Here is a 288,358-nt window from a genome sequence, read left to right as displayed (position 1 = left end):
GATTGTGCCTTTCACGTAGATATCAATGGTGCCGCAGTGTTTGAATGTAAGTGTATCTTCGACATCATAACAACTGTTGTTATTTGTTAAGCTGCGGTACTTAGAGTACAGTCGCCAGATGTTTTTGGGGATTCAGTTCTATTGTAATTATGGAATATGACATCTGGTTTTGCAGGCGTAATGCAAAAAAATCTGATAATAACACTATGTAATACGTGATATCACGCACGTAAGTAGAATTATTGCACTGTTATGTTTTTGTGATTTATACATACAGAAGTATGCAGACAATCCGAGGCTCTTCTTCGCTGGTTTATTTCAGGCGCTTGAAAATGACAAATTGTATGGTTTAAATTAAGAACACTTACCTTACAGCCTACGACGGACCGTATTTTCTTTTATAATCCATTTAGACACAGTGGATCATCACAGAAACAAAATTTAATGACTTTGCCTGGTACAGCATGGGATAATTTAATTAGATGCCAATGTATTTGGATGAAGATGCTGAAGTTGAATGAATCCACACGGCTCAGCACGAAATGTCTGCTAAAGAAGCTTACACCGAGGCACGTAAATGTAAAAATAAAGTGCAAATCAAAGCCAGCTTTGCTCATGAATACCTTTACTGAAAAACATTAGATCAAATACGGACTACAGGATAAATATGAACAGAAAGCCAAGGTAAATCGTAATCTATACTCGGCACATATGAAAGTGAATAGGATTTTGTCATCCTTACACTTCGACGAGATTTATGATGCATTTCAGAATTACACACATTCTGCGTGTGACATAACTAGACGGAGGCAAAAGTAGAACGGCCCATGTTGTAAGAGGTCCGAGCAGATGTAATTTCGATGTATTGCTCACGCGCTGCCTGCGATATGTAAGGCATAAGAGAATCTCAGACCAGAGAGCAGTGTTGACTGCAGTAGGAACTGTGTAGCTGTAGCAGTAAGTTGTTGCTAGCGAGCAGTCTAGTCTGGTGTATCGTGTTGGCTGGGCCGGTCGTGGTGCAGCGATGCCGGAGCCTGAGCATTGTTGTATAAGGTAAAAAAGCAGCCTCGCGCATAAGTAGTATTGTTATCTCAAGTCCCATGTAAATGTTTTAAAAATGTCCTAATAATCTTTCTCATAAAAAAAATAACTTTTAACAACCATTCATTTCAATTTAAAGAATTTACTAATTTCTCCAATCCATGATCATCCCGATTATTGCAAAAGAAAAAACAGTTGTTTCCTTTCATAAATGACAAATCTATCGGCCAGCATTGCACAGGGCTGTGCCAGAAAAATTTATTATAAGAGCAGATATATATGCGTTATCCGGCGACTTCATTGAGGTAAGAATTTTTCTTTTTTTATTCAGAATGATCTTTCAGGGCCATGACGCAGCACTGCTGACGTCCAAAACTTACCAAATTAAATTCACAGTCAATTATTGAAAAATTATAAGTGAGCGACAATTTAATTGAGAGGTTAGTTACATTGTATTATTACCAGGTTACTGAATTTATTTTTTGTTGGGACGTTACAATGAATGTGAACGACATAATTATATTTTTACTGTTGAGAGGTTTAGCAATTTTTCTGTTTTGAGGTTACACTAAATGAGAATATTATTTATTTTATTTTGCAGGGAGGTTACACTTGTCGACAACCGGCCAGGATCGTATTTTCTTTGTGAATTTCTGAGAAGTAGTCATATATCTGCTCTTATTTACTTAAATGTAGTTTGCATCTGGCGCAACGCATTTACTAATTTGTCCCTCTTTCTTTCACAGATCATCGGCAATTTATTGCTCTTTGTTGTAATTGTGTTTGTTCCATTTTTGCTTCGTCTTTGTTTCATTTTGTGCTTAATTTTGATTTGTGAATAATGCCGCGAAAAACTGTTAACAGTACATAGCGATGTGCAATGAGTGAAATAGCCGACTCGAATAATTTGACCGATAATACTTGCAACACTCAGTGTAATAGCGATAATCCTCTAATTACTCATAATCAGTGCGTACCGACCACTAGTAATGATTTTAATTCTAATGATGAGCAAACAAATTCAATTATGTCCTCAGTAAATGTAACAATTGATGACGCGGCACGTTCTGATACAATGAACGCTGCCCAGTTTGACACAGCCGGTTTGCAAAATTTGCCTTGTGAACAGATCAATTTTTCCCACGAAGATGAACAATGTAGTCAGAATACGTCAGATTTATTTGATTCCGATGTAGTGCCCAACAGTGCACATCCGATTGGCAAACCTTTTTAAGAATCACAGAATGACCAAATGGTTATACAAAACGTGACACATACGGATACATCATCACACAGCACAGAGAATACAGTAGCTAATTTTGGCATGGATCGAGCTATAGCATTAATGCTACAACTTAATGAGAATCTCAAACAACAAATTAATGAAAATAATGAAAATCTCAAACAACAACTTAATGAAAAACTAGACAACAATTCCAAACAGTTGAATCAAAAATACGACAACCTTAATGAATCGGACAAACAACTTAATGAAAAACTGGACAGCAATTCCAAACAGTCGAATGATAAACAAGACAACAATGTCATGATACTAAAGAACAATTACATGAGGAAATTAAGGCTTGTGCTAGGAACAGTAGTGAAGAAATTAGATCTGTGGCACAAGAATTAAGTAATACACATGTAGCCACAACTAAATTACTTAGAGATGAAATTAGTGCAGTCGCTAAACAATGTTCTGAAAACGCAACAGAGTTACGCGACGAGTTTAAATTAATGTCAGCAGAACTTTCAGGCACACTGGATGCGAAAGTAGACGCGAAATTTGACCAACAGAACAACCAAATTGACGAACGTTTTAATCACCGCCTACAAAACAGTGAAACGCATTACAGTAAATTTATACAGGAACAGAATAAAGTAAAGCAACAAGTCATGGAAACAATTACTGCACAGAGACAGGAAGATAAGCGTAAATTGTTTACAAAAGCTAAAAGACACGTAGACAACAATATTGCTACAGTATCAGACGAAATCAAACAGTTGAACACCGAATTGCATGATGAAATCTCCGATCTTAAAACAAAAACAGACACACACACATTAGACTTTCAGACAATGACCAACAGACTTGAAAAGTTGGAACTAATACAGGATCCCGATGCCATCAAAGCAGACGTTAAGAAATTGAACAAAACGACACGTAAAATACAAAAACAAATTAATGCTTGTGATACTAAAAACGATGATCAGGTGAAAGTACTGACTGAAAAATATGATGAATTGGCCAGTCGTATTGATGTTATCGGAATTAATAATGACACCAAATCAGACGATACTTCACCAGTTTCGTTTAATCAAACACCCGAATTCCAAAATTTACAGCAGACGATCAGTGAGATAGGTTCATCCAGTAATACATTACGTAGAAAATTGTCATCTTTACAGCAAGAAGTGACGGAGATGAAAAATAGTTCAGCCTTTAACACATCACAGCATACGCCACTCTCCGAACATTTGTCAGACTCACACAGCCAGTATAATTTAGGTAATTTACAGAGAGTACGTGAGTTAGATTCCGAACAGTCACAGACAAACAGATTATCATACAATCCTGAACCTGTTCAGACATACAGAGACGATAATTTTGATTACAAGCACTTTCTATCCGTGAGAAAATTTAAGGTATTTAAAAATGACAGAACACAGATTCACCCCTTGGATTGGATACAACAATTTAGCGTTGTTTTTCCACCAACTTGGCCCATAACACACAAACTTGAATTTATTTGCAGTTTTTTGGAAGGCGAACCGGCAACTCATATGAGACCGATCGCGAGACAATGCTATTCGGTAGAAGAATTTCAGAATGCTTTTCTGTCAGTGGAATCAAGGATCAATTAATTAGTTTACCAAATTATGAGAACTCAAATTTTCCCACTGTCACGCAATTTTTTGAACACATGGTCCAACAAAACCAGTACTTAAGTGAACCATACAGCAAATCTGCACTTATTCAATTATGTACTTCTAAATTACCACGATCGTTAATAGTATCACTTTTAACAGGACAGCAGAAGGAAAATATTTCGGCATTCAGAGATCTGTTACAGCTTTTGGAAGTTCAGCAATCAGATTATTCGTTCATAAACAAAAATTTTTCACATCATAACCAAGGCCAACCAACATACAGTAATTACGATCAGCCACGCTATTTCAATAGCAAAGGTAATAGACGCTCCAGGAACGACAACCACCAGAACTTCAATAACAGACAAAATTTTAATTATCAGTATCGTCAAAATAATCAGCAACAGGAACCACATTTTGGTAACAATAGATGAAGACCACAACAACAACAACAACAGAGTTTTTTCCCAACAACAGCAACAAAACCAGCCGGTTAGCATACCTAACCAACAATGTAATGTGCAAGGTCAACCAAGCTTTAATGTTTCGCCGCCTACACGTATAACGTCGGCTCCGCCAAATAGTAACACACAGCAACAAGGAAATAACTACGTACAGAAAACACATCATTTTAACTCCTATCGCAACGTGCTGTATAGCAATCAATGATTATTATGACAGACGTAAATGTAATGAGCATAGTTTTCAGCGTAACAGTCGGTCTTACCAGCAGCAGAATCATCCACAACAACAGATTATCATGAACCAGACAGTAGATATCATCCCGAACGTAATACGTCAGGACGAAATAACAGAACAGTACAAATAGTCGAGATGCCACAGCATTCTCCCGCAAATAACAGCACGTCAGAAAAAATTTGACTAGATACAGTACAGGTTGCAACCTCTGGCGACGTAAGCAATACAGGGTTATTACAAATGATTGAAGCGATTTCACAGCTCTACAATAACTTTATTATTTGAGATATTTTCACAATGCTTTGCACACACATACAAAAACTCAAAAAGTTTTTTTAGGGATTCACAAATGTTCGATATGTGCCCCTTTAGTGATTCGGCAGACATCAAGCCGATAATCAAGTTCCTCCCACACTCGGCGCAGCATGTCCCCATCAATGAGTTCGAAAGCATCGTTGATGCGAGCTCGCAGTTCTGGCACGTTTCTGGGTAGAGGAGGTTTAAACACTGAATCTTTCACATAACCCCACAGAAAGAAATCGCATGGGGTTAAGTCGGGAGAGCGTGGAGGCCATGACATGAATTGCTGATCATGATCTCCACCATGACCGATCCATCGGTTTTCCAATCTCCTGTTTAAGAAATGCCAAACATCATGATGGAAGTGCGGTGGAGCACCATCCTGTTGAAAGATGAAGTCGGCGCTGTCGGTCTCCAGTTGTGGCATGAGCCAATTTTCCAGCATGTCCAGATACACGTGTCCTGTAACGTTTTTTTCGCAGAAGAAAAAGGGGCTGAAAACTTTAAACCGTGAGATTGCACAAAACACGTAAACTTTTGATGAATTGCGAATTTGCTGCACGAATGCATGAGGATTCTCTACCGCCCAGATTCGCACATTGTGTCTGTTCACTTCACCATTAAGAAAAAATGTTGCTTCATCACTGAAAACAAGTTTCGCACTGAACGCATCCTCTTCCATGAGCTGTTGCAATCGCGCCGAAAATTCAAATCGTTTGACTTTGTCATCGGGTGTCAGGGCTTGTAGCAATTGTAAACGTTAAGGCTTCTGCTTTAGCCTTTTCCGTAACATTTTCCAAGCCGTCGGCTGTGGTACGTTTAGCTCCCTGCTTGCTTTATTCGTCGACTTCTGCGCGCTACGCGTGAAACTTGCCCGCACGCGTTCAACCGTTTCTTCGCTCACTGCAGGCCGACCCGTTGATTTCCCCTTACAGAGGCATCCAGAAGCTTTAAACTGCGCATACCATCGCCGAATGGAGTTAGCAGTTGGTGGATATTTGTTGAACTTGGTCCTGAAGTGTCGTTACACTGTTATGACTGACTGATGTAAATGCATTTCAAGCACGACATACGCTTTCTCGGCTCCTGTCGCCATTTTGTCTCACTGCGCTCTCGAGCGCTCTGGCGGCGGAAACCTGAAGTGCGGCATCAGCTGAACAAAACTTTATGAGTTTTTCTACGTATCTGTAGTATGTCGTGACCATATGTCAATGAATGGAGCTACAGTGAATTTATGAAATCGCTTCAATCATTTGTAATAGCCCTGTACTTTTAATACACAGAATCTTGTTCACGAAAATGTTATTTGAAACAAGCTTTGTTGAATGCACCACTTTTATCACACCCAGATCTTGCTAGAAATTTTTCCATTGCCACCGACAGTTCTAACACCGCTTTAGGCGTACACATTTTTCAGGAAATTGAAGAAGACAGTACTGCAGTAATTAGAAACATCACCTTTGCGAGTCGTATTCTGTCACCTGCTGAACGCAATTATTCTGTTACAGAACTTGAAACATTATGCGTTGTATGGGCATTTACGAGATTTAGGCATTTTCTTTATGGAAGACATACTACCGTTTACACAGATCATAGAGCTATACAGTTTTTACTTTCCGCTAAATTTACACATGACGGTTTAAGCAGATGGAAACTTCATTCACAAGAATTTCATTTTACAATTGTTCACATTCCCGGTACACAAAATATTGTAGCAGACGCACTATCCCGTTCTCTCAGCAACAATCAGCAAGACATCGCAAGCAACTTCTGCCAAGCAAATTCTAGCGTCATGTATATTCAACAAGTCGCATTTGAAAATTTCATTTCGTCGTCATTACGAGGCATAGCACAAGAGCAGAGCAAAGACAACGTGTGGAATGAAATTAAACACCTGTGGCAAGATAGGAATAATGTTACCATCAGAAACCATTACACTGGACGCAATAACATTCTGTTTCGCCGCTCTCACCCTGACAGCAACAATTGGTTACTATGCATTCCTGATGAGCTTGTTAACAAATTAATTTGGTATACTCATTTAAGTTACGCACGTTACGGAACCAGAAAATGTTTTCTTATACTGAGACTGAACTGTTATTTTGCGAATATGGAGAAACGTATTCGACGAGTTTTAACGTCATGTAAAATCTGCCAGAAAGCTAAATCAGACACGACTTCACATATTCCTCCGTTACATCCCATTATACCTGTTAAATTGAGACACATGGCCGCTGTAGACATTTTTGGTCCGATTCCCAGAACTAATAGAATCTTTTGCTACATCTTTGTCGCTGTTGAACTCAATTCGAAATTTGTTACCTTCACTCCGTTACGCAAAGCTACTGCTAAATCAATTTCGAATGCATTTGTAAAACATTTTTTATTTCATGTAGGGCATGTATTGAAAGTAATTTCCGACAATGGACCACAATTTCGATCTGCTATATGGACACATATGTTCGAACAAGAAACATTTCTCCAATCTATATATTCAAGTATCACGCTTCTTCGAACCCTTGTGAACGACTAATGAAATAAATTGGCAAACCATGTAGAATATACTGCCATAAAAAACGTATTGATTGGGATACACACATACTGTCATTCCAGGATGTAATTAACTCCATACCAAATGAATCTACTATGCTATCTCCGACTGTTATACTGAAAAATGTTGAACCACCCAACAAAATTAAAGAACTAGTATCTTTTCCTACATCTCGTCGACTACGCCACCATGAAGTAATTGAAATTGCACTCAACAACATCAAACGTGCCGCAAAGCGCCGGAGACGACAGCAAAAACAGGTTTGTACCCGCCGTGACTTTCACGTTGGACAGAAGATATTAGTACGCACACACTATTTATCCAACAGAGGAAAGAGTAGATGCAGTAAATTTGAGCTTCTATACGCAGGTCCATATCGAATTCGCAGCATTCCTCACCCCAATGTAGTACGCGTCGAAACTTTGAGAACCAGAAAAAGCAGGGGCAATTGCCATGTCTCCAACATTAAACCCTATATTGAACGAATATACTTTATGATTTATCACACTGTAATGGCATTTGCAGATATTTATATGAACACTTACTGAGGATTATCATATTTTTTCTTGGCAAGTGCCCAGCAAGGTAAGGTTAGCAGGTCGCTTTTCTTGTCGTTACACATCAGACCATACACATTTTTCCGGATAAACTTACATATTTTATGACCACTTATGCAGTTCTATCTATGTGACTACTTACTGATGATTATCATATTTTTTCTTGGCCAGTGCCCGGCAAGGTAAGGTTAGCCGGTTGCTTTTCTTGTCGTTATATCAGACCGTGCACATTTCCATTTTTTGTGTGTGTATGATTGTTTTCCTATCGAAAGTAGAATTTTTGTCTGTATGCACTGTGTAATCTTTAGGATATAAACAAACACCAGTTGACTTTGACATTTTTTTCTTTTGATATCTCAATATCTTGATCATTCTACACTTTTGCCACTACATTATGATACTGTGTGTACATTTTTTGCACTTGAAAACTGTCTATGTTTTTGACCTAATACGTTTGCTGTCATGCTATGCTGTATGCTTAATTATACCACTATAAACAAGTTTTTTCTAATGGGTATATGATTTAAATGCAAGATATTAATCCTTATTCATCATTTTCAGAAAGCAATAACGTGTACAAGAAATAAATTAAACAAACCACAGTGGTTTACTGTGAAATGGAAATTTTACCATCGGAATGAACGAAATAAAATGCAATATCTTGTCATGAAGAGTAAATGGATTAGAATTAACAAGCATTAACCAGAATATACTATACTTATCGTATGATAGCAGTCTTGACTAATTATTTTTCTTTCAGAATACGAGGTGATTGAACAAGCTGTCAGACAGAACTACACATCTTAGTTTTAGTGATGAAATGTGCTAGAAATAAGAAACTCTATAGTATGAATAGTTGTATGAAGTAAATGGTAATATGAATAATGAATAACAAAGTGTCCTTTTTTGCAGATGATAAGAAATGATGATGAATAATTATATCAAGAATATGGCAATATGAATAATGAAGTTTTTTTTGCAGGTGATGATAGTGATGAAGTTATGGTAATATGAATAATGAAGTTTTTCCTTACAGATGAGAATAATGATGAAGGTTATATATTTACTATTAGTTAAGAGATGCTATGTAGTTATTTAAGTATTTGTTGCAGTTCGTTTTGACAGTATATCTTATGTCGCATGGTATAATAACTGAATGTTTTGGAAAGGATAGCTAGAGTACATACATATTGAGTACACGTTTCATTACCTGTTAATTCGAAGTTCACTACTTTTCAGCATAATATGCATTTCTTCTTTCAGCTCAATAATCCATTTTGTATTTTTTCCAGGAGAAGCTATTCATGAAATTAATGTGTTATAAGCAGTTATTCATTAAACCTGTTCTAGTACTTGCATTTTTTTTTACCCATTTGTGTGTATCATTCATGAATGTGATCACATATACTCTACTTGTTTCATAACCTTGCTACAGCTGACTCATGATGAATGACGTTATTAATCCTTATTTCCAGCAATAAGTCAAAAGGAAATATTTTCATGCCCCAGCAATTAATTATCGATCCCAACGCAATGCATTGCTAGCAAAAAAAAAAAAAAAAAAAAAAAATGTATATTACGAATCCCAACAATGACCAGTAGACAACCAAATAATGCTACCAGTTTAAGATATATTTCTAGTCCTAAATATAATACAAATTTTTCTGATGTATTGATTCCATTGTGTCTATGAATTAGTCAACCACAGACCTTGAGTAATAGTTACAGTGTGTTACATTTTAAATATGTGCTATGTCACTTGAATGATGAGTTCTGAGTAAAACTGAATGACGTTTTGTAATAATGCATAAATGCTATGCTAATAATTTCTATAAATAATATTTTTGTTATACTCTATAAATGCTATGCCAATAATTAACTCATTTTGAATGATGACTTCTAAATAATGCTTTGTAACCGGCCAATGAGTGCCAATAATTACTATATTGAGATGACTTGTGAATAATGTTCTGTAATATTCCATACATACTACTTAAATGCTGTGTAAATAGCTAATGAATGCCAATGATTAGTCAAATCGGTTGATAGACTAGTGTAATTCTCAATGATGACTAGCATAAGACGTAATGTCCTCCACCTTCTGACCTAATTACCAGAAGTTACTGCAATATCCGTTTGTCCTGTCCATCCTCATGATCATGGAGCAGTATATTTGGTTTTTGCACTAATTATACGTTGATGTGAGAGTATGGATTCTACAAGAATGTGGTGTTGACACATCATGCTGTCCACCACCTTGAACGATGGAGATGTTATTATGGTCCTACTGTTTCGTGTACCTAATGTACTACCAAAATGATAACATTGAATATTAATACAACATTTCAGTGTCTTGGCTACACTGATAAATACTTCAGGGAAGAGAACTTCAGATTGTCTCACTTGGTGTTGTGCTTCTGTAGAAGGATATGGACTTTCAGTGCAGCTACGTGCAACCTACTGTGCTACAACCATGATGCAATCCTTCCCATTCCTTTCCTAGTTCTTGAAATATGCTAAAGACTTCTACAGTGCGTGTGCACTTTATTTCACTCCATGATATGTTATGTAAAAATGCTAAAGACTTCTACAGTGCGTGTGCACTTTATTTCACTCCATGATATGTTATGTAAAAATGCTAAAGACTTCTACAGTGCTTGTACACTTTATTTCACTCCATGATATGTTATGCAAATATGCTAAAGACTTTTACAGTGCGTGTGCACTTCATTTCGTTTGTTAATATGATCAGTCGTCCTAAATACGCTAAAGACTTCTACAGTGTGTGTGCACTTTATTTCACTCCATGATATTTTGTAAATATGCTAAAGACTTCTAGAGTGCGTGTGCACTTTACTTCATTTTTAGAGTAATCAGTTCTTGTAAAATGCTAAAGACTTTTACAGTGCGTGTGCATTTTTTTTATTTGTTAATAAGATCAGTTGTCCTAAAAATACTAAAGACTTATACAGTGCATGTGCACTTTATGTCATTTGTTAATACATTTTGTATTCAGTGCGTGTGCACTTTATTCCACTTCATGATATTTTATGTAAAAATGCTAAAGACTTCTACAGTACGTGTGCACTTTGTTATTTGTTAATATCTTTTGTACTCATTGTGTATACTTTTTGTCATTTCTTGATATATTCGGTACTCAGTGCATGTGCACTCTATTTCATTACTTAATATGTTTTGCACATATCAATAATGTATACACTCTGTGACTGTAGACTTAGTAACTAAATAGATTTTAGAAAAATTTGTTGCTCATGGCAAGTCCAATTGACTCACCATTGCTGCCAAATTTTTGCCCCCCCAGTGGAAGGTTATGTAAGAGGTCCGAGCAGATGTAATTTCGATGTACTGCTCACGCGCTGCCTGCGATATGTAAGGTATAAGAGAATCTCAGACCAGAGAGCAGTGTTGACTGCAGTAGGAACTGTGTAGCTGTAGTAGTAAGTTGTTGCTAGCAAGCAGTCTAGTCTGGTGTATCGTGATGGCTGGGCCGGTCGTGGTGCAGCGATGCCGGAGCCTGAGCATTATTGTATAAGGTAAAAAAGCAGTCTCGCGCATAAGTAGTATTGTTATCTCAAGTCCCATGTAAATGTTTTAAAAATGTCCTAATAATCTTTCTCATAAAAAAAATAACTTTTAACAACCATTCATTTCAATTTAAAGAATTTACTAATTTCTCCAATCCATGATCATCCCGATTATTGCAAAAGAAAAAACAGTTGTTTCCTTTCATAAATGACAAATCTATCGGCCAGCATTGCACAGGGCTGTGCCAGAAAAATTTATTGTAAGAGCAGATATATATGCGTTATCCGGCGACTTCATTGAGGTAAGAATTTTTCTTTTTTTATTCAGAATGGTCTTTCAGGGCCATGACGCAGCACTGCTGACGTCCAAAATTTAGCAGATTAAATTCACAGTCAATTATTGAAAAATTATAAGTGAGCGACAATTTAATTGAGAGGTTAGTTACATTGTATTATTACCAGGTTACTAAATTTATTGCTTGTTGGGACGTTACACTGAATGTGAACGACATAGTTTTATTTTTACTGTTGAGAGGTTTAGCAATTTTTCTGTTTTGAGGTTACAGTAAATGAGGATATTATGTATTTTATTTTGTGGGGAGGTTACAATGTTTTCTTTTATAAAATAATCTGTGCGTACTGCTTCGATCTACCATGAGAGGCACCCACATGCCTTGCTCATACTGTGGCATCAAGCAGTCAGGCCTGCAAGATGAGTGGTCTGCCAAGTGAGTGGATTCATTCTTATTTATCGAGTAACATGAACTCTAGTACTCACAATTAAGTTACAAATTATTCTTCTGTATGAATATTTCGCAACAGAAACGCACATCTGACTATTAGTAATTTACACAACTCTGACTGTTCACTACGCACTGGCAATACCACATTTTCTTTTTTATTTAACGGCTTTGATCAACACGTGGCCATCGCACTGAATACGAACTGCGCACACATTATAAATTCTGGATATCATGGCAACATACAATTCGAAGGAAAAGGCCACCAATCTTTTTCTTTTCACTATCTTCTTTATTCCGATAGATTCTATAACCTAAACAAACAAATTCTATAACCTACAACAATAACACATGAGAAATTCCGCCCAGAGGGCATGGCTTTACACTGGTGATTCTCTATCTTATGGTCTCGTAATTCTTTAACGCTACAGTGCACTTTCTGGATAGGATGGTGGATCTTTTGCTATATCTCACACTTCGACTCTCACAACCATCATCACGAAACTTTCCTCCAGACCGAGTGGTACAAAAGGAACATGCATAACTCACTACCTCTGAAGCTACCTTGCTACTCTCCCATGCAAACCACACATACTTAAATTACATGACATACACCACACTGCAACATGGAATACAACATAAGGAATAGTCACAACATTATAATCTCATCACTTTCAGCTTTCCCACTTCAATTAGTATTCATCCCAGTTCCACACGACACTGCCCCACTTTGTAACTTTTCTTTCCTACTACGAACTCTGGACGTTATATGCACGTCTTCCTGTGCAATGCAATCCAAGTGGCGTTGCTGGATAGATGGCTGACTGACCGTGCTACTCTCTCAGAGTATTATAATTTGAATCAAGCGTCACACGGAAACATAACACGCAAAGTAATATTAAGGACATATTCATCACACATGCGAGTCCTCAACTGATACCATTGACGAGTACTTCTCTTTATCCTTTGTCTCATACACAGATTGAGACTCACACAGTATTCACCACGTGGAAGTACTCGTCTCTAATTTCAAGTCCTGCACACACCATTTCTTAAATATTTCCAACTTATAGTACACACGCTAGTAATTCAGCTTAACGTAAGCACTCAGAAGTATTTCAACTTATAGCTACACGTGGTTTCATTGTGACCGTTGGTCACTTCCGAAGATTACTACGACCCCATTAATATTACCTGCCTGACATTTAATTCTCCCCACAAAAGTTCCTGAAATAGAGAAATTATTATTCTAAACTACTCTTAAGTATTTCACATGCATCCCGTGTCTCCACTCTTTTGTCCTTATGGAGCACGCCTAAGACAGGTCTTACCAACACTGGATCCAGTGGCAGAGTGCTGAAACATAGCCGTTCTTCAGGTCCTCCCGCACCTCTGCCGAAGTGGGGGAGCACCTTGCTACCGTATTGGTCAGCCACATTTCAGGCGCTCATAGCTCTGGTAAATTTTATCTCTTTGGTTCTACCAGAGGTGACCCAAGTACCGTCTCTAAGATGATCATATATTCACATTCACTATCTGCGGTTAGCAGACGACCATACATTCATTCATTTCACAGATCTCACCAAACTGGATGTGGGGATTTATTTTGTGGGAGTGCACATGTGATCAATTAAATAAATAAATTGTCATTCTTTCCCACACTGGTATCTGGCTTCGCTGTATTAATTGAAATTGAGTTATTTTTTACAAAAAATATGTTGTTCTGACAAGAATAATGAAGTATGTTGTACCTATTTTCAATGTCGGGCGGTACTGTACCCTTTCACCACCGGCTACCCATGCAGAAAAAAATGGCACGGTACTATCCTTGCAATGCGACGGTAGTTCCGAACATTTTTTAGGAAAGCTGTATTGGAACAAACGTAGCAAGTCATCACAATAACCAGGAGGAGACCTTAGCCCCTGGTGACCTCAAATAGACGACCAAATGCTGTTACTTTACAAAATTATTGACACAGTTGTTGCATTATTGTACTGTCCACAATCCAGAGTAACGTACACATACAAATTTACAACAATCCACATGACAAATAAAACATAACCTCATACAAATAAAAAATAATGTTAAGATAAAAACTTGCTTAGTTACTGGGATCTTCGTTATTTTTATGAGTAATCCAAACTTTACTAATTCTATAACAAATAAAAAAAATCTTAATTGTACTCATGAAATTTTGAATAGCTCACTGTCCAAACACAGAGCAAGTAATCTGACAGTCATAAATTGCAGGATAAAAACCTTTACACAGCAAAGCCTAAATAAAAAACAAAATTAACAAAAGAAAAACATTGCATACACTAGTTACATGTAGAATGTCAGGCACCATACCATTACTCTAAAATATACATCAAACCTACAGAGAAATAAAACTGAGAAGAAAAACAATGAAATATACCTTATACCGCAAGTTACATACTGGTTACGTAATATAGTTCATCTAAGACATCATATCATACCTCATTAACTATCATCACTTAAGCAATTGCCACAACTACTCGACTGTGAGTTTATCCTTGTCCACTAGTACAAATACCTGCTGCTGGGCTGGTCAGTCCATCAACTTTGATCAATACACGCAGTAAATAGTTAGCAATAAGTGCTTCAATCCACCAGTGGCTGTCGTATCTCACTCTACTGCTCATTTCTCTGTTGTTACACATTTTAGACGACAAGAACTTGCATTTCGACTAGCCTTCGTTACACTTTAATGTGAAATATCACCACTGTGATAATGCAAATAAGTGGCTTCAGTCAACACACCAACAAGATCATTACTGTCCATGACATCAAAATGCATCAGTTAATTCCGATATCTGTTGTGCAATGCAAACTCTTGTCCCCTGTGACAACCCTACTGACTAATGCAACAAGAGCCGCTACGTTAGTATTACGACACTGGCTAATAATTAAAGCATCCTTGTACCAAATATTCTAATAAACATGCTACGTGAACTTGATAACCCAGAACAAACAAAAAAAACCTAACTATTCTAAACACAAATGTTAATGAAATACAATTACACTTGCTGTCCCTTCATGAATGAAACATAAAAAAATTACACAATTACAAGCACAAATACATTATTCCCTATCTTGCGAGTCACACGAAATCATTTCATTCTGTGATTTTCTTGGGGTTAAAAAGTTGCTGATAGTTTTCCTAGAAGCACTGTCTCGGTGTCAAAGCTCTCCCATGGTTACCTGGACGAAAGTCTTTAAGTCCCTCAAACCAGCATTTTGAACACGCGCTGAACAGTAAAGTGTATCTCACATTAAACACAAATGTCATAGTCAATCTCAGAGTACCATCCACACGAATCTGGTCGTCCAGAAATGGCCCTGTAACTATTATTATCCACGGTCCTGCCCTTTCAGTTCATGGTGTAATTAAAAGTCTTAAGTTCCAACAAACAGCTCTTATTCCTGCACCAATTTAAGAAATGTCTCCTACTACAAATGCAAATGTCAATGTACCACTTTAGTTTCTTGCGTTCAGACAGTAATTAGTCACCATACAACAACTGTCCTCTTTAAGTATAACAAGCATCCCACATGCAATTTACAAAGCACACTTCACAAGTCACTGCCAAAAGTTTATGGATCCCACCGTTCAGTGGTCAAGACAAAACAAACAATCGTCCTGTCTGCTAAAGACAAAATCTTTTCCACCACTCACAATGTGGAAACACCAGTCCTTCACTTTCAATCCTTATGGAGACATAACGAGCAGTCATCTTGTTTCACGGCTCCACAGTCCAGTACTAGTTAATGGCTGCTGGTAAAAAATGCCTGCCGGACTCTGCCGCGTGTCGTTCATTCTGCCATCGCTCCGTCGCCGTGCGAGCCGTTGAGCCGAAGAAACCACCCGCTGTTGCGTACATGGGATACTGTCTCCAGTCGTAAGGGTGGCGGAACTTATGAATGGCAGCCAGTGGTAGGTGCGTGTCGCCCCAGGCCGTTGACCTGTTGTAGCGGACTCGTGGAGTGTACCCCAACCGACAGTGAAGTGGGGAGCTCAGCAGCTTTGTCACCTCTCCCATGGCGACGTCAGCTTGCCCTCCCGCTAGCTTAATGGGCGCGTTCTGCGTAGCACCTCAGTGCTACGACAGCCAATCAGTCAGACCCTTCTGTGCATCTCGCAACATTACAGACAAAAGGATATTCTTACAGTATTTAAATACTCATTGATTACATGTATGATCTATTAGATACATTGGTAATAAAAGAATCTTTGTTCTAAGAAACATAAAATCATACATCCTAGTTTTCTGCAGATACAACATAAACATTTATCTCTTTTCTATATACAGCCCACACTTGTCATATTGATTGTACCTGTCGTCCCTCATACAAAACATGAAAGTGTCAAAAAAAAAAAAAAAAAAAAAAAAGGAATAAGAAACAATCTACACAGCTCATTATTACAATATCAAATAGTAGACTACTCTAACATCCTATCACAGTGAAAAATATTAGAAACTGTTCATTCTAAAACTACAATATACAATGAACCTTTGTGCTTGTGACAGACTGAAATTAATACCCCTTGAAAGTGATCTAACAAAAAAATAAGAAATAATCTACACAGCTCACAATTACCTACCACATGTTGTTAAATAATAAACTACTTTAACATCCTAACACAATAAATATTTTAGAAACTGATGAATCTAAATCTACAACATACAATGCACCTTTGTGCTTGTGACAGACTGAAATTAGTATCTCTTTATATATTTTACCTTTTTATTATATATAACAACATTTCTAGGATATGTATGTACCATCCACATGATGTCAGATCCTGACCTGCCATCGAGGTCCATCCAAATCAAACAATAAACCACAATAATGTTTTAGTTATGGATCGGTAGCATCCCCTTTACCGGAGTGTGCGCATTCATCACACTACTCTATGACTCTCACACACCAGACATCACATTTTCCTTCTCATTCAATCCACTAATACACTAACAGAATAGGTCTAGAAGTCAGCTAACCTTAACACCACCACACCCACGACAACATACCATACCTTTTCTCCCTTATACTCAACCACAAAACACATGAAGTTGTTTCGGAGATAGCATTCCAGTCTCCGAATTCGTCCTTTCACTCTGGCACCTCTCTCCATCGGCTTACCTATGCATTCACTTTACCGATTAATCATCCTGCTAAATATCAACTTATAATTGCGACATTTCATCTAAGAACAAAAAATACGCAAATTATTCATCCTGCAAAATAACTGTACACGTTCTTGGTACCGTTTTGATTAGTTATACTGGTGCCAGGCTTCAACAACAACAACAAAAATTATTTTTGCCATATTGCAAATGTTATGGTAAGAACTATATTTACACTTATATTACATCAGTATCCCACAACGTTCACCATCTGGATCTCATACTCCCTTTATGTCCTTTCACGTTGTGCAGTTGTCCTCATCCCTTCATTCGTATTTCGGCTCTCCGTCCGTCCATTACTCCATCATTTCCTGGTCTTCCTTCGCCATTCGCATCACTCGATTGCAGCATACACAGGCCTCTCTGTAACATACATCTAAGACATCTCCACATTATTCAATTCTACTCACCTTTATTTACCACTGTTTCGTCACGTCGAATCTCTCTTTATTAATCACACTGCTTCACGTCGCTTCTCTCCTTAAATATCACCTTTATCAACTACTATTTATCACGTCGCTTCTCTCACTATCTACCATCTTTATCCCCTCATTACCCATCACGTCGTTTCTGCTTGATCCTTATTCATATGACAAAAAATACGTACATAAACCACTCTGTCGACTCCTGTTCATGACTCATTCGGCCAGTCTATTCCGTCATACTTCCTGACATCCCGCCTGAAAATTCTTATGTTCGATTTGACCCTGCACAACGTTACACACCACAAATAAATACGCTGACTGTCTACCATAACTTGCCTACTTTCGATCTATCCTTAACTTTTCCATAATTTGATGTTAGAAATGTGATGAAGCCCACGCAATTGTTTTCCCTTGATCGCCTCAATCAGTACAGCATTTTCATGGACAATACGCCTCACTCTAAATGGTTCACTGTATACAGTAAATAATTTGCTAGTTAGGAATCTGTGCTTACATGAAAATTAAATGTGTGCGGAAAATATACAAGCTGGGAAAAAGGTACAGCACAAGTGTTAGAAACTTTGGTGCTAGTGGCCTCTTTCTCTAACACCAGATTCCGAACAACCATACACAGCACTTCATTATAACTGTCACCACGACAGTGACATATTCTAGATCAGATGGCATCTAATTTAAAAACTTCGATCACAATGTTGACTTTTTACATTACGTGTTAAGTACCTGCAATAGTCAAATTGCACCAATTAAACTGGACTCATTGGCATTATTACATAACATTTTTTTTAGCAACTGGTTTGTTTTGAGGAAACAGTCCTTTTACTTTAGTCTTCGAAATAAAAATTTGCAAATTTTGCTCTGAGAGACCAGACTAAGAGATGCCATTATTGGGGTTTTATTCTCTGATCAGAAGTATGGTATTTGCATTCCTACATATCAGTAGAGTATGTCTGCTACATAGACAATTTTCAGTGCCAGCGGCAAGTGTTTTAAGACAACATGCTAAGGGCTGATATGTTGTATTAGTTTCTCCTATCCATCAATCTATTACGACAAGAAAGAAATGCTAGGATTCCATGCTCTCCTGCCATTCTGATAGTTTCTGCCGTTCCTATCCTCGACTGTCTGACCTATGAGTCGTGTCTCCATTCACGATGTTGCTCTCATTACCCAGTTCCTGTAAGAAGTGCTGAAATGACGCGGAATCGTCTAAGCCTCTGTCTGCTATCACTATATCTCTGCGCAATCTCACTGGCAACTTCCTTACACAAATCCTAATGAGCTCCTCAGTTTCGTATGGCACATCCAAATACCTATTTCGTCTCAGCATTTCCTGATAGCACGCCACTGGATCTCTTATACCACCTTCGTTACAATTTGGCATCATAAATATGCTTTGCTTAACCTGGTCTTGCCTACTTTTCTACCAGAATTCATTTAAAAACTTGTCACAAAATATCTTGTAGCTACTACAGTCTTTAATAACTTCCTGCATTTTTGCTCTAGCCTCGTCCCTCAAATGGCTACACACATACTTCATTTTGAGGAGCGGTCCCCACGATGAAGGTAATGAATCTTAAAATTGAGACAGCCACAGGCATGGATGTTGGTAGTTATCTGGATCCGGAAAATAAGTGTACGTTTGTACCGACACGAAGTGCCTCCTACATTCTTCTTCCGCATTTATGTTTTCCGACCTTGGACTATACACAGTTGGGTTTGCCACCTGTTTTATCCGACACAACCGTTCTTCTAACTCTCTGCGTTCGTCTTCCTCTTTCTGCCTATTTTCTTTTTTTGAATTTATCTCACTCTCCCTCTGCAATCTACCTGGTGGTGTTTCACCTTCGATACTGCACGCTAATTGCAACTGTGCTAGTTCTTCCCTATGTTTCCTATTTATTTCTAATTGTGCCTCTTTAAACCGTAATAGTGATTGTTTCTCCTCCTGGTCGGCATAAACCTCTCGCTACATACTGTCTGAGCCCGTTTCACCTCTTATACTGATCTTTTCTACGTCTGCGCTAATCGTATTCATTCTGACCACTACCTCCGCAACTTCATCCCTGTGTTTATTTAGCGCCACTTCCTGCCGGGTGACTTGAGCTTCCACGCCTTCTAATGCCCCTTATTTACCCGCAAGTAAGTCCTCCACTATCTCTTTGATTCTCTCATCCGGCAACATGTCCCTACGTTCTGTAATATCACTCTCTATTGCACTTATTCGTACCTCCAAATTATTGGCTTTTTCTTTCACGTCATCACATACTTGCTTCAACGCATCCAGATTTTTTTTCCCTCATCTAACCGATTATTAACTGTGGACAGACGCTCATCGATAACTGTGTGTAGCTTCCTCATTGCCTCTTTATTTCCCTTATCCATTGCCTCCAATCTTTCCTTACTATCTTTATCCATCGCTTCCAATCTTTCCGTACTATCTTTATCCATCGCTTCCAATCTTTCCTTAGTCTCCCTATCTCTTTCCTTATTATCTTTATCCATTGCTTCCAATCTTTCCTTATTATCTCTAACCAAGGCTTCCAATCTTTCCTTATTATCTCTATCGATCCTCTGTAAAAACTGCAGTAGCACATTCTCATTTGCTACTTTCGATGCGCCCACCTCGTTCGCCTGAGAAGCAGTAGTTTCGCTTAGGGTAGCTACACTTTCACTGCATACCTGACCTAGTCCTGGCTTGTCTGCGTCGTCGGGAAAAGCCCCCGTTTGTGGACAAAGCCCGCCGCGTAAAGGATCACCTAGCCGCGATCCGCTGACCAATTTAGCCCCTTCCGAGTGTTTACCGTTCTCGCTCATTAACCCAAAGTGGACACCTGCTTCCTGTTCCACTGCTGCGTTTACCCCAGAATCACTCTCCTCCATGGTGACTACACTTTTCGACTGCAACCTAGTTACTACGGACATTACGCAAAAAAAATTACACAACGATCTTCCAGCCTTAGACGATATAGCAATTACTTACATAAAAAAAATAAAAGATCCTCACCAACCCAGAAAGAAATTGCAAACAAAAAAATTTACTTCTTAGCGCTATCACAATATATTCTATCAAAAAAAAAAAAACCTTAACAGCAAACCCTAACAGCAAAATCCTGGCAGGGTGGCATCAAGCAGTCAGGCCTGCAAGATGAGTGGTCTGCCAAGTGAGTGGATTCATTCTTATTTATAGAGTAACATGAACTCTAGTACTCACAAGTAAGTTACAAATTATTCTTCTGTATGAATATTACGCAACAGAAACGCACATCTGACTATTAGTAATTTACACAACTCTGACTGTTCACTATGCACTGGCAATACCACATTTTCTTTTTTATTTAACGGCTTTGATCAACACGTGGCCATCGCACTGAATATGAACGGCGCACATACTATAAATTCTGGATATCATGGCAACATATAATTCGAAGGAAAAGGCCACCAATCTTATCTTTCCGATAAATTCTATAACCTAAACACACAAATTCTATAACCTACAACAATAACACATGAGAAATTCCGCCCAGAGGGCATGGCTTTACATTGGTGATTCTCTATCTTATGGTCTCGTAATTATTTAACGCTACAGTGCACTTTCTGGATAGGATGGTGGATCTTTTGCTATATCTCACACGTCGACTCTCACAACCATCATCACGAAACTTTCCTCCAGTCCGAGTGGTACAAAAGGAACATGCATAACCCACTACCTCTGAAGCTACCTTGCTACTCTCCCGTGCAAACCACACATACTTAAATTACATGACATACACCACACTGCAACATGGAATACAACATAAGGAATAGTCACAACATTATAATCACATCACTTTCAGCTTTCCCACTTCAATTAGTATTCATCCCAGTTCGACACGACACTGCCCCACTTCGTAACTTTTCTTTCCTACTACGAACTCTGGACGTTATATGCACGTCTTCCTGTGCATTGCAATCCAAGTGGCGTTGCTGGATAGACGGCTGACTCACCGTGGTACTCTCTCAGAGTATTATAATTTGAATCAAGCGTCACACGGAAACATAACACGCAAAGTAATATTAAGGACATATTCATCACACATTTGAGTCCTCAACTGATACCATGGACGAGTACTTCTCTTTATCCTTTGTCTCATACACAGATTGAGACTCACACAGTATTCACCACGTGGAAGTACTCGTCTCTAATTTCAAGTCCTGCACACGCCATTTCTTAAATATTTCCAACTTATAGTACACACGCTAGTAATTCAGCTTAACTTAAGCACTCAGAAATATTTCAACTTATAGCTACACGTGGTTTCATTGTGACCGTTGGTCACTTCCGAAGATTACTACGATCCCATTAATATTACCTGCCTGACATTTAATTCTCCCCACAAAAGTTCCTGCAATAGAGAAATTATTATTCTAAACTACTCTTAAGTATTTCACATGCATACCATGTCTCCACTCTTTTGTCCTTATGGAGCACGCCTAAGACAGGTCTTACCAAAACTTGATCCAACGGCTGAGTGCTGAAACATGGCCGTTCTTCAGGTCCTCCCGCACCTCTGCCGAAGTGGGGGAGCACCTTGCTACCGTATTGGTCAGCCACATTTCAGGCGCTCAAAGCTCTGGTAAATTTTATCACTTTGGTTCTACCAAAGGTGACCCAAGTACCATCTCAAAGATGATCATATATTCACATTCACTATCTGCAGTTAGCAGACGACCATACATTCATTCATTTCACAGATCTCACCAAACTGGATGTGGGGATTTATTTTGTGGGAGTGCACGTGTGCCCTTGGCCAATAGAAAGTACGTAACCCCTTGCTCTATTCCGAACTTTTCCTCTCTTGATGTAATCGAATGAACAGCAGCCTTGATGTAAATATTCTTCAACGTACTGATGAGTGTAGATTCTGTCCCTTGGTGTTCACGGATTTTATTGTGGCAGATTCAAATGTGGTATCTGATATTCATTGCTTCTTTCTGTAGCTTTGTTCACGATCTGTAGGTCGAACATGGTGCTGAACCCACTAGCTATGGCCAGCTTGTTCCTTTCCCCTGGTTAGGTAATAAATAAGGATTCTTATACAAAGGTCAGTACTATTGACAACTAATGAACCCTGAAGTTCTTCATATCTCCTGTTCTCCCTTTCTTGCGGATAATAATTACAATATAATTCTCACTATATGGTACCATCTTTTCAAGTGAACTTTGTGTGAACAGCCGTGGAAGTTTTACTTTTCACCACTTCTCCCCTTCCTTCCATTGTTTCTAGTGTCATCACGTCACTCCCAGTGGTTTCCATTCTTCCGCATCCTGAAATGATGACGCTGTTTCCTGTAGTAGAGCTTGCCAAATGTATTCATCTCACAATATGTTATCTAACTGTAAATTAGGCACCCTGAACAGGTTTTTGAAGAAACCTTGCAAACACTTTTGGTATGTTCCTCTTTAAGTATTTCTTGCGGATAGAATTTCCGATAGTTTTCCAGAAATGCATCCGGGATATCATTAACGCTATTACCAATATTTCGGCTGACAACCTTTCAGTTATTTTTAAGGTAAGTCGCTTGCGAGATTTTTCAAGCACTTAAAGAGTTAATCGTATCCCAGTTGTACTACCGAAAATTGATAGAACATTTGCTACTATCTTTTGGTTCATGGTAACCATCACACCTGACATCCTGACTGAAGTGATATCCAGCACAAGTGTCGATTCACATTGTTCATACATCAGTTTTCGATTGTCTCCCTTAAGGGCTTATTATACTTTCTTGTACATGTTTCTTAAGAAATTTCCTCAGTTGAGCTAATTCTGTCTGACTTCTATTGTCATTTTCTTTTTTCTCTGCATCAGGTGTCTTATGTCCTTTGAATTTCACTTGTTCTCTTCGCTCTTGCAATATCTGTATCTGTTTCCAGAGTATTTGTTACCTCTCATTTCTGATATTATTTAAGTCTACAGTGTCTTCATCCCCTGGAGGGGTAAACTTTTTGTTACTTTTAATTGACATTCTTCATCTTTTATTTTTTTGTATCAATGAACTATATTTACCCTTAATGAGTCTCATTATTTCTGGGCTAGTGTCCAGATTTATTATGGATCTTATTAGCATATGGTCATTAGAGACCCGCAACTGCCTTTGGACCAATACATAAGCTCAGTTTCTTCGTTGTTTGACACCATGTATTCAATAACATTCCTAATTAAATTTTTTCAGCATTATTTTCATTTTATGCCTCAGATTTTGTTGGAAAGAGTGTTCAGGGTGTGTGTTCCATTCTTATTACTTAATTCTACTAGCACGTTTCGTGTGTCATTCCTGATATCGAATACGAAGTACTGTGGCGTTCACTGTGCTATTCAGTGGTTTGGTATTCAACTAATTTGTAAATGAAAATAATAATCTTATTTTATTACATTGAGTAATTTCTAAATAATTTTTCTGCCAGCTAAAGATTTGGTCAAGTTGTTAAAGAACTCCAAGTTAACGTCGTGTTAAAGTGTTGTCTGTAAGTTGCGTAAGTGCCACTAAATCACAGTTCATACAACAGATTCTATACAGCTATTGATTATGATTGAAGCAGTTATCTTCAGCAAAATGATCATTAAAACCACCGAATATAAGCAGCGCACAACACTGACATATGTTACCTGAAACAATACTCCACGCAACTCGTGCGTAATTGATTTCGGTTCCATACATCAGCTGGAAAAGTTTGTTATAACGATCGTGCTATGAGCACTGTTTTTAAAGAACCAATCTGATTCGAATCATTTTCATTAAAATGAGTTCGGAACCACCGGTGCACATTTATTTTTATACATTTGTATTACCTTCGCCATTTATGTCTGCAGAGTTTCGTAATTTGAATTTGCCAGTGAGATCATTGTTAAGATGGCGGCAGACAATTGATAGAGACTTTCTACTGTTAGACCAAATAAGTAAGTATTTGAAATGCTTATTAAACTCTATAAACTCTACTTTCGTATTGTGCACTATTTAGACTTCATCAAGCAAACATTTGATTTGTTTCTAAGGAAAACACAGACAAAAACGAGATACAAATCGCTATCATCAATGGCTGCGCTCGTTGCAGCGGAAAGAAATAATTAACACAGATAATGCTTACTGAGAGAGGAATTAAAGTTACAAATAATTATTCACTCATATTTATAATAATAATTAACTCCATTCTTCTCAAGTAATAATTAACAAATAATTACAATAACTTAACAGACCTCAATTTGATATGCGTCCACAACCTACAAAAGCCAACCAACGAAAGGTAAAAACAAAGGAAGACAAACGCAGATCATAAAAGGAATTTACAATTATCATTGTCTTAGTAAGATACACATCGATATGTCCAATTACATCATAGAATATTATATAAATAATTAATATTTATCATAGTTTTCACTATTTTTTCATATTTCGAATAGATAATGTTTATAACTGTTACAGGCATAATTTCCTGTCGTCGCACTGTAGCTAAAATTTATCTCGTGCATGTTACAGTACCACACAGAAGTCATTTAGTAACTTTCGCATTACCGCCGCTGATAATTACGCAATGATATGAATAACTTTTCTCGGACAGCTTTTGTAGCTGCTTAGAATGATTTTAAACTTTCTCACTAGAGTGTGAGATCGTTCTAGCGAAAATTTGTTTTACTTCCATTGAATATTTAATTTTGATGTTACACCTAATGTTGTTGTTGAGGTGCCTTGAATATCAAGAATGCAATCTGTATCTTTTTGTTAACGATAAACTCTACTCCAATGTAGCCACATTGGTATTTGCCTCTACAGTTAAGACATTTTCTGTCAGTGTCTATATCTGATCCATTTCCTTGTTTCGTACCTTTGATATTCCAATGAAATCCAATCGATGTTATTTACTTTCGCTTTCTGTCCCAGTAGCCTACCTTCAATTGTAAGCATCCATGGCGTGTCTTTGTGAATCATGATACTTTGTTTCTACAAATCTTCCTGCAGTAAGACGTGAAAGTAGCTGGCTGCGCCTTGAGTTATGGATATATTAAAACCTCTCAGTCCACTACTTCCAACTGGTTTTAACGGCGGGGTGCAACTCCTCCATCCCACGGCTGAGAGTAGCAACGGAAGAGCGTCAGCTACAAGCAGGTGACTGCTCCGAGGCAGTGGAAACGACAACAGTTCCGAAGAAATGGTTCATCCTGAAAGTGTTCAGTTAGTAGTACCAAACAACACCCAGATTTCACGGACAAGAGTTAAGAAAAACAGGAATAAATTGTAAGCAGATGGATTCATCTGCTACTGACTGACAAAGGACTTTTGATTACGCAGCACACCATTCGGTCCAAGATATGGTGGTGAATGGAGAGCTGCACTAGAGATCATGATTCTCCGCCGCAGCTGTTGAGATTACGAGTGTAGAGGGCACGTTTTGGCTTTAGTTACTTCACCATTATGGCCCCATAGAGAGGCGGATTCTGTGTGGCGCGAGTGTGGGGCTTACACCACTAAGCCATTAGGCGGCTCCCACCCCACCGCCCTTCCATCACGGCGATAAACATAATGGTGTCGTAAATCGGCGGCCGCCATAGCTCTTAACAAGTGGGGGCTGGGCTGACCACCGTCGTCCCTGCGACTTTTTCACTTTCCGCGACGCAATTACGGCGCCGACAGCGCACCTAGCGGCCGCGTCGCAATCTGCGCCGTTATAAGCTGTATGGCCCCTGACCCCGGCAGCGCCTCTAAGTGGGCAATAAAGCGCCCAGGCCACGGGTAGAGGAACTGCGCGTGCGTCGCGGCCAGTCTAACGGCCAGGAGCGGCTCCACCCGATCGCAGTTGGCTCCGTTTCGTGAACTTTTCAGCAAGGTACGTCCTGCGTGACATACAGCAGCGATGTACAGTCTGTGACCACCTCGACTTTACGGCTGTAAGTAGCAGCGTCGAACTCCGCACTTCTTTGTCCTGCGTACTGTCGACATGATGCTGACTTAAATGTCGACGTCAGCAGCATAGTAGGGACTATTTACAGTTTGGTATACCGGTACGGTATCGCGCCTCAAGCCCATCATAAGAGTCACAGCTTTTTGAAGTGTTGTTTTAATGATATGAGACACATACCACCGAATAGAAAAAAAAAAACAACTTGATAATAAGGTTAGAGGACGTTGAATCTAGACAAATTTTACAGATACTACACTTCCGAAATGACTGTTCCGGAACTACTTCCATAAGACCAGAACGAATTAATGACGAGCAACCCGAAATTTGTCTGGTAAGAGCACGTATTTTTTGGTGCTATGACAATCGTTCGCAACACGCCAGGAATTTTCTACAGGGAGCGCCAAACATTTTTCCCGCGATATCAACTTTTGTAGCCATGCTGGAGGCAGGAATATCGAGCATTTGTCGTAAAATATTTGATTTAAGAAAAAAGTGGTGCCTACAGTTTAATTTTGTTTTCTTTTTCAGCACTGACTAATTTCACGCTTACTGATCTACCATATTTGTTTAAAATACTAGTCCATTAATGCTTTCTGTATATTAGCAAAAATTAAAATGAACTTTGTGGCCTTTATATTGCATTATTAGAAAAATTGCTCCTTACAGTGCCACATGTCTACAGTCTCACCTCCGTGCTGCTTCTGCAATACCGTTTATTATCTTATCAAATTAGCTGCATTACGGCATTTTTAAAGTAGCTGACTTAATGGTCAAGCTTTGCTTCTTAAATACGGAAAATTCAAGTCTAACGTAACCGGCTATAGATAGGTATTTAATGTTTGCCTAGATTTCACTGTTGCTTACTTACGTACTAGGTTGTCCACAGAATCCGCAGTCGGTCTTTGGTCTGGCCAGGAGGCCTCCTCCATCTTCTTCAGTCCATGTATTTTTCTCCACCTGTTCCCTTGGTACTCATGTCCTCTCTGATCCCGTCAGTCCAACTCAGCCGTGGTCTTCCTCTTGGCCCGTTATTTGTGATGTCCTCCACCACCGGCATGGTGATCGAACCTTCTTGACGCATTACATGCCAGTACCACTTCAGTGTCCTCTCTCTAGTCATCTACATCCACAGCTGTATGGCTACTGTCCAGATCACAACCTCGCAGAGTTTTCAATGAACCACCTTCAAGCTGTCTCTCTACTCTGGAAAGACGTGCTGGAAATACGAGCTCTTAAATCTTTCTGTGCGATCTCTAATTTCTCTTATTTTATCATGATGATTATTTTTTCCTATCTGGGTGGGTGCCAACAAAGTATTTTCGCAATCGAAGGAGAAAGTTGGTGATTGAAATTTCACGAGAAAATCCTGCTGTAAGGTAAAACGCATTTGTTTTAGTGATTGCCGCCCCAGTTCATGTAACGTGTCCGTGGCACTTACTCCCCTATTTCACGATAATACAAAACGATCTGCCCCTCTTTGAACTTTTTCGATGTCCTCCGTCAATCCTACCTGATACGGATCCCAAATCGCACAGCAGTGGTCCAGATGAGCGCGGACATGCGTAGTGTAAGTAGTTTCTTTAGTAGATCTGAGTGTTTCGCAAATAAATCATCACGGACTTTGTTTAAGTATGTAGTTAAGTTTACAGGCTTTAGATTTGTGTGATTTATCGTGTAACCGAAATTTAGCGGATTTCTTTTAGTACTCATGTGGATTACTTCACACTTTTCATGATTCAGAGTGAATCGCCACTCTTAGCACTATACAAATATCTTGTCTAAATCATGTCGCAGTTGGTTTTGTTCATCTGGTGGCTTTACATACTGTAAATTACTGCATTATCTGCAAACAGTGTTCAGATTTTCTGCTGTGTCGTTCATGTAAATCTGAAACAGTAGGGGACCTATAATACTTCCTTGGAGAACGCCAGATATTACTTCTGTTTTACTCAATGACTTTCCGTCATTTGCTACTAGCTGTAACCTTTCTTACAAGAAATCACGAATCCAGTCATACAACTGAGACGGTAATCCATAGGGACGCAATTACATTGGAAGACGCCACTAGCCCAGCGATGTGTACAACTTCTGCAGTTAGCGATTATTCCCGTTCCTGTATGTCCAGACGCCTCCATCCTTCACGGGCCCCAAAATCTGCCTAATAACAGAATTCTTTAATCTCAGGAGTTTTCAACCTGTCTTTTGGGTGAGAGCTCAGGTCTCTGATCGGTATAGGACCACAGGTCGTATTACAGACCTGTAGATCTTAATTTTTCTGGATCTCGACAAAAGGCGGGACCTGGACAGCTTAGAGAGTGCAATTCTTGACCTTTTTCCAGCTTTTCTTGATCTACTTAATTCGTTTCACTTGCTGCTGCTCCAAGATTTTTGAACTCTTTTATCTTTGAAAAGATTTTACCATCCACACCTCAAGCCTGTCATCGTTCTCTCTGCTGACTGCGAGATATCTGGTCTTATCCATTAAGCCTGCTCTCATTCTCTCTTAATCTGAACCAGATCTTGGTCACTCTGTGCTGCTAAAACTGCATCATCCGAATAGGTCAGGTTGTTGATCCTTCTACCCAGCTAATTCATGTCTAGGATAGTTACTTTTCTGTGTGCTCTTTCTAGTGTGAGACTAAATAGGAGGAGAGAGAGGCAGATTCCTATCCACACTCTAGTCCTCACCTCGAACTTCTCCGACGTCTTCATTTAATTTACTTAGCATCTGCGCTCTTCAGCATAACAGATATTAGCTGGAGCAAATTTAAAGGCACATTCTTGGGCGCGCTCGTCGCTGACTGGCTGTCGTTTTATGCTCCAAGAAGGTGCATTTCCAACACGTGGTTAGGTGGAAAGTATTGCCTGATTCGACGCCCCATACCCTTTTGTGACAGTATAAACAAGTATTTTTTCTCCACACTGTATACGTGCATGAGACTGACTGTAGTTAATACATTCGTAATTGCTTGTGTGTATAAACGATAAAGGTAGGAGACCTTAAGCATGATGTCTATGAAACCAAAAAATGTTCCATTGTACGCTGTGTAAGGTGTCATGCAAATCCAACACCTTCCATGAAAACCCTGACATGATAAGCAAATCCAGTAGTATGTCACATAGCTCCGAATAAATCGTGACATTAAATTAACCAAAGTAATACGAGTAACGAGTGAGCAAATGGAATACCACAGACTGATATAAGAATGCCTAAATGCATGTCATACCTTCCCACCATGAGACAGACACAGTTCCGATGGGAGAAATGAGAACAGAAGCCGACAGCAGAATCGTGTTAAGCTAGAAGGCCCTACGATAAGGGACGGACACCCACGTCGGCAGCTAACCACCAAGACCACCCCCCCCCCCCACACCCCCCCCCAGCCATGTTAAAAGCTAGAGCCCTCCAGAAGAACAGTATAGATCTTACGATAACACTAAAAGGGCCACACCAGCCGCAAGTTTTAGCGTGAGACTTTTTCTCGTCTCTGTTACGTTTCAAACGTTAAAAACATTGCCCCACCACGAAAAGTAACCGCCGAGACAACCCCCCAGCCAATGTTAAAGGATAGAGCCCTCCATAAGAACAGTATAGATCTTACGATAATACTAAAAGGGCCACACCTGCTGCAAGTTTTAGCGTGAGACTTTTTCGCGTCTCTGTTACGCTGCAAACTTTAAAAACATTGCCCCACCACGAAAAGTATAACGTTTCTCATTGGATAGACAGAATTTTTGTAGGCGGAGTATAACGTTAACATTGAGACCCTGATTGGTCAGATGAAAACACAGCCAGATAGTTTTTTTCTAAACCAACTTCGGTAAATGGTAGTAAGGAGAAGTTAGAAAGGAGTTGCTTCCATGACAGCGAGCTGGATGGAGCTGCGCCAGCCGCCGCCCCCTGACGAACACTGACAAGGTAATGAACGCACACGATGCCGCATTTTTGAGCGCATAAGGCTTCACTCAGAACTGCACAAGTCTGATCTGTTACATCCCCTTTTTACGTAATACTAGTGTTGATCGTCAATTGAAGCTCATGGTATTCACATTTGCTACGTAAGTTAAAATCTGAAACGTGATGATTTTTCTGTTATATCATTATTGAGAAGCCACATCAGCCACTGTAATTTACGACAAATTAGATAAGTAATTAAAGATAATTGAGGGTCACTGTAGACCATTTTGATAGTTTTCTCTTTTGTGAAACTTAATTTAAACCTAGATTATAGATGTGATATGGCATAGGTCATCCTTCGAGAGAGCAGTGAGACAAAATGGCGACAGGAGCCGAGAAAGCGTATGTCGTGCTTGAAATGCACTCACATCAGTCAGTCATAACAGTGCAACGACACTTCAGGACGAAGTTCAGCAAAGATCCACCAACTGCTAAATCCATTCGGCGATGGTATGCGCAGTTTAAAGCTTCTGGATGCCTCTGTAAGGGGAAATCAACGGGTCGGCCTGCAGTGAGCGAAGAAACGGTTGAACATGTGCGGGCAAGTTTCACGCGTAGCGCGCGGAAGTCGACGAATAAAGCAAGCAGGGAGCTAAACGTACCACAGCCGACGGTTTGGAAAATCTTACGGAAAAGGCTAAAGCAGAAGCCTTACCGTTCACAATTGCTGCAAGCCCTGACACCCGATGACAAAGTCAAACGCTTTGAATTTTCGGCGCGATTGCAACAGCTCATGGAAGAGGATGCGTTCAGTGCGAAACTTGTTTTCAGTGATGAAGCAACATTTTTTCTTAATGGTGAACAGACACAATGTGCGAATCTGGGCGGTAGAGAATCCTCACGCATTCGTGCAGCAAATTCGCAATTCACCAAAAGTTAACGTGTTTTGTGCAATCTCACGGTTTAAAGTTTACGGCTCCTTTTTCTTCTGCGAAAAAAACGTTACAGGACAGGTGTATCTGGACATGCTGGAAAACTGGCTCATGCCACAACTGGAGACCGACAGCGCCGACTTCATCTTTCAACAGGATGGTGCTCCACCGCACTTCCATCATGATGTTCGGCATTTCTTAAACAGGAGATTGGAAAAAGCGATGGATCGGTCGTGGTGGAGATCATGATCAGCAATTCATGTCATGGCCTCCACGCTCTCCCGGCTTAACCCCATGCGATTTCTTTCTGTGGGGTTATGTGAAAGATTCAGTGTTTAAACCTCCTCTACCAAGAAACGTGCCAGAACTGCGAGCTCGCATCAACGATGCTTTCGAACTCATTGATGGGGACATGCTGCGCCGAGTGTGGGAGGAACTTGATTATCGGCTTGATGTCTGCCGAATCACTAAATGGGGCACATATCGAACATTTGTGAATGCCTAAAAAAACTTTTTGAGTTTTTGTATGTGTGTGCAAAGCATTGTGAAAATATCTCAAATAATAAAGTTATTGTAGAGCTGTGAAATCGCTTCAATCATTTGTAATAACCCTGTACAAGTAATCAGAGCTCCCTCACCATAGAGTACAAGGAATTCGAGCAGAAATGTGTCACCGCACAGTTCAATGCAATCGTTTGCAAACCAACACTTGGGTGAAAACACAGAGCGTAGGACGTCGGAAGAAAACGCAATAGGACCCACCAATCTGGCGGAATTATTACAAATAATGACGGAAACCATGACAAGACAAAATAAAGAAATTGCGAACCAAATTAAAATTCAGAATGCAGAAACGACGGATCAAATTGCGGAAACCACGAGACAAATGCGTGCGATTAAAGAACAAAACAAAAAAATTCAGCTACACCTAAGTCATATTGAAGACGAGGCAAAAGAATCTCGAGAAGTGATAGGAAATTTAGTAACAGGTCACAATCAATTGAGAACAGACATTGACAAGGTACAAGCGGACGTACAAACATTGCGTAATGACACTCAGGACGAGATCAAAACATTACGTAACAACACCCGGGGAGAAATCAAGAAACTAGAGAAACAGATAAACGTAACTACTAGACAAGCAGCAGGTACAGAGCGTGAAATTGTCGAAAACAGTGTGTTACGCAAACGTTTCACAAAAGCAGCGCTGAAAAGATATGATAACCGCATAGTCAAAATGGAAGCGCAAACGAAGCAACAATTTCAGAAATTGCGAACAGAGTTGTTGCAAACCATTGAAGACCGTAGTGAACAGGATCGAACAAGCACCGAGTCTGAAACCACATCCGTATCTGTAACAGCACCGGAAAAACAAGCAATTAACGAAGATATCATGCATTTGCGATTCCAATCACAGGCGGAAAATAACACGTGAAATCAGACAGCCTGCACCGCAACAAGCACGTTTCGAAATTCTTGATGAACAAACGGCACCACAAACACATGCGGAACCACAAATGTATGTGTCAAGACAGTTTGGATCGTGCAATTTTCGAGAAGGAAACTCATTACATCTACGAACTTCTATTGATCACTTCCGAGTAGGATTACCAGAACACTGGATGCTAGCACACAAATTAGACTTTATATGTGCACACATGTCAGGAACAGTCGCAGGAGCCATGCAAAATGTTGCAGCGACATGCTGATTGTACGAAGATTTCAGAGAGAAGTTTCTCTCACGATATTGGTCCAGTGAAGCACAGAACAGAGTGAAGTACGAATTATTACAGAACCCATATTTTGAAAATTCAGGAGAGAAGAGTCCCGTGAAATTTTTCGAATTAATGGCATAGAAAAATCAATGCTTAGATGTACCATACAGTGACGGAGAGTTGATTAAATTATGCGCAATGAAGTTACCATTGAAATAACAGCAATCATTAGTAGGTCGCGGAGACAATGACGTCGAAGCATTTCAAGGTATTCTAAGGGAACTAGAGTTCATATTTTCGGAAGATGATGCAAGAAAAAGACGAAGCGCACGTGAGAACGAAAGCAAAAAGCAGTGGAATCCACAAGACACAGTACGATGAAACAATAATTACGAACCACGTGATAACTTCGCACCAAGAAACGACAATAGATTTCAACAAAGAACGGGTTATGGATTTAGAAGAGAATATGGCAATAACTATAATTCACCCAGGAACGGCAACAACTATTACAGAGGGAATAACGACAACTGGAACGGGTACTGGAGAACCAATAGACCGACAAATTATCAACAAAGAAACCACTATCAACAAGCTGAACAAGAAAAGAGAATACAGATAGAAGAGGTGGAGGTAAGACCACCAAACCCCGATAAACGTTCGAATTGACAGCTAAGCGCCCATGACAAAGAGTATGACGCACCGAGCCAGGACAATTGCAGCACCCTGAACAGAGAAGTAAATACCCTATCACGAGAAGAGAAGAAGGAAGAAACAAATCCGCAGGGACCAGATGAAAACGAAGACAGGAAAATAACAATATCGTGTTGGGACGAAATTAATTGGGAGAATACTGATGAGGAAGATGAATTACCAGAGGCATGCACAACGAATGTAGGAGGAAAGGACGAAGTAATGAGTATTGCAGAGCTATTTGAGATGGAAACCAGGGAAAGCGAATTCAATGAGAATAATGCGCAGCCGACAGAAGTTGAAAATAAGTTACTAGTGGGCACACAACCCAATGTATATAATGAAGGAAGTTATGAAGCGATAATTAGAGCATTTAGATGCGATTATGTGGAAGTAGCGACGAAGAAGGAGAAGATAGACGAGGATGAGGAAAAAGTAGAGGATGTTGAAGAAAGCATAAATGAAAGAAGAAATAGAGAAGAGGAAATAAAAGAGAGAGAAGTAGCAGTCGAAGCTTATCCTACAGAAAGTTCAAATTCACAAGGGAAATTCCTGAAAAGACTCATGTATGCTTCAGTGGAGGATTCGTTGATGCAAGAAGAAGAAGAAGAACAGAACCAACCCTTTCAAATTCAACCAATTGTGAAGGCCATGGTAAAGCATATCCCAGTCAATATTGTAATTGATAGCGGAAGTGAACTGACTGCGATCTCAGAAAATTTATTCATGCAGTGTAATGCCAATGAGGAATTGCCAGTTCTGAAAACATGTAAGATTAAAGTAAGAGGTCCTATTAGAAACAATGCTGCGGAAGTTATGAGACAAACAAGGTTAACTCTTTCGTGTCAAGGTCAAAAGATCGAAGCCAACTTCATGATTATACCTAAGCTAACTGCAGATTTGATTATAGGTGCAGATTTTTTAAATGAGAGACAAGCGATAATAGATATGGGGAAAGGAAGCGTAACATTCGGGAATGTCACACTTTTCTTTGAGCAAAAGTTAAAATTAGAAGAAATACCAGTTATAAACAAACAGTTAAGAATGATGCGAGATAGAGAGGATGAAGAATTAGAATGGTATGCACAAAAGGGGAATCGCCTCAACTCATGTTAGAAGTCCATAAAGAAATCGACGAAAAATTGCAAGAAGTTCAAGGTATTTCGGAACACAGTAAAAGAGAATTAGAGGGTATTTTACGAGATAAAGCAGAGGTATTTTTACCTAAGACTGGCAGTATTAAACACTTTCAGTACAAGTTTGAAGTAAAACAGGCAAAATCTTAGGACTTCACCATGTGAGCCATATCAAAAAGTTTGAGGATTAATTTTATTACTGGTAAATAATCAGCACAACATTTCAAGATTATGTTGCAGATAAGATCGTCAGGAGAAGGAAGAATGAAGAGAGAGGAAGGTGGGAAAAAGAAAGTAGTTTCAATAAAAACAAAAACAAAAATAACACCAATAGTACCATAGATTAAGGTGAAGGAATAAAGCATAGATAGTCTAACAGCATGAAATACTAAAATGTTATACACCACAACACTACACAAAAAATAAAAAACGAATTTGAGGATTTTTGTAGAAATTAAGACTCAAAATATCTTAGAATTGCAACATGGGAAGGGCGCCGAAATTCGTAAAGCTTTTTAAGAAGGCGTAAAACAATGTAGGTACTAGACATATGTTAGATGATTACAAGTAAAACTTTTTGTAAGAACCATTGTAAAAACTCCAGCGAAGACCAGATGCAACGACCCACAAGTTGCAATGCGAGAAGTATCAAGAAAGAAAAGGACGTAATTAGTAAGACACAATTCCTACAAGGCAGAAGCATCGAGAGAAGGGAAAGGACAGCGAGACCAACAGATGGCTCTTGTAGCGGAAGTGGGCAGTAAATCTGCCCGCTAAGCGAAACCCTGCTGTAACAGAACACGGAAAGCCAAGAGGGTCTTGGGACGCCCTGACTCAGCGGAGCGAGCAAAAAAACGGCCTGACCAGAAGACGGCTTGGGCAAGCCACCACTGGCAAAAAATACGTATAAATGTCACACTACCGCTATTAAACGGCACGCTGATGCACGAAACTGAAGAAAACGTCCACAAAGTAGAAATGACATATCCAAACAATTTATCAAACTGTTACTAAGAGGAGAACTTCAAAGCGACTAGTTACCAATAAATATTCCCATATCCTGCCCAGAGAAGAACCAAGAAGCAAGTAAGAAGCAGAGAAAAAGCAGGAAGAACAGAAGATTCGCAAGATTGAGACCAAGAAAGAAGATGGGTGAAGAATAGACGACATACCTTCCCAAATCCCTATCCTATTGTAAACTAGTCGTCTGTGAAGTATTACAACGAAAAACCATCGGTTTCAGCGACACATAACGATGACTTTCACGCATACAAAGCCAGTAAACCACGAGATTCTGCACTCACAGCTCCATTCCATTATGGGACCTCCACAACAGCAACACACATTTGCAAAGCCAACAAGGAATGACGAACGAAGCTGTACATCAAATACTTGCCCACATCCATCTCGCTCAAGTCCATCACCTTCATGCAAAAACATTCGCCAACCTCATGCTTAAACATTCATAGGATTGTGTGAATGTGTGAAATCAAATTATGTGATGTAGGAATTGTGCAAAAGAAACATGTGAAAAACTAAAGAAGTTAAGCACACCAGACAGCTAATAAACTAGAAAATAACAGTCATTGACAATAGACTTAAGTAAAAAATAGACTATCGATAAAAATAAGTCATTAGTTCTAAAATGGACAGTATATAAAGAACAAAAGTAAGGCATAATAAACACTAAAACTATATGCCACTTATTTTCTCCTCATAAAAATAAAAGAATAACTATATTTTACTTATTTTCTCCTTATAAAAAGAAAGAATAAAAAATTATCTTGTTGAATATTTTCCCTTTTTTTAACATTTGTACCATTTGTTAGGATAATATCTCAATACTTGTGTATGTATATTTCTTTGTCAAAGCAATTCTTGGAAATAATTCTTATTTGTTAGTGTAACAATGTTGAAATGAGTGTCTAGAAACAAAAACATTTTACTTGTACATGATATTTAGAAAATGTCTTAGGAATAGATTTTACTTAATTACACATTTATAAAAAAATATTACTAAGAAAATCGATGTGAAAGACTCCTCACTTTCGATAACAAACTTCTTAAAAAACAAACTTCACGCTTAAATAAAGAAAGAAAATAATTAAAAATAAATAACAATAATAATAATAGCATAAAAATATTCTTCTCTTGTCAATATGAACATATTTTTGAGAATAATGTGGAAGAATATAAAAATATAAATTAGAAATACAAACTAGCATAGAACCAGAATAATGTGGCTGAACAGTAGGCAACAAAATTTAGATAAAGGAATAATATTTGACTGACTTAGACAACGATTCAATCATTGCCTAACTTCAGTGCAAAAATTAAGCTCGAAGGGTGGTGATATGTAAGGTGTCAGGCAAATCCAACACCTTCCATGAAAACCCTGACATGATAAGCAAATCCAGTAGTATGTCATATAGCTCTGAATAAATCGTGACTTTAAATTAACCAAAGTAATACGAGTAACGAGTGAGCAAATGGAATACCACAGACTGACACAAGAATGCCTAAATGCATGTCATACCTTCCCACCATGAGACAGACGCAGTTCCGACCGGAGAAATGAGAACAGAAGCCGAGAGCAGTACCGTGTTAAGCTAGAAGGCCCTACGATAAGGGACGGACACCCACGTCGCCAGCTAATCACCAAGACCCCCCCCCCCCCCCCCCGCCCATGTTAAAAGCTAGAGCCCTCCAGAAGAACAGTATAGATCTTACGATAACACAAAAAGGGCCACACCAGCTGTAAGTTTTAGCGTGAGACTTTTTCGCATCTCTGTTACGTTGCAAACTTTAAAAACATTGCCCCACCACGAAAAGTATAACGTTTCTCATTGGATAGACAGAATTTTGTAGGCGGAGCTTAACATTAACATTGAGACCCTGATTGGTCAGATGAAAACACAGCCAGATAGTTTTTTTCTAAACCAACTTTGGTAAATGGTAGTAAGGAGAAGTTAGAAAGGAGTTGCTTCCGAGACGGCTAGCTGGATGGAGCTGCGCTGGCCGCCGCCCCCTGACGAACACCGACAAGGTAATGAACCCACGCGATGCCGCATTTTTGAGCACATAAGGCGTCACTCAGAACTACAGAAGTCTCATCTGTTACATCCCCTTTTTACGTAATACTAGTGTTGATCGTCAATTGAAGCTCATGGTATTCACATTTGCTACGTAAGTTAAAATCTGAAATGCGATGATTTTTCTGTTATATCATTACTGAGAAGCCACATCAGCCACTGTAATTTACGACAAGTTAGATGAGTAATTAAAGATAATTGAGGGTCACTGTAGACCATTTTGATAGTTTTCTCTTTTGTGAAACTTTATTTAAACCTAGATTATAGATGTGATATGGCATAGGTCATCCTTCGATCCATTGTAGAACTTGGAAACCCACTCAGGGAATATTCGTTCATATTTTTGTTGAACGCAGTTGGTTTTTATCATCCTGTATTAAAATATTTCCTTTTATCAATAGTGCAATTTATAAATAATGTTTTGTGAGTAGAATAAAATTTCCAATGGTAAACTTAACTGCTTTTTCGACGTTATTTTACCATCTAACTAAAAATAGGAAAGCCTTGAACCCCTTCCACTAAATTTAGTTAGTATTAAGATTCTTTTACAGGGAGTGCAGTGGAGCTGACGCTGAAATCATTAAGTATTTGGTTATATCATCGCTAGTCTCACTGAACTCTTCTGAACTCTACATGTCATGTGTGGTCTGGCGTCTCCTTACCAGCAACAGGTCCCAGGTTCAAACTAGTCAATTCCCTAAAAAACACGCTCAGAGCGTCGTTGCGCGAAAGTGGTAGGGAGACACGACTTAGAACAAACAGACACCACGCAGAATGTTAGAACTGTATCCACTGTAACGTCACATTAAGCCACTAAGCCGCTGAAAATGAGTATGAAGCGCCATTTCCTGAACAGTACATTTCAAATAAACCTGTTATCCAGCCGATGTCAACATTTTAGTCGAGCTCAACTTCCATAAATTTCCTGCTACGACTTGAGCCAGTAGCTGACAGTTAATGACACCGAGAAACCGACAAATGTTTCTCCTGGAGAATAGAACGACGAGATTAGTCTTAGTTAGGAAAATCGCAGGGAAGAGGAGCGCTATACACGAAATATACTAAGAAAGGCACCTTCACTATGAAACACCACTGTTTAAATTCTTCCAGTACGTAACGATAGCTACAGATGCACTCTACACTCTGATAAACTGTTTACAGAGCCTTGTTTCTTTAAGACCACAAACTTTCAATAGGAAACAAACACAGACGGAAGCTGAACGTTGCTGCAAGCTAATTCTACTCATTTCATGGCATTAGTTTCATAAATGGTACATCCAATTCCATAACAAGTGTTTACCTCGACGAGTGAAGTTATTCGTCACACTTGTTGCGGATAACAACTGAGCATTTGATATTGGCTTAGTAGCCGAAACCAGTCGTGGAATGAAAAATACATTTTGTGCAACTGGAGCTGCCAGCTAATCACATTCGTATACACCTTTTATTAATCTATAAACAAATGTTGTACCGCATATGTAAAAATCCAGTTTGCTAGTAACCTAATTAGCATCGCACTTTTGCCCGCATCTCGCGGTCGTGCGGTAGAGTTCTCGCTTACCACGCCCGGGTTCCCGGGTTCGATTCCCGGCGGGGTCGGGGATTTTCTCTGCCTCGTGATGGCTGGGTGTCGTGTGATGTACTTAGGTTAGTTATGTTTAAGTACTTCTAAGTTCTAGGGGACTGATGACCATAGACGTTAAGTCCCATAGTGCTCAGAGCCATTTGAACCATCGCACTTTTCTCTGGGTTCCGTAATAACTGGTTGATTTTAATCATAGTTGGCGTAGTTTGCATTGGGTACATTTATAGGCATATCCGCGTAGGACTTTCCACGATTAATCTTACTAAGTAGGTCTATCGCACAAAAATTTCAGTACTGCACAAGCTGAAAGCTTTCTTCGCAATGACCGTTGAACGTGTTAGAGAGACAAGACTGAATCAATTCTGATTTCCAACGTTTCTCATTGTAACATAGAGCAGCAGCTTCACGGAAGTCGATCATGTAGGGCGCTACCTCAACTGTAGTACCTGTGGTTGTGTTTGGCCGCGGGGCTGTGGTGTGCCCAGTCGGTCGCTTCTGCAGCTCACGTGGAACGAGGCCTGAAACCATAGTTACATGGCGGTCAGGCGCGCTGGGTGCTCTATGACGAAGTTAAGCGAATAGTAATTAACCTGCACCACAAAAAATTATCAAGCACAGCTGATTTAATCCTGAGCTGTGTCAAAAATGAGACCCACTCTCAAATATACCAAATATTACCAGTTGGTTCACATACATATGCGATTAAGAATTTGAATTTAAGAGTATATACAGACTCCACAGGACACAGTACAGGGCGTGGTGGAATCTGAATAAATTCGCAAAAAGAAGAAACATCCTAATAGCTCCAGAATGAGATTTTCGCTCTGCAGCGGAGTGTGCGCTGATATAAAACTTCCTGGCAGATTAAAACTGTGTGCCCGACCGAGACTCGAGCTCGGGACCATTGCCTTTCGCGAGCAAGTGCTCTACCAACTGAGCTACCGAAGCACGACTCACGCGCGGTACTCACAGCTTTACTTCTGCCAGTATCTCGTCTCCCACCATCCAAACTTTACAGAAGCTCTCCTGCGAACCTTGCAGAACTAGCGCTCCCGAAAGAAAGGATATTGCGGAGACATGGCTTAGCTACAGCCTGGGGGATGTTTCCAGAATGAGATTTTCACTCTGCAGTGGAGTGTGCGCTGATATGAAACTTCCTGGCAGATTAAAGCTGTGTGCCCGACCGAGACTCGAACTCGGGACCTTTGCCTTTCGCGGGCAAGTGCTCTACCAACTGAGCTACCGAAGCAAGACTCACGCCCGGTACTCACAGCTTTACTTCTGCCAGTATCTCGTCTCCCACCTTCCAAACTTTACAGAAGCTCTCCTGCGAACCTTGCAGAACTAGCACTCCTGAAAGAAAGGATACTGCGGAGACATGGCTTAGCCACAGCCTGCGGGATGTTTCCAGAATGAGATTTTCACTCTGCCCGCGAAAGGCAAAGGTCCCGAGTTCGAGTCTCGGTCGGGCACACAGTTTTAATCTGCCAGGAAGTTTCATCCTTATAGCTGACTGAACACAGCACACTTGCGTTCAAAGTGCGTACCGGTGACTGTAAGCCAAACTGCACTCTACAACTTACATCATGAAACGGCCCCGAGCCCTGAGCGCCTGTGTGTGGTTCTAGCAGAAAGGTCAAAGGCAAACTTGTCACAGGGGCTGCTGGCTGGTCAGAGATTTTCCACGACCATCACAGGTAGCTATGTAACTCAGAGAGATGAAGAGTACAAGTGCACAACATTAATGCTGATGGTGAAAGGAATGAATTGGACGGATTTCAAGTCACTTTGTCACGATATCAAGGTAGCATGTAACTCCCATTTTCAGAGCCTCTAAACTGCAACTGTGTATTTAATGTAAATAATGGCAGTGCATTGTTACTATGCATATCTAAATTAGACTGTTAGATCGCTTTCGTTCAGAAACTGTAGCTGGATGGCAACATTATTTCTAGGCTTCCATCTAATAGAGAGAATTACCATATTTTAAAAAATCCTGACACTTATTTCACGAAGGAATTCACTGTCAGTTACAAATGGCGTTTCTTTCAGTCAGAGTTCTACGTTTATACTCTCCCAATTACTTTGAAGTGTATGATAGAGTGTATTTTGCATAGTACCTTTTAACTTCACAGGTGGAGCTTCCCAATAGTGAGTTCTCGTACATTTTTGTGTGATCTGAAATTTGAATAATTTTTACTGCACAGTCACTACAGAACCAGTTGGCGGGGAGGTTAAAAGTATTCTCAGTTTATATCCTGTACGACAGTTGTTGACATTACTAAGAAGTTCCTTGCGAGCTATAAGGCGTCATTGTTCAGTGTTTGCAGGTTAGGATTTTTCAATATTTATCTGTCAACAGTCAGACCAGTCTGTGACCATTCACCCCACCAGTTTATGCATGTGCTAGACTTTTCTTGCTAGTTCATCCCACACACTCAAGCAATATTTACATATTGACCTTATAAATGTTCAAAATGCAATCTCTTTTCTGGAGAAAATTTTCTTTCACAATATCTCTGCGAGTTACTTGTCATTTTGTAAATGTCTTAACACAAATTCTTCAAAGAGCAGTTTTTTAATCTATTCTGTTGTAATGAACAGATAACTAAAGTTGGAGAAAAAAAAACAAATAAATTCATCTCGTGTTCTGATGCCAACTAGAAACGCGATTGCAAAGACATGACACAAATATGATCGATCTATTTTTCATCAGTCTCCGTTTCTTAGAAATTTTGACAGTAACAAACGTATTCTTACTGCTAGTACATAGTAATTGTAAACTTTGTAACAGAACATGGGTTCTTCGTTATGTGTATCTCCTAATATTTACAAAATAATGAATGTGTGCAAGTATATCAGTCGGTGATCAGTTACGGAAGTAAAAGCTACGGAAGTGGTAATATTATGAGGCATATGAAACGAATAGAAGGACGACTTTCCAGTCCTCTGTCCACTAATAAATGAAAGAGAGTTTAATCTCAGGCCAAAATAGGCAGCTCCATATTTCTGTCTAGAAGGTGCTAAGATCAAACCCGTGTCCGTTGATTATTCCTTCGAGTTGGTCAGATACAGTTGTCGAACACAATAGTGGTATCAAATTCGTATGCCGATTCAACCATATAACTATTTCTTTCTAAAAAGCTGCGATTAGTACAGTGCAACTGTTTAACAATAAACAGCGTTTCGACTACTTTTATGCATTAGCCAAACTATTTATGTCTCCACCAGTCTCTCTTCCTTACATCTGTTGCGTCCTCTTCTTTTGCGCTATACAGGTTGTTCGAGGGTATAAGCGCAGATACTTTTATTGATGACTGTGGACAGTGTACTGGACAGCATTACATCAATACTTACTTCATTTGCAGATAAATTACTATAGCTCTTGGTAGTAGTATATTTTAGATTGGTTAGTACCTCCAAGTACAAGTGGCAAGAGCAAGCCGTTAATGCTTATTTTCCCCTGAGCAACAGGCCTGTTATTCAAGCGTGGACGCATAGACATAAAACGGTACGTCTATACTGAAATTGTGTAGTCCACTTAGTGGTGCAGTTACGACTGTGCAGAAAACATCAGGTATTAAATTATGTGACGTGTTTACGGGAAGATAGATGCAGAGGGGAAAAAAAAAAACTAACACTTTGAAGTGACTACGCATTAAAGTACCAACGGTCATAATATCTGCACTTATACTCATAACACACTGCATATTCCAGTCTTTCTCTTCGCTTACGACATTTTCAGTCGACTGTCCCTGCTACTGCTTATGAATTCCAGAACTCCTGTGGTGCTAATTTATTCGTTTCTTCTGGTAGGGGATTTCGGTAACACATTTTCTCGCCTGCCCGTTTAAAACCTCTTCAGTCCGCACTTTACCGAAAGAGGTGGCCCAGTGAGTCGCACATTGGATCCAGTTTTTGAGGAACGGAGTTAAAGTCCACGTCTGAGCGCCCTGGTTTACGTTACCACCGTTTCCCTGAATCGTTTCAGACTGTCCCTACTGACTTTCTGCTCCATCCACAGTCAGTCGAAGCTCCTATTCCGTCGCTAATGGCCTCGTCGTCCTCGAGACCTTAAAATCGTAACCTTCCGTGTTTTTCGTTCATTACACATTTTACTGCACTTAGCACTACCATTTCTACAAGTCTTGATCATAATCCTGTTTCTCTCTATAACTAGTACTTTAAGTCTGTAACCTGGTTTCTTTAGCATTTCACTGCAGAGGCTTTTTGATTCTCCTCTGGATTTTCCATAGTTCTAGTTAAATGTGCTCTAAAGTACGGAACTGAACCTTTTTCTGAAATACATATCACACGAGAGACAGGGTTGCAACTTATCCCCGATGCTGTTTGGTCTGTACACTGCGCAAGCAGTAAAGAAAATCAAAGAGAGATTTGAAATTGAATTAAAATTCAGGGAGAGGAAATGAAAGCTTTCGAGGTTTGCCAGTGGCATTGTACTTCTATCATAACCGGCTAAGGACTTCGAAGAGTAGTTGAACGAAAATGATAGTGTGATGAAAAGAAGTTGTAAGTTGAACATCAACAAAAGTAAAACAAGGGTAGTGAATTTTAGTCGAATTAGATCAGATGATGATGAGGCAATCAGTTTAGGAAATGAGACACTAAAAGCACATGTAATAGAAGAGTTGTGATGTTTGGGTAGCTAAATAACTAAAGATGGCATAAGTAGAGATGAAAAATGCAGGCTGCCAGGAGCAAGAAATGAATTTCTGAAAAGGAAATATATTAAAGATTTGATGTAAGTTGAAGTATTAGGTAGTTTTTCTTCAATTTTTGTCTTCAGTGCAGTCTTGGACGGGAGCGAAATGTAAACGATAAGCAGTTCAGACACGTGCAGAATGAAAGCTTTTGGAATGTGGTGCGACAGAAGGATGCTGAAGTTTAGATGGGTAGTTCGGTTAACTAACGAGGTGATTCTGAGTCAACTCGGGATTTAAAAAAATTACGGCAAAATTTGCGTGAGGAAAAATATCGGTTGATTAGTAATTTCTTAACAGATGAAAGGTGATTAATTTTGTAACGGACAGAAATGCACTGGGTAAAAAATTTGTAAAGGGATGTGACGTTACAAGCAGCATGTCTTCTAAGAATTGTACGTAGGAGTAAAAGCTGCGTGGTTTCTGGCTGAGCCAAGTAAATCAGACCTGCGTTGCGCAGAACGGATGGGCTATTGCACTGAGCTCCGAGAGAACGTGGGGATCGGTCGGCTGGTCACAGCGGCTCAGTGACTTGGAAACCCCAATGTGGTAGAGGGAGAGAGTGCCACCGCGTGCTTTAGGAAGCGAGGCAGCGTGACCACGCACTAACTGGGCTACTACTGGAATCTAATATATTCACTGATAACAACAAAACTCGTTCCAGATTTAACTACGAAAAATTTAAAGACAGTGTCGAATTTGGAATAGTGAGATGAGTTCACTATAATTATTACCGTGTTTATAAAATTATTATTGACAAGGTTATTAACATTTACACTAAAATTATTTATGAAGTCAGTAACAAGTGATACATATATACAATATGTATGTGTGAGACACTGTTACGTATGTCTTGATATCAGCTAGGAAATATCCCCGTTTATATCATTGTTAAACAGATACACAGATATAAATTGTTTATTGATGAATATGCATAAGGATGCCAAAACTAAGATTTCTCCACATGTACACAAACGATTATCGTCAGCATGAGAGTTATTCTACTATCCTATCAGTCCTTATGTTTATTTAACAAGATTTTGGTAACTTAATGTATGTATGATTGTCACTCGACTAACGTAGAAGTTCCGTTTGTGGCTTATAAAATTGAATAACTGTAGTGATTTTGCTATGTTTAAAACTTAATAATGTGGTATGAAGTTGGTACATCAACCACGGGTGTTTTCTATATATATTTAAAATGTGTAAATGTGATAATATGTCTTAACCTTATAGTGGTGGTCAAATTGTAAGTTGCTGTACTGAATAAGGTAGTGGGTCATATGACCTAGTTTCTAAACAGGCACGCAGAGCAGAGTTGAGGGTCTTTTCGTCTTCACCTTGTGGTCGTTAAGGTTAGTTTCCGTAAGCTTTTGTGCAGCCAGAGAACCTCTTAGGTTTAAGAGTTATTCGGGCTTAGAACCGTTTCGATTATCACCAGACCCGGACTTGCAAATGTTGTGGAACTCTGAGTGCTAGTCCTGCTAACGGTTATTGAATGTTTCAGCCATGGCGAATTTGTTACTATATAGGGACTTGTATACAGCTGTTCGAGATTTCGCTGCAGTTTTAGTAATTTTTCTTGGTTTCTTCTAGATAATTACAATCCATATGCTGATTTCTTTAATTATATCTGTTCTGATAGTGATTTCAAGGTGCTTCATGAATGATCCGTGCTTGAATCCCTTTTGATCACATGATCCATGTTCAGATCTAAGGCCGAGTAGTCCCTCTCTGATCGTTAGGTAGCACGTAATTGATGCTGAATTGCCAAATAATTTTTCGATATTGTTGCCGAGTCCCAGTGAAGCTGCTGTTGATTTGGTCTCGTCCAGGATGTAGCTAGTGAAGTTGCAGGGAGACCAAAGTTTGGCTACGGTAAGCAGGTTCAAATGGTTGTAGGTTGCAGTATAACACGCAGAGATGAAAAGGTTTGCATAGAACTTACTGTTGTGGAGAGTAGCATCATACTAGTCTTAGAGCTGAAGACCATGACAACCTCAGTTCATTCCTGAAAAGACATTCTTCCGTTGTCCATCTTGCTTCTAGGCTACTGAATTTTTCTGCCATTTTCGTATGTTTTTGTATCCTTAAGGCGAATTTTCCTTTTAATACCCGATATAACAGTTATGCCAGTTCCTTCTTACCCCACCTGCGCGACGTACGAACCCTTACGCTAGTATGTTTTCCTCCACATCAACTCTTCTGGCTCATTTGCAACAAAACCTTTGCAGACGACAACCAGTTCTCTAGAAGTTTGATTTCATTACTGATAGCACCGTCTTTATTCATAGCTCAACAATAAGCAGTTTCCTAGCAACAGAAAATCTATAGAAGTTGCTATGTAAGTTCGCTGCTCTAATTTCCCCGATTTATTCTGATTAACACGACAAATGTTCAAGTGTGCATCGTTCACGGCCAGGTTCCGTTAGCCGGCACATTTCGAGACTCAGGAGGTGTGTGGTCGGCACTCAATAAGCAGGATTGGGTTCCTAAAAATGGTTCAAATGGCTCTGAGCACTATGGGACTTAACTGCTGTGGTCATCAGTCCCCTAGAACTTAGAACTACTTAAACCTAACTAACCTGAGGACATCACACACATCAATGCCCGAGGCAGGATTCGAACCTGCGACCGCAGCGGTCACGCGGTTCCAGGCTGAAGCGCCTTTAACCGCACGGCCACACCGGCCGGCTAATTGTGTTCCTAATCAGCTGTGCTTGGCGGGATCTGTGAGAGAGGTAAGAACTTGAGCCGGAGTTGCAAACCTCAGCTAAAAAGCCCACAGCACCGCAACAGGAGTCGGCATCACGTCCTGAATGCCAAATCACTGCCACGCCTTGGGATATCATAGATGTCGCGAAGACCGACAGGATCCACAATATCAGCTTCGAAAACGACAAAACGATAACTGTTGGCGAACAACGCAGCGTGAAATCAAAGAACTAAGGGGAAGGAAGGAACCACGAATTATTTGCAGCAATACCTTACGAAAAAACCAGGACGCTTGGTAGCTAGTGAACCTTGACCCAAAGCAGTTGATAATAATGTCAAAGGGTTGCAGAAGCGCATGTGCAGAGTCACTGACAGAAATCCATTTAAGCTTTCCATAGAAGACGGGACAGAGAACGTTGGCAAACTTCATCATGTAATTATCGAGAGATTACTTTGAGTTGAAAGTCGCTGTTTACGGACAATATTATTAACAAATGAATGAAATGTCATCGGGATATTATACACTTGGAAGGACAGTATTTAAACAAAAAGTGAAATTAGGTGTAATGGCCATGTTAACGAACACGAGTGTTCGGTAGCAAAAGCATCCACTGACTACTACACGAGCTATGGCACACGCAGTCCGATGTAGTGGTTTGTGTCACTATCTGTAATGACAAGGGTCACCGGATCAGACCTGAGCACCACCAATTACTTGTTATTTGGGATTTATCGTTTCTCCCACATTAACGAAATATCTTATGTTTGTCATGTTTGTACACTGCTGGCCATTAAAATTGCTACACCGAGAAGAAATGCAGATGATAAACGGGTATTCATTGGACAAATATATTATACTAGAACTGACATGTGATTACATTTTCACGCAATTTGGGTGCATAGATCCTGAGAAATCAGTACCCAGAACAACCACCTCTGGCCGTAATAACGGCCTTGATACGCATGGGCATTGAGTCATACAGAGCTTGGATGGCGTGTATAGGTGCAGATGCCCATGCAGCTTCAACACGATACCACAGTTCATCAAGAGTAGTGACTGGCGTATTGTGACGAGCCAGTTGCTCTCCCACCATTGACCAGACGTTTTCATTTGGTGAGAGATCTGGAGAATGTGCTGGTCGGGGCAGCAGTCGAACATTTTCTGTATCCAGAAAGGTCCGTACAGGACTTGCAACATGCGGTTGTGCTTTATCCCGCTGAAATGTAGGGTTTCGCAAGGATCGAATCAAGAGTAGAGCCACGGGTCGTAGCACATCTGAAATGTGACGTCCACTGTTCAAAGTGCCGGCAATGCGAACAAGAGGTGACCAAGACGTGTAACCAATGGCACCCCATACCATCACATTAGGTGATACGCCAGTATGGCAATGATGAATACACGTTTCCAATGTGCGTTCACCGCGAAGTCGCCAAACACGGGTGCGACCATCATGATGCTGTAAACAGAACCTAGATTCATCCGAAAAATTACGTTTTGCCATTCGTGCTCCCAGGTTCTTCGTTGAGTACATCATCGCAGGCACTCCCGTCTGTGAAGCAGCTTGAAGGGTAATAACCTCAGCCACGGTCTCCGAGGTGATAGTCCATGCAGCTGCAAACGTCGTCGAACTGTTCGTGCAGATTGTTGTTGTCTTGCAAACGTCCACATCTGTTGACTCAGGGATCGAGACGTGGCTGCACGATCCGTTACAGCCACGCGGATAAGATGGCTGTCACCTCGACTGCTAGTGAAACGAGGCCGTTGGGAACTAGCACGGCGTTCCGTATTACCCTCCTGAACCCACCGATTCCATATTCTGCTAACAGTCATTGGATCTCGAGCAACGCGAGCAGCAATGTCGCGATACGATAAACCGCAATCGCGATAGGCTACAATCCGACTTTTGTCCAAGTCGGAAACGTGATGGTACGCATTTCTCCTCCTTACACGAGACATTATAACAACGTTTCACCGGGCAACGCCGGTCAACTGCTGTTGGTTTATGAGAAATCGGTTGGAAACTTTCCTCATGTCCGCACGTTGTAGGTGTCGCCGGCGGCGCCAACCTTGTGTGAATGCTCTGAAAAGCTAGTCATTTGCATATCACAGCATCTTCTTCCTGTCGGTTAAATTTCGCGTCTGTAGCACGTCATCTTCGAGTTGTAGCAATTTCAATGGCCAATAGCGTATATTCTGGAATATTCTGTGTTTGTACAAATACCAGCATTCTAGAATCTTCGATATTTGTATAAACAGCTGTTCTCTCCGTCCAGGAGTTCAATTCTTTTCTGGCTGTACTTTGGTGCCAGTGCTAAATATGCTTTCAGTTCAAAGTGTTGTTCTTCATTGACGACGCTGTTCGGATTTGGACTTCATCGTGGTTTCAAAGTGACAGTATTTCTCTACATCTGGTTTACAAGCAGCGAGCGATGAGGAATATCGACAAAAAGTGTAACTGCTTTATGAAATCTATTGTGCATTTGCGTGCACTTGCTGTCAGAATCAAAATATTTACCAGGTAAGTGATGCTAGATAACTCTGTGGCTTGGTTCTAAAAGGACCAATGTCACGAATCTTAGTTTAAAGTTATAAGCTTCTGAATATTTTCTATCATTTTCTGACAACTATGAGCAATATATATTTGGGGCTATTTGTTACTATCATTACAATAAATCAACTTAACTAAAGCTTATTTTTAAATAATAAATTTCTAGAATTTTCAACTTCAAAAGTAAAGAACTTAAGAGGACATTAGCCCTTTTTAACATCATGAACTCTTAATTTATTTGACATTGGCCCTTTGGACATCAGGGTCAGGTACCCTGAATAACCGGAAATAGGTAATTTTAAGATAAATATTTCCTTGTACTCATTAATTAAATCACTTTATTCATTCCTCAAGAATTTAAGTAACGATAGCAACTGTTACATGTTCCAAAAATCACGTTTTATCACTGTCAATCATGAAAACATTGTTTAGTCACATAATCAGAGGGGAAGCTATTTATTCACATTTCTTAATATCAGACAAATAATTTGCATACACTATGGTTGATGCTGATGGACAGTGTCTTGAAATGAGGATATAAGATGAACATCAAGAAAATCAAAACGAGGATAATGGAATGTAGTCGAATTAAGTCGGGTGATGCTGAGGGAATTAGATTAGGAAATGAGACACTTAAAGTAGTAAAGCAGTTTTACTATTTGGGGAGCACAATAACTAATGATGGTCGAAGTAGAGAGGATTTAAAATATAGACTGGCAATGGCAAGGAAAGCGTTTCTGAAGAAGAGAAATTTGTTAACATCGAGTATAGATTTAAGTGTCAGGAAATCGTTTCTGAAAGTATTTGTATAGAGTGTAGCCATATATGGAAGTGAAACGTGGACGATAAATAGTTTAGAAAAGAAGAGAATAGAAGCTTTCGAAATGTGGTGCTACAGAAGAATGGTGAAGATTAGATGGGTATATCACAAACTAATGAGGAGGTATTGAACAGAATTGGGGAGAAGAGAAGTTTGTGGCACAACTTGACAAGAAGAAGGGACCGGTTGGTAGGACATGTTCTGAGGCATCAAGGGATCACAAATTTAGCATTGGAGGGCAGCGTGGAGGGTAAAAATCGTAGAGGGAGATCACGAGATGAAGACACTAAGCAGATTCAGAAGGATGTCGGTTGCAGTAAGTACCGGGAGATGAAGAAGCTTGCACAGGATAGAGTAGCATGGAGAGCTGCATCAAACCAGTCCCAGGACTGAAGACCACAACAACAACAACATGGTTGATGCTGTGAATGGGGAGAGAAAAAAATGTATCACTTGTTTCCGTCATCATCGCCATCCTTATCCTCCCCTTCGTAAGATATCTGTTTATCTCTTTCACCTGACTGTGTATTGGCTCTAAGATTATTGATGAACTGCATGTAGAATGGACAACACCTTACACTGACGTATGGAAGCAGATCTCTTAAGCCCTTTAATTTCCTTTCTGAAATGGATATGATGGCATCAGAAATAGGTGCAAGTTTTGGCATAGACAAGCGTCGAGTTTTCTTTCTGTTCAGATCTATTATCTTGAATGGTTCTTCTGAGGGGTAACTGTGTTTGTAGGAGACAGTTCCTGGCATACCTGTGTGATACTTCATTCATTTTATCTTGTTCCGAACAATAGGATTCCCTTCTGCGTTAATTTTCTTGTGCAGGTAAGGACTTCTCATCAAGTCTTTAAAGTTGTAGGAGTCCTTTTGTTTCAGCTCTATTGCAGTTATGGGTGGCTTTCGGGGAACCATGCGTATTAATTTGGCCCAGTCTCTTGGCAGTTCTACTTCAAAAGTTGTTATTTTCTTTGTCTTTTCAATGGCTGCGTGAACTGAGTCAGCTTCCAAGTAAGTATGTCCAACTTCAAGAAACCTGTGGTTGATTTCCAAGCGTCTTCCCTGAGTCATGAATTCTTCCACTACTCTCAGAAACATGATGGCAATAAAAAAAATTCTATTTTTTCCGGTACACGAAGTACTGTACAGGTGTAGCTCAACAATTTTGTCGGCCAGTTTCATCAAATAATCATATAGACAAGAAGTTTCTTCCTGCCACTGTTTCATTCCAAATGTAACATAATGGAGAACATTCCTTATGTCTCTTTACATAGATGGTCAAGCGAAGGTCCGAAGTTGTCTTTTGCAAAATGCCACACCACAGCGTAGAAAAGGAGTGGGTACACATTTCTGCAAATCAAAGGTCAGGGTTACTACATGGAATTCTGCTCAGCTTTCTTTTTATCACTGTCTGTCTGATCGTAAGCAGCCTGGGCTAAATCCAAATGTTGCTGTCGGTTCACTTCAACCTTACACCGTTCAGCATCATCAGTACAATTCTTGAGTAACATATTTGTCACATTTTGCACAAGTGTCAATCTTCGGTTTTTGGAAGCTAAGATTGAAACAGGTCACAGAAACTCTTCGATAACATGTTTCACTTCTTGGTTTCATATAAAATTTGGAAAAATTCTTCATAGAGCCAGTACATTGCTGAAATACTTAAGTTGGGTGATAAATATTTTTTTGAAGAATGAGATCGAGAATAATGGCTTTCGTTGGAAGGAAACATGTTAATGTGTACCTTTATTAAATCAATGTCGTCAGATGGAACTTTCGGATGATTAGAATGTTTACCACGTACATCTTCAGAACACACTCCTCCTTCAGAGCCCCGTCTTTTCTCCGCAATTATTCTTATCCTTCTTTTGTGTTAAAGAAAATGTGCTAAGGGACATATTCTGACATACTTCTATCTTAGTCTGCAAGTAAGGGCTGCAAAGAAAGTACTTCCTGGAATATTTTCGCCAGCTTGCAGTTCCTTCAGGTTTGTTCCTTAAACGCTCCGCATGTTTCTTTTCCTCAGACACATGGTTAGCTGTGAACTGATTTTGAACTTCTGGGAACAATTTGTAATATTCTATGAATATTTTCTCTCACTCATCGTCATTTACTTTTCTTCCGCAATTTTTGCTGCACTTGCACGATGATATCAGAACTGTAGCAGGTATAACTTTTTCTTTCGACGTCACATATTCCTTTCCTGCAGTTTTCAGTTCTTGCCTCCGATCTTTCTCCCATAATTTTTCGTTTCACTTTCTTTTTCTGGATCCTGTGGATCACATTTCTTTCTCCATCTTCCACTGAACTTCGTCGTTTCATTGCCAGGCTACTGTTGAATTAGATCGATTTCTTCAATCCTTGAAGATCTTTTAACTGTCTTTCGTACAGCTGTATTCCCTCTGTCATTGCTTTCATCACTACTTTCGCCACCACTTGGAACATATTCATCAGAATCTTCAAATACACCTTCATCAGAACTTGAAATCACGACTGCCAATGAAGACGAACTTGCATTTCCTTCTGTACTGATACTGGGATGACCTTAAAGAAAATAAAAATGAAATAAATTTAATAGGCGGTTGATAATATTTTAGATTGGCATTAAGTAGAGATACCAGTCAATTTATGGTCTTGTGTTGGAAAAATTAGGGAAAAATGCTTCTGATACCAGTTTATTTTAGTAAACGTAGCTTCAAGGCAAAGTGACGACTTCAGCCGTGATATTTCAGGCTCAGCTTGTTCCGCAGGCTCTTCCTTATCGCCTCTGTGAAACATGATGTTTGGCCGGCCGAAGTGGCCGTGCGGTTAAAGGCGCTGCCGTCTGGAACCGCAAGACCGCTACGGTCGCAGGTTCGAATCCTGCCTCGGGCATGGATGTTTGTGATGTCCTTAGGTTAGTTAGGTTTAACTAGTTCTAAGTTCTCGGGGACTAATGACCTCAGCAGTTGAGTCCCATAGTGCTCAGAGCCATTTGAACCAAACATGATGTTTCCGCCCACCAAGACTGTCTAGACTCCTCACCATCAATACGCCGAATGGTTAGGGGAATTGTTAAAGGAACAACACTTATTATTGTGCATTCCCGCCAGATTTAAGTCCAACGTCACTGCACTGTTTCAATCGTTGAAACCATCTGTCAGCAAAAAAGGCCAATGTCGACATTGGCCCTTCTTACAACAAATGTAAAATAAGAGGGAGGGCCAATTTCAAGATTGGCCCTTTTATGCTGATTGGAAACTTGATAAAACACTTTGGGGCTTACATCTTAAAACCCTAGTACCTCTCATCCTATGTAGCTTAGACATTGCCCGTTTTTACATTATGAGGAGCACGTGAAACTATCTGGAGTACACTAATAAAAACAGTTTTGACAAATACTGAGGTTGGCCCTTTTAGAACCAATTGTGTATCACTGAACTTCAGACATCCGTGCTGATACTCTGTTCTGAAGGTTTACTACCGGACCGCGATATTATTGCACTTGGTGTCCTATGACCATTACGGGAAATATGGGGTGGCGTTGCAGTAAAAAAAGTACTGTGGAGAAAATGCATCAGGATAGTTCTGCGTCTATCAAGTGGTTCACCGTGTCCTCGTGAAATATCACGATAAAAACTCATGATAAGCCGACAGAAGCTCCATCACCCTCAGTTGCAATCATATTGTGGTCGACTACTACCAACTCGAGTTGTTATTCACTGGTACGATGCCACGTAATAACACATTTCTACGATGCAGACACAGTGCTTCCATTGCCTCCGCTTCGGATACACCAGCAAACAATGCGAGAACCGATCCATTTGTTCTAAACATTCGGTCTTGCAATACCCATTCCGTTAAATGTGCCAAGTGCAGCGGCGATGAAGTCATTCTGGATGGAAGATGCACTTTAATTTTGTATTTTTCAGTCTGAAGACTGGTTTGATGCAGCTCACCACGCTAGTCAAACCTCTGCAACACTTTTCATCTCTGTGTGACTACTGCAACCTGCAACCTTTTGAAGCTGATTACTGAAGTGAAGGCTACGTCTTTTACCAATTTTCACCATCCACTCTTCCCATCCACTCTTTTTTTTTGTTGAGTCATCAGTCTTCTGACTGTTTTGATGCGGCCCGCCACGAATTCCTCTCCTGTGCTCTCCTCTTCATCCGAGAGTAGCACTTGAAAACTACGCCTTCAGTTATTTGCTGTATGTGTTCCAATCTCTGTCTTTCTCTACAGTTTTTTCCCTCTACAGATCCCTATAGTACCACGGAAGTCATTCCCTGAAGCCTTAACAGGCGTTCTATAATCCTGTTCCTTCTCCTTGTCAGTGTTTTCCACATATTACATTGCTCTCCTACTCTGCGCAGAACCTACTCAATCGTTATCTTATCAGTTCACCTAATTTTCAAAATTAGTCTGTTGTACCGTATCTCAAATGCTTCGATTCTCTTCTGTTGCTGTTTTCTCTCAGTCCATGTCTTACGGCCATACAGTTCTACGCTCCAAACGTACATTCTCGGAAATTTCTTCCTCGTAAGTCCTATATTTGATACTAATAGACTTCTCTAGGCCAGGAATGCCTTTTTACCAGTGCTAGTCTGCTTCCATGTCCTCCTTGCTCCGTCCGTCATTAGTCATTTTGTAGCATAGGTATTACAATTCCTTAACTTCATCAATCCTCATGTTAAGTTTCCTGCTATTCTCATTTCTGCTACTTCTCATTACTTTAGTCTTTCTTCGATTTTCTCTCGATCCGTATTCTGTACTCATTAGACTGTTCAATTCATTCAGAAGATCATGTAATTCAGCTTCACTTTCACTGCGGATAGCAATGTCATCAGTTAAAAAAAAAAAATGTTCAAATGGCTCCGAGCACTATGGGACCTAACATCTGTGGTCATTAGTCCCCTAGAACTTAGAACTACTTAAACCTAACTAACCTAAGGACATCACACACATCCATGCCCGAGGCAGGATTCGAACCTGCGACCGTAGTGGTCACGCGGTTCCAGACTGAACCGCCTAGAACCGCACGGCCACAACGACCAGCTATGTCATCAGTAAATCGTATCATTGATACCCTTTCACCTTGAATTTTAATCCCACTTTCGAACCATTCTTTAATTTCCATCATTGCATCTTCCATGTACTGATTGAATAGTAGGGGCGAAAGACTACATCCTCGTCTTACACCTTTTTCAATACGAGTACTTCTCTCTTGGACGTCCACTCTTTTTGTTGCCTCTTGGCTCTTGTACATATTGTATATTACCCGGTTCTCCCTATAGCCTACGCTTACATTTCTCAGAATTTCGGACATCTTGCACCATTTTATACTGTCGAACGCTTTTTCCATGCCAACAAATCCTATGAACGTGTCTTAATTTTTCTATCGTCTTGCTCCCATTATCAACTGCAACGTGATAATTGCCTCTCTGGAGTCTTTAACATTCCTAAAGCCAAACTGATCGTTACCTCACAAATCCTAAATTGACTTTTCCATTCTTCTGTATATAACTCTTTTCAGCAACGTGGATGCATGAGCTGTTAAGCTAATCGTGCGATAATTCTCGCACTTGTCAGCTCATCCAGTCTTCGGAACTGTGTAGATGATATTTTTCCGAAAGTCGGACGGTATGTCGCCAGACTCATACATTGTACACACAAACGTGAACAGTCGTTTTGTTGCCACTTCCAGCAATGAGTTCAGAAATTTTGGTGGAATGTTATCTACTCCCTCCAACTTTGATCTTAAGTCCTCCAAAGCTCTCTTAAATTATGATTCTAATACTGGATCCCCTATCTCTTCTAAATCGACTCCTGTTTCTTCTTCTATCACATCAGGCAAATCTTCCCCCCTCATAGAGATCTTCTATGTCCACTTTCCACCTATCCGCTCTCTCCTCTGCATTTAATAGTGGAATTACGGTTGCACTCTTAATGTTACCACCCTTACTTTTAATTTCACCGTAGGGTATTCTCACTTTCCTATACAATGAGTCAGTCCTTCCGACAATCATTTCCTTTTCTATTTATGCACATTTTTCATGCAGCGATTTCGTCTAAGCTTCACTTCACTTCCTATTCTTTCCTCAGCGATTTGTATTGCTGTATTCCTGAATTTCCCTGAACATTTTTGTACTTCCTTTTTTCATCGATCAACTGAAGTATTTCTTCCGTTAACCTTGTCTTCTTTGCAGCTACCTTCTTTGTACCTATGTTTTTCTTTTCAACTTCCGTGATTGCCCTTTCTAGAGATACCCATTCCTCGTCAACTGTACTGCGTACTGAGCTATCCCTGATTGCTGTATCTATAGCGTTAGAGAACTTCAAGCGTATCTCGACATTACTTAGTACTTGCGTATCCCACTTCTTTGTGTATTGATTCTTCTTGACTAATCTCTTAACTTCAGCCTACTCTTCATCACCACTGCATTTTGATCAGAGGCTATATCTGCTCCTAGGTACGCCTCACAATTCAGTATCTGATTTCGAAATCTCTGCATGATCATGATGTATTGTTACTGAAATCATCCTGGATCAGCCGGCGTCTTCTTAATATACTTGGTCTACTTGGGATTCTTTAACAGATTATTCACTATTATTAGATGAAATTTATTACAGAACTCAGTCTTTCTCCTCTCTCATTCTCTGTCCCAAACCCATCTTCTCCTGTAACCTTTTCTTCTACTGCTGCCCCTACAACTGCATTCCAGTCCCCCTCGACCATTAGATTTTCATCTCCCTTTACATACCGTATTACCCTTTCAATATCCTCATATACTTTCTCTATCTCTTCATCTTCAGCTTGCGATGTCGGCATGTATACCTGGACTATCGTTGTCTATGTAGGTTTGCTGTCAGTTCTGATACGTACTGTTCGCCTAACACACACTCTGCCCTACCTTCCTATTCATAACGAATCCTACTCCCATTATAACATTTTCTGCTGCTGTTGGTATTACCTTATACTCATCTGACCAGAAATCTTTGTCCTCTTCCTATTTCATTTCACTGACACCTACCATATCTAGATTGAGCTTTTGCATTTCCCTTTTCAGATTTTCTACCTTATCTACCACGTTCACGCTTCTGACATTCCACCCCCCGACTCGTAGAACGTCATCAATTCAGTGGTTATTCTCATGGTCACCTCCTCTTTGGCAGTCCCCTCCCAGAGATCCGAATGTTGCACTGTTCCGGAATCTTTTGCCAATGGAGAGATCACCATGAAACTTTTTGAGATATAGGCCACATGTCCTTTGGATAAATATTGTGTGTTTTCCATTGCCTTCTGCATCCTCATGCCATTGATCATTGCTGATGCTTTCGCGTTTAGAGGCAGTTTCCCATCCCCAGGACAAGAGAGTGCCCTGAACCTTTGTCCGCTCCTCCGCCCTCTTTGACAAGGCTGTTGGCAGAATAAGGGTGACTTCTTATGCTGGGAGCCTTCGACCAACAGTGCTGGTAATTAATCAAAATTAAGCAATCGCGGGTTTTGAACTCGGGACTGAGAACGTTTGATTACTGATCAAATGGTCTACCCCTTTTTTTCGCCCCTGGGGAGTAGAAAGTGAATCAAAAATAAGGAAGGAAACATGCCACCGCCGCTTATGCCCGAAATAAAAAAACAAACCACAACTACAGGCTTTGGCCCCTATCTAAGCCTGCTTCCAGTACGACTAATCTAGAGCTATGAGGGGGCAAAAAGAATTATAGAAAGGAAACCACAGGAGAGTCATGAAAAATAAACATAATTCGTTTTTGGCTTTTTATATTATTTTTATTTATTTAGTTATTTATTTTTTATTAACTTATTTTTATTTATTTTTTGTTTTTATGTTTTGTATATAAGTGCCTTGAGCAGCGGGTGCTGCACCGACCAGCACGTCCAAGCGCGTCTACTCGTCAAATGGGCGTAGAATCCGTCATCGGTTCTGTTCGATCCGGGTAGGTTCCGATCAGTTTTCAGCTTCTAAAGGCTTGGACGTTCCAGGTGCAAGGCAGATCATTAAAGGTGCTCCCTAAGATATTGGAGGAGTATTACTGATAGCGTGGCTTGCGTGTTAGGATGCAGTGTCGTTCGTTGAGATAATTCCAATACAATATCTCTGACTTACGGCCAGAATTAAAAAGATGACGGATCGCGTGGCAAGTCACAAAGTAAATTTTGGTGGTGGGGTAAAAAAACCCTCCGGGAATAAAAGTGTGTGGATGCCTATCTGAGCGGGGGTTTGGCATGTAGGAAACGCCAAAATACGCCGCGCAAGTGTCCAGACATCGGATGCTGGACCACAGTGGAACCGGTGGTCGTCTTGCCCTAGACAAATTAATGAGGAACGTAGTACTGTGCACCAACCACACTAAAGCGCCTTCACCTGCGCGCCTGCCATCCTACACTACTGGCCATTAAAATTGCTACACTGGAACCTCAAGACCGCTACGGTCGCAGGTTCGAATCCTGCCTCGGGCATGGATATTTGTGATGTCCTTAGGTTAGTTAGGTTTAACTAGTTCTAAGTTCTAGGGGACTAATGACCTCAGCAGTTGAGTCCCATAGTGCTCAGAGCCATTTGAACCATTTTGAAAATTGCTACACCAAGAAGAAATTCAGATGATAAACGAGTATTCATTGGACAAATATATAATACTAGAACTGACATGTGATTACATTTTCACGCAATTTGGGTGCATAGATCCTGAGACATCAGAACCCAGAACAACCACCTCTGGTCGTAATAACGGCCTTGATACACCTGGGCATTGAGTCAAACAGAGCTTGGATGGCGTGTATAGGTGCAGATGCCCATGCAGCTTCAACACGATACCACAGTTCGTCAAGAGTAGTGACTGGCGTATTGTGACGAGCCAGTTGCTCGGCCAACATTGACCAGAAGTTTTCATTTGGTGAGAGATCTGGAGAATGTGCTGGCCAGGGCAGCAGTCGAACATTTTCTGTATCCAGAAAGGCCCGTACAGGCCCTGCAACATGCGGTCGTGCATTATCCTGCTGAAATGTAGGGTTTCGTAGGGATCGAATGAAGGGTAGAGCCATGGGTCGTAACACATCTGAAATGTAACGTCCACTGTTCAAAGTGCCGTCAATGCGAACAGGAGGTGACCGAGTCGTGTAACCAATGGCACCACATACCATCACGTTAGGTGATACGCCAGTATGGCGATGACGAATACACGCTTCCAATGTGCGTTCACCGCGATGTCGCCAAACACGGATGTGACCATCATGAGGCTGTAAACAGAACCTGGATTCATCCGAAAAAATGACGTTTAGCCAATCGTGCACCCAGGTTCGACGTTGAGTACACCATTGCAGCCGCTCCGTCTGTGATGCAGCGTCAAGGGTAACCGCAGCCATGGTCTCCGAGCTGATAGTCCATGCTGCTGCAAACATCGTCGAACTGTTCGTGCAGATGGTTGTTGTCTGGCAAACGTCCCCATCTGTTGACTCAGGGATCGAGACGTGACTGCAAGATCCGTTAAAGCCATGCGGATAAGATGCCTGTCATCTCGACTGCTAGTGATACGAGGCCATTGGGGTCCAGCAAGGCGTTCCTTATTACCCTCCTGAACCCACCGCTTCCATATTCTGCTAACAGTCATTGGATCTCGACCAACGCGAGCAGCCATGTCGCGATACGATAAACCGCAATCGCGATAGGCTACAATTCGACCTTTATCAAAGACGGAAACGTGATGGTACGCATTTTTCCTCCTTACACGAAGCATCACAACAACGTTTCTCCAGGTAACGCCGGTCAACTGCTGTTTGTGTAGGAGAAATCGGTTGGAACTTTCCTCATGTCAGTACGTTGTAGGTGTCGCCACCGGCGCCAACCTTGTGTGAATTCTCTGAAAAGCTAATCATTTGCGTGTCACAGCATCTTCTTCCTGTCGGTTAAATTTCGCGTCTGTTGCACGTCATCTTCGTGGTGTAGCAATTTTAATGGCCAGTAGTGTAGAACAGCTAATCGATTCCCTGCCATATTCAGTGTCTTCTTGCACCACTCGCAGCAGCCGCACTGGGGGGAATTTCCCTCTTGTGTATAGGCTGACGTTAACTCCACAACACAAACGGTTACGTTTAAAGAGCTGCCGTTACTGAGTAGCCTGAACTACTGATGAAAGGCGATGCATTTTGTTCAGTGATGAATCACAGTTCTGCACTGCCAGCTATGGCCACCATCGGTGAGTATGACTTACTATTCTTTCCATGTTTTGGAGAGGCACAGCGGTGTCGCCCCTGGGGTCACGGTGTCGAACTCAAAATTCTCCAATGGATCGCATCGGCAGTAGCACCTAACAAAGAAAGCTCGCTATATACGATATGTATCATTAATCCATCGATTCAGGCGACTGCAGGGACGTGATTGAAGCCCATCTCTCAGACAAGATGTAAATTTATGTTGCGAAGCATCCAATACATCCTGGCCCATGGCACAAAAACTGGCTAAGGTACAGTAGTTTCTTGGTGCCAAATATTAATTGTCTCATATATCTAAAAGCTTGCTAGTGAATAGTAACTATTAAAAGGGAAACCTGCGTACCGTCCAACTCATCTGTCTAATCATCTTTACGAAATAGGATTTTCTCGTCACCTCAGTTCGTGTAACGTCTATCTGCTCTCCTAAAATGAAACATCTCACTTTGACATTATATTCAACACAACTGTGAACTGCAGTGACCAGGTGTGATTAATTTATTCCCTTGCGGGATGAGAATAACTGGTGGTGGTGGTTAGCGTTTAACGTCCCCTCGACAACGAAGTCATTAGAGACGGAGCGCAAGCTCGGGTTAGGGAAGGATTGGGAAGGAAATCGGCCGTGCCCTTTCAAAGGAACCATCCCGGCATTTGCCTGAAACGATTTAGGGAAATCATGGAAAACCTAAATCAGGATGGCTGGAGACGGGATTGAACCGTCGTCCTCCCGAATGCGAGTCCAGTGTGCTAACCACTGCGCCACCTCGCTCGGTTGAGAATAACTGATCACCTATATACGGGAAGTGCCTTTTTTTTCTAGACTATCTAGGTGAAATGGCATACTGCCTAATTCAGAAAACATCAGCGTTTACTGAAGAGGAAGTGGATATCATGCAAACATTTGTGTTCGTAAGACCATTTAATATGGACAAGATCTTGATAATAGCAGACTGACGCCGCGCGGGATTAGCAGAGCGGTCTAGGGCGCTGCAGTCATGGACTGTGCGGCTGGTCTCGGCGAAGATTCGAGTCCTCCCTCGGGCATCGGTGTGTGTGTGTGTGTTTGTCCTTAGGATAATTTAGGTTAAGTAGTGTGTAAGCTTAGGGACTGATGACCTTAGCAGTTAAGTCCCATAAGATTTCACACACATTAGACATTAGAGCAGACTCACTGCTCCCAGATGATTATGCTGTACAGATTGAACAGGTGTCCGATGATGTCTTAAGTAAATTATAAATGTGTATCTCCGTCATGGAAACTATAGTGTTCCTTTCGTCCGTTCCCGAAGCTTCCGTGGCGTCATGCGAGGCCCCATTCGGGGTCAGGGCTGAAATCCACGCTCACTTAGCGTTGTGCAGCCTGGGAGACTAATAACGCGGGATATTGCTCAAAAAAATGTTCAAATGTGTGTGAAATCTTATGGGACTTAACTGCCAGTCCCTAAGCTTACACACTACTTAACCTAAATTATCCTAAGGACAAACACACACACACCCATGCCCGAGGGAGGACTCGATCCTCGGCCGGGACCAGCCGCACAGTCCATGACTGCAGCGCCTAAGACCGCTCGGCTAATCCCACGCGGCGGATATTGCTCTGTAGATTTACTCGGAAACGGTTGTTGGCAGACCCTATTAATTCTCTACAGTGCTACTGTATTAAATCAATCTAAACTACGATACTCAGCTTCGCTTTGATCTGCGAGAAAAGGATAAAATTGTCGCTATTCCAAAGTAAATAATTAAGGTCCTGTAGCTACCCATTTACTTTGAGCAAGGTTCCGAGACTTCACCACGGTACTAGAAAATGTATACCGGCAACACTCCATACATTACCTCCAGCTGGTTTTTAGCAACTTCCGCCAGTAACCTCCAAAACAAAAAAGGAGGATAAAGGTTCATCATCAATTGGTCAAAAAACGCACAAAAGCACCACACTTCAGATTAACACAGAAATATATATATATTATTGGTTTTAATTGGATCTCGCTAAGACAGTGTTATTAAACACCTCCGTCCAGCTAGCCAGTCTGTACCCGAGCAACTAGCGAAGTCAACCGGAAACTTATACATGATCCCAAACCAGCGCACGAGAAAACCTTGCAAACTCTTTGGATACTGCTGCAAAGGCACAACAAGTTTACTGTTCACAGAGGATCACTCACTTAAGACTTCATACACGACGTCATGTATGAAGTCGTAAAACAGTTGCTCCGCCCCACAGTTCCCAGCAGCTCCACAGAATTAACATTTAGCCCTTTCAGCCGACCAACCTCAGGAACAGGTTTCAGGAATTTCCATTGCCAGTTCTGATGCACTCTTCAGCAAAGAGCTGCTTCCTGCCAGAGTTTTCATAGTTTACTCCCAGCAGGTGTTGGAAATCACCGGCCGTTGTGGTAAAATCACTTGCACTTAAGCTAGCATAGAAATGACTGCAACCGGTTTAGAAGAATGAAGGGAAGAACAGCCCTTCGCCTCTAGGCTGGACAAAACGCCACGTCTCTTGGATGCCGGAGACCGGCTCTACTTTTTACAACAGCGACCAGGATGAGCGCAGAAACGTAGCCCGAAAATGATGTATTATAACTTAACCATCAGAGACTCCTCAACTTTACGTGTGATTTAACACCAGACAGTGATTTAAATCACACATTTGTGAAATAATTTTTACTGCTTCAGAGACGTTTTACTAACATTTGAATCCACAGCGCATTTCGGCTGCATCTTGCGATCATCAGGCGCATTAGTTACATGTACGTTAATCTGAAATGCGCCGTACGAGTAACTGTAATCCACATAATTAGGGCACCATGCTACCGAAAACGCATTTCGCTAATAAATATTAGTAAAAAGTATCTGAAACAGTTACAAAATTACATATTGTGTTCGTCCGAGTGGTATCGGGATCAGTACCTAACTTTTTGCAGGAGACAAAACAAATTGAAATAGCAACTTCCTGCTAAAATCACCACTGCCTTAACATCAGAAAATGTGGAAAGTTACAGAATTACAGAGAACTTTTAGGAGAGTCTAATAAGATACAGGGTGTTCATAAATTATCTTTACAACTTGATACTTTAGTAACTTTAAAGCTATGCTAGGCATTAACAAATGGCTTTACATGTGATACCTCAAAGTCTTTTTACCTTCCAGGTGAGACGATTTTTACGTTAATTTAACTCGGAAGCCTGATAAAATGCGGATGCCGCAGGAGAAAGCACAGTGTGTGGCCCGGTTTGTACAGACGACGTCTGTGCAGCGAAACTTTCAAACACAGTGTTGAAGGCAACCACTCTCCCGACCAACTATTCGGACTTGGTGTACGTCATTTATGGCAACAGGAAGTGTTCTCCATGGGCAGTGAGGGAGTCGCCCTTCTGTTCAGGCACCAACGTGGGCAAGGTATGGGCAGGCGTTTGCAAGGAGTACGACAAAAACGGTGCGTACGGCGGCTAGAGAGCTGGAAATGAGACGATCAACAGTGCACAATGTATTGCGTAAAAAGTTAGTGCTATATGCCTACGAGGTACAGCTCTTAAGGCATTAAAGCGTACGAACAAACCTCAACACTGACAGTCTGCATTGGATTTTCACTGGATAGGCAACATTGACGCAAACAATGACTTTTTGGAGAAGATTTGTTTCTCTGAAGATGCAACGTTTTAAGTGCCCGGCAAACTGAATCGTCATAACGCTCGTATACGGGGTTCGCAGCATCTTCATCTTAAACGTGAAATATAGAGAGACAGCCCCAAGGTCAATGTCTGGTGTGGCGTGATGTACACTTGCATCATTGGTCCACTGTTTTTCATTGATTCTGGCTTCAATTGCGTTGTTTACCTGGACATGTTACAAGAGTTTCTGTGCCACAGTTGGAACACTTGCAACCTGATGTCATATTCCATCAGGATGAGGCACCACCCCACTGGTCCCTAAATGTTCAAGTGGTTCAAATGGCTCAGAGCGCTATGGGACTTAACTTCTAAGGTAATCAGTCCCCTGGAACTTAGAACTACTTAAACCTAACTAACATAAGGACATCACACACATCCATGCCCAAGGCACGATTCGAACCTGCTACCGTAGCGGTAGCGCAGTTCCAGACTGTAGCGCCTAGAACCGCTCGACCACTCCGGCCGGCCCAAAAATGTTCTTCAGTTTCTAGATGAAAAGTTTCCGGATAACTAGATTGGACGAGATGGTCCACTTTCATGGGTGACGCGATCCCCTGACCTCACACCACAAGGCTTCTTCCTGTGATGTAGCGAACCAGTGCTCGAAGGAACGCATTCGCAATGCATTTGAACATGTCTGCTTGGCGATCTTCAGTCGTACGAGGAGAAGAAAGGAATTTCGACTAGCTGTAATCCGTGCCACGAACGGTGCACACACTTTATGACTTATTATATCACACGTTGAACTCCAGTTGTCAATGTCTAGTATAGAGGGTGGTCCATTGATAGTGACCGGGCAAAATATCTCACGAAATAAGCATGAAACGAAAAAATTACAAACAACGAAACTCGTCTAGCTTGAAGGGGGAAACCAGATGGCTCTATGGTTGGCCCGCTAGAGGGCGCTTCCATAAGTCGAACGGATATCAACTGCATTTTTTAAAATAGGAACCTCCACTAACGCTGTAACAGCATGCGTTCTCAGAAATGATAAGTTCACAAAGGTACATGTATCACATTGGAACAACCGAAATAAAATGTTCGAACGTACCTACGTTCTGTGTTTTAATTTAAAAAACCTACCTGTTACCAACTGTTCGTCTAAAATTGTGGGCCATATGTTTGTGACTATTACAGCGCCATCTATCACAAAGCGAAAAAAGTGGTCCAACTAAAACTTTCATATTTCTTTACATAGTACACGAATATGTAATAAAAATGGGGGTTACTATTTAAAAAACGCAGTTGATATCCGTTTGACCTATGGCAGCGCCATCTAGCTGGCCAAACATAGCGCCATCTGGTTTCCCCCTTGAAGCTAGACAAGTTTCGTTCTTTGTAGTTTTTTCGTTTGACGTTTATTTCGTGAGATATTTGGCCCAGTCACGATCAATGGACCATCCTGTAGATTCAAGGGTATTGAAGTCTTAAGTTGTAAAGATAATTTATGGACACCCTGTACGTTGTTGCAGTTGTCAAATGCCTTAGTAATTTGATATAATGCTGACCACATGGCGTGAAATAACAAAAATGAATTAAATAAAAAATTCAAATAATGACGGCGACGAAGCTACAAATATATGAGTACGTCAAAAGTGGTATTTCTGCTCGTACTCTTTGAAACGTCCCCTTAGAAAAATTAATGAATTACTGTGCTGATAAACCTCTTACATTATTTGATTTTCAAACAGCTGAGCAGAACTGAACGTACTCAGACATTTCGCTCTTTACCTATTCTGATCAACACTAAATTGACACACAATATTTTTAGCGTAACGCAATCTGACTTTCAATAATCCGTACAAAACAATGGCCCTGACTTACATTAACCTATACCTTTCACAAATCACTTACCTCACAAAAATCTTCGTTACTCGAACTACTGCAATACAGCGAGCGCCACTACTGCCAGCTAAATAAAAGATTCGAATTACTGAAGGCACTAACTACTGATAGGCATACTTAGCAAATGAAAGATTTTGTTAGGGAACAAACAATGTAATTACCTTAATAGCGTTCAAAAGTCATAATATATATAGCAGTTTATGACATCCAGTCTTACAAATTTACTGTCTCTGATGGACACACATCCAGATCATCCGCTCTCAAAACTCCGCCATTTCTCTCCCCACATCCACCACTGCTGGCGGCTCACCTCCAACTGCGCAGCGCTACGTGCTCTTAACAGCCAACTGCCCAACACTACAATAGCAAAATCCAACAATGCAAACCAGCCACAGACTGCACACAGCACAGTCAGTGATTTTCATACAGAACGCTACATGGCGTTACCAACATAAAAAGCTAAACAGCCTACTTACATCTTTCAAGCAAAACGCTTCAGAGACTGACATTGATGTTACTGCATCAGAATCTATATGACCCAAAACGGATGGACGTGCAGTAAGTGCCCAGGATATATACGGCGGTGAGACAAGTATTACGACCACTGTCCACCGCAAGATATTGAATACCATCTGGTGGGGAAGGAGGCACATATTGTGGTAAGAAAAGAACATAAGCGGAGCAGAGACGAATGGTGTACCATTCTAGCAACGATACTGACAGAGAATGGGCATAATCTACTAAAAAAAAGAACGACTTTTACAATAGGGCAGATAGTGTTGTCACTGGTCCTCGAACGAGCATCGCGGGAACTGGTCAGCTGGTCGCTATGTGCTAAGTTTGGAGGTCGGAGCCTTATTCGCTCTACAAAGGAGCATAGGCTGCGATCTGCGGCAGATCTGACGACAGAACACAATGCAGGCGCAGTCACAAGGATTACGAAGCACACAGTTCAGTGAACATTGTTAAAGCGGGGCTTCGCAGCAAAGCCGGCCGGTGCGGCCGAGCTGTTCTAGGCGCTACAGTCTGGAACCGCGCTACCGCTACGTCGCAGATTCGGATCCTGCCTCGGGCATGGATGTGTTTGATGTCCTTAGTTTTGTTAGGTTTAAGTAGTTCTAAGTTCTAGGGGACTGATAACCTCAAAAGTTAAGTCCCATAGCGCTCAGAGCTATTTGAGCTTCGCAGTAGACGACTCCTGCGTGTTGCCGTACAGACGCACGGCGTCGTCAATTACGACTGAAATGAGCATTGGATCATCGAGATTTGTCCGTGGACGAGTGGAAACATGGCACGTGGTCGGATGAATCAGGCTTCTTGTTACACCAGGCCGATGGTCGTGTCCGGATACTCCGTCATCCAGAAGATCTGCTGCTCAATACATACACTGGGCCACGGACGCAAGCCAGTGGGGGCAGTATAATGCGGTGGGGAACATTCACCTGGGCTCCCATGGAACCTGTGGTAGTAATGGGAGCACCACAAGAGCTTTGGACTACGAGAAGATTGTTACGGACCACCTGACGACGACTGCATCTTCCAGCTAGATATCGGTACCACAAAGAGAAGTGTGAACTCCCGTGTTGTTGAACATAAGAGGAATTGCCGCCTGTGTTACACGGATAAATCGGCTATAGCGGAACATGTTTACCAGGAAGGTGATCATGAAATAAAATTCAGTGAGACGAGCGTCATATCAAAAACCTCGCATTATTATGCACGCATGTACAGAGAGGCTATCGAGATTCATAAACCCCGTAATAATTTTAATAGGAAAGACGAAGGTGTTAAACTGGATAAAATTTGGATGTCAGCGTTGCACCGCCAGCGTGACGATCGATTACTTTCAATCGAGAATGTTGGCATTACCAGAGACAATCTCATAGCCGACGCCACGTGATCGACAGTGGCGCCCTCTGTACTGCCTGTATAATCAGCTCTTCCTCGAGTTCTCTTCGCAGTTCGCCGCTGTACCTCCGAGGATGTCTCCCGCAGTCGGAGACGAAACGTCAGGGGTGAGTTTTATACTTCGACCACGGCCTATCAGCCCAGAAGTTTTAAGTGAAGACAATACCGGCCGTGAAAGCTTACGTTGTATGATCAAACGCCTTCATGGGGAGGATATGTCAGCATCGGTTCGATGATTTGAAGGAATGCGCAAGAAGAAAGCACTACAACTGTGTACCCTCACCTTCCTGTTACGCTGCAGGGACACTTCGACGGTTCCGAAATTTCTGAAGGTGAATAGGATGTTTCGCTCGGTACAGGCTCATAGATAACTGTGCGTATCAGAAGGCCAGAAACCTGGAACAGTTGATTGAAGAGCGTGCTAGTGAACTTACGTTTATATCGACATAAAAGTTTTCTGGGTATGGAACAGCGTCGTATTGTGTAAAACTATTGCCATGGTTGCAGTGGCTTTGTTCTGGGTCTAGACAATATGACGCGGTACCATACCTAGAAAACTTTTATGTCGACTGACTCTGACCGCGGAAGCCTACACAAATATATTACGTTTATACAGGGTGATTCAAAAAGAATACCACAACTTTAGGAATTTAAAACTCTGCAACGACAAAAGGCAGAGCTAAGCACTATCTGTCGGCGAATTAAGGGAGCTATAAAGTTTCATTTAGTTGTACATTTGTTCGCTTGAGGCGCTATTGACTAGGCGTCAGCGTCAGTTGATGCTAAGATGGCGACCGCTCAACAGAAAGCTTTTTGTGTTATTGAGTACGGCAGAAGTGAATCGACGACAGTTGTTCAGCGTGCATTTCGAACGAAGTATGGTGTTAAACCTCCTGATAGGTGGTGTATTAAACGTTGGTATAAACAGTTTACAGAGAATGGGTGTTTGTGCAAAGCCCGTGACAGAGCAATTCATCACTGGCCTCCAAGAAGCCCTGATCTTACCCCCTGCGATTTTTTCTTATGGGGGTATGTTAAGGATATGGTGTTTCGCCCACCTCTTCCAGCCACCATTGATGATTTGAAACGAGAAATAACAGCAGATATCCTAACTGTTACGCCTGATATGCTACAGAGAGTGTGGAACGAGTTGGAGTATCGGGTTGATATTGCTCGAGTGTCTGGAGGGGGCCATATTGAACATCTCTGAACTTGTTTTTGAGTGAAAAAAAAACCTTTTTAAATACTCTTTGTAATGATGTATAACAGAAGGTTATATTATGTTTCTTTCATTAAATACACATTTTTAAAGTTGTGGTATTCTTTTTGAATCACCCTGTATTTTGGCCACCAAATTCGCTTGATCTCGACGATATGGAACGCATTTGGGAAGCTACCTGTTGCCAGCTCGGCACCCACAAAACACCAGCCGGTAATTTACCGGAATTACGTGATCTGTGCCTTCACATCTTGTGCCATGTACTTCTGGAAAACTGCAGCGGGCTTATCAAAATCATGTCAAGAAGTATCGCTGCTGTACTGCGTTGTAAAGATGGACCAACTCGCCATCAGGAGTGTGTCAGAACTCTCCATTACATTGGAAACAATAGCCAACTTAACGTTATTCTCTGCATTGTGTAACCACTCAGATATCGATGGTAAAAATCTGAGGGCGAAACATGGGAGCGCGATTCTAAGCGTTATTGCGAGAAGAGATCTGTCAGCGAGAGTGGAAGTAGTAGGGTCGCTCAAGAGCTTGGACACGGAAGACGTGTCACGCTGCCCTCACGTCGGCGATGGCAGAGCTTACCAAACTCAAGGCCCGATTCCATTTATATAGCCACGTGACATTTAGTTGGATTAACTACGCCTGAAGATGGAATTCAAGGTAAAATTGGCAACCATAGTGCAAAACCAAGCCGGCCGCGGTGGTCGTGCGGTTCTAGGCGCTCCAGTTCGGAGCCGCGCTGCTGCTACGGTCGCAGGTTCGAATAGTGCCTCGGGGATGGATGTGTGTGATGTCTTTAGGTTAGTTAGGTTTAATTAGTTCTAAGTTCTAGGGGACTGATGACCACAGCAGTTGAGTCCCATAGTGCTCAGAGCCATTTGAACCATTTTTTGCAAAACCAATTGCAGGGTTAGGCTCGTGATTGTTAGTTCGAGTTTGCAATAATCCCATGTTTTTCTTGTCAGTTAAAGAAGCCTCCTTGTGCTCCAAATAATACTAATTATTCTCCATATCTAATTAATATATTTATGCTGTGGTTATTAAATGTTAACATAACTCTGAAATTGAAAAAATTTGTTAATCTGTCACTTAGACATTATTGATACTTATACGGTCATAGTGAGGCATTTCGCCATTATTTATTGTCAGATCCCTTAATCGGGCAGGCAGGTTAGAAAATTTAAAAGGGAGTTTTGCTATTTGGGGAGCAAAATAACTGATGATGGTCGAAGTAGAGAGGATATAAAATGTAGACTGGCAATGGCAAGGAAAGCGTTACTGAAGAAGAGAAATTTGTTTACATCGAGTACAGATTTAAGTGTCAGGAAGTCGTTTCTGAAAGTATTTGTATGGAGTGTAGCCATGTATGGAAGTGAAACATGGACGATAAATAGTTTGGACAAGAAGAGAATAGAAGCTTCCGAAATGTGGTGCTACAGAAGATTAGATCGGTAGATCACATAACTAATGAGGAGGTACTGAATAGAATTGGGGAGAAGAGGAGTTTGTGGAACAACTTGACTAGAAGAAGGGACCGGTTGGTAGGACGTGTTCTGAAGCATCAAGGGATCACCAATTTAGTATTGGAGGGCAGCGTGGAGGGTAAAAATCGTAGAGGAAGATCAAGAGAGTAACACACTAAGCAGATTCAGAAGGATGTAGGTTGCAGTAGATACTGGGAGATGAAGAAGCTTGCACAGGATAGAGTAACATGGAGAGCTGCATCAAACCAGTCTCAGGACTGAAGACTACAACAACAACAATACTTGGTCATGATGATTTCTGAAGTATTTAATAGACTTAATTAAGGAATCCCTTCTCATAAGTTATTTAGTCATTAACAGGACCAAAACAAACTCATTTTTATTAAATTCATTCTTAGTAACAGTAAGCTTTAGCAACTGCTGCTGCATGCTGCTGCGAATAGCTGTAAAACGCGTGGGAAAAGGCAGTCATCTAAAGACATGAGTGCAAAACTTAGGGCCAAAACAGAGACGCTGAGACACCACAGCATGTCATGTACTCTAATCCAGTAAATCTCGTTGCAAAAGTTAGATTCTGTATTACTTGTAAATTCTTATTCAAAAACGCAGGCAGATAGCTTAGGCATTCATTGTTCCTGTAGTTTTCACATTCAAATATGCAGTCAGATAGCTTATCCAAATGTTAGTATTAAGTTTTTCATGTAACGGTCTGTTGAAACTGACACTCATACAACACGCACACGGTGTTATCCAGGTTAGATTCCGCTTACTGATACCTCAGCTTGCTTATCGAGTCCATTTTCACTGACAAACAGAGGCATATTTGTTGTAGCTACACACATGTTAGTTGCATATACGTTGTAATTAACCTGTTACTACGGTTTATTACGTTATTATTGGGAATGTAAATACTTATTGCTTGTGAAGTTAACTTGAGAATATTAGGGTCGCCACCGACTCTAACCATACAAGTAATCAAAGGTTTGGTGGAGTCGGAAAATAAATTAATTTGATCACAGACCAAAAACTCACAAAAATGCATACGTTGTGAGGTCGCTCATAGCGGACACGATGTAATTAATAGTACTGCCCGTGCACTGTTCACGTCAATCAAACATTTAAAATAAAATAGAAAATGCATGAACACTGCATAAGATCAGCTCCCAGCAACACACCTGAAAATAAGACTTAATCTAAAGAATTTGTTATGAAATACAAGGGGAGACTAATCACTGGACCTGTGCATAAGGAAACGCGTTGGATGTGCTAACGGGAAAGCTACGAGGTGAATGGCTTAGGTGCAAAAACGTAATCTCGGAACACAAGAGAAAATTGTAGATAAAATCATTTATTCTTAAGATAAGGGTGTGAGGCATGTACACGATTCCTGATAACACCTGATTTGTGGAGACACAATTTCTAGGTATAGTGCCAAATTCCAACAATATCACATCACACAATCATGTTAACATTATCTAAAACAAACATGCGATCGGACAGTTAGTGATGCCGGTAGCCCAACAACTATAATGGTCTACCACGTGGTTGGCTCCCCACGGACGAAAGACACATAAAGCAAGGAAAATTTACGAGAAAGCAAGGTTCTAAATATTTAGAAAGGTGAAAGCTTATGCAGGCAAACAGACAGCCATACAGAAGCGAGTGCTCACTTCTTATCGACACCTTTGTGTAGCGCTCTTCCGGTGGATCCAAGTCTGCTACAGAAATTTGCTAAAAGAAAAATCTGCCAAAGTTTTGCATTCCTTGCTGGACAAGGCAAAGCAATCTTCCAGATTTGAAAAGCGAGACCAAAAGCTAACAGCTCTCCCCTCGCCAAGTAACAACGCGCCACGCGGTCAGTCTAACTCACCCTTCTTCGACTGGAGCACAGCTGTGGACGCTTCTCGTACCGGCGGCAGACTGCCCCCTTTTTCCTCTCCAGCCTCCTCCACGCTCCGCGTGGACCGGAAAGCCCAAAGATGCCATTTCCGCCACCAACCTAACGCAGGTGGATTTCTCACAAGTAGCGCAAACCTCTTTGCCTACTTGACCACTACGAGAGTTGGCTATTCTGTACCAGTGCTGCTGAATCTGTACGACTATCACAGACTTTCTGCAGCAGACTACGCCACCGTCTAGCAACGTGACACACAACCACATTCATTCAATCACACCACTATGAGAGTAAAGAGAAAAGAGAAACAAGGAAAAGAAAGAGAAATACTTGTGAAATTGGGCTACCGGACTAATGAAAGGGGGCTACAGGTCCCTTTCAACGTTACAGCAGGTGATGATAATCTTTTGCCTTATCCCTGTTTCAAGATACAGAGGAATTGAAGACAGTGGCTGTAAGTGGGCATGGATTTATATAAATGGAGCAATCTGAGAATCTGACGAGATTCGAACCCAGGTCTTCTGCTTACTAAGTAGTTGCGCTAACGACTACGCCATCCAGGCTCAGCTGTCACCTCAACACCACAGACTACCCAAGCGCACTTCCCGCCAGATAGAAATTCTCAACTTACACAACACACTACTAGTGTTGTGCCCCTGCTCATTTAGCCTTATTAGTCCAGCGTCATCCCGATTCCGATAACAGTTCGAGCGTGGTGTGTATTTGCACTGAAAGGATCATTGTCCATTATCACCTAAATTACATACACTACTGGCCATTAAAATTACTACACCAAGAAGAAATGCAGATGATAAATGGGTATTCATTGGACAAATATATTATACTAGAACTGACATGTGATTACATTTACACGCAATTTCGGTGCGTAGATCCTGAGAAATCAGTACCCAGAACAACCACCTCTGGCCATAATAACGGCCTTGATACGCCTGGGCAATGAGTCAAACAGAGCTTGGATGGCGTATACAGGTACAGCTGCCCATGCAGCTTCAACACGATACCACTGTTCATCAAGAGCAGTGACTGGCGTATTTGTGACGAGCCAGTTGCTCGGCCACCATTGACCAGACGTTTTCAATTGGTGAGAGATCTGGAGAACGTGCTGGCCAGAGCAGCAGTCGACCATTTTCTTTATCCAAAAGGCCTGTACAGGACCTGCAACATGCGGTCGCGCATTGTCCTGCTGAAACGTAGGGTTTCGCTGGGATCGAATGTAGGGAAGAGCCACGGGTCGTAACACATCTGAAATGTAACGTCCACTGTTCAAAGTGCCGTCAATCCGAACAAGAGGTGACCGAGACTTGTAACCAATGGCTCTGAGCACTATGGAACTTAACTTCTGAGGTCATCAGTCCCCTAGAACTTAGAACTACTTAAACCTAAATAACCTAAGGACAGCAGACACATCCAAGCCCGAGGCAGGATTCGTAGCGATGACGCGGTTCCAGTCTGTAGCGCCTAGAACCACTCGGCCACATTGGCCGGCTAACCAATGGCACCTCATACGCCAGTATGGCGATGACGAATACACGCTTCCAATGTGCGTTCATCGCAATGTCGCCGAACACGGATGCGACCATCATGGTGCTGTAAACAGAACCTGGATTCATCCGAAAAAATTACGTTTGCCATTCGTGCACCCAGGTTCGTTGTTGAGTACACCATGGCAGCCGCTCCTGTCTGTGATGCAGCGTCAAGGGTAACAGTAGCCATGGTCTCCGAGCTGATAGTCCATGCTGCTGCAAACGTCGTCGAACTGTTCGTGCAGATGGTTGTTTTCTTGCAAACTTGTCCATCCGTTGACTCAGGGATCGAGACGTGGCCGCACGATCCGTTACAGCCATGCGGATAAGATGCCTGTCGTCTCGACTGCTAGTGATACGAGGCCGTTGGGATCCAGCACGGCGTTCCGTATTACCCTCCTGAACCCACCGATTCCATATTCTGCTAACAGTCACTGGATCTCGACCAACGCGAGCAGCAACGTCGCGATATGATAAACTGCAATCGCGATAGGCTACAGTCCGACCTTTATCAAAGTCGGAAACGTGATGGTACGCATTTCTTCTCCTTACACGAGGCCTCACAACAACGTTTCACCAGGCAACGGCGGTCAACTGCTGTTTCTGTATGACAAATCTGTTGGAAACTTTCCTCATGTCAGCACGTTGTAGGTGTCACCACCGGCGCCAACCTTGTGTGAATGCTCTGAAAATCTAATCGTTTGCATATCACAGCATCTTCTTACTGTCAATTAAATTTCGCGTCTGTAGCACGTCATCATCGTGGTGTAGCAATTTAAATGGCCAGTAGTGTATTATCAGTGTTTGTTACATACTGCAGCTGGCCGTCACATACGATACTAGGCGCTGGTAACGCGTTCCGCTCTAGTGCGGACGTTGGCATTCCTGTGGCTTCATCGGTGCACCTGCGGAACGCGCAGCTCTTCCCGGAAGAGCGCTTCCTTTTAAACAGAGCGGAGCCAAATTCGGCGAGGCAGCGGCGGGGTTCGCAGTCGTCTGGAATTGCCATTAGGACCAGAAACAAGCGCTGGCCGCTTTATATTAATAACGGCCCGCCCCGGAGCAAAGTGTTTTCTCCGCCGGAGATAATAAATTCCAGCGCGGGGTCGAGTCGTGCCGCGCTGCGCCGCTCCGCTCCGCCCTCGGCCCTCTTTCCTCTCCGACTCGCTTTTTCTCGTCCTCCGCCTCCGTCCACTGGGGCCGTGAATATGAAAGGGATTATCTGAGAGAACGTCCGTGAAAATACTTCGTTTATCGCCCTCTTCTTCTTCTTACGCGCGGTAACTACTCCGAGCGCTGCTACCGTGCGGAAAGGAGGAAGCGATTTTCCGGCCGTGCCTTCGTGGGTGGGATTATTTAGCGCTGTCTTCAGCTGTGTGATCATGGTCGGGCGAGTAGGCGGGGTGAGGTTCTAAATTAATCGTCCTCCGCTTACCTTAACTAGTCTCATCGAAAAACAGACATTTCGGGAAAGATCGACGTGCCGCTCTGCAGAAGTCGGTCGCAATCCAGTCGAGAGGGGTTCAAGTCGCAATTAGGAGTTCGAGGACGTTTGATAATCCCTCGATTGGTTCGATATAGTGCTCCATCTCTTCCTGTCCTTCGCTAATCTTTCACCTCTACGTAACTATTGTACTCAGAAGATTCGGTAATCTCTTTTGAATATTCTAATCCATGTCTACCCCTACCACTTTCGTCTCTGATGCTCTTCTTGGACCAGCGGCTTACTTCTACATCTACATATCTAAATCTACACATACATATACATATATACGCCGCTAGCCACCAAGCAGTGTGTGGCGGAGGGTACAATTCGCGCCAAAGTCATATTCCGCCGCCTCCCCCCCCCCCCCCCCTCCCCTCTGTCCCATTCGCGGATCAAGCGAGGGAAAAACGACTGTCTGAACGCCTCAGTACGAGCTCTAATTTCCCTTATCTTTGAATGGTGATCATTGCGAAATTTGAAAGTTGGTGGTAATAATATATGCTCTACATCCTAAGTGAAGATCGGATTTCGGAATTTAGTGAGCAGCCCCTTCCGTTTAGCGCGCCGTCTCTCTGCAAGTGCGTCACACTTCAAACTTTCTATGAGATTAGTAACGCTCTCGCGATGGCTAAATGTACCAGTCACGAATCTTGCCGCTCTTCTTTGGACCTTCTCAACTCTTGAATCAGACCCAACTGGTAAGGGTTCCATACAGATGAACAATAGTCTACGAATGGACGAACTAACGCATTGTAAGCTATTTACTTTGTTGAAGGACTGCATCGTCTCAGGATTCTACCAATAAAGCGCAATCTAGAGTTTGCCTTAACCGTTACTAGTGTAATCTCATCATTCCATTTGAGATCATTTCGAATAGTCACACCCAGATACTTGACGGATGTTGCCGCTTCCAAAGACTGGGCATTTATTTTGTACTCGTAGATTAATAGGCATTTTCGTCTTGTATACGCAGTAGGTTACACTTACTAATATTGAGAGATAACTGCCAGTCATTACACCACGCATTTATTTTCTGCAAATCCTCATTGATTTGTTCACAACTTTAGTGTGATACTACTTTCCTGTAGACTACAGCATCATCGGCAAACAGTCTAATGCCGCTGTCAATACCGTCAACCAGATCGTTTATGTAAATCGTTAAAAGCAGCGGACCTATTACGCTGCTCTGGGGACACCTGAAGTTACGCTTGTTTCTGTTGAAGTTGCCCTGTTCAGGTCGACATACTGCTCTCTGTTAGAAAACTTCCTATCCACTCTACGACAGTCATTTTGCAGCTTCAAAGATCTTCAGCCACTTATTTGTGTGCTAGCGCGGTGCATCTCTAGGCACGAAGTGCGAGGAATACCTTGATGGGACGAGAGATCTCTGACAGGCTTCGGTCACTCAGAACGTTGGGCGGTAAATGTCAGTTTGGAAGCGTCGTACCCACAGCACAAAGGGACCCTCTTTTTTCCTATCTCGCTGCCCTGACGACTCGATTTGCCGATTTGCCTCACAGAATAGGCACTTTATCTTGTGATAGCGAAGTGATTCAACCAAGTTCGTTCTGGATTATGGTGAGATTCTTGCTGTTTTGCACATTTGTGCCGCATTTACCTGATTGTACATTACATGTCCTTTCAGATAATGGAGAATCAGGTTTCTTTAAACGATGAATTTTACAGTCATATTGGACTTGGGGAATGTGAAGTCTTTGCAAGCGTTTTCACCTTCATTAGAATACTTAGTAAATATTATTCACTTCTAATTTAATCATCCAAAGTTTCAAGTAACTTTTCTCAACGTTTTTACACTTGTAAGACAAGGTTAAAGATGCTAATAATAATATTTTGTAGTTTTATTTTGTCTATCGTGTACGGTTTGGATGTAAAAACACACGACCTTTGGAACTGAAGTTTTCCAAGAAGTATGTCATCCTGTATATGAACGTTGATAATTACATTACATTTCATTTCAGTTGGGAATTTATTATTCGCCTCCCTGGTATTTTACATATTTTTACACGTGCTCTGCACCTCCACAGTGTTCACACAATTTATTAACGTTCACAGTGAGAATTCTAATTCCACTTTCGTGTTTATTAACTCCGGTTAACACCTCTTTCTTGTGTTGAGTTTTGCGAAAGCCCTTGCTATCCCAAAACTTTAGACATCACAGACAGACTGGTTTTACTGACATGTGCGGTAGATTTAATATGAAGGTGTAACAGTTCAGAGAATATAACCGGGATCATAATCTCATATGGTCTCTCAGGTTAAAGTTAACTAAAGGAGGGCAGGTTTTAAGTATTCAGACCTTTACAATGTACACTGCAATAGACGTGGCACCTGAGTGCACCATGGAAAGAGGTGGTGTCCCAGCGCACTTCACGGCGGCAGTATCGAGGGAGGCCCTTCGTTGCTTGTCAGAGGTAGTGCAGACACTGGACTTTTCAAGTGCCACCGAGTCGAGTACCTCGGTCCTGAACACGTCGTCGCCTCGGAATGAGTTACTGTTGGCAACAGCGTGTGTTTGATAGGATTCGCCATCGACCACCGCGGATTTTAACAGCAGATATACGGGGTACAGTGTTGGAAATTACTCGCCTGTTCAATTCTGGACTACAGTAACTCGTGAGTTACCATACCAGCCAGAATCACCACCAAACATGCGTATCTCTGCTCACAGAAAGCCACGGAACACCAAGGTTGGGATATTCGCACTGTTCTGGAAGCCGGTGAATTTATTGTGGCGTGGGAGATGATTACAGGCGCTCACGACACGTCTGGAATTGTCTCTCAGTGACGTACCATGCTAGAATCTGCTGTTCAGTCTTTTACATTCGTCCACGTGCCTGAGTCACCCCGCATGCAGGTGGAAGCCGACCACAAATTAAAGCAGGAAATTGTCAAATTTGAGCCCCTGAAATGTTTCGGAACACTTCATTGACATAAGGAGGCTTTAACAGTCTCCCAACCTTTTTGTTCTATTAAACAATGTTCTGAACGGTAGATAACCTATTCAGAAATTATTAATGCGCCGTTATTTAGAAATTTGGCAAGAGCTTGTAGGACAAGACTGTCTACAACTTTTCCCAGGTATTTGTAGATAATTGCGTAATGTCTAACATCAGGAGGGTGTAGGTGTGTGGTCGGGATCTTGTCAGAAACGTATTCCATTACAGAATGATTAAAACGCCAGTAACAGGCTCGGAGTCAGGAACAAATCATGTTCTTGGGACGGAACATCGTTTTATTGAGAGACAAGAGTATATTTCTTCCAGAACATACTATCAATGCTGACGCCCAGTATGAGATGTAACAACAAAAGCTTCAGGTTATTCAAAGCGAGTGACAAGGAATGCTGTCGCTTGAGCTTTGTTTACTGTGCGACTGCTCTTTCACATCTGGTATGCTTGCACACAGGAACTGTCGCAATGCTGGTTCAGACATATGGACAAATAACCGTCTGAAAGGAATTTCTGCCGGCCGCGGTGGTCTAGCGGTTCTAGGCGCTCAGTCCGGAACCGCGCGACTGCTACGGTCGCAGGTTCGAATCCTGCCTCGGGCATGGATGTGTGTGATGTCCTTAGGTTAGTTAGGTTTAAGTAGTTCTAAGTTCTAGGGGACTGATGACCACAGATGTTAAGTCCCATAGTGCTCAGAGCCATTTGAACCATTTTTTTAAAGGAATTTCTCAGACCAAGGTGAGACTCAAAAGGCGCCACAGGGTGCCTGAGGGAATAACGGGAACCTTTTACATCATTGTAACAAGTATGTTCATGCGTAACGTAACGGGTGTGTTAATATCTGTGATGATTATTTTGAATGGCAAATACGAAAGAACTTCAAAAAGTAAGTTACATATTGTTATGGCAGACCAGCATCTTATTGAATGCTGCACTGCACTTCAAAATGACAGAGATACATTACATTAATTTTCAACATAGTCAACAACAAGTCTCTGTAAACAACATCGCTACGTTCTACCAGTCGTTTAGTTTCTCAACGACAGAAATCCACTCCTTGCACACGAAGTCATTTGAGAACCGCTGTGTGAAGGTCCTGATCGTTGGAAAATCTCTTTCTCAAAAATATTGTTTCACATTGCCGAAAAGATGGAAATCGCATGCTGCAACATCTGGACTTACCGGTCAGTATCACCCGGTCCGTGTGACCTTGGTCAAAATCGTGGCACCATTTCGCTACGGCTGGAGGCGACATTGCATTTGGTCCACATATTGCCAGAATGTCACTGTGAATCTGTGAGAAATTTGGAACTTATGTCGCGTACATCAACTTTGCTGTACGTATCTAGTTTCCGTGCCATTTCAGTCGCACACTGCAAGGTATCTGTTATCTGCACTGCAGTAGATCTGTGTCTGCGGGAAACTCGGATTATGCACTTTATTATGACAACGCACGACTCTGGTAGTACAACTGTCTTTGCGTGGCACGGCATGTGTACTTACTGTCTGAAGCGCCCATGTACCTAAGGGTGTTTCAAAATGAATATACTGGTTTTAAGGCTTTATAGCATCTATAACATTCAACTTTCAACTATCAATAACACATAAAATCAAAAGAGTAGCTCGGACGGTTTTTCTTACAAGTGTTCAATGTGTACACCATTCGTCACACATCGAGTCGAGAGGTGAGTTCTTTTGAAACCTTTATAACACTCCCCGTCTGCTAACTACTGTACCATAACCTCAATGCCAGAAGCAGGTTGTAACATAAAACAATTTTGTAAAAGTAACTATGGCACAAAGCAACAGAGCAGTGTTACCCTCTGAGAGGAATTTTGTTAAGTTGACCGTATTGTTCCTAATGGAAGTGGCTTATCGGAAATGAAAGTCAGAATTACGTTAATATTGGAATAGTGACAAACAAAATTTTGCCTAGCTATACTGTTTATAGAATAAGGGAAACGGTCGCCAGCCTAATTAGGCAAGAGAAAGATTAACATTCTCGTTTATGAAAGTAGGTATAAGTAACTATAATGGACAACACAACAGACACATCCTAGACTTAGCAACACGCGAGTGCAATGAACTCTAACACACATATGTTTTAAGATTGAAGCTAACAGTTAGAGCAGCAGGAACTATTTTCAAAATTATAACAGGTACAGAAAAACACTATCACTTTCAGGGTTTACACTAACTGAGTGGTCTTTATACTGTTAATATGCACACAAGAGAGACAAACACTTGGCATACATGAGAATGTAACGTTTCACAACTGCAGCTTTCTCACTTTTACTACAACGAAACACAATGTTGACAAAATTGCAAGGAACTGACTCTCCTTTTTAGAATTTACTACCGACAACAACGTGATCATTTACTTTATAAGACTCAGCCCAAAGTTTGAAGTAGGTAACAGCACTTTAAATAACAGTTTCAATATGAAAATTATCATTGGACAAATAACATTTGCCTTAACTCACTCTGTTACCACATTAGCTTTAACTACCTTTCTAATAAGTTCAAGAGGCATTATTTAACAAAGCTCTAGGCTTCAACGTACTTTCAGTAAGGACACTCGGTAATCACTTTACTTCAAACGGAGAGGACCCTGAGAGGTGTTATGATGAGGAGTAAAATCAAGGTACGTAAATAAATTCCGATATGAATTACCTTATATTTCAGCACACTAACACATCCATTAGGCTGATCCTTCACTGTACATCAATATAGTATTACGTTACAGTGATTGCGCAATGTGGTGGCAACTGCATGTTGGTAGGTGGAATTACAGGTAGAATTGCCGGACTTTATCGTATCTTCATGGCGACGATTCATACAAATTCCAGAATAGATCCAGCTATTTATCCACCCATCCGAGGCATTGGAAAGAAGCAGTAAAAGCCTCTCTCTGAATCAGCATGATATGCACCTTTACATTGACAGTGCACAGACTGGTAGCTCCTTTCCGACTGGTGGCTCGTCTCCGACTGACTATCAGTTCCACCTTTTCCACCTAGGCCAACCACAATTTGCGCGCGCTACACAGTTCCGTTCCCGAGGGGAACCACTACATCGTTTACATACAGAATAACTAAGAGCCCTAAGTGAGGATCAGCAGTTTACATAACAGCAAACAAATACATTAAATAAAACAGAACATTTTCACATATAGACACTTCCACAAAAAATTATTCACACAAAATTACAATTACATACAATAAGTTCTGTTCCCTCCAAATGGGACAAAGAATACAAATTGCAGATACACTACTTTGCATAGAATCAAATCACAACATCAAAGGTTTGACAAAGAAAAGAATACACAATTTTATGCTATCGATTTGAACACATTCACAGGCGATCAACAATGTAACATTAAATAAAGCAAAATGAATCCATACAGCATAAGAGCTGTGGTGTTACACATGCCCCATGTTTCGTTGAAGTTTCCCATCAGGGATACTTCAAGGAAACATCCATAACACCTAAGTGGTGCTGGCTGCAAAAAAAAAAAAATTATTCCATCCAACTTCAGTTGGGAAAAAAAAAACACACACACACACACATTACAAATATACAGTATATACACTAAGAAATTGCATGTATTTCTTCCAAAATATTTTCAAAGTAAAATATCTAAAGCAATTTTCAATTTCACACTGGTTTAAGGAAACTAATTTTGCACCATTACACAAGATATCTTTAAGCATGTTCTTTTCATACACACACAGTTCAATTAATAGGCAATCAGTACACAAACTCATCTACATATAAGTAGAATAGGAAAAGCCTTTAAATAATATGAAAAAAATTTAAACACATATACAATAACACAGGACATTCTAAGTTAGCAAAACAGAATTTTGTCTCTCAATAATTATAGAGGAATGTAAAATTTCACAGACACACAAGCATATTAATGATCACAGTATATTTTACAAGGTTCAGCAATTAATGAAATATTGAAAATTTCAGTTTGCATCCGGATATGCACAATTATTTATACAAACAACTATGAGAAACCTTTTCCAACTGACTCCTTAAATACCAAAGTAACTTTGCAAGGTTGTTTCAAAATAATTAACTTTAAAGCTGCTCTTCATTGATAGCAGTCCAAAATGTTTGTTGCACATAAACACATTAACCTATTCAGACCCTATCTTTAATCATCACTGCTGTATTTTTTAAAACAAGGCAGTCCAAAACAAACATCTACATCCATTTGAATAAGAATGCATATATATTCTATAATAAATTTTCACTGACTTCAGAAAATTAGTCAGTTCATAACACATTGACCAAAAAACCTAACTTAATTCACTGCTTGCCTCAGCACTAGCAGTCCATGTTACACATTCTACCCATTATTGGTTTAGCAGTCTTTTTACATACACATTTAGACACAAAAACACAATTTAGATTAAGAATACACAAAAAACACATTTTTAAATTGACACACTGCCCCATCCTCTAGGTTTGGCAGTTCATGACCACTTATCAGCTCCTTGCCCCACAATGGCAAGTCCTTTGGTTACTGCTCACATCGTATATTTTGTAGTCCTTAGCATCAGGACCACAGCATTTTTATTATTTTGTCTTGTTTTACTGCCCATCAACATATTTTTGAGCAGTTTATTGTCATCATTTCCAGGTTTTTTTTTTATCATTCTGACACACTTTTGGTAAAATTTGCATTAGTGGTATAAAACATGAAACCTGTAACTTTGAAACAGCAATTAGACACTGGTAACAAAACCATTTCTTTTCAAATGACACAATCAGGTAACATATACATTAATCGAGAAAGAATTAAATGTCATATTCAGGATCAAGTTAGGATAAAGTATTTCTTACTACTCCTTTATCATTGCTTTTCCACACACAGTTAGGTCATTACATACATCAAGATCAGGACAATAATTTCATATCCTATTGCAAGTGATTTCTGCCAACTCTTTTGCTGGCACTAGACACATACCTCACATCTACTTTACACATACCTTAGCCAGGTTCATCTCCTCAGTTTTAAACACATATACAGTTTTTGAACACCATATTTGCCCCTTTCTTTTTCAAAAACATTTACATTTAATTATATTATGGCATTCATTTACCTTTTCTTTTCAATATTCTTACCTTTTCTCATCCATATTTCTCTTTCCAATTACTTTTTAATTTCATTTTTCCTTTACAGTACCCACTATATTTTCATTATTCTTTGCCATTTTCTAGTGTACCCATATTATTTTTCCATTTACTTGTCCACAAACAATATACAATATCTTACATCATTGCCACACTATTCAATACACTCTGATAGAGAAGAAGGAAAGAAGATAGTAAAAGTTCTGAATGATGAAGAGGAAGGTTGGCAGCACGAAAAGAAATGGAAGTAGTGCTAGCAACGACTCAGGTCCCTGGTGCTCGTCAGGCACCTGACAATGCAAAGAGTGCATTGCCCCCTGAGGGTTGAACAACCCTCACCTGAGGACATGTATCTTTAAGTAAACCACATATTGCAAACATAAGCCCTTTCTGAATTTTAAGTATATTAGAAATTAATTATTATCTTGAAGAGTTCTTTGCACTTTCATTAAGTTACCATAAGCATATTTATTCATAAAGTTTTTATGTTTCTCACACTACATGACCCTCTCATCATAATTAGACTGGCAACAGTAAGTGTTCAATTGAAAATAAACATTTCCTAAGCAAAGTTAAACAGTACACTATAATAAATAAGCAACAACCTCAAACAGGCCTCAAGATTAACAAAACAACAATCCACTTTCAGGTAACACTCAGATATTATAATAATAATAATAATAAAGTCATGCATTATATTAACAACATATATACAAATACAGCACCCTGCCTCCAGTCTCTTTATTAACAAGGCAATCTTTTATGGTTCATAAAACAGTTACTAAGTCTGGTGGTTTTTTAGGTCTCCTACTTTCTACATCTTTCACTAACCTATTCAGATCTTGCCAACGTTTTGTTTCATCAGGTGGCTTTTTAGGTTTTGGAATTTCAAAGTCTTTAGCAAGGTACAACATCTCCTGCTCTGCTATTATTTTATCAGGTGGTTCTTTTTGTTCCTGTGCCTCACACTTACCCAAAACATTAGTTAAAGCTTGCCCCAATATAGTGTTATCATGAGGTTCTTTTTGTTCCTGTGATTCACACTCTTTCAAAACATTTGTTAAGGCTTGCCCCAGTATAGTATCATCTGAAGGTTCCTGCAAATTATGCCCCTGTATTACATTACTAAATAATTCATTCGGTTTTGGCCCAGTTCTACTTCCTGTATCTTGCTTTGGAAAAATGTCACTAATTTTCTCATACCCTCTTTCAGTAAAAGTATATTCACTTTCATTTACACCTGAGAATTCATCTTCACTGGAGTCATCACTACTCTTTTCCTCACCATCAGAATAACTTAAGTACTCGACTTTTGAACAATAGGGAAAGTTGGTATATTCATTCTTATCTGTATTCATATACCCTTCATTATCTGAACTATCACTGATTTCATTTTCGTCATCAGATTCGAGCAGTAAGGCAACTTTTAAACAGTGAGGCAGATTATCACTAGATGTTTCAGCCACTTCGTTTTTTGACTCATTTTCTACACAATGCACATCGTTTGGACAGTCAGACACTTCTGTTATATCACTTTGAACGATTTCAGCCTTAACTTCATACTTAGTATAATCGTCATGTACTTCGATAACTTTCATTCCATTTTCTTCCATGCTGTCATTTTCAGGTAATCGTGCGAAATTCTTACTAGACCTTTCTACATCAAAACTATTAAACACCTTTCCATCAACAATAATTTCATCTGCACTGCTCATAATGTCATGATTACTAACGTCCTCCTCTACCTCATTTTTGCCTATTATTAATTGTGCACACGTCTTTTGCGTGGCATATTCTACCTCCCTTTCCTCTTTATTCATCACAATCTCCCCCACATTTACGTCTTTTACTTCATACACATCATTAACAGTACAGATGTTCTCCTTTCCACTCGCCTTTTCTGGCTCCCTTTCATTCTTTAAGAAAGTCTTTTCACACGATTCCGATACCAAGTTATCATTATCATATGACATATTAACTTTATTTTCATCTCTACATTCATCTACTACTGAAACCGGCCATCGGAAGTGTCCGATCCCGCCTCTTCTGTCTCTCTCTACGGCAGCCATATTGTTCCGACGTCTGCCATTTGTGTCTGCTGCCAAGTGCAATGTACGCTGCTTCGGCAACGGCTGGCCTGAGCACGAACGGTCACGTGACTTCGCACTGGGAACGCCACTATGTATCATTCCGCGCCCGTCTGCTATAGGCGCACCCTTAACCTTCCTGCCCCGTAGTTCACGTCTTTCCTTCTCGAATCTAATATTTGGCATCTTTTCTTTGGGCCCAAAACCGGTTTCCGCGTGAATCCGGCCCGTAACACACGCGGTTTTCAGTTTTCCATTTCTTCTCTATTTTGGAAATTCCGCGTCATGTATCCTCTACCGCGCGTAGTGTAATTTCCCCTGCCTCTCGCCCGACCTCTTTGAATCGTGTTTACACGATATCTTTCGTTTTCAGGTTGTTCATTTTGGTCATTACTTTCTCGCAAATAATTATTGTTATTATGGGGACGGTACTCGCGATTTCTTCGCCAGTGATCTTCATCTTCTACCCTTTCCAAGAACGCAGAAAAACTACTGTGTGTACTCCCAACATATCGTTTCGAATCCTCAGGCAGTTTCTGCCAAAGAACCCAAACGATCTCAGCTTCAGTTCTTCTAGCCTTCAAATGTATCAGTTTTCTGTACCATGATTCGCAGAATTCTTTCATGGTTTGCCTACCTCTGATGTCATACAACCTGGCCATTAGAAATTCACGCCACAACTGGTCTTGTTTTTGTTCTGACCAGTATTCGTCAATAAATTTTTGTTTAAACGTTTCAAAATACATCTGGTTAGTATCCAGATTCAACCCCCATCTTTTTGCTTCTCCCGTTAGTGCACTAATTACAACATTAATTTTTTCCTGATCAGACAAATATTCAGGAAAATTTCTTTCGCAATTCTTTACAGAGTCTAGGGGGTGCCAGCCGTTATGTCTCTTCGCTGGGTCGAATTTTTCCTCGCCCTCTAATATTTTACTGAGAGGCATTCTTTCAGTAAAATGTGTAGGTCCGGTTTGTATTTTCCTTTCCAAGTCATACACTTTGCCTTGGATTTGTGAAGTGTTATGTTCACACTTCTTTTCGCAAGTAAGAATCTGTTTGGTTAGAGCTCTGCTTGTTTCTGTTACAGATTGTTTAATCTGTGCAAATTCCGCGTTACATTCGGTTTGTATTTCGGATTTAATACCGAATACCTTTTCGTCAACCTTAGTACAGACTAAGGGTTCAATTTGATCTTGAATTTTAATTACTTCAGAGTCAAATCTTCCGTTAATGTCATCAATTTGTCCTTGTATGTTGGCAATATTGCCATTGATGACAGTAATTTCGCTTTTGAGGTTTTTAATTTCATTACTCACAATGTCTACTTTTACATCAACTTTCTCAATCTGTTTACTAATATCACTACCCTGTGCTGCAATTAGTTGTCTTTGTTCTACACTTTGTTGCCCCAGTGCATTAATATTGTCACTCTGTGCTGCAATTTGTGCAGACAACATTTTTAACAATTCTATCATATCTGGATTCTTTTCACTTTTAGGTTCTGCTACATTTTTGTGTTCGAGTCCTACTTCCCTTTCAGTTTTTGGTGATTCAAACATATCCCGCGATTCATTAACATAGCCACTGTCTTCCACAACATCGTTCATATTGTCTTGCTTAGTACGAGCGACATTCATAGCTTCTATCTGTCTATTGACATCGGCGTGGTACCGTACGTAATTTAACTCGCGAGTAAGGCCATCTGTTGGTGTGCTGCCTGAACTGCTCACGGTTGCATTCTGTTCTCGCGTGTCTAGATTTATTTCTAGTTTCCTGTCCATTTTAGCTATTATTAAGTACTGATACCTTTTATTTTCAATTTCAACTGAACTTTCACTATCCGTTCTGTCAAATAATGTACAGGTTCGTGCCGCTGGACGTTTTATGTTCACTCAATGTTTGTAAAATGCTAACTACTTATAATTTTTTTCGTCTGTAGGTGCAAATTGAACAACGTCCTGTCACGCGGCGCCACGTATAACACTCCCCGTCTGCTAACTACTGTACCATAACCTCAATGCCAGAAGCAGGTTGTAACATAAAACAATTTTGTAAAAGTAACTATGGCACAAAGCAACAGAGCAGTGTTACCCTCTGAGAGGAATTTTGTTAAGTTGACCGTATTGTTCCTAATGGAAGTGGCTTATCGGAAATGAAAGTCAGAATTACGTTAATATTGGAATAGTGACAAACAAAATTTTGCCTAGCTATACTGTTTATAGAATAAGGGAAACGGTCGCCAGCCTAATTAGGCAAGAGAAAGATTAACATTCTCGTTTATGAAAGTAGGTATAAGTAACTATAATGGACAACACAACAGACACATCCTAGACTTAGCAACACGCGAGTGCAATGAACTCTAACACACATATGTTTTAAGATTGAAGCTAACAGTTAGAGCAGCAGGAACTATTTTCAAAATTATAACAGGTACAGAAAAACACTATCACTTTCAGGGTTTACACTAACTGAGTGGTCTTTATACTGTTAATATGCACACAAGAGAGACAAACACTTGGCATACATGAGAATGTAACGTTTCACAACTGCAGCTTTCTCACTTTTACTACAACGAAACACAATGTTGACAAAATTGCAAGGAACTGACTCTCCTTTTTAGAATTTACTACCGACAACAACGTGATCATTTACTTTATAAGACTCAGCCCAAAGTTTGAAGTAGGTAACAGCACTTTAAATAACAGTTTCAATATGAAAATTATCATTGGACAAATAACATTTGCCTTAACTCACTCTGTTACCACATTAGCTTTAACTACCTTTCTAATAAGTTCAAGAGGCATTATTTAACAAAGCTCTAGGCTTCAACGTACTTTCAGTAAGGACACTCGGTAATCACTTTACTTCAAACGGAGAGGACCCTGAGAGGTGTTATGATGAGGAGTAAAATCAAGGTACGTAAATAAATTCCGATATGAATTACCTTATATTTCAGCACACTAACACATCCATTAGGCTGATCCTTCACTGTACATCAATATAGTATTACGTTACAGTGATTGCGCAATGTGGTGGCAACTGCATGTTGGTAGGTGGAATTACAGGTAGAATTGCCGGACTTTATCGTATCTTCATGGCGACGATTCATACAAATTCCAGAATAGATCCAGCTATTTATCCACCCATCCGAGGCATTGGAAAGAAGCAGTAAAAGCCTCTCTCTGAATCAGCATGATATGCACCTTTACATTGACAGTGCACAGACTGGTAGCTCCTTTCCGACTGGTGGCTCGTCTCCGACTGACTATCAGTTCCACCTTTTCCACCTAGGCCAACCACAATTTGCGCGCGCTACACAGTTCCGTTCCCGAGGGGAACCACTACATCGTTTACATACAGAATAACTAAGAGCCCTAAGTGAGGATCAGCAGTTTACATAACAGCAAACAAATACATTAAATAAAACAGAACATTTTCACATATAGACACTTCCACAAAAAATTATTCACACAAAATTACAATTACATACAATAAGTTCTGTTCCCTCCAAATGGGACAAAGAATACAAATTGCAGATACACTACTTTGCATAGAATCAAATCACAACATCAAAGGTTTGACAAAGAAAAGAATACACAATTTTATGCTATCGATTTGAACACATTCACAGGCGATCAACAATGTAACATTAAATAAAGCAAAATGAATCCATACAGCATAAGAGCTGTGGTGTTACACCTTGATCACTAAGTCTGGAGCAATTTTTGCGAAAATGCTGTTTGTGAAGTCGGGTAGATCAGCTGGTAGCGGAAGCACACATACACAATCGTTTACGAACTTCCAAAGGTAAAAATCGCATGGCGTCAGATTGTGTATGAACGTGGAGGTCATGTGAAACAAGCTATTTCCTCCAGTCCCTTGTCGGCAATCCGGCAATCGGGAACAACGTCGTTTAAACGCTCGTGCACTGACTTAACGTACCACCTTTCTGCCAAATAAAGTTCTGCTCTTCAGCTTCTTCCAATTGAGGAAAGAACCATAGTTCTATCGCGTCTAGATAAGAAACACCAGACACATTTGCTTCAGCGGAAAAGGGAGGCCCATAAACTTTCCGCCGGGATACGACACAAGAAACTCTCACTTCAGGGGAGTCTCATTGCAGCTGCACCCTCTCGTGAGGATTTGCTGACTCCCATATGCGCACATTATGTGTGTTCATATTTCCACTTAGCGGTACTGCTACGGTCGCAGGTTCGAATCGTGCCTCGGGCATGGATGTGTGTGATGTCCTTAGGTTAGTTAGGTTTAAGTAGTTCTAAGTTCTAGGGGACTGATGACCACAGATGTTAAGTCCCATAGTGCTCAGAGCCATTTGAACCATTTTGAACCATATTTCCACTTAGGTGAAACGTCGAACCATCACTGAAGACGACACAGTCTGGAAAATTTTCGTCGTCATGCCGCAACATTACGTTTGCAAAGTTGGCAAGTAAACCGCAGTTTGTAGGCTTTAGAGCTTGTAACAACTTCAGACGATAAGAACGTAATTGAAAGCACTTTCTTAAAAGTCTCCATTCAGACCTGACTAGAACTGTTAATTCACGAATTGCCTTCCGAAGTGAATTCTTGGGGCTACGCATGAAAGAGCTCTTCCTTCTGCTCATACGTACAGAAAGAAAACTGTCTAGTTGCTCTTGCATTTGATTTTTTATTTACAATTGTAATAAATGCTTGAAAGCCTTATAACCCGTATGCTCATTTTGATACACCCTCAATTTTCTAATCCTGTTTCAAGAAAACACGAAATTTAGCGTATGCGATGTCTGTATAATTTTAAATATCCTGAAGCCATCTCCACTAACGAATTATATTCTGTCAGTCGCTAGAGTAAGTTCTGGGAAACTACAGAGAATTTAATGAGAATGATTAAACTGGAATACCGATTAGTTGTTCCTGAAGGTATTTTCGTTCCATCGTTACAATTACAAGGTTCAAAATGGTTCAAATGGCTCTGAGCACTATGGGACTTAACAGCTGAGGTCATCAGTCCCCTAGAACTTAGAACCACTTAAACCTAACTAACCTAAGGACATAACACACATCCATGCCAGAGGCAGGATTCGAACCTGCCACCGTAGCGGTCGCGCAGTTCCAGACTGTAGCGGCGAGAACCGCTCGGCCATTCCGGCCGGCACAGATACAAGGAAATGAGGGTTTTCTTAAGCAGGTGCTTCCGCTTTATTGAATTAAAGCCTCATCAGTGGTTTGTAATTGAAGATATTTACAGTCTGATTTGGTTTTAAGATCAAAAAACAGATCGTTAACAATTTTTTGGTTTTTACTTAAGGTAGTTTCTGCTTGGTTTCTCGCCTACATCAGGAATGCCATCTGTTAGCACGTCTTTGTTTTCTTTCTTTCTTAGACACTGATTCTTGTAGTGAATTTTTCGCTACTTTGCAGGAGTGTACATTTGTTACCTATTACACAGCACTCTTTTTCGTACACCACTCCTTGCTCTTTATTTTTATACTTCTGAGTGTGTAATGTGTTTTGTAGTTTGTCAACATTGTCACAAGTTTGTCTTTGACCTACTTTTTTAAGTTAATTACATGTGTGATATTCTATTTAATTAAGTTTCTGTGTGTTTACATAATCGGTAGGAGTAATAAAGCATTGTGATCGAGTGGTTTTTTTGTGTGTTGGTTGGAAGAGGGAGAAGGCACGATGAGTGGATACAAGTGCGTAGTAGTGTGGCGGAGAGTGAGTTGGAGGAAAAGGCGAAGACCAAGAAGTGAAATGGGAGGGGGGGGGGGGGAGAGGAAACGGACGGTGGGTTGGGTGTAAGGTGGAAGAGGGTGAAGGATGGAAAAGGCTCTTTTCTTTTCCGCACGTTTTTTCGGTTGTTATTTTCTATAGTGTTGATTCCCAGTATTTGTTTGGTCATTGAGCAATTGTTCATTTTGTGCTGAAGCTATGTGTAAGTGGAAACGTTCTGCGAAAGGCAGGAGGTGTCGGTCTTTACCAGTTCTTAAGATGTTCATATGTTTTCAATTTTGTTTGGTCTGTGGCATCTCTCTTTGAGTTGTAACGATGGTTCAAATGGCTCTGAGCACTATTGGACTTAACATCTATGGTCATCAGTCCCCTAGAACTTAGAACTACTTAAACCTAACCAACCTAAGGACATCACACACATCCATGCCCGAGGCAGGATTCGAACCTGCGACCGTAGCGGTCACGCGGTTCCAGACTGAAGCGCCTTAACCGCACAGCCACACCGGCCGGCTTAGTTGTAACGCCAGAAAGAAAATACCCTCAGGCATTTTAAAGCAGCTACGGACAATATGGCGGCACAAACGAGGAACGTTTGTTACTGCTGAAGGATAGGGAGGGAGGAGGAGATTAGTGTTTAACGTCCCGTCGATAACAAAGTCATTGCAGATGGAGCACAAACTCGGATTACGGAGGGGCGAAGAGGAGAGTGATATGTCCCTTTCGAAGGAACCATTCCGGCATTTGCTTTAGGTGATTTAGGGAAATTACTGAAAACCTAAAGCAAGATGGGTTTGAACCATTGTCCTCGTGAATGCGAGTGCAATTTGCTAGCCACTGCGCTACCCCGCTCAGTCGACTGACCACCTTTAAAACTTTGGGATCCAAAGACAGTTACCCAATGGGAGAGGTATAGTAGGCTGGCGATCTCAGCACCATAGTGACACAGGGGGCGCCCTACTCCACACCAGGCCAGCGCGCTGGGGCGGTCCTTCGTCCTCGAGCTGCCACTCTACTCCACACCAGGCCAGCGCGCTGGGGCGGTCCTTCGTCCTCGAGCTGCCACTCTACTCCACACCAGGCCAGCGCGCTGGGGCAGTCCTTCGTCCTCGAGCTGCCACTCTACTCCACACCAGGCCAGCGCGCTGGGGCGGTCCTTCGTCCTCGAGCTGCCACTCTACTCCACACCAGGCCAGCGCGCTGGGGCGGTCCTTCGTCCTCGAGCTGCCACTCTACTCCACACCAGGCCAGCGCGCTGGGGCGGTCCTTCGTCCTCGAGCTGCCACTCTACTCCACACCAGGCCAGCGCGCTGGGGCGGTCCTTCGTCCTCGAGCTGCCACTCTACTCCACACCAGGCCAGCGCGCTGGGGCGGTCCTTCGTCCTCGAGCTGCCACGTCATCCCCTCAGCCGCGGGCGCCTATTTCCCAGTCGGCAGCCCAGCCACGCAGAGTTCCGCTGAACTCGCGCCTTTTAATTATTATTTTCCAGTTACTCTTAATTATTTCGGAGAAGATTCGCCGATAGGCGACAAGTTCTCCGGGTGGCAATTAAAACTTTTTAAGATGTCCCCCATAATCTGGCAGAAGTGCTAGCTTTCATTACGGCCCGCCCCCGCACGTTGTTTGTTTCTGCTCGTTAGCCGCCCGGCCCACGTTGTTCTTTAGGCCCAGCATCTGCAACCGGCTTTCTCCACGGAAACGATATTATAACAAACAGGGGTACCTCGACAGGCCCTTCTATTAGCAGTCTGTGAGACGAAAGGATGTCTGTAATGGCATTGTTTATCCTTTTCCTTAATGGCTCTGCTTCAAGTGTGTACATAAATTTTGAAAAAGTGCTCGAATACTAGTTCATCGTTTAGACATGAAGGAAAACAAATAATAATTTCGTGTCGCTCAGAGGCAAGACTTATTTTGACGCCACTTCGGCGACTTGCGTGTTCCTAATCTACCCCATTTGCCCAACGAGGGAAAGGGGACCCACAGTCTAACGAGCAGTTCACAGGATAAAATTAAAACCATATGGTCAGTCGTGGAGGAAGCGTCTGGTCAGCAGCACAATGTCGACCATATAAAATCAGTTCTTAGTAAAAATATTTCTGTTACTGATGAGGCAGATATGTGTACAGTATTTAACAATTACTTTCTGAGCTTTGCTGGTGAATTAAACAAAAACTTAGTTTCTACAGGAAATCATATATCTCTCTTGGAAAATGCTTTTCCGAGACTGACATCTGAAGTACTCCTGTGTGATACTGACAAGGGGGAAACTGAGTCAATAATTAAATCACTAAAGATTAAGGACTCTCATGATGGAGAACCTAGCAGGATATTAAAGTACTGTGCTGCACGTGTTAGCCCTGTACTTAGTCATATTTGCATTTTTTCCTTAAAGAATGGTCAATTTTCTGAACGATTAAAATACTCAGTAGAAAAGCAGGTTTATAAAAAGAGAGTCCGCAGCTCGTGGTCGTGCGGTAGCGTTCTCGCTTCCCGCGCCCGGGTTCCCGGGTTCGATTCCCGGCGGGGTCAGGGATTTTCTCTGCCTCGTGATGACTGGGTGTTGTGTGATGTCCTTAGGTTAGTTAGGTTTGAGTAGTTCTAAGTTCTAGGGGACTGATGACCATAGCTGTTAAGTCCCATAGTGCTCAGAGCCATTTTATAAAAGGAGAGAATGGGATAATGTAGACAATTTTAGAACTATTTCTATGCCGTCAGTATTTGCTAAATTTATTGAAAAGGCTATGTATGTAAGAATAATTGATCATTTTATTACACATAATTTGCTATAAAATATACAGTTTTTTTTAATGAGTGGTTTAACAGCTGAAAATGCTATATTGTCTTTTCTCTGTGAGGTACTGGATGGATCAAATAAAAGGTTTCGAACGCTAGGCATCTTTTTTGAATTTGCTAAGGCGTTTGATTGTGTTGATCACAAAATATTGTTCTAGAAGTTGGACCATTATGGATTAGGGGAGTAACTCACAATTGGTTCACCTTTAACAACAGACAGCAAAAGGTCATTATCCACAGTGTTGAGAATGGCTATGATGTAGGGTCTGAGTGGGGCGTGGTTAAACGGGGGGTGGCACAGGGATCAGGGCTGAGTCCACTCCTGTTCCTCTTTTATATAAATAATGTGTCCTCTAGTATTACAGGTGATTCTAAAATATTTCTGTTTACTGATGACACTGGCTTCGTAGTAAAGGATGTTGTGTGCAACAATGGCACTGTTTCAAATAGTGCAGTTCATGGTTTGTAGAAAATAAACTAAAAAGACTCATTTTTTATAGTTTCTAAGACAAAGTTCAACAAAACTCGCAGTTTTAATTGCACAGATAGACAGTAAGCTGTCGTGAAAATCCCATGTTCAGGATCTTGTTCAAAGACTTAATGCTGTCAATTCGAACGGTATCTAAAATAAGTGATAGTTCGACAAGAAAAGTAATCTTCTTTGCTTATTTTCATTCGCTTTTGACGTATGGTATTATATTTTGAGGTAATTCTTCCAATTCTCAAAGACGGTTTGGGTAATAAGTAGTGTAACTTCGCGAATCTCTTGTCGACCCCTGTTCATTAGTCTGCGTGTTCTGACATTGGCCTCACAATATATAATGCTGTTGTTTCGTGTTCACAACATCAACTTATTCCCAAGAAATAGCAGTTTTGATACAGTTAATCCAATCTGCATTTGGATCGCACTTCCTAGACTCTTGTGCAGAAACGTGTGGAAAGGTGTGCGGTATACTGCTGCAACCTTTTTTAATAAGCTACCACAAAATTCAGAAATCTTAGCAGTAATCCACACGTTTTCAAATCGAAACTCCAGAGTTTTCTCATGGGTCACTCCTTCAATTCCGTCTAGGAGTTCCTTGAAAAATTAAGCTGATTCTTGTGTTATATTGTTGATTGAGCTTACATAAACTTCTGTCTCGTCTTTTTTTGTATGTGTAATTACTTTTATGATGTAATTTCGTGTACTGACACGTTCCATGACCTTGGAGATTTGCTCTTCCTTTTGGTCCTTCGTAACTAGAAGGGTAAAGTAATTCAAAGAGAATCTTCACTTAGCTGGGAAGTGAATGTATCACAGAAAATAAATTGAAATGCTCTGCTCCTCAGTTACAGAGAGGGACTACTTTTATACTGGCTAAAAGTTTAAAAGAAAGATAATGGGAGAATGCCTTTTTTCTTGGCGAATAAATCAAGCACTACGTGACATACACTGAGGAGAGAAAAGTAATGGGATAATGATAAGCAGATATGCAGATGGTGGTACTATTGCGTACACAGCATATAAGAGCATTTCATTGGCCGGTCTGTCACATGAACTCAGATGATTTATGTGAAAAGGTTTCCGACATGATTATGGCCGCACGACGGCAGTTAACAGACTTTGAACGCGAAATGGTAGTTGGATCTCGACACATAGCACACTCCATTAGAGAAATGATTAGGGAAATTATTGTATTGAAATCCATCTCGACACATAGCACACTCCATTAGAGAAATGATTAGGGAAATTATTGTATTGAAATCCACAGTGTCGTCAAGAGTGCGCCTAGAGTACCAAATTTCGATTTCGAGCGTTACTTTTCACCACGGACAACGCAGTGGCCGACGACCTTCACTCAACGACCGAGAGCAGCGGCGTATGAGTGGCGCTGTCTGTGCTAACAGACAAGCAGGACAGCGTGAAATAATCACAGAAATTAATGTGGGATGTGCGAGGAACGTATCCGTTAGGACTGTGTGGTGGAATCTGGCGTTACTGAGGTATGTGGGGCATGGCAGCAAGCGACCGACGCGATTCCCTTTACACGACAGCACGACGTGGTCTGCAGATCCTCTCCTGGGCTCGAGACCATATGGGTTGGACTATACACGACTGAAAAACCTTGACCTGGTAAGATTAGACCTGATTTCAGTAGGTACGAGCTGATGGAAGGGTTTGAGTATGACGCAGACCATGCACCCTAATTGACAACAAGGCACCGTGCAAACTGGTGGTAGCTCCATAATGGTGTGGCTGTGATCACATGAAATGGATGGATTCTCTGGTCCAACTGAACTGATCATTACCTGGAGATGGTTATGTTCGGCTATTTGGTGATCATTTGCAGGCAGCCATTCATAGACTTCATGCTCCCAAACTACGAAGGAATTTTTAATGGATGACAGTGCGGCTGGTACCCGCGGAGGTTCGAGTCATCCCTCGGGCATGAGTGTGTGTGTTTGTCCTTAGGATAATTTAGGTTAAGTAGTGTGTAAGCTTAGGGACTGATGACCCGAGCATTTAAGTCCCATAAGATTTCACACACATTTGAACATTTTTTGATGACAGTGCACCATGTAATCGGGCCATAATTGTTCGCGATTGGTTTGAAGAGCATTCTGAACAATTCTAGCGAATGATTTGGCCGCCCAGACGGCCAGAAATGAACGCCATCTAACATTAACGGCATATAATTGAGAGGTCAGTTCGTGCACAATATCCTGCATCGGCAACACTTTCGCAATTATGGGCTGTTATAGAGGCGGGATGGCTCAATATTTCTTGTTGAGTCCATGCCACGTTGAATGTATCGCATGACTTTTGTCACCTCAGTGTATAAAGAAAAAATATGCAATCGACTAATACAGGTACATTAAAAAAAATAATAAACCGTAAAACAGTAACAGATTACTTGTGACCTAAGTTCAGTGTCTCGGAGCAGCACTTTTTACATAATCGCTGAACTTTTCACCTGAATGTTATCTTTAGAAAATGTGCATGTTTTCCTTCGCATCTTTCTGTTTTCGCCAACGTACGGTATTGCCCAGTGAGGTAATCCAGTAATTTTTTTTTGGTTTTGTTTATCTCTTTCATCATAAAATAAGTCGCGTGTCCTTTCGTGTAGTTAGTTGCATTAATTTTTGCGTTTGGAAGTGGCGCCTCCTGTGGATTTAGGAAATCGGACGTATTCACAGCGTTTGGGGACGTTCGACGTTCTGCTGATACAGGTGACTTTTTGTCTGCCACAGTCCCATATTTCTTGGGTGTTTTTGTAAAATCTGTGCTCCTCAGTAGCTGTTACATTACACATGGAACACATCAGTGACACGGCTAAATGCATGACATGTAGTTTTGAGTTGGTAGCTGTTTTCCTTTTAACCGATAATTACCAGATGGATTTGACTTCAGATAGCGATCAGCAATCCGACATCATATTAGGAGGTATCGAATGACTTTTGTCACGCCACTGTATATACACTGATAAGAATTAAATCTGGAGCATCAAGAAGGCCGCATACAATGAACATGAAGTCATGAAATGTATTACATGCATCGGTATGCATACGATTATCTTTTAAACGCAACCACACGGAGTAGGTAGGAGTAATGCCGTCTACATTTTGTATTTGAGAAAAGTTACGCAGCGCGTTTCTCGTTCAGAATCTCATTTGAATATTTGTTGTTTGCGAGAAGATTAAAAAAATGGTTCAAATGGATCTAAGCACATCTGAGGTCATCAGTCCCCGAGACTTAAGACTCCTTAAACCTAACTAATCTAAGGACGTCACACACATCCATGCCCGAGGCAGGATTCGAACCTGGGACCGTAGCAGCAGCGCAGTTCCGGATTGAAGCGCCTAGAACCGCTTGGCCACAGCGGCTGGCAGAGAATTTTATGATACTCCTCGTGAAAGAAGAAGAATCGTTTAACACTGAGTGTCGCGTACGACGGCATCTACATCTACATCCATACTCCGCAAGCCACTTGACGGTGTGTGGTGGAGGGTACTTTGAGTAGCTCTATCGGTACTCCCTCCTATTCCAGTCTCGTATTGTCCTATTGTCCGTGGAAAGAAAGAATGTCGGTATGCCTCTGTGTGGGCTCTAATCTCTCTGATTTTATCCTCATGGTCTCTTCGCGAGATATACGTAGGAGGAAGCAATATACTGCTTGACTCCTCAGTGAAGGTATATTCTCGAAACTTCAACAAAATCCCATATCGAGCTACTGAGCGTCTCTCCTGCAGAGTCTTCTACTGGAGTTTATCTATCATCTCCGTAACGCTTTCACGATTACTAAATGATCCTGTAACGAAGCGCGCTGCTCTCCGTTGGATCTTCTCTTTCTCCTCTATCAACCCTATTTGCTACAGATTCCACACTGGTGAGCAATATTCAAGCAGTGTACTGTAACCTTCTTCCTTTGTTTTCGGATTGCATTTCCTTCCAATGAATCTCAGTCTGGTATCCGCTTTACCGACGATCAATTTTATATGGTCATTCCATTTTAAATCACTCCTAATGCCTACTCCCAGATATCACTGCCTGTCGAGCCTACAGTTTGTAACATTTATGTCAAATAATTGGTACCTAGTATTTCATGATGTTGCCAGCCTATTGTGAGAGAGCAAGGGAAGACAGTTTCCAATGACTGGAACTTACAGCGCCGGCACCAAGGTGATGTCGCTTGGCGTCAGCCACATAAGAGAACGCCATTGGCCGGACTAGGCTGTAATGTGTTAGATTAGATTAGATTTACTTTCATTCCAATTGATCCGTAGTGAGAAGGTCCTCCAGGATGTGGAACATGTCAGAAAAACAACAATACATGACAAATATTTACAACTAAAACAAATAAGCTAATGTACCATTCCACAGGTCCCAAGTGGAATGATCGTCATTTTTTAATTAACACTATATGAAAGTCATTTTACAAATACTAATGCACTGAATTTAAAATAAAATATTTTTAATTTATTTATAAGGTAATAAACATGTAATACAACTACTATAATACTTATTTACAATGAACACATTACTGCACTGGAATGGTGCAGAAGTTAGACTGTACTTACACACACACACACACACACACACACACACACACACACAAACGTGCACACACACACACACACACACACACAAACACACACATTTGCAATGAAAACATTACTGCACTGAAATTGCGCAGAAGTTATATTGTACTTATATATATATATATATATATATATATATATATATATATATATATATATATATATATATCAGTTGGTTTTACTGAGAAATTCATCAATGGAGTAGAAGTAGTTGGCCACCAATAAATCCTTTAGGCTTCTATTAAACTGAATTTCATTGGTTGTTAAGCTTTTTATGGCTGCTGGCAAGTTATTGAAAATGTGGGTTCCTGAATAATGCACACCTTTTTGTACAAGACTAAGTGACTTTAAATCCTTGTGAAGATTATTCTTATTTCTAATACTGATTCGATGAATTGAGCTGTTGGTTTGAAAAAGTGATATATTTTTAATGACAAATTTCATTAAGGAATAAATATATTGGGAAGCAGTAGTTAGGATCCCTAGTTTCCTAAACAGGCTTCTGCAGGATGTTCTTGAGTTCACACCACATATAACTCTTACTGCACGTTTTTGTGCCCGGAAAACTTTAGCTTGGCTTGATGAATTACCCCAAAAAATAATCCCATATGACATTATGGAATGAAAGTAAGCATAGTATGCCAGCTTTTTCATTTTTATATCCCCTATGTCTGACAAAATTCGCATTGCAAACAGAGATTTGTTAAGACGCCTCAGCAGTTCTGTGGTGTGCTCCTCCCAGTTGAATTCATTATCAAGCTGTAATCCCAAGAATTTAACGCTGACCACTTCTTCTATCTTCTTGTCATCGTATGTTAGAAATATACTCGTGGGACACCCCTTACAAGTTCTGAACTGCATGTAGTGTGTTTTTTCAAAGTTTAGTGACAAAGAATTGGCTAGGAACCAGTGATTAACATCCACAAATATTTTATTAGCTGATCTTTCTAAGACTACGCTTGATTTGCTATTTATTGCAATGTTTATATCATCGGCAAACAAAACGAACTTGGCATCTGGTAATGTTGTGTGGTCAGACAACATTTCCACGGCGTTCATTGGCTGAAACACAAGGCAACGGCGACCTGGAGAGGCAGTCACGAGGTGGTCATCATGAGTGTACATATGTCGGCAGAGTTCCCGCTGTCCGCAGCTCGTGGTCGTGCGGTAGCGTTCTCGCTTCCCGCGCCCGGGTTCCCGGGTTCGATTCCCGGCGAGATCAGGGATTTTCTCTGCCTCCGTGATGACTGGGTGTTGTGTGCTGTCTTTATGTTACTTAGGTTTAGGTAGTTCTAAGTTCTAGGGGACTGATGACCATAGATGTTAAGTCCCATAGTGCTCAGAGCCATTTGAACCATTTTGAAGAGTTCCCGCTCATTACGTTAATCCTGTAAGCTCTAATTGAAGACAGAATGATCATCAGCGGCCTCCTTAGCCAACATATTGAAGGTAGTTTCCACTGATTACAATTTAGTTTATTGCTCACAATGCATAATCGCGGTCCATGAATGTGATATCGCGTACGTGCATCATACCGGCGCATTCTGGATAATCTGCCTACTGTTGCACGTTGAATTTAAGCTGATGGAAAAAAAATAACAAAACAAAGAAGAACTAGTGCGACATAAGCGAGAGTTGGTAGGTGTGTTACTACATCTGAAAGATTATGTGTGTTCAAGTTTCGCACCAGTCGCATAAGAGTCGCACTAGTAACGCTACTTTGAGGACGCAAATCAGTTTTGGTTTAAATACATGCTACAATGGTCGTGATGGTTAGTTACCTTTGAGATTGGACGTGGTGAGCTGATGTTAGTCAAGAATGCCTTTAAGACGACAAAGACGCCTAGGTCAGCACCTCACTAAGGTTGACCGAGGTTGTAATAGTAGGGGTATGAGAAGCTGGGTGTTTCTTCTACCATACAGTAGAAAGACTTAGCAGGCATAAAGTCAATGTACATGACTTCTGGCGGTGATGCTCTCGAGTATCTACGGTAGCAAGAAGGCCGGTCTCCAGACGGCCATGTTGCACTACCGAGGGTTGTATTCCGCGTATGGCTCTGGCACGCCTTACTGCATCTCCAACAGCAATCAGAGCAGGAATTGTCACCATAGTGACACAACGAACCGTTTAAAATTGAGTACTCTGCGAGGTGCCAAGTTGGAGAAGTGTGTGTATAACTTGGATTCAATTAAATTTGCATGAAAGGTGAGCATACACTCAATCCGTTCTCCTTTTTATTACCACCTTCTAACTTACGTACACTGGAGATACGAAAGCTAAGAGAATCAATAAAATAACCCTATAGATGAGTAGTACCAGCTGCCTTGTCGCACTGGTAACACCGGTTCCCGTCAGATCGCAGAAGTTAACCGCTGTCGGGCTGGACTAGCATTTGGATGGATGACCATCTGATCTGCCGAGCGCTGTTGGCAAGGAGAGTGCACTCAGCTCTTTGCGGCCAACTGAACAGCTACTTTATTGAGAAGTAGCGGCTCTGGCCTCGTAAACTGACATACGACCGGGGGAGCGATGTGCTGACCACATGCCCCTCCATATCCGCCTCCATTGAAGCCTGTCGACTGAGTGAGGATGACACGGCGGCCGGTCGGTACCGTTGGGCCTTCATGGCCTGTTCGGGCAGAGTTTTTAGTTTTTTACAGATGAGTAGTAAGAAGGGTTGCATACACGCTCTAATTTAATAAAGATACTAATCAATCTCTAAGCTCAGTAGCTATAATAATGAGCAGGAAATGAAATTTATTATCTGACTGCTACATGATAACCAAATTATCACAAAAAGAATTTATTTTATCTAATACACATGTAAATATGCGATTCACCGAACAGTTTTAATAGAACGAGGGCACAAAACAGTGGTGTTGAGAATAAGTAGTTGGCAGGTTTTTTATACGAGCACCTACTCTGAAATACTGAATACTTTAATCACAATGAACAGACATAATGATAAACTCGACTGTGCGACAGAATGCTGATCTGAAATGAGAACTCCGTGAAAAATTCACATGCAAAATCGTGGATACTATAGCATCAGAATGAGGCCCCTATTACACCGATGCTGCGAATACCTTACCACCAAGATCTCAGGCAGCGTGTAGATAGGCAGACAGCAGGTGAATGGTGCAGCCGACTACCTCTATACTGTTGGGCTCTCTGATGAAAGATAACGGTGGGCAAAACACGACGAGATAAATTCCTGAAAGAATCTAAACTTCGGTCCAGATCTCCAAGACAGTTTTACTCTTAAGTCTGCGCAAGAGTATCTCCAGGAGGAGACAATATCAGTACACGTATTCTCCCTGGCGGTCCAGAGGAGACTCTCTGCATTTCGTGCACAGTGCATCGGCAACGAAGTCCACAGCTCGTGGTCTCGCGGTAATGTTCTCGCTTCCCGAGCGCCGGGTCCCGGGTTCGATTCCCGGCGGGGTCAGAGATTTTCACCTGCCTCGAGATAACTGGGTATTTGTGTTGTCCCCCATCATTTCATCATCATTTATCACGGTGGCGAGATTGAGCTGAGCAAAGGTTGGGAATTTGTACGAGCGCTGATAACCGTGCAGTTGAGGGTCCCACAAACCAAACATCATCATCATCATCAGCACCGAAATCTTGTGCCTCGCGACCCTACCACACTCAAATGTTTCCAATCGTAGGAGGCCGCGGGAAGATGCGCCAATAATGTGTATTCAGCGCACTCTTATAATCTCACCAAGCTGGCTAGTAAAATTTTTATACCAATCTTAGTCGTAGTCGTTGCCGTCAATTTCCTGTAGAGCTCTGTGACGCTACATCGTGTCTTCTTGAATTGTTTAATCAGCTCTGTGCATTTCGTGGGACGCGCAAAAGCAGCCGTGAAAACTCTCGCCAAAAATGAATAAAATATCGCCCGGACTTTAGGTGCCGATGCGTTAGGCGTCCCGTGGCTTCAGACCTCCAATTCCGAGAAACACTAAAAACAATACTAACACCTGGCATCGGCCAAGAGAAACCGAGACGGCAGAGACCCATAAAATGTCTAACGCTGGCTCCAGAGTCGCACTCGCCGTCGCTACATGTCTAATACAATGGTCAGGAAGCTTAGCAGCACGGCCTCCATCAGCACCCGACACACGCTACTGTCCACTCACTCTCGTAGTTGCAGAATAGCCCTCACGTTTTTCTGCCACGCTGACCGTGCGCGGTCCTCATCCAGCCGCAACTCATCCACACAAGAAGTATAGAACAGCAGGCAATGTCCTAACACAAGTTGAAATATCACAAATAAAAATCAGAGGTATCAATTAAAAAATTTAAGGAAAATTAGAGGGGTCAAGCCAGAATAGGCTTGTAACTTCTCAAAGGACAGCTCCGAGCCAGAAGCCCTGTAGCGTGCATTCCACTGACCCCCAACCATAACCATTTGCGACTTCAGCTGTATCAAGCGAGAGTTCATTGGAGGGCAGGGTAGAGGTCTGTTGTGTTTTCTGATGAAAGCTACTGCCCCCTCGATGTAGTTCAAAATGGTTCAAATGGCTCTGAGCACTATGGGACTTAACGTCTGAGGTCATCAGTCTCCTAGAACTTAGAACTACTTAAATCTAACTAACCTAAGGACATCACACACATCCATGCCCGGGGCAGGATTCGAACTTGCGACCGTAGCGGTCGTGCGGTTCCAGACTGTAGCGCCTAGAACTGCTCGGCCACCCCGGCCGGACTCGGTGCAGTGATGGCCATGTTTCGATTAGAAGGAGAGCAGTTGAGGACATGCACCCAAGCTGTCTGCATGCTAGACGCATTGGACCTACACCTGGAGTTATGGTCTGAGGTGACAATTCGTACGACAGCAGGAGCACCCTCATGGTTATCCCAAGCACCTGACTGCAGATCTGTTCGTCATTCTGGTGGTTTGACTTGTCGTGCCACCGCTCATGAACAGCATTCTGGGGGATGTTTTCCAACAGGATAACGCTCACCTATATACCGCTTCTGTAACCCAACATGCTCTACAGAGTGTTGGCATGTTGTCTTAACATGCTCGATCACCAGATCTGTCTCCAGTGTAGCACATATGTTACATTATCTGGTGACAACTCCAGCGCCATTCACAATCAGTATTAACTATCCTTTTATTGACCGACCACGTGCAACAGGCATGAAACTCATTCCCACAAACTGATATATAGCACCTGTACAGCACAATGCATCACGTTTGTATGCTTGCATTCAACATTCTGGCAGCTACACCGGTAATTAATATAACAGCAGTTCACATTTGCAGTTGCTTAGCTCGCACTTACGTTAACTGGTGTTCTCGCAATGCCAATCACTTAAACGAGTTACCTACAGTTATTCTACATTAATTATGTTTGGTGTTGCGATTTTTTTTCCGTCAGTGTAACTGTGTAATGAAATGCATCTGTCGACACCACGAAGATACATAGAATTACGTGACATCCATTTTTAAATCGTGTACACTCTACATCTACATCTACATTCACTTGGTTACTCTGCAATTCACACTTATGTGCCTGGCAGAGGATCTATCGAACCATTTTCATACTACTTCTTTACCATTCCACTCTCGAATTGCGCGTGGGGAAAAGGAACACCTAAATCTTTCCGTTCGAGCTCTGATTTCTCTTATTTTATTATGATGATCGTTTCAACCCACGTAGGTGGGTGTCAACAAAATATTTTCGCATTCGGAAGAGAAAGTTGGTGATTAAAATTTCGTAAATAGATCTCGCTTCAAAGAAAACCGCCTTTGTTTCAGTGACTGCCATCCCAACTCGCGTATCATATCAGTGACACTCTCTCCCCTATTGCGCGATAACACGAAACGAGCTGCCCTTCTTTGCACCTTTTCGATGTCCTCCGTCAATCCTACATGGTAAGGATCCCATACCGCGCAGCAATATTCCAGCATAGGACAGACAAGTGTAATGTAGGCTGTCTCTTTAGTGGGTTTGTCGCATCTGTTAAGTGTTCTGCCAACAAAGCGCAGTCTTTGTTTCGCCTTCCCCACAGTATTATCTATGCGGTCTTCCCAATTTCAGTTGCTCGTAATTGTAATTCCTAGGTATTTAGTCGAATTGACAGCCCTTAGATTTGTGCGATTTATCGTATACCCAAAATTTATCGGATTTCTCTAAGTAGTCATGTGGATAACCTCGCACTTTTCTTTGTTTAGTGCTAATTGCCACTTTTCGCACCATTGAGAAATTCTCTGCAGATCATTTTGTAATTGGAATTGATCATCTAATGATTTCACTAGACGGTAAATTCAGCGTCATCTGCAAAAAATCTAAGGGAGCTGCTCAGATTATCACCTAGATCACTTATATAAATCAGGAACAACAGAGGGCCTATGACACTACCTTGTGGAACGCCAGATATCGCTTCTGTTCTACTCGATGATTTACCGTCTATCACTACGAACTGTGAACTCTCGGAGAGGAAATCACGAATCCAGTGACACAACTGAGACGAAACTCCATATGCTTTCAATCTGATTAATAGTCGCTTGTGAGGAACGGTATCAAAAGCCTTCTGGAAATCTAGGAATATAGAATCGATCTGAGACCCCTTATCGACAGCAGTCATTACTTCATGGGGATAAGAGCTAGCTGTGTTGCACAAGAACGTAATTTTCTGAATCCGTGTTGGTTATGTGTCAATAAGTCATTTTCTTCAAGGTGATTCATCATGTTCGAGGACAGTATATGCTCCAAAATCCTACTGCAAATTGAGGTCAGTGATATGGGTCTGTAATTCAATGGGTTACTCCTATTTCCTTTCTTGAATATTGGTGTGACCTGTGCTACTTTCCAGTCTTTAGGAAGAGTGAGCGGTTTCGTCAAGTGAGCGGTTGTATATGATTGCTAAGAAAGGCGCTCTTGTGTCTGCATACTCTGAAAGGAACCTAATTGGTATACCACCTGGACTGGAAGACTTGCCTTTCTTAAGTGATTTGAGTTGTTTCGCAACAGCTAAGATATCTAATTTTATGTCACTCATGCTAACAGCTGTTCTGGTTTAGAATTCTGGAATATTCGTCTTCTTTCGTGAAGGAATTACGGAAAACTGTATTTAATAACTCCGCTTTAGTGGCATCATCATCGGTAACATTTCCATCACTATCGCGCAGTGACGGTATTGACTATTTATTGCCACGGGTGTACTTTACATTCGACCAGAATCTCTTTGGGTTTTCTACCATATTTTGAGACAATATTTAATTGTGGAAACTATTAAAAGCATCTCGCTTTGACGTCCACACTAAATTTCGAGCTTCTGTGGCTGGTTCAAATGGCTCTGAGCACTATGGGACTTAACATCTTAGGTCATCAGTCCCCCGGAACTTAGAACTACTTAAACCTAACTAACCTAAGGACATTACACACATCCATGCCCGAGGCATGCGAACCTGCGACCGTATCAGTCCCGCGGTTCCGGACTGCAGCGCCTAGAAACGCACGTCCACCGCGGCCGGTGAGCTTCTGTGAAACTTAACCAGTCTTGGAGATATTGCGTTCTTCTGAATTTGGCATGGTTTTTTCGTTGCTTCTGCAACAGTGTTCTGACGTGTTTTGTGCACCATGGTGGATCAGTTCGGTCTCTTATTAACTTATGCGGTATCAATCTATCTATTGCTGTCGATACTGTAACTCTGAATTTGAGTCATATCTGGTCTACACTTACATAATTAGCTTGGAAGGAATAGAGACTCTCTCTTAGGAAGGCATCAAGCGAATTTTTATCTGCTGTTTTAAATAGATATATGTTGCGTTTACTTTTAGTGGTTTTGGTTGATATGGCTTTGAGCCTCGCTCAATGTTGTTCACTACTCCCTGTATCCGTCATGACGCTCTCTATTACATCATGACTATTTGTGCCTAAGAGGTCAAGTGTGTTTTCGCACACATTTACATTTCGTGTGGGCTCATGAACTAATTGTTCAAAGTAATTCTCAGAGAAAGCGTTTAGTAAAATTTTGGAAGATGTTTTCTGTCTACCACCGGCTTTGAACATGTATTTTCGCCAACAAATCGAGGGTAGATTGAAGTCTCCGCTAATTATAAATGTAGGGGGGGGGGGTACTTATATGTAATGAGATTAAAGTTTTCTTTGAAGCGTTGAGCTATTATATGATCTGAATCGGGGGTCGGTCGAAGGAGCCAATTATTATTTTTTTGTACGGCTGTTGAGTATAGCCTCTACTCATAGCAATTCGCAGGAACTATGTATTTCAACTTCACTACAAGATAAACTACTACCAACAGACACAAACACACCACTACCTACTTTATTTAATCTATCCTTTCTGAACATAGTTTGCGCCTCTGTAAAAATTTCGGGAGAATTTATCTCCGGCTTTATCGAGAGTTCTGTTCCTATAACGATTTCAGCTTCAGTACTTCCTATCAGCGCTTGAAGCTCTAGTACTTTTCCAACGCAGCTGCCACAATTTACAACTACAATACCGACTGTTGCTTGGTCGATTCTCGTCGTTTCTTTGCCCTGTACCCTTTGAGATTGGAGCCCTTTTTGATCTTTTCCAAAACTGTGTAACCTAAAAAACCGCCCAGTTCACGCCACACAGCCCCAGCTACCCGTGTAGCCGCCTCCTGTGTGTAGTGGACACCTGACCTATTTAGCGGAACCCGAAACCCCACCACCCTATGGCGCAAGTCGAGGAATTTGCAGCGTACACGGTCGCAGAACCGTCTAGGCCTCTGATTCAGACCCTCCACTCGGCTCCGCAATCGGTCCTGTCGACGATGCTGCAGATGGTGAGCTCTGCCTTCATCTCGCTAGCAAGACTGGCAGTCTTCACCAAGCCAGATAGCCGCCAGAAACCAGAGAGAATCTTTTCCGATTCATAGCGACACACATCATTAGTGCAGACATGAGCCACCACCTGCAGTTGGCTCTTCACTAACTAAACGGGTAGCCGAGAATTCCTTTCACCATTCGCCATTTGTGCCTGTACCTCCGTACCCCCACATTCGACGAGTCTACGACCGTCACTTCCACAGCATCGAAAGGGACATCATCTGAAAGAAGCTTGTTAGTGGATTTCAGATCAACAACCGCGAATGTGACGGGCCTGCATATCTCCATTGATGACCTCGATGTGAAAAGTTGTTCTAGCACAAATAGAGACTGGTACTGGTTTTGCAAACGCAAGGGGAGTGTTGTTAAGTGTGCCGGCGTAACATTAAGCGCCGGCTCGTCGGCCTGAAACGTATACAGCTGAGAAGGCTGCGAGACGACGCCAGCCAACAGTACGCTGACTAGGACCGCACCACGACAGGAGTGGCCCCTATGCGAAGACAATATAAGCGCCGCTCCGCGCTAGCCGCGGCCCCACAAGAAGGCGAGCTGTGACTTGTGAATAGTACTATTTGCTTGCTTGGAAGCTGCATATGTCGAAGAACACTGATTATTTGCATGTCGCCATTTGTTTGCGACACCTCATTGTAAATCCGCTAAGTATCGTCAATTCAATTTACTGTAATAAACTCCATTAATATGATTTGCTTGAATTGTTGTCTAGCTATCCGAGAAGACAGCTTCCTAGGCACCCAATATTAGACGAGTGGGCCGGACACGACAGTAAGGTTGTTCCTCGTGTTGTTTGGGATCCGAGAATTTTCAAGCGAGCAAAATGGTTCAAATGGCTCTGAGCACTATGGGGCTTAACTGCTGAGGTCATCATCCCCCTAGAACTTGGAACTACTTAAACCTAACTAACCTAAGGACATCACACACATCCATACCCGAGGCAGGATTCGAACCTGCGACCGTAGCGGATGCGCGGTTCCAAACTGTAGCGCCTAGAACCGCTCGGCCACTGCGGCCGGCTCAAGCGAGCATCGAATCGATGTGTTATGGTTGGCAATACTCGATGCAAACGGTCCCGCGCGACTTGTTCAGCTGTATAACATTGTACAGCCACGTGACGTACATTGCGTCAGGAAACAAACTTGTTTGCAGCAAAATGGGCATTGACGCCAACTATGCGATGACGTACGGAACACCAAGGACAGTCAGCACGGCCACCTTTCTCGTGGCTTCCCTAGACGCGGCTCCATGGTCAGGAACGCTGGCAGTGGTGCACACAACGACAAGATTAGACGCAGGGGCGCACCACGTCCTTTTTTATGCGATTACTAATTCCGCATACAGCATAACGATGGACGTATCCATCTGTGAATAGTCACAAACGATTACTAACCATAATTATGTGCATGCAACATCATCCGCAGCATAGTAAAAAAACATTTATGAACAGATTTCAAATAAGTCCACAGCAATATGACCGTGTAATGCACAAGAGAAACTACGGATATTCGATAGAGGACAAGGCGCACTTGTTACAAAAACTGGTGTTTGCGCGTTTCAAGGATCCTGGATAAAATTTACACGGTGTGCGATATAGTGACCTACTACTTTACGCACATCAAACTTCCGCGCGACACAGATTACAGTGACTTCAAACATAACTTGACACAGGCTACAGAACTGAAAGACGTAAGATAACGAAATGTCAAAGAAAGCGTGAAATTAACGATGCACAACACACTGCGGATCGGTCCGAAAATTCGCGGACGAAGTAGATATACATTGTTCAATAAGAAATTTCTTTTCACCTCCGACCAGTCGGCATTTGAAGAGGAAATTTATATGAAAGGAACCCTGGAAATTAGAGAATGGTGTATCAAGATCAACTAACATCAATTCCCCAACGCGTTCGTATACAATTATGCCTAATTTAATGTGGATGATAAATTGGCTCAAACTAATTTCTTGTGCTGCGAGAAGTTGGAGGTGCTCTGCTTCCTAAGGTTCTTTCTTGTATGTTGATCTTCCAGGGACGGTAGGAATATCTACGTCACAGCAAGCAAGGGTGTGAAAATGCGCGTAATAGAACAATAAATATGGTATGAGCGCTGGTTTTGGCCAATAGATGGTCAAAATAACTTGCTTTTGCTTGATTCCTGGTCTGTGTACAGAAATCCTCCTACTTTAGAGCAAAGTATCCATCATGAAAAGTGTGTGACATTCCAGTTCGTGTCACTGGAACAAATGGACAAACTGAATCTCTGGATGTTTGTTTTTTCGCGCCTATGAAACATATTATCGCACTATCTGCAGCTTCTCCTTAAAGGATAGCCAGTTTAACGGTAAGTTCGACGACAGACTGTTTCGCATTAGATTGCATGCCATACCATTCCATCAATTCTTTTCACTCCGTTACACCAACATGGTTCTATAAGCATTCTTTAAGAATAAATACCTGGCTGAACATCCTGTACCGTTTGTATCTCCCAAGGAGTTCGTCTTCGGTCTTGATGGTGCTAACCTTTGTCATCATCGTGGCGCACCATTTCCCATTCGGTTTTCATGGTGCAAGCTACTGGTTTCTTTTGAACTTATCTTGAATGTCGACAATGTCCATTTTGTGAAGTGTAGTACATACCGGGTGATCAAAAACTCAGTATAAATTTGAAAACTGAATAAATCATGGAATAATGTAGATAGAGAGGTACACATTGACACCCATGCTTGGAATGACATGGGGTTTTATTGGAACCAAAAAAATACAAACGTTCAAAAAATGTCCGACAGTAAGCGCTTCATCTGATCAGAATAGCAATAATTAGCATAACAAAGTAAGACAAAGCAAAGATGATGTTCTTTACTGGAAATGCTCAATATGTCCACCACATTCCCCAACAATAGCTGTAGTCTAGGAATAATGTTGTGAACAGCACTGTAAAGCATGTCCAGAGTTATGGTGAGGCATTGGCGTCGGATGTTGTCTAGCATCCCTAGAGATGTCGGTCGATCACGATACACTTGCGACTTCAGGTAACCCCAAAGCCAATAATCGCACGGACTGAGGTCTGGGGACCTGGGAGGCCAAGCATGACGAAAGTGCCGGCTGAGGACACGATCATCACCAAACGACGCGCGCAAGAGATCTTTCACGCGTCTAGCAATATGGGGTGTTTTTTTTTTTTTTTGTTTCTAATAAAACCCCATGTCATTCCAACAAGCATGTGTGTCAATTTTTACCTCTCTATCTACATTATTCCGTGGTTTATTAAGTTTTCAAGTTTATACTGACTTTTTGATCACCCGGTACATCCGATAGAAGGTCGATCTCTGCATCTCCCGGAGACTCACTGCCCGCCGCCCTCCTGCTGTACATGGTGAGTCGTTAGCAGCTACTATTTTTCCTATCGTAAGACTTCGTGTCGTCCGTACCCTTTATATTGAGTATGTTCAACGGATGACCTGGCCAGCACTTTGTCCAGATCTTCTTCCCATTTAGACTGGCACGCCTCGACTCCTCAGCTACCACGACTGTCGTAGACTTGAAGCAGCATAGAATGACCTTTCTGTCATCCATCAAGTCGATGTCCAGCCGAGTTACAAGCATTGTTGCTGCCGGAGGTGGCGGCTCCGTCTGCTGAATTTGCCAACCTGTATCCCCACAAATCATGTACGAAATAGTGACATACTCTATACAATAATTACAATTTCATAATTTGTTAAACTTTCTACCGTTACAGTTTTAATAGTCAGTTATGTGTAGTTACCCGGATGGGTATCATAGAACTAACCAACTTAATGAAACAGGGTGACTGTTCAGTCGGTATAGCATGCGAGAGGGAAAAAAATGTACGGAAGATGAACGCAGAAGGCCGGTCATATCCGGTCACACCTCCGACAGCGACTGGGTGTGACGTCATCTCGCCCTCCTCCGCGACGGCCCGTAGGAAGCGCCGGCAATCAGGACTGAGCCTCGGCCCCAGCAGTATTAGCCGGCCGTCTTCCGCGGCGCAGCTGTTGGCAGCTAATTCCGTTAAGCCCGGCCGCCTCCGCTTCCCTCTCTCCCGCCCCCTCCACCCCCGCCGTCCCGGCCGCCCCCGCCGGCGAAGCACCGCTTAAGGCGGGTCGGTCTGCTCGCCGGGTGACCCCAGCGCCATCACCGCCGCTCCTCTCCATTCCATATCCAGACTCTGTAAGGGACTGCCAGTCTACGTGTTAACAGCGATGAAGGGCGTCATAGTTCCGAACTGAATATGTGGTCTCACAAATGAGAAGGGAGATTAGGATTGCACTTCCCGTCGAGGACTTCGTCGTTAGAGAAGCAGCACAAGTTCGTATTGGGGAAGACTGGAAAAGGAAAACGGGCGAATCGTCCTGAAAGGAACAGTTCCTACATTCTGCTAATTACGGCAAACCTAAATCAGGATTGCTGAACCATCCTCCTCCCGAATGCGAATCCTTTTATTTTTATTTTTTTATTTGCCACTGTGCCACCTCAACGTAAGATTAAGGTCTTGCGAAGTAGCGATGTTTAATATTAATTATACAAGGAGGCCGATGAAAATTACATGATACAAAAGGTACTTTGCCGTAGATGCGCAGAAAGAAGAAAATCATGTATGTACGTAACCGATAAGTGTGGTAAAAGAAGTAGATGCTATCATATGGATAACTCTGATGAAGTCTTCTCTATCACGCATTAAAATCTCCAATACGTGGACACCGAAAACTGATGTGCTGCGAAGTTCTGCCCTGCGTACCGATCAGGTGCTATGGTAGAAATAACACACGAAAGTAACAACGTTCCGTGAAACTACATTCTACGGGCGCTCACTTTCACATGGTTCATTTGCAGCAACACACGCATATCGGGCAGCTAGCACGCGACAACTGCTAGCTCGATAGTGTTGTCAGCAGTGGAAAACAAAATACCGTAGTATCGGAGTCTGTAAATAACGTTGTATACTGGCATCGTTATTTCGCTTACTTTTCTGCGCTAAGGGGTTGAACTGAAAGACAAAGACACATTTTTTGCGTAGACAAAGTAATAGGAATAATGTGGACGCTGACAACGATAATTCTATTGTTGTTTTGAAACGTACATTTAAATTTCCACTGAACGTAACTCCAAATAATTTTGAGAGTTATAACTGCGGTTTGATGAATTTACAGTGCAGATTTCTAATGCAAATCATTTCGCATCTAAGGTTACTTTACGTGACACAGCGGCATTCACGTTGTGTTGTCATACTTATTTTTCAACTGCATCAAGGATTCGCTTCAAATAATCGAACAACTAAAGAGAAATCAAAGAATTATTTCAAGAATACTCGTAGCTACAATACAGTATTTGCCATGGGTCAGTTCGGCGGCCAGAATTTCTCACACAGTTTTACATGGAGTGTATCACTTTAACATGATCTACAACTGCAGATACACTCTGCAAACTACGGTAAGGTGCATGGCAGAGGATATGTCCCACCGTACCAGTTATTAGGGTTCCTTGCTGTTCCATTCACGTATGGTGTGCGGGAAGAATGATTATTTGTGCGTGTAGTAATTCTTCTATCTTATCCTCACGATCCCCACGTGAGAGATACGTAGGGGGCTCTAGTGTATTCCTAGAGTAACCATTTAAAATCGGTTCTTGAAAAATTGTTAATCAACGTAGTTTACTTCTATCTCCAAGAGTCTTCAATTCCTTCAGTATCTCTGTGACACTCTACCACGGATTAAACAAACCTGTGACCATTCGTGCTGCCCTTCTCTCTATCCGTTAGTAGCCCTGTTAGTCCTATCTGGAACGGGCCCCACACATTTGAGCAATATTCTAGACCCGATCGAAAGAGTGATTTATAAGCATCTCCTTTGTAGACCGACTGCACTTCTCCAATATTCTACCGATAAAACGAAGTCTTCCACCTGCTTTACCTACGACTGAACCTGTGTGACCATATCCCTACAAAGTGTTACACATAGGTATTTGTGGGAGTTAAACTTATTGGCATTATAGTCTTAGGATACTACGCTTTTTCGTATTGTGAAGCGCTAAATTTTACATTTCTGAATATTTAAAGCAAGTTACCAATCTCCGCACCACTTTGAAATATTATCAAGATCTGCCTGAATATTTATACAGCTTCTTTCAGATAGTACTCCCTTGTAGATGACTGCATCACCTGCAAAAAGCCTGATTCTACTATTAATTTTGTCTTATAGGTCATAAATATACAACATGAATAGAAAGGGTCCCATCACATTTCCCTGGGGTAAAGTCGAAGTTACTTCTACATCTGACAATGATTCTCCATCCAAGATAAAATGTTGCGTCCTTTCTAACAAAAAGCCCTCAATCCAATCACAAATTTCACTTGATTCCCCGTATGATCGTACTTTTGACAATAAGCATTTTTATACCACCAAGACAAATGCTTTTCGGAAATCAGGAAATACAGAATCTGCTTGACTGCCTTGATTCAATGTTTTCAGTACATGGTATATGATACTTTATGATACATGAATTTCGACCACTGGAAGTACTAGTTACTATAAACGTATGAATCGATTTAATTAATGTGAAACGTCCCCTTTTTAAAAATTTATATACGACTGTGCATAAATTGACACACAATATTTTTAGCGCAACGCAATCTGACTTTCAAAAATCCCTACAAAAAAATGACCCTGACTAACATTAACCTATGCGTTTCACAAATCGCTTACCTCACAAAAATCTTGGTTACTCGAACTACTGCAATACAGCAAGCGCCACTACTGCCAGCTAAATAAAAGATTCAAACTACGGAAGGCACTAACTACTGATAGGCATAGTTAGCAAATGAAAGATTTTGATAGAGAACAAACAATATATTTACCTTAATAGTCATCAAAAGTCATAATATATATAGGAGCTCATAACATCCATTCTTACAAATATCAAAACTCCGCCATTTCTCTCTCCACATCCACCACTGCTGGCGGCTCACCTCCAACTGCGCAACGCTATGCGCTGTTAACAGCCCAGCTGCCCAACACTACAATGACAGACAACAATGCAAACCAGCCACAGATTGCACACAGCACAGCCAGTGATTATCACACAGAGCGCTACGTGGCGTTACCAATAAGAAAAACAGCCTACTTACATAGCCCCCATGCTCCCCACAAAAAATTTTACAAATTGTTTTGGGCAGTGGCCAATAATGATTTGATAAAATTTTTCATAATTACAATAACAAAGATATCAAATGCACACACTTATTGATACATTGTTGGTCAAAAGCTAAAATTTTCTCACAGTCCATAAAGACAGTCCTGATCGTTCATCACAGTAAAATAGCAGTGTTTTTCTCAAAGTCTGAGCAGTAAAAGAAAATGCGCACAGAAGTAGTGGATTTCCATGCTGTCTTGAAGAAGTAGTGTTGTCCTGCCAATGGAAAGACAGTGCTGACTCTTGACATGCAGACAGGTAATGGGCCACAACAGAGCAAACCCACCGCAGAGTCAGTCGAAGTTTTGAGGAATATTGGTAGGTAGGTCATCACAGAACAGACCACTGCAGTCTTGTTAGAGATTACGGTATTGGTGGGCCACCAGAGGTGCAGACCCACTGCAGTCCTTGTAGAAATAATGGTGTTGGTGAGTCATCAAAGGTGTAGACCCACTGTAGTCCTTGTAGAGATAGCTAGCAGCCATCTGTTGCGACTGTGCAGGTGCACAATCACCATCGAAGAGTCTTGCAGAGAATATAGCAAGTCCATAAACCACAACTTGTGCACTCATAAAGTTTCTGGAATTGTCCTTAGAACCAGCAATGCTGTTATCCAGTCCCTTGCTGAATTATTAACACACGTGCAAACACTATCAGTCCCTACTTCTCACATATTGTCCATATACTATGACCAACAGAAACGTATGCAGTGAACATAACTTACAAGTTACTTAATTTGATGAACTGGTGTCAATTACAATTTTATAACATAAGAATACTATAACAAAGGTACAAAATACATCATTAAAGAACATAACAATACAGATAACATTTGTAGTAACAAACTTCGCAAAAGAATCGAAATAACATATACATCAGTGTTACAGGAATTATGACATAAGTACATACATAAAAGGTCTGAATAACTTTCGAAACATCAACTTCACACATGAGCATTAAAACAAAACAGAATAAATAATGTCTAAACATCTTTACAAAGAAAATAACATATTATTAGAAAAATTCTACAACGTAACTCTTATTAGCTAAACACATAAAGACAGGAATTACAGAAAGATACATGAGTACACAAACACATAGGGGGAGAACACAATGGAAAGGACAGGGTTTGTTTTCAGTGTAACATTTGGTACTGCAGTCCAACCCAAAACTTCATTCCATAGATCTTTCGTCTTATTTCAACATTTGTTTCCACCAAAACATCCTATCCAAGCATGCTTTCTGTATTTATATGTTCACATATTTCTTACCTCATTATTTATTTTCCATTATCTTACATCATTTATTTCCAAGAAAATCCTACCTAAACTTGTTGTCTCTAAACCCTACGTTTTTGTTCATATCCTCTTTCAAAAATAGTTTTTCCCCACTGTACACTACTTTGTTGGCCAAACCATTTTCTTATAGCTTCTCAATGCATTTCTTCCAATTCGTCATAACTCATTCTCTTATATAGCCTACCCCATTTTAAGTTAACTTAAATCTACTGAGCTCAGATGCTAAACTAAGGGATGAGGCAATGCAGCAGTACAAAACAATTAACACAAACAGCAATGACAAAATATACATATTGGCCAAGCAAGCAGCAATATTACAACTAATATTACGCAATGAGCAGCAAACAAGAAAAATAAATCAATAGTTAAACTGGCTTAACAGAGTAATGTAAAGTGAAATTTAGTAGCACTATGCCTGGCAAACAGCAGAAGCAAAAGCAATAAATTATATCTAAACATGACAACGCTCAAGCAGAAAAATATTACAGTAAAGACAACAATGCAGATAAGGGAAATGTATAATCACATCTTAATGTCTATGTCATTAAAGTGGTGCACCACAACTTATTCTACAAAATAAATTACCAAGTACTTGAAAAGAAAATTATGAATGCAGTTCCTGTGAAGGTAAATGTCTTTTTGTGCTCCCTCATTTTTTTGAAAAAAATTATTATTTACTCGATCTGTAGACAGAAAATATTTATATTAGTACATCTATAAAATTTTATAATAGCGAATGCAGCAGTGCAGCTAGAAACTAGATATTAAAAAAATGAGCAAATATGTACAAAGGAAGGCATGAAACTTCATTCATTAGCCATATGGCATTTCATAAGGTAGTGCAGAAAATCTCACAACTAGAAAGACAGTAGTCATAATCAGGTGTATAGACATAAAATATTTCTCGTCATTTCATTAGACATTTCAGTAAATATAATAAATTAAGAGCGCCACAGTGTTATCATATGTTTTCAAGTTTGAGCGTGTCGTATTTGCGATGCTTTCGACAAAGAAATGTCAATAGTGAGGATAATGGCCTCCTTTTTTTTTTGTACCTAATGGCTTTCTTTTGTCAGACGACTACCTCTCAGCTGGGCGTCCAAAACGCATTACGTCAAGGTCACTTACCTTTCTTGCTGAAATATTTACGACGGCAGTTCCCGCTACAATGACAGTCTCATTTAAAAATATTTCACAGGTCAAGAATTTGGGTTACAAATCTGTAGAAACAAAATCCTATTGATATAACAGTGTCCAAAAAATTTTCATCGGCATTGTAATACATTCACGCATTTACATACATTTCATAACTCTGAAAGTACGATTCTTGGTTTCCAACAACCTTTTTCACAAACCAGAGTCCCTAACCACTACTCATTATTCCTTACCTTATTCATCGACACTTCTTCAATATTTCCTCATAACATACGTAGCATAATCAAATAACTCATATAACATCAGCTTATTGATCATAAACATACCGCAACAGCATAATACACATAGTCATCGTAATAATAACATCATAACACCTCAGTCAACTCTCAAAATCGTCGTAGCTTCCTCCAATAATTTCAAAACCTAAAAAAAATTCTCTGCTCATGTCAAAAGTGTCATCTGCCTCAAACGTACTTTAAAAATCGAGATCCCATACCAAATATATCATTCAAAGCTCTCATAATATCACAATGGGTCCAAAAAAATATGAACAGTTCACAAAGTACAGACAAAATACAATTTCGTAAGTGTGAAGTTATGCAACTGTGTAATTAGGTAAACATGCGTCACTGATGTAGTAAAAAAAAGTTTATCTCTCAGTTAAATGATCAGATAGCTGTGTGTTAGAGAAATATGGTACCGATGTGTAAAGTTGTATAAGCAAATACCATATTAGCTAGGCTCCCTGTGCTTGCCAAGCACATGGTACACAAAGTAAGCGTGTACCCCCCTGAGGATTAATGTAATTATACCCTCACGTGTTACAGATTACAGCAATGGAATGAAATGTATCATGGAAAACTTTCTTTGTAATTCAAAAATCTTGAAAAATAAATGGCTTAAGTACAAAATTAATCTCTCAAATGCGTCTCCTGTAGCGCTAAATGTGCGTCTTGCTGTAAGATAATTCTGTGGAAGTGTCGTAGTTATCGTCCTCTGTAAGCAAAGTTCTGCTGAAGTCAATATACTTACCTCATCATAAACGAAAGTGAAATGCTTTGCGTATGGATACCGTAGTTATTATGTACCTTACCGTGATCAAGAAAGCACTGTGCTGTAACGTATTGGTGTGCTACGGAAAAGGCTGTCTCACTGTAGCTATACCACAAAAGTTACTACTAAAACATGTTTTTCTTTCCAGAATAATTCAGAAAAACTGTGCAGATATGAAACAGAAACACCGCAAAAGCAACATTGTAAATTGTCACTCATTAGTAGCGTCGTGATAAAATCGTGTAGCTGTCACATAAACTAACCACTATGTCATCTGGTATCTCACTGAAAGTACTTTAAATCCAGAATGTATTTTCAAGTAAACCAAAATGTTGCATTAAAATCTCATTAGCAGTACCAGTATGTGTCCTAAGTATGTAAGCCTGATAGTCGTTAAGTAATCGTGCAAGTAACAAGCAAGAATGTACAAATACAACACTGTGTCGTCTGTTCACTATAACAATGCATTCGTAATTTCTGTTTAAAAGTGTTCACTAGGTTCTAGACTGGATACTTAACGTCAAACATTGTTGCATGTTAACAGTTTCTAAGTCTGATAATGCATACTAGAAATGTGAAGTGAAGAGTTTTATGGCAAAGACAAAGTTAAAAAGCAGATTATCTTTCAATAAACGGTTTTACATGTGAAATGTATTGCAATCCTTTACTCTTCCTAGTACGCAGAGGTTCAACTTGAACGGAATTATCATGCGGTATACGTCGGTGAGGAATGCTCAAATTTTTCTCAAGGTTAGCATCTATGTTATTTTTCTCTGAGCCAGCCGGCGCACGTGGCTGCCAGCGGTGCGAGTCATTGTGTGTTCCTTTGTTGGCGCGCTTCGTTATTGGGATTTGGAGACCTAACGTCTACAAATTCGCCTTGTCGAGAGGGCCCTGCTCTGTTTGAATCCCGCCAGTTCTGATGCAATTCAGGTCTGTCGTTACGATCATATCATGTGTCGTCATGTCGGTAGATTCCATAGTTTCTTTCTTGTCGGTCATGTGGTGGAGAATTTCTCCCTCAATCGTAACTGCGCGCTGGACCGTTGCGTCTAAAGTTATTCTGTCTCCCCTGATAATATTTATTTTGGTTCCTATATTGTCTGTTTCTCTGATTGTCTCTGTGATAGTCATTACCGCGGAGAGGTGATCTTTCCCTGTAATTATTACTACTCTGCCAACGGTTGTCATACGGGTGGTGTCTGTTTTGGTCACGATTTGTGGTGTGAGAATAGCCTTGTCGCATCCAGTTATTATTTCTTTCATCGTGGAATTGCGACGGATATGACCTGTAATTGTTGTGTTCCTGTTTCCGCATTCCGCAAGTGTCAGTGTCAATTTCTAATTCTTGTAAGAGTCCCTGAAAAGCTTATGTGGATGAGCTCTGAGGGGCTGTATGGGTTTGACAGGTACTGATTCTTGTGCAACATGTCTTCAAAATATTTCACAAGACTGGGAAATTCAGATTGTTCGAAATGTTTCATCATTATGATGCTATGTTTTACTCGGTCTTGTGTAGCTTGAGACCAATATGCTGAGAGGAAGGCATGATAAAATTCTCCTTCACTGTGACAATCGTGAATGACCGATCACATTCTTACAGCTGGTTCATTCTCTAAATAGCCACACATAAATTCTAATCTGTGCTCTAATGACCAGTTGGGAGAAAAACAATGAGAGAATTGATGGAGCCACGCTTGTGGATGAATGTCGTTGCCAGAATTCTTAAACGTTTTGAATTTACGTGTAGTAATGAACAGCTTATAGTCAAAATCATCATGTCGGCGAGTCGCATGTCGGTCATTGTTACGTCTTGTCGACGGTTCAATCTCAAAATTCGGTGCACATTGCCAATTTCTTTCATAACTTCCAAAATGCCCTGTGTTATTATTTTGTGGCTGTTCCGTATTTCTATGTCCCTCTTCCCGTATTGGGGCACGAGTGTCCTCTGAAATACGTAATTCTTGTATTACCTGTGTCAGCTGATCTTGTACTTCCCGGATTTCTCTTTTGTACTGTGTATTGATTTGATTTTAATTTTGTTTGAATTTTCTGATTTGTTCGCACTCTTCTGTGTCATTAAAAACTACCGGTTTTGTGTCATTCAGATTATCATCTACCTTCGTAGATAAATTATTTGGCTGATCCGAAAGTTCAACTACTTTCTCTGATAATGAACTAATTTCCTCCATGTGTCTTTCTGAACCAATTTTCAGAGTATCTACTGTGTCCTTTAAGTTTTCCTGAGTTTTTGCAAGTTGCGTAACCAAATCAGTAGATGCAACTGAGTCAATTTTAGCTTGTAAGGTCTCATGATTTTCATGAACAATAGTTTGCAGTTCTTTTATGGCTGCTTCGTGATTCTGTAATGCATTTTCATGCCGCGAAAAAATAGGTTGAAAATGCTCACAAATTTGTGTTTTTACGTCATTACAGACTTTTTGACATTTCGCTTCAATGTTATGTATCTCAGTAGTTAAATCTTCACGTGTTTGTTCAAGCGTGGTGTCTAACTTTTGAAGATTTTGTTCCATTGTGTCTAACTTTTTAAGATTTTGTTCCACTGTGTCTAACTGTTGCTGTGTTTGTCTCTGGTGTTGTTCCATTGTGTCTGACTTTTGAAAATTTTGTTCCATTGTGTCTAACTGTTGCTGTGTTTGCCTCTGGTGTTGTTCCATTGTGTCTAACTTTTGAAGCTTTTGTCCCATTTGTTGCATTAATTGTAGTAACAATGCACTGGTGTCTGAAACATGTTCCTCAGTGCTTTTCGGCAGTGAATTTGCACCGGCAACATTCACATTTTGACAAGCAGAAAATGTGTCTTGACTTATTTGAGAAAACGGTGAGGACCCAAAACCTGAATCTACAGTATTTGCGAGATTGTTTTCTGTCATTTCGGATTCCTGGGGCGAGCTGTTGCCGACCGATCGATCGATAATGCTTCCCTGTTCACTAATTGTTTCACTGTGTACAACATTATTTGCTACCCGCTCCATTTCCCTATGCGCAATTACCAAATTACTACTTTGAACATTAGTTAATTCATTACTCTGCGGCGCTAACACACTGCTTTCGTCTTCACTGTCATTTCTCAGTTTACTTTGGTGCCTAGTATTACGTTTTTCACACGCCGTAATTGTCACAATATTTCACACGATAACACAGAAAAGCACAATTTGAAGACCAAAATAAGAAAACACATTAACATAACATTGAAAATAGTATCTCGTTAATTGCAAGCGCAGCTGCGAAATACTTGGTGCAAATCTACATGCATGCCACAACTGTTTTCCTGTACAAGAATAAAAAACTACAACTACAAAGGAGATTCTCTCTACAATTACGCGCTAGCAATAAACAAAAGCTACACCAATTACACAAACTATAAGAAAAAATCAGAAGATTTCAGTGAGGTATCCTAGGCTAAGGGTCGACATATGAAACGTCCCCTTTTTAAAAATTTATATACGACTGTGCATAAATTGACACACAATATTTTTAGCGCAACGCAATCTGACTTTCAAAAATCCCTACAAAAAAAATGACCCTGACTAACATTAACCTATGCGTTTCACAAATCGCTTACCTCACAAAAATCTTGGTTACTCGAACTACTGCAATACAGCAAGCGCCACTACTGCCAGCTAAATAAAAGATTCAAACTACGGAAGGCACTAACTACTGATAGGCATAGTTAGCAAATGAAAGATTTTGATAGAGAACAAACAATATATTTACCTTAATAGTCATCAAAAGTCATAATATATATAGGAGCTCATAACATCCATTCTTACAAATATCAAAACTCCGCCATTTCTCTCTCCACATCCACCACTGCTGGCGGCTCACCTCCAACCGCGCAACGCTATGCGCTGTTAACAGCCCAGCTGCCCAACACTACAATGGCAGACAACAATGCAAACCAGCCACAGATTGCACACAGCACAGCCAGTGATTCTCACACAGAGCGCTACGTGGCGTTACCAATAAGAAAAACAGCCCACTTACAAATGTAGTCTCCCCCCTTCCCCCCCCCCCCCCTCCCACTCCTACTTTCACTTGTTTTTCGAGAACGTTCCGGTCCTTTGCAGTCATTCAGAGAAATCAGTAAGAGTTTTGGTAGAAGTGCTCAGTGTGCTCCTTCTTAGCGGTTCTTAGCATCGCTCAATCTACGAACCAGGTACCTCTGCTGGTAAAGGTATCATAAAAAGTAACCTCATAAAAAACAAAGGCATGGAATTAAGTTGCGTGAACGTGGAAGTCATGGTAGGAATTCCTGATTACTGTGCCAGACCCGCTCGATCCATCCGCCTCGCCGTGTAATTTTGAAGAATTCCTGAACGTTCAGATGGAAGTGGAGTATAGTGCCATAATATTAACAGATGTGATTCATACTGCCATACTCTAGCAACGGTTTGGGTTTATTTTAAGCATGTCCACATGCAGTTGTGGTGTAACTGTCAGTTCTATGAAGAGATGAGGTTCTATTCTTCAAACCGTGGTACAGTATGAAATAGATTAAATTTTGGGGAGTGGTGAACCTGCTGCGTGATAATTGCAGAGATTATCTCTGCTTCAGATTGACACAATGTATTTATTGACTGTATCATTCGCAAAAATACGCTATTTTATCCTGATTAAAGTCTGCTGCTAATAGAAACTCTTTCCATATATTTGGTAGAAAGGACGGCAAGGTTTTAATTTTCTAATGTTATTTGCGACTTCTGAAATGTTAGTGGGTTTTTCAGCTTTCTGGTTGCTTTGTTTATCGACTTTATGGGCTACGTAGGTCCTAAGTAAAATCTCTAAGTGGGTCTAAAGCTTTCATTCTATCCCTTGTTGACCAGTATGGTGTGACAGATCAATATAGCAAAACTAAAGCTTAAGTTGTAAATTTCAAGTTCAAGAAATCGTTCACACAGGAGAGTCTTACAAGCATACCTTCATTTGACCATCGGACAGACTGCCGTATGGACGACATAGATTTGAAAGCAAATAAATTACCAGGTCCGGATGGAATCCCAGTTAGGTTTTACAAAGAGTACTCTGCGGGGTTAGACCCTTACCTAGCCTGTATTTATCGTGAATCTCTCACCCATCACAAAGTTTCAAGCGGCTGGAAAAAAGCGCAGGTGGCTCCAGTATATAAGAAGGATAAAAGAACGGACCCACAAAATTAACTTCTGTTTGCAGCAGAAGCCTTGAATATATTTCGGTTCGAATATAATAAGCTTTCTTGAGAAGCTTATGTCCACGAATCAGCATGGTTTTAGAAAGCCTCGCTCGTGCGAAACTCAGCTTGCCCTTTTCTCACATGATATACTGCGAACTGCATAAGTTCAAAGATAAGTGAGTGGCTTGAAGACTTCTTAAGTAATAGAATGCAGTATGTTGTCCTCGATAGGGAGCGTTCATCAGAGACAAAAGTATCGTCAGGAGTGCCACAGGGAAGTGTGATAGGACCGCTGTTTTTCTCTGCACACACGACTGATTCGGTCACAAAACGAACGAAAGTGGTTTACAATGCAATGCAACGTTTATGACTGTGAAAATACAAACATCAAAATGGCTCTGAGCACTATGCGACTTAACTTCTGAGGTCATCAGTCGCCTAGAACTTAGAACTAATTAAACCTAACTAGCCTAAGCACATCACACACATTCATGCCCGAGGCAGGATTCGAATCTGCGACCGTAGCGGTCGCTCGGCTCCAGACTGCAGTGCCTAGAACCGCACGGCCACTCCGGCAGGCATACAAACATCCTTGAAAATGTATTTCATTCTAAGACAACTGCTAGTAAAAATGCGCCAGATGAATATTTCACGTAAGTCGCATTCCAACACCAATATGATGATGTTTGGTTTGTGGAGCACTCAACTGCGAGGTCATCAGCACCCGTACAAAGTCCCTATTTTCATGCAGTCCAAGCTTATCACAGTCCACGAATGATTATGACGATGAAATGACGAGGACAACTCAAACACCCAGTCCCCATGCAGAGAAAATCCCCAACCCGGCCGGAAATCGAACCCGGGACCCCGTGATCCAGAGGAAGCAACGCCAGCCACTAGACCACGAGCTGCGGACCAACACCAATATGTAGCGCAACCATTTTAGTTACACGATTGTAATTTGTAAATTATTGTTCATCCTAGGGCATCTCACAGGAAACCATATTGATGAAAGCATGAAAAACAGTCTGATGATGAATAGTGAAAAATTCGAAACCGGTAACGGTACTTTTTGAATAAAGTAACCTAAAACCAATTTGTGGCTGGTTGCTGTACACCTTCAACAAATTATTACATAACAGCCACGGTCTAAAACCATTTCTATATATGACAAAATTGTGGTAAGTATAAAAAAATAATGCTTGTGTAAATCCTAATTCATTGTCCAATACTGAGTTCACCTTCTGAAAAAACTATTCGCGACATCATGGATGACTCCACGTGTTAAACTTTCAACTGACCTCTGAACAGAAATGGGATTTGACTGCCTCAACAAACTCTGTGTTGCCTGATGATGGCGACTAAATAACTTGTCGGAACGTTGCCTCTATACGACGCTGATGACGCGTGAAAATATTATCAGTACAATGCTTAATAATTTACATTTGTACACTGTAAATATGCCGAATCTCATGACAGGGGGTATTTACCATTGTAGAGCACCTTAGGGTGTCCTCTCATTCCGTTCTAGATGGAACACGAAATGAATGCTTAAATACTTCGCTGCGCACTGTACGTAGACGAATTTTGTCTCTGCCGTCACTTCGGCAGCTGTACGTGTAGTATATTCCTAGATTCCTCACTTACAAGAGGCTTTCAAAAAGTAATCCAACACATATTTTTTCTGAAAGCAGGATTCCATTATACCGTATTACTCCTCCTCTTTTTGCTGCAAAATCTGCGTTCACTGTGACGCCTTTACACTAACTAACTGGGAGGGACTGTGTGCTCTCATGGCACCAATCTGCTGGTCGACATCGGAGCCTGGGACGTTTTTCGACAAAAAGGTGCCACGACCAGCTTCGTAACGCGCAAGCAGTTCCGCACAGATGGTCCTTCGTTGATCTTTATGGTCTTCTACTAGGCAGCGAGGAATCCAGCGGGCACACACCTTTGGGTATCCCAAATTGTGGACGAGTGTGTCAGCAGTACCAACAGATGTCCAGTTGAGCAGCGAGGTGTTTGATCATGATCGTCGATCATATCGAATGAAAGTGTCCACACGTTCCAACACTGCAGGAATCACAGCCTTGTGCTACCGGACGGCATTTGAGAGACCGATGAGGTTTGCGAAACCTTCCAGAATGAGATTTTCACTCTGCAGCGGAGTGTGCGCTGGTATGAAACTTCCTGGCAGATTAAAACTGTGTGGCGGACCGAGACTCGAATTCGGAACCTTTGCCTTTCGCAGGCAAGTGCTCTACCAGCTGAGCTACCCAAGCATGACTCACGGCCCGTCCTCACAGCTTTAGAGCACTTGCCCGCGAAAGGCAAAGGTCCCGAGTTCGAGTCTCGCTCCGGCACACAGTTTTAATCTTCCAGGAAGTTTGCGAAACCTTGTTGCGAAGATGATAGCAGGCACCTCGCCCAGCGACTCACCGTGCTTTTGTTCTCCGGCAGGTTCCCCAGGACATACTGCAAGCACTTATGAATACCTGCTATGCTCTGGCTTCCCTGCAGCTCTCTGCTTAGAACGCACTTCCGCTGTAGACGCCATTTTGCGGGCTACGTATAGCGCCGCCAGGAACTTCATGAAACTGCAGAGGCTGAAGCGGTAATAAGTGATGTCCCTCAGCGAATTCCACATTTTTTCAGCCTAGAATGGCCGAGAAAAAATTGTGTTGCATTACTTATTGCACGCCCCTCGCACTACATGTTCTATGAACTCTGTAAGGAGTCTTTCGTGCAGTAGTTGACTTCTGTCTTCAAGGATCTGCCAGATCAAGTTATCAGGATTTGCGTGACGACCTGCCGTGACTCAAACAAACGTGCGACCATTCGTGCTGCCCTTCTTTGTATACGTTCAGTATCCCTTGTTCGTCATACTTAGTACAGATCCCACATTCTTGAGCAATGTCCTAGGATGGTCTTCACTAGTATTTTGTAAGCAGTCTCCTCTATAAACTGTATTCCACGAACGGAACGAAGTCTGCCGCCTACTAGAGCAAATCGTGAGCACACCTTAACAAGCAGTTTCTTAAGTTGGGACCTGTTTGTCGTGAGATAGGAGGCAGGGTTCCCTGTGGGCCTGGGGGTGCATTATATCGGCGGCGACAGGAAGCCGGCGGCGCCTGAGATAACAGCGCCCCGGTGTCGGCGGGGGTGGGGGTGGGGTTGGGGTGGGCAGCTCTCGCAACCCGACACGCCGGAAACTCCGCCATTTCGCGCTCCTCCAGCAGGCGGCCGCAGCCACCAGCCACGGCTCTCAGCCGCGGCCCGAGGCCCCTGCTGGCTGGCTGGCTGCAGCTACTGTATGTTACGGGCAGCGAGGATATCACACTTTCTTCCGATATCCCGAAGCCTTGACAAGCACTGCAGACCTGAAAGGCAAAAAACCATAATGGAAGGCTACCTTTAAACACAGGAAACACTAAACAAGAAATTGATACCATCGAAGCAATTGCAGTGATTAATAAGCACTCACAAGGAACCCCTCGAGTGCGAGGTCGCCAGTTCAGACTTTAGTAAAGCCCGTCTCGCACGGAGGAAAGTTCGCCGCAAGTTTGCGAAATGGCGTGCAAGCCTGCCGGCTTGCAGGGGAAGGAGCCGGTTATCTTCCATGCCGAAGCTCTCCCACGTTGCAAGATCAGCAGCTAGTTGTGTTGTGATCGGCTGCATGTTGTATCGAACGAAGATGTTCAGAGCAAACTGGCGTTATTAGCTGTTTTTGTGCTAAACGATGCAGAAATGCATGCTAATGAGAGAAGAAGAAAGAAAGAATGGACGAAAAACTGGATTAAGAGGAGAAACGCTGGAAAAGGTGTGCTCTCCATGCTTCATAAGGAGTTGAGGTTAGTTCGCGTAACACCTACTTTTGTTTCAAAGGTATCACCATTTCATTACTACACTCCTGGAAATGGAAAAAAGAACACACTGACACCGGTGTGTCAGACCCACCATACTTGCTCCGGACACTGCGAGAGGGCTGTACAAGCAATGATCACACGCACGGCACAGCGGACACACCAGGAACCGCGATGTGGGCCGTCGAATGGCGCTAGCTGCGCAGCATTTGTGCACCGCCGCCGTCAGTGTCAGCCAGTTTGCCGTGCCATACGGAGCTCCATCGCAGTCTTTAACACTGGTAGCATGCCGCGACAGCGTGGACGTGAACCGTATGTGCAGTTGATGGACTTTGAGCGAGGGCGTATAGTGGGCATGCGGGAGGCCGGGTGGACGTACCGCCGAATTGCTCAACACGTGGGGCGTGAGGTCTCCACAGTACATCGATGTTGTCGCCAGTGGTCGGCGGAAGGTGCACGTGCCCGTCGACATGGGACCGGACCGCAGCGACGCACGGATGCACGCCAAGACCGTAGGATCCTACGCAGTGCCGTAGGGGACCGCACCGCCACTTCCCAGCAAATTAGGGACACTGTTGCTCCTGGGGTATCGGCGAGGACCATTCGCAACCGTCTCCATGAAGCTGGGCTACGGTCCCGCACACCGTTAGGGCGTCTTCCGCTCACGCCCCAACATCGTGCAGTCCGCCTCCAGTGGTGTCGCGACAGGCGTGAATGGAGGGACGAATGGAGACGTGTCGTCTTCAGCGATGAGAGTCGCTTCTGCCTTGGTGCCAATGATGGTCGTATGCGTGTTTGGCGCCGTGCAGGTGAGCGCCACAATCAGGACTGCATACGACCGAGGCACACAGGGCCAACACCCGGCATCATGGTGTGGGGAGCGATCTCCTACACTGGCCGTACACCACTGGTGATCGTCGAGGGGACACTGAATAGTGCACGGTACATCCAAACCGTCATCGAACCCATCGTTCTACCATTCCTAGACCGGCAAGGGAACTTGCTGTTCCAACAGGACAATGCACGTCCGCATGTATCCCGTGCCACCCAACGTGCTCTAGAAGGTGTAAGTCAACTACCCTGGCCAACAAGATCTCCGGATCTGTCCCCCATTGAGCATGTTTGGGACTGGATGAAGCGTCGTCTCACGCGGTCTGCACGTCCAGCACGAACGCTGGTCCAACTGAGGCGCCAGGTGGAAATGGCATGGCAAGCCGTTCCACAGGACTACATCCAGCATCTCTACGATCGTCTCCATGGGAGAATAGCAGCCTGCATTGCTGCGAAAGGTGGATATACACTGTACTAGTGCCGACATTGTGCATGCTCTGTTGCCTGTGTCTATGTGCCTGTGGTTCTGTCAGTGTGATCATGTGATGTATCTGACCCCAGGAATGTGTCAATAAAGTTTCCCCTTCCTGGGACAATGAATTCATGGTGTTCTTATTTCAATTTCCAGGAGTGTATTTGACTTTATAAATATACCAATAATGGCGTAATGCATTACCATTCAAGATTATGTGCTTTCAAAAATCGGGTGAATATTCAGTGCGATATTTCTAGGAAATTGTCTTAAATGTGTCCGTTTTTTGCAAGTGGTAGGTTTCTACATTCAACACAAAATTCATAGTTTTGTGCTTACGTCGTTCATCCCAGCGCCACTGCTTTTCTATGATTTTACTTTGGCGTACTCCACTTTAAATTGAGTACGTAAATTGTGCATTTTCCTATAGCAATCCTTGCTCGTCGTATATGGTCCAACGAGACACACGGCACTTGCAACTCTTTCCAGTGCTTCTGCACGCAAGTGTTTATTCTAATAGTTTGCGCTTTTCACGACGTACAGACACTGTTCTTCCTTATAAGTACACATCATTCCTTCAATCGCTTCCTTGGACCACTGCGGTGCCATTATTTAATAATTATAAGAACTTCCTGCCGCACCTCACAACAGCAGAAAAGCGACTATCAACAAAGGCTTTCCGCCCAAGCTTTCCGTGTCTGACGTCACAAACGAAACGTCTCATGATTGGCCAACGCAGGTAGCACGCAGGGAACCTTACAAGAAAAATAGCACCGGACCTATCCTGGAAATCTTACAAGGTTCCCAACAAGGTAGCCTGCTAGCAGACGACGGAGCCCGCAAGGTAGCCGTCGCGCGAGCCAGCAAGGAAACTTACAGCGAATCTTGCTCCGTGTGAGACGGGCTTAAGGCTCATTTGAAAGTGTTTTGGTAACGGTTAGGAGAAATTTAGCTGCTAATGACTCACCATGTCTATCAGGAGGGTGAAAGAAAAAGAGAGTCCGGGAGATAGAAAGATCAACCTTATATTGCACGTACGCATCAAACTTCGCAAAATGGGTGCCGTCCATATTCAAGAAATGTTAAAAAAAAACCATTAACTTCCACGATGAACTCCGAATGAAAAACGGCGCGCCACAGTGATGACAGTGGTTCGTACCATCAAAATCGAACGCAAATTCCATGGGAGTTACACACGGTGAAAAACGTTCAGCTACATATCCACTCTTCAAGAATGCATATACAGGGTGCTACAAAAAGGTACGGCCAAACTTTCAGGAAACATTCCTCACACAAAAAAAAGAAAATCTGTTATGTGGACATGTGTCCGGAAACGCTTACTTTCCATGTTAGAGCTCATTTTATTACTTCTCTTCAAATCACATTAATTATGGAATGGAAACACACAGCAACAGAACGTACCAGCGTGACTTCAAACACTTTGTTACAGGAAATGTTCAAAATGTCCTCCGTTAGCATCCACACTCCGTCGCAAGGAATCTCTGATGCGCTGATGCAGCCCTGGAGAATGGCGTATTGTATCACAGCAGTCTACAATACGAGCACGAAGAGTCTCTACATTTGGTACCGGGGTTGCGTAGACAAGAGCTTTCAAATGCCCCCATAAATGAAAGTCAAGAGGGTTGAGGTCAGGAGAGCGTGGAGGCCATGGAATTGGTCCGACTCTACCAATCCATCGGTCACCGAATCTGTTGTTGAGAAGCGTACGAACACTTCGACTGAAATGTGCAGGAGCTGAAAATGGTTCAGATGGCTCTGAGTACTATGCGACTCAACTTCCGAGGTCATCAGTCGCCTAGAACTTGGAACTAATTAAACCTAACTAACCTAAGGACATCACACACATCCATGCCCAAGGCAGGATTCGAACCTGCGACCGTAGCGGTCGCTCGGTTCCATACTGTAGCGCCTAGAACCGCACGGTCACTCCGGCCGGCTGCAGGAGCTCCATCGTGCATGAACCACATGTTGTGTCGTACTTGTAAAGGCACATGTTCTAGCAGCACAGGTAGAGTATCCCGTATGAAATCATGATAACGTGCTCCACTGAGCGTAGGTGGAAGAACATGGGGCCCAATCAAGACATCACCAACAATGCCTGCCCAAACGTTCACAGAAAATCTGTGTTGATGACGTGATTGCACAATTACGTGCGGATTCTCGTCAGCCCACACATGTTGATTGTGAAAATTTACAATTTGATCATGTTGGAATGAAGCCTCATCCGTAAAGAGAACATTTGCACTGAAATGAGGATTGACACATTGTTGGATGAACCATTCGCAGAAGTGTACCCGTGGAGGCCAATCAGCTGCTGATAGTGCCTGCACACGCTGTACATGGTACGGAAACAACTGGTTCTCCCGTAGCACTCTCCATACAGTGACGTGGTCAGCGTTACCTTGTACAGCAGCAACTTCTCTGACGCTGACATTAGGGTTATCGTCAACTGCACGAAGAATTGCCTCGTCCATTGCAGGTGTCCTCGTCGTTCTAGGTCTTCCCCAGTCGCGAGTCATAGGCTGGAATGTTCCGTGCTCCCTAAGACGCCGATCAATTGCTTCGAACGTCTTCCTGTCGGGACACCTTCGTTCTGGAAATCTGTCTCGATACAAACGTACCGCGCCACGGCTATTGCCCCGTGCTAATCCATGCATCAAATGGGCATCTGCCAACTCCGCATTTGTAAACATTGCACTGACTGCAAAATCACGTTCGTGATGAACACTAACCTGTTGATGCTACGTACTGATGTGCTTTATGCTAGTACTGTAGAGCAATGAGTCGCATGTCAACACAAGCACCGAAGTCAACATTACCTTCATTCAATTGGGCCAACTGGCGGTGAATCGAGGAAGTACAGTACATACTGACGAAACTAAAATGAGCTCTAACATGGAAATTAAAAGTTTCCGGACACATGTCCACATAACATCTTTTCTTCATTTGTGTGTGAGGAATGTTTCCTGAAAGTTTGGCTGTACCTTTTTGTAACACCCTGTAGAATTATATTGGTGTAACGAGGTGATGAGAACTGATGGAATGTGGTGGCATGCAATGGAATGCGAAACACTCTGTTATGGAGCTTATCGTGAAACTGGCTATCCTTAAGACGTAGCTGCAGACAGTGCGATAATAGGTTTTATAGGTACGGCGAAAACAAATATCCAGAGACTCATTTTGTCCACTGGTTCCAGGTGGTGTGAATTGTAATGTAACACACTTCTAAGGAGCATTAGTTCGTTCTAAATGACTATGATTTCACAAGCTGCGACAAGGTTGCGAATCGAACAGTGATCCGAATATAGAATATAGAAATAATTTATTGGACTATGATTTTTATGCGCATGCTAGTACTCAAGCAAAAGGAAGTTATTTTGACCAGCTATTGGCCAAAAGCAGTGCTCATACCATAGTTATAGTTCTCTTACTCCCGTTTTCCCACTCTTACTTGCTGTGACATAAATGACACATACTGCCCTTCAGCAGACGAGAAAGAATCGTAGGAGGCAGAGCGTCTCCAACGTCTCGTAGCACAATTAATAACTTTGAGCAAATTTACCATCCACATTAACAGTTGGCATAATTGTACACGAATACGTTAAGGCACTGATGTTAGTTGATCTAGATACAAACCTCTTGGACCTATAATTCCCTCTCAAAAGCCCATTGGCCGTAGTTGAGAAGAAATTACTTAATTGAACGATGGGATGAGTTTCTTTATCTCATAATCAAATTTTCGGACCGAGATTCCGCAGTGCGCTGTGCATCGACAAGTTAACGCTTTCTTTGAAATTTCGTTATCTTACGTCTTCCAATTCTGTAGCACTGTTTGAAGTTATGGTTGAAACCACTGTAATCTTTGTTGCTCGCAGTTTGATGTGCATCACGTAGTAGGTCACTACCACGCACACCCTGTAAATTATATCGAACATCCTTGAAACGAGCAAACGTCAGTCTTTGTAACAAGTGCGCTTTGTCCTCCCTCAAATATTTGTAATTTTTCTTGTGTAGTACATGGTCATATTAGTGTGGACATATTTGAAATCTGTTCATAAATGTTTTTTACTCTGCTGATGATGATCTTGCATGCGTATAATTACACACATCAAAAAAGTTCTGCATCACCTCGGTTCCGAGAGTAAGGAACCTGTACAGAAAACTGGAATAGAGATCAACATAAACATCGTTTCAATCCTTTTTGTTGCTCATGAAAACCACACATTGCATGTTGCATCACCATACAGCGAGACCTTCAGAGGTGGTGGTCCAGAATGCTCTACACACCGGTACCACTAATAGCCAGTTGCACGTCCTCTTACATTTATGCATCCCTGTTTTCGTCGTGCATGCTATCCACAAGTCCATCAAGGCACTGTTGGTACAGATTGTCCCACTTCTCAACGGCGATTCAGCGTAGATACCTCAGTTTTAGTGGTGGGTCACGTCGTCCATAAGCAGCCTATTTCAGTCCATCCGAGGCATATTTGATAGGGTTCATGTCTAGAGAACATGCTGGCCACTCTAGTCGAGCGATGTCGTTATCCTGAAAGAAGTCGTTCACAAGATGTGCGCGATGATGGCGCGAATTTTCGTCCCTGAAGACGAATGCCTCGCCAATATTCCACCGATATGGTTGCACTGTCGGTCGGAGGATGGAATTCACGTATCGTACAGCCGTTACGGCGCCTTCCATGACCACCAGTGGCGTAAGTCGGCCCCACATAATGCCACCAAAAACGGCAGGGAACCTCCATCTTACTGCACTCGCTGGACAGTGTGTCTAAGGCGTTCAGCCTGACAGGGTTGCCTCCAAACACGTCTCACGATTGTCTGGTTGAAGGCGTATGGGACACTCATCGGTGAAGAGAACGTGATGAAAATGCTGAGCGGTCCATTCGGCTCATCTGTTCCGCACTGCACGGTGTCGTGGTTGCAAAGATGGATCTCGCCATGGACGTCGGGAGTGAAATTGCGCATCATGTAGCCTACTGCGCATAGTTTGAGTCGTAACACGACGTCCTGTGGTTGCACAAAAACCATTATGCATCATGGTATCGTTGCTGTGAGGGTTCCTCCGAGCCATAATCCGTAGGTAGCGATGATCCACTGCAGTAGTAGCCTTTGGGCGGCCTGAGCGAGGCATGTCATCGACAATTCCTGTCTCTCTCTCTCTCTTATCTCCTCCATGTCCGAAAAAAATCACTTTGGTTCACTCCGAGACGCCTGGACACTTCCCTTGTTGAGAGCCCTTCGTGGCACAAAGTAACAATGCTGACGCTATCAAACGTCGGTATTGACCGTCTAGGCATGGTTGAACTATAGACAACATGAGCCGTGTACCTCCTTCCTGGTAGAATGCCTGGAACTGATCGACTGTCGGATTCCCTCCGTCTGATAGACGCTGTTCATGCATGTTTGTTTACATCTTTGGGCGGGTTTAGTCTCTGAACAGCCAAAGGGACTGTGTCTCTGATACAATATCGACAGTCAACGTCTACCTTCAGGAGTTCTGGGAAACGGGATGATGCAAAACTTTTTTTGGTGTGTGTATGTTTAGTAACCGCTCCTTGGCCAAAGATTGTCCATTACTGTGTTTTACTGTAAACGGGATTTGTGGCGCCCTGTTCGACAAGGACAGTGAACTACACGGCTCGACATCTGTTTCGGTATCACTTTCACTTGTTAAGCTCATATCGTCAACATTGAACTCCTCACGTACGTTGAACACACGTCGAGCGTATAGCACACCACACATTCCACTGACTCATATTACAGAAACATTAATATTTCATGTGACACTTCTTCCTCTCTGTGCCAAATTACCTGAGTTTCTTTCTGACGAAATGTCAATTTCGGCAGCTGTTGCTGTAGATGTAATGCAACGTTGTCTTTGTTTATCGTTACCGTTGCTCTGCTTTGTATTAATACCACCAGCACTATAGAAATGTTGTAAGTTATTCGTCAACTAAGCAGTTCAACCACGCTCCGAAGCCTCATGTGCTCACCATCGGATACATTCAGTCTCGCCCCTGTTGCTATTAGCAGTCAATATTGTAGTTGCATATTAGACAGTATGCTGAGCGTTGAATACCGTAAACATCCTTGCCCTTTTGCGACCCCACACTCGAGGGGTTCCTTGTCACTAAAATTACTTGAAAAGCTGTGCAAAAATATAGAGCCGATCATCAGTAATACAAACACTACAGAGAAAAACATGTGACACAACCAACACAAATCTTCACAGGCATTCCCTACTTACGCACATCACAAAAAAGCTGCTTATTTAGAAGCACCAATATGAAAGCATCTTTCTCCAAAGAAAAACAAAGCTAGCCACCAATTGCCTCACTGAGAAAGCATAAAATCCCGCATAACAGAACACAGCGGAATATATAAATTACAGTGTAACAGTTGCTCCGCATTCTACGTTGGAAAAACAGGAACAGCTTTCCAGACACTTTTGATAAATGATGAATGGCTAACCATATGTACGGTTAGATATTCTTTGACTGATTGGAAGTTTGTTAACAAATGTGCTGAGAGATGAATGGTGCATCAATGCATGTAAATATGTCTACTCATACTGTGGCTGAAAACTGTGTACCCACTGCTGGAAACAGCAATTAACTTCCCGGTTTTGGCTTATTTTTGTAAAAACTGTAGTCACAATGAGCCACCTTGTAATATACCTAATGCTCCTAACAAGACCAGTAGTAACCTTAATTTAAAATCAAGCACCTGATAATGACCCCAACCCTCGCTTATCGAAGCGTACCGTGTATTGAAATAGAAGGTGGTTTATTTTCTTTTTTACGAAAATAATACCATTATGGCAGCAACATTGATAGCGATGGAAATATTTGTTATTCCCCAGAAGACAACAATAGGATCGTTACTGGTAATGTTATGCACTACTGAGTTTGCTGATAATTTATTTCTTATATTAAACTTCTCACATAAAATGAAGGTGCCTATAGAGAAATTCTAACCGAAGAAAACTGAGGTAACATGAGCATACTGTCATCTCAACTTAGTATTTGCACATTTAAGTAGCAGCCCGCGTTAGTCATTTGAATTGACGCAATGTCGCCAGAGCTTTGTTGACTGTTTCAGGCAATGCGTGCCGAGTACAGATCTGTATCTGGCGTTTAACATCTCTAGAAATGTTCTATGCACTTAGTTCCTTTCAGGTCCGGCGGATGTCACTGTAGTCTCTTTGTACGCAAGGAGCAACTGCGTTCCACTTCCCTCACGCTCGCTCGAGCATCCCATGCTCGAACTGCACGACTGCTCATTCTGGAAAAGGAGGAAAACACACTTCATCGATTTTCATGCTATAATATCACTGGAAGATACATGAGACTATGTGACATTGTTTCATGAATTAATTTTTTCATCAAAAGCTTTAGTTTCTCATGAAGAAAGTGAGAGGCGCCCACATGCCTTGCTCATACTGTGGCATCAAGCAGTCAGGCCTGCAAGATGAGTGGTCTGCCAAGCGAGTGGATTCATTCTTATTTATCGAGTAATATGAACTCTCGTACTCTCAATTAAGTTACAAATTATCCTCCTGTATGAATAATACGCAACGGAAACGCACTTTTGACTATCAGTAATTTACAGAAGTCTGGCTGTTCAGTGCGCACTGGCAATACCACATTTTCTTATTGTCTTTTATTTAACGGCTTTTATCAACACGTGGCCACCGCACTGAATATGAATGGCGCACACATTATAAATTCGGGACATCATGACAACATACAATTCGAAGGAAAAGTCCACCAATCTTTTTATTTTCACTATCTTATTTATTCCGATAAATTCTATAACCTAAACACACCAATTCTATAACCTACAACAATAACCACTGAGAAATTCCGCCCAGTAGGCATGGCTTTACATTGGTGAATCTCTATATTATGGTCTCGTAATTATTTAACGGTACAGTGCACTTTCTGGATAGGATGGTGGATCTTTTATTATTCCTCACACTTCGACTCTCACAATCATCATCACGAAACTTTCCTCCAGACCGAGCAGTACAGAAGGAACAAGCATAACCCACTAATCATTTGAAACTACCTTGCTACTCTCCCATGCAAACCACACATACCCAAATTACATGACATACACCACACTATGACATGGAATACAATACAATGAATAGTCACAACACTATCACTTTCAGCTTTCCCACTTCAATTAGTATTTATCCCAGTTTCACACGACAGTGCCCCACTTTGTAATTCTACTTTCCTACTATGAACTCTGGAGATATATGCACGTCTTCCTGTGCAATACAAACTGGATAGACGGCCGACTCACCTTGCTTCTCTCTCAGAGTTTGAATCTAGCGTCACACGGAATCATATCACGCAAAGTAATATTAAGAACATATTCATCAAACACGCGAGTCCTCAACTGATACCATGCACGAGTACTTCTCTTTATCATTTGTCTCATACACAGATTGAGACTCACACAGTACTCACCATGTGGAAGTACTCGTCTATAATTTCAAGTCCTGCACACGCCATTTCTTAAATATTTCACCTTATGGTACACACGCTATTTCTTAAATATTTCAACTTATTGTACACACGCTAGAAATTCAGCTTAACTTAGGCACACGGAAGTATTTCAACTTATTGCTACACGTGGTTTCATTGTGACCGTTGGTCACTTCCGAAGAATACTACGATCCCATTAATATTACCTGCCTGACATTTAATTCTCCCCACAAAAGTTCCTGAAATAGAGAAATTATTATTTCAAACTACTCTTAAATATTCCACATGCATACCATGTCTCCACTCTTTTGTCTTTATGGAGCACACCCAAGACAGGTCTTAACACCACAAGATCCAGCGGCAGAGTGCTGAAACATGGCCGTTCTTCAGGTCATCTCGCACCTCTGTCGAGGTGGGTGAAGACCATGCTACTGTATTGGTCAGCCACATTTCAGGCGCTCAAAGCTCAGGTAAATTTCATCTCTTTGGTCCCACCAAAGGTGCCCAAAGGATCGTCTCAAAGATGATCATATATTCACATTCACTATTTGCGGTTAGCAGACGACCATACCTTCATTCATTTCACAGATCTCACCAAACTGGATGTAGGGATTTATTTTGTGGGAGTGCACATGTGATCAATTAAATAAATAAATTGTCATTCTTTCCCACACTTGTGTCCGGCTTCACTGTATTAATTGAAATTGAGTTATTTAAAAAAAATGTGTTGTTCTGACAAAAATAATGAAGTATGTTGTACCTATTTTCAGTGGTGGGCGGTACTGTACCCTTTCACCACCGGCTAGCCATGCAGGAAAAAAATGGCACAGTACTATCCTTGCAATGCGAGGGTAGTTCCGAACATTTTTTTAAGAAAGCTGTATTAGAACAAACGTAGCAAGTCATCTAAATAACCAGGAGGAGACCTTAGCCCCTGGTGACCTCAAATAGACGACCAAGTGCTGTTACTTTACCAAATTATTGACACAGTTGTTGCATTATTATAGTCTCCACAATCCGGAGTAACGTACACATACAAATGTACAACACCCACATGTCAAATAAAACATTATATCATAGAAATAAAAAATAATGTTGAGATAAAAAATTGCTTAGTTACTGGGATCTTCGTTATTTTTATGAGTAATCCAATCACTAATTCTATGACAAATAAAAAAAATACTAATTGTACTCATGAAATTTTAAATAGCTCACCGTCCAAACACAGAACAAGTAATCTGACATTCATAAATTGCGTCGTAATAATTTTTACACGGCCATGTCTGAATACAAAACAAAATCAACAAAAGAAAAAAACTGTGTACACTAGTTACACGTAGAAGTCAGGCTCCATATCAGTACTCTAAAATATACATCAAACCTACAGAGAAATAAAACTGAGAAGAAAAACAATGTAATATACCACAAGTTACATACTGGTTACGTAATATAGTCAGTCTATGACATCATGTCATACCTCGTTAACTATCATCACTTAAGCAATTGCCACCACTACTCGACTGTGAGTTTAACCTTATCCTTGTCCACCAGTACAAATATCTGCTGCTGAGCCAGTCAGTCCATCAACTTTGATCAATAAACGCAGTAAATAGTTTAGCAATAAGTGCTTGAATCCACCAGTAGCTCTCGTATCTTACTCTACTGCTCATTCCTCTGTTGTTACACATTTAGATGACAAGAACTTGCATTTCGACTAGTCTTCGTTACACTTTAATGTGAAATATCTCCACTGTGGTAATGAAAATAAGTGGCTTCAGTCAACACACCAACAAGATCATTACTGCCCACGACATCAAAATGCATCAGTTAATTCCGATATTTGTTGTGCAATGCAAACTCTTGTCCCCTGTGACAACCTTACTGACCAATGCAACAAGAGCCGCTACGTTACTATTACTCCACTGGCTAATAATTAAAGCATCATTGTACCAAATATTCTAATAAACATGCTACTTGAACTGGTAACCCAGAACAAACAAAAACAATAACACTAACTATTCTAAACACAAATGTTAATGAAATACAATTAAACTTGCTGTCCCTTCAGGAAAGAAACATATAAAAAAATTTACACAATTACAAGTACAAATACATTATTCCCTATCTTGTGAGTCACACGGAATCATTTCATTCTGTGATTTTCTTGGGGTCAAGAAAGTTGCTGACACGTTCCCTAGAAACACTGTCTCGCTGTCAAAGCTCTCCCATGGTTACCCGGACGAAAGTCTTTAAGTCACTCATATCGGCATTTTGAACACGCACTGAGCAGTAAACTGTATCTCACATTAAACACAAATGTCATAGTCACTCTCAGCGTACCATCCACACGAATCTGGTCGTCCAGAAATGGCCCTACAACTACTATTACCCGTGGTTCTGTCCTTTCAGTTCATGGTGTAATTAAAAGTCGTAAGTTCCAACAAACAGCACTTATTCCCACACCAATTAAAGAAATGTCTCCTACTACAAATGCAAATGTCAATGTCCCACTTTAGTTTCTTGCGTTCATCCAATAATTAGTCACCAAACGACAACTGTCCTCTTCAAGAATACCAAGTGTCCCACATGCAATTCACAACGCACACTTAACAAGTCACTGCCAAAAGTTTATGGATCCCACCGTTCAGTGGTCAAGACAAAACAAAACAATCGTCCTGTCTGCTAAAGACAAAATCTTTTTCACCACTCACAACACAGAAACACCAGTCCTTCACTTTCCACCTTATGGAGACATACAAGCAGTCATCTTGTTTCACAGCTCCACAGTCCACTACTAGTTAATAGTTGCTGTTACAAAATGCCCGCCGGACTCTGCTGCGCGTCGTTCATTCTGCCGTGGCGCCGCCACGCACGTCGTTGAGCAGAAGAAACCACCCGCTGTTGCCTCCGTGGGATACTTTCCCCAGTCGTAAGGGTGGCGGAACTTATGAATGGGCAGTGGTATGTGCATGTCGCCCCAGGCCGTTGACCTGCTGTAGCGGGCGCGTGGAGTGTACCCCGACCGGCAGTGGAGTGGGGAGTGCCGCGGTTCTGTTGCCGACATCTGCTTGGCTTATGTGGTATGGGCGTGTTCTGTGTAGCCCCTCAGTGCTACGACACCCAATCAGTCAGACCCTTCCGTGCATCTCGCAACATTACAGACAAAAGGATATTCTTACATTATTAAATACTCATTGATTACATGTATGATCTATCAGATACATTGGTAATAAAAGAATCTTTGTTCTAAAAAAAATAAGATTATACACCCTAGTTTTCTGCACATACAACATCAACATTGATCCCTTTTCTATATACAGCCCATACTTGTGCTACTGATTGTACCCGTTGTCCCTCATACAAAACATGAAAGTGTTAAAAAAAGGGAATAAGAAACAATCTATACAGCTCATAATTACAATATCAAATAGTAGACTACTTTAACATCCTATCACAGTGAAAATATTAGAAAATGTTGATTCTAAAACTACAATATACAGTGAACCTTTGTGCTTGTGACAGACTGAAATTAATACCCCTTGAAAGTGTTCTAACAAAAAAATAAGAAATAATCTACACAGCTCACAATTACCCACCACATGTTATTAAATAGTAAACTACTTTAACATCCTAACACCATAAACATTTTAGAAACTGATGACTCTAAATCTACAACATACAATGCACCTTTGTGCTTGTAACAGACTGAAATTAGTAACTCTTTATACATTTTACATTTTATTATATATAACAACATTTCTAGGACACGTATGTACCATTCACATGTCAGATCCTGACCTGACACCGAGGTTCATCCCAATCAAACAATAAAACACAATAATATTTAAGTTATGGATCGGTAGCATCCCCTTTACAGGAGTGTGCGCATTGATCACACTACTCTACGACTCTCACTCACCAGACATCACATTTTCCTTCTCATTCAACCCATTAATACACTAACAGAATAGGTCTAGAAGTCTGCTAACCCTAACACCACCACACTCACGACAACATACCATACCTTTGCTCCATTATACTCATCCGCATAACACTTGAAGCTGGTTCGGAGATAGCTTTCCAGTCTCCGAATTCGTCCTTTCACTCTGGCAACTCTCTCCATCAGCTTACCTCTGCATTCACTTTACCGATTATTCATCCTGCTAAATATCAACTTAGAATTGCGACATTTCATCTAAGAACAAAAAATACACAAATTATTCATCCTGCAAAATAACTGTACACATTCTTGGTACCGTTTTGATTAGTTATACTGGTACCAGGCTTCAACAACAGCAACAACAAAAATTATTTATTTCATATAGCAAATGTTATGGTAAGAATTAGATTTACACTTATATTACATCTTACATCAGTGAGAACGTCACAACGTTCACCATCTGGATCTCATACTCCTTTTATGTCCTTTCACGTTGTGCAGTTGTCCTCATCTCTTCATTCGTATTTCGGCTCTCCATCCGTCGATTACTCCATCATTTCCTGGTCTTCCTTCGCCATTCGCATCAATCTCGATTGCAGCATACACAGGCCTCTCTGTAACATACCTCTAAGACATCTCAACATTATTAGTTCTACTCACCTTTATTTACCACTGTTTCATCACGTCGAGTCTCTCTTTATTAATCACACTGCTTCACGTCGCTTCTCTCCTTAAATATCACCTTTATCCACTACTATTTATCACGTCGCTTCTCTATCTACCATCTTTATCCACTCATTAATCATCACGTCGTTTCTGCTTGATCCTTATTCATATGACAAAAAATACGTACATACACCACTCTGTCGACTCCTGTTCATGACTCATTCGACCAGTCTATTCCGTCATACTTCCTTGCGAGGTGCCGGGGCTAGCAGTGTATTTAACACTAAATTCTAGAATCTACATATGTGAATGATGCTCTAAGCCCCCCCCCCCCTATACTAACTCCGACTTTTGCTGTTGCACAAGGATTAAAAAGTATATGCGAACTGACTGTAATTAACCCTGCAAGTGGAGTAGAAAAGAGTTTGGCACCTGCAATAATTTAATTTGATAAATAAGTTAAATAAAGGAAGGTTTCATTAACGTAGTGAGAAATAATGGGTTGCTCTATCGATTAACAGAATGAAAGTTCTGTCCAAAATAACAATATGATTTATTAAGACTAAACACAAAATAATAAACAAAAACACATGAAACATTTATAATACATCAAATTGGCTCAAATTGGATACTCAAACAAACACTGTGAAGGTGAAGTTGTCCCTAAACTAGATTGTGAGGTTTATGACGAAATGGTATGTGGAGCCAATTCCTTGCCACTCAAATCTTAAGAGAGACACACAGCTAACCCAACATTAATTGCTGCTACTCAAGACAGAACAAAGTTAGAAAAAGACAAACAGGCGCACTCTGCTGAGCTCCGATTATCACCTAGGAAAATCCCTATCTGCCAGTGCTGCGGACATACATTACCAAACTGTCTTCTTAACTGCCAGAACACGATCTGGCGTACCGGAGGCGATGGCTGGTTGCTTCGACGTCCTCGACCGAAAGGCGAGAGCCGACTACCTAGAGCACCCATACAGGCCGAACACACAACATTCCCGCCCCCACGACAGTGGCCGTGGTTAAACGTTCCAATCAGCAACTCGATAACCGGCGGAAAATTCCACTCTATTGCCGGAGCACTACCATTCCACCAATGGAGATTCTTGGCCCCAATTTCTGCGCTGATTTCGCTACGTCACGGAGCTATGCCCTGAGCAAGCCAATCACAGTTACTATTTTGCAGAAAGCGCGGGAATTTTCCTGCCTCAACTGCTTGGGTACACAAGTCATTCCCATGCCTCGCTGGTAGCCCGCCAGAAAGTGTTTTCGCTAAGTTTCTGCGAAGTAACGGAAGCTCTAGCCCAGCCGCTACTTCAGACCCCTCCGGGCGTGTCTTTTGACAATGTTGGCGTCTGCAAAGCATTCACTCGACTTCCTCACACCCGTCGGCTTAACTCTTTCCAGATCAGCAGTGCCCGCCTGTCACCGGACCACCCGGGTGACGAGAGACGCTGCGTGGGAAGTCTGTGTGTGAAGGAATAGCGACTTTTCACTGCATGCAATTAGAGAGGAAAATCGTAAGATAGAAATATGAGAGGGGGCTCATGCCACCTCTCATCCTGACATCCCTCCTGAAAATTCTTATGTTCGATTTGCCCCGGCACAACGTTACACACCACAAATAAATACACTGACTATCTACCATAAATTGCCTACTTTCGATCTATCCTTAACTTTTCCATATTTTGATGTTAGAAATGTGATGAAGCCCACAAGATTGTTTTCCCTTGATTGTCTCAATCAGTACAGCATTTTCATGGACAATCCGCCTCACTCTGAATGGTCCACTATACACCATAAAGAATTTGCTAGTTAGGAATCTGTGCTTCTTTGATAATCGATGAGTTTTAATTAGACCCTTGTCTCCTACTGCCAATTCGATCTTACGGATCTTTCCTTTCTGCTTCTCCTGCCTATCCTTAGCTGCTTTCTTAATATGCTCTATCGCAACCTTGACAATTTCTGTGTGCCTCTGCTTTCCTGATCGCGGAAAATCTACCAGCTCCCTGACTCGATCTGGTGGTGGTTCATTCTTTAGTACCGTAATTGGTGATAAACCAGTTGCTCCATGTGGTAGCTCATTGAGGATGTCCTGAAAATCTTTGAGAAAAATACTCCAACTTCTATGTTGCCTATGGCAATAGATCTTACACAAGTTTCCCAGTTCTTTTACCACTCTTTCACTGGGGTTACTTGCAGCATGGTATCGAGATATGAACACCGGTTTTATCCTTCTTCTCTTCAGTGTGGTTAGCCATTGTCTGGATCTATATTGTGGTCCATTGTCAGCTATGAACTTTTCTACAGTTCCTACTTCTCGCAAAAAGTTTTTAACGATCGCTGCTGTTACTGTCCTTCCCGTCACACGTTTCAATGCGGTAAAAGTCACATACTTTGACACCAATTCCACTGCTACTAAAACATATCTATATCCCTGCACTGACTTAGGTAGCGGGCCAAACAAATCTGTTGCTCCGAATTACCTCAATCTACCTGGCACTATCGGAAAAAGCGGTGCTTTGCATGAGATAGTTAACGATTTTGCCTTCTGGCACAATTTGCAACTACCAAGCACGTTCTTGATCCTCCTCTCCATACGAATGAAATAAACTGATTCCCTTAACTTCTTACAGCATTTCCTTGCCCCGTAATGCCCGTAACTTAGGTGCGTGTACCAGATCAACTTGTTGACTATTTCATTTGGTATACACAACACCCAGTCCTGTGTGTTCGGATTTCTACGGTAGAAAAGGACCCCGTTCTGAATTGTATAAAAGCGCGCTATATTGGCATCTAAGTTCGCTCTAACTCTGTCCTTCACCATTCTCCATGACGCATCTTTATCCTACTCTTTCGCGATATTTGTGAGTACCGCCCCTACGTATTTCTCGAACGGCACGCCCTGCATATACATTATATCATATCTGTTCTCGTTTACCTCCTCATCAAAGCATTGACCATGACGTACTGGGTTCCTTGACAACGCATCTGCCACTATATTCTGTGGCCCAGGAATATACATGACCGAAAACTGAAACTCCTGTCAATAGAGTGCCCACCTAGCGAGTCGTCTATGGTTAAGTTTGGCCGACATCAGAAACTGTAGTGACTTGTGGTCAGTATAGATTTTAGTATGCCTCCCATACAAATAGTATCTAAACTTACTAAAACCCCATACTATTGCCAAAGCTTCAAGCTCAGTTACCGTGTAATTTCTCTCAGCTTTGCTAAGTAAGCACTCGGCTCGCAAATGCAATAGGTTGTTGTATTACTTCTCCTCCTTGCACTTGCTCTTGGGACAGTGTTACCCCAAGTTCTCTACGGGAACTGTCCGTGGCCATACAAAACACTTTCCCTAGGTCTGGATGCCCGAGAAGAGGTGCCTATAGCAGTGCCTTCTTTAACGCCTCATACTCTTCCTGTGCGACAGGGTCCCAATTCCAGTCAGTTGACATAGTCTGGGTGTCGCTGCACCCCCAATCTTAATGAACCTCCTGTAAAAATTGATTAATCCTAAATAACCCCGTAGCTGACGTTTTGCTCTTGGCACCAGAAAATCTCTGATTGCTTCGAGTTTCTCTGGATTTGGTCTTATTCCCTCTGGTGTCACAATGTGACCTAGAAACTCGATTTCTTTTCGTCCAAATTCTGACTTTCCCAAATTCACAGTTACCCCATGTCTCTCCAATGCACCGAGCAATATGCTTAACGTTCTATTGTGGTCTTCCCAGTTTCTTTCGGCTATCAGGACATCATCCACGTACTGTGTTACCTTATCTTTTATTTCATTAGAAATGACAGTATTTAGCGCTCTGATAAATGCTGTGGATGATACATTTAACCCAAATGGTAGTTTCCGGAATTGATACGATTTCCCCTTAGCACAAGAAAGCAGTGTATTTTCTACACCCCCTATCTAACTCCACCTGCCAGAAACTCATTCTCAAATCAACTGAGCTGAGAACTCTGATCCCGTGGAACTTTTGTAGCAATTCGTCAAGTGTCAGCGGCCGATCTGTCTCTGGCTCTATTATCTTATTAGTCCTTCTTGCGTCCAAAACTAATCTAATTGACCCATCCTTTTTTCAACACAAACTAAAGGGCTGTTGTACGGACTGGATGCTGGTTCGATAATCCCTTGTTGTAGCATGCTTTCGATCTCAGCTTCCACTCTTTCTTTGTACACAACAGGTATCGGGTACACTTGGGCCCTAAACTGTTTATGAGGCTTGACCTTGAATCTATACACAAAATTTCTTATTGTACCCGCAGCATGTTTAAATACCTTTCTATTCTCGTATAAAATTTTCTGCAATTCCCCGTAGACCGTGGTCCCTCGTAAATGCCAGATTTTCTCCCTGATCTCCTCCTCCAAACATTTATGAATTTCCTTCTTCTCTTGTTCGAACCCCGTATTCTGTGCCTGTCTACCGGACTTTACCGCCAGACATAATGCTAAGTGTGCGTTATCTTTAGCATATAAGCAATCGTCGAATCTTAATGTAATTTCCTCCGAATCTCGTTTCAACTCCATCGAACCATTTCTCATGTTAACGACTGCTTTATATTGGTTCAAAAAATTAACGCCTAATATCCCTTCAACAGTTAGAGATGACGCAATCATGAACACTGTACTAAACCTCTTCGCCTGGCACACAAAGTCTACCTGCCCTTGTAACTTCACCTCAATTCCCTTTCCTGTAACTGCCCCTCTCACTGTTGTCCTTTGCAATGGCAACGTTGGCCATGGTTTTGTAAGACTACAACACTTAAACACATCTTCCCTCAAAACACTCATTACACTGCCTGTGTCGATGACAGAAGGTACGATTATATTATTTATTTTTACGCTAATTATTGGGTGGACTTCACTCCCCACATCTCCTACCTCCTCTAACAGATTCTCCCTTAGTTTTCCGTAATCGATATACCTAATATTTACATCATTAATAGTCGTAGTTTGTACCCGTCTATCATGTAGTCACCTTCTTGTCCCTCCGTCATTGTGACAGTGATTGTCCTGTCGTGAACCCAATGACTGCCTATCCTCTCTTCGCCCATCATTTCCATTTTCCCTTTTTCTTCTATCTCTGTCCCATCTTCTATTTTCCCATTTTGCCGGTCGATATCCCCATGAATTCTGCCCCCTATTTCCTCGTCATCTTCCATTTCCGTCGTTCCTCTGATTCCATGCTCTCCTGTCATTCTGATAGTTTCTGCCGTTCCTATCCTCGACACTGTCTGACCTATGAGTCGTGTCTCCGTTCACGATGTTGCTGTCATTACCCAGTTCCTGTAACAAGTGCTGAAATGACGCGGAATCGTCTAAGCCTCTGCCTGCTATCACTATATCTCTGCGCAATCTCACTGGCAACTTCGTTATACAGATCCTAATGAGCTCCCCAGTTTCGTATGGCACAACCAAATACCTATTTCGTCTCAGCATTTCCTGATAGCACGACACTGGATCCCTTGTACCACCTTCGTTACAATTTGGCATCATCAATATGCTTTGCTTAACCTGGTCCTGCTTACTTTTCGACCAGAATTCATTTAAAAACTTGTCACAAAAATTATTGTAGCTACTACAGTCTTTAATAACTTCCTGCATTTTCGCTCTAGCCTCGCTCCTCAAATAGTTACACACGAACTTCATTTTGAGGAGCGGTCCCCACGATGAAGGTAATGAATCTTGAAATTGAGACAGCCACAGGCATGGATGTTGGTAATTATCAGGATCCGGAAAACAAGTGTCCGTTTGTACCGACACGAAGTGCCTCCTACATTCATCTTCCGCATTTATTTTTTCCGACCTTGGACTATACCCAGTTGGGTTTGCCACCTGTTTTATCCGACACAACCGTTCTTCTAACTCTCTGAGTTCGTCTTCCTCTTTCTGCCTATTTTCGTTTTTTGAATTTATCTCACTCTCCCTCTGCAATCTACCTGGTGGTGTTTCACCTTCGCTTCTGCACGCTAATTGCAACTGTGCTAGTTCTTCCCTATGTTTCCTATTTGTTTCTAATTGTGCCTCTTTAAACTGTAATAGTGATTGTATCTCCTCCTGGTCGGCATAAACCTCTCGCTGCGTACTGTCAGAGCCTGTTTCGCCTCTTATACTGATCTTTTCTACATCTGCGCTAATCGTATTCATTCTGACCACTACCTCCGCAACTTCATCCCTGTGTTTATTTAGCGCCACTTCCTGCCGGGTGACTTGAGCTTCCACGCTGTCTAATGCCCCTTGTTTATCTGCAAATAAGTTCTCCACTATCTCTTTGATTTGCTCATCCGGCAACACGTCCCTACGTTCTGTTATATCGCTCTCTATTGCGCTTATTCGTACCTCCAAGTTATTGGCTCTTTCTTTCACGGCATCACATACTTGCTTCAACGCATCCAGATTCTTCTCCCCCTCATCTAACCGATTATTAACTGTGGACAGATGCTCATCGATAACTGTGTGTAGCTTCCTCATTGCCTCTTTATTTCCCTTATCCATTGCCTCAAATCTTTCCTTATTTGCTTCCAAACTTTCCTTAGTCTCCCTATCTCTCTCCTTATTATCTCTATCCATCGCTTTAAATCTTTCCTTATTTGCTTCCAATCTTTCCTTATTCTCCCTATCTCTCTCCTTATTATCTCTATTCATCGATTCTAATCTTTCCTTATTATCTTTATCCATCTTCTGTAAAAACTGCAGTAGCACATTGTCATTTGCTACTTTTGGTGCGCTCACCTCGTTCGTCTGAGAAACCGTAGCTTCGCTAAGGGTAGCTGCACTTTCACTGCATACCTGACCTAGTCCCGGCTCGCCCGCATCGTCGGGAAAAGCCCCCGATTGTGAACAAAGCCCGCCGCTCAAAGGATCACCTAGCAGCGGTCCACTGAACAATTCAGCCCCTTCCGAGTGTTTGCCGTTCCCGCTCATTAGCCCATGGTCGACACCTACTTCCTGCTGCACTGCTACGTTCACCCCAGAATCGCTATTCTCCATGGTGACTACACTTTTCGACTGCGACCTAGTTACTATGGACATTACGCAAGAGAAACTATGCAACGATGTTCCAGCCTTGGACGATATAGCAATTAATTACATAAAAAAATGAAGGAACCTCACCAATCCAGAAAGAAATTGCAAACAAAAAAAATTATACTTCTTAGTATAATTCCGCCCAGTGGGCATGGCTTTACATTGGTGAATCTCTATATTATGGTCTTGTAATTATTTAACGCTACAGTGCACTTTCTGGATAGGATCTTTTATTATTTCTCACACTTCGACTCTCACAATCATCATCACGAAACTTTCCTCCAGACCGAGCAGTACCGAAAGAACAAGCATAACCCACTAATCTTTTGAAACTACCTTGCTACTCTCCCATGCAAACCACACATACGCAAATCACATGACATACACCACACTACGACATGGAATACAATACAATGAATAGTCACAACACTATCACTTTCAGCTTTCCCACTTCAATTAGTATTTATCCCAGTTTCACACGACAGTGCCCCACTTTGTAATTCTACTTTCCTACTATGAACTCTGGAGATATATGCACGTCTTCTTGTGCAATGCAAGCCAAGTGGCGTTGCTGGATAGACAGCCAACTCAACTTGCTTCTCTCTCAGAGTTTGAATCTAGCATCACACGGAATCATATCACGCAAAGTAATATTAAGAACATATTCATCAAACACGCGAGTCCTCAACTGATACCATGGACGAGTACTTCTCTTTATCCTTTGTCTCATACAAAGATTGAGACTCACACAGTACTCACCACGTGGAAGTACTCGTCTATAATTTCAAGTCCTGCACATGCCATTTCTTAAATATTTCACATTATGGTACACACGCTATTTCTTAAACATTTCAACTTATTGTACACACGCTAGAAATTCAGCTTAACTTAGGCACACGGAAGTATTTCAACTTATTGCTACACGTGGTTTCATTGTGACCGTTGGTCACTTCCGAAGAATACTACGATCCCATTAATATTACCTGCCTGACATTTAATTCTCCCCACAAAAGTTCCTGAAATAGAGAAATTATTATTTCAAACTACTCTTAAATATTCCACATGCATACCATGTCTCCACTCTTTTGTCTTTATGGAGCACACCCAAGACAGGTCTTAACACCACAAGATCCAGCGGCAGAGTGCTGAAACATGGCCGTTCTTCAGGTTATCTTGCACCTCTGTCGAGGTGGGTGAAGACCATGCTACCGTATTGGTCAGCCACATTTCAGGCACACAAAGCTCAGGTAAATTTCATCTCTTTGGTCCCACCAAAGGTGCCCAAAGGAGCGTCACAAAGATGATCGTATATTCACATTCACTATCTGCGGTTAGCAGACGACCATACCTTCATTCATTTCACAGATCTCACCAAACTGGATGTAGGGATTTATTTTGTGGGAGTGCACATGTGATCAATTAAATAAATAAATTGTCATTCTTTCTCACACTGGTGTCCAGCTTCGTTGTATTAATTGAAATTTAGTTATTTAAAAAAAAATGTGTTGTTCTGACAAAAATAATGAAGTATGTTGTACCTATTTTCATTGTCGGGCGGTACTGTACCCTTTCAAAAGAAAACGGGAAATTTTCATTTTACGCGATTTTGCAGTTCCATAACGTTTTTTCTCATGTGATAGTGTGAAATTTTAGCTTCTAAAAATATATTTACCTTTTCACAATTCATGACAATCATTGTGAAATGATGCATTTTGTCATGCATGTGCATTTGGCTTACAAATCTCGTGCAGGAAAAGCATGACAGCGTGTAGATTACCGATAACTACGCTGTAGACCATAAATTATTGTAAGTGAAATATAGCTAAAAGTATGAGAGAGGTTTTGACCTGGTAGTGGCACTTTAGTAAATACGAATTATTAAATTTATTTATGACTGCCCGAACAGCCTTGGACATATTTATTTCTTTCCATTCCTTCCTTTTTCCCTGTGGAATATATTTTGGCTTCGTTCTTGTCATTCTAGAATGAAAACGGCTTACGTTAGTCACATTGCCAAAATGGACAAATTCATGTTGTGGATTATATTTATACCACATATAGTAGCCCGAATTTAAAGCACGCTGAATGCCGTATAGGCAACCCACGCTCTGTGTATTACACCAGAAACTGTCGCCCGAATTTAGAGTAGGCTGAATGCCGTATAGGCAACCCACGCTCTGTATATTACACCAGAAACTGTCGCCCGAATTTAGAGCACGCTGAATGCCGTATAGGCAACCCACGCTCTGTGCATTACGCCAGAAACTGTCGGCGCTAACCTTTAAAGTATACGTGTTTCAGAAGGTACGAGGTGTAGAACAGTGAAAACAAGTCACCGTATCTCTAGTTTTAATTTCCGTAGAAAAAACATACATGAGCTATTTAAAAAAGCGTAACTTTGTGTTGAAAGTGATATTTGTTTCTCTTTCCTGCCCATTGTGTGAGCCCTGTACATAGGTGCATCCGTGGCTAGTTGCACTTTTCTCATTTTGTTTCGTTTCGGAAATATATGAGGTGGCATTGTTAGGTGGGACACGCTATATATGGGCAGACGACATGTGTGGTAGGCGGACGGAGGGTGTAGGCGCGGCAGAAATGGGGAGGTGAGAGGAGACGACGGGTTTTGAATTTTTGGACGTGTTCGAGAAATTTGAGAGAGGGGGGAAATACATCGGCTGGTACAGAATGTCTGTAAGAGAAGAAGAATGGAAATGGAAGGCCTGGTGGAGCGTACGTAAGAGGAGAGGATTAGGCTGTAACAGCCCGACGACGACGTCGTCATTACAGATGTTGTTTCACAACTTGCGTTGGAGTGGGAAAAGTTTGTTGAGTGGAGACTATAACAATACCTCCAGTAACAGTTAATTAGTTCAAAAATTATCACGTCGCGCACTCAAAGTATGAACTTCTTATTGCGCAACTAAAAGGTCTTTATTGTGGCAGGTATTGCTACATCAGTAGATTACAGTCACTGAAGAAAATTGACAATACTATCACTTACCTTGTATTTGCAATACAACGACGATCTCGCTCTAGCTTTCGCTCTTAATTAAAAATGTTGTCTAGGTAGCACGACTGTCGCTGTTGGTGCGAAAGGCACTCGGATGCTAATTACGCCGACTTGAAGAACTTACGAAGACCATCTTTCAGGATTAATTTGATGATTTATGTTTTTCATTGCAACGTGCTTCATACTTTTTTAAACAATGGTCACTTGAAAATAGTTGTTGACAGTCACTTTTCACAAAAATTCACAATTATTAAACTTTTTTATAGTTTCGAATGTTCAAAACATTACTTCATCATACAATTTCGCAGCCGTTACTGCTCTTAATAAAACTCACAATATTTTTCATTGTCCACAACTCAGATTCATCTTTTCATTTCCAACACAGTCAAGACTGTTCAAATTCAACACAAAAACGTGACTGCCCTGTACGCTTCCGCGCCAAAAATCACAAGCCAGCATCAAAGACAAAAATAAGTACAAAGATATTCACACTAGAAATTATATTGATTTCAACATCTCAATATATCGACGTACAAACGTATAAAAATGAAACCAAATTTGAATAGAGTGAAAAATATGAGACATTACGTAGAAAAATATTCATTAATCTACGGTATCGAAAAATAGGGTTGGCGGGTGGTAATGGTTTCGCAAATAATACGTGTAAAGGATGGTACGGTATGTCCTGCAGCTAGTTTTAGTAATTTCGATCTGTCGCCAGCTTTTCATGTATGGTTGAAATTTAGCAAGGAGCTGCTTGTATTCTGAATGGGAAGTACTACACGTAATTTGAGAATTATACATCTTTTGCGTAGTGGACCAGGAAAGCCCTCTCGAATGGGTCACTAGTCTCGGCGATAAGTAAGCGGCCCATGCATATACAGGGTGAAAAGTATTTAAACCGAGAAACTCTGGGAGGTTGTAGGGGTCATCAAAACAAATATTTTTCCCTAATGTCATTTTTTCCTACGAGGATTATTTAAACCGTTGGAGGCCGTATTACGCTCTTCAGTTGATAGAGGCCGTATTACGATCTTCAGTAGTTAGAGAGCGTATTATGCTCTTGAGTTGTAGGCAACTGCTGTGCACCAGTGTAGTAGTGCATTGTCTCTGATTACTAATGGAGCGATACACCTGGAGTGAGTACACTGATATGGTTGGTGCGTACTACATAGCGCACCACAACCGACGAGCTGCACAGCTGGTTTGTCAACAACAATATCCTAATCGCCGTATCCCGCATCATACCACCTTTGATGCTGTGTCCGAACGTCTGCGTGAGACCAGGTCATTTAGCAGATTTCCTGGACAGGGATGCCGTCGCACGGTAAGAAAGCTGCAATTTGAGGAAGCTGTCTTGCAGCATGTGGAGTGGGATCCTCCAATCAGCATTTGTGCAATTGCACGTCACATGGGGACGAATCAGACGAATGTAAGAACCGTCCTTCGAGAGCAATTGTTACGTCCATTTCACTTACAGCGTGTCCACAACCTGGATCCAGTTGATTATCCACCCAGAGCACAGTTTTCGCAGTGGTACCTGGAACAGTGTGAAATGCATCCTAAATTTCCATCCTCTGTGTTGTTCACCAATGAAGCAACGTTCGGGCGTGATGGAGTCTTCAACATGCACAATTCGCATGTTTGGAGTGAGGATAACCCACATGACACAGTTACTAGCGCTCATCAAGTGCGGTTCTTCGTTAATGTGTGGGTCGGTGTTGTTGGGGACTGTTTAATTGGGCCGTATCTACTAGCTAGGCCATTAATGGCAGGCACTATTACAATTTTATCGCCAGAGCATTGCCAGAATTGCTGGAAGACGTCCCGCTCCCTACAAGACAACGCATGGGGTTCCAGCATGACGGGGCGCCGGCACATTTCAGTCGTCGTGTGCGTCGATTCCTGGACCGACGGTTCCCAGAAACGTGGATTAGCAGAGGTGGTCCTGTACCATGGCCTGCTCGGTCCCCAGACATGTCCCCTCTTGACTTTTTTTTGTGTGGGGAGAGATGCACAACCTTGTTTATGTAACTCATGTTGCATCAGAAGAGGATCTGATTGCCCAGATAGTAGCAGCAGCAGGAACGATTCAGGATACTCCTGGGGTTTTTGCTCGTGTCAGACAGAACATGATCCGACGGTGTGACCTTTGTTTACGTGTCAATGGAGGAATTTTTGAAAATCTACTGTAATTCAAGTTGGTTTGTGTTAATGTGTTGTCTCTCGGTCATAAAAAAATGAAAAAGTGCTTGTTGGTTTAATTAATTTGCCGCCAGAGAAATCTTCCTCTACCGGTTTAAATACTCCTCATAGGAAAAAATGACAGTAGGGAAAAATATTTGTTTTGATGTCCCCTACAACTTCCCAGAGTTAGTCGGTTTAAATACTTTTCACCCTGTAGAGGGAGCGTCGCGTTATTGCCGTGGCACAGCGGTTGGTAGCGGAGCAGCGGGCCCGCAGGCCGGGTTCGGTGGTTTACAGTGGTCTGTTTAGGCGGAACAACGGCAGACAGCAGACGGGCGTCCGGCTGAGTCAGTGCCGTTGCTCCTTCCTCCCACACGGCGCGCACACAATGAGGCGGCGACACACAATGGGCGCATCATCCTCCCACAGCGGCCGTAATCTTCGCAACGGCGGGCAAGTGCCGCTGCCGCTGCCCCTGGCCGTGACACAGCGCGTGGGCGCCGCAGTACCTGCTGGCACCGCCCCACGGCCACTCAGCGACCGCGGTTTTTGCCTGGGGACTGGGTCAAGTAGCGTTCTGTGCCAACACCGCTTTCTTACCGAAAGTGTTCTAGAAGCTCAACACACGAAATCATCTTCACCAACTGCGACATGGTCTCGTATACAAACAGTGATCCAATACCGTCAAATGTTTTTTATTACAGTCTTTGATCACAATATGAATTCTTTAGACGATGTCCGGTTTCAGTTCATAATGACCATCCTCAGCTCTATAATATAGAAATATATACACCTAGTGAGCAGTGTGTCTTTCAACATAATATAGCAATACATATCACAATATACTATCATTGAAAGGGTACAGTACCGCCCGACATTGAAGATAGGTACAACATTCTTCGTTATTCTTGTCAGAACAACATATTTTTTGTAATAATAACTCAATTTCACTTAATACACCGAAGCCGGATACCAGTGTAGGAAAGAAGGACAATTTATTTATTTAATTGATCACATGTGCACTCCCACAAAATAAATCCCTATATCCAATTTGGTGAGATCTGCGAAATGAACGACTGTATAGTCGTCTGCTAACCGGAGATAGTGAATGTATAATATATGATCATCTTTGAGACGGTTACCTGAGCTTTGAGCGCCTGAAATGTGGCTGACCAATACGATAGCAAGGTGTTGCCCCACCTCGACGGCGGTGCGAGCTGACCTGAAGAACGGCCATGTTTCAGCACTCTGGCGCTGGATCTTGTGTTGGTAAGACCTGTCTTAGGTGTGCTCCGTAAATACAAAAGAGTGGAGAAGATGGTATGCATGTGAAATACTTAAGAGTAGTTTGGAATAATTATTTCTCTATTTCAGGAACTTTTTTTTGGGGGGGGGGGGGGGGGTGAGAATTAAATGACAGGCAGGTAATATTAAGGGGATCGTAGTAATCTTTGGAAGTGACCAACGGTCACAGTGAAACCACGTGTAGCAATAAGTTGAAATTATTGCGAGTGCAAAATGCTAAAGTTAAGCTGAACTATTGGCGTGTGTACTATAAGTTGCAAATATTTAAGAAATGGCGTGTGCAGGACTTGAAATTACAGACTAGTACATCCACGTGGTGAGTACTGTGTGAGTCTCAATCTGTGTATGAGACAAAGGATGATATCAGTTGAGGACTCGCGTGTGTGACGAATATGTGCTTAATATTACTTTGCGTGTTATGTTTCCGTGTGACGCTGAATTCAAACTCTAATACTCTGAGAGAGAAGCAAGGTGAGTCAGCCGTCTATCCAGCACCGCCACTTCGCTTGCATTCCACAGGAAGACGCGCACGCCGGCCGCGGTGGCCGTGCGGTTCTGGTGCTGCAGTCCGGAACCGCGGGACTGCTACGGTCGCAGGTTCGAATCCTACCTCGGGCATGGGTGTGTGTGATGTCCTTAGGTTAGTTAGGTTTAAGTAGTTCTAAGTTCTAGGGGACTTATGACCTAAGATGTTGAGTCCCATAGTGCTCAGAGCCATTTGAAGACGTGCATATATCCTCCAGAGTTCGTAATAGGAAAGAAAAGTTACGAAGTGGGGCAGTGTCGTGTGAAACTGGGATGAATACTAATTGAAGTGGGAAAGCTGAAAGTGAAGTGATTCTAACGTTGTGACTATTCTTTGTGATGTATGTTGCCAGTGTGATGTATTTCATGTAATTTAAGTATGTGTGGTTTGCATGGGAGAGTAGCAAGATAGGTTCAGAGGCAGTGGGTCATGCATGTTCCTTTTTGTACCGCTCGGTCTGGAGGAAGTTTTCGTGATGATGGGTGTGAGAGTCGAAGTGTGAGATATAGCAAAAGATCCACCATCCTATCCAGAAAGTGCACTGTAGCGTTAAATAACTACGATACCATAAGATAGAGAATCACCAATGTAAAGCCATGCCCACTGGGCGGAGTTTCTCGTGTGTAATTGTTGTATAAAATGTAATGCTGTGTTTAATCTTTGAATCATAATATAATTTATCGGAATAAAAAGGATAGTGAAAAGAATAAGATTGGTGGCCCTGTTCTTCGACTAGTGTGTAGTCATGACACCCAGAATTTATAATGTGTGCGCCATTTATATTCAGTGCGATGGCCACGTGTTGGTCAAAGCCGTTGGGTAAGAAAGAAAATGTGGTATTGCCAGAGCATAGTGAACAATCAGAGTTGTGTAAATTACTAATACTCAGATGTGCGTTATCCGTTTCCATTGCGTAATATTTAAACAGGAGAATAGTTTGTAGTTTAATTATGGGTACTAGAGCTCATAATCAGTCATTGAGAAATATGAATAAATCCACTCGCTTGGCAGACCACTCATCTTGCAGGCCTGACTGCTTGATAGTATGAGCAAGGCATGCGGGTGCCTCTCATCATGCGATCAGGGAGATGTAAAGAAAATACGGTAAAACGTACCTTTTTAACACGATGGCCTAAAGTGATAAGGCCATAATGGCATCGTCAAAACATATAAATATAATCAGCGTAGCATTGTCATATACATCTAAAATAAGGTGTAGAATAGGCTGCATCGTCCACACAGTCAATATTGAAACTGGCTACTGAAGTACACTAGCTACCAGAAATCTGTTTGCCTACATCATCCCTAGATGTCGCTACTGTCGGCTTGGATGTTGTCATCATTTACGCGAAAAACACAATCTGATAAAATCACATTATGTAAAATACATGCCGCAAACTTTTAAAATTGATAACTATCGTAGAAACTAAATTGTGATACATTAACAGACGAACACAGTTACCCATATAAAATTGTTAAAAGGAAATATATGAATGGAATACGACCGAGCCGGCCGGAGTAGCCGAGCGGTTCTAGGTGTTTCAGTCTTGAACCGCGCGACCGCTACGGTCGCAGGTTCGAATCATGTGTGATGTCCTTAGGTTAGTTAGGTTTAAGTAGTTCTGGGTTCTAGGGGACTTATGACTTCAGATGTTAAGTCCCATAGTGCTCAGAGGCACTTGAACCATTTTTGAATACGAGCGATCCTTTTTATGGTGAATGTACGGTCAACAATTAATATACGTATTACATTGCCTGTAGCAAGCTATAAATTGCTTATGAGAGATAAAATGTCTATATGACAGCTGAAAAAAGGACAGATCAATGATCAGCACCCTCTGTTGGGTCGGCCGCCAGGATGTTATTTAGGCGTGCACTGATCTTAAGAACTTAACCATTAGAGGACTTTACATACAACGTGATATGTCTCCCACAGAAAACATTTAAACAACATACTAACAGTCAATAAATAAAATTATATAGTCTGGTTTTACGTTCAGTGAATGGGTAGGACATAATCAGTTACAGGATTAGTGCGATTAATGTATGGAAGTAAGGCAAATGCCTACTGTTCTCAACATAAATCATCAAGTAAGGCTAGGTATATGTCGAGCTTTCACTGTTGAAACTGCCATCTCCGGCGGTACCTCGTAATGAGTACCGCCCATTGATTCGTGCCTGTCACTAATCGAAGTGTTAGGGTTGCAGGTGCCAGCCAGCCAGCCAGCCAGCCAGCCAGCCAGCCAGCTAGCCAGCCAGCCAGCAGCGGTCCAGCCAGCCAGCAGCGGTCCAGCTGAGCAGCAGCAGCAGCAGCAGCGGTCCAGCCAGCCAGCAGCAGCGGTCCAGCCAGCCAGCCAGCCAGCCAGCAGCAGTGGTCCGGCCAGCCAACAGCAGTGATCCAGCCAGCCAGCAGCAGCAGCCCAGCCAGCCAGCCAGCCAGGCAGCCAGCCAGCCAGCAGCAGTGCTCCGGCCAGCCAACAGCAGCGGTCCAGCCAGCCAGCAGCAGCGGTCCAGCCAGCCAGCCAGCCAGCCAGCCAGCCAGCCAGCCAGTAGCAGTGGTCCAGCCAGCCAGCCAGCCAGTAGCAGCCAACAGCAGCGGTCCAGCCAGCCAGCAGCAGCGGTCCTCCTCCGTGAATCCTGCCGTCTCTCCCATGCATTCCTCCGCACGCGTGACCCGGACACACTACGACGCCACCGGCAACTCCAGAGACACATGCGTAAGTTGCTCGTGGCTAAGAAACGCCGGGACTGGCGACAGACATGCACCCATTTAAACGCTACCCTTCCTATCAACTCTTCCAAGTACTGGTCAGCCTTCTGTCGCCTTACCAGATCTAACCCCCCCCCCCCCCCTATTATCCTCTCCTTCATGACAACCAACCCTTCCCTGACAATCTTAGTAAGGTTAATCACTTTGCCTCCTCCCTCTCTGACGTCTTTACCATCCCTGATGATCCCCAGTTCGATTACTCCCTCTTCCCAGATGTCCGCAATCGGACTGACACCTCTGTCCCTCCCCTCGCCCCTGGTTTCCAGTACTTGGACAATATTGCACACACAGAACTCAATGCCCCTATCACTACACAGGATCTCATCACTACACTCTACACGAAACGCAGCACCGCTCCTGTCACGATCATGTCACCTATCGCCAACTCCGCGAAGCTCCTGCCTCTTTCCTCTCCACCCTGGCTGGACTCTACAATGTAGTCCTGTCCACCGGCTACTACCCCCACCTGTGGAAAACCTCCCGTATCCTGACGTTCCTTAAACCCGGTAAACCGCCATCTGCTGTCTCCTCCTACCGCCCCATCAGCCTTACCTCGGTCTTCAACAAGGTCCTGGAATCCATCCTCACCTGATGCATCCACCAGCATCTCCGCCAGCACCGCCTCCTTCCCGTTACCCAGTGTGGCTCTCGGCCGTCCTTCTCTTCCGATGACCTTCTCCTTCATCTCACTCATCTCCTCTCCGAACAGCTTAATACCCGTTGTTCTGCTATCTTCCTCTCCCTTGACCTTGCACGAGCCAATGACCGCGTGTGGCATTCTGGTCTCCTCTTCAAGCTCCAAACCTTCGCCCTTCCTATTAACTATGTCCGTCTGATCGACTCCTTTTTTTCCAAACGTCCTTCCTACATCACCTTCCACAACAAAGATTCCTACACCTTCTTTCCCTCCACCGGTGTGCCCCAGGGTTCCGTCCTCTCCCCTCTTCTGTACCTCCTGTATACGGCGGACATGCCGCTGCCTTCAGCCCCCCTTCATCTTCTCCAGTATGCCGATGACACTGCCTTCCTTGTCCTTGCCCCCACCCTGCAGCGCTCCCAACACCTTCTCCAATCCCATCTTGACCGGTTCACCACTTGGTGCAACCAGTGGTTGCTTAAGGTCAATCCCTCCAAAACCCAGGCGATCATCATAGGAAAAGCCACCCCTTCCTTCCACCTCCTTGATTTCTACATCATCATCTATGGCCATCCTATCGCCCCCACCCCCACTCTCAAGTACCTTGGTGTCACCCTCGACCGTCACCTCTCCTGTACCCCCCACCTCCGGATGATCCAAGCCAAGGCACACTCCTGCCTCTGTCTCCTCAAACTCCTTTCCGGCCGAACTTGGGGTCTGGACCCCTCCACCACCCTCCATACCTATAAATCCCTCATTCGCCCTATACTTTGCTACGCTCACTATGCCTGGATCTCCGCTCCCTCTACCTTTTACAAATCCCTTCAGATCCTAGAACGCCATGCTCTTCGCCTTGTCTATTGCATCCGTCTCCCCTCCCCCACGCAGATCCCGTACAACCTAATTCCCTTCCCCCATCTCCTCCTTTTCCGCAAACGGATACAGATCCTCTATACCTCCTGCAAACTCGATCCTCTTCACCTGCTGGTCTCTCCCATCCTCTCCCGCCCCCGTCTGCTGCTGTGCCTGTACTTGCATGTCCCACCTGCTCTCCATCTCTCCACTCTTCACACCCTCTCCCAAGGTGGCTTCCGCCAGCTCCCCCTCCCTGGTGATGCCCTCCTCCCCTCCATCTACCCCTCCTACCAACTTTGATCCTCCCTCCCTCTTCCTGTGTTTGTTCCTCTCTCCCTTCTCTCCCCTTCCCTCCCTCCTCCCTTTCTCCCCACTCCTCCCCCGGGCTTCCCCTACCCTCGTCCCTCCACTCCTCCTCCCAGCTCCTCTGCCATTGGCATCTTTGCTCTCCCCTGTCCCTCCCCCTCACCCTTCTCCCCCTCTTGGCAGGTCCCCAGAATCACAATAGTTACTCGGACATTCGCGCGCTGAAGATCATCGCCATCCGTTTCTCGTGTGTGCCGTCGTGTTTTGTGTGTAGTGTTCACCGTCACGCTCCATCGTTCACATGTGTCATCGATATCATCAGTGTTTGTGCGTCGTGTCAACAGTTTGTAGTGTGGATTATCGTCGAGTGTGAATGGCTCCATGTTTTCTATTCTATGTCTCCTGTTTTTTACCCGCCATTATGTCAATTCTGAGTATTCTTTCTGTTTTTCTCATTGTCTACTCTAAGGCCGAAGAGTGGCGCAGAATGCTGCTGCCAGCCTACCTGTTGTTTGTACAGGTTTCAAAATCACAATAAAGGAAAAAAAATGTTGAAACTGCCGGGTGGCGAATATATTTATACACATGTTGCTGAAAATATCGTCCATTTACATCAATGCACAGCTAGTATCTGCGTGTTAATGATAGTCTAACATACTCAAAACAACCAATTGTTTCATGAATATTGGCTACAGCTTCAGCCAAATAGGCAACTAGAGATTCTGAAGTGTCTGTCGGTGTCTCTTACATCAAAACAAAATTCATTTCTCCTCACAAAAAGATATCTGTAGGAGTGAGGTCAGGAGAATGTGGTTGCCATGGTAGTGCCCCCCCCCCCCCCCCACCCCTCCAATCCAGTCTAACAGTTTGCGGTAACACTGTCTAACACTGTCTAAATGGTCACTGAAATCAATGGCAAAGTGTTCTGCGACCCAATCATGCTGAAACTATATTCGCTGCCTGACTACTAGTGGGAATTCTACAGTATTTTCGGTAGTAATTAACGGAGAAAGATACTGCACTTTCCTCCACCGGGCGAATTAGGCAGAAGATACGGCCCTGTCAGGTGGTCGTGGGCAACACCAGCCCACACGTTTGCAGTGAATGTCTGTTGACGGTGAACAAACGCGTTATCTTGGGATTTTCGAACTACCATACGTGGCTATTGTGGATATTGATTACCCCTCCCTTAGCGAAGACAATCTCTTCAAAAAAGAAAAACACATGCGTTAGTTAGAGATGTTTATAATTTAGTGTAGATACCACCTTCATAATTCCACGTACCGGGGAAATTCATCAGTTCACAAGACGTGTCCCTTCTGACACTTGAACGGATGCATGCCGTCTCAAGCTGGATGTTCCACACATTAGTGCTGCAGTTGTTTAGTCCCGGGCCACGGATCTTGGGCTGGAGCGCTGTAACATAACTTCCTCAAACTGAGCAGTTCGCGAATTGCGAGGTTAACCAGTTTCCCGTCGGTATGGTCTGAAGTATCCTGTTTCACGAAGACGGCCTTCAAGTCTTTGAAAAGTGACGTGATTTGGCAATATCCTCCCTGGAAATCGCTCTGCACGCACACGCCTTACTGCTCGACTGTTGCACTCTGCCTGTCCATAAACAACTTGCGTGTCAGCTAACTTAGTCAGAGTCTAGTGACACACCTCTAAACATTAGACAAGTTTACGTGTAAACACAAAATAACATGATTAATAATAAAATAATTGTTTATCCAGGGACACGCCCACTGCTAGCAGTAATGAAAACTTACCCTTCCTAGCAGTAAGGTGTAATTGTGTTGCAAATCAGATTCCAGTGTCAAAGTGTTGCGTACGAAGCGATCACCGAGCGAGGTGGCGCAGTGGTTAGCACACTGGACTCGCATTCGGGAGGACGACGGTTCTATCCCGTCTCCAGCCATCCGTGATTTCCCTAAATCGTTTCAGGCAAATGCCGGGATGGTTCCTTTGAAAGGGCACGGCCGATTTCCTTCCCCATCCTTCCCTAACCCGAGCTTGTGCTCCGTCTCTAATGACCTCGTTGTCGACGGGACGTTAAAAAACACTAACCTAACGAAGCGATCAAAACAACTGTGAACCTTGGCTTAAAAGAATTCTGGCGTCAGATCCTTCAACGCGAGTGGAAACGGTACCCCCGTGACATTTATGTCACACAGAAAAAGTGTTTCTTTTGATCTTCTCTAATAACTCTGAGCGAAACCGTCTATGACGTACTAAATGTACCTTGCTGCAGCTGTGGTGGTTGTTCTTAATAATAGCACGAATCAGCTGTGGTGTGCAAGTTAATGAAGATTAAATATTCGTCCAGCCAAACACGAATTTGCCAAGATATACCGTATGGTGGTATGTTGCTTAGAAGTCGCCAATTTAGTACGTTTAGCCGGCCGAAGTGGCCGTGCGGTTAAAGGCGCTGCAGTCTGGAACCGCAAGACCGCTACGGTCGCAGGTTCGAATCCTGCCTCGGGCATGGATGTTTGTGATGTCCTTAGGTTAGTTAGGTTTAACTAGTTCTAAGTTCTAGGGGACTAATGACCTCAGCAGTTGAGTCCCATAGTGCTCAGAGCCATTTGAACCATTTAGTACGTTTGACATCGACAGGTAGTTAATGGCGTCCTCCAGACTTTTCTATGCAATGCAACTTTCAGTTGTGCATCTACATGCTATGACTAATTCTGTTCAATTCTCCGCTTTTTTAGTCAATATGAGATCTGTTTTAAGCACTCGATCTGCATATAATCGAGTGCATCAGACGGAAGCCTTATGTCTACAGTGTGTAACAAAATAAGTAGATTCTGACGTAACGTTACAAATTCTTTCGGGTACACTGTAAAACCGCTTGAAATTTTTTCTCTGTTTTCGCGTTGGTCTTTTCACTTATATTTACTGTATCAACTCTCGCCATGTGATTCAAGTTTTGGTTACTGGGTTCCTTATTAGAAATGATGCCCAACACAACAAACATGTTCCAAAAGTGAGAACCATGCTTATTCGCAGTGGCGTATCAGGTTTTGCTGGGGATAGTTTCCATGAAGTAGCCTTACCGATGTTGACACGAGGGCACTAAAAATTTATTTTTTAACTCTTCTTTAAAAAGAATTTTGGAGCATTTCAGATATATCAGTTGAACGACGATATCAGAAGACGTCTAGGCAGCTAAATACTTCATCTCAAAGAAGATGTTTAATTACAAGTAATTATTAAAATATTGTAGCTGTCACTGCCAAATGTAGATGTTGGCCTGCAGTGGAGGAATGTAGGACGTGGATGGAAACTGTCAGGATGCGCCGTATTAAAAACTATGATCTTCAAGTGTTTTATTATTCCCACCTACAGTGCCGCATTCCTCTCTGTCTATGTCACAGGGTCCCGCGATGCCGAGGACACCACTTCGCTGTCTGCAAAACAGCTAGGTGCGGATTGGCTACCTCAGCGACCCCTGCAACGTACTGCAGCGTGCCGGCCGTGCACAGCTGCGGTGTTTCGACGACGTCAGGATGCGCTGGCAGCCGACTCAATGGCCTTCGTTCCCGTTGCCTCAGCGCAGTTCGCTGGGGGCTGCACGGCGGCCCGCTGAGTGCTTCTTCGCCGTCGTGGTTAAGATCGCGGGTGACAACAGGTGACTGCGATCCGACAGCGGAATCTACGGCCCTCGCCTTGGGATGCCTCTGGCGTGTGTTGGGAGCCAGCAAGACTGCCTGCAGTAGCGAACCGTCGAGTGGCCCACCACTGGCTGGCTACGGACCCCGTGTTGGCCTTAGAGGGTCGAACCAGCGACCCGCCATGGACTGGAATGCTGGCGCCCCATCTGCTGCTGCATGTAGCCGGTGGTGTGACATGCTCCGCCGTCCAGGAGAGCTGCCACGCTTGAATCCCCTTTGTTAGAAAACCGGCACCTATTTATACTTGGCTGCGTGCCACTGTTTTGCTAACTCTGAGTCATGTACTCATAACACCTAAGTTGGGCAAGTGGGCCCCTTCTGCCTGTAACTTGCGCCATGCAAACTGCTGCGTTTACTCTTTTGAGCAGTTCCACGGCCATGTGGCCTCCATTCCACTTCGCAACTGATGGTCAGCGTAACTGTGTCAACAGGCCATCGCCTGGCTGTAACTTGTGCTCTCAGAAATATTGCACTGAATCTGACTTTTCTCTGCCTTAAATGGTGGTGATGCTGCAATATCTATAAAATGATTCCATAACATTCAAGATAATTTTCATTGAGAATATCCGATTGCATATTTGTTATCTACTAGTCATATACAATTTTTATGTACATACCAACATTACTTTTTAAACAGTTCAGTTTTTACTTTGGCATTCTTTTGTTGCTTTTCGTTTTTGTGCATTTTTTAGCCCTTCGATCCCCATGCCAACCCAGTTCAGTCAGTACAGTGTGTCCCAAGAGCAATGGTCAATATTTGGCGACATGCAGGAACGATCATTCTAAGCAAAACAGTCTTATAAACACGGTCTCTAAAATGCGTACCTTCAGAGCAATGAACACTTCATCATCTTCCACACAATGTAACATATCGCTTCTACTGCAATTTGTTTGCTTTTCATTTCTCGACAGGTGGTAGTATGCACCAAAAGCAGAAAAAAATGTCCAGTAAACATGAGCTGTAAAGTCCATACATTAAGAGCTATGAGCATTTGTTCATGTTCGCTACGCTAAAACACATCTCTTCTACTGAACTAGTGCTCATAGCTCTTAAGATATGCATTTTAGAGCCCATGTTTACTAGACTTTTGTGCTTCGAATGGCTGTTCCTGCCATGTTCTTAGGTACTGACCATTCCTCCTGTTACACTCTGTCTATCATAAGCGTAATGAGAGTGCAAACAGAACGAGAACTCTCTGGAGGCTCTTCGAACTCTCTTTGGATCCTTTAATCTTGCATGCAACTGGTTTTCAGCGTTATTTGAAATTGCATAAATGTAGATTTGATTTTTAAAAAAAACCTGATTATTTCTGCTGTATGACATGGTTCACGCTATAAGAATATTGTAACATCTTTAATTAATAAAAATACACTCCTGGAAATGGAAAAAAGAACACATTGACACCGGTGTGTCAGACCCACCATACTTGCTCCGGACACTGCGAGAGGGCTGTACAAGCAATGATCACACGCACGGCACAGTGGACACACCAGGAACCGCGGTGTTGGCCGTCGAATGGCGCTAGCTGCGCAGCATTTGTGCACCGCCGCCGTCAGTGTCAGCCAGTTTGCCGTGGCATACGGAGCTCCATCGCAGTCTTTAACACTGGTAGCATGCCGCGACAGCGTGGACGTGAACCGTACGTGCAGTTGACGGACTTTGAGCGAGGGCGTATAGTGGGCATGCGTGAGGCCGGGTGGACGTACCGCCGAATTGCTCAACACGTGGGGCGTGAGGTCTCCACAGTACATCGATGTTGTCGCCAGTGGTCGGCGGAAGGTGCACGTGCCCGTCGACCTGGGACCGGACCGCAGCGACGCACGGATGCACGCCAAGACCGTAGGATCCTACGCAGTGCCGTAGGGGACCGCACCGCCCCTTCCCAGCAAATTAGGGACACTGTTGCTCCTGGGGTATCGGCGAGGACCATTCGCAACCGTCTCCATGAAGCTGGGCTACGGTCCCGCACACCGTTAGGCCGTCTTCCGCTCACGCCCCAACATCGTGCAGCCCGCCTCCAGTGGTGTCGCGACAGGCGTGAATGGAGGGACGAATGGAGACGTGTCGTCTTCAGCGATGAGAGTCGCTTCTGCCTTGGTGCCAATGATGGTCGTATGCGTGTTTGGCGCCGTGCAGGTGAGCGCCACAATCAGGACTGCATACGACCGAGGCACACAGGGCCAACACCCGGCATCATGGTGTGGGGAGCGATCTCCTACACTGGCCGTACACCACTGGTGATCGTCGAGGGGACACTGAATAGTGCACGGTACATCCAAACCTTCATCGAACCCATCGTTCTACCATTCCTAGACCGGCAAGGGAACTTGCTGTTCCAACAGGACAATGCACGTCCGCATGTATCCCGTGCCATCCAACGTGCTCTAGAAGGTGTAAGTCAACTACCCTGGCCAGCAAGATCTCCGGATCTGTCCCCCATTGAGCATGTTTGGGACTGGATGAAGCGTCGTCTCACGCGGTCTGCACGTTCAGCACGAACGCTGGTCCAACTGAGGCGCCAGGTGGAAATGGCATGGCAAGCCGTTCCACAGGACTACATCCAGCATCTCTACGATCGTCTCCATGGGAGAATAGCAGCCTGCATTGCTGCGAAAGGTGGATATACACTGTACTAGTGCCGACATTGTGCATGCTCTGTTGCCTGTGTCTATGTGCCTGTGGTTCTGTCAGTGTGATCATGTGATGTATCTGACCCCAGGAATGTGTCAATAAAGTTTCCCCTTCCTGGGACAATGAATTCACGGTGTTCTTATTTCAATTTCCAGGAGTGTAGATGCCTCAGCTAAGGGAGGCTATTGCTAGGAGAGTGACGGGCGCCGCAGAGGATGGTTCGTTCCTACAGGTTCAGGTGGAACTGTATTCTCGTTTATGAATAATAGTATGGTGGAAACACAGACTGCAGTCCTACAGAAAAAAACCGAATACTTGTTTTCGTTTCTTCTGGAGGCTAATATTAATAAAAATAACAATAATAATAATAATGAATGAATAACCATTATCTAAAGTATATGTTTGTTATTCAAACGTATAAGATCTTCTCAGATATCATACGAAACAGCAGATCTACAATCCTGGACAAAACAACAGGCTAATCCACGGTAGCTGTGGATTTAAGAAACTACTGAAGGGGACTCGATTGCACCCGTAATGCACAAACCAAAGGGCAATGTATAGAAGAGAGAACGTCACGTACAAGTCTCATTCCCCATACACCCATCTCCTTCTTTCCTGTTTCATTCACAAATGGCTTGACGGTATTAGGTCCGTCGGTAACCCTCCGTATCGCCAACAATTTATCTGATCACCCAATTAATGATCATTAATTGGGTGATCAGAATCTCGTTAGTAAGTTCATCGTCTTTCTTGTAATATCCCCCTCTGCATTTTACAGAGCAGTTCGGAGACTAATCCTTACAAAACAGACACATGGTGAGTCGTTCAGGTCTTCTTTCAATCTCTTCTGTTAATACAGGTTGGTAAGGGTCCCAATTTCAATTGCAGTACCTCGTAGGTAGGAGACGAGGTACTGGCAGAAGTAAAGCTGTGAGAGCGGGGCGTGAGTCGGGCTCGGGTAGCTCAGTTGGTAGAGCACTTGCCCGCGAGAGGCAAAGGTCCCGAGTTCGAGTCTCGGTCCGGCACACAGTTTTAATCTACCAGGAAGTTTAATATTTGATTGATTAGGACCTCCAGTCATTATAGTCAAGGAAGTTTAATATTTGATTGATTAGGACCTCCAGTCATTATATTCAAGCTATTGCATCACAGAGAGTAGGAGCCCTTGTTCTCGAGCCAACTATTATTCGCATAATAGTTTAGAATACCCTATACTTTAGCCTACTGTTTGTGTCGATAATCATGTGCCTTTACGTTGTGATGTATAATATATCTCATTGTAATATTTAAGCCGCATATAATTTCGTAGATATATGCAGAATCCCATTTCCTGTTGTTTATTGTGATAAAACTCTTCTTTTTTCCGTGAGTAGATTACGATTTTTATTAAATTATTGTGAGTGTGCGCTCCTTATTTTACCAACTAGTAGGGTCCACCATCGTTTCTCTCCGTTACCGTCGTGCGAAAAAATAATTATGTGGTTATGTGGTAGGTAAGGAGGGGGTCGAGTGAACGTCTCGTTCTCATGCAAAATTCGTCAGAAATAAAAAGGTAAATACTCTTCTTCACCTCGGCACCTCGCAACAGGTGTCCCCTTTACTCCCTTTACTAGTATTAATTTTTCATCTAGAAGATTGTTTTTTCATGCTGCGTCGTTTTCGAGATATTTAGTTGTATTAAGTTAAAACAAACGCCCCGTGGAGTACAAACATTGCGAAAAAGTTCAAGCGGTTGTAGTGGGTGTCTTGAGGAACAAATCGAGAATACGAACCCGCATCGTCCACTGACGTTACAGAGCGCCGAAGTTATAAGCACCGGCAGCTACCACTGGACGACTCCTTCGCAGCAAACGTGACTGTACGTTGACGGACCTTAGGTGGAACGTATCGCAACATTGTTTGTTATTCAGTGATCTCAACTGATTTCCACGAGAAGATGGAGTTAGCTGCTGCGTAGAAAGGCCTTGTCTCCTATGAATCCGATGCTCTGTGGTCTCGGTGGACGACTATTTCGGACACGGGTTTCCAACTGCAGTTTATTTTTCTGCTGAACACCAAAAAACGCAATTAGGTTTCGTCCATTGGGCTCTTCTTGTACAATGACTTACCAACGGTACAACCCTCACAGTGAAACTACACTGCTCACCCTGCAAGTCGTCACTGGTGTCCAATGAAGCTCCGTTTCGAAGTTTCATTCGTATTTTGATAATCACACCTTGGCCCACGACCAAACAACCTTGTGGTGGAAGCAGTAGAATTACAAGTTGAAGATCTAAATACTAATAATACTAACATAGAAAATAGGGTAACCTCTGGTAGTTCTAGTAATACTATTGTACAGCATGTGGCTTCAGTTGACGCCGCTTTCATCGGATGTCGTCAGTTTTTATGATTTGTTCCAGACAAAAAAATTCATCCATTAGAGTTCTGGAATGATTTTGGCCTGATGCATGGTCAGAGGGAGAAAAATTTCTTTCATAAGAAGTCATTTGCCAGGAGATGCTTTGCGGTGGTCAGCTGACGTAATGACAAGATGCAAAACTCTTTCTGAATTTAAAAATGTATTTCGAAACGAATACTGCTCACACAGCAAACAAAACGATGTTTTAAGAAAGTTTTGAAGTGAGAAAAAATTTGCTCCAGGCCTTGAGTCCGTAAAAGAATTTTCTCGACAGTGCATCTGACAGAAAAGATGAAACCGGTAATGATCATCGTGGGACTAGAAGGTAAGCTGCCTTGGTCTGGCAGAGGAGAATCATGTCCACACTTACCGAAAATGTCGATAGGTTCACTGAATATTTAGAGCGAGCAGAAAGAGTAGCTGCTGCTGAAGAGCAGATGAAAAATAATAACAGGTCTTCTCACAATCACGTGAACAACAGAGACAATGCTAGTGGGAAACACAATATCTAATTATCGTAGTCAAGGACGAGGTGGAGGAAGAGGGGGTAGACAGCCATCACGCTTTCGCAACAGTTGTTATAATGAAAGCAGAAATGTAAATAATGTGCCGGTGAGACAAGACGGTGAGCAAAATACTGCCCTATCTGATTATGTACCAAATGAACCCAACAGGCCGCATGTGGGGAAACTAGATCCCGTCTACGAGGAAACTGGCGCTCACAAGGCGGAAAAAGTAACACAGCCAGTAACAAAAACACAGACCACAGTCAGTCAGCACATGCGAACAGAAAACAGGGATAATGAAAAAGGAACAGACTGTACCAATGTTGACTTAAACCGCTCTCATAATATACTTGACAGCATTTTGGATACTTTCGAAAAATGGGTCAAAGAAGAGCAGGAAAACGTTATAGATAATAGGGAGGAAGAAATTAACGGGTTTGAATCCGATATGGACAAAGATGAGGTAAAGGCTTACATCTTCGACAATAATGGCAATCCGGTGGGTAAGGAAGTAGAGTCAGTTTTGCCAGGTTTTAAAGAGGAGGATTTGATGGATGAAGGGGTAGCAGTAATAATGATGTCAAGGAACCTGTTAACTGTATTGACTTGCCACTAACTGTAACAGCCGACGATAGTGTTATGAACAGCAGTGTTGCGCAGGCACGCAGTTGCTCAGAGGCAGGGATCAGTTAAGCTGATGTGCAGCAAACAGAAGTAGAGGGCGTCGTCAAATGCTTTAAAATTGGTGGATAGGTTGGAAAAGGCAGCTAAAAACGTAGAGATTGATGATCCCTGAATCTAACTGTGAATGTACTTGCAACTGAACAAAACTACTTTAGCTGGAAACAAATTGAGAAGGACTTCTTAGAAGACGTTTATGAGAAGCCTGTTCAGTGTAAAATAACTCACCCTAGTACAAAAACTACCATCTCAGGAGTAACAGTGCGTTGTCTTCTTGACAGTGGCAGTGAAGCAATGACTTTGTCGCAAGCATTTTTTGATTCTGTTCCTAATAAGAGTGAATTAGCCGTCATGAAATTAAGTGGTTTGAAAACAATAGGTACTGCTGGAAAAGTTTCTAGACCAGTACAGCACGAAGCTTTGATACCAACTGGTATAGGTGACGTGATAATGGATCATCCTCGTTTAACGTGTTCGGTTTAAGTGTTGAGATATTAATAGGCCAGATTTATTAACGCGTTTGATTTTGAACAGAACAACTTAGCTTTAACCTTATCTGACTCTCAGGCAGTAAAAGAGCCTTTTATAGGAAGTTATATAGGCAGTAATAATGAAACCTAGGAACTGTCTATTAGGGTGATCAGGAATAATGGATACGTACAGGAAGATGCTGAATTCAGTAATAAGGTGTAAGATGCTAATGCCCAAGACAACTACATACTAAAAGAGACAGATCCTAAGGTACGCCCAAAAAATCAGATTTGTGATAAAAGGGTTCTGAACAGAAATAGAAGGCATAGTGCAAAAGCTTTCCTCACTAGTTTTAGAATTTGTAAACTGGTCTTAGTCAAAACTACATGATGATAACAAAGCGTTTTAAAAAGGACAGCAACTAGTTTCTGTAGGGAGTCTGCCACTGTTTGGGGGATACATGGTTTGGCATAGTGTACGGTCCCAGCTGAATGAAACTTTATTTCCCTTTCAAGTTTCATTTCCTTCTTCTGTCCTATCATAGTAAGTAAGAAATATATGTCTTCATGCTGTATATATGCTATTAGCTCGTAATGTCCTCCTAGTGAATAAGAATTATTCCCATACATGACTATATCCAAATGATGACTCACAAAAGAATGTGACAGCTAGTTTGCAGGAGTAAATTATAAAGGTTAAAATAAGAATGGGTAACTTTTGAGCACCAATAAGAGGAAAAGCACGGGTAAAGTAAATAAGTAATTAATAAGATACGTAAAACTGTTAGTAACTATGAAACACGGAACACTTTGCATCAAGAGAAGTTATTAAAGCTGGAATTTCCTAAAATCTGAACCAATAGACTCTGCAATAAATTTTTAGTTGGGAGTAAGGTTGTCTGAAGGTAAAAGAGAGTAATAATGTTGTGCCATTAGAGGCAAGGCAAAGCGTTTTAATATTAATTGAAGGAGATGTGTTGGTGTGAGGATCACATCAAATGTATAGATAATAATGAGGTCAATAGGCTGACGAAGAGAAAACCGAGAAAGAAGCGTCGAAAAATATGTATAATTGAAAAATGGGGTAAAACAGAGAAATGAAGTCGGTAGGCTAATATATATGGTGATAAGGCGAAAAGTTGATGAGTAATTCCAACACGTCTCGTAAAAATGTTTGAGAAACATTTAATTTTGCTTAAGGCAGATGGTCAGTTAACAGATAAATGTAGACAATAAATTACAAATAAACGAAAGTGTTAATGCATGCAGATCGTAAAGTATGGATATGGTATCATAAAAACAGCTTTCTAATTATGTGTGTCAGAAAGCAAAGTAACTGCTGCCCAACAAATGATTTCTTTAGCATACTAATCCATACAATAATTGAGCCAAAGGAAGGAAACACACAAAGGTTACTCAGTTTTCTAAGTAAAGCAACATCTAAAGTAATAAAATAAATTGAAAGTTGGACCAAAATGTCACTATTTAAGAACATAAATTTAACTTCAGCACAAAATAGGTATGGTTCATGTTATATCCTAGCCAGTAATGCCACCCGAGCCCGCTGCCAAAAGGTTGGCAGCATCAAAGTCCGGACGCCGTCCGCATAAGCAGCGCCAGCGATACAGGAAATCGCCACAAGTCTGCGCGCGCCACCGCTGGCGTCTGGGTTCTTAAGCGCTGGAGTCGCGAGCGCTAGGACAGTTCTGTATTCGCCGCTCAGTTGTATACTCGCCACCGAATTGTGTACTTGCTAGTCAGTTGTGTGTTCATCGCAGCAGAGTTGTGTTTGTCGTCAGCCGACGCTGACCTAGCCGCTCCGACTCGAACTAGACAGATTTCTGTAGACACGGAGTTCACTACTGTGTTTCTGTATCTTCGTTATTAAAGATAAGTACCGACTTTTATTTAATCAGAGTGTTTGGGTTTTCATCTTTCTGTTCACTGTTCCAGCGGACCGGTCGGCCCGCTATTAAAAGTGTGGCGGTGACTTCGTAAGCCGTTTCTACAGCGAATTGTTTGTCGCTACGAACACCGCCACAAAAGTTCATGTATAAAAGAAAAGAGAACTGCAAAGTTTGTGATTCAGGCTTAATAATGCAGTGAAATTGAGAGCTGGATTCTCAGGATGGGGCAGGATAAGGCTACGATTGTGGATGGGGCCGTAATCAGTTGCACAACAAATATGTAAACTTTATTTAAAGAAATTAAAATTTTAAAACAATCTGTTACAAAAACACAATTGACTGTATGACGGCTGAAGACCTTACCACAGAAAAAAAAAATTCCACAATTTTAGAGCCGAAGGCCACCAACAATAACCTCAATCAACAAACGGCTGAAGGTCTGAAATAGAAGTCTGAAGAACAATTCCAAACAGCACGTATTAAGATAGGCCAACGGCCTTGCCGCAGTGGGTACACCGGTTCCCGTGAGGTCATCGAAGTTAAGCGCTGTCGGGCGTGGTCGGCACTTGGATGGGTGACCATCAAGGCCGCCATGCGCTGTTGCCATTTTTCGGGGTGCACTCAGCCTCGTGATGACAATTGAGGAGCTACTTGACCGAATAGTAGCGGCTTCGGTCAAGAATACCATATTACGACCGGGAGAGCGTTGTGCTGACCCCACACCCCTCCTATCTGCATTCTCCACCGAGGACGACACGGCGGTCGGATGGTCCCGGTAGGCCACTCGTGGCCTGAAGACGGAGTGCTTTGCATATTAAGATAAATACCTCGTTTTAAAACAAACAGTAACATGGCTGAAGGCCTTATTATAAAAGAAGTGAAATTATTACTCGGCTGAAGGCCACAAACAATTTCAAATAACAAGCGGTTGAAGGCCTGAATTAGAAGTCAGGAAAACATTCCAAATAGCACTTTTAAGATAAATCTCTTGCTTTTAAAACAAGTTTGCATAAAAAAACTTACTGTAACACGGCTGAAAGCCTTATCACCAAGGAAGTGAAATTATTGCTCAGCTGAAGGCCACTCCAACAATAACTAGAAAATTACAAATATCCTTAAAACAAACATCACAATCTAAGGAATCAGGACAAGCGGTTTTCAGCAAGTGTTCCAAGGGTTGGCCTGGGTAGGTAGCTCAAACATGAGGTAAGATGACACAGGCAACCAAGAGTTATACTCACCTAACAGGATGGTAACTCAAACTAGGGACATGAACGGCATCAACGCGAGCCGCACGCTGCTTAGAAATATTACGATTTTATGATGTAATCTACCGCTAGTTATCATTTTTTAAAAGTTAATAACAATTTTCTAGATAAAAAGAGAAGAGAAAAGAAATTCTTTCTGGTAACTCCTCAGCTGTTGGAACTATTAAAGAACAATTGAATATAAAATGTGTTTGTCTTCCCTTTGACGTAAATTGAGAACAGAAGCTTAGGCTATGTTATCTGTTTCTCAGGGACATGGAGGCTTCGTGAAAGGCACCCTACAAGCTGTAGTGGAGAAGGAAGTGAGAACAACGCGATATTTCCTTCTTGTAATAAAATACAATGAAGAAGGAAAATCCCACCCCCTACTTCTAATGATTTAGTGAAAGTGTCGTACGGACTCTCACATTGGTGCCTACGATTGTGCTTAAATAAATGAGTACTGAAAAGTGAAAAACTTCGTGTTTTCCTTTCTCAGGTAAAGACTAAAAAAAGCATTTAATAAAAAAATAATTTTGCAGTAATCAGAACTTTTATTTCATGTTTCTATGTAATTTGTATACATAGTTTTTAAAAGTCCATTATGTCATTTTTTTCTCTGTATATATGTACGGTTATTTTGTAAGTGTAACATTAAGGTAATTTGCTAAAAATCAGTTTCATTCAAAGGAGGTCCGCTATAATAACATCCCTTGTTTCCAATATTTAATTTTGTTTAACAATAAATTTTTCATAAGACTAAATAGGGTGATGTGGAGAAACAAGCCATATATCATTTGAGTGACACAGAGGCTACAGAGAGTGTCGGGACGTACCCCAGTTCACTGCTACTAGCACCACGACACCATAACGCGTCTGTGCGTAGCACAGGAGTACTGCACAATAATTTAAGAATGAAATTAAAAGTTAAAGTTGCCTTTCCAAACGTTGTCAGCATATGCTTTAGTATATTGATGTTTAAACTGTCAAATCTCAGACTGATTAGCCGGCCGAAGTGGCCGTGCGGTTAAAGGCGCTGCAGTCTGGAACCGCAAGACCGCTACGGTCGCAGGTTCGAATCCTGCCTTGGGCATGGATGTTTGTGATGTCCTTAGGTTAGTTAGGTTTAACTAGTTCTAAGTTCTAGGGGACTAATGACCTCAGCAGTTGAGTCCCATAGTGCTCAGAGCCATTTGAACCATTTTTTTTCAGACTGATTAGATTAATATCTTTCCATAAATACATGGTTTTAAGAAAAAAAAACAAGTCGCGCTAATTAATAAAGCTAGGAAGCCAAAAATCGGTCATAATGTGTAGATGTATGCCAAACGTAACTGGTTACAAGTTCAACTTGATCGGAACAAAGTTTTAGTCAGAATCCGCATTTTTACGAAAAATAATTGGCGCTAAATAATAAAGCTAGAAAGCCAAAAATTTGTATGAAGCTACAGTTCAACATAAAAATAGTAACTACGTGACCCCATTAAGCTACATCAAATAGTTTTCGAGTAATTTACTGAAAACTAAATTTGGAACAACAACGTCCTTATTTGTGGTAGATTAAGTATCTGTTATATTAATGCTGGAAAATTCTGAATACATCACGTGATGAAACCTATTAAATAATAGAGCTATAACAAGTTTCAAGATTAAACTTCCTGGCAGATTAAAACTGTGTGCCGGACCGAGACTCGAACTCGGGACATTTGCCTTTCGCGGGCAAGAGCTCTACCAACTGAGCTACCCAAGCACTTGCCCGCGAAAGGCAAAGGTCCCGAGTTCAAGTCTCGGTCCGGCACAAGTTTTAATCTGCCAGGAAGTTTCATATCAGCGCACACTCCGCCGCAGGGTGAAAATCTCATTTTGGAAGTTTCAAGATCTTGATGTTAATAACAACCAATACAAGGTCTCTTAAACTTGTAGGTCAGAAGTCATGTTCTACTGTCGTTCCGTTCTAAAAATTTTAGGCGGCAAAGTTGATATTTAGGCGAGCTAAGAGTGTTTCAGTGATTTTAACCAACTCAACTACAGTCATACAGAAATTACGAAGATTCTAAATTGATTCATGACATTGTTATAAAATATTGTGTGTCCGAGAAAGTGGCCATTTGGTTGCCGCTACTTGTGTTCAGAGCGTACGACGGCAGGTGTTTCTGTCGGCCATATGTATGTATACAAATACGGCCGGAGAGGCAGTAATCACTTCACTTCGCACACAGTGACTGTATGGTCCACGTTAGTCAAACGCCGGAGTACGTGCTGCCTCAGATAACGTCACAGCCAGACTGCAACTAAACTCATGTTTTTAGTGATAGTAGAATGTGAACTCGCGAGGACTGTACACCGTCCTGGATCGCTTAGATTTCGCGGAAGTAACTGTTACCGTGCCGCCCGTAATGTTAACAAATCCGCGTGGCAAGTGGTGACAATTATTTTCCACTTTTGTGGCGAGCAATTATTTTCATGATCAGAAGTCAGGGCGAAAGACCATTTAATGGGAACTTACCTTCGAGGTCCCCTCTGAACTGCTCATCGTGCTGTTTAGATTAGACATATTTGTTAAAAGTATGAACATAATGAATATTACGATGTTGTGCGTGTGAAAATTTGTGAAATATATCTTTTAATTAGATCTCTAAATCTTCAGTTATAATCACCATCATCCCGCTGAGTAAATAGAGAGTAGAAATATTTCTTTCAGCTGACTGGACAAGAATGTGGACTTGCGGATTGGAAACGATGGTCAGTACGTTCTCCATCGCTCTCTGGCTTGGCCACAATTAGTTTTCAGGCTCTCCTCGTAAGAGACGGCGGCGCCGCCAAACATGCCACCCATCCTGGTCTGCTTCCCCGAATCCACTGTCCTCTTCCACGAACAACAGAAGAGAATGTGTGACTTTTGTATTATAAGTAGCTCCATTTAAATATGATGTCAGACTGAAAGACAGCCCAGTAACTCCAGCAGCAGTAGGTGTGCCACGGACATTTAACTTCCAAAAGGTGGACAGGTTCTTAACGGGAGTCAACGTACTATTACGAGCGTTGTTTTACTGGAGATTTTGCAGAAGAGTACTTTCATTTCGGCACCCACAGAGAACACCGCGAAGAGATTCCGTCGCCAGTGGTGCCATAGACTACAGTAAAAGAAGAAAGAAGTGGATATGGTGACTAATCGCGATAAGGGAAAAATCTCGGTTCGAGAACCGATTGGTACAAATTTTCGATTGTTTCTCTATACGAAATAGAGACTAAACTGTTGTCAACAGTCCGCAGCTCGTGGTCGCGCGGTAGCGTTCTGGCTTCCCGCGCCCGGGTTCCCGGGTTCGATTCCCGGCGGGGTCAGGGATTTTCTCTGCCTCGTGATGACTGGGTGTTGTGTGATGTCCTTCGGTCAGTTAGGTTTAAGTAGTTCTAAGTTCTAGGGGACTGATGACCATAGATGTTAAGTCCCATAGTGCTCAGAGCCATTTGAACCATTTTGTTGTCAGCAAGAAATGGACAAATATTTTAAGTGGTGAGGTATGACGAATAACGAATCTGTATTTGGACGTGTACCTCGGTAACCTATATGAACAGTGTGATCAATGCTGCTACCGGCCCAGAATGGCCCGATACTCAACGCGAAATGTTTTTAATTTGCGTGCGCGATCGCCTGTGTAGCGAGCACGATATTGTTTTAAATTGTGTTAACGTTCAGAATACCGATTCCATACCATACCGTACCTGCAAATACGATAAGTATTCGAGCATTACTGCATGCCCTTTGCCATTTCATTTTACATCATTTAACGGCGTTAAAGGCTTATGTCGTAGTTTGAGTCTGTGGTTACAAGGCGGATACTACAATTTCACAACAATATCTGTAGCTAAGTTTTGACTTGTTATGAATAATATTCCTTACGTAATTATGAACGACAATCTAGAGCCGCGTCATGTTCTTCCTCTGTCTGCTGTAAAACCAGGGATCTGAAAGCTGCATTGTGGAAACCTATAAATGTACACTTCTGAATGTTTTGTCTTGCAGTATGGCACTAGTAACGTCCAAACACACTGGACTCGCATTCGGGAGGACGACGGTTCAATCCCGCGTCCGGCCATCCTGATTTAGGTTTTCCGTGATTTCCCTAAATCGCTCCAGGCAAATGCCGGGATGGTTCCTCTGAAAGGGCACGGCCGACTTCCTTCCCCATCCTTCCCTAATCCGATGGGACCGATGACCACGCTGTCTGGTCTCCTTCCCCAAACAACCAACCAACCAACCAAAGTCCAAACAATAATTTTGCGTAGAACCTATTGTTCAAGAACCTCTTAGTGTTACAATGTACACTTTTTTGAGTTTCTAACAGAAGAACAAAGAATTCCGTACTTTTCTAATTTAAAGAAATGAAATAATTTTTTAAGGTCGGTTATCGTTACTTCTGGAACATTGAATTACATGACTAAAAATTCACAAACGCTGCCCTTTGACGAACATATACACTTAGGGGCAGACTAATTTAGCCCCACAGCTATGAAAATTTAACACTGCAGCTGACAACCACTAGGGTTCGCACACCGTAAGCTTAATTAAGTGATTATAAAACATTTGAATAGTTTTTTATGTTTGATTAATAGCAGAAGCTGTCTAAATTTCTTCACAGTGGCCGAGCACTAGAAATTAATTTATTGCCCTTTATTAAAAATCTTGTGTATCTTTATCGGCTGCCGGAAACGACTGCAGAGCAGAAGGTGTTTAGCGGGTTGATACTATCCATTCGAAAGCGGCCTAAGCGATAAACGCTGTTCGCCGGTAACGTAAACAATAACCTGCGGACGCAACAACCGGTCCAGAATTGGGACAATAAGCGGCGCTGTTAATTTGTCCGATTTTTGGAAGGCTGTTCGGTTTGATGTCCGCTGTTCACGCAATATCCACCCTTTTATTGTTAATCTAGCTTTATGACGTGGTGGCAAAGGATGGTGGGACGCAAACGGACGAGCATTGATTGGAGCCTTTTTAACACGGCCGCTCGGAGTAATGTATTCGGCGCAGATTGTCACGCGCATATTAGGTTCGTATCAATATTTCACGCGGCTGGCGCATCGGGTACAGATAATGCCGAACGCGAATGGGAATTAATTATGTGAACTCTAACTATCTAGATTGCGGGCAGCTTCAATGGCGCGAAAATTATAAAAAGCGGCAAAATGGAAAAAGCGTTAATAGAGTTTGATCGCTCCAGTGATTCGAGTGTAATAAATTAGCTGCGGAAACGTTTTTATTCCAGTGTTTTGTAATTAACTGGAATTATTGTTTTAGATGGAACGGGCGGCCGCGGCGGCAGAGCACGGCATTACGCATTGTTCGCCGGCGTTTGTGCGTATTACGGCGGACGTAATTGATATTAGATGTTTTATGGCGAATTCTATACGCAATTATCGGAATTTTATTGTGAAGCTCTGTCCCTCTGGGCGGCACGAAAGCCGGAAAAATAAGCTATTAAACATGCATCCGTCATGTGGGACACTGAGCGTCCGCAGTCCTTTAGCACGCTGTTTCCAAGTTTTAAAAGTCTGTGACGAAATAGAAAGAGCGCTAATATAACACAAGACCCACAGCCGATTCAATGTGGCGCAATTTCGGCTGCTTGCAGGTCAATTTCACTGCTCGTTTGGTCAGGCCTTATGAAACTGAGTGGATCCCTATCCAGACATTTCCGCTTCGAACAAATTGGACGCGGCCACCGGCTATCCACTCTGGAACGTCCTGTTCAGTAACAAATTTTGCAACAGCTAAACCACTGAGTTCCAAGGCGAATGATGAGCTTTAGTCCTTTATTAAATGGGAACAGAAACCATAACATCTCACGATAATTATTTCTGAAAACATTATTGGAGGTCTTGGCGATCCAACTATAATCTGTGAATAGGTTTGATTTTATACTGATTTTAGAATTGTAAAAATGTATTTTACACTCTTCTCCATACTCTTTTTGTGACCCATATTATTGTTCAAATGGCTCTGAGCACTATGGGACTTAACATCTGGCGTCATCAGTCCCCTAAAACTTAGAACTACTTAAACCTAGCTAACCTAAGGACATCACACGCATCCATTCCCGAGGCAGGATTCGAACCAGCGATCGTAGTGGTCGCGCGGTTTCAGACTGGAGCGCCTACAACCGCTCGACCACACTGGCCGGTCCATATTATTGTGGTTCTTTGCTATTTCAAATTGTTGTCTTACATCCTTGCACAATGTTCTTACTTTTACAAATACACTACTGGCCATTAAAACTGCTACACCAAGACGAAATGCAGATCATCAACGGGTATTCATTGGACAAATATATTATACTAGAACTGATATGTGATTACAAAAAAATGGTTCAAATGCCTCTGAGCACTATGCGACTCAACTGCTGAGGTCATTAGTCGCCTAGAACTTAGAACTAATTAAACCTAACTAACCTAAGGACAGCACACAACACCCAGCATGTGATTACATTTTCACGCAATTTGGGTGCATAGATCCTGAGAAATCAGTACCCAGAACAACCACCTCTGGCCTTCATAACGGCTTTGATACGCCTGGGCATTGAGTCAGACAGAGCTTGGAAGGCGTGTATAGGTACAGATGCCCATGCAGACCCAACACGATACCACAGTTCATCAAGAGCAGTGACTGGCATATTGCGACGAGCCAGTTGCTTGGCCACCATTGACCACACGTTTTCAATTGGGGAGAGATCTGGAGAATGTGCTAGCCAGGGCAGCAGTCGAAGATTTTCTGTATCCAGAAAGGCCCGCACAGGACTTGCAACATGCGGTCGTGCATTACCCTGCTGAAATGTAGGGTTTCGCAAGGATCGAATGAAGGGTAGAACCACGGGTTGTAACACATCTGAAATGTAACGTCCACTGTTCAAAGCGCCGTCAGTGCGAACAAGAGGTGACCGAGACGTGTAACCAATGGCACCCCACACCATCACGCCGGGTGATACGCCAGTATGGCGATGACGAATATACGCTTCCAACGTGCGTTCACCGCAATGTCGCCAAACACGGATGCGACCATCATGATGCTGTAAACTGAACGTCGATTCATCCAAAAAAATGACGTTTTGCCATTCGTGCACCCAGGTTCGTCGTTGAGTACACCATCGCAAGCGTTCCCGTCTTGATGCAGCGTCAAGGGTAACCGCAGCCATGGTCTCCGAGTGCTCGTCCATGCTGCTGCAAACGTCGTCGAACTGTTCGTGCAGATGGTTGTTGTCTTGCAAACGTCCCCATCTGTTGACTCAGGGATCGAGACGTGGCTGCATGATCCGTTACAGCCATGCGGATAAGATGGCTGTCATCTCGACTGCTAGTGAAACGAGGCCGTTGGGAACTAGCACGGCGTTCCGTATTACCCTCCTGAACCCACCGATTCCATATTCTGCTAACAGTCATTGGATCTCGACCAACGCGAGCAGCAATGTCGCGATACGATAAACCGCAATCGCGATAGGCTACAATCCGACCTTTATCAAAGTCGGAAACGTGATGGTACGCTCTTCTCCTCCTTACACGAGGCATCGCAACAACTTTTCACCAGGCAACGCCGGTCAACTTCTGTTTGTGTGTGAGAAATCGGTTGGAAACTTTCCTCATGTCAGCACGTTGTGGGTGTCGCCACCGGCGCCAACCTTGTGTGAATGCTCTGAAAATCTAATCATTTGCATATCACAGCATCTTCTTCCTGTCGGTTAAATTTCACGTCTGTAGCACGTCATCGTCGTGGTGTAGCAATTTTTATGGCCAGTTGTGTAACTGACATTCTAGGTCAGCCACAGCACTACATATTTAATTTATACTTATGTTTCATGATATCATTTCAATTTATGTCTAACAATGGAAAATCCGGAATGGAGGCCAACAATATTATGAAAAGGGTATTTGCTACTCACCATATAGCGGAGATATTGAGTCGTCGGTAGATACAACAAAAAGACTGCCACAAAATGAGCTTTGTCCAAAATAGGGGGCAGACACACAGACACACTCATGCAAACGCGACTCGTACATACATGACCACAGTTTCTGGCAGCCGAAGCCAGGTAGATTGGCTTTAGCAGCCAGTTGGCTTCAGCAGCCAGAAACTGTGGTCATGTATGTGTGTGAATTGCGTTTGCGGGAGTGTGTGCGTGTGTGTGTGTGTCGCCTATTTTTGACAAAGGCCTTGTTATCCGAAAGTTTATTTTATGTCAGTCTTTATTTATGTTCAACATTACTTAATTTTACCGGTTTGTTTTAGAAAGATAGCTAGGTATTTCCCTTTAACACTGCTAGTCTCTCATACCAATTTGTTACTGCTTACTGGAATATTACGATTTACACCTGTTACTGTAGATTGATACGTAAGTTAGTGGAAACTGCTTATTTATACCCTGAGGTTGCATGTATGGAGTATGGAGCGTTATCTACTTCATTTACAGATGTTTGTGGCTGCCTGAATGGAAACCGCCGAAGACCAGCGTTTTCCATCTCCACAGTAACCAACTGCTTCGTACATCTATAGAAGGCCGTCTGCTGGACATCACCTATCGATATTCACAGCCATCTCTTTGGAAATCGCCCAGACGCCACGGCGTCGATCATTTCCACATAAACCAACAACTTCGTAATTATTTTGCAAAGTGCCCCTAGAGAACAATCTATGGCCAGCGAACGCGATATTTGTTTGATTCCTTTTGAAAGCTTTTAGTATATTTATTTTACAGTAGCTGTGTTAACAAGTTGTATCTTCATTATTATAAAATTATTCTACGTAATTATGAGGGTTTTATCTACTAATAAATACGTCTTTCTGTACATAACTATCTCGACTTACATCTGACTGGCTAACGCTGACGTCATACTCTGTGCTGTAGGCGGAGCCTGCAGTATTAAGAAATAGCTGTACTGCTCTCTCCAACAGCTGACTACCGTCATTTCGAGGTTCCTGCTCAATATACAAGTCCGTTTCGTAAATGTTTAGCTAATTTTATGTTATTTTAAAGGATCCCTGTCATATATATCCTGTATTATATTACAGCTTGGTCTGAAGATGATCATGTAATGATCGAAAAGGTCACCTTGTTGGCGGAGCTACTGCACGTTCCCAATTCCACCAAATGGTCAAAACGTGGTCCTGCCGCACTGACTCAGGTGACTCTGTTTCTGCACAGGGTTCAGAAGATGGTGGATATACTCTCTCCGTCTTCTGCTCAATTCCGACTTACATCTACATCTACATACATACTGCGCAATCCACCACACGTTGCGTGGCGGAGGGTACCTCGTACCACAACTAGCATCTTCTCTCTCTGTTCCACTCCTAAACAGAACGAGGGAAGAATGACTGCCTATATGCCTCTGTACGAGCCCTAATCTCTCTTATCTTATCTTTGTGGTCTTTCCGCGAAATGTAAGTTGGCGGCAGTAAAATTGTACTGCAGTCAGCCTCAAATGCTGGTTCTCTAAACTTCCTGAGTAGCGATACACGAAAAGAACGCCTCGTTTCCTCCAGAGACTCCCACCAGAGTTCCAGACGCATTTCCGTAACACTCGCGTGATGATCAAAACTACCAGTAACAAATCTAGTAGCAAGCCTCTGAATTGCTTCTATGTCCTCCCTCAATCCGACCTGATAGGGATCCCAAACGCTCGAGCAGTACTCAAGAATAGGTCGTATTAGTGTTTTGTAAGCGGTCTCCGTTACAAATGAACCACATCTTCCCAAAATTCTACGAATGAACCGAAGACGCCTATCCGCCTTCCCCATAACTGCCATTACATGCTTGTCCCACTTCATATCGCTCTGCAATGTTACGCCCAAATATTTAATCGACGTGACTGTGTCAAGCGCTACACTACTAATGGAGTATTCAAACATTACAGGATTCTTTTTCTGCATTAATTTACATTTATCTATATTTAGAGTTAGCTGCCACTCTTTACACCAATCACAAACCCTGTCCAAGTCATCTTGTATCCTCCTACAGTCACTCAACGACGACACCTTCCCGTACACCACAGAATCATCAGCAAACAGCCTCACATTGCTATCCACCCTATCCAAAAGATCATTTATGTAGATAGAAAACAACAGCGGACCTACCACACTTCCCTGGGGCACTCCAGATGATACCCTCACCTCCGATGAACACTCACCATCGAGGACAACGTACTGGGTTCTATCACTTAAGAAGTCTTCGAGCCACTCACATACTTGGGAACCAATCCTATATAGTCGTATCATCGTTAGGAGTCTGCAGTGGGGCACCGAGTCAAACGCTTTCCGGAAGTCAAGGAATATGGCATCCGTCTGATACCCTTCATCCATGGTTCGCAAGATATCATGTGAAAAAAGGGCGAGTTGCGTTTCGCAGGAGCGATGCTTTCTAAAGCCGTGCTGATGCATGGACAGTAACTCCTCTGTGTCAAGGAAATTCATTATATTCGAACTGAGAATATGTTCGAGAATCCTGCAAAAAACCGATGTTAAGGATATTGGTCTGTAATTTTGAGGATCCGTCCTTCCACCCTTCTTATATACAGGCGTCACCTGCGTTTTTTTCCAGTCGCTCGGGACTTTACGTTGGGCAAGAGATTCCCGATAAATGCAAGCTAAGTAAGGAGCCAATGCAGTAGAGTACTCTCTGTAAAACCGAATTGGAATCCCATCAGGACCCGGCGATTTATTTATTTTCAACCCATTCAGCTGCTTCACAACCCCAGGGATGTCTATCACTATGTCCTCCATACGGGAATCTGTACGAGACTCAAACGGCGGTATGTTTGTACGATCCTCCTGCGTGAAAGATTTCTCAAATGCTAAATTTAAAATTTCAGCTCTCGTTTTGCTGTCTTCCGTTGCCAGGCCAGACTGATCAGTGAATGACTGGATGGAAGTCTTCGACCCGCTTACCGATTTTACGTAAGACCAGAATTTCCTTGGGTTTTCAGCAAGATCTTTTGCTAAGGTATGACAGTGGTAGTGATTGAATGCTTCGCGCATCGCTCTTTTTACAGCAGCACGAATCTCTACTAACTTTTGCCTGTCCCCATTCTCCCGATCTTTCTTGTACTGCGAGTGCAACTGCCTTTGCTTCCTGAGCATTCTCTGAATTGCGCTGTTAAACCATGGTGGGTCTTTTCCGTCCGTAACCCACTTTTTCGGCACACACTTGTCCAATGCGTGATTTACAATGTGTTTAAAATTTGCCGATAGTTCTTCCACGTCCATCGTACTGGAAGTAAATGAAGTCGATTCATTTACTAAGTGGGATGCTAACAACTGCTTATCCGCTCTTTCTAGTAAGAATACTCTCCTAGCCTTCTTGACCGACTTTTTAACTTTCCTAACCATAGTCGTAATGACAACGTCATGATCACTAATCCCTGTCTCAACATTGACACCGTCGATGAGGTCTGGTCTGTTCGGGGCTACCAGATCTAAAATATTTTCATTACACGTTGGCTGTCGATTTAGCTTCTCAAGAAAGTTTTCGGAGAATGTGTTCAAAAGTAATTCACACGACGCCTTGTCTGTACCATCTGTAATGAATCCATAGACACCTCCTGTGTCCATATGCTGCCCGGGTCATCGCATGATCGTCTTCGACAGGGGCAATGCATTGCCGACTACCACATCATCCAAGATGGTCAGCAATCAAGATGCCAGTGTTTGCTGCTGGCAGACAAGGTCCTGCCACCCTGAGGGTGCTGCATGTACTGTACATGCTGAGAAAAAGGTGTAATCTATCTTGGCAAACTCATCCCACATAGCTGTCACATCTGACTTGTTACATGATATGTGTAGTGCGGTGTTTATTCGTGTGACAATTATAAATGTAAAAATCGGACTCCCTAAAGACCTTTGAGAAGGGAGCTGTAGATTTGTTGTTGTCATTAATTTGTTTTATGTCTGTTTGTTTTACACATGTTTTATATACGCCTGTCTGTTTTCATTTTTACAGGATCACATGTATTTTCCGTGTTTTCTCATCAAATTTTATTTTCACCTAATGAACTCATGTATTATTTTTGTCGTTTTGTGTGAAGATATCACTTGTTTTACGTCAATCACATGTTCTTTTATTGTGTTGACACTTATATCTTTGTACTTAAGGAACAGACTGACACATTTTAGGGCAATAAGCAGAACATATGACACATGCAAAGTGAAAACTAGGAATCTTTTATATTGGGTGATTGTGAGAGCATTTGTGATCGATGGTCCATCAAGGAATAAATGCAGCCATGTGTATAATGGAGCAGGGGTAGTACTTTTCGACGGGCAGAGACTCCTCAAGACAGCAATATTATATCCTGATTAGTGAATAACCTTCTCTGGCCCCAAATTTCTAGATGAATGAGTAGATAAATGTCTGCATGACCCTGTAAGCATTTAGTAATTGTCAGTTAAGTGTGGGTTTCCAAGACTATGACCAAATGGTACGCCCATCACATTTTTATTTCCCACTTTAATTTTGTAGGCATGCAGCAGAGAGTGTGTGGATGACCCCTGGTTGAATGTGGTAAAGGTAGGGTATAACATTGTGCTGGGGTTTATTGTGAACAAATATTGATTCATGTTTATTTCTTTGACAATGACACAACTGAAGTGTCACAGTTTATTCTGTGCCCAGCCACACTAACCTTTTAAAGTGTGACACCCCCCAAGAATAAATTTGAGAGGAACGGGGAGGTTGTGAGAGTTGCAGGGTACTCTCACTTCTGATCTGGTGTCATGCCACTTAATGTTCTTAGGGAAGATGGTCTTTATTACGATCTGACTTCAGACATCAGGATGAAGTGGTGGGCAGTAGTTAACGCTCTTGCTTGTGTGTGCTAGTGAAGGATTAACGGTAAGCTTTACGTGCGTTAAAAGGAATAGGTTGCTGATTTAGATGACTGCAGTAAAAGCATACGGCTACTGAGGGACGAGTGGAGCGTTTTTTCTGAGGAACCTGGGTGAAAACATTTGCGGGCTGCCGAGTTCTGCAGTGTCATTGTGCAGACATGTTGGATGGCGCTGATCGGTCGCAGGTCTCATCCAGGTAGGCTGATTAGCGCTGAGGAGACGCCGTTGCAATGGGCAGAGCATTGAAGACCGGCAATAAAGCGGAGGATGGGCCCTTGTTAGGCAGGAAGCCGACGAGGCAACTGCGAGCTTTCTGCGAATTTCTGTAGAACAGGTCACTGGCGACCAGATGTCCAGACTCTGTCACAAAATAAATTTGTGAAGGCAAGAGGCTTTTAGCTAGTTTATGGCTGTTCTTTGGAAAGTTCTAAATGGACAGAACAGGGGAGATAACAATATTTTTATGAAGGGCTGTGGTTCCATCCTGGCCATGTTGTTAGCAAACGAAATGGCGGAAACATGTGGGAAAGAGGCCGCAAAGCTGAATGTTTTTTTTTCCTTTTCTTCCAATTAACTTAAAAGTCTCTGATTGGTCAAATCTATGTATCCAAGGCAAGGGGCAGTCCCCCAGCTCGTGATTGGCTTATGCTAAAGTGGAAGTAGTCTAAGATGTAAATGTGCTTTGCTACCGAGCTGGCGAGGAAAACGGAGAGAAAGAGATGTGGACACTCTTTTTCTGGCGCTTCGCTAGTGAAGAGCGGCAGGTCTTTACCTAAGCGGTGAGACTTGTGTCCTTTGCTAGTGTGCCACTTAGAGCCTGTGCCAGTCACCTCCTGAACCGTCAGAGGTACTTCTTCTAGCATCACGCACACAACGAGTGATGCGTGGGTGTATTTATTTATCTTGAGTCGGCCGTCTAAACATCTGACGTATTCTGTCACGCATAGTCGTGGGACAGAGTCAGATTGGTTTGGCAGACCAGCAAACGGGTCCACCTGCATACTGGAATCCACCAGGGTTTCAGAGGCTGTTAGGGAAGTACCTGTGTTCCGAATTAGCCAAATGCGAGACCGTGTACTTGCATTTTTTGGGCGCGCGCCATTAATAACAGACTGCCCTGACCAGGGGAAGGGTAAAGTATTCTCTGCTTCGGCGTAGGGCTCCAATATATGTTTCTCAACGCACTGTTCTTTCAAGCTATATTTTTCTTTTTGGAATAGTAGAGTATAGCTGCTTGATGGAGGTGTAGTTTTTGTGCCATACCCTGGATTCACGTTTATGAAGTCAGATAAAGCGATTAGTGTTCTGGTTAGCGTCGTGTGTCGATCCCCAGCTGATTACTTTGTCCACCATAGATCCCATATTAGTAAAGCGATTGTCGAATAAAAACGTTTGTGTGAAGTTTCTTTAGCCATTTTAATTGTCTTGTGATGTTAAGACTGAATAAATGTATTGTTATTTAGATCACAACTCCTCCCTGTGTTCCGATTAACATTACCTTGCCATTTTTATGAAAGTCCTAATTACAAAAGAAAGAAGGAAGCTTGCACATATGACGCATTAATTGCAAACTGTATGATGGTTTCACTTGTTATAATTTTTAATACCTATAAGCTGCAATAATTATACATATAAGTAACTTTTTAAGTAATGTGCTTACAAACAGTGCCTGATGTGCAATGTTCTCGTCTCATTGCCACGGTGCAGGTGCCGTATTTAGCTTTCTCATAGCATTTTTGTAAGGAACTTTTCACATTTTCTATAAATATTTCATGAAATCTTCATATTTTAAGCAACTGGAGCCACTATTTTTCCGTACTTGGCCATCACTTTGTCTTATTCCCTGACTCGGAATTTTCCCACTGACCGTTCACACTCAGTTCCCCGTAGCTTGCACTTGTCCACTCTCAGGTTAGCATCAGCCAGCCGCACAATTAAATACTCATTGTGAAAGACGTCCCCTTTTTTACTGCCCGGAACGCCACTTTCGCCACATATCATGAACTAGAAGAGATTTATGACTCCTGGAATTTGAGGGAAGTGACATTGCTTCAGTCCCAATCTGTGTGGAATGATGCGAAGCCCCACAAAAATTTGCTTTATGACCCTGTAGATTATGTAATGCACAGGGGCACTACTGCTACGGTTTCGACACGGTGATGCAGCGACTATGGTTCTTTATACTTATTCCAAACATTTCCTAATTGTGTGTTGCTTCTGTTATTGACTTTACAAGGGTGCAGGGAAGCGGCGGATCACGAGTTGTGTGGAGAGCAAAAGTGGCTCTTATTCTACAAACTGGACACTTATTACAGAGAAATCCCTTTCTAACCATCCACTACACTTCTGACCAATTAGGCCTTAAATGGACAGTGTACCTAAAGCTCCTTGTTGCTTGGGAAAGGTATCTACTCCAAAAAATAAATGAAATCCGTGAATTGTAGGTTCAGTTATAACTGAATCGCCAATGCTCTGTACTCGAAATAATGACGACAAGAAGTAAAAACTCGGTTAAAATTAAACGAATATAAAACCGTCTGGAGGAAATAACAGTAGTTACTTACATTTGGAAAATGTTTTAGGTTTACATAACGAATTAAAGAAAATTAACGTGAAATGTCCCCTTAGAAAAATTAATGAATTTCTGTGCTGATAAACCTCTTACGTTATTTACTTTTCAAACAGCTGAGCAAAACTGAACGTTCTCAGACATTACTCTCTTTACTTATTCTGATCAACACTAAACTGACACACAATATTTTTAGCGCAACGCAGTCTGACTTTCAAAAATCCCTACAATGGCCCTGACGAACAATAACCTACACTTTTCACAAATCACTTACCTCACAAAAATCTTCGTTACTCGAACTGCTACAATACAGCGAGCGCCACTATTGCCATCTAAATAAAAGATTCAAACTACTGAAGGCACTAACTATTGACAGGCATAGTTAGAAAATGAAAGATTTTGATTTAGAACAAACAATGCATTTGCGTTAATAGTGTTCAAAAGTCATAATATATATAGTAGTTCATAACGTCCAGTCTTACAAATGTACTGTCTCTGATGGACACACGTCCAGATCATCTGCTCCAAAACTCCGCCATCTCTCTCCCCACATCCACCACTGCTGGCGGCTCACCTCCAACTGCGTAACGCTACGCGCTGTTAACAGCCAACTGCCCAACACTACAATAGCCAACAACGATGCAAACCAGCCACAGACTGCACACAGCACAGCCAGTGATTTTCATACAGAGCGCTACGTGGCGGTGGCGTTACCAATATAAGAACTTACAAACGGTCAGCAGCTCAGTACGCGGACAAAATTACTTTCTTTATTATCACTGACTATTAATGGTGAAAAACTCTTGTAAGGATGCTTGGTTTTGTTGCGAGGCGGAAACAACAAGAAATTGGTAAATATTGCTCTAGCGTCCTTTCAAATGGATATATCACAGTGAACGAATTCCTTTCAGTTAGATAGCAGCTCATGGACGTGAATTAATAATAATAAATGAACAACGAAATCTCATCACTAGTAGACAGTAATGTAACTGCAGAAGTTCGTGAGGCCTCTCACTGTAATGCTTAATTCTTTAACTTTTGCCGGCCGCGGTGGTCTAGCGGTTCTAGGCGCGCAGTCCGGAACCGCGCGACTGCTGCGGCCGCAGGTTCGAATCCTGCCTCGGGCATGGATGTGTGTGATGTCCTTAGGTTAGTTAGGTTTAAGTAGTTCTAAGTTATAGGGGACTGATGACCACAGTAGTTAAGTCCCGTAGTGCTCAGAGCCATTTGTCTTTAACTTTACTCAAACAGTTATTTATGTTTATTCATTACTGAATGCTGTCAGTTAGCTTAAAATTTATCGTAACGATGTAATGTCTTTCAGTAGTCACCTTCCTGTGAGTTACAGTTACGTAATTTGCAAAGTCAAAATTTCGATTGTAAAAGAAGGGCAAATTTAGCGATATGATTTTACAGACTCATTGGTTTCTTGTAACTTCATTCGTTATTAATATTCATTAACAACTACCGCTAATCAGTTTATGCAATTACTTCTATCATTGGATCAAGACGTTAGCACACACTTATTACTCATTGCAGTTGAGTAAAATGAAAACTTATTTATCAATGAAAAAGTAAAACAAAAAATATCTTTTCTGGATTTTGCTTTGTTAAGCACTGTCTTTCAAATTACTGTTCACCAGACTGAAGCACTTAATTGCTATTACTTCTTTAATACAAACACTGTAACAGTTTCTCAGTCATCAGGACTGTCTCGGATCATCAATAATGGACTGGATGGATCTTTCTAGATACTTTGCCCTAGGTAAAAATGAAGGTAATCACTTTGGTATAACTCGGTATTATTCAGACACAAAATCAACTACTATGCTGGCTAGTCTCACCAAGTGATTAGTTGGATCTTACTTCAGGTTGAGATCTCGTCGGTGCAGTGTAAGGCAGTGTGTGGCACAGGATCTTCTGCTTGTGCTCCGTGGCAAGTGAAATTGCTCCCATAATTCTCTTCAAGTAGATCTGCATCCTCTTGCGGCATTTATACTGTGCCCACTTACTGTCGTAGACACCGCCCGTTCACGCCAAATGTACGCCGAGCCATTACATATTTTAGCACCACTGCTTGACAAGCATTTCTCAACCAAACAGTCGTTGCGCGACTCAGCTCGGCTGTCTTTCTCCTACTTTCTGCTCTGCGGTGTCCTCAACCGCTGTCGCTCCTGCGCGCCCAACAATAATGCAACTGCCAGTTCACTATACTCTCTGACAATATCACATCGCCCTGTCTAAGCCAGCGTTTCTACTTACAACTAGGTTACAATTAACATTTATTTAACTTTACACTGAGAAAACATCATACAAACATTAATACACTTAATTACAAACTTCCATTCATAGAAAAAAAAGTGCATCGAAAAGTGAAATTGTAACGAAAATATTTGATAACTTACACCTTCACTCTCTCAGCACACATCGTGCACCAAGAAAAATTGTTATTTAACTTTGTTTATTATGAAGCATCATGATTTAATATCAACGATCTTTGTTTTTAACATTAGCATGTGAACCTGGCGGGAAGAGGTAGGGAGTGTGTACACATTAGGAACTACAAAATCTGAGTCTAGCAACACACGTACATCCATGCAACAGAAAACTACTGTAGACATTACACGATGTATTGATATCAGCAGGCACTATGATCACAGAAAGAGGTTTCAAAGGACAGAAAGCCAAGTCCACTATATTTGATAAAAGTCAATAATTTTAATGAGTCCCAGTCTGTTGTAACAGTCGCAGCCGTAAAGGTAGTTATTCTCCTCGAGGAGTTGAGGGCGATGTAATTAGGTGCCCTTGCTGTGGTTGGACAGTAGATTCAGCCCAGGCTACAATACTGCAGTACAAACGGTAAAGTCCATCGCAGACAAATTTGAGTACACATATATGTATACAGGGTGTTACAAAAAGGTACGGCCAAACATTCAGGAAACATTCCTCACACACAAAGAAAGAAAATATGTTATGTGGACATGTGTCCGGAAACGCTTCCTTTCCATGTTAGAGCTCATTTTATTACTTCTCTTCAAATCACATTAATCATGGATTGGAAACACACAGCAAGAGAACGTACCAGTGTGACTTCAAACACTTTGTTACAGGAAATGTTCAAAATGTCCTCCGTTAGCGAGGATACATACATCCACCCTCCGTCGCATGAAATCCCTGATGCGCTGATGCAGCCCTGGAGAATGGAGTATTGTATCACAGCCGTCCACAATACAAGCACGAAGAGTCTCTACATTTGGTACCGGGGTTGCGTAGACAAGAGCTTTCAAATGCCCCCATAAATGAATGTCAAGAGGGTTGAGGTCAGGAGAGCGTGGAGGCCATGGAGTTGGTCCGCCTCTACCAATCCATCGGTCACCGAATCTGTTGTTGAGAAGCGTACGAACACTTCGACTGAAGTGTGCAGGAGCTCCATCGTGCATGAACCACATGTTGTGTCGTACTTGTAAAGGCACATGCTCTAGCAGTACAGGTAGAATATCCCGTATGAAATCATGATAACGTGCTCCATTGAGCGTAGGTGGGAGAACATGGGGCCCAATCAAGACATCACCAACAATGCCTGCCCAAACGTTCACAGAAAATCTGTGTTGATGACGTGATTGCACAATTGCGTGCGGATTCTCGTCAGCCCACACATGTTGATTGTGAAAATTTACAATTTGATCACGTTGCAATGAAGCCTCATCCGTAAAGAGAACATTTGCACTGATACGAGGATTGACACATTGTCGGATGAACCATTCGCAGAAGTGTACCCGTGGAGGCCAATCAGCTGCTGATAGTGCCTGCACACGCTGTACATGGTACGGAAACAACTGGTTTTCCCGTAGCGCTCTCCAACAGTGACGTGGTCAACGTTACCTTGTACGGCAGCAACTTCTCTGACGCTGACATTAGGGTTATCGTCAACTGAACGAAGGATTGCCTCGTCCATGGGAGGTGTCCTCGTCGTTCTAGGCTGGAATGTTCCGTGCTCCCTAAGACGCCGATCAATTGCTTCGAACGTCTTCCTGTCGGGACACCTTCGTTCTGGGAATCTGTCTCGATACAAATGTACCGCGCCACGGCTATTGCCCCGTGCTAATCCATGCATCAAATGGGCATCTGCCAACTACGCATTTGTAAACATTGCACTGACTGCAAAACCACGTTCGTGATGAACAGTAACCTGTTGATGATACGTACTGATGTGCTTGATGCTAGTAGTGTAGAGCAATGAGTCGCATGTCAACACAAGCACCGAAGTCAACATTACCTTCCTTCGATTGGGCCAACTGGCTGTGAATGGAGGAAGTACAGTACATACTGACGAAACTAAAATGAGCTCTAACATGGAAAATGAAGCGTTTCCGGACACATGTCCACATAATATCTTTTCTTTATTTGTGTGTGAGGAATGTTTCCTGAAAGTTTGGCCGTACCTTTTTGTAACACCCTGTATATGTATTGATTCTACCCAGTGAATTTAGAACTATTCCATTAACCCGTCTTCTAGTGTGAGTCTGCTACTCAAACTCAGGTGGTGCTTGTTATCGGAAAAAATACAAGTTCAACCTGAACGCTCACTAGCTAATCTGAATCACGATTAGAATAATTAAAATTGTAAGTAGAAGTCACAAATAATTCGCTGAAAGGAATCAATAAATTGAAGGACTTAGAACTTCACGCAATCGTAAACCAGAACGGAGGCCGCAACCATGGTTCACGAAAAGATGGAAGATTTACTCTTTTTTTCTATTCGCAACACAAGTGGGTGCCAGTTAATTAATAAACACAGAAGGAAGTTCTGAGTTTAAGTACCGGACGTGCTGAAAGTGCGTGTTCAGCATCAGAGATAGAACAAAGCACTAACACCGAAATCCACATTATTATGAGAAACTTTTACAATAAAAATGAAGTCCTTCCTGAATAAAACTTTTTACAGTTAATTCGAGTAAAGCGCGATAGTTATGTACGTCGTAAACTAACATTTAACTAGTCAGGAGTAATTTGAAGTTGAGGATGAAGTATGCTCTGAGTAGCGCGAATACTCACGACGGCATCCCCAGGGTGAGGGCGAACAGAAAATGAACAGTCGGCCGTGAGCTCCAGGTTCTGCCTTTATCGGGTGGAGAAGTGCTGGACCAATCTAAATTGTTTAAAAGAGCAGGAGGCTGATGGCTCTATACAATGTCAGGTTACGGGACATATTTGTACACGTATCAACGAAAATTTCCACTGCTTTGCACGGGAAAGGAAGAATCTGCTGTTCTACTAGCTCATATGAATGCTCAATTATTCACACATCCACACACAACAGAGAGTACTCATGTTGTGGATTAAGGTAGTCTAAAAGGTCGCAGATGTGAGACACGAATGAAACGAAAACTATCTCTATGAATTCTGTCCCAAACGTAATAAAACATAAAGAAAACTAAGCTGCTAATCTGATTACAAAGGAAACAAAGTATAAGAAACGATATTAATATCAACGGTGGTTGAAATAAACTCCTTTCTAGCACTACCAGAATTTTGGCGACCTAGATGCTCTTAATGTCTCAACATTATAAAGAAAAATTCTCAGATCCTGCGAGTAACTCCTGCAAATGAAACATAGTGGAAATTTAAGTTGTTAAGCTGATTACAAAGGAAACAAATTATGGTAAAAGGTATTTATGTGAACGGGGGCTGAAACAGGCCCCTTTCAAACATTACCAGAACTTTTGCGAGCTATATGCTTTTAATGCCACAACATAGAAAAATTCTCAAATCCTGTGAGGAATTCTTGCAGAGAATAGGAGTGGGCCCCAAGGAAACCCTTTCAGCTTAGGTTTGAAGACTAGGTGTTTATCACTCAGTGCTTTCCGTTCTTCTGAAAGCCTACTGAAAATGAACCTACTGAGTGTGATCAAAAGTATCCGGACACCTGGCTGAAAATGACTTACAAGTGTGTGGCGCCCTCCATCGGTAGTGCTGGATTTCAATATGGTGTTGGCCCACCCTCAGCCTTGATGACAGCCTCTGCTCTCACAGGCATACATTCAATCAGGTGCTGGAAGGTTTCTTGGGGAATGGCAGCCCTTTCTTCACGGAGGGCTGCACGGAGGAGAGGTATCGATGTTGGTCGGTGAGTCCTGGCACGAATTTGGGGTTCCAAAACATCCCAGAGGTGTTCTGTAGGATTCAGGTCAGGATTCTGTGAAGGCCAGCCCATTACAGAACGTTATTATCGTGTAACCACTCCACCACAAGCCGTACATTATGAACAGGTGCTCGATCGTGTTGAAAGATGCAGTCGCCATCCCCGAACAGCTCTTCAACAGTGGGAAGCAAGAAGGTGCTTAAAACATCAATGTAGGCCTGTGCTGTGATAGTGCCACGCAAAACAACAAGGGGTGCAAGCCCTCTCCATGAGAAACACGACCACACCATAACACCACCGCCTCCAATTTTTGCTGTTGTCACTACATACGCTGGCAGATGACGTTCACCGGGCATTCGCCATACCCGCACACTGCCATCGGATCGCCACATTGTGTACCGTGAATCATCAGTCCACACAACGTTTTTCCGCTGTTCAATAGTACAATGTTTACGCTACTTACACCAAGCGAGGCGTCGTTTGGCATTTACCGGCGTGATGTGGGCTTTGAGCGGCCGCTCCACCATGAAATCCAAGTTTTCTCATCTCTCTCCTAACTGTCATAGTACTTGCAGTGGATCCTGACGCAGTTCGGAATTCATGTGTGATGGTCTGGATAGATGTCTGCCTATTACACATTACGACCCTCTCCAATTGTCTTCGCTCTCTGTCAGTTAACAGACGAGGTCGGCCTGTACGCTTTTGCGCTGTACGTGTCCCTTCACGTTTCCACTTCACTGTCACATCGGAAACAGTGGACCTAGGGATGTTTAGGAGTGTGTAAATCTCGCGTACAGACGTATGACACAACTGCCACCCAATCACCTGACCACGTTCAAAGTCCGCGGAGCGCCCCCATTCTGCTCTCTCACGATGTCTAATGACTACTGAGGTCGCTGATATGGAGTAACTGGCAGTAGGTGGCAGGACAATGCGCCTAATATGAAAAATATGTTTGTGGGAGTGTCCGGATACGTTTGATCACTTAGTGTACTTGTGTACAATACTTCAGTAAGTGTTACACTACTACAAATCGTTTTTCTGTCTGGTGTTCACTGCAGTTGCTTCTGAATAAGTGGAAATTGTCAACAACAAATCCCAAGATTTAAAGATCCGAGATTCTGAACAGCAGCCCACACAAAGTCCCCGAAATGACACCACAGAACAGTCGGACCGCCCTTTTCAGGGCTAAGAATATTCCTGGTGAGTGCACAGAATACTCCAAAATACAGCACCATGCAAAATAATTGAGCGATTGTAAGCGAAGTAAAGAAGTCTTGATGTCTCAATGTGAGACATAGTGGAAATCATTCTTATGGTGAAGGCAAATCATTCAGTTGCTGCACGAAATCTTGAACGTGATACCTGCAAGAAAGCCTTCCACCTACCCTGTGGCCTAAGAATTGGAACTGATCGGCTTCACTGACTGTTTGACCAGATTCAGGTAATAAAATTCCACATTCACTGGCGTTCCATGTCAGAAACTGTAAACTGTATGCACTACGTTTCGTTGTAGTTCAACGTTGGGGTGTTTTCTTAAAGTCACGTGTTGATGTTATTGATTACCCAATTTGCACCTCTTTCGCAATAGCGTCGTCCCGTCTGTAAGAAAAAATCTTGTGTCACCCGTCACGTTTAGTGCTAACGACCTTGCCGCAGTGGTACCACCGATTCCCGTCAGATCGCTGACGTTAAGCACTGTTGGGCTTGGCTAACGCATGGGTGGGTGACCGCCCGATCTGCCGAGCGCTGCTGGTAAGCGCGGCTCCGGTCGCTAAAACTGACAGCGGCGAGAGAGCGGTGTGTTGACATCACGCTCCTCCATATCCGCGTCCAGTGACTCCTATAAGCCGTGGATGACACGACGGTCGGTCTGTACAGCTGGGTCTTCCGAGACCTGTTCGGATGGAGTGTACAGGAATCATGTTTAGTGACAGATCACTGGTTGTGTATCAAGAAATGCAACTGACACAGAAAAGAGCCGTGTGACACTCCCCACTTTGCGTGATCCTAGTCAGATTCAGACCTCTCCTCTGTTTTTTGACACTGGGGGCCAAACTTATGCTTCCCACTTTCCACTCATAAGTAAATCATTGTCGATAATGGTCCACTTACGCAAAATTATTGCGTGGTCCACACAATTAAATGCTTTTGTTCAACCAAATAAAACACTTACATTCCTCGATCTATCGTCTAGACTTGCTAGTGCTTCACATATAAAAGGATAAAGGGCAATTTGATTGTATATTCCTTTCTTCAACCCAAATTCAGAGTCTGACAGCAAACTGTATGTATCGACGCGTGCCACGACTCTCCTAGACACTGCTTTATAAAAACGTTTTAAAAGCATTACTGGCAAAAAATTGGCCGGTGATTGTATTTATTATATCTTTCACACTTTATTTCAGTAATTAGTGATTTAGTCCGTCAGGAAATTGACCAAATCTGAAAGACGTACTGCACAGCTGACTGAATACAAAACTAATGTATGGTGGACTGCGCTTCATAATCCAACTCGAAGTTTAATCACACCCATGGAAGTTTCTACTCTTCAATGATATAATAATTGATTCAGTTCATCAGTAATTTCCAAGAATGACTGCCTATCGAAGTCGCAGGGGTCCAAACGATGCATATCGAACGTGCGAGTGTAAATCGATCATGCGACTCTGGTAGCGGCCGTTATGAGTATGTTTGCGGTGGTCACTACAGCAACGACAAAAGAAGAGCGTTAAAAATATTTGTAATTATAAAGAAGATGACTTACCTTACTCGACGTCTGTGTTGTCGTCATGTGAGAGTCCATGTGATGTGTACGCTACGGGAACAATTCCCTTTTTGTCGTAGCCTGGATAATCTCTGCTAATATCACGCAAAAATATGGGTAAAGTGTCACTTGCATTAACTTTTCCCTGCAAAAGCAACTTGTGGAAATAGAAGTACTGAAACAAGTGTAGTTCGTCTCTCTGTCCTGGACGCCCTTCTCTTTTAATGGAAGACTTCACAGACTTCCATAGCCGCTCGATGTTCTGCGTGTGCACACTGCAGTCATCCGAAGACACGAACTCTACAGAGCGGCTGACGAACTCGTGGTCGAATCCTTCAGCTATGAGTGTCTTGCAGGACTGAAACCCGTCTGTAATGACTTTACTACCGGGGAATATGAAGTGCTTTATCAGACGCACTAAGAATTAATTGGATTGGATTCTTCGGGGAGGAGACCAGACAGCGAGGTCATCGGTCTTATCTGATTAGGGAGGGACGGGGAAGGAAGTCGGCCGTGCCCTTTCAAAGGAACCATCCCGGCATTTGCCTGGAACGATTTAGGGAAATCACGGAAAACCTAAACCAGGATGGCCGGACGCAGGATTGAACCGTCGTCCTCCCAAATGCGAGTCCAGTGTGCTAGCCACTGCGTCACCTCGCTCGGTGGACGGACTAAAGTGACCTTGTCTCTGGACTATACTCTGACAACGAAACACTTCCGGGACTCTCGTTGTATTCCACTGAATACCCAAATATGATCGATTTCATTCTTTGAAGGTCGTCCTCTCTGCTTCTTCCTTCTTGCTATGTGAGATTCGTCCACTTCAACAACTTTACTCGGTCCACCAATAGGTACACTGTCGTTCTTCACTACCACATAACACACTTCTCTGCAAAACCCTAAATAGTCGCACACGGTAGCTGCAGATATGTCAGTTTCCGATGCTGTTACTTGCAAGGTCCAGTCTCGTATCCATCCTGGTCTGGATGGATAATTTGGAAGAGTCGAGCCATGTATTCTTCCTGATACTCGTTCGTTTTCCGCACTGTCTGTAATGAAATTGTAACGGTATTTCAGCATCAAAACTCTTCTTTTCTTACAAAGTTTTACATACTTCGAACCACCAAAGTCTACGCGGTCCCTCCTTTCCTCGTCCGGTAGTACACCATATTTGCGACAAAATATGAAACAATTCTCTACGCTGAATAAGCATGGAATTAGATGTTTCCATGTGAGGCAATCCACCGAAGAAACGTCAAGAACACCAGACATCCCACTCACTACCGACGTAAATCGTCTGGGCTTCCCTAGCGATTCGCAAATAATTCGTGGAGGTATGTAACTTAGAGCAACTAAGGGAACGATGGAAAACAGATGAAAATGACGATCACAGATAATTAATCATAACGCCCCCCGCCAGTCGCATGATCGATTTACAATCGCACGTTCGATATGTATCGTGTGGTCCTCTGCGACTTCGATAGGCAATCATTCTTAGACAATACCCATTTCATCTTTGCTTGTTTCCTGCAGCTGCTGCATGTGATGCAATTGTCTCGGAACATCAGCTTTCAAGAGTTATACATGTTTACCTATACTATTAAAATTTTTATTTAACTTGCTCACTGTTGAAAGATGTGATTCATTATTAAATATTCTGCACAACTCTGGCGGAGCACTAACAATTTAATTCTCACCTAAGAGAGGTGTAATATATTCAACATCCTGATACCTCTTTAACAACTGACAATATAGTTTTAATTTGTTCTGGGAGCTTTCTTTGTCTTTGTCCAAATCATTGTTTTTGCCTGTTCGATGACATTCCTCAGCACTTCGCTGTAGCAAAATACTGTTGCCATTCTTGAGAGTCCTTTATTTATTTATTTACTTATTCCAATAACCCTTTTGTAGGGTACGATAAAGCAACTTTGGTTCTGCCCCTTTGTATTTAACTTTCGTTGCTCGGATACTTATTTCATCCTCTTCCCTTGCACAGCTCTTTCTTTCTTGAAATTCTACCTTTTCTGTTGCTTCGCTAAAAGGTATTCTGTTATCTACGAGTATTATGTCAATTCTAATTTCTGTTTTTTTTTTATATCTTCGTCAGTTATGGTGAACCATGTGGGTTTGGACTTGTAGCTGTTTATTACGTTGAATATCCACTTGGTTAGTCTGTTATTACCCATTCGATATGTGTGGCTATAAAATTGTAGCCTTCTTTTCCTTATTACGTAAGTTAGCGTTTCCATTTTCAGACAGAGCTCTCTGATTGATCTTAATTTGTATTCAACATTATTATAACTTCTACGTTCCAGAAATTTCCTTATAATATTTCTTTCAACTTTTTCCAGTTCTTCGAGATCCCCAAATCTTGTTAGTTAAAATCTTTCTACTGCATATAATGCAGTTTCAGGCTTCACCATGTTTGATAGTGTCATATTTTTGTGTTCCAGGACAAAGTTTTTTTGTTATATGTTGTTGTTTGGGATGCCCTTTCCATTTCATGTAGTCTCTTTCCTATGGCTATCTTTTCTTTTGTGTTGCTTGTTATTCAATATACTAGATATTTAAAACAGTTTGTTTTGCGTATAGTGTTGTTATGAACTTTAAGATTTCAATGGCCATAATTTTAATTGTCATGAAATGTGGTTTTTCAAATGTTATTTTTCGTCTGCTTGTTTGCTTATTTCTGTAGTTGTGTGACTTGCTCTTCAGCACTATCTAGGAAGTCGGTAATTAATACCATGTCTTCTGCAAAAGCTAGACATTCTATGGTGATTGTATCTGGGTTTCTACAGGGTTGAACAACCTTAGTATTGATGGATTTTCTCCTTTCTCTCACTACCTTCTCTAATGTGCAGTTAAAAAGTAAGCGTGGTAAACCATATCCGTCTTTCTCCATTTTGCCAGGTTTCCCATAAATTTTATTTTTGATGTCGTGTTTGTTGAAGTTTCTTTAATTATTTCTGTTATTTTATTGTGGAGTCCAGATTCCTTTAAAATGTTGGTTAGTGCATTTGTATCAATTGAGTCATATGTCTTTTTAAAGTCTATAAAAGTTATAAATCAAGTTACTGGTTTTCCTCATTTCTGTGATGTTCTTTAGATTTAGTATTTGCTGTGCACAAGACCTTCCTAAATCCTGCTTGATACTCTCCTAGTTGCGCGTCGAGTATTCCTTCAGCTCTCTTTAAAAGTGGCATGGACAAGATCTTATTTGTCACTGGCAAGAGGGAAATCACTCTGTAATTGTTGGGACGAATTTTCTTTCCCTCTTTCCCTTTTTGTATGGTCGCTGTATTAATGCATATTTCCATTTGATGGTAAGCTGTTTGTTGTCCGAAGTTCGTTAATGGCTTCTCTTAGACATAGAATAACGTTGTCACTAGAGTGTTTCCAACTATAGTGTCTTCTCCTGATGCTTTCTTATTTTTAAGTTGTTAGATGATTTATCTGATTTCCTCTACTGTTGCTGGCTTTGAGTCTGGTTGTATTTGGATTCCATTATCAAAATGAAAGTCTTCTTTTGGTGGCTCACAGCAGTGTAGATTTATGAAGTACTCCACAAGTATTCTGCAGTTCTCTGTGTTATTATATACAGTGTTTTGTGTTTTGGATCTATAAACTGTAATCTTGGTGGTGTGTACTTCTTTAAATTATTTTTGAACATTCTCTCTCTTTCTTCGAAGAGCTAATTTGACAAGAATTCTGCAATACAGACGGGTTGAAGAACAAGTATAATAGATTTCGTCAGACCTTAAGACCTTTAGCTTAAAACTTAAGTCAAATATGCAGTATCAACAAGCAACCAGTCTGGATAATTAATTAGATTAAAATATCATGTAGGAGGAAGCGTGAGCTGTATCGTAATGTGAAGGACAGACGTCTTCGGTACGCCTGACCCAAGCCTGGGGAATTATCATGCAAGTGCCGGCCGGGGTGACCGAGCGGTTCTAGGCGCTACAGTCTGGAACCGCGCGATCGCTACGGTCGCAGGTTCGAATCCTGCCTCGGGCATGGATGTGTGTGATGTCCTTAGGTTAGTTAGGTTTAATTAGTTCTAAGTTCTAGGGGACTTATGACCTTAGAAGTTAAGTCCCATAGTGCTCAGAGCCATTTTTATCATGCAAGTGATCAGGAATAAGTAGGGGGAGGAGCAACAACCTCGCAAAAAACCAAGGCTCACGTGGCTCGGGAGATAGTGCCCTATCGACATTCAGGTCATTAGAGAAGAGTTAGTCCATCGAGATTGGTTTTAAATGTATATACTGCAAGTGGACTCTGCCCCTAAATTTTTTTGTGTATCACTTTGGATTATGACGATTCCTTTCAGTATTACTGTCTTTGCATAATGGTCCAACAGTCTGTTACTGACTTTACTCACAATGTGCCCCTAATCATCAACTAGAGAAGTATCTAGAAAGATATTGTCGATGATCGTGTTACTGTTTCCGTGATTTCTATTTGGTATGTATAACGCTGCACCAGGTTGTAAGATTCAGGTAAATCTTTGAACAGTCTTTTCTCAGCAGACTAAGTCAGGAAGTTTGCATTGAAACCTCCACGCAAAACCACTGTCATGTGTTTCTTAAGAACCGATCCTAGCGCAGCGTCAGATCTAGAGAGAAACACTGCAGTTTGAACTGAGAAATCCGTATCGGCCCATAATGACAAGTTTTTCCATTGAAAATTCGAACTCTCCTCCATAACCTTCAAAGATTTGGTCGTTACAATGATCTGAAATATCAGTTCTTCTGAATGAGGCATTACAGTTGTCACACATGGCCGCTCCTCCGTTACGCAACCAACTTCTAGCGTAGGAATGAGATAACATGTAAAAGAAGCTGTGGGATACAAATAATGTCAGTGTCAATATGTAATGGCAGTTCATTTACTTTCTTCTTAATTTACCTAATATTCCGATAAATATGCTTCATTGAACTGACTTCGCACGTTAAGGGGCTCCGGAACGCCCTATACTTGCAATGTTAAAATAACGCTTATAAATTACATCTTTCCTCACAAAGTATTTGAGGTAGGAAGTTGAACTTTTTACAGATTATTTATTTGAATATGGGCTACAACTTAACACAGGGATTTTACAAAATTTTAGTTCAGTTATTAAAGATGATTTTTTTCAATTGTAATGAAGATTCACAACATTTTTTTTGCAATTTTTTATTTATATATTCAAAAATATACAGTTTTTTGGAAAAAGGCTGTGTTAAATTATGCAGAAGGTACTGTGTAACATTTACTGAAAGTTTGAAACAAATATGTTTTGAAGATCCTTAGAAAACATGTAATTAGTATGAGAAAATAAAAGTTTTGGAAATCGAGCGACAAAGATTGGATTAACTTTTTAGTGCATTCCAGGTCCATAGGATGGATTATCTTCATCCTCTGCAAACTCCTCCTCCAGCTTCCTCTTGTTCCTCCTCCTGTTTACTCTTGCTTGTACACTCCTGGAAATGGAAAAAAGAACACATTGACACCGGGGTGTCAGACCCACCATACTTGCTCCGGACACTGCGAGAGGGCTGTACAAGCAATGATCACACGCACGGCACAGCGGACACACCAGGAACCGTGGTGTTGGCCGTCGAATGGCGCTCGCTGTGCAGCATTTGTGCACCGCCGCCGTCAGTGTCAGCCAGTTTGCCGTGGCATACGGAGCTCCATCGCAGTCTTTACCACTGGTAGCATGCCGCGACAGCGTGGACGTGAACCGTATGTGCAGTTGACGGACTTTGAGCGAGGGCGTATAGTGGGCATGCGGGAGGCCGGGTGGACGTACCGCCGAATTGCTCAACACGTGGGGCGTGAGGTCTCCACAGTACATCGATGTTGTCGCCAGTGGTCGGCGGAAGGTGCACGTGCCCGTCGACCTGGGACCGGACCGCAGCGACGCACGGATGCACGCCAAGACCGTAGGATCCTACGCAGTGCCGTAGGGGACCGCACCGCCACTTCCCAGCAAATTAGGGACACTGTTGCTCCTGGGGTATCGGCGAGGACCATTCGCAACCATCTCCATGAAGCTGGGCTACGGTCCCGCACACCGTTAGGCCGTCTTCCGCTCACGCCCCAACATCGTGCAGCCCGCCTCCAGTGGTGTCGCGACAGGCGTGAATGGAGGGACGAATGGAGACGTGTCGTCTTCAGCGATGAGAGTCGCTTCTGCCCTGGTGCCAATGATGGTCGTATGCGTGTTTGGCGCCGTGCAGGTGAGCGCCACAATCAGTACTGCATACGACCGAGGCACACAGGGCCAACACCCGGCATCATGGTGTGGGGAGCGATCTCCTACACTGGCCGTACACCACTGGTGATCGTTGAGGGGACACTGAATAGTGCACGGTACATCCAAACCGTCATCGAACCCATCGTTCTACCATTCCTAGACCGGCAAGGGAACTTGCTGTTCCAACAGGACAATGCACGTCCGCATGTATCCCGTGCCACCCAACGTGCTCTAGAAGGTGTAAGTCAACTACCCTGGCCAGCAAGATCTCCGGATCTGTCCCCCATTGAGCATGTTTGGGACTGGATGAAGCGTCGTCTCACACGGTCTGCACGTCCAGCACGAACGCTGGTCCAACTGAGGAGCCAGGTGGAAATGGCATGGCAAGCCGTTCCACAGGACTACATCCAGCATCTCTACGATCATCTCCATGGGAGAATAGCAGCCTGCATTGCTGCGAAAGGTGGATATACACTGTACTAGTGCCGACATTGTGCATGCTCTGTTGCCTGTGTCTATGTGCCTGTGGTTCTGTCAGTGTGATCATGTGATGTATCTGACCCCAGGAATGTGTCAATAAAGTTTCCCCTTCCTGGGACAATGAATTCACGGTGTTCTTATTTCAATTTCCAGGAGTGTATTTCTAGACTCTTTACAGCCCTGTCTGCAGCCCGAAGGCGTTCCTTGTCTAAAGCAAGCATCGATCGTTGTTGTGTTCGTAGATTTTGCTACCATTTTCTTCAGTTGCAGTTACTGCAACACTGTTCCAAAAGGCGGTCATGTATGAACACTTATCACATTTCAGTTGTATTTCACTAGCAAGTCCTACGTGCTTTATTATGGAGAGTTCCAGACCAACTTCACTACAATGAATACATCTTACACAGTTTGAAAAAATTCCTTTGAGAACCGACATATCAAATATTTCATTCACATCCGATTCGCCCATAAAACATTCATAGTTTTCACTCATTGAACCAAGCTTCTTCTGTGAAGTATTTTCTTTCCCACTTTGACTGCTATGGGCTGGTGTACTTGAGAGGTTAGGTTCACTCACTTGGTTATCGTCTTTATTGTTGGCAGTAATAACACATACCTTTGGCTTTCCAACTTTTTTCCTTTTCTTAAAAGCCTTCAGAGGATTTCTAATAACTTTACTTTTACTCATTATTATACTTCAACAAAACAGAGACTCAAGAAACAGAATTAATTACGAATATTTTCGAGATGACGACAGAGTAAATAAACATGAAACAATCGACAATCACACCAGCGATATATATTGAACCATCCGGGTTAGCCACAACACATACTTTATCTCACATCACTAAAATGTACCTGATGAACACGGACGTTAATAATAACACCATTTGACAGCAGTTTAACAGCGCCACAGTGGGTCACGCCCATGTAGAACACATTTCAAAAAAATTTAAAAATAGTTGTAGTCTTCGGAATTGAATAAATTATATATCTATTAAAAGGTAATAGTCTGCAGATTCAGAAAACGCAAAAAAGGAAAAATTGAACTTTTCATGATTTTGAGCCTTTCCGGAGCCCCTTAAAGGACTTTTCTCAAGCAGGGATACCTCTCATCTGACTTCATCCTAAAAGGAGTCTGGCCCCTCCATACATTATTGCCGGAATTTGCCCTTGAGTAAGCCCAGACCCACTTATAATGCTGTCACTATTATAACCCTCACCAACCACGCATTACTAATCCTAATCAGGTGTAGCTGTGCGTAGTGGCACCACTGAAATGTGGGCCTTCTGAGCAACCATCATCGTACTCTCAAATCCCACATTAGCTCGCCGCACAGCACTATGAAAATGGGGTTGATTGTAACGCCGGAGTAGCGTAGGCCCAGTCCACACCGAGACTATTCGCAGCCACCACTCCTGCTATCACTACCTCATCCTTACACAAATCCCCTGAGTCTTTTGTCACCTCACTGAGACTGGCACCTAGTTTCAAAACACTGGTGACATGGTGCACCTTGCCTGAAGTCCCCTGCGACTGTGTGCTTCCACCGCGCCCATTCCTGCTGCGTAGCAGCAGAACCCGCTTGTTCTAAACGTGGGCCCATCCAAGTGTTGCCAAGGTCTTTCCGGCTACAGAGCAGAATTTTCACTGGGAAGCCCTTACACTTACTTCATACAGATCCTATCTTGAACGCATATAAAGAAATATGTTTGCTTGATCCATAGAGAGTGTCACGGAGATGCTGAAGAAACTGAACTGACAGATGCTTGGAAGATGGAAGGAAACAGTCCCAGGAGAGTCTTCTCAAAGAATTTCAAGAACTAGTTTTAAATTGTGAATCTAGGAATATGCGACAACCCTTCCGCTTCGCTCCAGATATCAAGACTGCATTGATTACAGCACGCACAGAGGTGTTTAAACAATCAATCATCGCGAGATCCAACAGCGAATAGATCGGGAAGAAAGCTGAACATGGCCGCGCGCAGTGGCCGCGCGCTTGGAGGCGCCATGTCACGGATTGCGCGGCGTCTCCCGCCCACGGTTCGAGTCCTGCCTCGGGCGTGGGTGTGTGTGTTGTTCTTAGCATATGTTAGTTTAAGTAGTTAGTGTTAGTTTAAGTAGTGTGTAAGTCTAGGGGCCGATGACCTCAGCAGTATGGTCCCTTAGGAATTTATGAATGACAGTGTTGGAAAACCTCTTATGTTACTTGATTTTCAAACAGCTGAGCAAAACTGAACATACTCAGACATTTCTCTCTTTACTTATTCTGATCATCACTAAACTGACACACAATAATTTTAGCGCGACGCAATCTGACTTTCAATAATCCCCTTGACTAACAATAACCCATACCTTTCATGAATCACGTACCGTACAAAAATCTTCGTTACTCGAACTACTGCAATGCAGCGAGCGCCAATACTGCCAGCTAAATAACAGATTCTAACTACTGAAGGCAGTAACTACTGATAGGCATAGTTAGCTAATGAAAGATTTTGGTAGAGAACAAGCAATGTATTTACCTTAATAGTGTTCAAGAGGCATAATATATGTAGCAGTTCATGACATCCAGTCTTACAAATTTCCTTTTTCTGACGGGCACACGTCCAGATCGTCCCCTCTCAAAACTCTGCCATCTCTCTCCCCCACATCCACCACTGCTGGCGGCTCACCTCCAACTGCGCAACACTACGTTCTGTTCACATCCAACTGCCCAACACTACAATAGCGAATATTCCAACAATGCCAACCAGCCACAGATTGCACACAGTACAGTCAGTGATTTTCATACACAGCGCTACGTAGCGTTACCAACATAAAAACCTGAACAGCCTACTTACAAATTGAACATTTGAAAGCCGGACACGTGCTGCAATTGGAAGGCCAATGTGCCGGTGTTTCAGTGGTTTACGGAGATCGATAACCGGACCTCTAAATTTGGCCAACATGATTTGGAGGAAACGCTGTCGCCTTTATTCCAAAGAAACCCGTTTAATTTCCCTGAGTATTTCTATTGAACTTGCGTGTGGGCTACACCAACGCGTTTATTTTCTTAGAGGTGCGTCTCCTAATTCTTTCAATACGCGTTTTCGTGTGTTTCGTTTATGGACACAGTGACTGGAAAAAATATGGAAAGACCTCGAGAAATGCGGATACTAGCTATGCCTGCAGGTGGCACTGCTGTATTTGACCACGAACAGCATCTGTGTTTTGCCCTCAATACTTTGTAGATGTCAGTCGTGATCAGGACAGTGTTCTGTGTAGTTGTGAGTGTATTATATCGGAGCTAAGTGAATTCAGATGTGAGCAGAGTGTTGTTGCTCTTATGATGGGTGCTTCCGTAATCAAGGTAGCCGAGGTGTTTGGTGTTTCAAGAGGCACCTACAGAAAATTCATATCACATGCAGGAAAAGCGGGCAACATCGTCAGCTAAGTCACAACGGGGGCGAAAGTGTGTATTCAGTGATCGTGAGAGCCGGTTATTGAAGAGGATTGTGACGAAAACTAAGAGGACGACAGCTGCAGAAGTCACTGCAGAACTACACTACTGGCCATAAAAATTGCTACACCACGAAAATGACGTGCTACAGACGCGAAATTTAACCGACAGGAAGAAGATGCTGTGATATCCAAATGATTAGCTTATCAGAGCATTCACACAAGGTTGGCTCCGGCGGCGACACCTGCAACGTGCTGACATGAGGAAAGGTTCCAATCGATTTTTCATACACAAACAGCAATTGGCCGGCGTTGCCTGGTGAAACGTTGTTGTGAAGCCTCGTGTAAGGAGGAGAAATGCGTACCATCACGTTTCCGACTTTGATAAAGGTCGGATTGTAGCCTATCGCGATTGCGGTTTATCGTATCGCGACATTGCTGCTCGCATTTGTCAAGATCCAATGACTGTTAGCAGAATATGGAATCGGTGGGTTCAGGAGGGTAATACGGAACGCCGTGCTGGATCCCAACGGCCTCGTATCACTAGCAGTCGAGATGACAGGCATCTTATTCTCATGACTGTAACGGATCGTGCAGCCACGTCTCGATGCCTGAGTCAACAGATGGGGACGTTTGCAAGACTACAACCATCTGCACGAACAGTTCGACGACGTTTGCAGCAGCATGGACTTGACACTGCATCACAGACAGGAGCGGCTGCGGTGGTGTACTCAACGACGAACCTGGGTGCACGAATGGCAAAACGTCATTTTTTCGGCTGAATCCAGGTTCTGTTTACAGCATCATGATGGTCGCATCCGTGTTTGGCGACATCGCGGTGAACGCACATTGGAAACGTGTATTCGTCATCGCCATACTGGCGTATGACCCGGAGTGATGGTATGGGTTGCCATTGATTACACGTCTCGGTCACCTCTTGTTCGCATTGACGGCACTTTGAACAGTGGACGTTACATTTCAGATGTGTTACACCCGTGGCTCTACCCTTCATTCGATCCCTGTGAATCCCTACATTTCAGCAGGATAATGAACGACCTTTTGGATACAGAAATATTCGACTGCTACCCTGGCCAGCACATTCTCCAGATCTCTCACCAATTGAAAGCGTCTGGTCATTGGTGGCCGAGCAACTTTCTCGTCACAATACGCCAGTCACTACTCTTGATGAACTGTGGTACCGTGTTGAAGCTGCATGGGCAGCTGTTCCTGTGCACGCCATCCAAGCTCTGTCTGACTCCATGCCCAGGCGTATCAAGGCCGTTATTACGGCCAGAGGTGGTTGTTCTGGGTACTGATTTCTCAGGATCTATGCACCCAAATTGCGGGAAAATGTAATCACATGGCAGTTCCAGTATAATATATTTGTCCAATGAATACCCGTTTATCATCTGCATTTCTTCTTGGTGTAGCAATTGTAATGGCCAGTAGTGTAACTGTCGCACTCGTGAACCGTGTCAGCGGCAAAACCACACGAAGTAATCTCCAGAAGCAAAGAACTGCAGGGCGAGCTGGAATTGCAAAGCCACACATCAGTGATGCAAATGTCCGTAAAAGGAAAACATGGTTGCGAAGCGAAGAAAGCCTGGACAAGGGAACAATGAAAGGAGGTCATTTAGACGTACGGCGTCCTAAGCCTACGATGCAGACCGCTTGCGACCAAGACTGAAACCTGGCGGGTGTTCGGTGATGGTTTGGCCTGTCATATATGCCATGGGCCCTCTCAACATTCACTCTGCAAGTTCGCATTACAGCCAAGGATTATGTGATCATTTTGGTTGATCAAGTCCATCCCATGGTACAAAGTTGATTGCCTAATCGAAGACGACAAGGCCTAGTTCACAAAAAATTGGAAATTTGTGGTAAGTTCCTGTGGGACCAAACTGCTAAGGTCAGCCGGCCGGTGTGGCCGAGCGGTTCTAGGCGCTTCAGTCTGGGACCGCGCGACTGCTACGCTCGCAGGTTCGAATCCTGCCGCGGGCATGGATGTGTGTGATGTCCTTAGGTTAGTTAGGTTTAAGTAGTTCTAAGTTCTAGGGGACTAATGACCTCAGATGTTAAGTTCCATAGTGCTCAGAGTCATTTGAATTTTTGCTAAGGTCATCGGTCCCTAGGGTTACACACTTAAGTAGTAACTTAAACTAACTTAGGCTAAGGACAACATACACACCAATGCCTGAGGGAAGACTCGAAACTCCGACGGGGTAGCCGCGCGTACCGTGGCAAGGCGCCATAGACCGCACGGCTACCCGCTCGGCCCAGTTCACAGAGCTCGCATCGTGCAGGGCTGATTTTGTGAGCACGAGGGTGAACTATTTCATCTCCAAGAATGTTCAAATATGTGTGAAATCTTATGGGACTTAACTACTAAGGTCATCAGTCCCTAAGCTTACACACGACTTAACCTAAATTATCGTAAGGACAAACACACACACCCATGCCCGAGGGAGGACTCGAACCTCCGCCGGGACCAATTTCATCTCCCCTGGCCACCTCCGTCACCAGATAATATTACTGAACCTTTGTGATCGCTGTCCACAACCATCATCTTCACCTGAAATTACCCTTTTTTGCAGAGAGAATGGTATAAAATTCCCTTGAAAACTCAACAGGCCCTGCATTTACTCATTCCGAGACGTGTGGAAGCTGTTTTGAATACCAACAATTTGCCTACATCGTATTAGGCACGGTGGTGTTGTGTGATTCCCGTTTTTCCATATCCTTCCCACCCCCGTACATTGCAGTTTTCCAGTGCCCTTCCAACGAACCTAAAACTTCTATTCGCCTTCAAAATGGTTCATATGGCTCTGAGCACTATGGGACTTAACTTCTGAGGTAATCAGTCCCCTAGAACTTAGAACTACTTAAACCTAACTAACCTAAAGACATCACACACATCCATGCCCGAGGCAGGATTCGAACCTGCTCCGTAGCGGTCGCGCGGTTCCAGACTGTAGCGCCTAGAACCGCTCGGCTACCCCGGCCGGCTTATTCGCCTTCCGTGCTACTGGTATTATGTAATGATTCCATTTCATATCGCGTCCTAGTATTATCCCTTGCCGTTTCTTGTGCGATGTGACGTGCTCGAGATGTTCAGCAACAATCTTGTAATCAGATACGCTGCCTTTGTGGGGCACCTCGCCCAGTGACTTAATGCGGCGGCCGCACACTTAGCGGTGCCCGCACCGCGCGCTGCCCGGCAGGAGCGCGTGTCGGCCCTCGCGCCGTTGTTGATCTTCTAAAGTGGTTTTCCGGGCCATTGCGTGCAATCCGGCAACATTTCCTGGCCGGCTGCGCAGCCGCCGCCGCTAAACGACCGCCAGGCCGCACACGGCGGCTCGGAGCCGGCGAGAATCGATATCGAGGCCGGGGCAGGCGTCGCCCCCTGTCTTCCCTCACCTCTCATCTCCTGCACCTCCCTCCCTCCTTCCCTCCTTCCGACCCTTCCTCACTCGCTGTTCTCGCCCCCCGTGGCCGCCGCCGCGCCTCCGGCTCCTCAAATTAAGTTTAAGTGTTTGACTTTTCGCTCCGGGCTTTTAATCCTGTAATACGGCGGAGACGCTGGAAACTTGCTGGCCCGCCATACTTCTCCGCGCTGTCCACAACGAGGCGGGATTCGCGGTGAGGTGGCTGCGCGCCGCTACAAACCAACTTCCGCCTCACAGCGGAGCACAGCTTCGTTAGCCAGCGGTTGCCAGTACTTGTCGAGGAAGAATGCCCGACTAAGTTTCAGTGTTACTTTGTGCTGCCGGTCGCTTTTCTCGGCCGTCCAGAGAGGACAGCACCGGTCAGATGGCTCCCCAAATAATTTTAATAGGCTTGAGACTTTCATTCAGTTTTAAGTTACGTTGGTCTTTTTAAGTTCCATGGATTATTACTACCATTACTTGTAAAACTGCTTGACCAGTCATTTTACAAATAACTTCCGGGAATTCAGCCAGGTAACACTTTCAGCGACCGCCGATATTTCCGTGGGAGAACTTTCCGCCATTTTCAAGGCAAACTGCAACGGACAGGCGACAATGATGGATCATTGGGACATGCAGTCTACAGGAAACGTACTCACACCGACTTGTACTTACAGGCTAATAGTTGTCACCATCGGGCTCAGCGTGAAGGGGTACTTCGTACCTTGGTACATAGGGCACACGTCGATTCTGACGCTGAGACTTTGCCAGCTGAGCTGTCCCATCTTGAAGTTACATTTCGTCAAAATGGTTATATTGATAGACAGGTAGAACGTGCGTTGCGCTATCGACCAACTGTACATCGGGTGATTGATGGCAATTCTGAGTCGACACCTAAGTCTACTGCCTTTTTGCCTTACGTAGGAAACACTTCCAACAAGATCGGTCGTATTTTACGGAAATACGATGTGAAATGTGTTTCCGACCTCCATCTAAAATTAGAGCGCTTTTGAGTTCTGTTAAGGATGATCTTCGTCTGCGTAAGGCGGGTGTATATCGTATTCCTTGTACGTGCGGCATGGCATGTATTGGTCAAACTATCAGGACCTTGGAGGACCGGTGTACTGTGTATAAACGGCACACACGATTACAGCAGCCAAGTAGATCTGCTATTGCCGAACATTGCTTAGATACTGGTCACCCCTAGTTATATAATAACACCGAGATATTGGCATACACGTCCAGATTTTGGGACACTGTTATTAAGGAGGCAGTTGAGATTAAATTAGCGAGCAACCTCGTTAACAGGGATGGAGGTTTCTGTTTAAACTCTGTTTGCAATCCGGCTCTCTCCCTTGTCAAAAAACAGAGGGACAGAGTCAATGCTACCTCACCTGCGAATTCATAGTCTCACTATCGCTAGCTCTGACTCTGGTCATCTTTGGTGGCACTAGTATTTAGTGTGTGTGTTATTTCTCCTGCTTCAGTCCGAGAACCGAGGTTTTAAATCTGCATGTACGTCGCCTGTCCGTTGCAGTTTGCCTTGAAAATGGCGGGTGTTCTCCCATCGAAATATCGGCGGTCGCTGTATGTGTTACCTGGCTGAATTCCCGATAATTATTTGAAAGTTGTTTACGCCAGGAAAAACTCAGGTCTCACAGTCATTTTACATTCGTATTACACATACATAAGTTGCTATGGCTATATGCTAAGGATTTACAAACGTTGTTTGAATGGTATCAATTTCTCCAAACTGTTTCAATTACTGTTCATTTCACCGAGCGAGGTGGCGCAATGTTTAGCACACTGGGCTGGTATTCGGGAAGACGATAATTCAAACCCGCTTCCGGCCATCCTGATTTAGGTTTTCCGTGATTTCCCTAAATCGCTTCCGACTGATGACCTCAGAAGTTAAGTCGCATAGTGCTCAGAGCCAGAGCCTAAATCGCTTCAGGCAAACGCAGGTGTGGTTCCTTTGAAACGGCACTGCCGACTTCCTTCCTCATCTTTCCTTGGTCCCCTCTCCCAAATCAACCAATCAACAAACTGTTCATTTCTAGTTGCAAAAACATTTTTAATTTTTTCCGGAAGTACCATCCTTCAAAATGGCCACACGTGGATCAAAATTATAACAACTCGTCAAACTGCCTAACCTGAAGTGCAACTGTACAAGTTTGGCAACGTTTCTGGCTATCACAAACAGTAGCGTGGTTTCAATTCAGATCACAACCATTGCGATATAATGATGCCATCGATATAATCCCCCCACGAACCATGGACCTTGCCGTTGGTGTGGAGGCTTGCGTGCCCCAGCGATACAGATAGCCGTACCGTAGGTGCAACCACAATGGAGGGGTATCTGTTGAGAGGCCAGAAAAACGTGTGGTTCCTGAAGAGGGGCAGCAGCCTTTTCAGCAGTTGCAGGGGCAACAGTCTGGATGATTGACTGATCTGGCCTTGTAACACTAACCAAAACGGCCTTGCTGTGCTGGTACTGCGAACGGCTGAAAGCAAGGGGAAACCACAGCCATAATTTTTCCCTAGGGCACGCAGCTTTACTGTATGGTTAAATGATGATGGCGTCCTCTTGGGTAAAATATTCCGGAGGTAAAATAGTTCCCCATTCGGAACTCACATGCGGGGACTACTCAGGAGGACGTTGTTAGCAGGAGAAAGAAAACTGGCGTTCTACGGATCGGAGCGTGGAATGTCAGATCCCTTAATCGCGCAGGTAGGTTAGAAAATTTAAAAGGGGAAATGGATAGGTTAAAGTTAGATATAGTGGGAATTAGTGAAGTTCGGTGGCAGGAGGAATAAGACTTCTGGTCAGGTGAATACAGGGTTATAAATACAAAATCAAATATTAAACAGATTCAGAAGGATGTAGGCTGCCGTAGGTACTGGGAGATGAAGAAGCTTGCACAGGATAGAGTAGCATGGAGAGCTGCATCAAACCAGTCTGTGGACTGAAGACCACAATAACAACAACATCGATATAATGATGTCATCAGGACATTTTGTGCTGATTATTGATCCTGGTGCAAGCAAAACATGGAAGTACTGGATATAAGATCCGCCTGTTATGCAATTCGCTGTTTCAGGACATTAAAATGCACCGGGAACGTCCGTACTTCATTAACAGTTTTGGAGTACTTTTCTACATCTACATCTACATTGATACTCCGCAAGCCACCCAACGGTGTGTGGCGGAGGGCACCTTACGTGCCACTGTCATTACCTCCCTTTCCTGTTCCAGTCGCGTATGGTTCGCGGGAAGAACGACTGTCTGAAAGCCTCCGTGCGCGCTCTAATCTCTCTAATTTTACATTCGTGATCTCCTCGGGAAGTATAAGTAGGGGGAAGCAATATATTCGATACCTCATCCAGAAACGCATCCTCTCGAAACCTGGCGAGCAAGCTACACCGCGATGCAGAGCGCCTCTCTTGCAGAGTCTGCCACTTGAGTTTATTAAACATCTCCGTAACGCTATCACGGTTACCAAATAACCCAGTGACGAAACGCGCCGCTCTTCTTTGGATCTTCTCTATCTCCTCCGTCAACCCGACCTGGTACGGATCCCACACTGATGAGCAATACTCAAGTATAGGTCGAACGAGTGTTTTGTAAGCCACCTCCTTTGTTGATGGACTACATTTTCTAAGCACTCTCCCAATGAATCTCAACCTGGTACCCGCCTTACCAACAATTAGTTTTATATGATCATTCCACTTCAAATCGTTCCGTACGCATACTCCCAGATATTTTACTGAAGTAACTGCTACCAGTGTTTGTTCCGCTATCATATAATCATACAATAAAGGATCCTTCTTTCTATGTATTCGCAATACATTACATTTGTCTATGTTAAGGGTCAGTTGCCACTCCCTGCACCAAGTGCCTATCCGCTGCAGATCTTCCTGTATTTCGCTTTTAAAACGGACAAGAGAAATGTAAGAAGAACGATTAAAGAACATTTCGTAGTTTAGTGCTACAATAATTACTCCATGTTTTAAAAAAGTTATTAAAAAGTCTAGAAATATGCACATTATGTCTGAAATTAATAATTCGGGTAACAAAATTAAATCTCTAAGGAACGTACTGAAACATGGTGCAGAACAGTCAGACATATTTATTGGTCTGCACAGAAAGGTTGTAAGTTATAAAACACAGGTAGCAAGTATTTTTAATAACCATTTGACGTGTGTAGTAGAGACAATACGACCAAGGAACTCAACAGTAAAGTCAGGGAAGCATATCGACAAAGCAACTCCCACAAAATTAAGTGATATAGTTCAAAAATGGTTCAAATGGCTCTGAGCACTATGGGACTTAACTTCTGTGGTCATCAGTCCCCTAGAACTTAGAACTACTTAAACCTAACTAACCTAAGGACATCACACACATCCATGCCCGAGGCAGGATTCGAACCTGCGACCGTAACAGTCGCGCGGTTCCGGACTGAGCGCCTTAACCGCGAGACCACCGCGGCCGGCAGTGATATAGTACTCTGACACACTTACCCATCTGAAATTAAGAAAGACACAAACACTCTTAAAAATAAAAGCTTGCTCAGAGTTAATGTACAGAATAAATATCATCCTCCCTCAGATGTGTTACGTATCACTAAGGCAATTTATTTGTCAACAGATATTAAAGTATGCAATTATTTAATCCATTTACAAGAGAGGTAATTTCTGTGGTGTTAATAATTGCTGACCTGTTTCGCTGCTAATGTCATCTCCTAAAATGTTTGAATAACTGATACGAGGCTATTTTAGAATAGTGACCCATCCTGGTTACAAAAGTATACCTTGAAAATCACAATCTGTATTTCTGAAGCGTTTTTCAACTGATAATAGTATCTGTACAACGTATGTTATATAGTCACGACAGAACTTTTACACTGGCTATATAGCAAAACAGCAGATGTCTCTCTAATCTGTGACACCTCTGCACAGCATCTGAGTGTGAAGATCACAACATTTATTTACGAAATTCGGGACTTTATGGAATTAGTGGCATAGTTAACAGACGATTATCATTACGCTTAACGAAAAAATGCAGAAATTCGTATTTTGTAATTCATCCACTATAGACAGGAGAAATTTTTCTGGCTGTGGAGGACATCATTAATGGAATTTGACGAAGTTTTGGGTCCTCCGTTGTTTTCCATGTATGTTACTTATCTTCCACTCAGTTCACATTAACTAGAATCAGTTGTTTTTGCAAACGACGTAAGCATTACAATCGGTTTCAATAGGCATATAGCAAGAGAGGAAATACTAAATAAAATGTTTGGAAGAATACTTGACTGATTTTCAGAAAATGGAACATATGCTATTCTGCACAACAAATGATACAAAATCAGTGATAAATTTGAGGTATAATCCATTAATGTAATTGCAAACATTGAAGGGGGTAACATATTTTCTTACTTTAAATTAGTTATGGCATATGGCGTCGTGTTCTGAGGTGATTCATTTTTAAGAGAGAAAGTACACTTCAGAAAATTGTTTCATAACAATAATATGTGGTGTTTACCCTCAACAATCTGTAATTCTCAATCATATTTGAGCAACACACAACGTGTTTCCTTTGGTGAAATTGTTTGTAAATAATCCATTTAAAGTTCGAAAGGGATAACGCTACCTGCAGTTGTAATACGAGAAGAAAATAATTATTTCATTTTTCTTCATTAAAATTAACCTAAGCTCAGAAGAAAGCTTAAAATATTCCTCCTGGGTAGCTGCTCCTGTTCCACAGAAGAAGCTTTGTTTCATTCTTGTAGCTTATTCAATGTAAACGTGCTCCATATTTAATTGTGTTATCAAACATAATGTTGTTTTCTGTTATGTGAATCTATCTGTAAATGGTCAACATGCTCCCATATTTAGATACCAATTAAGTTAATACTTTTCAGACTGACTCATTTCACGACATTACCGTATATTGTGCAAAGCGATCTACGGAACATTTAATTAACCCACAACCTAATACGTACATCTACACTTTGTGTATAAGTACGAAGTGTGTGACGGAGAGTACTTGCATTGTGCCACACGGTAAGGATTTTTATTTCGATGCCACTCACAGATGGGGCAGTGGAAGAATGACGGGTTGTACAGAGCGATGCAACGCCTATTTGTCTACTTTTTCCAATCGATTTCTACGAGACGTGTACATAAGGGGTGGAAAAGTATTCTTAGTTTCTTCTCTGTAAGATGGTATCTTAAATTTCAAAGAAACAGGTGACGAAACTTCCTGACAGATTAAAACTGTGTGTCGGACCGAGACTCGATCTCTGGACCTATGCTTTTCGCGGGCAAGTGCTCTGCCATCTGAGCTACCCAAGTGCGACTGACGCCCCGTCCTCACAGCTTTACTTCTACCAGTATCTCGTCTCCTACCTTCCAAACTTTACAGAAGCTCTCCTGCGAACTGCCAGGAAGTTTAATATCAGCGCACACTCCGCTGCAGAGTGAAAATCTCATTCTGAAAACATGTGACGTTCCGCATTCCCGATCTTTGCATGCGCACGCTGTCTCCTGTTAGCTGTCCTGAAATGTGTTCCGGCCACCGGAGCAGTATTCTGTCATGGACTGTACAAGTGGTTTGCGTGCATTGTCTTCTGTGAACTCATTTTCTGTACCAACATCTGTGTCTGCCGTAGTTCCTCTTCATCTCTCTACACATTTTTACTCTCAGGTATTTGTGTGACATGGCTATCTCTAGTCATGACTCTTCAAACAGCCTGACAAAGGTTACCCGCTTTAACGTGTCGTGAAGCACAACTTCACATTTTTGTACGTTAATAGATTGGTATTTGTCTCGAAATCTAAATGGACATAGCTGGAATTTTTTTCTGCTGAGTTTCTTTATAGGTAACTGAACTGTCTGTGGAAAGCCTGAGATTTTAACTACTGTTATTCGGTATGTTGCAGTTTCAGCTTAGCTCATCAAGGTGGTATAGGTATAGAGACTACCAGATCTGATGATTACAAGGAGATAGAAGAATGAACTACTGCCTTGAAAATATGGTGAGAGAGAGGCGTCAGCACTCTCAGCGCTAGATCTAGGGTTAACTGACAACGGTATATCGTTTTCAGCTGAAGTCAACCTCTTGATGTTCCATATTGGATAGTTTAGCGGGCCAGACGATATACCATAGGGTTGTAAGTAGGCTGTTTATGTTTTCTTATTGGCAACGTTACGTAGCGCTCTGTATGAAAATCACTGGCTGCGCTGTGTGCAGTCTGTGGCTAGTTTGCATTGTTGTCTGCCATTGTAGTGTTGGGCAGCTGGATGTGAACAGCGCATAGCGTTGCGCAGTTGGAGGTGAGCCGCCAGCAGTGGTGGATGTGGGGAGAGAAATGGCGGAGTTTTGAAATTTGTAAGACTGGATGTCATGAACTGCTATGTGTATTATGATTTTTCAACACTATTAAGGTAAATACATTGTTTGTTCTCTATTAAAATATTTCATTTGCTAACTATGCCTATCAGTAGTTAGTGCCTTCCGTAGTTTGAATCTTTTATTTAGCTGGCATAGTGGCGCTCGCTGTATTGCAGTAGTTCGAGTAACGAAGATTTTGTGAGGTAAGTGATTTGTGAAAGGTATAGTTTAATGTTAGTCAGGGCCATTCTTTTGTAGGGATTTTTGAAAGTCAGATTGCGTTGCGCTAAATCCGCATTTGCTTAATCAAATTACCTGAACATTTACGACATATTATTTTGGCAGACCGTTGCGAAGACGACATTGAAGCTTTTCAGGGACTCTTACAAGAATTAGAAATTGACACTGACAATCGCGGAACGCGAAAACAGGAACACAACAATTACAGGTCACATCCGTCGCAATTCCGCGATGAAAGAAATAATAACTGGACACGACAAGGCTATTCTTACAACGCAAATCGTGAACAAAACAGACACTACCCATATGACAACCACTGGCAGAATAATAGTTACAGAGAAAGATCGCATTTCCGTAGTAATGAATATGACAGAGATAACCATACAAACAGACAATATGGCAACCAGAACTATTATTATCACGCGAGACAGAATAACTTCAGACGCAACAGTCCACCGTGCAGTGATAATTCAGGGAGAAATTCTCCACCACTTAACCGACATGAAAGAAGCTACAGGAACTTCCGACATGATGACAGACGATATAATCGTAACGACAGACTTGAACTGCATCAGAACTGGCGAGATTCAAACAGAGCAGGGCACTCTCGACGAGGTGAATTTGTAGAAGTTAGGTCTCCTAATCCTAATAACGACGGGCGTCAACAAAGAGACAGACAATGACTCGCACCGCAGGCAGCCGCGTGCGCCGGCTGGCTCAGAGAAAAATAACATAGACGCTATCATTGAGAAAAATTCCAGTATTCTTTACCGACGTATACCACATGATAATTGCGTTAAAGTTGAAACTCTGCGTACTAGGAAGAGCAAAGGGTTGCACCACATTTCACATGTAAAACCATTTATTGAGAGATAATCTGCTTTTTAACTTAGTCTTTGCTATAAAATTTTTCACTTTACATTACTAGTATGCTTTGTCAGACTTAGAATCTGTTAACATGCAACAATGTTTGAAGTTAAATATCCAGTCAAGAACCAAGAGAACTTATTTAAACAGAAATTACGAATGCATTGTTATTGTGAACAGACGACACAGTGTTATTGTGTGCGTACATTCTTGCTTGTTACTTGCACGATTACGTAACGTCTATAAGGCTCACATACTTAGAACACTTACCAGTACTGCTAATGAGATTTTAATGCAACATTTTGGTTTACTTGAAAATAAATTCTGGATTTAAAGTACTTTCTGTGAGATACCAGATGACACAGTGGTTAGTTTACGTGACAGCCACACGATTTTATCACGACGCTACTAATGAGTGACAATTTACAATGTTGCTTTTGCGGTGTTTCTGTTTCATATCCGCACAGTTTTTCTGAATTATTCTGGAAAGTAAAACATGTTTTAGTAGTAACTTTTGTGGTATAGCTACAATGAGACAGCCTTTTCTGTAGCACAACAATACGTTACAGCACAGTACTTTCTTCATCACGGCAATAAGCGTAATAACTAAGATATCAATAGGCAAAGCATTTCACTTTTGTTTATCATGAGGTAAGTACATTGACTTTTGCGGAACTTAGTTTTCGGAGGACGATAACTACGACACTTTCACAGAGATTATCTTACAACAAGACGCACAGTTTAGCGCTACAGTACACGTATTTGAGTGATTAATTTTGTACTTAAAACATTTATTTTTAAAGATATTTGAAGTACAATGATACAAAGGTTTTCCGTGATACATTTCATTCCATTGCTGTAATCTGTAACACCTGAGGGTATAATTACATTAATCCTCAGGGGGGTACATGCCTACTTTGTGTACCATGTGTTTGGCAAGCACAAGGAGCCCTAGCTAATATGATATTTGCTTATACAACTTTACACATCGGTACCATATTTCTCTAACACACAAATTACACAGCTATCTGATCATTTAACAGAGAAACAAACATTTTTTTTACTACATCAGTGACACATGTTTACACAATTACACAGTTGGGTAACTTCAAACTTACGAAATTGTATTTTGTCTGTACTTTGTGAACTGTTCATATTTTTTCAGAACCATTGTGATACTATGAGAGCATTGAATGATGTATTTGGTATGGGATCATGATTTTTAAAGTACGTTTGAGGTAGATGACACTTTTGAAATGAACAGAGAATTTTTTGCAGGTTTTAAAATATCCAGAAAGCTACAAGGATTTTGAGATGTGATTGATCTGTTATGATTTATTATTACGATGACGATGTGTATTATGCTATTGAGGTATGTTTATGATCAATGAGATGCTATATGAGGAATTTGATTATGCTCTGTATTTATTTTGAGGAAATTTTGAAGGTGTGTTGATGAATATGTATATATGTAATAAGATAAGGAATAAGAAGTAGTGGTTAGGGACTCTGACTTGCGAAAAACGATGATGGAAACCAAGAATCGTACTTTAAAGAGTTATGAAATGTGTGTAAATGTGTGAATGTATCACAATGCCACTGAAAATTTTTTGGACACTGTTGTATTTATAGGATTTAGTTTCTATACATTTGTATTGCAAATTCTCGACCTGTGAAATTTTTTATATGAGACTGTCACTGTAATGCAAACTGGTGTCATAAATATTTCAGTAAGAAAGTTAAGTGACCACCTTCACGTAATGAGTCGTGGGCACCCAGCTGCGTGACAGTCGCCTGGAAAAAAGCCATTAGTATGTGCCTTTCAGAGGCACAGGTGGAGAAAAAAAAGAGACCATTAACCTCGCTATTGACATTCCTTTGGAGAAAGCATAGCAAATATGACATGCTCATTACTTGAAAATGTTTGATTACTCATACTTTGTGCTACTTACTAAAATTCTTATGAATTGATGGGAAATATTTGTACATCTGCACACCTGATTATGACAAGTGTCTTTCTATGAGAATTGAGAGAATTTCTACTAACTTATGAAATGACTCATGACTACTGAATGATTATTTTATGCTTTACTTTGTACATATTTGTTTATTTCATTTGATATCTGGTTTCCAGCTGTGTTGCAGCATTGGTTTTATAAAATAAAATTAAATGCATGTGCTAATGTGAACACTTTCTGTCAACAGATCTATTAAATAATTATTTTATGATCCACATTGTTCGAAAAAGGAGCACTTGGAAAAGAAAGAACAATAAGAAGGGATTAAAAACAGTTACTGCATACATAATTTTCTTTTCAACTACTTGGTATTATTTTTGGTAGAATAACTTTTTGTGGTGCACCACTTTAATGACATAGATATTAAGATGTGAATAGACATTTCCTTTATCTGCATTGTTGTCTTTAGTCTACTATTTTTTGTGCTTGAGCTCTGTCATGTTTAGATATAAGTTATAGCATTTGCTGCTGCTGTTTGCCAGGCATAGTGCTACTAAATTTCACTTTACATTACTCTGTTAAGCCAGTTTTACTACTGATTTATTTTTCTTGTTTGCTGCTCATTGCCTTATATTAGTTGTAATATTGCTGCTTGCTTTGCCAATTTGCATTTTTTTGTCATTGCTGTTTGTGTTAATTGTTTTGTGCTGCTGCATTGCCTCGTCCCTTAGTTTAGCATCTGAGCTTAGTAGATTTAAGTTAGCTTAAGATGGGGTAGGCCATATAAGAGAACAAGTTGTGATGAATTGGAAGAAATGCATTGAGATGCTATAAGAAAATGGGTTGGCCAAAAAAGTATTTTGAAAGAGGATATGAACAAAAAAAGTAGGGTTTAGGGACAATAGGTTTAGGTAGGATTTTCTTGGAAATAAATGATGAGGTAAGATAATGGAAAATAAATAATGAGGTTAGAAATATGTGAACATATAAATACAGAAAGCATGCTTGGATAGGAATTTTTTGGTGGAAACAAATGTTGAAATAAGACAAAAGATCTATGGAATGAAGTTTTGGGTTGGACAGCAGTACCAAATATTACATTGAAAACAAACCCTTCCTGTATTTTTGTATTATTACACTATGTGAATTTGTGGTTTTCCTGTCTGTATGTGTCTAGCTAATAAGATTTATGTTGTAGAATTTTCTGATAATATGTTATTTACCTTGTAAATTTGCTTAGACATTTTTTATTCTGTTTTGTTTTAATGCTCATGTGTAAAGTTGATGTTTCAAAAGTTATTCTGATCTTTTATGTATTTACATATGTCATAATTCCTGTAACCCTGATGTATATGTTAGTTTAATTCTTTTGTAAAGTCCGTGTTACTACAAATGTTATCTGTACTGTTATGTTTTTTAATGATGTATTTTGTACCTTTGTTATTGTATTCTTATGTTATAAAATTGTAATTGACACCAGTTCATCAAATTAAGTATCATTTCACTGCACACGTTTCTGTTGGTCATAGTATATGGACAATATGTGAGAAGTAGGGACTGATAGTGTTTGCACGTGTGTTAATAATTCAGCAAGGGACTGGATAACAGCATTGCTGGTTCTAAGGACAATTAAAGAAAAGAACTTTGTGGGTGCACAAATGGTGGTTTATGGACTTGTTATATAGTACAAGACTCTTTGATGGTGGTTGTGCACCTGCACAGTCGCAACAGATGGCTGCTGGCCATCTCTACGTGGACTACAGTGGATCTGCATCTTTGATGGCCCACCAGTACCATTATTTTTACAAGGACTGCAGTGGGTCTGCACCTCTGGTGGCCCACCACTACAATAATCTCTACCAGGACTACAGTGGGTCTGCTCTGTGATGACCTACCTACCAGTAGTCTTCAAAACTTCGAATGACTCTGCTGTGGGTTTGCTCTGTTGTGGCCCATTACCTGTCTGTATGTCAAGAGTCAGCACTGTCTTTCCGTTGGAAGGACAACACTACTTCTTCAAGGCTGCATGGAAATCCACTACTTCCGTGTGCATTTTCTTCTACTGCTCAGACTTTGAAAAAAAAAAAAACACTGCAGTTTTACTGTGATGAATGATCAGGACTGTCTTTATGGGCTGTGAGAATATTTTAGCTTTTGACCAACATTGTATCAATAAGTGTTTGCATTTGATATCTTTGTTACTGTAACTATGAAAAATTTTATCAAATCATTATTGGCCACTGCCCAAAACAATTTGTAAAATTTTTTGTGGGGAGCATGGGGGCTATGTAAGTAGGCTGTTTATTTTTTCTTATTGGCAACGTTACGTAGCGCTCTGTATGAAAATCACTGGCTGCACTGTGTGCAGTCTGTGGCTAGTTTGCATTGTTGTCTGCCATTGTAGTGTTGGGCAGCTGGATGTGAACAGCGCACAGCGTTGCGCAGTTGGAGGTGAGCCGCCAGCAGTGGTGGATGTGGGGAGAGAAATGGCGGAGTTTTGAAATTTGTAAGACTGGATGTCATGAACTGCTATGTATATTATGATTTTTCAACACTATTAAGGTAAATACATTGTTTGTTCTCTATTAACATCTTTCATTTGTTAACTATGCCTATCAGTAGTTAGTGCCTTCCGTAGTTTGAATCTTTTATTTAGCTGGCAGTAGTGGCGCTCGCTGTATTGCAGTAGTTCGAGTAACGAAGATTTTGTGAGATAAGTGATTTGTGAAAGGTATAGTTTAATGTTAGTCAGGGCCATTCTTTTGTAGGGATTTTTGAAAGTCAGATTGCGTTGCGCTAAAAATATTGTGTGTCACTTTAAGCACAGTCGTGTGTAATTTTTCAGAAGGGGACGTTTCAGGTTGTCTGCGTGTTCGTCAAACTAGGAACGTATGCTTGCAAAACCATGGTACGAAAAACAGCTCCAAATCGCCGATGGAGACTAGGTCCTGCATCATTTGAAAAAACGCAAACTCGCTAATCGTTGGACCACACTACATGTTCCAGCCATCTGCTGTGCAGTTTTAGTGTTGTTCGGTCCATTCGAGACGTGAAGTTTTAATTTCCACTTTGAAAATGTCCTTTTACTACATACTGGACACCAAACGCCCGCCGGCTGGTGTGGCCGAGCGGTTCTAAGGGCTTCAGTCTGGAACCGCGCGACCACTACGGTCGCAGGTTCGAATCCTGCCTCGGGCATGGGTGTGTGTGATGTCCTTAGGTTAGTTAGGTTTAAGTAGTTCTAAGTTCTAGGGGACTGATGACCTCAGATGTTAAGTCCCATAGTGCTCAGAGCCATTTGAACCATTTTGAGCCAAACGTCCATTGCATTCAGTTCCTGGCACAATTTCTTCCATGAAGCTTGTTGATTTGAGCTTGCATTCATTGCCATCAGCAGTTTCAGTCGGTTAGAAACCGACTGTCACTGACTAAGCGTGAAATTTGACTCCGGTGCTTTTACGATCACTCTTCTTACGCCGTGGTACGTGGCTGTGAATTCGTTTTAGACGCGTTGTACAGTTCGCTTTGGAACACCAACAAATCTGGCAAATTCTTTCAGGTGTGGTCACGTACAGTTACAGACACTATAGTTCCTTTCTACCATCCTGTTACGTCTGCACATCGAACCATTTTACTGCACTGATGCCATTCAACCTACTGGCACCTACACACCCCTTCATCTCCATGACTTAAGCCAGTGGTGTAGCACCATATGAGCGCCCAGTACAAGTTCTATACTATCTTCAGCGCTCCGAAGCACCAGTACGTTCGTTTGAAGACTAACATTTTATTCTATTACCTATATGTCTTACGGCTCTGGTGATCATATTCCACGATACAGTTGAAACTGAACAGCCTCTCCGTATATAAAGTTACCGAGTCAAGGAAAAAGGACAAGAAATGCCTAATGCACCCCTCAAAACAACAAACAAATATCAAGAAAAATAAATCTGACTTCTATCACTCAAGGTTAAACACCATCTGAGACAAACGCAACATTGTGCAAAACTGAGCAATCTGGATGAAACGGAATCCTACAGAAAACCTGCAGCGAGTTACTACTCCTGATTTCCTAACCGCACTATGGGACTCAACTGCTGTGCTCATAAGTCCCCTAGAGCTTAGAACTACTTAAACCTAACTAACCTAAGGACATCACTCACATCCATGCCCGAGGCAGGATTTGAAGCTGCGACCGTAGCGGTTGTGCGGTTCCAGACTGTAGCGCCTTTAACCGCCACTCTGGCCGGCTAACCGCAGAAGCGCCAAGTTACCTCACCAAAAACTGTAGTCTGGAGCCGGCAGGCAACAGGACCACGGTTGGGTCGAGATGGTGTGTGAGCGCCGCGAGACGAATCTGCAATGGCAGTCCCGGCTGTCACACAGCGAGACGGCCCTCTGCCCAATCCACCAAGTCGAACTTCTCACTGCGGAGGACACCGCCTGAATCTGACTACCGGAACGGCGCGTGCTGTCCGGAACTAGAACCTCGAACTTCTGATATCGCTGCCTGAATCAAACTTCACTCTACAGTGGTCGCCGCCCGAATGTCCTGCTCAGAGCGGTGAGTGCCTCTCTCCGCCCACGATACTTCTGTCTTCACGCCAGAAACAAAATGTATCCAATCCTAAAAAAAGGGCGGCTAAGGCGGCACCAATGACAAAATTCGCCTCATGACGCAAGCTCCTACCAACATGTCTGTAATCCGCCCGAGCCAATAGCATCGCCGTCCGTTCCAGCGTCGAGAAATGTGCTCTGACGTCACAAGGCGTCCGTCCAAGTGTAAACTCCACCAAAACTAGCCCGAAGCCTCACCTGACAAAAATAAAAGTTGGAGAATACTCGTGTGCACTAAGCGCCGCAGAGTCAACATCAAAAGCTTCTACCACTATTGTTCCCACAGCTACACCGGTCGCTATTAAGCAAGTGGGTTCCAGGATATGGGTCGAGACCAGAGGGCACATTTGAAGTTGGCCGGCCTCTGCTGCGTCTGCTGGACGCCATACCTGGCGAATCCGTGCCTCGGCTACTGTCCACAGTCACCCTAGAGCCCAGAATTCTTCGAAAGCCGTCTGCACTTCCTGCTTCTCCGGGTTTTACAACAGGACCGCAGAGCACAAACATCTACAGTGTGAGAGGTGAGAGTCCGGCCGCCACCAGCCACCGCGGTCGAAAGCCACTAACATGCTCAGAACGAGGCCTCCACTAACAAGTTCATCGGATGTTTCCAAATAAAGTTAACCTTGTTATGCCATTGTTGATTCTATTCAATTCTGATTGTCAGTTACCGAAACGAGGTAAAGAGCCCTAAAATATGCATAATATCAAACTCTTAATAAAATTTATCTGAATGGAAGGAGGACTGTTAAATACACTCATGCTCATAAATTAAGGATAATTGCAGAATGTGGTGTCACACAACGTGGCAGAACTCAAAACTAGCGCTAATAGCACAGGCACATAGGGAACACACACGACAAAGACCTGTAAGTCCACGGTATTGGTGATAAGTTGAGAAAACCGCCGCGAAACACATGTGCTACAAAACGCCACTGTTTCCCGCACATGTACCCCGACATCAATATGGAATATGATCACCATGCGCACGTACACGGGCCGCACAACGGGTTGGCATACTCTGGATCAGGTGGTCGAGCAGCTGCTGGGGTATAGCCTCCCAGTCCTGCGCCAGTGCCTGTCGGAGCTCCTGAAGTGTCCTAGGGGTGTGAAGACGTGCAGCTATACGTCGACCGAGAGCATCCCAGACGTGCTCGATGGGCTTTAGGTCTGGAGAACAGGCAGGCCACTCCATTCGCCTAATATCTTCTGTTTCAAGGTACTCTTCCGCGATGGCAGCTCAGTGGGGCCGTGCGTTGTCATCCGTCAGGAGGAAGGTGGGAGCCACTGCACCCCTGAAAAGGCGGGCATACTGGTGCAAAATGATGTCCCGATACACCTGACCTGTTACAGTTCCTCTGTCAAAGACATGCAGGGTTGTACTTGCACCAATCATAATCCCAACACACACCATACAACCAGGACCTCCATACAGGTCCCTATCAAGGACATTAAGGGGTTGGCATTGGTTTCTGGTTCACACCAGGTGAAAACCCGGCCAGAATCACTGTTCAGACTACACCTGGACTCGTCCGTGAACATAACCTGGGACCACTGTTGCAATGAACATGTACTGTGTTCTTGACACCAGCCTTTACGGGCTCTCCTGTGACCAGGGGTCAGTGGAATGCACTTTGCAGGTCTCCGGGCGAATAAACCATGTTTGTTCAGTCGTCTGTCGACTGTGTGTCTGGAGACAACTGTTCCAATGGCTGCGGCAAGGTCCCGAGCAAGGCTACCTGCAGTACCCTATGACCGTCTGCGGGCAATGATGGTGAGATATCGGTCTTCTTGTGATGTTGTACACGTTAGACGTCCCGTACTGTAGCGCATGCACACGTTTCCCGCTTTCTGGAATCGTTGCCACAATCTTGAGATCACACTTTGTGGCGCACGTTGGGTCCGTGCTTCGACCTGCTGTGTTTGACCAGCCTCCAGTCGCCCTACTATTCTACCCCTCATAACGTCATCAGCATGTGTTCTTTCAGCCATTTTCAACACACAGTCACCATCAGCACGTCTGAAAACGTCTGCACATTCACTCGCTGCACGGTACTCTGACATGCACCAACACACCTCTGCGTGTTGTGTAATGTCCTTAGGTTAGTTAGGTTTAAGTAGTTCTAAGTTCTAGGGGACCGATGACCATAGATGTTAAGTCCCATAGTGCTCAGAGCCACTTTTAACACCTCTGCGTATGTCGACTGCTGCCAGCGCCACCGTGCGACGACCGCAGGTCAAATGCACCGCATGGACATACCCCGAGGTGATTTAAACCGGCAAATCTCCCACAAGAGCGTTGTTTCACCAGGTATCAGCATTATCCTTAATTTATGAGCACGAGTGTGAAACTGAGCTCTTTGACAGTAGAAGTGTGTCTCTCAGAGGCGAAACAATGATGTGGTGCGAGTCCTCAGACTCAGCCTGGGTGGCTGTGAGCCCGGTGGCTGCTGGTGAGCGAGCCGTCCCGGCGGCAAGGCGACGGGTGGCGACGGCCACGGTGCCGAGTTGCGGCACGCCCTGGCTGATTTAGGCCCGAGGACGGACGCGCCACCAGCTAACGGCCGCTGTTATTTATACGGCCGCTCTCCCTGCATAATGGCCGGGCGTCGACTGCCGCGCTGCTTAAATACCTGTCACCGCAAATGAATATAATTTCCCAGACGTCAGTCCAATACTTTACGAACCGAAATAAAATTATAATATTCATAGATCGTGCGTAACCGCGGGCCTTCCGCCGGCGCCTCTCATTTGAATAATTCCGTGGGTCCGCTCGCATCGTGTCATTTCTCGGACACCCCATCTGTGCCTGCACGTCCTACGTGCAGACAGATGTATATCACAGGTCCGCATATTCTCGCCGGCGTGAGCCACTCCTCAGATTTCCATTTCCTGATCAGAATTCGCCGTTAGAAATCGGTACATCATGTGGAACTTATTGTGTTATTGTCTTCTTTTTTCGGTAAATCTGTCCTCAGACAGGTATCAACTGGACGTTCTCCGTATCTCTGTGTTCTGAGTCCCCGCCTTCATTTGCTTGTAATTTCTCCCTCTCCCCACATCTGTTAGCATTTCAAACCATCTTCTTCCGCTCCCTCTTTTTCCTTCTACTTTTTCCTCCATGATTCTGGTTCAAATGGTTCAAATGGCTCTGAGCACTATGGGACTTAATTGCTGAGGCCATCAGTCCCCTAGAACTTAGAACTACTTAAACCTAACTAACCTAAGGACATCACACACATCCATGCCCGAGGCAGGATTCTAACCTGCGAACGTAGCGGTCACGCGGTTCCAGACCGTAGCGCCTAGAACCTCTCGGCCACCCCGGCCAGTTCCATGAATCTGTCTAGCAGACAATTCCTTTTATTCTGTTCTCTAGTGATATATTAATCGTATCGTCTTCTTTTACGATTCTTTTGTCAATGTTCAGTTTGATTCCAATCTCTTTACTCAAGCTTACAATATTCTCTACCAATACCTGGAACTCCTCCGTTTCGGCTAGCACAGTCATATCATCTGCGGCCGGACGGTGTGGCCGAGTGGTTCTGAGCGCTACAGTCTGGAACCGCGCGACCGCTACGGTCGCAGCGTCGAATCCTGCCTCGGCCATGGACGTATGTGATGTCCTTAGGTTAGTTAGGTTTAAGTAGTTCTAAGTTCTAGGGGACTGATGACCTCAGTTGTTAAGTCCCATAGTGCTCAGAGCCATTTGAACCATTTGAACTACAAGACCTTTCGATTTTTCCAAGACCTTAAATGATTAGCTTTTCAGCAAACATATTCAAAAGCGCTGGTGACTTACAGCAACCATGTCTCACACCTCTGCCAGTGCCCACCTCTTCAGTTTCATTGTCTTCTACTCGAACTATCACTTTCTGTCCCACATAGACTTACTTTATTAACCTTATATCCTTCCAATCTGTACCAATATGTTACAGAATCTTCAACAGCATAGATCAGTCAGTTCTGCCAAATGCTTATTTCCACTAGACAAAAACTTTCGGCCATCCTCCTTTGACACACAAATTCATCTCTGGTCCCTCTTCCTTTTGTATATTCCAAATGATCTTCTCCTCTGTTTTTCTCAGCACTATTATGCTCACAGCCTTGGTAACACGGCATATAAAACTAGCTGACGTACAGACCTTACCGTGGCTAGCATTATATTTGTTTGGTAAGGAAATCATTACAATCTTAAGGAGATCTTCAGGCCAGAATGTCTCATATATTCTGTTGATCACATTCAAATTCTAGTTATAGTATCATTCCCTAAGGCTTTAAGTGCCTCATACAGTATTTGATCACAGCCTATCGCTTTCATTTCCTTATGATCCTCGATCGCTTACTCCATTCCCCATTTTTCTGTTATTGGTTATTTCGTGATTCTTGTTCATCCTCTAAGACTAGGCATTCATGCTCCGGCGTTCCATCATACAGCTGTTCTGTGTATGCCTTCCATAAATCTTTGTTTCCTTCAGTATTCGTTGTTACTTTTCTCTCCCTGTTTAGTGTTCCTTGCCCGCTAATTTTTCGCGATTCTTTCGTTGTTATACACTTTGCACCTCTGTACCTCTCTACATTTCATCAGTTTTTCTCTGTCTCTCTGACATTTCTATTTTCTCACTTTACTTTTTCATGGAATCTTCTTTGTCAGTAATCCTCCTCCTTAATCCTTTGTTCATTTTTCTTTCTTCTAGAGTCATATCTCTATTTTCGTCGCTCATCCATTTTATGTAACAAATTTTGGGTAATACATTCCTATTTCCTCTTTCTTTTTTCCACTTTACCAACTTCTTTTTCCAAATCTTCTGGTACTGATCTCTGATGCTAACCCGTTATTCTGATATATCCTAAATCAGACTCTTCTTTCCCAAGTCTTCTACCACACTACACTACTGGCCGTTAATATTGCTACACCACGAAGATGACGTGCTACAGACGCGAAATTTAACTGACAGGAAGAAGATTCTGTGATATGCAAGTGATCAGCTTTTCAGCGGATTCACACAAGGTTGGCGCCAGTGGCGACACCTACAACGTGCTGACATGAGGAAAGTTTCCAACCGATTTCTCATGCACAAACAGCAGCTGACCGGCGTTGCCTGGTGAAACGTTGTTCTGACGCCCCGTGTAAGGAGGAGAAATCCGTACCATCACGTTTCCGACTTTGATAAAGGTCGGATTGTAGCCTATCGCGATTGCGGTTTATCGTATCGCGACATTGCTGCTCGCGTTGGTCGAGATCCAATAACTGTTAGCAGAATATGGAATCGGTGGGTTCAGATGGGTAATATGGAACGCCGTGCTGGATGCCAACGGTCTCATATCACTAGCAGTCGAGATGACAGACATCTGTAACGGATCGTGCAGCCATGTCTGTATCCCTGAGTCAACAGATGGGGACGTTTGCAAGACAACAAACATCTGCTCGAACAGTTCGACTACGTTTGCAGCAGCATGGACTATCAGCTCGGAGAACATGGCTGCGGTTACCCTTGACGCTGCATCACAGACAGGAGCGCCTGCGATGGTGTACTCAACGACGAACTTGGGTGCACTAATGGCAAAACGTGATTTTTTCTGATGAATCGAGCTTCTGCTTACAGCATCATGATGGTCGCATCCGTGTTTGGCGACATCGCGGTGAACGCACATTGGAAGCGTGTATTCGTCATCGCCATACTGGCGTATCACCCAGCGTAACGGTATGGGGCGCCATTGGTTACACGTCTCGGTCACGTCTTGTTCGCATTGACGGCACTTGGAACAGTGGACGTTCCATTTCAGATGTGTTACGATCCGTGGCTCTACCCTTCATTCGATCCCTGCGAAACCCTACATTTCAGTAGGATAATGCACGACCGCATGTTGCAGGCCTTCTACGGGCGTTTCTGGATACAGAAAATGTTCGACTGCTGCTCTGACCAGCACATTCTCCAGATCTCTCACCTACTGAAAACGTCTGGTAAGTGGTGGCCGAGCAACTGGCTCGTCACAATACGCCAGTCACTACTATTGAGGAACTGTGGTATCGTGTTGAAGCTGCATGGGCAGCTGTATCTGTACACGTCATCCAAGCTCTGTTTGACTCAATGCCCAGGCGTATCAAGGCCGTTATTACGGCCAGAGGTGGTTGTTCTGGGTACTGATTTCTCAGGATCAATGCACCCAAACTGCGTGAAAATGTAATCACATGTCAGTTCTAGTATAGTATATTTGTTCAATGAATACCCGTTTATCATCTGCATTTGTTCTTGGTGTAGCAATTGTAATGGCCAGTAGTGTGTTTGTAAAGAATTCGTATCTTCATTTTTCAGTTCTGACAGGTTCTGTACAATTTCTTTGTTTTTAATATGTTTCAGCAAGCAAGCTGTGCTCAGTATTTGCTTCTACTCCAGGGAAAGCTTTAGACATCCTGATGCTGTTTTTAAATCTTTGATTTGATAAAATGCAAACTGTCTGACACAGGGCTTTATCTTCAGGCCTTTTTCATTGTGTACACTCTACGTTTATGAAGTCTTAATCATGTGTTTACAATCCAAAAAACAAAACTCTCACAAAACCCTTTCAGTTTATCTCCTCTTTCATTCTGTTGTCCTAGTCCATAATGTCCAGCAACGTTTCAGTCGTTGGTTCTCCCCACCACGGTGTTCCAATCTCCCATCGTCACTCTTCTTATTTGACCTTTCCTATTTTCTTTAATCATTTCTTCTACGTGTTCATATATCTGGTCCATTTCTTCTTTATTTGCTTCCGCTGTAGGCATTACACTTGACCAAATAAGGTATGTTCAAATGGCTCAAATGGCTCTGAGCACTATGCGACTTAACTTCTAAGGTCATCAGTAGCCTAGAACTTAGAACTAATTAAACCGAACTAACCTAAGGACATCACACACATCCATGCCCGAGGCAGGATTCGAACCTGCGACCGTATCGGCCGCGCGGTTCCAGACTGTAGCGCCTTTAACCGCGTGGCCACCACGGCCGGCAAATAAGGTATGTACAGGGTCACTCAATATCACTGTCACTCACAGGAATTGTCTTGCCTATGTTCTTGTCCAGATTCTTCTTGTACAGTTAGCCTACTCCTCATTTATACACTCCAGAAACCATCTATCCTTCTTTTGTCCAATGCGTTTCTTGAGTCCTAAAACGCTGATGTTATGTATCTTCATTTCCTTCCACACACTTTCTAGTTTACCTTTCTCATTCATCGTTCCCCCATTCCAAGTTCCAATACCCAGTCCATAAATTTCAAGTTTCTTCTCGTTTAGTCTCTCACCATACAGTTTTCCACTGAACGAAACGCTTCATGTGTCGTTACAGAAGAAGATAAATTCCACTTAGGGAATAGTCGGCGTGTTTTAAGTCAGGCTTGGCGAAGCGATGAAAATCTAGCCAGCGCTCCGATTCCCCCGCCATTACGCTATTTGAAGGAGGTGTGTCAACGAGTTGGCTACACGTTTGATTCCACAGCAAGTGGCAAACAACAGAGGATGTATTTTCAATTGAATGGGAATATTGAACCATTATGTTGATATAATGAAATCTTCTTGTTTCCCTTTACCCCTTTTCTAAATATGTATGTATGACAACGAACGATACCATGCGGCTTTGTAAATTTGCAAAAATTTTGTTAGTTCGTTGTCTTTAAGATGTGTTCATTTTTCATGTTATGCAATGTCGTAATCTGCTAAGACCTGTGGTCATATGAAGAACAGTCTATGTCTTCATGTTTTTCATGTCTGCTATGTATTTAGTTATTGAGACGAATTATTACTGTACCTTAGATCGAGTAGAACTTGTGGTTTAAAATTAAAGAGCACTCTGTGGTTCTGTTTAGCATTTCTTCCTAGAAAGTCTAACATTTTTGACGATGTATTCATCACTAAGGATCACATGTTTCGTCGGTTTTGTGAAGTGTTTCGCAATAGAATTATGTGGCGTGAACGTCATTTAGCTTCTGATTTATAGTTAAACGAAAAGTTTGGCTAGTGCCATGATGGTGAATCGTGATTAAGTTTTCCCACATCTGATTACGATTCCACAACGTAAATGCCCATTAAGATATAAATGCTGAATACGATGTAACAATCGTTTTTTGTATTGTCTCATTGCGCCTTTTCTGGTTTTTCGTTGTTGTAGACAAATAAGGATGGTCTGTTAATGACTAAAACTGGTCCTATGATAAACTATTGTTATAGCGGTGTGCAAATGTAATTCTTCAGCAACAGAATACTTCTAGGAGGCGAATGTTACTTCTTACTTGTATATCTGTGATGTCAGTTGATTTACTTTCCTTATTTACCCTTCTACCAATGCAATAAATTTCTCTCTCAGTCGAGTAAGTATGTTAGATATAACAACATGGATACAGGTAATTGACGGCCGGAGTGGTCGAGTGGTTCTAGGCGCTGCAGCCTGGAACCGCGCGACCGCTACGGTCGCAGGTTCGAATCATGCTTCGGGCATGGATGTGTGTGATGTCCTTAGGTTAGTTAGGTTTACGTAGTTCTAAGTTCCAGGAGACTGATGACCTCAGATGTTAAGTCCCATAGTGCTCAGAGACATTTGAACCATTTGATACAGGTAATTCATATTGAGATAAGCTGTTCACAAGTTTATACATCTATGGACTATACAGTGTGGTGCATGTGGTTCATGACAGTGTTATGCAGGTTAAATCTGTTAACAAGTTTGTTAGCGTTGCCGTTTTTCGAAGCAAATATTCATGTTAAATTGTCTAAATCTTGCCATCATTTCATTTCGTGAACGGTTCAGGACATGAGCATCCGCAGAAATTTTTCCAAGAGGGGGGAAAATTCTGAAATTGCCTATTTTAATATAATGAGTTGCTGTGTTTGTAAACGTGTCAGGCTCCAGTAACAAAATTTGACAGGAAGTAAACAAAACTTTTTATTACTTCAAACGACTCATAGTTGTTCACTGAGTATTGTAAGGCAAATTGCTTTGAAGCCTAGAGATTAAGCATAGTTAAATAGTATTTACAAATTACAGGTTTTTATACTACTTGTATGAATATGGATGTCACCTTTTTGATCCAACCGTCTGAAAGTACATCGTCGTATGATTATGCCCGGGATAAATCCAACGACCTATGAAATAAAACTAGTAAACAACTACAAAAATTATTAAAGTTTCTATAATATAACGCGGAAATTGAAAATTAAAAATCTGCTACAGCGAAACAAAGTCGGAACTTTTGCGGAAAATCTGTTAGATATCAACAAAAGTAACCAACAAAAAATAGCAAACTAATATTCCTCGAAGTGGAGAAACAGATCATAAACTATATTGATAAGTGGTACTTACTGAAAGTAAGGAAAACGTGGAAGGGAGGACCCATCAATATAACTTTTTTTCACACAACCTATTTATTTAACAAAAATTAACTGTGGGTTCCAGATAATCGAAGCATTGAACCATACAATTTTCTTTAACAAAATGAACAAATCTGCAAAATTCTTTTGACCTGCAACCCGCTCTTTATAGGGTGAAACAACGGTGTTTACTACCACGCTGGACACAGTCTGTCTTACTAAATGCTCTTCTGCAACATATGAAAACTATTTAAGCACCATTGATGACAAGAGTGATTCAATAAAACAGATGACCTTTAATGTGAAAGCTGTATATCGAAAAGTTCGAGGTTAAGATACGCACCTGCGCTTAAAGGGTAAACAGATCAGCAAAAGAATATGACAATGATAAGGCTTCCTCCAAAGCAACCAACCTCTTAATTTCAATCAGCAACCAAGGTTTGACTGGATTCCAACCCGTCTCTTCTGACAATTTTATTTTGACTAAAGCCCTGGTGACAATTGGCTGTTAATAATTTCAAGGTTAAACTGATTGTCAGTTATTAACACTGCTCTGAAGGAACGTCTTAAAATATTACTTGTGAACACCTATTACAAGAGGACTCCTCGGCGGAACCACAAGATTCAGCTGAAATACTCGGTCTTTCAAACACAGAACGAGCGGCTTAGTACAACAGGTTGTTCAGATTATAACTGATGGCTGACAAATGTAATTACAATCAAAGGATTGAACCGGTTAACAACTAAATCTAACCACAAGGTCCCTCTTTTTTTTAACGGCAACCTGTGCCTTAGTACAATTGCTGATTAATTAGAACATTAATGATCGGGTACAAACCACAAAGGAAAGGCAATATAATAGGGGGACATATTTTCAAACGACAACTACTGTCTTAGTAAAACACCACTGCCTATATTTATGACCAAAGAGCCGACCGAGTAAAACTCTGAGTGTCGGATACAAACCAGAAAATAATAAGGAGGACAGGTAGGCAATGAACCAGATCACCACGAGGATTACGGAAAGCAGTTCCATTGAGCCACGGTGCGTCGCAGCGGTTACTCAGTGTTGCCAATGAAAGCCAGGTAGAAGAGGGCAGCCAAGTCACTATCGGTCGTCCGACACGACTGTGGTCAACTAACCGACGGGATGTCGACCTGCTGCTTGGAATCGACGCTGACCCCGGTATCTTCGCTCTGCGCAGGCCCTTCTTGCGCATCTTGTGGTTTCGGAAGCTCGGACCTCGTGACCACCTCTTGTCGCGATACTACCGCCTACCCCCAAACTTCGTAACCCCTCTCTGGGGCTGTTTTTTTTCTTTATTGTCATTTTGACGCCTCATACAAGGTAGGCCGGCAGCGGCAAAACTACGCCGCTCTTCGGCCATAGATAATACATTCAGTACAAGAGAAGACATCGAAAAACGAAACAAACACAGTCGATAAACAACAGTAGACACACAAAATTAAAATACATGAAGCCATTCACAGGTGCACTGTCCAAAAATAAAAAACCTTCAACACTCGGACACTAACAGAGACGATGGAAATGACACACGTGGATGATGGAGCAGAAACGACGAAACACTGAATCAGTAACACGACGGCACACACAAACACTGGCGATGATCTCCGACGCGCGAATGTTCACTGTACGTGTACGAGTCTGAGGACCTACCAAAGGGAAAAAGGTAGGGGAGGAGGGAGAGGGGATGGTGTAGATGCCAGTGGCAGAGGAGATGAGAGGGGGAGGAAAGAAGGTAGGGGGTAGGGGAAGCCCAGCGGAGATGAGGGAGGGAGGAAGGGAGGAGGGAGAGAAGGGAAAGAGGGTGCCCTCAGGAAAAGACAAAGGGGTGGAAGGGGAGGATCAAACTTGGTAGGAGGGGTAGTTAGAGGGGATGAGGACATCATCAGGGAGGGGGAGTTGCCAGAAGCCACCTTGGGCGAGGGTATGGAGAGTGGAGAGATGGGGAGCAGGTGGGACATGGGAATATAGGCGCAGCAGTGGATGAGGGTGGGAGAGAACAGGAGAGACAAGCGGGTAGGGGCGATAAAGTTTATGGAAGGTGTAGTGCATTCGTATCAGTTCGAGGAAAAGGAGGAGGTGCGGGAATGGAATGAGGTCATACAGCATCCCCGTGGGGGAGGGTGAGGCGGATGCCATAGGCAAGGCGAAGCGCATGGCATTCTAGGATTTGAAGGGATTTGTAGAAGGTGGGAGGGCGGAGAACCAGGTAGGGTGGGCATAGCAGAGGATAGAATGGATGAGGGATTTATAAGTGCGGAGGATGGTGGAGGGGTCCAGACCCTATGTGCAGCCAGAAAGGAGCTTGAGGAAATGGAGTCAGGAGTGTGCCTTGGCTTGGATTTTCCGGAGATGGGGGGGATCGGGTCCAGGAGAGGTGACGATCAAGGGAGGTACTTAAGGGTGGGGGTGAGGGTGATAGGACAGCCATAAATGGTGATATAGAAGCCGAGGAGACGGAAGGAAGGGGTGGTTTTGCCTACAATGATCGCTTGGGTCTTGAAAGGTTTGACCTTGAGCAAGCACTGGTTACACCAAGTGGTGAACCGGTCAAGATGGGATTGGAGAAGGTGTTGGGAGCGTTGCAGGGTGGGGGCGAGGGCAAGGAAGGTGGTAGTGGAGAAGGTGGACGGGGATGAGGGCTGCGGCATGTCTTCTGTATACAGAAGGTAGGGAAGAGGGGAGAGGACGGAGCCTTGGGGCACACAGGCGGAGGGGTAGGAGGTGTAGGAATCCGTGTTACGGATAGTGACATAGAAAGGACGTTGGGAAAGAAAAGACCCGATCAGACGGACGTAGTCGATAGGAAGGGCGATGGTTTGGAACCCCCCGAACAATGCCATAACTGCCAGAGCTTTGCGCACGCGGGTATCAGATGCGGTCTCGCACCCCGCTGCCGCATTTGCGCTGGCGGTCACACGACAGTGTGACATCCTAGGGCCCATCTTGTTTAACCTGTGCATTAATGACTTCCCAGCAACACAAAACACGACGTTAGCCGTCTAAGCGGATGACACCGCCATCCTTGCGCAAGATTGGAAACCGTCGAACATCAATTCACGAATACAGACAGCACTCAGAACAGCTGAGCCTTGGTTGGAGCGATGGCGTATTAAAGTAAACGTCGACAAGTGCGAAGCAGTTCTGTTCACACGCAGACCGAAACTACTGCGCAAACATCAACACTGTAGACCAATAACACTATGTACACGCCCAATACGTTTCCGAGAGAAAGTCAGATACCTTGGTGTCTGGCTGGCCCGGAAACTTACATGGGGGGAACCACATCGAATACGTTGCCAACCGAGCGCACGCGAGGCTCAAACAGCTCTACCCAATGCTCAACAGGGAAAGCACACTGAATAGGAGGGTGTCGAGGTCCATATACATGACACTGATTAGACCTCTGACGACGTACGCAGCTCCCGTCTGGGGATATGCAGCTCCTACACGACTGCGCCGCCTGCAGATCATACAGAATAAGGTGCTACGAATCATTAGCAACGCTCCACGCTACACACGCACCGTGGATCTTCACCAGAATACCACCTTGATACCCTCAAGGAAGTATTCAAAAAACACGCCACACGACTATACAGGAACTCGAGACACTCGAACAATCCTTTCATCCTCACTCTGGGAAACTACGATCACAACCACAGGTGGAAGCACAAGCGGCCAAAGACACTGCTACCTAGGGCATAGCCACCTATAGTCACCTAACATACGCAAGCAGCGGCAAACGTCGGTAAGCCCCTGCATATCAGCAACACTAACTGGCAACTACCAGCTGCTATTGGAGCCGACCAAAAGGCCACAGCAGGGACACCGACGAGCTCTCCCACAGACGCACAAACAAGCTGCCAACATTCCCCCACACTGTGCTTCCGGTATATGACCTATCGGACACAAGATCGATAACAAACCTAAATGTTGCTGGTTGCTGATGCTGAACGGGGACTCTGTACCAGCACCCAGCGCCAGCCGCCGAGCAGCACAAACGCACAACGTCAAGGTATCGACACGCATGATACCCACTACTAACAAAGCCTATCCTTGCACAACCTATCGCAGGCAGCAAGACAACCGCTACTGCTCTTACCACCCGACCTAACTATCGCAGAAGTTTTTTTCCCTTGGCTCTTGCCTTGGCACTTTTTTTTCCTCTGCCCTTCAAACCGCTACCCTTCGTCCGATTTCGACCAATCTATCTCCAGAAGAGCGCGTATTAATGGTTAACATTAACCAGACGTACGCAAACATCGCAGTACCCACATCCTGCGACACCTCACTTTAGTGAATACTAACCCTTATGCAGAGATCGCAGTAGACCTTTTGTGTTGGCCATCATGCCGGTGTGGGCGTGGAGGGGCTCCACCTCTATTAAAAAAAAAAAGGAGACCAGAATGCCATACACGGTTGTAAGCACGTTCAAGGTCGAGGGAGAGGAAGATGGCGGAGCGACGGGAGTTGAGCTGTTTGGAGAGGAGGTGAGTGAGATGAAGGAGAAGGTCATCGGCAGAGAAGGATGGTCGAAAGCCACACTGGGTAGCGGGAAGGAGGCAGTGCTGGCAGAGATGCTGGTGGATGCGTCGGGTAAGTATAGACTTTCTCAGGCCAGCGAACCCCATATGTATATCGGCAAGCAAAGACCTTCTAAGGACCAACCCACGGATACCAACTCTTCCTCATAGATATTGGCAATGGAGCCGCAAGAGGGATAGTCAGTACTACACCTGAGCCAGTGGCGCCAGACAGAGCAGTCTACTAAATCAATAGTTCCACAGCTCATTTATAAAAAGCTTATTCAACTTCTGTGGCATCTGCTACACTTTGTTTGCATACAAATTTCTCATTTGATCACGTTAATCGATTTATTTCACATCTTTCATGCTTTACATTTTTTAAAAATAATCTGCCGAAGTTAAAGTTCAAGAAAATTTATTTAGGAAGCTATAGTATTCGAGTTGATGAGGTAAAATCCGGCGTTAGGCCAGTATGTGACTAGATTACCCAGGGAAATCTCCTAAAATCACCCTCAAATGGGCCGGTAGACCTGACCTTCAACAGTCGTCGTCTGAAGTTGGCCACATTACCGTGAAGCCGTGCCATCTGGACTGCAAAATCCGCTGGACTACTTGTGGGACTCGGCTGCAGCCAATGAAGTTCGGGAAGGTCTCGGTTCATACAGAGAAGAGAACGTTTCTGCAATCTGCAATTTAACAGGGGTAGCAAGCAATCATAGCTAGAAATTCAAGAAAATACTCTACTGTATTAAATAAAAAGCCTCTATCAATATACCAGGAGGGGAAAAGCTCTCCCTTCCCTTTTTGGCAAATGATAGTAGGCACAGGAGGCAGTAATTTTGTTTTGTTGATGATACCCTTAACGCTCTTTTCATCCGAGATGTTGAAACAAGTTTTTTATTGAAACAAGTTTTTTAAATCCAGTGTTTTAGAGTTTTACCGCCATTCGAACGCTCTTGAAAACACGAGTACAGTGTTACATACCCACATTAGTCCTGGCATTGAAGAGTTTGACAAAATTTCTGAGAACTGTGCTAGAACTGAAAGACAAGGTGGTCTGAATCGTCTGGAGCCGCCAAGTGAGACTCTCGAGGCCAGACTCAGCCTTTGTATTCATACTTTCGGCTTTTTACCAGTTTCGACAAAAACTGTTCTCTAAGATATGAGTGCGTTTCACATAATTTTCTACGCTCTTTCTGATACACCATAAGTCAGGATCTATTTCCATTTGTAACAACCGTAGATGACTCTGTACGTATCTCGTATAAAGTAGGGCATAGCAGAAATACGCATTCGTTTCATCTTAGCAGCCGAGGCCCACCTTCACGTTAAATACAATGGATTCTGGAATGAGACTCAGACTTGCCGGTGTTTAAGCCACAACGTTAGATTCAGACTGACTGGCCACGAAGATATTAAACTGAACAGGACTGAAATAGGTAGATTTCAGAAAAATTGGATGACTTATTCAAGAAAAAGAGATCCATAGACTGATCAAGTCACTCATGCACTGGCTCACATCTGGCCCTTGCGCACGCAGTTATTCGGCTCGGCAATGAGTGAAACTGTTACTGGATGTCCTCCTGAGCGATATCGTGCCAAATTGTGTCCAATTGGTGCGACAGATCGTCAAAAACCTGAGTCGGCTCTATGTCTGCGCCAATAACACTCCGAACGTTCTCACCTAGGGACATATCCGGCGACTTAACTGCCAAAGCAGGGCTTTTCAAGCACGCAGACAAGCAGTACAAAAACTGTCGCCGTGTGTGGGCGGGCGTTATCTTGCTGAAATAGTGTGCTGTGAAGGGCAACTAAGCGGGGTGTAGTACAACATCGACGTCCCGCTGTGGTGTGAAGGTGCCTCAGAAGACAACCAAAGGGATCAAGCTGTAACACCCCACCCGTCACCTGTCTGGTTTTGGCGTGTGTTCTCCCCAGATAATTGACTAACAGATCAACAGAGAGTGCAAAACTGCCGCAATATCGGATAACGCAAAGAAAGTAATAGGCCCTGTGACTCCTGATTGAACTGTGGTGGCAGTGTTGCCATTAATTGATTCAGAATTGATCCCTTCTAATTAAAAAGGGGTGCACATTGATGTTATATTCAGCTATTGAACACCAGATGCATATGTTGAGATAAAATTAATTAAGAAAATGACTTGGGATTCCAACTACTTGATTGAAAACAGATGCAGTCGATTAGCGCAAATTTATATGAACTCACGACCTTCAGTCATCACATTGCATGACTCTCCTAACAGGCAGTGGGAATAAATCGCGTTTACGTGGAGTAAAACGCGATAAATCAAAATTATTTCCTATCGACTGACCCAGGTGTAATGCGAAGTGTGAGAAGAATTCTACAATACACGGTCCATGAAACCCTCGTGGAAACTTTGCCGGCGCGATCCAACAAATTAATCTGTGGCCTAACTCAAGCCGGAGCGGGCGCAATATCACCAAATTTAGCGTGGAGGGCGGCGTCGTTGTGCGGTCGTTGGCCAACCTCGTGGTGCTGCAAGGCTGCGCTCGTCTATTCACTCCTAGCTATCTTGCTTAGTACATAGCTGAATGAAAACTTTCTCTCTCCAAGCTCAATCGTTCCGTTTGCTAAGTCATAAGCCGGCTGGAGTGGCCGAGTGGTTCTAGGCGCTTCAGTCTGGAACCGCGCGACCGCTATGTTCGCAGGTTCGAATCCTGCCTCGGGCATGGATGAGTGTGATGTTCTTAAGTTAGTTAGGTTTAAGTAGTTCTACGTTCTAGGGGTCTGATGACCTCAGAAGTTAAGTCCATAGTACTCAGAGCCATGTGAACCAATTTTTTTGCTAAGCAGAGATGCTTACTCTCTCTCAGGCAAGCTAAGAATGCCGTGTCTGCACTCTAGGCAAGCTGGGAATGCAAGACAAAACTCTATGGAGACTTCTGCCAGTCTGCTCTTTGCCTCTGTTTCCCCTCCAGCAAAATCACTTACGCCAATTGCAGCGCAAGTCGCGTTAATTATGCATCGCTTCCCAGTGCCAACCAATGCCTGCTCTGGGAAGTGAACAAATTCCCACAAAATTTCCCTTCCACTCAACTTCTGCTATTTAGCTCCTCCTAGGCCACCCATCAAGGTTAGCATCTGCATAAAACACCAATTTTTCCGAAATTCTAACTCCCAGGAGAGTACTTCAAATTCCTTGGTCCTACGTTCCCATCAGTTTCATTCAGTTGCTCTTCACCCGATTTACTTCAGACTCTGCGGACCATGAGTTCAGGGTGAAGTTGCTGTAGTCACGAACACGTATATTTCGACCTCTGTTGACTGCTCCACCGTAGCTTTGCGCAGCTTTCTCGCATGTTTCATTGAAAACGGGACGATGGACATTTATCAACAGGCGTACAAGTTCTCCGCCTGCTTCCCAGTACACCAGCATGGGGTCCTCCACCCCCTCACTGTCACTCATCTTGAGGCAGCTGGAGGTTCGCCCTAAGCTGCCTATTGTCACTTCCCTTCGCCGCTCCCCAGCCGTGCGAGACCCCAGCCACAGTCAACTCTGAATACTGCCCTGGGATAAACTAGCGTCCAGTATATTGACGCATTTCCACAAAGGTTTCATGTCGCGTGAGTTACTTTAAAACCAATAATTATTCCAATACGTCCATACCATATCCACTACAAGATGCATTGTGCCTTGTCAGTCCTTTTTTTCAGCCCTACTGTTAGCTCAATGTGAGTTCGGTGATCTTTAATGACTTCATGTAAGGGGCATAGTTCTTGCCATCTTTCACAGCTATAAAAAGCAAATGGCAGCCCAGACCATCACCCGTGGTTGTTGGGCAGTATGGCTGGCGACTGTCAGATTTGTAACCCACTGCTGTCTGAGGAATCTCCAGATACTTCTTCGCTGGTCATCTGCGGTAACCTCACAGCACAACGGTATGTCGATTCTATTCTGCACCCCCTTTTGTTGCCTTTTATGGCAAGCCATCCTGGGCTTGCATTACAAGAAGATAATGCCCGTCCGAGTACGGCGAGAGTTTCTATTGCTTGTTTCGTGCTTTCCAAATCCTATCGTGGCCAGCAAGGTCGGTGGGTCTCTCCCCAATTCGGAATATTTGTGGCGTTATGGGGAGGGCCCTCCAACCATTTAGGGATTCTGACGATCTAACGCATCAGTTGGACAGAAAGTGGCATGATATCCTTCAGGAGGACATCGAACAACTGTGCCAGTCGATGTCAAACCGGACAACTGCTTGCATAAGGGCCAGAGGTGGACCAACGCGTTATTGACTTGCTCCAATTTTTCTACATGTTGAAACCTCCCCGTCGAATAAATAAAAGAAATTATTTAACTTAATGTGTTTGGAAGATAACCTTCCCGCCTAGAATAAAATAATTTAACTTACTTTCCGTCTAGTGGAAGAAAGAAAGGGAATTGAACTATTTGTGCCTTGCAGCTTTCCTGTCTGGACTCGCTTTTGACAGCGTGTCTGATCTGATAGTCTTTAGCGTGTACAATGTTGTACGCCTTGTGCCTTTATTGCTAAGAATATTAATGTGACTGATCAAAAGAAGATTATTTCAATGCGAACACATAAGCTTACTCGGTGGCCCTTAGTACTGGTTGCCTATGCAGTGAACCTGAAAACTTACATATATATTTTCCTTACTTTTCATTTTACTGGGTCGCCTCTGGATAACGTCATCTGACCGCACGTGTGAATATACTCACTCTGATCTATCGTTGATAATTATTCGGGCTGTTATACATTTGCTTTTTTTGATTGAAGTTACTGATGCAAAATTCAGTGTCATTATTAAAAAAAATTGAGAAAACTCAACAAAAGTTAAATCTTGTGGTTGCTGGATTCAATGAAAAATAATACGATATGACTGGGATAAACTGACCTATTCTGAAAATGATTGAATATAAATTTTTAGCTCTTTATAATGATTCAATTTATAAAACTTTAGTTTGGGGATCATTTACAGAAAACAGATTAAAAATGTAACAAAGAACTTACAATATGCAGTTAGCGCTTAAATAACTTTGATGTCTTCTTGACGTCGCTTTTTAATAATTCATGAATAATTACCAATTATATAATTATAGTATTCTTGAAGTAATATATAGCTGGTGGCGAACAGGCACTCCGCTCTGTCCCTACACACGAATTCCTTGCACAAAGGTTGCCTCAAGAGTGTTCCATCGACAATGCTGCGCGCTTCTCGCCACACTCCCTATGTATCAATGCGCGGTCTCTCCCGCCAACAAAGAGCTTGGTGCGGATACTTCACTGTCACCATGGATATGCAAAGAACTTAAATAAATTTTACAAAACATTTTTCTCACACACTATAATTGTTATTTACACATATATTAGCTTATAAATATATTTAATGGCCTGTTTGATTTTGTATTGACATATTTCAATGTGCAATCATTTATTTGTCTGTATACGTACATCACATCTACCGATTTCCGTTCCATTCAGGTAATTCCTTCATTGTGCGTCGTTTCTGCTCTTTTTTCTGTCTTAGAGCGTCTACACTCTATTTAAAATTACTATAAGTTTACATGACTTGTCCTGCATTAATGTTCGCTTTAAAATTCACATGGCTTTTTAATATAATACTTATCTTTGCAGTACGGTTTCTCCTTTCACTTTAAAGGTAACTGCAGTGATTTTTTTCTATAAAATAGTAATACAGTTTCGTTTTTGTAAAGGACACTTAAAAAATATAAACACTTCACACCATAATTTTTACGAAAATGAACTGTTACTCACGGTTACTTGTCCGTGCTTCCAAAATCTGAGATTCCACTTATTGGTCATATGGTAGGGCCCGTACTCACTTACGAAAATTCGACACTCATGCGCTACGCTAACTATGGAAACAAGAAAACTAAAATATTTCGTCGCGAATATGGATTGAATATGTGCCTGGGCCGCTGTATGCTTCATCAGCGATGCCAGGACATTCGCGGTCTGCATGGCGTCGGTTGGCAGTTCTGGTAAGCTGCAGCCCCCTTCACAGGTAGACACTGGAGATTCTGGTGCACACCAGCTCTCACTGTCGGTAAGACCACCACTTTCGTCGTGCTTCACATTAGGTTAGCCAGTTTCTGGGCCTGTAACTCGTGGCTTCCTATTTTCACACGCGCGACCACGAATGAAAGTCGTTAACACGTCTCTTCACTAACGTCTGTACGATGGCTTCTGCTCTTGCCTTTATTCTGAAGAAAATGTCACTGACACGCGTGTTCACTTTATTACAATATAACCTTTTATTTAGCTGACTATCTCGTTATCTTCGTATTGAGGGTATGACTACGGTCACAAATCTTGATTGTGCGAAGAACATACATTTATTGATTCCACGGCTGTGAATGTTCCACTGAATCACTAACTACAAAAGGAAATAAAATGCCTACACATTCAAAATCTGTATATTAAACTCTTCAGATATCAGATTGACAACTTTTAACATCCATTCACTCCGTTGTGCCATTAATTCCAACTAAACCCGCCTCCTTTCTATAGCATCACAAAACATGACTCAACTCCAGAGTAGAACGACATCCCACGAAGTGCCAACACGAAGAAGTAAAAATGTTTCATTTGAGACGAAAGAGCTTAGATGACTTACATCGTGGGCAGAGACATTGCTACGATTAACTGATATACAACGTAGCAAAACTTAATGAAATTAAAATTTTAGGTTATTATCTTAAACCTTCACACTTGATCCCAGTTACATAAAATATAAATAGTTATGCAAGAAATAATGAATTTTAGAAGACCGTGTTTTAAAGGAACTTTTCTACTTATAAATGAAATTACCGATACCCATTGTAATCTAAGGCTTCTAAATATGCAACAGGTTTGCTTACATTACAAATCAGACCTCCGAAAAAATGAAAACTGCAATTTTTTCGCTGAAAATACTCGAGCCATACATTTTCTCTATGTCTGTGTTTCGTTCTTTAATGTTGATGACCACAGCACGAAAAATAATTTCAGCCCTCATAAACGGGCACTCTCCATTAGAGAATGAACGCACTGTACTTCACCAGTAATGACAATAATCCTTTGCTGAACTATGCAATCACTTTGGTGTATACAGGGTGTTACAAAAAGGTACGGCCAAACTTTCAGGAAACATTCCTCACACACAAAGAAGAAAATATGTTATGTGGACATGTGTCCGGAAACGCTTACATTCCATGTTAAAGCTCATTTTATTGCTTCTCTTCAAATCACATTAATCATGGAATGGAAACACACAGCAACAGAACGTACCAGCGTACTTCAAACACTTTGTTACAGGAAATGTTCAAAATGTCCTCCGTTAGCGAGGATACATGCATCCACCCTCCGTCGCATGGAATCCCTGATGCGCTGATGCAGCCCTGGAGAATGGCGTATTGTATCACAGCCGTCCACAATACGAGCACGAAGAGTCTCTAAAATTAGTACCGGGGTTGCGTAGACAAGAGCTTTCAAATGCCCCCATAAATGAAAGTCATGAGGGTTGAGGTCAGGAGAGCGTGGAGGCCATCGAATTAGTCCGCCTCTACCAATCCATCGGTCACCGAATCTGTTGCTGAGAAGCGTACGAACACTTCGACTGAAATGTGCAGGAGCTCCATCGTGAATGAACCACATGTTGTGTCGTACTTGTACTAGCAGCACAGGTAGAGTATCCAGTATGAAATAATGATAACGTGCTCCATTGAGCGTAGGTGGAAGAACATGGGGCCCAATCATCACCAACAATGCTTGCCCAAACGTTCACAGAAAATCTGTGTTGATGACGTGATTGCACAATTGCGTGCGGATTCTCGTCAGCCCGCACATGTTGATTGTGAAAATTTACAATTTGATCACGTTGGAATGAAGCCTCATCCGTAAAGAGAAAATTTGCACTGAAATGAGGATTGACACATTGTTGGATGAACCATTCGGAGAAGTGTACCCGTGGAGGCCAATCAGCTGCTGATAGTGCCTGCACACGCTCTACATGGTACGGAAACAACTGGTTCTCCCGTAGCAATCTCCATACAGTGATGTGGTCAACGTTACCTTGTACAGCAGCAACTTCTCTGACGCTGACATTAGGGTTATCGTCAACTGCACGAAGAATTTCCTCGTCCATTGCAGGTGTCCTCGTCGTTCTAGGTCTTCCCCAGTCGCGAGTCATAGGCTGGAATGTTCTGTGTTCCCTAAGACGCCGATCAGTTGCTTCGAACGTCTTCCTGTCGGGACACCTTCGTTCTGGGAATCTGTCTCGATACAAACGTACCGCGCCACGGCTATTGCCCCGTGCTAATCCATGCATCAAAGGGGCATCTGCCAACTACACATTTGTAAACTTTGCACTCACTGCAAAACCACGTTCGTGATGAACAGTAACCTGTTGATGCTACGTACTGATGTGCTTGATGCTAGTACGGTAGAGCAATGAGTCGCATGTCAACACAAGCGCCGAAGTCAACATTACCTTCCTTCAATTGGGCCAACTGGCGGTGAATCGAGGAAGTACAGTACATACTGACGAAACTAAAATGAGCTCTAACATGGAAATTAAGCGTTTCCGGACACTTTTCCACATAACATCTTTTCTTTATTTGTGTGTGAGGAATGTTTCCTGAAAGTTTGGTCGTACCTTTTTGCAACACCCTGTATAACTGTTTCGCAGTATCTTATGGTACAGTACAGTCACGGTTACATTGAAAACGTTGTCGAATGACAAAAAGTACTTAAAACGAATTACCCTTCTACATGGCCACAGCTGAATGACTGCTCTCGACCATTCCACTCTCGAAAATCACGTTGGAAAAATTAATACCTAAACCTTTCCGTACGAGCTGTGGTTTATTCTCGAAAATCACGTTGGAAAAATTAATACCTAAACCTTTCCGTACGAGCTGTGGTTTATTTTATCACGATTGTCGTTTCTTCCTCTGTAGGAGGAAATCAACAAAATACTTCGACATTCGGAGGAGAAAGTTAGCGATTGAAGTCTAGTGAAATGATCTCGCCACAACGAAAAACGTCTTTGTTCAAATGACTGCCACCCCAACTTACTTGTCAAATCTGTGATACTCTCTCTCCAATACCGTTATATTACAAAACGAGCTGCCCTTCTTTGAACTTTCTCAATGTCTTCCGTCAAATGCAATATGGCGATGATTCCAAATGGCGCGGCAGTACTCCAGAAGAGGACGGACAAGTGTCGTACAGACATTCTCTTCAGTCTTCTAACAATAAGTGATCTGTCAATAGAACGCAGTCTTTGGTTCGCCTCCTCCACAACATTTGCTGTGTGATAGTTACAGTTTAATTTGTTCGTATTTGTAATCCCTAGGTACTTAGCTCACAACATTTAAATTTGTACGATTTGTCATGTAGCCGAAATTTAATGGAATTTTTGTACTACTCACGTGGAGGTTCTGGCACTTATTACTATTCAGCGTCAGCTGACACTTTCCGCACATACCGGCCGGAGTGGCCGAACGGTTAAAGGCGCTACAGTCTGGAACTGCACGACCGCTACGGTCGCAGGTTCGAATCCTGCCTCGGGCATGGATGTGTGTGATGTCCTTAGGTTAGTTAGGTTTAAGTAGTTCTAAGTTCTAGGGGACTTATGACCACAGCAGTTGAGTCCCATAGTGCTCAGAGCCATTTGAACCATTTTTGAACTTTTCGCACTGTACATAAATCTTGTGCAAATAATATTTTTAATTCGCGTTGATCAACTGAAAAGTTTACTAGTCGATAAATGACAGTGTCATCTGAAAAAAACTCTCAGATATTCTCCTAAATCGTTTATACAGAATTCCTGACACTACTACTGGTTCTCTAGCTTACTTCCCTTCGGTTACTACGAACTCTGGGCTTTTTGAAACTGCGAATCCGTTTGCACAGGTACTAAATTTGATCAGAAGAGGCTTTTGAGAAACGGAATCAAAAGCCTTCAGGAAATCTAGAAACACAGAATCAACTTGAGTACTCCTTTAAATAGCACGCATTATTTCGTGTGAGTAAAGAGTCAGTTGTATTTCACAGGAACGATACTTTCTGAATCCACTGTGGTTATGTGTCAATAGACCCTTGTCTTCGAGGTATTTCAGAGTGTTGAAACACAGTTTAAGTTCCAAAATCCTACTGTGCATCGATGTCAGTGACAAAGATTAACAAGCGAGCGGATTACTTGTATTTTCTTAGTTGTGCATTGGTGCGACCTGTGCGGCTTTCCAGTCACTTAAACTCGCGACACTAACGTTAACCGGAAATCCATGACCAGTAAAACAGAATGATAGTATAAGCACACAAACGCAAAAGGAGAAGCAGTCTATAAACGTAAAACGGAAGAAAGATGAAGGGTAGGCATTTTGTTGAAGACTAGGTTCATAGAGACGAAGAACCGACTCGGAAATGGCAAGAATGAGGAAGGAAACAGACTGTGCTCTTTCCGAAGGAACTATAATAGTATTCGTCTTAAGCGATTTGGGAAAACCACGGAAAACTTATATCTGCGTTGTTGTGCAGGGATTTGAACACAGTTCGATCTGAATGCGAGTCCTGTATGAAGTAGGGGAGGACACTTCCCAGGTTCTCGGCTCTAGCCGGCATTATAATACATGTTCAACATTTCATTCACTTTTTGTGTGACCCAGTTTTTTTCCGAAATTACGAAAATTACGAGAGAAAAATAATATTTTTCCGAATATGTGACACAGTTCTAAGGTACAACATAGTCATGTAAATAGGAAAAAACACTCTGTTTAAATTTAATGGTGTCGCAGTCTATAAAACTTGTCAACACTGTATTTAATAGTCTATGTGTTGTCTTATTATTCTCCTTTATTCTACTACACACCAGTAATCAGTAAGCAATTTCAAATTAAGAAGAAGTAGGATAAAAAACCAGATACAAGTTGAAATCATTTTGAAATTGAAGATGTAGGCAACCAACACAAATTTTCACTATCAAGAAAGGGAAAATTAATAAGATATTGAAGAATTTGCAGATATCACATGTTTTTGGTAGAAGACCTTCTTCCTTTTCAGGGTACCAGACGGTGCACGACCGACAAAATATGGCTTAACCGTCCCCATATGATGTAGCTAGTTTTAAAAATATTCAGAATTTTACTCACCACAAAACTCTGTAAAGCAAGAATTAACAATATCCTCTTAACAGCTTTAATAGATCATACAGTAATTACATTTATTGAAGTAATATTTACAGACGCTGCCCAAAGCTGAACCTAATGTCCCACAACAACAAAATCTGAAGAAAATGCCCGGAAACCGCTTATGGATGGCGGTCTCTAGAGCGCATTAGTTCATGTGAATCTTAAATCGATCACTAGACAGAAACATCGACTGGGAAATATCACATGTTCCTAAGTATGCTATTCTTCCTGGTACAAACACTCCCTCGTACTGTGACACTTAGCTCTTTCAAATAAACGACGGATCCAGCCCTCAGGCAAATAATACGCAGAAACTAATACTCTACAGGAAAACACAATGTCATTGAAAGAAAATAGGAACAAACGACCAAACACCACAGGCTAACACAGAACGAGATGAGTAATGGACTGAATACATCCTGACGAATACGAGGTACGTGAATTGCATATAAAGAAACATACAAAAAATGACAACCGTAGGCACACAAAACGTACTACAAACACAGGCAAGTATTAACATATGGAGCTGTTAATCATTACCCTATAAGTAACTGATTCAATAAACATTAAAATGATGACAGTAGAAAACTCAGACTGAACGAAAAAAGGGTCAGACCAGGTAAAGGTTAACCTCATCATACTTGCATCCCACATAAAAGTAATGTAGTGATGAACCGGGAGGCATGCACAGACATAAAGATGTTTCTAGTTCAAATTAATAACAACATGGAATTAATCTCAGTAAATAAACAAAGTTATTCGAAAACATAAACATATGTTGTAAAACTGGAGATGTATGGCAAGCAGGGTGGTGTTCATACCAACCCTCGAGGCGGTCATGATCCAGCCGCAGCCATTTGTTATTTCAGTAAATAATACAAAAGCCAGGTATGTTTTTAACTTAGTTTTGAGCATCATATCACACATTAAAATTCTGTTTCTAAATTTATTTATTTTGTCAAAGTTACAACGTCCCTCCCTACTTATAAAACCAAATAACTAACCTAACAAAGCATTGGCAGACGTTTTTCTATTATTTGAAAATGAAAACGTCTTCGTGTTTCGATGAATGAAATGATAAAAGCGCTTTTGGTATTATCACATGCACGAGGACAGAGATCAAAATTTTAAAGGTATGTCGGTAAAACTGTTACTCTGAATGATTTTAAATTGGAAAGTAAGCTGTCATTAGTCCGTGACATTCGTTAACAGAGAAAGGACACTGGTCTGAAACACGAATTAGACAATGGAAAAAGTGCTTTGAGATTTCAGTACTCGTTCAGTACAATATTATAGTTTAGAAACACTGAAATTTTAGTTTGACTTATTTAAGATTTAGCTATTTGCCAAGTAGAAATTATTCAGCAGAGCTTTAGGCAGGTTGACTTGGGCTATGTTACCCCCGTATTTATCATGAGATGCTTTAGTTATGACTATTATGAACCATGCAAGCCTTTCTGGTTAATTGTATCCATCAATAATTGGGAACTGATGATTCTCGTTTAATACCAAATATAGCAATGTTGTTACAACGCCGCTACAACGAAATTCCTAGAATTCCCATTCTAGGAACCATATTAAAGTGTTCCATCCAAACAGATCATATTTGGCAACAAGCAACTGAACAGAAGCTTCCTGATATGAAGCTATATACTTCGCAAGCTGTAATAATCCAAACTGTTAATGAACTTAGATTTGAGATTTAGGAGCTTAGTTAATTTAGTGATGAAACATCGATACTCTCTAGAACAAGGTACTGAATCCTTTTAAATGTATAGCGAATCGAGAATGAGTATTACAGATTTAACTTTTAGTGAATGTGTTGAAATACTAAGTAATTTCGCTGTTCCATGTTCTAATATGGTTTAGCTTCGAGGCGTATACACTTCATCTTCTTCCATATAATGAAGACGACTTGCAGCCCGCTATCCTCTTGTTACTCCACACAGTTTACTCGCAAACAAGCGCAACTGCCTTCTGATTGCACGTGGACAAAGCTACTGACGTATCCATTGCATCTATTTCATCAAAATTAGGAGCCCTGCCAATCCTCCCCCGGGCTTTAGTGCAAGCCCCCGTAATCTCATAGCATCTAAGGCTGTGCCTTCCACGTTCGCACGGTGCGGCATCCAGTAACAGACTCCTGTCAGCTTCGTACGTTTGGCTCGTTCGTCGGGCCCTGCCACCTCGTCTAAGCAAAGCTGCTTCCATTTCGTTCTTAAGCCTCAGATGATCTTTTAATCTCTGTAATACAGAGTTACTATTTTTCTCCTGTCCCTGAAGAAAAAAAAATGGCTCTGAGCACTATGGGACTCAACTGCTGAGGTCATTAGTCCCCTAGAACTTAGAACTACTTAAACCTAACTAACCTAAGGACATCACACACATCCATGCCCGAGGCAGGATTCGAACCTGCGACCGTAGCGGTCCTGAAGAAAAACATTATATATATTATTCCCGGTGTAATAATCTTTGTAAGTTTGATGCATTGTATTTATTTGTAATAAACACAAATGCGAATAGAAACATATTTAATTAAAATGGTAATTACTTTCACACCAACTACGACTTGTGTGTGTGTCACAACTGCTGCAAGGGTCTCACAACACTAAAGTGAGACTTTTGATTGGAAGCCTGAGGATTTGAAGAAGAAATTCAAATGAGGACTGAAACTTCCGTACTTTATTTGTTTACTTATTTACTTACTGCTACCGGTAGTTGGATGAAACTGTATAAATTTAACTGGACTACCTAGAACCAGCGCTACCTCTGCTACTGGGTAAGGCCCATAACTTATGTGCATTAATGATCCTCCTCATACCCCTGAAGTGAATCAGTATTTACCAGTTTGCAGATTGGGATCCCTCTATGAACATGTCCAGCATCTTGTAGACTTACGCAGCAATAGACTTCCTCACATACAGAAATAAAGAACTTGGTTTGTGTGCGGCTCAGTCTATTACAAAAGGAGGAATTATGACCATCGGAAAGACATGCTGTGGATAACGGGATGTCATGTGCAGGCCAAGTGAAATCAGTAGCTACGATTTCATATTCATCTACAGGGTGTCCCAACAGGTACTTTACAACTTCAGTGTCATATAAATCGACTTGTACTAACGTAGACAAAATAATTAAAATTTGTCTGAAGCAATAACCTAAAAAGTTCTTTTCTGTTTTGTTTTTTTTCTTTTCTTTTTCTATTTTTCCCCATGTACAGCGAGTACTCGATATTGCAACTCGGTCCAAACCTTTCCAATGCGTCAACGTCAACTGTTTCAGTAGTTGCCTTCTGAGTAAATGCTTGGCTTGTCATCTGGACAACTGCATCCTTTACTGAAACAGGTGAAGACGTTTTGAGAGTAAACAGTGCACTGTTATACTAGGGGTTCCGCTTTATTTTGATGCGTCGCAAACAGACTTCTGTGGTGAGCGCTGGAGAATCTGTTGAATTCTCTCTCTGTATCTTCGTCACCTCTCGTTGACCTCTCTTCAAGGTGCTCCACACTCACACTAACTGTTTCTATGAAGAGCCTGTTCCATTTCATTGTGATGGCTTCCTGTATCACGTTCTGAAACTTCTCTGAACTTGGGTGTCTGACTTGATTTCAATAAGCTGAACCACACACTGTACCTTTTCCTTGCATACTCCACTCTTGTATTTATTTATGGTGCACCTGCCACCATACAATAACGAAGAAACTTTTTCTGACTGATGTTGATCTCGTCACCTGGAAAAGCAAAACATTTGTTCATTATCTTACATAAAAAGTTTTTCAGTTGTTCCATCACACGGATTGGAAAGGAATGGTCAACAGGATAACTTTTAGGCTTCGCGACAGGACAGCAGTTGACTACAAGCGATGCATTTTGCCAGTCAGGTCATTCTGTAGAAACATTACCGATTGACACAATTCGTGTTCAGTGTGATATTGCAACGAATTCTCACACAGTGGTAAAAATGATCTTTACAATTTATGGTTTTCTCTTCTTAGTTGGTCCTGAGTATAAAATCATTGTATTTTCAGCCAATACAATTTACCTCCCAGTAATTGTTCAGACACTGGACAATTTTGAGATGAACATTGTTGATAAAAACAACCATGTAGTAGATTTTCGTGAGGGAGAAATCATTATTTATTTACATTTGGGGCTGAAGCATGGGGATCCTCTGTAAAACTAGTATACACAACCACCTCAGTAGCATTTCAGACTCAAGATGTGCTGTATTAATACAGACAAACTGTAACTTCCTTAATTCTGTAGTACTGAAACCATGTGACACAGACTCTCGATTTAACTTCACCCACAGAGTACGACAGCGAATTAGAAGGTACGAGTTTCACTCACACAAACCTTAAGCTTCGACGTCGTCTAACAATAATGGTGAGATACATGTAGTTATTCAATATGAAGCATCTTTGACGAACCACAACAGCAGCTAAAACTTTTGTTAGTTCTATGCATATTACATCAACGTTTAGTCGAAATACTGAAACTCCAGTGGTGCATTTGAAACACCACGCAATTTGCGGTGGAGACATTCAGCATTTAATGAAAGTTTTCAACAAGAATGAGTTTTTACACATTCAAGAAAAGACATATAACAATCTGGTGTTTGCTAAATATGTAATGCAGTGTGCTATCGATGAACACATTACTTTGAGACCACCACATATTCTAAATACATGAGAAAATCCACTGGAGGGTTTAATGGAATTTGTTCATTGTGACAGCAGCCCAGCTGAGTGTAACCAGAAATTATGGTTTGTATTCTGCTTCGTTAAATGTCGGTGTAGATTAACCTAACATGCCAGATGGTGTAGCTACAGAACTGAGATCATACTTTTTTATTTGTTCAACTACTTGTAACAGCTTGAAAATGACAAAGAAAGTATAAGACTTATTCTTTTATTCCTATGAAACCTCCTGGATATTAATATAATCACACAGTTAGCAGTTTGTCCGTGTAGTCTCTTCGTAAAGACCTACTAGTCACCAGCTTGTAATGTGATACTATAAAATTACGATTGACATAAGACTGACAGAAATAGATCATTCATATCTTTCAACATCCTTTACCGTATGGTTAAATGATGATGGCGTCCTCTTGGGTAAAATATTCCGGAGGTAAAATAGTCCCCGATTCGGATCTCCGGGCGGGGACTACTCAAGAGGACGTCGTTATCAGGAGATGGAAACCTAGTTCTAAGCAAAGAGGGGAAAGCGGAAAGGTGGAAGGAGTATATAGAGGGTCTATACAAGGGCGATGTACTTGAGGACAATATTATGGAAATGGAAGAGGATGTAGATGAAGATGAATTGGGAGATACGATACTGCGTGAAGAGTTCGACAGAGCACTGAAAGACCTGAGTCGAAACAAGGCCCCGGGAGTAGACAACATTCCATTGGAACTACTGACGGCCTTGGGAGAGCCAGTTCTGACAAAAATCTACCATCTGGTGAGCAAGATGTATGAGACAGCCGAAATACCCTCAGACTTCAAGAAGAATATAATAATTCCAATCCCAAAGAAAGCAGTGTTGACAAATGTGAAAATTACCAAACTATCAGTTTAATAAGCCACAGCTGCAAAATACTAACGCGAATTGTTTACAGACAAATGGAAAAACTGGTAGAAGCCGATCTCGGGGAAGATCAGTTTGGATTCCGTAAAGATGTTGGAACACGTGAGGCAATACTGACCTTACGACTTATCTTAGAAGAAAGATTAAGGAAAGGCAAACCTACGTTTCTAGCATTTGTAGACTTAGAGAAAGCTTTTGACAATGTTGACTGGAATACTCTCTTTAAAATTCTAAAGGTGGCAGGGGTAAAATACAAGGAGCGAAAGGGTATTTACAATTTGTACAGAAACCAGATGGCAGTTATAAGAGTCGAGGGGCATGAAAGGGAAGCAGTAGTTGGGAAGGGAGTGAGACAGGGTTGTAGCCTCTCTCCGATGTTATTCAATCTGTATATTGAGCAAGCAGTTAAGGAAACAAAAGAAAAATTTGGAGTAGGTATTAAAATCCAGGGAGAAGAAATAAAAACTTTGAGGTTCACCGATGACATTGTAATTCTGTCAGAGACAGCAAAGGACTTGGAAGAGCAGTTGAACGGAATGGACAGTGTCTTGAAAGGAGGATATAAGATGAACGTCAAGAAAAGTAAAACGAGGATAATGGAATGTAGTCGAATTAAGTTGGGTGATTCTGCGGGAATTAGATTAGGAAATGAGACGCTTAAAGTAGTAAAGGAGTTCTGCAATTTGGGGAGCAAAATAACTGATGATGGTCGAAGTAGAGAGGATATAAAATGTAGACTGGCAATGGCAAGGAAAGCGTTTCTGAAGAAGAGAAATTTGTTAACATCGAGTATAGATTTAAGTGTCAGGAAGTCGTTTCTGAAAGTATTTGTATGGAGTGTAGCCATGTATGGAAGTGAAACATGGACAATAAATGGTTTGGACAAGAAGAGAATAGAAGCTTTCGAAATGTGGTGCTACAGAAGAATGTTGAAGATTAGGTGGGTAGATCACGTAACTAATGAGGAAGTGATGAATAGGATCGGGGAGAAGAGTAGTTTGTGGCACAACTTGACTAGAAGAAGGGTTCGGTTGGTAGGATATGTTCTGAGGCATCAAGGGATCACAAATTTTGCATTGGAGGGCAGCGTGGAGAGTAAAAATCGTAGAGGGAGACCAAGAGATGAATACACTAAACAGATTCAGAAGGATGTAGGTTGCAGTAGGTACTGGGAGATGAAAAAGCTTGCACAGGATAGGATAGCATGGAGAGCTGCATCAAACCAGTCTCAGGACTGAAGACCACAACAACAACAACAACGGACAGGTATTGTGGGTCTTTCATACTGCCGTAAAACGAAATTAGAAATGACGCTTCTAACTCACCCAGGCGGAGTTCACTTTGAAAATGTATCCATATTCTCTAAAATGCTCTTACAGGAAGTAATGAATGATATTAAGAGAGTTACATATGCCAAATACAGTGTTCATTTTCGATGACATCGCTAGAAAGAACTTTTTCTTTTACTTTAGATGGCATTACATAATTGACACTTTCCATATTGCACGGACGAGTTAAAGAATACCTAAACAGTTGGTACGAGGTAATGCAAACTATTTTTAGCTTCTAAACAGAACAACATTAACCTAAACATATTTATTATGGTCTTGCTGGTTGGGGTATGACAGTTAATGATATTAAGAGCATTTGCACAGACTGCTCGAATCAGAATAAGTATGGAATTACAGTAATCAATAAGACCAGGAAATTGAATGATGGTCAATACAGTCAAAATTTCCAAGAGAATTTAAAACAAAAGGAAGAGTTAGTGTTTTTCAGCAAGCAATAAGTTATGGTTCGATATGGGTGAATGCTTCACCCAGTATATGAAGCAGAGTCAGTTTAATGAAATTCTCAAAGAGCACAAAGGTAAGGTGTATAAACTGTTTGAGGAAATCATTGTGTTAAAAAACTGCTTAGCGACAGTATTAGTATAAATTTTATGAGCAGATGTAATACATATCAGTCTGCGCAACACACACCCCAGTCTGGGAATTCATGGCACAACGTCTTTCATGTGATAATTGGCTAAGAATGTTTGCTAGGGAAAGCTTAAGACGTGTCACTCAGTTCAACGCAGTCAGCCCAGGGTGAAAAATTATGATGCATCACATTTTGTATGGTACTCAGCTAAGAATATTTCTTCGAGACATATCGATTTCAGAACTTCTCAACAGTGTAGAGATTCCAAACTTCCTATTAGTGTTGATACACTAACGTCAGTACGTCATTAAACATCGTAGAATGGACGAGTTCACTAGAACATCGAGTATTAGACCCAACATCGTGCACTGACAGAATATTCATCTATTGGCAGATGCAAAAATTCTGTTTATTGATAGAAGTGAGACAGAGGTAAATATGCACATGAAAGTCTCTTCGGGTTTGCTGCCGTATCTTAAAATCAACTTGATATTTCGGCGATCCAGCTGCTCGCAATCTTGAGGAAAATGCTGCTTCTGGTGATGAGTCCCGCTGAGAACTGACGCCAGGCTGCAAATCGACATCCTATACAGGCCACCTTTCAGTACACGGCGCATGCGCTGCCCATCACGGCTGCTGCCCTCCAAGACAGGGAGGTGGCGCCGCCCTTAGTGGAACACTGCTGGCAACGATATATCGCACTCAGGGCCGCACCGAAGAACGTTCAGTTTTGATGCGAGATAATACAGGATTGTCTTGCTAAGAGGAAACCCATTGTCTCTGTTGATTAAATTATCTGCCAACCTAATTTCAATCGCCTCTTTATAGACACTGTTCCAGAAACCGGAAATGTTGGCAACTACCACAGTTTCATCAAATTTCATACTGTGTCCTTCATTTAAGCAGTGTTCTGTTACTGCCGATTTTTCGGCTGTTGTAGCCTCGTATGACGGCGATGTTCCACATACCTGTCATGCACTGTGCGAATCGAACGGCCAATGTAAGCTTTCCTACACTGACACGGAATTTTGCAAACCACGAGTTTCCTAAGCCCCAAATCATGTTTCACAGAGCCGAGCAGTGCTGTGGTAGTTGCCAACATTTTCGGTTTCTGGAACAGTGTCTATAAAGAGGCGATTGAAATTAGGTTGGCGGATAATTTAATCAACAGAGACAATGGGTTTGCTCTTAGCAAGACGTGGAATCCTGTATCATCTCGCATAAAAACTGAACGTCCTTCGGTGCGGCCCTGGGTGCGATATATCTTTGCCAGCAGTGTTCCACTAACGGCGGCGCCACCTCCCTGTCTTGGACGGCAGCAACCGTGATGGGCGGCGCATGCGCCGTGTACGGAATGGTGGCGTACATAGGACGAAGCAGCGTTTTCCTGAAGATGGCGAACGGTTGGATCGCCGAAATATCGAGTCAAGTTGATTTTAGGATCCGGCAGCAAACGCGAAGAGACTTTCAAGACTTATTACGCCGGGAAAGCCTACGTAATCACATCAGGTAAATACGTTGACTGTAAAGGTCTGTAAAATTGAGAGAACAACCAGCCTGCTGGCTGCAAATGTTGATGAAATTGAATCCAAACTGAAAGAGAAAAAAACATGTCCTACATTAGTCTGAAGATGTGCATATGTGCTTCACGCAGGTTTAAAGTATGTTTAGTACTCGGCAACGTGCCAACAAAACAGAAAATTATCGAGGTATGAAAGGATATATGTCAAAAATGGTAACTGCTGAGAACTGGACAACAAACTTGGAAAAAGCCTCTCAGAGACTTCTCCACCAGTTACTGAAACCACTGAACAAGTAGAAAAATTACTGTGAAAATTTCTAAACTCGTGTTTGCGTCTGGTTGGTATCTGATAAATGGTTCAAATGGCTCTGAGCACTATGAGACTTAACATCTGTGGTCATCAGTCCCCTAGAACTTAGAACTACTTAAAGCTAACTAACCTAAGGACATCACACACATCCATGCCCGAGGCAGGATTCGAACCTGCGACCGTAGCGGTCACGCGGTTGCAGACTGAAGCGCCTAGAACCGCACGGCCACACCGGCCGGCTATCTGATAAATGTAAAAAACTTAGACTGATACTGAAACACACAAATCTCAGTGCAGGGCGACAGAACTGTGTTGGAATTAAATTTCGAACGAATTATGTGAAGCTCACGCTACACGATGCGAAATGCAGGCTTGCCAGTACATCAAACAATTGGCCTGCCATACAGGAATCGGTTTTCAGTGAAATTTATATATGCTACCTGACAGCAACACAAATAACTCAGATTAAAATGTTGGCCCTGAATATTATTAATCTTTGTCTTTAGTCTTGCAAACAATGACTAACAGAACAATTAATGCAATTGTACAGCAAATGAACGTAAAATGTAACGCATCCCGCTTTCTGATAAGCTGCTTGAAAACTTACAAGATAGCACTATTCTGAAAGTTGTTGCTGATGTTAAACATCTCAACTGATATAGTATTTCAAAAATACATTCCGATAACCTTTGTACCTTGCAGTGGACTTGAATATTGATGATAATTACATTTATTGGCCTACCTGTAGGCACGGAACGCTCCTCTGGTCTACCACTAGCTATTTTTGGGAATATTGACCTGACTGTCGAAAACCCTTTCATTTGCCGTACTTGCAATGCGCAATGCAAGACAGTATATTACCAATTTTGACAAAATGCTTCTGCAGTACACAACCCACGAAGTGCAGTGCGAGAATAGAGACATATTCATAAAGGTAAATAATAAAAAATGAGGAACTAAAAGACTGATAAATGAGAACAAGGCTCCAAGTTAAGCTATACCTCATTAAGCCATCACAACAATACACATTTTCGTAAAGTTCTCATAACTAGAGAAGTCAGCAAAATATTTCCTAATTTTCCTGTGCCGAGTTATGGTTTCAGTTATAAGACAGAAACCGCATATCGCATTACAAAATTTCTACAGCAAACTTCAATCATATGCAATGTCCTAACATTAAGAAAGTAAACAATTCCAAATATAAAAGACCTGGATTACCTAACACGTTGGCTTACATAATTCCTCAATTTATACAATCCCACTTACTCAATATTTTTGATCAAAAACATATTATTGCAAAATCCTCCGTAAATACTGCTGCATGCACAGCACAGCAGGCCAGCTTGCATCCTTTTCAAACCAAGTACATGGTCAGATTGTGTACCACACACTAACTGCTATTCTGACAAAAAAAAGAACAAAAACAAAAACTAACCTCTCTGACCAAGATCTGTGGTCTCAGAAACAGACTTACAAAGAATATGGTTATATCGATTCTACAGAGGTTGAGTACATTTATCAAATTCACAACTTAATTCAAATTTATGGCCAAGACTTTTTAGGAAAGTCCCCTTTCAAAGTCTTACAAATAGTTAATAAGGAGGATGATGAGGAGACAAGTGATGATTTCATTAAAGAACACAGCACTGCCCATTTAGATGGGGCATATGGCTTTAGCAGTGCATGACTGTATTGACCAGGTACACCTGTTATGTGTATAATGTGTGTATGTCCAGGATCTCATCTCAAATCCCTGGGTCGATTTCAACCAAAATTTTACACAGAAACAGTGGCCATCTTGATTACCTGTACTGTGGGGCTTATAACATCCTAGCTAGAATAGGGACAGAGATAGTGTACAACATGCTTTTTTAGACCCTGGAGTATAGCCTGCCCTGCATCATAGGTATGTCATGTTGGTACAGTATTGGTCTGCCAAATCAACCAGCTTTGCAGGGCAGCCTACATGTGACAGGTAAGAAAAGGTTTTCCAGGCCCCAACATGTAGGCTGCCCTGCATAGAAAGTGTGTTGTCCTGGAGTAGTATCGGCTTGCTTTGTCGACCAGCTTTACATGGTGTCCTCTATGTCAGGGATAAATAAATGATTTTCAAGTTGCTGACATGTAGCCTGCCTTGCATGACAGATGTGTTGTGGGAGCAGTGTCAGCCTGCTTTACTGAGCTGTACTGCAGGGGTGCACATACCAGTGCACAGGGGTTGGAACTTGTGCCGTTCTGCTTTTCGTGTAGTCGCCCCAGAACCGCATCTCACAGAATGGTCATGTAAACACCTTACGTACGTGTCACCTGTCACAGTCGTCTGTACACATATCTGGGGTCCCATTTCACTCCAAGTTCACACGCAACACATCAGTACGGAGCCACCATTAACTTGAACAGTACCCTACTGACATGCAGGGACCATTGTCTCCATACCCGAACACGTCCATCCCTCGATACAATTTGAAACGAGACTCGCCCGACCAGGTAACATGTTTCCCGTCATCAACAGTCCAATGTTGGTGTTGATGGGCCCAGGCGAAGATAAAGCTTTATGTCGTGGAGTCCGAAAGCCCAAATCGATAACGTCTCGTTGAATGGTTCGCTGACACTTGTTGATGGCCAGCACTGAAATCTACAGCAGTTTGCGGAAGGGTTGCACTTCCGTCACGCTGAACGATTCTCTTCAGTAGTCTTTGGCCCTGTTCTTGCAGAATTTTTTTTCCGAGCACAGCGGTGTCGGAGATTTGATGTTTTAGCGGATTCCTGGTATTCACGGTACACTCTTGAAATGGTCGTTCGGGAAAATCCCGATTTCATCGCTACTTCGGAGACGCTGTGTCCCATCGCTCGTGCGCCGACTATAACACCACGTCCAAACTCACTTAAATCTTAATAATCTGCCATTGTAGCAGCAGTAACCAATCAACAACTGCGCCAGACACTTGTCTTACTTACGCGTTGCCGACCGCAGCGCCGTATTCTGCTGTTTACATATCTGTATCTGAACACGCATGCCTATACCAGTTCCACTGACGCTTCAGTGTATGTGTTGCCGATGCAATGTAGCTTTTGATTAAACTTGAAGAGAACATTTAATACTTTTGACAGAAGATAAAAATTTAATCGACAGTGCTGCAATATGGTGCACCTAAAATTTGCTGAAATTCTGGAAAATTTTAATAGTAGTAATTGCGTGATAACACAACGATGTATGATTTCTCTGAACAAGCTGGCTATTATGTCTGTATTTAAAGAAATTAGTAATCCAGGCAGCAATGGCTGCCAACAATAAAAATCTCCGTCTGAAATTCATTCTGCAAATACTCAGAGAAAGGATGTTTATTTTTACATAAAGAAAATGACATCGCTTTAGCAAACATAAGTTTTATCTTAAATATAGTAAATACTTAATTTCCAGCAGTACAGAGCTTTTGTCAACCGAGCAGATAAGAGCATCCAGATATTACAGTACTTGCAGCGATAAAGGCGGGTTCACACAGACAACAAAAATTTCGCCACAGTTTGTGGCATTCTGCAGTTGCAACGCAGTTGCGTGTGTGATCTTCCATTTTTTAGTAGCGCAACTTAAGAGACGCAACTTTTGTCATGCCACAAAAAGTTCAACCTGTTTTTACTATGTTGCGCCACCTTCCTTTCACCACTGCTCCCTGGTGGCAATATTCCGAAACATGAATATGCTGCCGCAATTATCGTGGATTAATTGGTGCTGTATTCCATTCGATTTCAGTGTGTTTTCATTTTGTTTTAGTGAAAAAAGTGCAAACAGTGGTCGGCAGGTACGCTTTCACTGCTCCTGGAACTATAAGAACAGCAACCTATGTTTGATTTTCTGTAAGTGTGTGTGTGCGTGTGTGTGTGTGTGTGTGTGTGTGTGTGTGTGTGTATGTGGATTAAATGGAGGAATTAGCTCCCGTCTGTGATGTGACAGCTGTTAAACTAAATTTTACTTTCCAAAATGCCTTTATCAACAAATACAATAAGATTCTAAAGTCTTGGAAGAAAGGCGTGTCTGCTTATGATATTTACATGGTACCTGTCGATTAGTTTGCCACTGCAGACGTCATTTTTGCCTCCGAGTGTTATTTCTTTTATAAATGTGTTTGTGGCCTCTGATTTGTCCCTGTGGAAAATTTATTTTCGGATCCAACATTTGGGTTACGTCTACGTTGTATTTAACTCTTATCACAGCTCTAATGCCATAACCTGCACTATAACCTTCACACCTGCCCATACGAATTCAATTGACGCAATATTGAAAGCTGTGCAACTACGTAGAATTTGTGGCGTCCTATGCGAACGGTAGTTCTTAGAGAAAGCCACAAGTTGTGGCACCATATTAGATGCACGTGTGAACCTGGATTTTCCACTAAATTTTTCCAGGATACGTCACAATACGTTACATCAGCCATGTTTATGATACTAAAAGCCTCCAACATGAGAAATAACGATTTTAAATTGAAGAGAAAATCTGGTAAAATACATCCCCTCTTAATCAGAGATATCAGGCAATTGCTTAACCCTGTTAATGATGGACAGCCGTGGGTAAACACTGATATAAAACTGCTCATAGGCAAGCCATTTCTTTCTACAAAATATCAGTAAAAATCACAACCTTTTGTGTGGTTATAATTGCTAAGAAATCTTCTTGTACTGTCCCGACATTTGTGCAGAATTGCACAAATAGTGAAAAGTGACCTATCGAAGCAATGTCTGTACTGAAATCACATGAAGACTAAAGTACTTCCATATTTGTACTTTACTGTTCATCCCTCAAATACACATCTCGATATATCTTCTATGACATGGTGCCAGATAAATTCTGAAAGCGTTGAAATGTGGTAGGTGAATTTGTGCGCATTTTCATTTAATGTGAGACTGATTCTGTAATGAGAAACTGATAAAAGTTCGGATTTAATTGGTAATGTTTTTGTTGAAATTTACTGGATCGCAGCGACTGTTCTTACTGAGTTGTATAACAGGATTTCCGGGCTATAGGTGTACAAAAAGATTTATTTGTGTATCAGTATCTATAACGGTTTATAACTTTATTTGTCCAACGTTGTAGACAGACGCTCAAACATTTTTGTGGATGTCGGTGCAGCTCAGATTTGATTAGATTAGATTAGATTAGATTATACTAGTTCCATGGATCATGAATAAGATATTTCGTAATGATGTGGAATGAGTCGAATTTTCCAATACATGACATAATTAGGTTAATTTAACAACATACTTAAGTTAATATAACAACTTTATTTTTTTGTTTTTCTTTATTTTTTATTTTTATTTTTTTAATATTTTTGTTTTTTTTTTCTTAAATTATATCTAAAAATTTCTCTATGGAGTAGAAGGAGTTGTCATTCAGAAATTCTTTTAATTTCTTCTTAAATACTTGTTGGTTATCTGTCAGACTTTTGATACTATTTGGTAAGTGACCAAAGACTTTAGTGGCAGTATAATTCATCCCTTTCTGTGCCAAAGTTAGATTTAATCTTGAATAGTGAAGATCGTCCTTTCTCCTAGTACTGTAGTTATGCACACTGCTATTACTTTTGAACTGGGTTTGGTTGTCAATAACAAATTTCATAAGAGAGTATATATACTGAGAAGCTACTGTGAATATCCCTAGATCCTTAAATAAATGTCTGCAGGATGATCTTGGGTGGACTCCAGCTATTATTCTGATTACGCGCTTTTGTGCAATAAATACTTTATTCCTCAGTGATGAATTACCCCAAAATATGATGCCATATGAAAGCAATGAGTGAAAATAGGCGTAGTAAGCTAATTTACTAAGATGTTTATCACCAAAATTTGCAATGATCCTTATTGCATAAGTAGCTGAACTCAAACGTTTCAGCAGATCATCAATGTGTTTCTTCCAATTTAATCTCTCATCGATGGACATACCTAAAAATTTGGAATATTCTACCTTAGCTATATGCTTCTGATTAAGGTCTATATTTATTAATGGCATCATACCATACACTGTACAGAACTGTATGTACTGTGTCTTATCAAAATTCAGTGAGAGTCCGTTTACAAGGAACCACTTAGTAATTTTCTGAAAGACAGTATTGACAATTTCATCAGTTAATTCTTGTTTCTCAGGTGTGATTACTTGTATCATCAGCAAAGAGAACTAACTTTGCTTCTTCATGAATATAGAATGGCAAGTCATTAATATATAATAAGAACAACAAAGGACCCAAGACTGACCCTTGTGGAACCCCATTCTTGATAGTTCCCCAGTTTGAGGAATGTGCTGATCTTTGCATGTTACGAGAACTACTTATTTCAACTTTCTGCACTCTTCCAGTTAGGTACAAATTAAACCATTTGTGCACTGTCCCACTCATGCCACAATACTTGAGCTTGTCTAGCAGAATTTCATGATTTACACAATCAAAAGCCTTTGAGAGATCACAAAAAATCCCAATGGGTGGTGTTCGGTTATTCAGATCATTCAAAATTTGACTGGTGAAAGCATATATGGCATTTTCTGTTGAAAAACCTTTCTGGAAACCAAACTGACATTTTGTTAGTACTTCATTTTTACAGATATGTGAAGCTACTCTTGAATACATTACTTTCTCAAAAATTTTGGATAAAGCTGTTAGAAGGGAGATTGGACGGTAATTGTTGACATCAGATCTATCCCCCTTTTTATGCAAAGGTATAACAATAGCATATTTCAGTCTATCAGGGAAAATGCCCTGTTCCAGAGAGCTATTACACAGGTGGCTGAGAATCTTACTTATCTGTTGAGAACAAGCTTTTAGTATTTTGCTGGAAATGCCATCAATTCCATGTGAGTTTTTGCTTTTAAGCAAGTTTATTATTTTCCTAATTTCAGAGGGAGAAGTGGGTGAGATTTCAATTGTATCAAATTGCATAGGTATGGCCTCTTCCATTAACAGCCTAGCATCTTCTAATGAACACCTGGATCCTACTATATCCACAACATTTAGAAAATGATTATTAAAAATATTTTCAACTTCTGACTTTTTGTTCGTAAAGTTTTCATTCAATTTGATGGTAATACTGTCTTCCTCTGCTCTTGGTTGACCTGTTTCTCTTTTAATAATATTCCAAATTGTTTTAATTTTATTATCAGAGTTGCTGATTTCAGACATGATACACATACTCCTGGATTTTTTAATAACCTTTCTTAATATAACACAGTAGTTTTTATAATTTTTGATAGTTTCTGGGTCACTACTCTTTCTTGCTGTCAGATACATTTCCCTTTTCCGGTTACAAGATATTTTTATACCCTTAGTAAGCCATGGTTTGTTACAAGGTTTCTTACGAGTATATTTAACTATTTTCTTGGGGAAGCAGTTTTCAAATGCATTTACAAAAATGTCGTGAAATAAATTATATTTTAAATTGGCATCAGGTTCACGGTACACCTCATCCCAGGCTAACTGCTGTAGGCTTTCCCTGAAATTTGCAATTGTTAAATCGTTGAGTGAACGTACTACTTTGGAGGACTGTTTAGTATTGCTGAATGGAGCTATGTCATATATTGTAACTAGCTGTGCACCATGATCAGAAAGACCATTCTCAACAGGCTGAGCATTTATCTGGTTAAACTTATCTTGGTCTATAAAGAAGTTATCTATCAGTGAGCTGCTATCCTTTACCACCCGAGTAGGAAAATCAATAACGAGTGTCAAATTGAAAGAACCGAGTAATACTTCAAGGTCATTTTTCCTATTACCCTCTTTCAGAGAATCTACATTGAAGTCCCCACAAATAATAATTTGCTTCCCCCAGTCTGACAGATAGCACAACAAGGAGTCCAAATTTTTCAGAAATAGATGAAAATTTCCTGATGGGGACCTATATACAGTTACAATTATAAATGTGCCTTTATTTAACTTAAGCTCACAGGCACATGCTTCTACACTCCTGGAAATGGAAAAAAGAACACATTGACACCGGTGTGTCAGACCCACCATACTTGCTCCGGACACTGCGAGAGGGCTGTACAAGCAATGATCACACGCACGGCACAGCGGACACACCTGGAACCGCGGTGTTGGCCGTCGAATGGCGCTAGCTGCGCAGCATTTGTGCACCGCCGCCGTCAGTGTCAGCCAGTTTGCCGTGGCATACGGAGCTCCATCGCAGTCTTTAACACTGGTAGCATGCCGCGACAGCGTGGACGTGGACCGTATGTGCAGTTGACGGACTTTGAGCGAGGGCGTATAGTGGGCATGCGGGAGGCCGGGTGGACGTACCGCCGAATTGCTCAACACGTGGGGCGTGAGGTCTCCACAGTACATCGATGTTGTCGCCAGTGGTCGGCGGAAGGTGCACGTGCCCGTCGACCTGGGACCGGACCGCAGCGACGCACGGATGCACGCCAAGACCGTAGGATCCTACGCAGTGCCGTAGGGGACCGCACCGCCACTTCCCAGCAAATTAGGGACACTGTTGCTCCTGGGGTATCGGCGAGGACCATTCGCAACCGTCTCCATGAAGCTGGGCTACGGTCCCGCACACCGTTAGGCCGTCTTCCGCTCACGCCCCAACATCGTGCAGCCCGCCTCCAGTGGTGTCGCGACAGGCGTGAATGGAGGGACGAATGGAGACGTGTCGTCTTCAGCGATGAGAGTCGCTTCTGCCTTGGTGCCAATGACGGTCGTATGCGTGTTTGGCGCCGTGCAGGTGAGCGCCACAATCAGGACTGCATACGACCGAGGCACACAGTGCCAACACCCGGCATCATGGTGTGGGGAGCGATCTCCTACACTGGCCGTACACCACTGGTGATCGTCGAGGGGACACTGAATAGTGCACGGTACATCCAAACCGTCATCGAACCCATCGTTCTACCATTCCTAGACCGGCAAGGGAACTTGCTGTTCCAACAGGACAATGCACGTCCGCATGTATCCCGTGCCACCTAACGTGCTCTAGAAGGTCTAAGTCAACTACCCTGGCCAGCAAGATCTCCGGATCTGTCCCCCATTGAGCATGTTTGGGACTGGATGAAGCGTCGTCTCACACGGTCTGCACGTCCAGCACGAACGCTGGTCCAGCTGAGGCGCCAGGTGGAAATGGCATGGCAAGCCGTTCCACAGGACTACATCCAGTATCTCTACGATCGTCTCCATGGGAGAATAGCAGCCTGCATTGCTGCGAAAGGTGGATATACACTGTGCTAGTGCCGACATTGTGCATGCTCTGTCGCCTGTGTCTATGTGCCTGTGGTTCTGTCAGTGTGATCATGTGATGTATCTGACCCCAGGAATGTGTCAATAAAGTTTCCCCTTCCTGGGACAATGAATTCACGGTGTTCTTATTTCAATTTCCAGGAGTGTATATGTTTCTCTACACAAAACTTTTTTGTTTCTATACTTTTTGCACGATGATAACTTTTGACATATATGGCAACTCCTCCTTTCTCGATATTTTCTCTCATTACATGTGTAGAGAGCTTATAACCACTTACATTTACCTTATCCATATCAGTAACAATGTGATGCTCAGACGGGCATAGTATATCTATTTCATTCTCAGCTTCTAAATCTTCTAAACAAACCAGAAACTCATCTACTTTATTCTTTAAACTCCCAATATTCTGATGAAATATACTTACATTATTTTTAATTATTCTTTTATGAGAACCTTTCCTTATTCTAACATTTGCAGTACTCTCCTGTCTGAGTTTCTCATTGTGCTTAGGCCTAGTTCTTATACCAGTGGTCACATCGTGTTCAGAGAGGCAGATTATGTCAACTGGGTTGGGTGACTTTAATTCATCAATGCAATTACCTAGGACTGAGATACTACTTGGTGGAGATAAAATTTCTGGTGATTGGTGAAAAGTTATAATTGAGAGCTGTGATTGGTGATCCAATGTGCTACAATTGTGCTGTTTAATTTCTTTCCTAAACTGAAGATTTGTTTCAATCCTGACCTCTCGTAGAACTTGACATCTTTCTGTCTTACCTATCCTAAAAAAGGTGCTGCTCCAACACCTGTAACCACTGGTATTTTACCATTCATGCCAGTGCCTCCCCCCCTTAAATTTCCTGCTATTACTCCAGCCAGTTTCCCCTTCCCTTTCCTGTTGAGATGTAGGCCGTGCCTGGTATAGTCCCACCTACTGAGATAATCAACAGGAACCACACCAATATGAGCCCCCGCACCCGACCCAAGCAGCCATTCCAACTCCAAATTAACTCTCCCAACAGAAGAGTTCAAATGAGGCCGGTCATGGCGTCTCAGGACAGATACAAATTCAACATTGGTGTGTCTCGATGCCGACGCCATCTTTACCAGGTCACACTCTATACTGTACCCAGGATCTCTGTCGATGCTGTTCCCTGGCCCTCCCACGATAACCACGGTGTCTTCCCTGGTAAATGCTCAATGTGAGCATCGTTTTTAACTCGACAGATATCAAAACAGTACTGCACTTCTCGCCACATATTCATAAGTATGATAGATTTTATAGTCTCCGCCGCAACGTAGATCTGTTGTCTCCGATCTACCGGATCTCGAAACCTTGTCCTGTTAACAATGTCCTTAATGGGGGTAGGACGTCAAACGGGCCGACTTCGAGAAGGAGAGGAACCACAGGACACTTTAATTAGCACTGTCTATACTTTTACAAATAAGTTCATAAAACTTTGTCAGCATGACCAGAAAGGATTCAGGATTCACACTCATAGCAGTGGAAGTTCAAAAACACGATTAAATAATATTTTTTAAATGTGAAGTTTCATGATTTTTTTTCACTTACTGTTGTTTGCATTTGTTGCTATAGGTACACTTTTCTTCACAAGTAAGAGAGATTCTTCCATGAATTTTGCACAGCTTACAAACCATACTTACAGGTGTATAAACTCTAGAATTTATTTAATCTATCGAAAAATGAATGGGCTGTTACGTTTTAAACTTTGTGTTTAGAGAAAACTCGAATTTTATAGTTATTTATCTCAATTTTTACCACAGTTTTTAACAGATTTGGAAAATTATAGAGTTTCATACACCTGTAAGTATGGTTTGTATGCCGTGCAAAATTCATCGAAGAATCTGCCTTACTTATGAAGAAAAGTGTACCTACAGCAACAAATGCAGCCAATTCCAAGTGAAAAAATGATGAAATTTCACATGTAAAAAAAATGTTTTGTTATGGTTTTGAACTTCCTCTGCTATGAGTGTGAATCCTGAATCCTTCCTGGTCATGCTAACAAAGTTTTATGTATTTATTTGTAAAAGTATAGACAGTGTAAATTAAAATGTCCTGTGGTGCCTCTCCTGCTCCAAGTCGGCCCGTTTCACGTCACACCCCCCTTAGTAAGCCCCTATGCTCTGAAATCCAGCGGAGCTAGATCAGGAGAATGAGGGGTACAGGCAAAACAATCCTCCCTTTTGATCCAATTTCCAGGTAACGTCTCGTGGAGAAATGTGGTAGCATCGCCGTGATAGTGGGAAGGGGCGCTATCCTGCTGGAAAATGACATCGGGGGAGGGGGGGAGGGGGGAGGGCATATGTGGAACTGCACAGTTCGCCAACATGTCGAGACAGCTGTGCCTTGTCACTGCAGCCTCCATTACAAAAATGGTCCAATCTCACCATGTTTATGAAGAAAACCCACCCCATGTTAACTTTTGATGTGTCCTTTCCGTACCCAGACATTTCTCCTGTACTCTCATTTCCCAGTATTCAACGGTTGTGATGGTTAACTTTGCCACAGACGTGGAAGGTACATTCATCACTGAACAGCATTGCGCTGACGTAGTCGTTGTTTCCGTGCAAGAACGTTGCGTCGAAAATCATCGTCTACACGCCTGGGGCAACCTGATAAATCAGCGGTGGCGGAGCATAGCCTGGACTTGGGGCATCGCACGTTTTACGAAAAGACGTAAAATTTATCCCCAGAGTCATCTTTCTGGGACTGTATTGTTAAGGAGGCCATGCATAGCCGTACGGCTGGTAATCTTAACAGGGATGCAGGTTTTCATTTAAGCACCGCCTGGAATCCAGCAGTGGCTATCATTAAATCAAAACAGGGAAAACTAGAACTTCCGTTTCATGACTCGACGCAAAGCACTGCTGAGATTTAATTCACCTTTTAACCGCAGGAGCGTCCGGGGACACAGTCACTGCCCACAGCGTACGCGCGGAAGGTCTTTCTGCGGGTCTCAGCAGAGGACACTACCAGCGCTTGTTTCCTCCAACTGTGAGCGTCTTCCGGCAGACGCGTGTTGCCTGCTCCTGGCCTGATAAATTTGGACGCCGATGTGCGATTGTTACCAGCCGCATCCTGCAGCAGTGGCAGCAGCAATTACCACCACCTGAAGATGTCGAGGAGTAGCATCGATGAAATATTTTGGGATTTAGACAATACGATACGGCGGCAAGTGTACTTGCACCAGACCCGTCGGGAGAGTCTAAAAAGTCACAACCATCAGACTATTTTCGAAAGAAACACAGGTTGCAGTAAGTAATGGCCTAGCCTCATGAGCTAATTTTCAGTATCAGAGAAACTATAATGCGGGGCTAGTTGCTGAGTGCGAGAATGAGACATTGGTAAAACAGTCAGAACGTCACGGAGATGGAGCTTAAGCGGCCTTTTTTTTAGAAGAGGAAGGGCTCTTTGTCACCTGGCTCAGGTCCAGTATTATTGTATTACATGAACGAGCTTCTTAATTGCCAGCACGTTTACGGTCACTGTATTTCGTTTGGGGTTAATGAGCTTTGAGATTGTCCTGATCGACCTTTGGGCCAGGAGGGTACCATTTTCTAAACGAATCGAATAACACTGCAAATCAAATAGACTCCATTAATTGGTGGGGAAGATGTGGCTTCTTTCCACTATTGGCTTTGTTCTTTGCCCTCGGGCTGTCGAAATGCTGTTGAACGGAATGATCCTGTATTACGATCCACTCAGCACTCCCAACTGTATGAAGGCTACGCTTCGGAGAATTGGTTGGAAAACACTACAGCGCCCTCCGTCTAGCATAGCTCTCTCACCGTGTGGTTTTCACAACTCTGGGGACCTGAAGAAAGACATACGTGGACGTCGATTTCAGTCAGACTAGGAAATGCAAGAGTGGGTGTGGTTGTGGATCAGTCAGCAGCCGATCTCGTTCTACGACACTGAATTGATCATGTCGTTTCCCAGTGGGATAAAACTCTTACTGTGTATGGCGATTACTGCTAAACGGAGCTATTTCATCGTCCCTTTCTCTCAGGTGTTCGGTTTTCACTTGACTGCCCCTCATATTTTTTGCAGGAATATTTTGAGTACATACTTTGTATAATGCCTCTGTGACAGAATGATATTGCCCTGTTGCTACTGACATAACATTTTGTTGATAACGAATTGTTGATTTTAGATCAACAGTTTTTCGTTCCCTTCATTTGTATACAAAGGAAAATCTACTGTAAATGTATTATGCTTACCTGCGTAGTAGTGAAATAAGTTGTCTCTCTTCACTATCACAACCGTTTCTTGGAACATTAAGCAGATAGCAGCACTTTCTTTGGGTCCATTTATAAGACAAAATTCTTCTTCCCATATTTCTTTAAAAAGCCATTCTCTTCACTTATCATCCTCTTAATAAATATTTTTGTCTGTACACCAGGCATTACCTACACTAATAAAGATAATCACAACACTAACGATCAAACGATCAAAAATACATTAAGAGTGTGAAGAATGCTGGTGCACGACAGACACTAGAGATGAAGCTATCCGTGCGGGGTAGTCGCGCGGTCTGAGACGTCTTGTCACGGTCCGTGCGGCTCCCCCCGTCAGAGGTTCGAGTCTTCCCTCAGGCAAGTGTGTGTGTGTGTGTGTGTGTGTGTGTGTGTGTGTGTGTGTGTGTGTGTGTTTGCCGTCCTTAGCGCAAGTTATTTTAAGTTAGATTAAGTAGTGTGCAAGCTTAGGGACCGATGACCTCCCCAGTTTGCTCTCATAAGACCTTACCACAAATTTCCAATTTTCCACATGAAGCTGGGGTTTGGATTTCAAAATTCGGATTAGGTAATTCAGGTGAAGAGTAACCAGAAGAAACGAAAAACCCAAGAACAAAGCAACATATGAATTCAAATATATTTTAGCATTGTTTTATGAACATATAAAAAATTGCGAATGTACGCTTTGGAACAGATGAAAGAATTTTATGTTAAATGACAGTAGCAATAATCGAAAAAAGATAGCAGGCGAAAAGCTGGATTTCAGTTTGGTGGTGTGGCAACAACCAAAAATGGTCAGAGCTCAGTGGAAACAAAGACGTGAAATTATTTCACATAGGGTTATGGCCCAAGCAGTTAAAAGTGATAGTTACAAAAAGACTAGGAATCCTTTCTTTTTCGGTACTGTTACAAGTTTGTTTTGGACTCACGATTTTTATTTTCTAAAATTAAAAAGTAAATTTAAGACCCGCCCGGATAGCCGTGCGTGTTAATATGCCTTTTCCAGGATGCGGAGGTGCACTGGCTCCAGGTCGAATCCACATGGCAGTTAAAGACGAGTGTCGGTGTGCCGAACACCCTAGATATGGTTTTTAGGCGGTTTCCCAAATTGCACTAGATGAACTCAGGGCTGGTACCCAGGTCCTGCGTCAGCTATATGCTTCAAAGACATGTAGAAAACTTTCTATCACTTCCACACGAATATCCATATGTAATGGAGGTACGTTCCATGAAAGAGCTGTCATTGAGTTTTTTTTCTTTTTTTGCGATAAAACAGAGCACTGCAGATGCTCACATGACCTTACAGAATGTCTACAGAGTTTTGGCAGTGAACATAATCTCGGTGAACCGTTGGACAAGATGTCTGTCATCACCGCAACACGGTCGTGCAAGCCTGTTTGATCTCCCGCATGCCGGCCGGCCGGACACAGCTGTGACTCGTGCAATGTTGGAACGTGCAGACACTCTCATTCGATCTCTGTTGATTCATTGTAGACGTGGGACAGCGGCTGGTCAAATATTAAAGAAAGAAATTTGCGAACAGCCGTGCAAATTGAGGAGTTACTTTATTTTCGCTGACAGTTTCGGCAGTTCATTGTTATCGATGTTAGCATAATGGGGCAATCTGTTTCTGGACGCCATGAATTCTACAACGAAAGCTTTTAGGCTTGACTGTTTGTGCTTTCGTTGTAGAACTCACGACATCCAGAAACAGATGGCCCCAGTATGACGATAACTTTCGCCAAGTTGGCCTGAAGATACCATATTGAATTGCCGAAACTGGTAGCGAAAATAAAATAAAATATCTTATCAATTTGCAGGGCTGTTTTGGCGAGTTCCTTTGATAAAACTCTCATTCGAAGTGATCAACCGATCACAGATAAACACCTCGCTGCTCAACTGGACGTCTTTGAGCTAGGTTCCTCGCCACCTAGCAGAAGACCATAAATAGCAACGAACGATCATCTGTGCAGAATTGCTGATCTTTTGTCAAACATAGTCACAGGTGATGAGACATGAGATCACCGCTTTGTAAACGGAAACAAAACAGCAATCCATGGGGTGACGCCTCTCCTTCGAAGAAAAAGTTCTAAGTCTCATCCACAGCTGGTAAAGTCATGGTAACAATTTTCTGGGATACTGAAGCGGTTGTTCTGTTTGATGTCCTCCCTTCTGGTGCAACGTTCAAGTCGGAAGTGTATTGTGGTACCCTCAGGAAACTGAAGAAACGACTTCAGCATCTTCGTCGCCACAGAAATGCAAACGAACAATTGCCTCTGCATGACAACGCAAGGCTTGACACAAGTCCGCACTCCTGTGAGGAGCTCACAAAACTTCATTGGACTGTTCTTCCTCATCCACCCTACTGCCTGGGTCTCACTACTTCCGACTTCCATCTGTGAAGCCCAATGAAGGATGCATTCTTGGGGAGGCAGTACAGGAATTACAGGGAACTTATTCATACAGCAAGGCATTGGCTCAGACGTCGACCAATAGAGTGGTACCATGCGGGCATACAGACACTGGCAATAAGATGGCGAAAGGCCGTCGCATTGAACGGAGTTTATGTTGAGAAATATCGTTTTGTAGCCAAACAAGTGGGGAATAATACGGGTATCGGAATTCTAAATAAAACTAACCTGTTTTCAGAGAAAAATGTGTTGCGTTCCTTGTTGAACGCCCTCGTAGTTTTTGACTAAATCGTCCATATCTGCGTCTTTTCGTTTGCATGTAATCCTCATTGTGGCTTTTAAATCTAGAAACTTTGTTATCATCTGTGTCAGTATTCTCAATACAGTATAATTAAAATTAATTTGCACCCGAGAGCCGACGAAACGTTCGCCGCGTTGCCACCTGTCGCGGCGCACTGACAGTTCCAACAGATCGCATTTCGGCCAGATGGCAACTACGCAAGAGTTCACAAGCTTGAATGTAACGTATTGTTTCCGTCATATGCCAGGCAATAAGTGTGCGTAACTTTTAAGAGCAATATAATTTTAATCTTACTATATTTGCAATGAACATTTACAATATGCTGGGTAAACGTCTCTGTCCAAAATAAATGAAACGCACTAGTTTGCTTTTGTTCTACAATATTACTTTTATTGTGTTAACCGGTTTTCGGCTTACAAGCCATGTTCAGACATTTACTGAGTATTATCACCAAAGAAGTTACAATGTCTCTGTCCATGCTCAGCCATTTACGCAGCAGGAGACGCAACACAGGTCTTTGTCTCTGTATACTGAAGGGGGCTCACAATTTGTGATTGTATATTTATTGGTCACCTTCGTTGTTGATAACATTCTCCTATTACAGCCGTACGAAGAGTTGGTCGGTAGCCCCAAAGCACTGATTTCTACGTGTCGGCACCATTCGGACACTTCCTGTTGACTGTGGTCTCTTTCAGATTGCTGCCCACCTCAGTGATCTAAACGAAATTAGAATTATATTAATACCGTCAGCTGCTGACGGGCGTTGATATATATCAACTGGGACAGGCGAAGATGTGTGCCCCGACCGGGACTCGAACCCGTGATCTCCTGTTTACATGGCAGACGCTCACTACATTTTTTTTTTTAATTTCATTTTTTCGCTTTCGTTCGTTGCATCCGCTCGGGGCGGACTTAAACATCGGTTTAAGTTCGTTGTTGATCGATTAACTCAGTTTTTTTATTACAGAGGGCTGCTAACCCTCTGACCGAACACGCTGAGCTGCCGTGTCGGCGGATCCATCTGAGCCACCGAAGACACAGAGCAAAGGGTGACTGCACGGACTATCTCGCTCACGCCTCCCGCGAGACCCACATTCTCACCTTGTATGTCCACACACTACATTCGTAGTGTCCCACTCCAACACACCCATCTCTCGTGGAAGACATTCTTACCAAGTCCCATAAGATTTCGGGGAGTATGTGTGCATCCGCACAGAAGAAGAAGGTCATGGCCGGTGTTGCCCAAACTATACACTTACATGACTATGGTTCAAAAAATGGCTCTGAGCACTATGGGACTTAACTTCTAAGGTCATCAGTCCCCTAGAACTTAGAACTAATTAAACCTAACTAACCTAAGGACATCACACACATCCATGCCCGAGGCAGGATTCGAACCTGCGACCGTAGCGGTCGCGCGGCTCCAGACTGTAGCGCCTTTAACCGCTTGGCCACCCCGGCCGGCATGACTATGGTATCTATTCTTTCGGGCATGTCCGAAAGAACAGACACCATATTCATATCAGTGATCTAAAGTTGGGACTCTACAGATGATTGGTGAAGTGTTGTTGGTTTTACTATATATGTGAGCAGCGTTGACTAATAATAGTATTAGAACTTATATTTAAATGTACTATTGAACATGGGCCACTATCATAGATCTTTGATAGATGATTTAAATACCACTTTTTTCTACTCAGTGCATTGTATTACAATGATGATGGTGATTGCAATAACCTTAATTAATTTACTGTTCCTTGGTACAAATAAGCACTACATTTGAAGATGAGCATCTCTGTAAATATGCCGTCACGAATCCATGTAACTTCCTTGCCAAAATTTACAGCATAACAGCTGACCGATACGAGTCGGACACGCTCGTGAATTGTCAGTACTGGAAGACAAACGATAAGACATCCCTCCTCTCACGTTCTCCGCGTTACTTACCCCTCTGCCCCTGAGGTAATCGGCCTTCTTTTTTTACCTCACACCTGAATTCACCATAGTCAATTAAAATTAAGCGCATCATAAAATATTACTTCTCTGTAAGTACTTTTGTTTGTTCATGAGCAGGGAAACTGCATTTTAAGGAGCTCGTGAGATTAATTGACATTGTTGAAGTCGGCTGGTGGTTGATGGTCGGCTCCATAAAAATTATAAAAATGGACGTACGTATATATCAATGTATGTTCCACACCTCCTCCTAAAACACCGAACCAATTTTAACCAAACTTGGTACGCATATCATTTACTATGTAGTAAAGAATCAATGTTGCGGTGAGAACCACCCACGTATCAAAGGTGTGAGTATGAAAAAATAGTGTAGCTCACCACGCGAAAATATTCATTCTTTAGTCATCCACTATGTAGAATAAGTGGACTTAGAGACATTCAACAAACTTTGCACATAATTCTAAACCTGTACGAAACGTTTTCCCATTGACAAATCCCAAAAAAATTATGAAAGGAAAAAAGGTTAACTTACTAATTTTTTGCTGTTGACACAGTAAACTGTCACATGAAGTATAACGTTTTATTTTCTTACTTCTTTACTACTACCTGTACTGGTGATACATTGTGCGGTCAGTTTTCACAAATACCACCGAATGTACCAGATAAATTATAACGTTGTATTGCACTTAGTTCCGGAGATATGACGTCACAAGCACTGAGATGCGTGAAAAAGTACCACATCACGTGGAACGTTTAAATTTATTACTTCGTTGCTACTAACTCTACCCGCAACACTTTTCGCAGACAGTATCTGCATCTGCCTATTAAGATACCTACAAAACTTTATCATAGTTCAGGAGATATGGCATCGAATATTGCCACAGCATGCATGACGTTTTGATTAATTACATCTTTGCTAACTGCTCTATTCACAACAAATTTCGCACACAGTAGGCACATAGACCACTGGATGTACCTGCAAGGTTTCATGACTGTACAGCACATAGTTCAGGAGATGTTATGTCATAGACATTGAGCAGCGTGATAAAAAAAAAACTGCAGTCCGAAATTCGCTGGAGATATATTGTACAAATATGCGTGGGCGTGGTCTCAGCTCTCTGAGACTGTAGATGTGTGTGCAAGTTGCATTTATGTGTGTGTGTGTGTGTGTGTGTGTGTGTGTGTGTGTGTGTGCGTGCGTGTGTGTATGTGTATCTACTGCTGACAAAGGCCTTAATGGCCGAAAGCTTTAATTGAGTGAATCTTTTTATTGTGCCTATCGCGACTCAGCGTCTCCGTTATATGGTACGTAGCAACTTTACTTCTCTGGTATTGTTACATTCCATCCTGGATTTTCCATTGTTTGATTAAATATAACTGATATGTATTCGACATGTGCGTGTGCTGGTAAAGCCACGGGTAAAACCCTCCTTCTAAGGCCCTGGAACGATTTGTTACACATATTATTTACAATCCGAAAAGAAGTATTGCAGGAATAAGAACCACAAGTCTCCTGTCGGGGTTAGTGTGAAGACGAGGAGATAGATAGCGAGGGGGAAATAGGAGACAGACACATATAGCAGGAGAAGGAGGAGGAGGGGAGGGAAAACTTAGAGAAGGGGGAACTGACAGAGAGAGGGGAGAGGAGAAAGGAAAGTGGAGGAGTTGGACAAAGACAGAGGAGAGGAAGAGTTAGGCAGAGGACAGGGGGAGAGGATGAAGGGAAGAGGAGTGTATGGCCAGACAGAGGGGAGAGGTGGAGATGGACACACAAAGGAAGTGGGAGGAGATTAATTGAGAGAGGGGCAGGAGGAAAGAGAGAGAGGTGGAGGAGGAGACTGAGAAAGAGAGAGGGAGAAGGATATGGAATTACAGGAGGGGAATTAGGACATGGACAATGGAGCAAGGAGCTGATTTATAGAGAGAAGTGTAAGAGGAGATGGAAAGAGTGAGGGGTGTGGTTTGGTCTAATAGAAGACTGGAATAAACACATACCTGGGCGACGCTGAGTAATCAGCTAGTATTATCACAAAACGTGGCTGAGAACTGCTGGCCGTACAAATACTTATTTGGTCCATACAGAATCTTTCGAATTGTACTGTTAACTAAGCAGAAAATTAGGAGGGTAGTTAAGATAACGAATGAAAAGATGCTGAAAGTGTCTTCTCGCACAACATGACTAAAAGAAGACATAGATTGATAAGACACATACTGCAGCATCACGGAATTGTTAATCTGGCATGGCATGGAATCGTAGACATTGTAAAGAGAGGCCATGACTTGAACTATACAAAACAAGTCCAAACGGGTGCAGGCTGTAGTAATTATGGAAATATGAAGAGGCTCGCAGAGGACAAACTAGCGTGGAAAGTCACAGAAGAGGGTTATCAGATCTTTTAATGAGGGATTTTTATAAATCTCAGATATACTGTACAGGAACCTGTCCTGAGTTCCTGCCTAGCGGCTTTTCATGCGACGGCCCCTGGTATCGCAGAAAATCGATGCTGAAGTCTTATGCGCACCGTCTATACTTCCAATTTAATTCACACTTTCACCAAGTGGGCACAGTACTGAAGCTGACATTCACGGCCTTACTGGTTCAAATACGGCCTGTGTAATTTTAAATTTCATCGTAGAGAATATTAAATAGTGTATGTCATACAAAATTATTATACGATCGTATCTTCGCCATAGTAACTTCATTACAAAATCAATCGTTACAGCGATCTTTCTTCAAACGCGTATTCCGCTCGTAAAGGAATAGATTACAGAATCGTCGTACTCGCTACTGCTTACATCCCTCGCTGTGCTAGAACAGAATTCCGGATAATATTTCTCACAGAAGCAATCGAAACACAAAATCATAAAGCACTACGCACATTTGATGAAAGCTGCTGCCTTGCAGGTACGCGGATTTTTAAGATGCGATACCGGTAGACACAGTTCGTTTAAATTTAAAAAGATTGTTCTTACTTCCATGAACTTCGATGCGAACCATACGTATTTAATCATTCCCATGAAAGCAGGTGCACTAAACTGATGCAGAGTGAAATCTTCCCTAGAAGCGATATCTCTATTAGCCTTTAATAAGTCAGGAGCATTTTTAATTTTTTAGTGGAAATTTTAACCTGTCCGTTTAAGTAAACATCACAGGAGCAGCAAAGTAGAGTATATTTGGGTGGGATCATTTTTATGGTGAAGATGCATAGTTTTCTTACATCTCCAAAACTTTGATCGTAAAATGTCGGATCAGTCTGTCCACCCTACGAATCAATAACGAAAAGAAATTTTTCTTGTTCCATGTACGGAAGAATGGCAGATTTTAAAAACCCTTTGTATAGCATTTTCTTAAACTTGCCTGATTTCGTGCAGGTCACAATTACATTTTCGGTTTACAAGTCAACTCATCTAGTGTTTCCTGAACCATCAGACCAAATTCCCAGGATGTTTCTTGCATAGGCCTGCATAAGCAAATACGAGACAACTTCTTTTCTGACACAGTTATGCGGTACTGTGCTTGAAGGAATGACTAATATTGCTCAAATCGTTTCCGCTCCTGGTTCCTCGAAGGACCAGTTGCACGTCGATCGGTACTAGTAGCCGGTTTGATCGGTATTAATTGTATAATCGAGCTCAAAAAGAGTACTTTCGTCTGTATCTGGAATCCTTCCGCAGCTGCTAATACTTCGTTTATCGTTGCGAGCCCTTTGGAGCTGTCCATACGGTTCAAATGGCTCTAAGCGCTATTGGACTTAACATCTGACGTCATCAGTTCCCTAGACTTAGAACTACTTAAACCTAACTAAACTAAGGACATCACACACATCCATGCCCGAGGCAGGATTCGAACCTGCGACCGTAGCAACAGCGCGGTTCCGGACTGAAGCGCCTAGAACCGCTGGCCCACAGAGGCCGGCGTGGAACTGTCCAGATATTTAGAATTTTAACAATGAACCACAAACGGAATACAAATGTGAAGCAACTGTGATTTATTAATGAAATTATTGCAGCTAAAATGACTATTTTGGAATAATTTTGCATTACATATACCATTTAATGGTAGTCTGTACGATGAAATTAAAAAGAAACAAAAAGAAAATAGTACACAGGCAGGATTGGAACCAGTCCATAACTGCAAAAGTGTTGTTGGTGCAGGATCTTGTGCACGAACTGAGTTCTCGATTATATCCCATAAATGTTCGATGGGATTCATGTCGAGCGACTGGGTGGCCGAATAATTCGCTCGAATTGTCGCAGACTGTTCTTCAAAAAAGTCACGAACAATTGTGGCCCGGTGACATCACATGAAGTCTATGAATGGCTGCAGATGGTCTGCAGGCGGCCGAACATAACCATTTCCAATCAAAGATAGGGTCAATTTGACCAAAGGGCTTAGTACATTCCATGTAAATACAGCCCACACCATTATGCAGCCACCAACAGCTTCCCCAGTCCCTAGTTGACAACTTGAGTCCATGGCTTCGTGGGATCCGCGCTCACTCAAACACTATCATTAGCTCTTACCGACTGATATTGAGATTCATTTGACCAGGGGCCCTATTCTGTATCGTTCATACCTATCGGTATAGTAGATCACTTTCGGTAGTGACGTCATTTTCGGTATCGAAATATCCTATTCAGTAAGCTTCTGAGACTTGGTATCGAACAGTCCTCCCACCGATTTTACGACAATTGTACCGAGAGGTTTTTGGATTTCGGTCTGGTCCTGTCGATCGGTGACGTGTGGTTTATTTACACCTATAATTTGTTATTTTAATCATATTTAGCGGTTTTAGGTTTGGATTTAGTGATTGTGTTACTAAAGAATCACCAGAGGATGCATTCTGTTGGAAAGTGAGTTCATAATAGACTATTTTCCTTCGTTACATATATGGTTAGGTTAGGTTGTTACTATGAATGATTACATAAAAAAAACGTTTTCGGTCAATATTCTCTCAAAATACGTGTTACTTTTATGCAAATAAGAATTTAAAGATCATCAAATATCAAGACATCGGCTCTGCTTACGTATGTTTACAGGAGTGTGAACTGACGTTACTAGTGACTTTGTGTACTTTTTCCCACAAATGGGTTAGTAATTATCGAAACGTTTCTACAACTTTCAAGTAACAATGGTAAACAATTATGTGAAGCCTGATATTGGAAACCTACCGAACTATCACGCGTTTATGACCTCCTCAGCACCGTTTCGCAACGAAGTCAGCCTACGTTCCTCTGCACAATACTACAAGAATTGAGCACTGCATGGCTGTTGTTTGGCGTGGCCAAGTGGTTAGTGCGCGGAAATGCGATGCGATGCGAGGGGACCCGGGACTGCGTCTAGGTGGTTGCAAGAATTTTTTTTCCCTCTTCATATATGCAACACGTTCTGAGACATTGTTATTCGTGTAAGTTGTTGCGGGTTGATATTTGTAATTATAGTCACTCTGGAAATATTGATTATCCTTGAATTAATGTTTTATATTCCATGATGTGCGTTCCTTGGAATCGCGGTGTTGTGTGTTCGTTATATTTTGGTGCCGAAACCCGGGAAGAAATTGTGATTTCCTGCGTGATTTCAACAATTAACGGCTTACTTCACGCTGTAGGAAACGAGAGACGACGTCGGACCGCGTCACAAGCTAAGTCCATTCCAATATAATATGATCGCATGAACTGGTTGCTTCAAAACAGTTTTTGCGGCTTTGTATTGCAAGCCTGAAACTTGCACTCAGAATAGCTAGTTTTATTAAAAGGTTTTCGTTCACTTACGTTTGCGCATACGCTGTTTGTTAAACGTTTAAGCTATTCACAAGCCCACTCGTAAACAATCTTACAACAGCCGTCTTTAGTAAGACATAATGCAGGACGAATCAAAGATACAGTTAGCAAACTTCAAAAGAAAGCGAACTAGGGAGAGGACTAATGCTACGCGGTTTTGAGCGGCTGTTGATGCACTTACCATAGAATGCCCGTTTGATGATTTTGAACATTACAGGTAACGTCTTCAAGAAACTCTAGAGAAGCTCGTTGCATTAGATGACGCTATTCATAATTGTCTCTCTGACGATGAATACAATGCAGACGTGCTGAGCTGTGAGGAATATATAGACAAAGTCAAACGCGCTATACAGAAGGCTACAAAAGCAATTGATTACAAGCTTTCAGCCAAAACGTCGCAGATGAATATCACGTCACCACCAGTGCTCACAGAACCAACTGTATTCCACTCTGTCAAGCTACCAGCAATAAAGCTTGAGTGATTTTGTGGAGATGTCGAAATGTGGTCCCGCTTCTGGGAACAATTTGAATCGACCATTGATAAAGACCCATCCCTTTCTACAGTAAACAAACATGTTTTCCTACGAGGGTATCTGTCAGGCGAACCGAAGTTGCTAGTAGATGGAATACCTATAACGGCTAACACGTTTGAAGAAACAAAGCCAAATTTTATTGAATAGATAGGGAGATAGCAATCGCATTATACAGGCGCACCTCGATTATTTGGATGCGCTAAAGCCTGTACAGTCAGCGACACCTGAAACGCTGAACAGTACATTCCTGGAATGTAACCGTCGTATTCAAGCACTGCGTGCCTTAGGAGAAGACGTCGTGGCATACGGTAAAATTCTCACTCCGAAAATTCTGCGTGTATTTCCTGCTGAAATGTGCCAGAAATGGCTCATTCATGCTAGAAGAACCGAAGTAGCGGAAGGAGATGTACTGAAACGACTTAACTTTTTGGAAGAAGAAGTTCGTGGTGCTCTCACTGCACAAAAGATTCGTACAGAATATCAGTCATCTCCTAGCTTCACGCCCACTGCAGCACCGCTTCACATAAATTCAAAGCAAGCGAAAAATCCGCGTAAGCCTAAACGAGAAGTACCGGTACAACCATATTGCGTATTTTGCGAAGCTCGCTCTCATTGGACCCAAGACTGCAACACAGTAACTGACAGACAACAACGTATCGATAGACTAAAGCAAGATAATCGCTGTTTTATGTGTCTAAACCGAGGTCATAATGCTAGAAACTGCAGTAAGAAGGGCAAGGTCTCGCGCTCTAAGTGCAAGAAAAGTCATCACAAAGCTATCTGTACTGACATTGCTGCCTCTTCTTCATCTTCTCAGCAAATTAGCTCTACATCCGTAAGTTCAGCAGGTTTTACTTATCTTCAGACAGCTCGAGTTTGGGTCAGTGGACCCGCGGGATTAAGCAAACTTACTCGCTGCGTTCTGGTTAGCGGTAGTCAGTCAAGCTTCATTTCCAAGTTCCTGATTGATGAGCTAGGTTTAAGAACTATAGAACATCGTGATCTATCTGTCACCGCCTTTGAAATGCCATCCGCAACTTCAACGCATCGTCGAGTCGTAAAATTCACATTACAGGGTACATGGACTAATTCCAAGACGTCTATGACTGGGTTTGAAAGCACGTACTCATTTTCCGCGCACCGAACTGTGCCTTCCGATTTAAGAAAACCTGTACGCACACGGGGACTTCAGTTTACGGACCTAATGGATGGTACAGAAGATCTTCCCATCGAGATTCTTATCGGAGCAGATTACTATTGGAAAATCGTTAAAGATTCCCCTCCGATTCGACTAACGTCATCAGTTGTTCTGGTACCTTACATTCTACGTTGGATTCTTAGTGGAAGCAAAGCGAGCACCACGGCTAACCTTGTGACGGTAAACTACATCAGTTTAGAGACAGCGACAACAACAGACGATC

The sequence above is a fragment of the Schistocerca americana genome, chromosome 4 (assembly GCF_021461395.2).
Source record: "Schistocerca americana isolate TAMUIC-IGC-003095 chromosome 4, iqSchAmer2.1, whole genome shotgun sequence".
Lineage (NCBI taxonomy): Eukaryota > Metazoa > Arthropoda > Insecta > Orthoptera > Acrididae > Schistocerca > Schistocerca americana.
This window is presented reverse-complemented; position numbering follows the sequence as displayed.